Source organism: Sceloporus occidentalis, unplaced genomic scaffold, assembly GCF_023333645.1.
Source record: "Sceloporus occidentalis isolate IW3139 unplaced genomic scaffold, rSceOcc1.0.p SCAF_5, whole genome shotgun sequence".
Classification (NCBI taxonomy): domain Eukaryota; kingdom Metazoa; phylum Chordata; class Lepidosauria; order Squamata; family Phrynosomatidae; genus Sceloporus; species Sceloporus occidentalis.
In genome coordinates this window covers 3,797,040-4,038,712 of record NW_028316985.1, presented here as the reverse complement: position 1 = coordinate 4,038,712, position 241,673 = coordinate 3,797,040, and the positions used below count along the sequence as shown (strand labels likewise).

Sequence of the window (241,673 nt, the reverse complement as noted above, 5' to 3'; positions counted from 1 at the left end):
GTCCGACTGGAACACACTCCCTTGGAGTGTAGTGGAATCTCCCTCCTTGGAGGTCTTTAAACAGAGGCTGGATGGCCATCTGTCGGGGATGCTTTGATTTGGATTTTCTGCATGGCACGGGGTTGGACTAGATGGCCAACTCTATGATTCTATGATACTATAAATCCCAGAATTTCATAGTAATGAACCATGGCAGTTAAAGCTGTGTCATACTGAATTAATTCTGCTGTGCAGATACAGTCTTAGTTATACCTTCATAGTTAGAAAAAAGGAAATAATAGCAAATAATTCATTCTGTGGCCGTTCCAGCACTGCAGAAGCAATGCAGTTTGACACTGCTTTAACTGCCATGGCTCAGTGCAATGGAATTCTAGGATTTGTAGTTCTGTGAGCTATTTAACCTCCTCTACACGACAATGTACAAATCCCAGGATCCATAGCACTGAGCCATGACGGTTAAAGTGTTGTCAAATTTCATTATTTGTGGGTTTGCTTGCCTGGGGCTGATGCTTGGCCTATTGATTCACTTCCAGTCCTTATGGTCTATGAATCAAGAGCTCTCCAATTCAAACACACTGGTGAAGCTCATTCCAGATGTGGTGTCAGGTCCGTGTGCAACTCCTCCTGCTGTGAGTTGCCGGCTGCTGCTAGGACCATTTATTGACTTTGGCTTGCAAGGGGAGACATTGGATCATTGTTAGTCAGGGGTTTCCTTCCAACCAGTTTGGTCCAAAGACAACAAGGTGGCTCAGTGCTGTGTCGGAAAAGTCTTCCACAACAGGAAGGGACTCGTTGTTTGGGCTGCAACCCTGTACTGTGCTTGCGTTGTGTAAATCGACACCTAATTTCTCATCATGGTTGTGCTGCACCATCCTTCTGCTGCATTCCAACATTGTGCGTTGTGTAGCTGCCCATATGCCTGTGTCTTGTCCTGTTGTACAATGCAGAATAATGCACAGTGACTGTTTCTGCCATCTTGGTGAATCAAGCTGTACATTGAAGGTTGTACTTGCAGCGTGGGAGCCAGGGGAGAGTTGGATAATGTCCATCCATGGGGCAGCAGAAGATAGTTTTCTCTTCAAATATGTTGTTGTTATGCCTGTTCCTCCTCTTTCTTCATCTTCCCATCTTTCCCTGCGCCCTCCAAAATGGCTTCGAGTGCCACAGGTGGCACGTGTGCCACAGGTTCACCATCACAGCCATAAGGTCACCATAAGTTGAAAATGACTTGAAGACACACAACAACAACAAATACATATCTCTTCCCCTTGTAGATCCCTCCACTGGCCACCAGTTCAGACCAGGGCTCCTTACAAGCTTTTGGTCATCATATTTAAGGCCCTGCACTTTAACCTACCCCTATATTTGGCAGCTCAGCTAGCATGGGTATGTACAACTGAGAAATTTAAGATCTTCAGACAAAGGATTATTGGCAGTTCCAGCATGGTTCTATCAAGTCTGTGAGCTTTTCAGGATCTGGCTCCACATTGGTGAAATGGTCTTCCTTGCCACCTCCGGCTAGATGAGGATCTGATCCATTTTTGTAAAGGGTTGAAGGTCTTTGATTTGTCGGATTAAGTTGCCTAAAGGTGGACAAGATGGGTGCTGACTGATGAAGATTTTGGTTTTAGTATATTAGTATGGTCCAAAACACATTGCAGAAATAATTCAGTTTGAGACCGCTTTAACTGCCCTGGCTCAATGCTAGGAAGTTCTGGGAACTGTAGTTTTGTGAGACATTTAGCCTTCTCTGTCAGAGAGCTCTACTGCCACAACAAACTACAATTCCCAGGATTCTCTAGCACTGAGCCAGGGCAGGTAAAGCAGCCTCAAACTGGATTATTTCTGCAGTATGTATTGGACCTATATTAGTGTAGTACTTTAGGTCCACTGGAGTTTAGTTCCAGGATCTCGTGAGGATACCTGAATCCATGAATGTTCAAGTCCCATTAATTCAATGGATACTAAAATGGTATCCCTTACATAAAATGGAAAAATTGAGGTTTGCTTTTTAGAATTTATGTATTTTTTGAATATTTTCAAACTGTGGATGCTTGACTATGTGGATAAAGAATCCATAGGTACTGAAGGCCAACTGTATTTTATCATTTTATAGGGTTATATTTTATTGTCCATTTTTAATTACTGATGTCTGGTGAAAAGGGTATAATAAATGTAATTTTAAAAGGTGGACAGGTGAGTGAGGCAGTCAGGGGGAAGGAAGGTGGGCCAGACCACCCCCCTGGTAGCCCGTTCCTGACACAGCACCGAATGACATCAAACCTAGAGGTTTATCACACGGAGATTTTTAGAGCTTTTGCATGTCAGTTCTGACGTGACTGCGCTTCCAACAATGCGAATTCACGTCATAACATGAATGTGTTATCAGACGAGATTCCTTTCTATGGGAGCTCCTGCCGTGGTGCTTCCGCAGTGATTCCAAAGTGACTCCTCATTTTGATGAATTCAGAAAAAAAGTGAATTCACAGAATTTGCATTCAAGGTCACTTCGATTTCACTTCAGATTGGTCTGGTGTGGAAAACCATTCTGATGTCACCCCCCTTGGCCCCCTACGTCCTGCTCCGTCATTCCCCTCCTCCTCCTTCACCCCATCTCGCCCCCTCTGCCACCCATCCCATCATCCCCTGCCTTCTCCTGCATCCCGATCCTGGCCCCAGCAACCCCCAGCGACCTATCCCATCATCCTCTGCCTTCTCCTGCATCCCGATCCTGGCCCCAGCAACCCCCAGCGACCTATCCCATCATCCTCTGCCCTCTCCTGCATCCCAATCCTGGCCCCAGCGATCCCCTGTGACCTATCCCATCATCATAGGCTGGCCCTGCTCCATCGGGGCTAGCCTGAAGAAGAAGAGTCCTCCCTCCATAACTGTCATCTTCCGGCCTATGAGGGAGAGAATAGGCTGGCCCAACCTCATCAGGGCTAGCCTGAAGAAAGATGCTCCTCCCTCCTTAACTGTCATCTTTCAGCATGTGAGGGAGAGAATAGGCTAGCCCAGCTCCATCGGGGCTAGCCTGAAGGAAGAGGCTCCTCCCTCCTTAACTGTCATCTTTCGGCCTGTGAGGGAGAGAATAGACTGGCCCAGCTCCATCGGGGCTAGCCTGAAGGAAGAGGCTCCTCCCTCCTTAATTGTCATCCTTCGGCCTGTGAGGGAGAGAATAGGCTGGCCCAGCTCCATCGGGGCTAGCTTGAAGGAAGAGGCTCCTCCCTCCTTAACTGTCATCCTTCGGCCTGTGAGGGAGAGAATAGGTTGGACCAGCTCCATCGGGGCTAGCCTGAAGGAAGAGGCTCCTCCCTCCTTAACTGTCGTCCTTCGGCCTGTGAGGGAGAGAATAGGCTGGCCCAGCTCCATTGAGGCTAGCCTGAAGGAAGAGGCTCCTCCCTCCTTAACTGTCATCATTCGGTCTGTGAGGGAGAGAATAGGCTGGCCTAGCTCCATCAGGGCTAGCCTGAAGGAAGAGGCTCCTCCCTCCTTAACTGTCATCCTTTGGCCTATGAGGGAGAGAATAGGCTGGCCCAACTCCATCAGGGCTAGCCTGAAGGAAGAGCCTACTCCCTCCTTAACTGTCATCCTTCGGCCTGTGAGGGAGAGAAGAGGCAGGCCCAGCTCCATTGGGGCTAGCCTGAAGGAAGAGGCTCCTCTCTCCTTAACTGTCATCTTTCAGACTTTGAGGGAGAGAATAGGCTGGCCCAGCTCCATCAGGGCTAGCCTGAAGAAAGAGGCTCCTCCCTCCTTAACTGTCATTTTTCGGCCTGTGAGGGAGAGAATAGGCTGGCCCAGCTCCATCGGGGCTAGTCTGAAGGAAGAGGCTCCTCCCTCCTTAACTGTCATCCTTCGGCCTGTGAGGGAGAGAATAGACTGGCCCAGCTCCATCAGGGCTAGCCTGAAGGAAGAGGCTCCTCCCTCCATAACTGTCATCTTTCAGCCTGTGAGGGAGAGAATAGGCTGGCCCAGCTTCATCGGGGCTAGCCTGGAAGAGGAGACTCCTCCCTCCATAACTGTCATTTTCTGGCCTGCAATGGAGTTGACCAGGCAGGCCGAGCTCCATCAGGGCTAGCCTGAAGAAGAAGAGCCTTCCCTCCGGTCCATCTGCCTTGGTCCAGGCCTCAGAGGGAGAGAAGAACTGCTGGACCTGATCCCCTCTCCTCCTCACCATTCCCTTCTCCTTTTGTGTCTTGTCTTTTAGATTGTAAGCCTGAGGGCAGGGAACCGTCTATTATCCCCTCTGTTGTAAACCGCTCGGATTCTCAATGATTGGGCACTATATAAATAAATCCTATTATTATTATTATTATTATTATTATTATCCCCTCTCTTCTCCTGCATCCCGATTCTGGCCCCAGCGACCCCCAGTGACCTATCCCATCATCCCATGCTTTCTCCTGCATCCTGATCCTGGCCCCAGCGACCCCCAGCGACCTATCCCATCATCCCCTGCCTTCTCCTGCATCCTGATCCTGGCCCCAGCGACCCCCAGCGACCTATCCCATCATCCCCTGCCTTCTCCTGCATCCTGATCCTGGCCCCAGTGACCCCCAGCGACCTATCCCATCATCCCCTGACTGCTTCTTCACCCCGATGAAGGATGACAGCTAAGGAGGGGGCAGGGAAGGAGGACAGCATCTAGAGCCCCACTGAGCATGTGCCAGGGTGCCGATCCGAATCGTTGTGGTAATACAATGTGCACTCACTCTGCTTTGCTTGAATTTGCATCACGTGACTTGCTTGGAATAGAACTGACTTTGCTTCCCCCTCAATTCGGAAGGGCAAGAGAAAGGCAACCAGGTGTGGTAAAGCATCACATTTTAACCTTAATTCACATTGCTAGACAGGAGTGACTCTGGATCTGGTGTGAAAAAACATCACGCTTTGCATTGCTAGAACAGGAGTGACTGTGGATCTGAGCTGCAAACCCCCCCACATGTGATAAGTGATGCCATTAAGACTTGGTAAAAGAGGAAGGCCACATCTCAGATGGATAGACTCCATCAAGAAAGCCACCACAGCTGTTCAGAGTCTGCAAGAACTGAACAGGACTGTTGAAGATAGTGGGGGACTTGGAGGTCTCTCATTTGTTTCATTGACATAAATCCAAGTTGATTTACAGCAGTTAGCAACAACAGAGTTCTGACAAAAACCCAGAGGGGATGTATCACCCTCACTAACATAGGACTCACCAACCATCCCTGGAGAGGCAGGCACAGGGTGCCTTCATTTTCCACACATGTCCTACATTTCAACCTTCTGTCCAGGAGGAATTTCAAAATGCCCTCCATTTTGAGCATCATTAAGAAGCATGAATTTACATTTACAGTATATCAGTGTTTTGAGCTTTTTATTGGTTGTGTCCTTCGTTTTTCTGGAATGTCCTGCATTTTGTAGTACCTTGTCCTCCCTTGCGGTTAGGACACCTGGTCACCCTGGGCAGACAGTTCCGTCCCATTCACCTTCTCTTTGAAACTTCATGCACAGGAAAGCGACTTCTGCGGATGCCAACTCCCAGAATCCCCAGACGTCATTTGGAGAAGATCTGGAGAAGATCCCTCTCACAACCAGTTCAACAGGAGTTGCTCAAACCTGCACAGAAATTAAGATTTGACATCCATTAGAAGGAAAGATGGGGGGAAACTTTTAGAAACAGCCTGCTTCCTTCTCATTTTTGAGCTCTCCTAATAATTGTTTCCAGGCCCAGTTGTTGTTCCACCTTTCCTCATGAAGCTGGCCTCTTCCTGAAAGGGGGAGGCAAGGACGGCGGCTTCCCCTCCTCTCCCCATAACCAATTCCATCTGTGAACCCTTTGTTTGGTTTGGACGCCATCAGGACCCAAGCGCTGAGTCCCAGAGAGGTGCAGCCTGACATATTTTCCACTAGAAATCCCCCCTCCTTTGGTAGACCTTACAGTAAAAGAGCTGTTTGCTTGCCAAGGTGTGTATCTTTTGTAAAAGGGGAGGCGTGTTGAAGCCTCTTGTCTGGGAATAGCCTCCCGACTTCCAAATTTTCTGAAACATTAACCCACAAATTGAATCACTTGTCCAGCCCTCCCAACCCTTGCCAACCATCTAGTACTTAATAATATTCATAATCACAATCCTAATCCTAATTGGGGGGGGGGGGGGGGACAGCAGGATCAAAGACCAAGAGGTTATCTACACACTTAATTGTGCAACTTGACTATGTGAATAATCTCACTCAAGCATTCCCGATTTGTTGCTCACACTATTTTTTTTAAACTGGAACCTCATCTCTGCAAGTTCTGTGGCTCACACTGCAAATAAAGATGGAGTCAATGATGCAGATGTATTCAAAACACATTTAAGACATGCAGAGTTTTATACCAGGTCTCTCTACCTTGGTTCTTCACATAGCCAACAATGCGAATCTTTCAGGAAAACTCGAAAAAACAAACCCGAAATTGCTTATCCCAGGTTTTGTTGGGGGTTTTTGGCAGCCCACCTCCAAAACTTAATCAGATGCATTCAAAATTCATATGAACAATACAGATTCAACCCATGTTATACCGAGATTACTTACTGTATCTGAATAACCCCAAAGAGAAGGAAAAGATGATGAACTATTGCAACCTACAAATCTCTTGGGAAACGAAGCAACTCTGGTTTCATCTGTGAAAACTGCTTTGTGACCAATTCCAGATTCACAAAAACTTCTGAATAAAATTGCTGATCGTAAGAGTTGGAATAGCACAATTGCCAAAAAAAGGTGACACTGCTTGGGATGTACCACATTATCCATCCTACCTCACTGATTCCTAGATACAATCTGAATTATTGATCATCCAAAACTCCAGTTGGTAACACCTAGTAAATGGTGAAATCAATAATGGCAATCATTCTCCTCTTCCTCCTTCTCTTCCTCTGAACATTGGAGATGTAGGTGGGCAATCTAAAGGCCCTTTCACACCCCACAATTATAGCAGTATGATTCCACTTTAACTGCCATGGCAGCATCATCTGGAACCCTGGGAGTAGTAGTTTGCGGAGGCATTAAAGCTTTCTGGGTGGGGATTTTAAATTGTTTTTGTTGTGTGCCTCCAAATCATTTCGGACCCTAAGGCAAGCCTATGACAGGGTTTTCTTGGCAAGATTTGTTCACAGTGGACTTGCCAATGCCTCCCTCTGTGGCTGATTAATGCATATTATCTGACTTACCTAAAATCACCCAATTCATTTCTATGGCTGAGTGGGGATTCGAACCCTGGTCTCCAAAGTTGTAGTGCAGTGCTCAAACCACTACACCACGCAGGCTCCCATAATTCTAAACACTCCTCCCTACTTTGCAAATCAGAGAGCCTGCATGGTGTATTGGTTTGAGTGTTGGAGTGCGACTTTGGAGACCAAGGTTCGAATCCCCACTCAGCCTTGGAAACCCACTGAGTGACTTTAGGCACGTCACATTGCATGCATTAATTCTGTAGTGTAGATGCACCCCCAATCCTACAGAATCATGGGATTTGTAGTTTGATGAGGTATTCAGTGTGGTCAGTCAGAACGCTCTGGGGCCTCACCAAACTACAGATCCCAGAATTCCACAGCACTGATCCATAGCAGTTAAAGTAGTGTCAATCTGCATTATGTTTGCAGTGCAGAAGCAGCATGAGACAGGGCAAAGTGCATTTTTAAAATTTTTTTTTTAAAAAAATCCTTGTGAGAAGTAACATTTAAAAAAATGCATGACTTTGAAGGTTCAAACCAGGGATGGCAACCTTTATTCTAAATCCATTTGCAGCTGATTGCCTTGCCCTTATCTTGCTGCATCAAACTGAAATATGAAGGGCCTCAAGCAGATGGAGAAATTTCAGGAGTTTCCAAGCCGTCGGCACAAAAAACCCCACCAAAACATCTCTTATCAAATGAAACCCTTTCAGGTTTTTCCACATCTGTGTGTAATACAACCCAGAAACTGGCCTCTTTCTTGTACAGCGAACAGAAATCTCAAAGAGAAAACGGATGCCTTGCAAGCACAGACAAGCAAGTTGCGTTTCTTTCACCCCTAAAATAAAATCTGAAAGTTAGTGGAAGAAATATATGTTGCACGAAAAAGCATGAGCTCAACCTCCTGGGAACAGAACTCCTCAAAAACTCAACTTGCTCTATGAAAAGTTCAGAACTTGGGAAAGGTAACCTTTTTTGGACTACAGCTCCCAGAATCCACTAGCCCCCTGGGGGTTAGGGGTTTCTGGGAGCTGTAATCCAAAAAAGGTCACCTTTCCCAAGTTCTGCAAATGTTAGCTCTAAACCCCTAGTCCTTTCCTATATCCTCCTACTATCCCAATTTAGCAGGGCCCCATTAATCCTCTGCCATCCCACTTTCTCAGCTGGTTTTCAAATGTTCCGGTTTCCTCTCTCCTCCCACTTTCCTCCTCAGCTTTCTTCAACTGCTATAAATTGAATTCAAAGTGATGCTGGCTATGTGCCGTAATAAATCAAATCAATCAATCAAATCAAATTGCAAAGTGAGGTCGGAACATGGTATCGTTGCTGGTGGGGTTGTCCAAAAGCAAAAGAATATTGGTCTAAGGTACACTCGATAATCAGGAAGATTACTTATATTACTAATGAACGAGCAGATCCTAAAATGTACCTTTTAAATACAATCGATGATGAGCAAATAGAAAGAAAATACGGTAAATTACTGTTTCATATGATACGCGCAGCAAGACTTTGATATGCTGCGAATTGGAAAAATACAGAAGCACCGGATATAGACACACGGCTTTTGAAAGCGTATGACTTTATAGAAATGGACAAATTGTCTTATTTGATTAAGAAAAAAACATGGAAAGAATTTTTTTTTAAATCGGGAACCTCTAATTAATTTTTAAAAAGGAGAATAAAGATAATGGTTATTGCCTTTGATTAAAGAACTAAAGTATTTGATAAGATTCCAAAGGTCTATACAGAAAATATGTTGTGTTAAAAAGGAGAAGACGAAATAACTCTACAATGTAAACATTAGAGACAATGGATTGTAGAAATATTAGAAAGTATTACTAATCACAATTGAGACTCAGAATTTGAAGAAATAGGGAAGTTAAAATGGAATTTTTGTAAGCATTAATTACTACATGGTGAAGGGGGAATAAGGTGTGTGCAAGATTTGCTGTATTCATGTTATCAAGTATATGCTTTCAAGGTAAATTTGTTTTTATGTTGTTAAATAATTAAAAATATATTATTAAAAATGCAAAAGTATTTGCACTCAATTAAATTGTGAAGGAGAGAAAGGGGCAGAGTCCTTTCCCTCCCAGTCGGCTCCAGCAAAAGCAAACTGCTGCAGCTTCCCCTAACTTGCCTGTGTTCTTCCTCCTTAATAACTTTTGCCATCTTGACCCCACTCTTACGTTGCTTGGCCACATGCGTCCTGGTTTTCATCTGTGAAATATTGGAGGGGATGCTCTCCAGTTGAAGGTGTACCAACCTGTGTGCAGTTCGGGTCTGGAATCTTGACTTTGACACCTGATGGTGTGGCATAGTGGTTTGAGCATTGGATTATGACTCTGGAGACTTCTGGAGGGGGCAATGCAAAGGCTGTTTGAGCCCTCAAGTGACTGCTGGGCAAGTGAGAAAGGGACACGGCATCATTTTTTGTGGGTTTTTGGGGCTATGTGGCTGTGTTGTGGAAGAGTTTATTCCTGACAGTTTTGCCTGCATAGAGGAAGTGATTTCCATGTTAATCTGTGTATTGTTCTGTTGTTGAATGGCAAGGCCTCAGGGGATCCATTATTTGCTGGGAATCTCCCTTACCCTGGGTGGTTTTCATTTGCATTTGCTGGGTCTTGATTTCAGGACTGGTAGCCAAACTTTGGCCTGTTACAGACTTCCAAAATAAAGCTGCATCGGGTCTCTTTGGGGGTATGCTATTTAAATGATGCATGGGTCCTAAGAGTCTGGAGGTTGCGCCAAAGCCACACTCCATTCCTAAGCACTGGAGTGCAGCTTTGGTGCAGCTTCCGGATTCTTAGGGTGCATGCATCGTTTAAACAGCATACCTCCAAAGAGACCCGAAGCAGCTTTATTTTGGCAGTCTGTAACAGGCCATTGTTTACTTTAAGGGTTTCTTCTTTCTTGTTGAATTTGTCTGGGTGTTTATGGAGTTCAATGGCTTCTCTGTGCATTCTGACCTGATAGTTGTTGGCATGCCCCAGAATTTCAGTGTTTTCAAACAGCATTTTGTGCCCAGGATGGTTTATAATGTGTTCTGCTATTGCTGATTTTTCTGGCTGACGCAGTCTGCAGTGTCTCTCATGTTCCTTGATTCATGTTTGAACACTGCGTTTCGTGGTCCCTATGTAGACTTGTCCACATCATACGCAGTCAACTCTTGTGGCCACAAGAAGGTCCCTCCTGTCCTTCACTGAGCGAAGCATTTGCTGGGTTTTCTTGGTTGGTTTATAAACCGTCTGGAAGTTGTGTTTCCTCACCAGTTTCCCTATTCTGTCTGTGACTCCTTTGATGTATGATAAAAATATCTTCCCTTTGGGTGCTTGTTTGTCTTCACTTTTATGGTTTTTCCCTTACCTGGAAGAGCCATCAGCCATCACTTCTCCAGCAAATTCTGAATCTCTGTTTAATTAAGCAGAATGTGGAAAAGCAACTTCTGGAGGGATTGAGGTCCAAAACACACTGCAGAAATAATCCACTTTGAGACCAATTTAACTGCCCTGGTTCAACGCTAGGAAATTCTGGAAACTGCTGGATTCTGGAAATATTTAGCCTTCTTTGTCAGAAAGCCCTGGGGCCACAATAAACTACAATTCCCAGGATTCCCTAGCACTGAACCAGGGCAGTTAAAGCGGTCTCAAACTGGATTATTTCTGCAGTGTGTTTTGGACATGAGTCTCCCAGATTGCCTCAGATAGCATAAGAGTTGCAATCCAGGTAAGGAACATTTTTAAGACCTGAGAACAACAAGGTTACTCAAAAGTTAAGACATTGCCACTTTTGCAAGGCTTGTAATTCTGATGTCCACTAGAGGGCAAGCAAGTATTAAGCAATAATAAATAGCTGAATTGTACCAATCAACTTGAATTGTACCAATCTTATTTTTCTCACTGGACCAAACTCTGTTGCTTCATCCCTAACCAGGCTGAGTAGGCTGCTGGACCTGGATGAAGCAAGGCCAGTGAGGTCTGTCTGTCTGTCTGTCTGTCTATCTATTTGTCATCTACCTATCATCTATCCATCCACCTATCACTTTATAACCCACCTTACACCCCAAGTTGGGACTCAAAATGGTTTGCAAGATAAAAGGAAATACAAGTAGCATTATATATCTTGGATCTCCCTTATCCAAAATGCTTGGGACCAGAAATGTTTAGGGTTTGGGAGTTTTTTGGATTCTGGAATATTTCCATCTATTGAATAAAGTATCTTGGAGATGAGGCCCAAGTCTAAACATGAAATTCATTTACATTTCATATATAACTTCTACACATAACCTGCAGATCTTTTTATATACAACATTTTAAATAATTTTGTGCATGAAACAAAGTTTGTCTCCACTGAGCCATCCGAAAGCAAAGGTGTTGCCATCGCAGCTACTATGTGGATCATTTTGGATTTTGGAATATTTCAGATTTCGACATCACAGATAAGGAAGACTCAACCTGTACAAAAACAAACAAACCAGGAATTACTACTAACAGGGACTAGTCCCCAACTAATAGCTCCCTTCCTCCTTCCTCTAGATTACTTTTCTGCCACCTTTTTTCCAGAACTGAGATCCACACCACCATACAACTTTTTTTTTTTAAAAGCAAGCACAAATACACACGCTGTAGCCATGATCACATAGAATAAATATTTGCAGTTGTTATCTGCAATAAATTTGGCTTCAACATAGGGCAACCCTAGAAATGAGAAGAGAGCCAGCGTGGTGTAGTGGTTTGAGCGGACTAAATCTCTGGAGATCAGAGTTCGATTCCTCGATGAGACATTGAAACCCACTGGGTGACCTTGGGCGAGTCACACACTCTCAGCCCCAGAAAAATCCAGTGATTGGTTTGCCTTAGGGTCTCCGTAAGTCAGAAACAACTTGAAGGCACACAACAACAACAAGAAGAACAAGGAATGAGATGAGAGACCTCCAAGTCCTCTTATCAACTGCCCTGCTCAGATTTTGCAAACTCAGGGCTGTGGCTTCCTTAATGGAGTCTATCCACCTGTAATCCACCTCTTTCCCTACTGCCTTCCACTTTCCCAAGCATTATCATCTTTTTCCCTGAGCATAAATGTATGCCAGCATAATGATGCCAGAAGCAACAGTGACAGAACCATTGTGCAACCAACGCCATGGCCTTGAGCACACCCATTGTGTCCTGCAGAATGAGCTCACCACTTATCATATCAAAACGTGAGAGATAAGGTTCTCTGGGTGCTTGCAAAATCACTGGCTGCACTGCGGACAACACCTACACAATTTCTGGTGCATTATATGACTGAAGCACAATTTAAACAGGCTAGAATATTATGTAGAGCCAGCATGATGTGGTGGTTTGAGTGTTGGAACTAAAGCTGCTGCCACACTGCAAAATGAAAGCAGTTTCAAACTGCTTTAACTGTCATGGCTCCATCCTATGGAATCTTGTGGTTTGTTGTGGCACCAGAACTCTCTAACAAAGAAGGTGAAATATCCTAGGAAACTGGAAATCCCAGAATTGCATAGCAATGAGTAATTGCCATTAAAACTGTGTCAAACTGCAGTGTAGATCCAGCTGCGGACTGCAGGAGACTAGGGTTTGAATCACCATTCAGCCCTATGGACCCAGCAGGTAGGGTTTCTGGATTCTAATTCTACCAGGCCCTGAGGTTTACTGGCCAAAACCTGAATCCTGCAAACAGCCTTTGATTATATCATTTAGCATTATGCATTAAGTGCCAACCAGAGTTGCTCCCAGATATCATTCAAACAGGGAGGGAGGAGGTTGAAGGAGAGCATCTTTTCCTGTTTTGAAATTAAGATAGGCATGTTAGCTGCAGGAGCTGTCTAAATACTGTATGTATTCAACTATAAGTTGACCTCATGTATAAGTCAAGGATAGGTTTTGGGGCCATATTATGGATTTTGATATGACCCATGGATAAGCTGAGGATAAAACTTAGGGGCATGTAACAAAAGATGTAAAGGATGAAGCAAAGGAAAAGAATACCAAAGAAATTGCAAAATTCCAGCAGGCATCACTGTTTGTGCTCAGACTAAAGGCTAGATGGATGAGAGAATAGAACAGGATCAGTGTTTTCTGAGCAGATTATGCTCTGATGTTTCCTTTTTTAAATAAGAGTTAAAGTGCAGTACGTACATTGATCCATGGATAAGTCAGCTCAGGTTTTTGGAGTCTATTTTTTTACTAAAATGTCTAGATTTATACATGAGTATATACAGTACATAGAGCTTGTCTATGTGGACAAATTCCCCCAGGATCACTGTGTCCTGTTTACATGATGCTGGGCCAAAACCCATAATCAAGTTCAAACCCGAATCTTCATGACACCTGTACCCAATCTGGGGCTTCTTCCCCTTAACCTGCATTTAGATAATTAACTTTTTGCTTGGGGTTTTTGGCTCCCTTTGCAGCATTGATGGTGGCTGCCTTCACTCATGGTCACTGCAAACTGCCCCTTGCTGTACCTGTGGGTGCAAGTCCATATCAGTTCAGGAGCTCAGCATCAATAACATGCCTGGGCACCTCAATCTGACCTCAGGAGCAGTGCTGGGTGACAAATGGGAAGACAGCCATCTGTTGTTTGCTGCAAGAGTCAAAAATCCACAGCAAAAGAGAGCCAGTAATGAGGGAATTCAGGGTCAGGATACTTCGGGAGCACAGGGGAAGAAGAGACCCGATTCAGGAAGCCACAATGGCTGTCCTGAGTTTGCAAGACCTGAGCAGGGCGGTTGAGGATGGGGGACTTGGAGGATTCTCATTCGTAGGATCACCATCCGTCAAAGTTGACTTGAAGGCAGTTGACAACAACATGATGCTGTATTATCAGTGGAACATGAACCATTGAATTTGAGCTCTACAGAAAAGCTGGTGATTGACTTCATTGTTGTTGTTGTGTGCCTTCAAGTCATTTCTGACTTATGGTGACCCTATCATTATGGCAACTCATCGCTTCACCTGTCGTCCCAGGTGGATGCGACAGCCAGCAGTGCCCACTATCAGCTCTGGCTGATTCGCCAGCTATGACCCTTCCTGGAACGGGAAAACCTTGAAACAGTTGTACTCTCCCTGGTAACCTCTCATCTCAATTTCTGCAATGTGCTCTACGTGGGGCAACCCTTATGCCATGTTCGGAAACTGCAACTGGTCCAAAACATGGCAGCCAGATTGGTGACTGGGAGTTCCAAGTTTGATTCTATCACACCCATTTTAAAATCCCTTCACTGGCTGCCTATTAGCTTCCGGGCAGAGTATAAAGTGTTGGTTATTACCTATAAAGCCCTGCATGGCTTGGGTCCAGCTTACCTGAGGGAACGCCTCCTCCCATATAATCCTTCCCACACTCTCAGATCCTCTGGGAAGAACCTACTGCAGTTAGAGAGAACTAGACTGGTAACTACTTCCCAGAGGACGTTTTCTGTTGTCGCTCCAAAAATCTGGAACGATCTGCCAGATGAGATCCGCCAACTAACATCCTTGGAGGCCTTTAAGAAGGCAATAAAAACTGATCTCTTCCGGCGGGCCTTCCCAAATTGATCCCAGGGTTCTGTTTATTCCAGCATGCTTTATTGCAGCATAGATTGAGTGACTGGTGATTAATTGATTTATCTGTGCTGCAATAAATTACCCAGCTGCAGAGATATGAATCAAAACAAAAACGATCAGATGATGCCAAGCTTAAGCCAACACACTAAAGATCCATATGATGCAATCTGTGTGCCAGGCTTGGAAACACTACTTTTTCGGAAGACATCTCTGCAACTCCCGCACCCCATCTGCCAAACTGGGGGATTCTGAGTTATAATTCCCCAAAGCTAGTTTTACTAAGATCTGCCCCTCCAGTTCTCCAGCCAAGCCCTCCAAAGATTGTCTAGAAAACAATTGCACAATTCCCTTCTCCTTCTCCATCTGCCTTCTGGTCTGAGCCCATCCCTGTTATTGGATTCATCTGTTGTGAATCACAAATGATTCATCGTATTTCAGCTCGCTTCTACCCTGGCCCATCTCCAAAGGGGCAATCGCCTTTGGGACAGAGTGTTATCTTTGAGGAGTTGCCAAAATAACCTTGAACAAGTTGCTATTTGTTCAGGAACATCACTGACTTTGAGGCCCTTCCCATTCACTTCTGGCCCTGGTTCTTGTCTTTCTCATGCTAAGAGTTTCCCAGCATCTGTCTACACTTCCAGCGGTCTGTTACCACTTAAACTGCCATGGTTCTCTGTCCGACATAATTTTGGGATTTCTAGTTTGGTGGAGGTCCTTAGACTTCCTTGTTAGGAAGCACTAGGAGTCACTAGAGAGCCTCGCACAATCGACCTGCATCAAAGCAGAGAGAACTTTCAAACACGTTTTCTGCTCCAAAATGTATCTTCTTCACAGTATTTTGGTGCAAATGAATTTTTTCTAGCGAAGTCCCCAAATACGAATAGTGCTCAAACATTGTGCTAAGACCCTTGCAAAGAGGGCATAGCTGGAATGACTTATTCTTGCATGTAGGAATGAAATAATAAATAAAGATCTACATCCCTCTTTTCATGGCATCCTAAAACCGCTGCCTGAGGCAGATTTATTTATTTATTGTTATTTTTTTTAAAAAATTATATGCCACCTTTCTCCTAAATTGGACCCAAAGTGGCTCACATTGTCACACTGTACCAACCTGAATGGGGAGAGGTGGGTAAGAAATAAATATTGTTGTTGTTGCTATTGTTGGACTAGGCATGGACAGAACCTCCTGCTACACCAGGCCCAAGACTTTTTGCTGCTTGAAGTAAAACACATGGCAATGGACCTTGTCCATTTTCATGTACAGAAGCTAACTGGACCGACTGGTTGTTGCAATGAAATAGTTCCGTCTGCATCTGCATTGCAGAAGTAATGCAGTTTGATACTACTTTAACTGTCATGGTTCGATCCTATGGAATCCTGGGATTTGTAGTCTGTTGTGGCTCTCTGACAGAGAAGGCAAAATATCTCACAACAGTATAAATCCCAGAAGTACATGGCACTGAACCACAGCAGCTAAAGTAGTGTCAAACTTTTTATTTCTGCAGTGCAGATGCAGCCTTGTTGGTGCATCCCAGCTAGAGTAGGTCCATTGACTCAGTCGTTCAGTGGTGAGTAAACCCAATTAATTGAATGGCTCTACTCTAGTCAGGACTAGAGGTACATCTACACTGTAGAAATAATGCAGTTTGACATCCCTTTAACTGCCCCGGCTCCATCCTACACAGTCCTGGGATTTATAGCTTTGTGAGGCACCAGCACTTTTTGGTAGAGAAAGCTAAAGATCTTGCAAAATTACAAATCCCAGGATTCCATAGGATGGAGCTACAGTACTTGAATTGGTGTCAACCTGCATTAGTTCTACAGTGTGGATGCACCCTAACACTACAATGTAGCTCCTACTTCTCTCTCTCTTTCTTTTATAAAAAGAGAATCCTAATTTTTCTTTCCAGCTTGTGTTAACCAAAACAAATTTTTTAAATTCTTGCAAATCCTGAATTAAAATCCTTAAGAATCCTGATTTTTTCCCCTCTCCAGCTTGTGTTAGCCAAAAGACAATCAAAATCCCTCATCCAAGAGTTCATTGTCTATGGCTCTCATTGCTGGCAATTTATTGTGGTGACAGAAAGACAAATGGAGTTGAATTTCTCCCAAAAAGCCGCTTCGGTGTTCCAGAGGGAGATGTTGGCCAGAGCTGAGGAATTAAGAAAGTGATGACAAATATACTGCCTGTCTCCTTCAGCAAATGAGCAAAATTCATTTCCAGCAGGAGCAAAACAAGAGGCGCACTCATAATCCTTCCTTGGCAGCGATGGTGTCGTGGCAGCGAACGTGGCTAAATTTGGAATTTGGGTTGCATTAAGTAACCGAGGCTTTTACAAGCTCGGCTGTCTAATATTTAGAGTGGAGCTGAACTGGTTAGGAACAAGAAGACATGCAAATCAACAACGTCTAAAAAATATATTGTGCGGTTTACGCGGGGGATTCCCAAACCATGGCCAGCTTTTAGAAGGAGGTGGATTGTGTGTGTGTGTTGTGTGCCTCCAAGTTATTGTTGACTTATGAAGACCTTAAAGTGAACCTATTGTAGGGTTTTCTTGGTATGTTTCATCGGGCTTTGCCGTGGCCAACCTCTGAAGCTGAGAGAGCGTGACTTGCCCAGGGTTTAAATGGCCAAGCCAGGATTCGAACCCTGGTCTCCAGAGTTATAGTCCAATGCTCAAACCACGATGCTATCTTTTAATCTAAGTTTAGAAGGGTGTTATTGCTTTTTTAACTTGACAAACAGGTTGGAAAGGGGAATAGATCTCTCTGAGGAACCAAGTTTGGTTTGTGTTTTGGGACACAGAGGCCGTGCAATAGAGCTGCACGTCAATTGTGTGACCCTTGTCTTGCATGACAACAATGTGCAACTCAGGATGCATCCGCACTGTAGAAATAATGCAGTTCAAACCCAGTTGAAATGCTGTAGCTCCATCCCATGGAATCCTATGATTTGTAGTTTTACGTGCAGTTTCACACTACTTTAACCACCATGGTTCCCTCCTACAAAATCCAGGGATGTGTAGTTTGGTGAGGCACCAGCACTCTTTGGCAGAGAAGGCTAAAGACCTTGCAACAGATCTAGGACTTTATAGAATGGAGCGGCAGCACTTGAATTGGTGTCAAACTGTATTATTTCTACAATGTAGATGCACTGCAGGACATGAACTAAGGGACACAAACTGCAAGAAAAGAGATTCCACCTAAACATTAGGGACAGTAAGAGCTGTTCGGCAGTGGAAGATGCTGGTGGTGGAGTTTCCTTCTTTGGAAGTCTTCAAACAGAGGCTGGATGGCCACCTCTCTGGAGTGCTTTGGTTGTGTATTCCTGTTTGGAAGAATGAGTTGGTGGCCCTTTGAGGTCTCTTCCAGCTTTATTATACTATGTTTCTTCCATATCCAATTAACTATGGAAAAGCAGTGTCTTGGAAGTAACATAAAAGCAACTCCAGATGCAGATTATCCTGGAAAAGGGATGAGCAGGCAGTTGTTGCCTTGTGGATTCTCTTTGGACCATGACTTCCGTTAGTCCATAGCCAGCCAATAGTGAGGGATTATGGGAGCTGCAGTCTAAAAAGGATACAGTAGGCAACAGTCCCCCGTCTTATACTAGACAGTGGATCTCACAAGCCATTCCTATCCTGTCTCACTAATCCTGGCTGTCTGGTGTCTCCCAAGGCAAAGCAAGGGATCAGGTAGCTGGCGGAAAGTATTCTTGGCTAAACGGTGGTTCCATTTCAGCTTGGCTGCAAGGTCTCATGATGTAATCCTTGCTTATGTCTGGAGATGTTAAAAAATTCAAGGTTGGGGACGATCCAGTCTCCTCGGTGCTGTTGTTTATAGAAGGAACCAGCTGTTCTTCCCTGGGTTTCCAGCACATCTGCCTCCCAGCTTTGCCTCTTGAAAGCCATCTGAGGCAAAGGCTTGACTCTGCTTCTGCAGAACAAAAAAAGCCTTACGAAACAACGTTCCAAAAAACCCCAAGACCCCTGGCTGCATTGATCTAATTCACTCTTTTTCCCCCTCCCCAGAGTATCTCTCAACTCTCCCCTTTGTCTGCTGAAAACCAAAGCCAGACTGAGGTCGATTACAGCTGACATGAGAGATGTATGCAACTCTATGGTCCAGATTCATACATAATGTGGGAATTCAGCAGTTGAATATCCTCCAATGGTCAGTGGCATCATTGGGGGGGGGGGGGGGGGTGTGTGGATTGCACTGAGTGATGCTCTTTCAAGCCCTTCTCTCATTGTGGGGCGATGCATAACAGGGGTTGAACTTGATGGCTCTTGAGGTCTCTTCCAACTCTATGATTATGTGATTCTAAATAAATAACCCTGCCTTTCAAAGAAGAAGCACCATGCTAAACAAGGGAAGAAGACAGAATTCATGCGAGTCTGTGGAATCAGTATGCAGAGAGATCTTGTACAGTGCGCCCGCGCCATACGCGGGCACGCCATACACGGCCTTGAGCATACGTGCTCAAGCCGCGGGGTGCACGCGGGGCGCACGCGGGGCGGAAGGGGCGGCACGTCCCATTCAATTGAATGGGCGCACATGCCCATTGCACCCCGCGCGCGCCCGTGCCACCGCGCACAAGCCCCATTGTTTCCAATGGGGCTCGAGCATAGGCGGAATTCGCCTTATGCGGAGGGATCCGGAACGGATCCCCCGCATAAGGCGAGGACGGACTGTAGGACCTTTGAGACTAAGGTCTCATTCCCACTACTTTTTAAACCAGTTTGCAAATCAGTTTGAAGTGGTTTAAATGATTCTGGTTTGCACTTGAACCAAATAGCTGAAGCAATTCAGAAAGGGGGGGCATGCGATAGCCTCATTTAACCTGTGTCTTTTTTTATGCTGATTTTTTTCCACATATTTTTCGAAAATTGACCCCACACAAGTGTGAACCAGATGTGGATTTCAAGAATCGATTTGAAGAAATCGGATTAATGAATCAATTCAGTGTCATTGTGAACGCCATACGGATCAGAATCAGTTTACTGTGATGTGATAAGGGGTTTCCAGGTGGGGAAGCGGAAATTAACAACCTGTGTTCGCCCACCCTCAACCACCCTGCTCTCTTTTGGTCCAGCGCCGGAAGTACGTAAATGCGATTACAGTGATGGAAAGAGAAAAATAATCCCACTGAAAACACTTCAAATTGAACCGATTTATTTGCCAATGTGAATCACAAGTGGGTTACTTTATTTTGTTTTACAGCAAGAAAATGTGATTGGGGCAAATGTATGTGAACCACGCTCCGCTGCCGAACCGATCCACTGATTCAGATCACAAAGTGATTTATTTGTAAGTGGGAATGAGGCCTAATGCTTCCTCAGAGGCATTCAATGGATGCTTCTGAAGAAATAGACTTAAGTCTATGAAAGCTCATGCTGCCAACAAATGAAGAAGATAGACATACATGCAAGATTTTAAGGCAGGACACTCACCCTGGATTCCTCCGCTTCCCCCTGAAGACTGGAAAATAGGGCCTTGGCCCTTAGTTTCCAGTCCAGGCCTTGAGATCTGGGAACCTCACTGAAACCCTTTCTGGTTTGTACATTAGAGACAGATGTCTCTGCTAGAGTGATTTGATTCTCCTGGTACGTCCACTTCTTCTTTTCATGTTCCCTCTGACCTTCAGGAGATTCTGTCTGTTTACATTCCCAGCCTTTCAAATGCCGCTGGGACGAAAGCATGAAGCTTAAAAGAGGTTGACAGAGTGAGGAGTGAAGAGGACAGGTTGTTGTTATGACGCAAGAGTCTTCTCCATCAGCAATGACAGGTTCATTTCCATCTATCCCTTTTGGAGACTGACTTGAGGTCAGCTAGGGGAAATAGTCATGGTTGCTCTGCATGGGCTTTGCACAGAACCTGGAAAAGCAGTCCTTAAAGACAGTGGCCTCTGTAGTCTATATCAGCTACTTAGGGCCTTGACAGGCACTAAATGCCAGCTTCGGGGCAGAGTCATGCATTTATGGGGAGTCCTGGAGCCAAACCACCATGGATACATCTTTCAAGGATACATTGGTTGTATGTTCCTGCAGCCCACAGGGGTTAAATGGGTTGGTCCTTGCGGTCCCTTTGAATTCTTTAAACTTATGATTCTCTGTGTTACAATGAACTGGAATCCAGAGGACGCCAGTTGCCAAATTGTAGCCCAGATTATCTGAATTGCATTGTGTCTGCATATACCTTTTTCCTTGCACCTCAGCCATCTAAAGTTCTCAGTTGCAACCTGGCAACCTCAAAGCACCCTTGTAAAACATGGGTCCCATGAGAGCCAAAGAGAAGGACAGGGAAGAAAGCCAGTCCCATGGAAACTCCATTTATAGAAACAAATCTGGCAAGTGTCTGGTTTATCGGATTATTTCTTCTCATGGCCCAAGCTATGTGATCTGTTTTTGCTTTCTGCTCCCAGGTTGCCATTAAAGAGAATGTCATTCTTATTGCCATCAATGGTTTATGGAAGATTTTGAGAGGTCTGATCCTATAGGGAACTTTTTTCAGTTTTTTTTTACAAAACTCTTTTATTGACTAAAGTGATGGGCTGAGAAAAAACAGAACTTTCTGGAAGGAGCCCAGCCTCTTAAAGCATCCGGGCATATTTATAAGAGTGTGGATGGATGGCCCTATTTTAGGGGATTAGATGTACTTTTCAAATACAACCAAGGGTTCCATCCAAGCAATAAAGCTGCCATGTTGAGTCAGACTAGAAGGACCTCTGATCCATCACTGTGCAGTAGTTGTAGCTCCATCCTCTGAAATCCTGGGATCTGCAGTTTCACAAGGTCTGTAGCCTTCTCTGCCAAAGCGTACTGGTGTATCACCAAACTACAAATCCCAGGATTCCACAGGATGGAACCATGGCAATTAAAGTGGGGTCAAACCACATTATTTCTACAGTGTGGATGCACCCTAGGAGTAACCAGAGGTAACCAGAGTTGAAGCCCCGGGGTCACCAGAGGCCAAGTCAATGCCTACATCTTATTTTCTCCCTAACCATCTATCTTGCAAGGTCAAAGTCAGGGTTGGGGACCATGCAGCCTTCCAGATGTGGTTGGATCACAACTCCCAGCAGGTCTTTCCAACATCACCAATGTTGGGGGACGCTAGGAGTGGCAGCCCAACAACATCTGGAGGTCAACATGATTGCTACAGCTGGCCTAAGAACCTTTGTAACCTTCTTTGGTTGGGAGCTAGGTGCCTTGGGCCCCACTCAAGCCATAGGGCCATTGCAGACTGCATCTCCCATCAGTCCTAGCCAGCATAGCAGAGGGTGAGTGATGATGGGAGTTTCAGTCCAACAATACCTAGAGAGGCCACAAGTTGTTCAAGTTGGCTGAAATAAAACAGCTTTGAGCCAGCGGTTTGAGCTAGTGGTTTGAGCACTGGAATCTAACTCTGGAGACCAGGGTTTGAATCCCAGCTCAGCCATGTAAACCACTGGGTGACCCTGGGCAAGTCACACTCTCTCAGCCTCAGAGGATGGCAATGGCAAAACCCCCTCTGAACAAATCTTGCTAAGAAAACACCATGATAGCCCTGTTGAAATATTTGATGGGATATCATACTGAAGATAGAGCAGTGGCCTTAGGATTGCCTTAAATCGGAAATGATGTGAATGCACACAACAGCAAGATGACGCTTTAGTGTTTCTTCCTCATCCCGCTGTGATGTCAGTGATCCCTGCTCTTCATAAAATGTTCCAGGGGAAACATAACATTCCCAAGCCAATAAGTACAAGTACACAACCCTGAGGCAAAAGAATCATCAAATTGTAGTTAGATGGAGGTTTTTCTCAGGACATGCCGACACTTGGTAGTCATGTTCCTTCTGCCATCTTATTGCGAGTGCTGAGAAATGCATCTTTTCCCGTCACACACGAAAAAAACCCTGTTAATTCTGTGTTCGTCTCCTGGGTCAGGTTTCCTTGATGTGCTAAGAAGATTTCCCGAAAGAACCATGTCAGGGGACAAATCGGATTATCCTCCCCTTGAGTCAACACAAGTTGGGGAAGAGTGGCAATAAAAACATTGCCTTTTAGGAAAGGGCCAAATTGACCCAAATTCCTGGTCGATTACCCACCGGCACAGGCTCATGCCTCCAAAAGACAGAAATACAAGACCAGGGACTCCTGGATGCTGCTGCTGCTGACATCAGAGCTGTCTCCTTTGCTATTTATAAAGAGCATCGTTAACCTTTGGGCCTAATACCATTGCTAATTTTAGGCAAATGGTTTCTCCGTGGCATTTGAGGGTGTGACTAGGAACAAAAGCATGACCACTAATCTGGACACTTTCACAAGCTGAGAGATACAGGTCATCTCAACCCATACTATGGCATGAGACTGGAGAATGATTTCACACAACGGTGCTGAACTTGCACTTGATGGTTGTATGGGAAGGATCTGGCAAGACCCTGAGAGATATGTTTTACAGGCTTCCTGTAGAATCATAAAATCACAGCGTTGCAAGAGACCCCAAGGGGCACCCAGCCCAACCCCTTGCCATGCAAGGAGACACCATCCAAGCACTCCCTGTTACAGATGGCCATCCAGCCTCTGTTTAAAAATAGCCTCCAAGGAAGGAAACTCCGTCACTCTCTGAGGCAGTGTCTTCCACTGTCAAACAGCTCTTATTGTCAAGAAGTTCTTCCTAATGTTGAGCTGGACTGGAATCTCTTTTCCTGTAGCTTGCATCCATTGTTCAGGGTCCTATTCTGTGGAGCAACAGAAAACAAGCTTGCTCCCTCCTCAATATGACATCCCAAATATTTAAATACGGCCATCACACCCCCTCTTAACCTTCTCCTCCAAAGGGCTTGATGGTTTCTAGACCTTTCAACATTTTGGTCACCCTCCTCTGGACACAGTTCCAGCTTCTCAACATGCTTTTTGAATTGTGGTGCCCAGAACTGGACACAATATTCCAGGTGAGGTCTGACCAAAGCAGAATAGAGTGGTACTGTTGCTTCCCTTGATCTAGACACTATACCTCTATTGATGCAGCCTAGAATCGCATTGGCATTTTTAGCTGCTGCTTCACGCTGTTGACTAATATTCAACTTGTGGTCTACTAGATCCCTTTCACATGTACTGCTGTCAAGCCAGTTGTCCCCCATCCTATATCTTTGCATTTGTTTGTTTGTTTGTTGGTCTAGTTGACTTGTGTTTCTTTCTTGTTCTTCCTGTAGATAAGGCTCCTTGTCATAAGCAGCAGAAAATGCTCAAGAAATTAAATTGGATGTACCAATAGCAATAGGAAGGGTAAATTCAACCCCCTTCTTGGGAACTTTCAAGAGCTCTTTCTTTTTGTGGATGGTGAACTAAGACAGATCTGCATGAGATTTCCTGCATGGCAGGGGGTTGGACTGGATGGCCCTTGTGGTCTCTTCCAACTCTATTATTCTATGAGTCTATGATTCTTTTCCTGTTATTGCCAATCAGTGATCAATATAAAAGGCTATTTAAAACCTGGGAGCTGAATTAACCATAAAATATTGCATGGGATTCATGTCAGGTTTGCAGCCCAGAAAATGTTTGCATGTACCTGAGCTCTAGTTTACAGTCAAGCAAGATGCAACATGGACCTGACCTCAAGTTTACATCCAAGGAAGCTTTTGCGTGTATCTCAGGTCTGGTTTGCAGCCTGGCAAGGTGTACCATGGAACTGGCTTCTGGTTTGCAGCTTATGAAGCTTTTGCATATAACGGAGGCCTGTTTTAGTCGCAGGAGGTTTTGTGTGTAACTGAGCTTTGGTTTGCTGCCCAGGAAGATTTTGTATGTGCCTGAGCTCTGGTTTGCAACCTTGCAAGGTGTAATATGGAACTGACTCCTGGTTGCATCCCAGGAAGCCTCTAAGGTCCCAGTTTGCAGCCCAGGAAGATTTCTCTGTAAATTAATTCTGGGTTGCAGCTGAGAAAGCTTTTGCATGTACCTGAGCAGTCTGGGTTGCAGTCTGGGAGACGGTACCATGGAACTCAACTAGTTTGCAGCCTAGAAAGCTATTGCTCTGGAGCTTACTTCTGAGTAGATGGTGCACACCGAATTGACCTGTGCTTCTTATGGTTGGTAGGAAAATGTCTAAAATTGGTAAGAATTACAAAGGCCTCCACATGCTTTGCTTTGGTACCAGTGCTACTTAGTTCTGTTGGAATGAAGCCCTGAATCAAAAATAAACATGTTTCCTAGTCTTTCTCTGAGCCATAAACAGGTCCTTCTTCTGTCCTGGGTGCAATAAACATGAGTTGCATATACGATGCTGCAGACGGGTCTACGTTAAATAGATCTCTCCTTTGGCTCATTTTTCTTATGCAACACAGCCATAAAAAAGGAGAGTTGGATTTGATATAGTCCTCCTTCCTAATCTCTGGCTGTCATGGGATGCCAAAAAGCAATCCCTCTGGATTTCTTGCAGAGCGAAACATCTCTTTCCCCAGGGAAGATTCCCCAATGAATTGTTTTAAGACTGTGATTGCCAACTGCCAAGGACTGCTGTCAAATCCAAGCGGGGATCAATTTTACAGCTTCTCCGTTTTGATGGAGACAAACATCACATTGCAAGCTGCCTCAAGCCCTCCTGTTGGGTGTGGAAAAGTATGATAATTGCCCTGTAATAAAGAAAGTTCATTTAAGGGGAATGCCCCTAAAGCTCAGCAGCAGACCACTTCTTTGCATGCAAGTAGTTCAAAAATTGTCTACAGTTCGAAAAATTTCAGTTAGTCAGAGGTCTGGGAGAGCTACTAGGAGTGGGATTCAGAGCTTGGGAAACGTAGAGAAAATAAGAACTTTGTACAAGGGGGATTAGGACGAAAAGTGCAAAGTGTTCTTGGCCTCTTATGCTAATGTTCTTGCCTTATTTTTCTCAGGAACCTGTGCAGCTTCAGCAGATGCTAAATTCTGGACTTAGAATTATACAATCATAGAGTTGGAAGAGACCACAAGGGCCATTTAGTCCAACTCCCTGCCATGCAGGAACTCTCAATCAAAGCATCCCCATTGACTGATGGCCCTGTAGCCTCTGCTTAAAGACTTCACGGGTATGACCTTGGCACTTGGACATGAAGGGAGGATTGGCATTTAGGGAGGAACGTGTACCAACCAGTTGTTAAGGCACATCCCGTTGAGACGTAAGCATAGATAATTGTCGATCAGAATACACAACATTAATTGGTTGGTTTAGACGAAGAGCCTAAACATAGGTGCCATTAATTGGAAGCACATGTCCAGCAGATGGCAGGTGTCATGGAGTGTGCACATACTCCAGAGTGATGTCTGCCTATTAACAAATAAACCCCAAAAGTTCCCCTATAGAAATGCACCAAGAGAACTTGCTGCAGACTTGGAGGGCAAGCAAGGTGCTGCACATTTTCGGCTTGGGTTATCTCTGCTGTTGCTTCTCTGAGCTTTCAAGAACTGATTGGAGATGTGAGTGGTTCTGTTGGACCTGAGACTTGACTTTATTTAACATCTGTAAGTTTCACCTCTTATTTAATAAATCTGATCCACCTTGCACCCACTGGCAAGTTTATTGCCTCCGTACCCTCAAAGGTACATTAACAACCCAAGTTACACAGATGACTGTGAGATATAAAAATCCACTTTCCAATTTGTTGAGCTAAAGACAAGAAGGACTTAAGAAAACAACCAAACAAATAATCAGGTGAAAGCACAATAAGCCATATTTATTTAAAAAAAATAATCAATTCTGCAGAATAGGGTGCAATCAATCTATCAGCAAAATTAAGCAAAGAGAGAGATAGCACAGGTTTACACAGATTTTGCACCTTATTTATACAGTTCTTTATATCATCATTATTATCATATTTTTCATTGGCCAGATCAAGACATGTGATTAGTTTTAAGACCTCCTTTGCATGTATGTAACATCACCACCCATATCATACATCTCATGACCATTTAAATTAGTCATTATAGATTCATAGGTGTCTTCTAATATTCATAACCCCCTATTATGCATGGTCAGTTAGATTTTGGTGTGAACTTTAAGTCACCCTTTTATGAAAAAAAGTATTCTTGTCAATTAGTGAGAATAAAACTCCCTTATCTGCTGATTTATTTCTCCCTATAACATTGTCCTTGATGTGCAGGTGCAGACAAAGATTTCTTTCCTTTGAAGCCCTTTTGTCTAATTTAATTGCTATATTTGTAATGTAAGTCTACTTTATTATTTATTTATTTATTTTCTAAACAAGACCCTAGCCATCTTAATAGTCTTGATATAGCCAAAAGTAACTTATTCAGTCTATGTTTTACAAAATAACTAAACTCAACATATTCTAGAATCACAAAATCATAAAATAATAGGATTGGAAGGGATCCTAAAGGTCATCCAGTCCAACCCCATTCTTATGTCATGCAGGAACTCTCAATCAAAACATCCCTATTGACCTATGGCCATCCAGCCTCTGTTTAAAGACCTCTAATAAATGTGTATCATGTTTATTTATCAAAGATATAAACCCCCTTAATTCTTACAAAATAATCTATTTAATAGATTACAGTGTGTTATATATTTAATAACTTGAAGTCCAATATATTTTTATAAAGTGAGCATAATATAAAAAAACTTATCTAAAAACTATTTCTTTTACTAACTTTTTATAAAATTTCTCTTCAGAATAAGGGCTTCAGCTGAACTTTATTCAATCCTATTAGATATATTGATTATAATAGTGTACATGTATATATATGGTTCCATACTATCTATATATGTAATCTAATTATAGCATATGATAATATAATCCTTTCTGCTCTAGTCATGTGTTTCTAACTCTCTTGTTAAATCCTATGTGTTTGATTCAAATCCATTTCTCTCAATGACACAATGCTACTAGCAGAAACAAACAAAGACCTGGAGCAATTCCTGAAGAAGACCAAGGAGGAAAGTGCCAAGGTAGGCTTAATGGTGAATATAAAGAAGAAGAAGAAATGGCCATGGAAGATTTACGAGAATAAATTTGTCCCTAGACAAAGAGAAAATTGAAATTAAGCCATGCAGTTGTAAAAGAAAAAATGCTTTTATTTGGTCAGCTGATGTGTTTCCGGAAAACCCTTCTTTTTAATGCTAGAAACTGTGGCCACAACAACATAAAAAGAGAAACAGAAGAATTAGCTTGTGAAGAAGGGTTTTCCCGAAACGTATCAGCTGGCCAAATAAAAGCATTTTTATTATTATTATTATTTTGCAACAGCACGGCTTAACAACATTTTGGTCCACACAAACACCAAAGTATATCTCCCATTTCCCAGCATTTTATGGTGTTTTTCCCCCTTTCAGTACCATACCTTCAGTCCAGAAACAACTGAATGGCTGCATGATTCCAACACTGTCCTGTTCGTTAGTCCTTCCCTATTAGAGACAATCCATTAAAATCAATTGCTCAGTTGTACATCTACACAGAGGTAACTCCCATGGATTCAATGACAATAGGATTGAGGCCTTAATGTAGAGATGGGAAATGCATGACCCTCCAGATGTTGGTGGATTGCAAATCCCAGTAGCTCAAGCCAATACAGCCGAAGGTCAGGAACACAGGGGTTTGCAGCATATCCCCTACCATTTCATAAATCAAAGTCAGGACGCATGTGGCCAAGCAACATCATAATGTGGTCAAGAGGGTCAAAGTAATAAAATAATAATAATAATTATTATTATTATTATTATTTATATCTCACTTCTCCAAAGGATCGAAGCGGCTAACACTAAAACCTCCATAAAATACAGTAATCACTTATTACCATTATATCTCAAACCCTTCCTAACCCTCCCATCCACAATAAAATACAATTAAATTATTGAACAATTATTAAAGCAATTATTAAAATACAAGGCAAAGGCAGTTAGGGCAGTTGTTGGTTAATTAAATATGAGGTTGCTGAAATGTTAATCTGGGAAGGCCTGCTGGGAGAGATATGTCTCGATTGCCTTTTTAAAGCAATCAAGATTAGTGATACATCGATTCTCCTCCGGCGGGCTATTCCATAATTTGAATAATAATGACCGAGGAAGAAGAATGAGGAAGAACACATAAGCTGGGAAAGAGTGCAGCAGTTTGCTTTTGCCTTTGTCTGTTGGGAAGGGGAATGTTCTGCCCTTCTTCTCCTCTCCTCTCACCTGAGTTAAATTGAATGAGAGCTCATTTTTGCACTTTGAACTCAGTTTGCAGTTACTAAAGTAAGCTGAGGACAAATGGGGAAATGGAAGAGAGAAACCAGGACATTTTAAAAGTAGTTGAAAAAGTGGAATGAAAAAGAGGATTAATCGGGCCTGTCCCTGCCAAATAGGGATAGTTGGAGAGTATGAAGTTGCACTTTGAAAACATTTAGAGGGCTCTGCTATTCCCACCCTTGCCAAATGTATTGTTTATATCAAACATTTCTGCTAAAATAATAACCAAGGCAGCTTCCAGTCCAAAGAAAACACAATATAACAAAAGGCCACAATAAAGCAGGGACGTCATTAAGTGAGAACGACAAAAGAAGGCTGAAATTAGCTTTTCGTCATGAGTTCCCAGAGGTTTGCAACAGCGCTGTTGATTTAAGGTGTAAATGTTACACAGTCTCCTGCGTTCAGAGCAAAAGTCTAACAAAGGATGCAACAATGATGACATTATGTGGTTAGGCTGTTGGAAATGGCCCAAAGACAGCAGCCAAACCTGATCAGGAAAGAAGCCACAATCAACAGATTGCAAAACCTTCTGGTCTTATTTGGGGAATCTGGTTTCAGCTTTCCAAACAAGGTAGACAAATATTTTTAGCAAAGTGTAGGGAAACAGAATTCTGCAGCGGGAACAACAAAAAAGAGGAGTCAGAAGACCATCTTGGTTGATCCTGACAGAGCTTTAAAAATACACATTTTGCAGAAAATCCACAATTTTCAGACTACAACTCCAAGAATCCTCCAACCAGTTTAGGATTCTGGGAGCCGTAGTCCAAAAAGAGAACTTTTACAATCATCTGTCTCAAAAAAGGACCAGATTGCACCGGCAAAACTGACATGCATGGGATGCTTCCAGAGGTTATTTTAACCCAGTCTTATGCCAGAAAGGCTCTCAGAGTGGGTTACAGATTGCTAATTTAACAGTTCCCTGTACTACTGTTACTAGAATCCCCCTGCTAATAAGGAGCCACTGGATTATGGGAAGTGTAGTCCAAAGAGTGAGTTTGGGTGGGCAAACTCAGGATTGCCCACCCAAAGTCACATTGTGTTAAGGACTGAGGTCTGAAGGCACACCGGCTGCAGAATACTCTTCCCTTAGAAGCCAAATGGCACCAAAGCTAGTGTCATTCTGTCATCAAATAAAAACATGTTGTTGTTTTTTAGTGAAGCATTTGGAGACTGTTGTTTTGTGTCTTCTTGTCATTTCCAATTTATGGCAACCCTAAGGTGACCCTATCATGGGGTATTCTTGCCAAGAAGGTTTGCCTTTGCCTTCCTCTGAGGCTGAGAGAATGTGACTTGCCCAAGCTCCCCCAATGGGGTTCAATGGCTGAGCAGGGATTCGAACGAGGGAGGCGCCTAGATCAACACTGAGTGCCTTGTTTCTGAGAGGTGGCACTGGGAGACACAGTCCTCTCTTTCCATTGAATTCATTGAGTGCAAACTACTTTTGCATTTTGAGCTCAGTTTGCAGCAATTGAGATAAGCTGAAGGTGAAAAGTGGAAAGCAAGAAACTGGAACATTTTAAAAGCAGCTGAGAAAATGGGACATCAGAGGATGAATTGGGACTGTTCTTGACAAACTAGGGCAGTTGGTTTTCATAGAATCATAGAGTTGGAAGAGACCACAAGGGCCATCCAATCCAACCCCCTGCCATGCAGGACCCCTCAATCAAAGCCTCCCCAATAGATGGCCATCCATCCATTTTGTTTGTTGTTGTGTACCTTCAAAGTAGTTTCTGATGTATGGTGACCCATGAGGTTTTCTTGGCAAGTTTCGTCAAAGGGGGCTTTACAATTGCTATCCTTTGAGGCTGAGAAAGTGTGACTTGCCCAAGGTCACCCAGTGGGATTTCTTGGCCAAGCAGGGGTTCGAACGAGGTGCCGAGATCAACACTGGGTGCCTTGTTTCTAACCTCAGAAGTGGCACCGGGTGACACAGTGGGATGTGTGAGTAGACAGACACCCAGTGTCGCTATGGTGTGCAGAAGAAACCCATGGCATTTCCAATGCTAGAATACTCCAGGAATAGCCCAGAGTATTCTGGCTGGTATAGATGAGTCCTTAGTTTGCAGCAATTTAGGTATGCTGAGAAGAAAGGAGGAAAGAGGGAGTAGGAGGCAAAAAACTGGGACATTTTAAAAGCAACTGGAAAAGTGGGACAGATTAATTGGGACTTTGTCCTGGCCAAACTGGAAGAACTGGAGGGTATGTGAATGAATAAAAATAAGCCATGGCCATGTGGTATTAATCACAGAACATACAGTAATGACAACTGGCTAAGCAATCAAAACCAGCTTGCCATTACCAAAGCTGGGGGTGCTTTGATTGAGAGCTCCTGCATGGCATGACTGGATGGCCCTTGTGGTCTCTTCCAACTCTAGGATTCAATGATTCCCAGATGCTTCAAGAATTAAAAGGCCATAACTTGCTCATACAGAGATCTACAAGTGTTGCTTCTGGAGGCCAATTTGGCACTGGTTTTGCCTTGAAGTCTGGAAAGAGGCGACTGATCCCCCAACTTGCTGCAACCTTCTTGCCCCTGTCATTGTTACACACACACACATCTCTTGGGACACTTTATTCTTGGCACATGTGGTGTCCAGACAGGCAAGGCGAGCTGTTCTTTGCTATAAAGACACCAGCCGGCGGGTGAACCGGCTGCGGGTTGGGTGGCGTTCATGATGTCTGAAGTCATGGAGCTATTTAGTTTCTGGTTGTTAGAGCCTCAATGACTCCAGCAGGCTTCCAGCAACAAGCCCCTGGATCAACTTTCAAGGAAAATGAACATCTCAAAAGGAGTTTCTCCTGCAGCAGATCTTCTCTTCTCTATAACATCAGCGTCTTAGAGTTAACCTGATAGCAAGTTCAGATCCTGCTAGATCCTGCTCCGGGAAGTGAGGGGTGTAGCTACTGGGAACGCAGGGCCCTCCTAAATAAAAATTCTGTCCCAACCCCATGCTTTTTTATTTCATTCTCTACTTTTTGTATTGCAGAGTTATCAGGCACCAGGGACATCACTAATGGAGTGCATGGGATACGGATAGTACCAAGTGATACCCTAAGGAGGGTGACAGCACTGTTCCCTAAACATCTGCCATTTGGCAGAAATGGGCTGTGGCATTCACCTGCAATCCTTTAAGATGCTGAACAGATGGGGTGAATGGAGCAAGACTAAATGAGAGGAGAAAGGAAAGGCCCTTGTTGTTTTTTTAATTTAAAATTTAATTTTTTTAAAAAAAAATTAAAATTAGATTTTAAAAATTATGCTAAAATTTTATTAAATTTTATTTTAAATAGTTGCTCTCAGACCTTGCCATTCAGCAACAGACTAACCCACAGATTAACATGTAAATAACGTCTTCTCAACGAAGGGTCACACAGTATATATACACACTGTATGCGGCTTTGAGCTTACGCTGAACTCATGTCACAATTTAAGAAATGGTTCATGTGCCTGTGGCATGCACACTCCCCGTGCTGTGAGCACATGCCCCATTGTTTGCAATGGGGCACAAGCATATGCGGATTTGCCCTTATGCGGGGGGGGGGGGGGATCTGGAATGGATCCCCCGTATAAGGGAAGGGCCCACTGTATTTACCCTACTCACTTCGATGCCAGCATTCTCTGAAGATGCCAGCCACAGATACTGGCGAATTGTCAGGAAAAACACATCCACAGAGCCCGAAAACCCACAAAAAATTATGGATGCCAGCCATGATAGCCTTCAACTTCACATTTATTTTAAAACACCACATTTTACCACATGTTCACTTTAACCACATGAAACTCCGTACATGGAAATATATTTAGCCTGTGCGCATGAATTGTGAATAAGGAACAGAATGCACCACTAGGGAGTGCAGGGGGTGCAGGCTAAACCAAGGTGATTTACAGAGCACCCAGAAAGGGCGCCCTGCCGGCGCCCGTGTTTGCTGTGCCAGTGAACCGCAGCGGACAAACCGTGCAATTCCCTGGCGCAGCAAAAAGAACCCGCAAAAAGCGGGTTCTTTTTGTGGCGCGGTTACAACGCCAAAAGGCACCAATGGCGCACTTGCGGTGTCATAACCGTGCCGCGTGGACGCTCAGCATCCACAACGTCAAAATGGCGGCGCCCATGTAGAATGGGTTCCGCCATTTTGTACTTACTAGGTACGTACTAGGGTTAGTGTCCGGAAAGGACGCCCTTTCCTAACCCTAGTACGTACCTAGTACGTACTACTGGTGCGTCTATAATGCGCCCAAGTTACACCCTAAGTGGGGTGACACCACTGCTCCCCAACAGGCCACATGAAATTGTGAACATGTAAATACTGTACATTTAAGCTGTGCATATGAACTGTGAATACGGAAATGGGAGTATGGCAAGGGGGTGCAGTCTGCACCAGGTTACCCCCTAAATGGTGTTACATCACTGCTCCCCAAGTGTCTGGTAGAAATGGTCCACACGAAATTGTGCACATGTAAATACATTTAGGCTGTGTGTATGAATTGTGAATATGGAACCAGGGCCATCATTAGGGGGTGTGGGCTGCACCATTTACACCCTAAATGAGGTGACACCACTACTGCCCAAATATCTGCCTTTTGGCAGAAACAAGCCACATGAAGCCACATGAAACTGTGCACATGTAAATACATCTAGGCTGTACATATGAATTGTGAATACAGAAATGGGAGCATCACTAGGGGGTGCAGGAGGTATGTGCTTCACCAAGTTACACCCAACGTGGGGTGACACCACTCCTCCCCAAACGTTTGCCTTTTGGCAAAATCAAGACACATGCAACTATTTGAAACTGTACAAGTAAATACATTTAGGCTGTGTGCATGAAACTGTAATTTGAAGGTATAATTTTAGTTTTGCTAGTTTATGCCACAGTTGTTGCCATTACATTCAGTGATATATGAGAATTATGATTTATAAGTGACTTTAGTATAAAAAACATTACTAAGGATTGGTCATGGTGTGATATGGCAGGAGGTCAATGAATTTACCACACCGGGTGATGCCAGCTTCTAATGACACTGCTGCCAGGTGCCCTACAAAAACATGTGAGTGTGTGTATATATATCTACAGTTCTAGCATCCATGACTTGAAAATATTTTTTAAAAATATAAATTCCAACAAGCAAAGCTTGATTTTGTTATTTCATATAAGGGGCAATATTTTCCTGTGCCATTGTGTTTAATGGGACTTGAGCATCTACCGATGAGACCCAAATCTAAACATGAAATTCATGTGTGTTTCATATACATCTTATACACATAGCACAATATTTTTAATCATTTTGTGTATGGAACAAAGTTTGTGTACGCAGAACTGTCATAAAGCAAAGGTGTCACGATCTCAGCCGGCCATGAAGCAAGTTTTTGGCTTTTGGACTTCCAGAGAAGGGAGACTCATTCTGTATTTTGAAAGAGAGCAAATTCAGTGTTGTCAGTCGCCATATCGGGGGAAAGGCAGTGTTAAAATAATGTGACAACTGGATGGACAAACACCTGCTGGACCTATATTAGAGCCTGTTGTTCTTGCAAGGGAGTTTGCAAACAACCCAGGAAGGTCTCTTTCTATGGGATCCGATTCCTCATCCAGTAATAATCGGTGAACCAGCACGGAGGAGCCCTTGAGTTCACAAGACCCTTGTTGGGATTAATCCTTGCTAACAGGTGAGATGGTGACCTCTCTGATCTTCCTCAGTGTGGCCTCTTTGGCCTTTACTGTTATTATTTAGTCATGGCTCAGAAGCAGGGCATCCGGCATTTCACACCAGGCCATTCCAATCCAACCCAGCCAATTGGGAATGTTGACCTGGAATCTCTCTCTTTCTCTCCCAACATCCCATGAAAGACTCTCTTGTTCGAGTCCAGGAAAGGAGAAAAGCTGCATGAAATGCAGAAACAGGTGCCTATCTTGGGCTGGCACTTTTTTGGGTTGTTTTTTTTTTTTGGAGACTTCTTTACAATATCTGTCCATATGCAGAAAGCCAGAGTAATGCATTTCAGCAAGAGAGCCAGGCCAGAAAGACAGCTCTCGCAGCCAGAGGCAAAAGCAAACTGTTGCATCATCTCCTAATATTTCTGATCTTCCTCCTTAATAACTTTTGGAATTGTGACCATACGCAGATTTTGATCGGTCACATGTGTTCCGGTTTTTATCTGTGAAATGCTGGAGGAAATAGAGTCTTCCTTGCCAAGGAAAACCCTATGAAAGTCGTGCAGTTAGCATAAACCAACAGGCGATTTGAGGGCACATTTGAATGTTGGACCATGCCTCTGGAGACCAGGGTTCAATTCTCCATGGCAGGGGTATGGACTGGATGGCCCTTGTGGTCTCTTCCAACTCTAGGATTCAACAATCTTATGATTCCTGAATTGGCCATGGAAACCTTGGCCAAGTCACATATGGTCGGCCCTCAACATTTGTAGCTTTGACTTTTGCGGATTTGATTATTCACGGATTTGATCAATATATCCTCTCTAGGAATCTCTAGGTCCTCCAGTGCAACTCTGCTGGGACTTGACCATAGCGTCACACTGAAGGACCTGGAGATTCTTAGAGAAAACATTTCTTTAGTAATTTGTAGGTCCTCTAGTACTGTTCTATGGTCAGCTTCTGCCAGGTGTTGGCCACAGAACTGCACTGGAGGACCTAGAGATTCTCAGGTTTTAAAAATAAGTATATTTTTATTTGCCTCCCCCCCACCACCACTTTCATGGGGACCTTGTGCCCCTAGCCACAGCAAACCCCAATGTACTCTCAGCCACAGAGGATGGCAATGGCAACCCCCCTATGCACAAACCTTGCCAAGAAAACTCCATGATAGGGTCGCCATAAGCCAAAACTGACTTGAAGGCACACAACAAACACAACAAACGCATATCCACAGTCCTGAAAATGTGAACCTGGCTTTCCTTTAACAGCAGGCTCTGTGTGTGTGTGTATAAAATTCCCATGGCAATCTTCATATATTCAGCATAGGTTTTCTCAGGGCAATGCTTTCAGAGTGTTCCTCAGTTCAGAAGAGTGACTACTCAAACTCAGTCTGCAAACTTTAGCACCTAATATATATATTGCAGACAGAGTTTGAGTAGTCACTCCTCTGCACTGAGGAACATTCTTCAAGCATTGCTCTAAGAAATCCTATGCTGAATTCCAATCCATATTCAAGTATCTTCTTCTTCTCTCTTCCATGTGGTCCACAGACTTCAGGGGGCCTGGAAGGAATGCATCAGCACATGCAGTCGTTCGTCTCTGCCTGAGACGCAATGCCAGGCGCCAAAGCCACATGCACAGGCGGCTTTAGCACTCGCCACCCTTGATGGGACTCAGCTGACATCCGAGACCCTCAGACGGCTGTGGCGGAGCTGAGCGCCAGACAGATTTGGACCAAAGTGGTTCTAATCACCTTCGGTTACTATCCTTCAACAAAATGAACTGCTGGTTGAAGGTGGTGACATGAACATATTCATGTCTCTGCAAAGCTTGTTGTTGTTGTATGCCTTCAAGTTGTTTCTGATTTGTGCCAACATTAAGGCGAGCCTATCATGGGGTTTTGTTGGCAAGATTTGTTCAGAGGAGGTTTGCTATTGCCTTCCCCTGAGGCTGAGAGATTGCGACTTGCCCAAAGTATCCCAGTGAGTTTCATGGCCAAACTGAGAATCGAACCCTGGTCTTCAGAGTTGAGGTCCAACCCTCAAACACTACCCCACACTGGCTCTGCAAAGCAAGGCGCCTGAAATCATACAGTCCTGGCTTTGAAATTTCTCCAAAGCTTAGGAGTTTATCATACGAAGGAGATCAGGAGTTTATCCCGTGAATACCCCGGAAAAATTGTGTAATTACGTGAAATGATTTTGCACGACGTTACACAAAACCTGCCACAAAGAAGCATCAACTCACTTCTTTTTACTTTTGGGATTTCAGTGACAATGCATTTCCAATATCCCTTTATTTGCACAATTGCGTGTGATAATCATTGGTGCAATTACTAGCCATTTTCGCTTTATTTGCGGGATGCTTTAAATGCGCTTTAATCTCTCTTTAATGCCGAAATTAGCCCCAGTGTGATAAACTCCTTAGAAACTTTACCATTATGGGGTTCATTGCTGTTGTTTGCCATCAGGTCTGTTTCAACTTATGGCAACCGTATGAATAAGAGACCTTCAAGAGTGTCTTGACTCTGGGATTTGGAGCTGTAGTATCACAAATTAGGTACTGGAAACCATGCTCTATGAAGAAAGATGGAGCTGAGTATGGAGTCTGGAGAAGAGAAGGTTAAGAGGTGATATGATAGCCCTGTTTAAATATTTGAAAGAATGTCATACAGAGGATGGCGCAAGCTTTTTTTCTGATGCGCCAGAGTCTAGGACCCAAAGCAACAGATGCAAGCTACAGGATTCTGGGAGCTATAGTTGAAAAACGTAACTTTCTCAGGCTGTAATGACCTCCCAGGGTGCATCTACACTGTAGAAATAATACAGTTTGACACCACTTTAACTGCCATGGCTCCAGCTGGTATTTGTAGTTGGATGAGGCACCAGCACTCTTTAGCAAAGAAAGCTAAAGACTTTGTATAACTACCAATCCCAGGATTCCATAAAATGAAGCAACAGCACTTAAAGAAGTATCATACTGCATTATTTCTACAGTGTAGATGCACCCTCACTCAGGCTATCATTCATGGGGACCACTAGGGAATGAACAGATCAATCTATTATTGTTGTTGTTATTTATTGTATTTGTACCCCACTCTTTAGCAATGCTCTCCAAGCAGCTTACAAATCTAATCCTATAGAGTGGGCAAAGTTTGGTCCGCGGACTCTTTTGCAGGCCCCAAAAGCCACTTCTCTGGTTTCCCAATCATTTTCCTAGCCAAATAAAATAAAATAAAGTGAATTACATTAATGTTTATGGAAGCCTCCGCCATCTGCAATTCACTTCTAAAATATTTTACAGGTCCCCTCTGCGCCATTCAAGAGCGTTCCAAATTGGACGTGGAGTTTCCAGACATTTTTGGATGCTTTTTCTTCCTTTCTTTTTCGATTTTTGACAGTTTGTGTGGCCCTACACACCGCAGAAGGGCCTGGGGGCTGAAAATTCGCCCCCCCGAGTCACCAAAGTTGCCCACCCACCCCTGTTTTAATACAACTCTGAACATTTTTCACCTGCCTGGCCTGCTCAGAGAAGAATCTCCCTCTATGTGCTCCCACAGAGAGAAGATGGGGTAGTCCATGCCCCCCTGCAAACCTTTACTCTGGGTGGCACCAACCTCAGTGATGCCATGGCTCTCTTTGCAGGGCTTTGATAAGCAACCTGTTCTAGTCATCAAAAGAACTCAGGGGACTCTGAAGGCATAGAAATGATGTTACTATTGAAATAAAAGAGATGAGCATCTTCTGACAATTATTAGATATTATCGTCTACGCCACAACCTGCCCCTGTTCATTCTTCTCTATGGCTTCCCATGAGTTCATCCTCCCTGCCCTTCACCTGACCTCCTTGCTGCTTGCTGACATATTCAGTCTCACTTATGTCTGCTCCCAGGCCTGCACTTCCCTTCACCTTTTCCATGGGAGTCCGGTTTCCTTCATGGCTGAAATAAGAGACCCCCCTCTGCCCCACTCCAATCCCCTGGCTTTGCATTCCACCTGCGTTCCAGGAATTAAATGCAGAAAAAAGAGAAAAGAGGACTACAATGGAGCTTGGGAATATGACTTTCTTGGTTTGCAGTCCGCAGAACTTTCTGGGCTGCATGGCCAATGAGCCACACACTGCCAGGGGGGTTCTGGGAGTTGTGGTCCAGGAAAAGATTAAGGAACTCTCCCAGGCTCTGCAGGCCTGCTTCTCTAAGGATGGTATGCACACTTTAGATACGGAACAAAGCATCAAACTATATGCTGATATTCATGCGCACAAATCATGCTACAGTGGGCTCTTGGTATCTGCTGGGGTTTGGTTCCAGGACTCTCTGTGGATACCAAAATCCATGGATGCTCAAGATTCATTATGTACAATGGGGTACCACCACCACCACCACCATCATTACAGTGGGCCCTTGGTATCTGCTGGGGCTTGGTTCCAAGATCCCCTGTGGATACCAAAATCCAGGAATGCTCAAGTCACATTATATACAATGGGGTATCATCATCATCATCATCACCACCACTATTACAGTAGGCCCTTGGTATCTGCTAGGGTTTGGTTCCAGGACCACCCACCCCCCATCCGTGGATACCAAAATCCATGGATGCTCAAGTTCCATTATATACAATGGGGTATCATCATCATCACCACCACCACCACCACACTTGGCCCTTGGTATCTGCTGGGGCTTGGTTCCAAGATCCCCTGTCGATACCAAAATCCAGGGATGTTGTAGTCCCATTAAATGCAATGGGATATTCTTATTCTTATTTCAATGGGCCCTGGACCATTGGTTCCAGGACCCCCCCCCCCATGGATACCAAAATCCAGGGATGCTCAAGTCCGATTGTGCACAATGGGACATTATTATTATTACTAATGCTACTGTACTAGTATTACTGTGGTCCCTTGATATCTGCTGGGGTTTAGTTCCAGGACTCCCCATGGATACCAAAATCCAGGAATGCTCAAGTCTGATTGTGCAGAATGGGACATTATTATTATTATTATTATTATTATTATTATTATTATTACTACTACTACTATTACTGTGGTCCCTTGATATCCACTGGGGTTTTGTTCCAGGACCCCCCATGGATACCAAAATCCAGGGATGCTCAAGTTCCATTATGTACAATGGGGCATCATCATCATCGTGACAGTGGCCCCTTAGTATCCACTGAGGGTTCATTCCAGGACCCCTAGTGAAGACCAAAATCCATGGTATTCAAATCCCATCAAATACAGTGGCATAGTAAAATGGTGTTCCTAATATAAAATGGCAGTATCAAGGGTTACTTTTTGGAATTTATATATGTTTTGTATATTTTCAACCCGTGGATGGTTGAATCTGTGGATAAAGAATATAAAGGGGTGACTGTTATTTATTTAAATAATAATAATAATAATAATAATAATAAAATTTTATTTATATACCGCTTTTCCATTGATCAAAGCAGTTTAACAACATATACAACTAACAATATAAATATTAAAAACATTAATATATTAAAAAACCCCATATACACATTAGCAATAAACATATCTCATGCCAGCTCAACAATGCTGTCAGGAGGGGAGGGAGAGCATTCAGGAGTCAGGAGTCGGGGTATGCCTGCTCGAATAAGTATGTTTTCAGCCCCTTCTTAAATTGGTCTAAGGAGGTGGTCAAGCGGAGCTCGCCGGGGAGCGAGTTCCAGAGCTTGGGGGCCGAAGTAGAAAAGGCCCTCCTGGTGGTAATAGCCAATCTAGCCTCCAGAACTCTTAGCATTTGCTTCCCGGCTGATCTGAGTCTGCGGGGCAGATTATAAAGTTGACCCTTTGTATCCACAGATTCAATCATCCAAGGTTTGAAAATATTTATTTAAAAAATCCAGAAAGCAAATCTTAATTTTGCCATTTTATGTAAGGGACAGCATCTTTCTACCCCATTGCATCTAATAGAGCTTGAAAAAATTATTGGTTGGACTACAACTCTAACAAGTATAGAGATGGCTGGGGGATGCTGGGAGTGATAGTCCCCTAAAGGTGAGCTTATAGAACCGTAAATGCTTAATGACAATAACAGGATACAGTACAAGTAAATGACAAGTGTGCTGTTCAGGACTACAACACTAATCCGTATAGTGCATGGCTGGGGGATGCTGGGAATTACAGTCCCTCAAAGCTTTGCTTATAGAGCTGAAAATACTTAGCAGCAATAACAGAATACAAGAACAAGTAAATAACAATGAGTGCGCCATAGAGTTTGGGGGGGAAATAAAGAAAAAAATGCTGTGGAAACACCTCTATGTGATCCCCCCCCCCAAAAAAAACCCTAATTTACTCTGAAGGAAGCCTCAGTGAATTATTCCCTAATAAATATACATACTTCAGCAGCAGAGCTATCCTTCAAAGAGGTTCACACCTGGCCAATTTTAAATTGAGTGACTGTATTCATTTTTATTATTGTCCTTTTAAATCAGAAAATGTGGGTGTTGTGAAATACTGGCAGATGGGGGGCATGTAATACACACACACACATTGTATATTTCACAGTGGTATAAACAGGTCATTTCTGCAAACACCTTCTCAGAGCCAGAGTCTCTTGCAAAGTCAGTGGGTTTAGTCAGGGGTCAGGAAAGTCCAAAGTTTTCCCAACTCAAAAAAATCCCACACAGGTTGATGCTTTTCTGCTCATTGGCGCATGAAGACAAGGGCAGCTGAGTCTTCATCCGCCTTCAGGGTTGCCAAGTTCAGACCCGGATAGACTAACCTGGATAGTAAGAATTTCAAAGATGCCCTCAAAAACTCCTCAAAGATAGTTATCCTAGGTCTCCGTCTTTTCCCCCTGAGGCTTCGCCCTCTGATCTTTAATCCCAACTGTAAGAAAACACAAGAAATGATAACTTTGCTCTTAATCCCTTTTTGCTGCAAAAGAAGAAGAAGAAGAAGGGTTGCCAACTGACCAGGAAAATAACTTGTTACGGTTTGCTCTGGTACCCTGAAAAGGAAGTCTATTCTGCAGAAGCCCAGCAGGGGAAGATTATTGGGGCCTAGAAATCATCATCATCATCATCATCAAGAACATGAACAACAGTTATTTATTATTATTATTATTATTATTAAAATTGTATGTTGAAATGGTTTTGTGTTGTACTCCTTTGACCCTTGGGGCGAGATGCATAATAATAATAATAATAACAATGAACAAGAAATTCTAAATTTGCTCTTAATCCCTTTTTGCTGTAAATAAATAAGGGTTGCCAACTGACCAGGAAAATTATTATTATTATTATTATTATTATTATTATTATTATTATTATTCTCTCCCCAAGGCCTGAGATGGGGTACAACATTGATCAAAACACATAAAAGCATTTCAACATACAAGACAGAGGATTAATGGGGACCTTCCTTGCCAAATTGGGACACTTGGAGACTATAATGTAAACCTTATTGCTGCTGACACCTGCTAATTGCTGCAAGTAGAAAGCTCTGTTTAAAGGGGCAGCTACACACAGCGTTGCAACAGGGGGGTTGAATGGGGGTGACCTTCCAGATGTTGTTGGACTGCAACTCCCAGTAGACCTCGCCATTCTGGAGAGGGTCGCTGGGAGATGCAATGCAGCAGTTTCTCACATGTAACTCCTCTGAATTCAAGGTTATCATAATTAAATTAATTATTTAAAGGGTATCTGAATTAAATTAATTCTTAATGTAATTAAAAATAGATTTAATTCTTAATAATTAATTTAATTTCTCATTTAATTAAGAATTAAAGGTTACCATAATTTTCCCCCCTTACTGCAGCAAATTAACAAGGTTATAGTTTAGGATGCCTGGAATTCTGTGTGTGTGTGTGTTCTTGTGAATCTGCAGGATGCAGTTGTATCACTTGTATACCGATATAACTGGCACGGGTCTAGCTAGCCCAAGGAGTCCTGGGATATATAGTGATATACTTAGAAGCTATACTTAGGAGGAACCATCATGGTTTGAGTGTTTTGAGTATTGCAACTGTGGAGACCAGGGTTCGATTTCTCACTTGGCCATGAAACCCCTGAGACACCTTGAATAAGTCACACTCTCTCAGCCTCAGGGGAAGGCAACGGCAAACCTCCTCGGAACAAATCATGCCAAGAAAACCCCATGATAGGTTTGCCTTAAAGTCGCCATAAGTTGGAAATGACCAAAAAGCACACAACAACAACAACAAAATTAGGAGGTACCAAAGTACCTTGAGAAGAAGATTGTGGATTCAGTCATTTTAATTTTTTAGTGTAGATGGACAGCCAGCATTCTATAGGGATTCAAGTGTTTTTGGACTAAGATTGTGGGGCTTAAATCCTTGCTCAAACCATGGAGAAACCCTCTATGGTCCCATTCCCACTTACATTTAAACCAGTTTGGGATACGCCTTCGCTCCGCGTCGGTGAATTGATTCCAAATGGTCCGTCGTTCCCACTATGAAAGCGGATCTTTTCATTATTCCCTTGTAATCGCTTCTTTTTTGGCACGATTGTCGTCGCCACTAGTTTGGGCTGCTTCAAAATGCATGTCAATCATCTGTGCGTCAACAGTGACTTAAGCAGCAGCCCGGCTTGGGAACTATATATATTTTTAAAGAAGAAATTGATAGAAGATTTGATTCATTGGTTTTGCAACTACTTGCCTCACACCGAGCTCCCGATCCCCCAGCTTGCCACCTGAGTAATTGCAAGTAGTTGCAAAATGAATAAATCAAATCTTCTATCAATTAAAAAAAAATCATGGGCCCAGTTTCAAATGGGACCAACAGTCATATAACCCTATCGCTTTAAATCATAGTGGGACTTGGTTGGGCAAGTCACATCAGAGGAAACCTCTGAACAAATCTAACCAACCAAACAAACCCTGGAAGATGCTTGTCCTACGTCAGAATTGCCTCGAAAGCACATAATAATAGCTATGTGGACCAATTCCCAGAGAAACCTGGGGACTTCCTACAGAATCCTGGGATTTGTAGTTTGGTAAGGCACCAGCAATCTTTCACAATGAAGGCTCAGGGTGCATCTACACTGCAAAGCAATGCAGCTTGACACCACTTTAAGTGCTGTAGCTCCAATTATGAAATCCTGGGATCTGCAGTTTTATTGCCAAAGAGTGCTGGTAACTCACAAAACTTTAAATCTGTGAGCCGCCTTGGGTCCCTTTGAGGAGAAATGAAATGAAATAAATAGATAGATAGATATTGCAGGATGGAGCCCCGGCAGTTAAGGTGGTATCAAACTGTATGATTTCTGCAGTGTAGAAGCATCTTCAAAGGAGCATACTAAAGCACATCTACACTGCGGAAATAATGTAGCCATGGCTCCATCCTACAGAGTCCTGGGATTTGTAGGTTTTGTGAGGCGCCAGCACTCTTGGGCAGAGAAGGTTAAGGACTTTGCAAAACTACAAACTCCAGGATTCCGTCGGGTGGAACTATAGCACTTAAAGTGGTATCAAGCTGCATTATTTTTGCTGTGTAGATGCACCCTCAGAGGAGCATGTTGGACACATCTACAATGGAGAAATAATGCAGTTTGAAACCACTTTAACTGCGTGGTTCCATCTGACAGAATCCTGTGAGTTGTAGTTTTGTGGGGCACCAACACTCTTTGGCAGAGAAGGCTAAACTACAAATGCCAGGATTCCATAGGATGGAGCTACAGCACTTACAACCTTTACAGTTTGTATGCATCCCTAAAAGAAACTTGAAGTCCTTCTGGCTAGACTACAAATCCACATTCTCCGGTTGTCTTGATTTGGCAGAGACAGTCTTGATAGATATCCCATATTTTCAATTTCTTTTAGAATGTCCCTGCTTCTCTCTCCTTCTCCCGCTTTCCCCTTTTGTCCTCAGCTTATTTCCATTGCTGCAAACTAAGTTCAACATACAAAAGCAGTCTGCAATCAGCTAAAGAGCGATGGGGGAAAACCTTCCCCTTCCCAGGTGGTTCAGGCAAAAGCAAACTGCTGCACCCTCTCCTAGCATCTCTGTCCTTCCTCATTAATAACTTTTGCCATCTTGACCATATTCGGATGCTGTTTAGCCACCTGCGTCCCTGTTTCCATCTGCAAAATGGGTATACAAATCCCAAGATTCTGTTTGATGCAAAAATATGGCAGTTAAAGTGGTACCAAAGTGGTATTAACTGTGTTGGTGTGGATACACCCAACCGCCTGGTTGGTTAACTGGTTAATTGGCTCATTGAATATTCCTCTTTCTTGCTCTCCTCCAACTTGTAATTGGGCCTCCAAAATGTCAATCCAGCCAAAGGTTTCTACCTATCTACTTGAGGCAGAAGGAGCTGCAAAGAGAGTATTGGGAGGAGTAGAATTTATTCACAGGTTTCAGTGTTCCTTTGTATAGATACTTATTATCTCTTTCTTTTCCTGTGCCCACTTTGGAGACCAGTTATTTACATTTTTTGTGCTAGGAAAGCAGACTTTTCATTCCTGCCCAGGTAGTTGCAAGGACCACAGTTTGCAGGTAAGTTGCATACCTTGCTGTGAAATGGGTGCATGCCCCTTAAAACCTTCTGGCTCTTGTTGGTGGTGTTTGCAAGACTGGTCAATGGGAAAACAGGAGTAGTTATAATTTGGAGTAACAAAATCAAGCAATATAACTTGTAATATGAGTTTTACAACCTTTAATATCACAGTGTCTATCTGAGCCTTCAAGTTGCCTCTGGACTTATGGCCACCTGATGAATTTCATTGGGTTTTCTTAGGCAAGGAATTCTCAGATGTGGTTTTGTCAATTCCTTTATCTGAAATAGAGCCTCCAACACCTGGTATTCGTTGCTACTCTTCCATCTAAGTACTAACCAGGGATGGCCCTGCTTAACTTCCAAGATCTTGAGTGTATTTAAGCTTATCACTCTGTATTGCATCCAAAAAAGTGGGCTTACATTTACAAATGCTCATGCTAAAATAAAGTAAATGCTGAAATAAATTTCACGCTAAAATAAAAACCAATTAGTCTTAAAGGTGCTGCTACAATTCCTTTTTTCCCTCTCCTTCCCTTCCTCCTTTTTTATGCTGCAAAAGACAAAACACTTTTATTTCTTTGAAAACAAGGATCATTAGGTTGCTGACATAAGTAGCTACAGGTTGGGTCTTCTGTATCCGGAATTACAAAATCATCTATATGGGTGGCTGAGATAGGGACACTTTTGTTTCCCGACGGTTTGATGTACCCAAACTTTGTTTCATGCACAGAATTGTTAAAATAGTGTGTATAAAACTACCTTCAGGCTAGGTCTATAAGGTGTATACAAAACACAAATGAGACCAGGTTTGACTCCCAACTCAGCCATGAAACTCACTGGGGGACCTTGGGCAAGTCACACTCTCTCAGCCTCATCGGAAGGCAATGGCAAACCTCCTCTGAACAACTCTTGCCAAGAAAACCCCAGAATAGTTTTGTCTTTGGGTCGCCATAAGTCAGAAATGACTTGAAGGCACAAGACAACAAAAAGCATAAATGAATTTTGTGTTTAAATGTGAGTCTCATTTCCTAGATATCTCATTGTATATATACAACTATTCCAAAATCCAAAAAAATCCAAAATGCATCTGGTCCCAAGTATTTCCAATCTAGGAGATGCAACCTGTATTTATGCTTGTTTCTTTTTAGCTATTTTGATTTAATGGGTTTTTAAAAATTATTATTGCAAGCTGCTTTGGATCTCATACTGAGAGAAAGGTGGGAGTCAAGTGGATAGGCAAATAAATAGCGTTTGCACGAGTTACTTTTCAATTCTTTCCTTCCTTGCCTCTTTGAAAAAGATGGCCCTGAGTTGGGACACTGGCCTGGTTCTGGAAAAAACCCAACTATTTAAGGGGTGTTTTCTCCTTTCTCCAACTACTAGTTAAAATGTAAGGATGCTATTTTGCTGGGATTCCTGCCATTTTCACTTAGCCCAGAAATGTTTCTTTCCTCTCTGCCCTACCCAATTGAATTCCAGAAGCAGCCTTAAAATTTCTTTGGTTTTGTTTTTGTTTTGAAAGGAAATAAGTAAAAAAAGCACACACAAAAAAATACAACATCCCGGAGAAGAGTCTGTATTGGCCTCCTGAAATCTTTGTTCGATCTGTAAAGAAGATTTAAGGAAATGAAGCATTCCCAGAGATCCTGCAACTGTCCCAGTTTTGCAGGGACAGTCCCTATGTTCCGCTACTGTCCCACTTTTGCAGCTGCTTTTGAAATGTCCCAGTTTCTCTCGCCTCCTACTTTCCTCTCAGTTTACTTCAATTTCTGCAAACTGAGTACAAAGTACTAAAGTTTGAATTCAAAGTCCTATGCCACCCCACTTTTTCAGCTTCTTTTCAAATGTCCCAGGAGTTTATCACACGAAGGAGATTGGGAGTTTATCCCATGAATATCCTGGAACAACCATGTAATTATGCGTAATGATTTAATATGACGTCGCCCAAAACCTGCCATTAAAGTGGTCACAAATGCCTGTTAGACTGCCAAAATAAAGCTGCTTCGGGTCTCTTTGGAGGTATGCTGTTTAAATGATGCATGCATCCTAAGAATCCAGAAGCTGCACCAAAGCTGCACTCCAGTGCTTAGGAATGGAGTGTGGCTTTGGTGCGACCTCTGGACTCTTAGGACCCATGCATCATTTAAATAGCATACCTCCAAAGAGACCCGAAGCAGCTTTATTTTGGCAGTCTGTAACAGGCCATTGAAGCATTAATGTGCATCTTTTTATTTTTGGGATTTCAGCAATGATACATTAACAACATCACTTTATTTGTGCAATTTATTTGAGCATTTATGCAATTACTTGCTATTTCCGCTTCATTTGCGGGATGCTTTAAATGCACTTTAATCTCTTTTTAATGTTGAAATCAGCCCCAGTGTAATAAACTCCTCAGTTTTTTTCTCCTCCTCCCACTTTCCCATTTTGTCCTCAACTTCCTTCAGTTGCTGCAAATTGAATTCAAAATGCAAAAGTAGTTCTCACTCAACTTAACTTGGCGAAGGAAGGAGAGGGCATGATTTGGCCCTTCCCAGTCGGATCAGGCAAAAGCAAACTACGGCAGCCTCTCCCAGTTTGTGTGCTCTCCTTCATCAATAACTTTTATAATCTGGACCATATTCTGATTTTGCTTGGCCACATGTGTCCTGGTTTTCATCTCTGAAATGTTGGAGGGTACAGGCTGAACCTCCTTTATCCGGACTTCGGAAATCCGAAATACTCCAAAAATGAAAACTTTTTCTCATGGCTGGCAGAGATAGTGACACCTTTGCTTTCTCATGGCCCAGTGTGCACAAAATGGGTTTCATGCACAGGATTATTTCAAACATTGTATAAACCTATCTTCTGGCCATGTGTTTAAAGTGTATATGAAACCTAAATTAATTTTGTGTTTAGACATGGACCCCATCTCCAAAGTAACTCATTATGAACATGTATGCAAATACAGGTATTCCAAAATCCAAAATAAGTGTTTGGAACATCCTTGTGTTGTTTATATGGGGAGGGTGTAACTACTACTATATGTCTATTTTTCTATCCATGCCCTCATCCTGTTAAAATTTGCTCTTTTTTTCTTCCTCCACCACAAACTAAAAATGCCTTCTGTTGTGGTGGTGGGTTGTGTTGTTGCACTTTTCAGGTTTGGTAAATCTGACTCCTGATTCTTCGACAAGATTATGGCGACAGTAGTGGTTGCAAAAGCCAAGAGCCTTGGACGAACGGGGCGGCCTAAAAGGTGAGCGGCATGGTCCTAGATCTCATTAAGGTAGCAAATCTGTGTCTGGTTGTACCACATCCAGGTAGGGATCATAGGACTAAATGTTCCTACATTTTGAAAAGAATTCCCATATATAGACAATGAACTTGCCAGGCATTTTAAAAAAAAGAAATACTTGGCTTCCTATGTACAGCATCTTCCAAAATCAACCAACCAGTGATACCTTTATGGGACCAACCAAAATGCACATGATACATGTTGCAAGCTTTCAAAGCTTCACTGGCTTCTGGCCCAATAAAGGTTTCACTGTTTTAGGGATTTTGGATGATGCTGCCCTTTGAAAGCTTGCAACATGTATAATGTGCATTTTGGATGTACCAACAAAGCTATCACTGTTTTGTAGATTTTGGATGATGCTATACTTTGCGATATGTTCAACACGGCTACCACCGGATATGCTCTCTGGCTTCCTATGTTTAGTGGTTTTTTCTTCTTCAATTAAATCATATTTATTGAAATTTTAAAACATAAAACATACAAACCCAGCCTCTCTTCTATTCCCGCTCCTCCTACGATGAAAACTTTCAACTTCCCTTGGATTGTATCTTAACTAATTTTCCTAATTAGTTTTGCATCTTAACTAAATGTCCCTCTTAATTATTTAATATTAACTGTTAGTAAGCCTTTCTGGTATTACCTTTAAAAACCAATATTTCCTTCTACCAAACGCATGGGGGGAGGACACACCTAATTTTACCATCTATAAGTTTTTTTTTTAATGAGTAGGAATAATCTATAGATCAGGGGTAGGCAACCTTTTTGAGCCGGGGGCCAGGTTGCTGTCCCTCAGACAACTGGGGGGCCGAAGCCAAAAAATAATTAATTAAATATTTTTAAAAATAAATAAATAAATAAACCAGGACAAATGTGGGACAAATATTTTCAAATGGAGGACACTTTTAAAAAATGGAGGACATGCTAAAAATTTGCTGATTTTAAAAAAACAGTTAATATAAATGCATGTTCAGAGGCTTCTATAGACAATTGCTCCCCTTGCCTGCCGCTTGCCCCCCCTTGCCTGCCTCCTCCTGATAGGCCAAAGGCCCCATGCCCTCACGCGAGAGGCCAAAGGCTCCGGCGGCAATCGGCAGCAGGACCAAGGCCGCGGGCCATAGGCTGCCTACCCCTGCTATAGATGCTTATTTGGGACCTCACCTCAGCTATAGCAGTATCAATAAAAATCACAGAAACGCATAACGTATTGCAGGAATAGAGTTGCTTTACTCATTTCCCCCCAAATCAAAAAGACAGAACAAAAAAGAACAGAAAAATAAATGGTTTGAAAATATTTTAAAAATATATAAATTCCAAAAAAACAAATCTTGATTTTGCCATTTTATATAAGGGACACCATTCTACTATCCCACTGTATTTAATGGGACTTGAGCATCCATGGATTTTGGGGGTCCTGGAACCAAACCCCAGCGGATACCAAGGGCCCACTGTATTATTTTTGCCCAAATGGTCATCCAATTTGTGTTCTTCCTTTTTCTCTGTCATACCTGCTTCTTTTTGTAGTGTTTTGCAGTCAGTGCCCAGTTGTCTTCTGTCTCCTTGTCATTCGTCTATTTCTCCAGTTTTATCTTTTTGTTGGGGTGCAGCCTGTCAGCAATCCAGAGGTGAGTGAAAACTGCCCCAGTGAAGTTGCCCAACCTTTGTTCTAACTGGTCAAGTTGTGTTATGTGTTACAGAGATGTGGCCCGGGCAAAGCACAAGGCCACGAATGGAAATTCGGAAGCATCTTTTGAAGGTCACAGCCTGGTTCATGACATCCACCTGTCAGACCGTGTGGAAGATGTAGAGGAGAAGCTTGTGACGCTGGCTTTGGATGAAGGGGAGGCTCAAGAGGCGGACGAATACGTGAACGTGTGTCAGAGTGGATTAATGATCTACCGAGAATTGTACGACAAGCTGTTTGAGCATCAGAAGGAAGGTGTTGCTTTTCTTTACAGCCTTTACCGCGATGGGAGAAGGGGAGGCATTCTGGCCGACGACATGGGTCTGGGGAAGACCATACAAATCATCGCTTTTCTTTCGGGGATGTTTGATGCTGACCTGATCCGGTCTGTGTTGCTCATCATGCCGGTTACTCTTGTTAACAACTGGATGCGGGAGTTTGTCAAGTGGACTCCTGGAATCCGAGTGAAGGTGTTCCATGGCACCAGTAAGAAGGAGCGCCAACAAAACCTAGAGCAAGTCCAAAGGAAATGTGGGGTCTTGCTGACCTCATACCAGATGATCCTAGCCAACTGGGAACAGGTCTCTAGTTTCGGCCAGCAGCAGTTCCTTTGGGACTATGTCATCTTGGATGAAGCGCACAAAATTAAAAGCCCCTCAGCTAAAACCACCAAGTCTGTGTATGCCATCCCAGCCACTAACCGACTTCTTCTCACAGGGACGCCGTTGCAGAATAACCTACGAGAGCTTTGGTCTCTGTTTGATTTCGCTTGTCAGGGGTCCTTGCTCGGCACAGCCAAGACCTTCCGGATGGAATATGAGAATCCTATCACGAAAGCCAGAGAGAAGGATGCAACCCCAGGTGAAAAAGCACTTGGGCTTAAGATCTCAGAGAACCTGATGACCATCATTCAGCCGTATTTCTTGCGCCGAAGTAAAGGTGAAATACAGAAGCTGAAATCTGAGCGAGCCACCTGTCCACCTGGAGAAGAGAGCAACTACACTGCACTGGAAATGCCTTCTCTCCCAAGAAAAAATGACTTTATTGTCTGGGTGTATTTAGCACCCATGCAAGAAGAGATTTATAGGAGCTTTCTCTCCTTGGATCATATAAAGGAACTGCTCAATACCACTCGTTCCCCATTAGCAGAGTTGACCGTCTTGAAGAAACTCTGCGATCATCCCAGGTTGTTGTCTGCACAAGCTTGCATCCAGCTCGGTTTGGAGGTATCTGATTACTCTGAGCAAACAGAAAGTGAAAACGGAACTACTTCGAGCATGACCCAAGAAATCAAGCATATTTCTGATAAACTTCTCATTGAGGAGTCTGGAAAGCTCATTTTTCTTGTAGCATTGCTGGAGAAACTTCAAGACGAAGGACACCAAACCCTTGTTTTTTCCCAGTCAAGGAAAATGCTGGATATCATAGAGCACATCTTGACTCAGCGGCACTTTAGGCTGATGCGCATAGATGGAACGGTGACACGTTTAGCAGAACGAGAGAAAAGGATCGGGGAATTTCAGATGGACAAAGGCTACTCAGTCTTTCTCCTTACCACCCAAGTTGGAGGTGTTGGTCTCACCTTAACCTCAGCCACCCGAGTAGTCATTTTTGATCCCAGTTGGAATCCTGCTACCGATGCCCAAGCTGTAGACAGAGCATACCGGATTGGACAGAAAGAGAACGTTGTTATCTATAGGCTCATCACCTGTGGGACTGTGGAAGAGAAGATCTACCGGCGTCAAGTCTTCAAGGACTCCTTAATGCGCCAGAGCACCGGCGATAAGAAAAACCCGTATCGATATTTCACCAAACAAGAATTAAGGGAGCTTTTCATACTGGAGGAAACAAGAAGCTCTGCAACTCAACTGCAGCTGCAGTCTTTGCATGCCACTCAGAGAAACTCTGACATAAAGCTGGATGAACACATTGCCTACCTCCACACCCTGGAGATGTTTGGCATATCTGATCATGACCTGATGTATACCTGCGAAACAGGCCAGGATGAGGAAGAGGAAGCAGAAGATGAGGACGAACATCAGTACATTGAACACCGGGTGCAGATGGCCCAAGAATTGGTTCAGCTGGAATCGCGAAAATGAGAAAACTCCTGTACCTTGTGAGTCCTTCACCTAAGTCCGAGTTTTGCCAAAGAAATTGTTTACAGTGACCAGGTGGCCACTCCAGTCTGGAGGCTTAGATTTGTTCATCTTTTCCATCAGTTCCTTTATTGATGACCCAGTTTACTGCTCATTCATAGATTGGCCCTCCTTCTTGAAGATGCAGCAAGGACGAATGCCCTACTCTAATTTTTTTAGAGCCTGGATTTCATTGGAACCTTTTCTTGGTACTGCAGTAATGCCATCAGCAGTCCATGGGGCATCATTTGGGCATGATTACCACCATCCACGTTTATGTGGAAAAGTGGTAGATGAGAAGACAGAACCATGTTTGGTTTGACGTTTGCGGTACTTCTTGACAAAGAGTAAGTGGACTTTAGGGAGAAGATAAAGTTGTTCTACTGGTTTGTTTGCCTATATACTCCAAAGACTAATGATCTCCATTAGCTGTTTCGTGCCCAAGGAGATGAAGTGAGGAGGAAGGCCTCCGGCTGACATGGAAATGGTATTGGAGCCAATGGAAGACATTAAGCTAAAGACGTAATTGTGCAGCACGGATTGATGTTATCTTTCTCCATTTAGGGAGGAAGTCAGTGAAACAAAACCCAGAGGGAAGGAACTAATCACTCTTCAGGATTTTCCTTTCCTTTTCGTTTCCTTTTCTAGCACTTTAGTTTAAAAAAAAAGTTAAGTACTACAGAGTTAATGTATTTTACTGTCTTTTCTATTACTAGTAAAGTTTTTTTTCTGTTTTAGAAACAGAATCTGTTTCCACAAATCTGCGGTGATCATTATTTGGTGTTTTTGGGAAACGGGACTTGGTTTCATGGAGGGAGTCAGTCCCAGTTGTGGGTGCCCATGACAGTGGCGTTGTGAATCCACTCTGGGTTTATAGGCTATCCTAGAAAAGCCAATGCAATTTTAGGCTGCATCAATAGGGTATAATAACTAGACTGAGGGAAGTAGTAGTACCACTGTATTCTGCCTTGATCAGATATCACTTGGAATATTGTGTCCAGTTCTGGGCACCACAATTCAAGAAAGATGTTGACAAGCTGGAACATGTCCAAAAGGGGGCAACCAAAAAAAGTGGAAGGCCTGGAAACCAAAGAGCCGTTGGAGGAGTGGATTAAGGGGCTGGATAAGTGTAGCCAGGAGTAGTGATTAAGAAGTGATATGATAGCTCTGTTTAAATATCTGAAGGGAGGTCATATTGAGGAGGGAGCAAGCCTGTTTTCTGCTGCTCCAGAGAATAGGAAACGGAGCGATGGATTCAAACTACAAGGAAAGAGACTCGTCTCTACATTAGGAAGAACTGCCTGATGGTGAGAACTATTCAACAGTGGAATACAGTGATGGGGGTCTCCTTCTTTGGAGGTTTTTAAACAGAGGCTGGATGACCATCCATTGGGAGTGTGTGTGTGTGTGTGTGTGTGTGTGTGTGTATAATTTTATTGAATTTAAAAGAATACAAAATAAGCAAAAAGAATAAAAATCCAAGAAAGTCTAGAAATAAAGCCCAAGTACATCAAGTAGATTAGCTTCTATCCACTTATGTTTGCTATACATATTTATTAACTCTAACTTAATTCTCTTATATTTGATTCATCTCCTTGTTTTCCTATCTTATAGTCCATCTTAAATATCTTATCCGTCTATTCCATATTTTGTGTATAATATTCTTCACTAGAATCAAAACTCCTTCATTCTGTTTAATATCCGTCTATCCTTAGGGTGATCATATTTCCTTGTTTGTATCGCCTTCCCCTGCTTCCATTCTGGACTGGGAGTGCTTTGGTTGTGCATGGCAGGGAGTTGGACTGAATGACCTTTAGGGTCTCTTCCAACAATATGATTCTAAAAGTTTGAACCTGTCACGGCAGTGAGACGCAGAGACAGGAATGGGGGTGCAGAACTTCTTAGCTGGCCAGGTCTTGGCCAGCCCTTTTTATTCACATCAGGGTTACATTAGGTTTACATTATCTCATAGTACATCAGAAGGCAATTTGTGGAATCAGGGACCAATGTGTACTCAGGAAAATCCTAATTAGCAAAGGGAGCAGGATGTGTACACTGTCTCAGCCGAATCAACATGGGCTTATCCAATTTTGGATAAAGTATTGTCAACCAGAAGGCGAGTCATAATCCTATGGTCTGCCAGTAGGGTTATCACACCTCAATCTTGGTAAACATTGCTATCCTGGGAGGGGTCGCACCCCCTGGGTCTCCCAGGGAATGCCACATGAACCTATTTGGGGATAGGGTTAGACACCTTGGCTAGCTCCTTTAAATTTCTGACTAAAACCCACAGCAGATTCATTGACATGGAAGTAGACACCCCACTGATGTTTTGTAGAGTGCCATTGTATTGCTAATGTATCAGACCACAAGCCAGATAGCTGTATGACCAATGCTCCGGATTTGTTGTAGTTTCTTGGTAGGACAATTCCACTGCCTCATCCATCCAGGTCTGATGTGATTCCTTATGATTATGGTTAACTGCCAAGCATCCTGTAGAATGCTGGGCTTTGTATTTTGGGTTTGTGCAAACCTCCACATTCCATAGATGGAATTGTGACAGTTAAAGTGGAATTATAGCGCTATAACTGTGTAGTGGCTTCTGTCACAGAAGTGAGTCTAATAATAATAATAATAATCTCCCAGTGGATTGAAGTGGGGTTACAGACTAAGTAAAAGCACAAGGTCTACTTGGGAGTGAGACTCATTGAGTTCAATCACCCTTATTTCTAAGGAGACACGCATGGGATGGCAATGCCAGTTCATCAGAGAAGGGCATGGTTGAAAGAATAACCAGAGATGAAACTGGTGGAAATTTCCCTTTGTACATTCCCCCCCTCCATTCCTGTCGATATTTTTTTAACCAGTTGTTGATCCGAAATGGCTCTTTCCTCTCCCCGTGACCCAAGCCGCCATCCAGGGAGGAGGCCTTTTGTGTTGTTTCTGACCTCTTTGCCTGCCCTTTGCTCCATGCTTAAAATGCTTGTATTATTTGTAGGCCCCATGCCACTCTTTGAGATATTTTCATCCCATTTATTAGAATTTCCTGGCGAGCTCTTGGACCATTGTTCCGTACTCTGGTCCAAGAAAAGCAAAAGAAGAAGGGGAAAAACCTCCACTGGGCTCAGGGAATGCATCTCTTATCACACCCGCCAGCCGGGCAGTGGATTTCTCTGCCAAATGAGGGAGGAAAGAGGATCAGGGAAGGACAGGGTCTTTGGTGTGTCCTATGGAGAATGTTGTCCTCCAAACCCAGACAAAATGGAAGCTGTTGGGTCCAGTAGTTTTCCTGTAGCTCTGATTGCCAAGCTGATCTCCTGCTCCATCTTTACCAATGTCTACTCTGATCTGTTGCAAAAGACCTATTACAGGTTGAATCTCTTTTATCTGAAATGCTTGGGACCGGTTTTAGATTTTGGATTATTATTATTATTATTATTATTATTTAGTGGTAGAATTCAAAGATATAGCCGTGTTAATCTGTAGAATCAGTATGTAGAGAGATCTTGTAGCACCATTGAGATTAACTGAAAGAAAGATGTTGGCTGCATGAGCTTTCCTAGACTTCAGTCTGCTTGCTCAAAATGCATCTGAGGAAGTAGACTGTAATCTACGAAAGCTCTTTCTGCCAACTTCTTTCTTCCAGTTAGTCTCAAAGGTGCTACAAGATCTCTCTAGATTTGATTGATTGAATGATTGATTGATTGATTTTGTAATAGCTGTATTTGCATATACATACATCCTGAGACATCTTGGAGATGGGACCCAAAATTTAGGCACAAAATTCAGTCATATATACCATATACTTATACATTATTATTATTATTATTATTATTAATCCCGCTCCCTCCCCAAATTGGGACTTTAAGCAGCTGCACATAGCTGGAAGGTAATTTTATACAATATTTTTAAGAACTTTGTGCATGAAACAAAGTTTGTTGACATCAAACCTTCAGAAAGCAAAGGTGTCACTGTCCCAGCCACCATCAAAAAGGTTTTGAGTTTTGGAATATTTAAGTTATTTTGGAATTCTGGATCAAGGAGACTCAACCTGTATTACTACAACCTTTAGGTCTCTATCCCTCCAGATGTGGCTGTTGGGCTGTAACTACAATTCACCAGCATAACCAATGGTAAGGACATGCTGGGAGATGCAATCCGGCAACATCTGGAGATATGTATGTTCCTCATCGCTGCTGTTACTGGAATGTATAAACTGGATTGTATTTCAGCTGGTTTCTACACAGCTGCTGGAATGAATGGACTGTATAACTGTAGGCTTCAGGTACAGGGGTGTGTTACGTTTTGGAATGGTCCCTTGGGAAGAGAAAGAAGCAGACTTAGTTATTAGGGGCCTTCAAGTCAACTCCTCTTATGATGACCCTATGTTAGTATTTCCTAATGGAGGCTTGCTCTTGACTTCCTCTGAGGCTGAGAGAAGATAGCTTGCCTACGATCACCCCACAGCTGAGAGGAGATTTCAACCCTGATTTCCCAGCACCTTAGTCTCTCAAATCACTATACCAAGTTGGCTTTCATCCATACATATTCGTGCTATGTGCCTTCATGTTGACTCTGACTTATGACAACCCCTTCTAATGAAGGGGTCTTCCAGATTTACTCAAGAAAGATCTGCCATTACCTTCCCCCAAGGTCACCCACTGGGTTCCCATGATGAAGTAGGGATTTGAACTCTGGTCTCCACAGTCCTAGTCCAGTGGTCGAATCTATACAGCACACTGGGGAGCTTCATGCATGAGGAAAGAAAGCGGCAGTGCAGTTGGATAGTAGTGCTTTTCTACATGCCTTAGCACATGACATCGTAGATCTTCAGCTCTCATTCTGCAGGAGACAGTTGTAAAAGTGAGTCTTTTGTTGAACTGATTTTTCCAGCTAGCAAAAAGACTCACTTTTACAACCATCTCTCATGAGAAAAGAAGTGATGCAACTACTGATGTCATGTAATAAGGCACATAGAATGGTGCTAATATTCACCCTTTCTTTCCTTGTGTGATAAGCCTGCAAGTCTATGCAAGCATATACTGCAACTTCTTTCACGCAGTTAGTCTCAAAGGTGGTACAAGATCCCTTTGTATACTGGAATCCTGTTGGTTACTCTTAACTAGAGCAATGTCACTGAAGCAATTATTGAATGGTGGGGTCAACACGTATTAAACTGAATACATTGATTCAGGGGTTTTTATGACGGTCAGGACTAACAACGGGATGGAGGCCCCTGTGAAATGGTTAGACTTGTGGAAGTCTGCCTCAGAACAGCCAGAAAAGCACAACCACACATATTGTGTGTTTAGCATCAGATTAAGTTTGGCTTTCAAACACCTTCCTTTTAGCACCTGATCCTGTCCAGCCTTTTATCTTGTCAAGTGGAAAAGTGAAAACCACAGATCAGATGTTGAATAATTCACAGTTGAACTTTTGCATCCAGCACTTTAGGCGTTCAGGCTTTTTGCAGGGTCCCCCAGAAAAACTCCACAAACTCTGCAGGAAAAGGCTGTGCAGTTTTTCTTGGTGTATTTATTGGTGCATAATTGAACTTGTGGCCATCCGTTTAGATTTGGATGGCTGCACATTTTTGGCAGAGGGAGGGAAAATAAATGCAAATATGTGCAAGAAAGTGAAGACAATTAAACACTTGATGCAAATGTGCAACAATATGTAACAATTTGCATAATACAAGGGACCCTTGGTATCCACTGGGTTTGGTTCCAGGATCCCCTGTGGATATCAAAATCCGTGAATAATTAAGTCCCATTAAATATAGTGGCATAATAAAATGGTGTCCTTTATATAAAATGGCAAAATCAAGGTGGGCTTTTTGGAATTCATATATTTTAAAAATAAATTTTAAAGCTGTGGATGCTTGAATCTGTGGATAAGAAATCCATGGATATGGAGGTCCAACTATACACTTACATGTAGACCAGCCCAAGCTTTGCAAATTGAAGCAAGCTGCATGATCCATTTTTGAATAAAGAAAGATAAACACAGGCTCATGGCAGACAGAAAGCTAATTACTACAAGTTTGCAAGAGGCCTTGCTTCTTGCCCGGAGCTGACCACATCTGGAGGATTTGCACCTATATGGCTCCCACCTGTTGCTGACCCAGGAGAGATCAGGAGACTTAAGCTGGCATCTTGAGATCTGGCCACCTTAGCTACAAGTCTAGTTCTGGTTTTGAAGTTTTGTTTAATGACAGGCAGCGCAGGGCAGGGGCTTGCAATTTATTCAAGCCTATTTATTTTGCAAAAAGAGCCTTGGGGGCTTTATGCGGACCACCCCAGTGAACAAAGGACCAGGTTACATACACAGACAAAACATAATGCTTGCCAGAGCATAACTCAAACAATGAGATAACGCACACCACCAATACATCTGTTCTGTGTATAATGTAATGTATGGGATGACAGTTTCTTTGTACTCATCTGCTAGTTCACCCCACCTCCTGAGGCAGTCTCATATTCATATATATATATATTCTTCCTAATGTTAAGATGGCATCTTTTTCCTTTTAATTTGAAAGCATTGGTTTGTGTTCTTGATTCTGGAGCAGCAGAAGAAATAGCTGCCTCCGTCTTCTGCATGACATCCCTTTGTATATTTAAAGATGGCTATCATGTCACCTCTCATGATAGAGGGAAGTAGATTTTGATGTATAATGTATTGTATTTTATTACTGTTAGCTGCCCCGATTGACCTCAAAGGGACGGGATATAAATAAATTATTATTATTATCATCATCATCATCATCATCAGTTTTCTCCAAGCTAAACCTACCCAGCTCCCCAAATTGATCCTTATACGGCATGGTTTCCAAACTTTGGAACAATTTGGGCTGTTGCCACACTGTAAAATTAAAGCGGTTTGACACTGCTTTAACTGCCATGGCTCCATCCTCTAAGATCCTGGGATTTGTCGTTTGTTGTGGCACCAGCGCTCTCTGACAGATAAGGTTAAATATCTCACAGATCTACCAATCCCAAGATTCCATAGCACTGGGCAATTAAAGCAGTGTCAAACTGCATTAATTCTGCAGTGTAAATGCAGCTGTGGACACATTCCAGCTTGCTGAGATCCATCTTGAACATGGTACCCAGAACTGGGCACTTTTGTCAGGTAGGATATTGCATTCTCTAATATTTCTTACCATCTAGAAACAGTTCTGCCTAATGTTTAGTTGGCAGCCAGCATGGTTTAATGGCTTGAGTGTTCTAGGTTTCCAGGAGACCAGCTCCGGAGATCAAGAATGGCTTTAGTTAGCGCTTCATAAGAACAATTGTCTAGAATCCTAGAGTTGGAAGAGACACCAAAGGCCATCCAGTCCATCCCCAATCTGGCTTGACAACAGTATGTGTGAAAGAGATCTAGGAGTCCCAGAAGATCACAAGTTAAACATGAGTCAACAATGTGATGCGGCAGCTAAAACAGTCAATGCGATTCTAGGCTGCATCAATAGAAGGACAGTGTCTAAATCAAGGGGAGTAATAGTGCCCCTCTATTCTGCTTTAGTCAAACCTCACCTGCAATAACCCTGTCCAGTTCTGGGCACCAAAAAGGATATTGAGAAGCATATCCAGAGGAGGGCAGCCAAAATGGTGAAAAGTCTGGAAACCATGCCCTGTGAGGAGAGACTTAGGGAGCTGGGTATGTTTAGCCTGGGGGGATGGTTAAGAGGTGATATGATAGTCCTATTTAAGTATTTGAAGAGGTGTCATATTGAGGAGGGAGCAAGCTTGTTTTCTGCTGCTCCAGAGAATAGAACCCAGTACAATGGATTCAAACTACAGGAAAAGAAATTCCACCTAAACTTTAGAAAGAACTTCATAATGAGTTGTTCAACAGTGGAAGACACTGCCTCAGAGTGTGATGGAGTCTCCTCCTTTGGAGGTCTTTAAACGGAGGCTGGATGGGTATATGTTTGGAGTTATTTGATTGAGAGTTCCTGCATGGCAGAATGGGGTTGGACTGCATGGCCCTTGGGGACTCTTCTTTGGTTCTGGGAGTTGTAGCCCCCAAAAGTCACTTTTCCAGGCGTTGGCCGGGGGTGTCTGCTATATTTTTTCTTTTTGATTGCATTAAAAAGAACATGCCCCAGAGGAAGCCGCCACAGAGTTAGCCAAGAGGGTCTCTCAGTGTGGCTCTTTCATTTGCATGAACCGGAGTCCTTATGGTTTCCTTTTCCTGTGAGGCTTCATGTTTTCTTTTTACAGTCGCATCTGATCTGTCGCCACGAGATCATGCTCATTTTTCTACACGTGGAAGCACCACATCTTCCTGGGCATGTGATTGATAGCAAGCTGGGGTTCAGGGTGTAAGGGTTTTGCAGAGTATTCTTTCTAAAACACAAAACACATTTTAATGTTTTGAAAGGACATGGTGTGTGAGATCTCTTGGCACAAGTGCAGGAAATGTAATGTCAGTGGCTCCTTCTACACTACAGAAATAATCCAGTTTGATGCCACTTTAACTGGAATGACTCAATGCTGTAGAATTATGGGAATTTTAGGTTCGTGAACTATTTAGCCCTCTCTGTCAGAGAGCTCTGGTTCTACAACAAACTACAATTCCCAGAATTCCATAGCCTCAAGCTGTGCCCATTAAAACAGTGTCAAACTGGATTATTTCTGCAGTGTGGATGCAGCCAGTGACTTCTTAAGAAATGGAAAGTGGCCTCAAACCTATTGTCAATCTTAGCTAGTGGAGACCCATCGACTCGATAAAATTTACGTGAGAGTTGACTTACTCTTCAAGAGTTGGATCAATGGGTCTACTCTTGTTAGGACTAACTAGTTCTTAGTGGCACGGAGGACTTTATCACATCAGATTGTGGTGAGACAGCCACAAGTGTGCTACCAGTTTGGCACCATTTCTTACCATACTTGTCCCTATGATAACGCTATGGCGATCCATGGTTGTGTGATCTGTTTTCTCCACTGCCAAATGCCATCTTTCAGGAGGAAGGGTAGGAATGTACGATTGCAGCTGCCAACTGCCTACCAAAGCCGGCTGCTTTGTGAATGCATACATAACAGTCGGCTTCTGCAGGCAGTTGGCAGCCACAACTGCTCTTCTTCTTGCCTTCAGAAGCAGGGGGCTGCTGTGTGCACATTCACACAGCAGCCCTGTGCAAACAGTCTCAGCCAGCAACTGCCTCTCGAAGCTGGCTGCTGTGTGAATGGTTTGCAACAGGAAGGTGTTGCAACTACGATCACTGCAAGGAAGAGTAGCAGTATCACATGCACTCACATTCGCCTGGGAAGCAGAACTGCAGCAGAAGGGACTTATATACAAATACAATGGAATAGCAGCAAGACTTAGAGCCTATTGACAGGTTTTGCCTGTCAATGAAAAGCTGCACTACAGGAACAAATGGAATCTAAGGCAGCAGCAGGACAGATTCGACGTTGTGTGATAAATACCAGCCCAAAATTATTTTATTCTGTTAATGTTCCACTTTTCTAGCCTTGGTGTGATAATGTCCCCTGTGACTTGTTTGAAGCAGATACTGTTGTCCGCTGGGGTTTGGTTCCAGGATGCCTTGCAGATAACAAAATCCATGGATGCTCAAGTCCCATTAAATATAATGGCATAGCAAAATGGTGGCTCTTATATAAAATGGAAAATCAAGGCTTGCTGTTTGGAATTTATACTTTTTAAAAATATATTCAAGCCATGGATGCTTGAATCCATGGATAAAAAAATCCTTGGATAAGGAGGACCCACTGTACAGTATTGCCACTCTTGGGAGACTTCCAGGAGAAACATTTTACTTTTTAGGGGCCACAAAAACAGCATTGGGGTCACATTTTCCCCACCTCTTAAGTTTGGCAAACCTCTTCTGAACAAATCTTGCCAAGAAAACCCCATGATAGTTTCATTTTAGGTTCCCTATAAGTCAGAAACAACAGCAACAACAACATTAAAGGCATAGCCGCCTTTGCCAATATGGCACCCTTGAGGTGATTCAGAATACAAACCACCATCTCTGGTCATCACCTATGCTTGCTGGGGATGAGGGGAGTTGTAGTCCCAAACAACTAGAATCTAGGGTAAGGCAAGGTCAGGCACCCCACTCTCTTCCTCTGTATCTGGTCATTTCATGGACAATCCTGGAACATTGTGCAATGTGGTTGTGTGTCCATGTTGCTGTTGTCCTATCCTTTCTGCTGCTTTTCTTCAAAACAAAGCTCTTTAATTTCATTACAGCCTTGCTACGTGCTGCTCTGCTGCTTCACGGCAAGAATTTAATCGATTTAAATGGACTCGCAGGCCCTGCTAATACATTTCAGGTGGTGGGGATGGTGTGGTGGAGACGCACTATTGATTTGTTACAGGGAAGGGAAACACATGACACAACAAAATGCCCATGTCCCTTAAGGGCCCACCCAGGACACTTTGCTGCCTGAGGCAAAGCAGCTCATGATGCCCCAAAAGATCCACCCAAATTATAGTGAATAACGCTCAAAGCCAGCTGAATTGTGCCAGCACCACAGGTAGGAGGTCTTGTAAGCATCTCTTCTCATTCCAAGCAATAAGAATACAGGAACAGCAAAGTAAAGAATTAAAAATTGGCTGCCTTTTCATATACACAAATTCTGCTGATTCTTGAAGCAACCGCCTCGCTCTGTCTAAAGCTAAGGCAAGGCCTGGCCATACTCCACTTGGTCTAAACAAGGTGAAAAAACTTTGGAGTGGATTCACACGGCATGTTTCACACTTTGAAATGTTCTGGGAATTATTCAAATCAGAAAAATATGTGCTTTTTCTGTAGGAAAAAAAATGTTTCTTTTCCTTACAGAAAAACCTCATGCTGTGGGTCTTTGGTATCTGCTGGGGTTTTCAAACCATGTATAAAAAATCTGTTGATATTGGAGGGGGGCAACTATATATTTGTGTACATTCCCTAGAACACAAAAGTTCTGCTGCTACATTATTTCTCAGCTCGGAAATGAATCTCAATGGTCCAAATAGTCCATTGCAACTCCTCCGTCTTCAGCAAGTCCTCAGCTTTAAATAGCTTCTTATCTCCAAGACTGGAGATGACAACCGAAAACCTTTGTGCGCTGGATAGAGAGCTGCCAATAACCACATATGGCTTACAGACCAGATGTTCCCAATCTCTGTTGCAATTTAAGGCCTTCTAGTTTTTAGGGGACAAGTTCACCCAAGGCATGCTTGCTTGCTTTTTCCCGTGAGAGTCACAAATTCACAATGTCTTTTGAACAACTGCCTGTAACTCCAGTTACAGCCTGCAATGTGGCTCACATTTATAGAAGAAGGAACAATATAAGGTGGTCGTCTTTTGGATCCAGAATTAGACAGCCAGCGCAATGTAGTAATTTGAGCATTGGACTATGACTCTTCAGACCAGAGTTCGAATCCCCGCTTGGCCATGGAGACCTACTGGTGACCTTGGGCAAGTCACACCCTCTCAGTCTCTAAGGAAGGCAAATCTGGCCAAGAAAAGCCTGCAACAGGTTCAGCTTAGGATTGTCATAAGTCAGAAACGACTTGAAGGTACACAACAACAACAACAACATGAGGAGACTAGTATTGTCGTAGGGGGGTTAGCTGAACATTCCCATATTTTGCTCCTCCTACAAGTATTGGTTGTGACCCATTGGGCTTCCTTTCCTGATTGGCTGGTGCCTCCCTTATAAATGTCCCCTCCAGCAGGTCAGTTTCAGTTTTGATGAGCTCCGTCTTTGTGTCGCAGGGTTAATGTTTAGTCCATCCGTTGCAACCAGCGTCTCGGGTCATAGATCCTCCGCAGTGAGTTTCCTGGAGTCTAATCACATTAATCCAGCTACCAAAGAATAACAAACAAAGCAGGCAACGGGAGAGCATTGTGACATGGGTGCGACTCATGCCCACCCCACTCCACCACAGGCTAAAAATAAGCGTGGGCAGAGTAGAAATGCTTTAGTCATGCCCTCTCCCAGGCTGGAAGCATCTTTTCAAAGGAAGGTTTGCATGTCTTTGCCACATGTAGAAGGCTGTTCTTAGGCCATTCAGCTGGGGTGGCATCAAAACTAAGGCTTACTTTTTGGAATTTATATGTTTTTTTAAAATTTTCAATCCATGGATGCTTAATAAAAAAAATGTGTGGATATGAAGGGTCAACTGTATAAGGTTTGTCTAGGCTTAAGCGAGAGACAGTGGCCAAGGTGGCGCATCAAGTTTGTGTAGCACAAATATCCACATGCAGACTCTATAAGGCTTTTTGGTATGCAAACTTTGCGTTGAATGGCAACCCTGTGGAACGGAACACACATGCAAATGTTCAATTGAATGCATAACAAAAACTCAGGTGCATCTCATGCGCACCAATGCATATTTACATGTGCTTTGGGTCCACTTGTGCAGCCAGCTTCACTTCCAGAATGCAGACCAAAAAAGGCCTCCAGTCAGAACCAGCAGGATTTTTTTTCATATGCGCCTCCAAAGGAAATTTTCTTGTCTGGCAGCGATCCCTTCTTGTGGCAGTCAGTTCCATAAATTCTTTGCATAGATTAGAACCTCGCTTATTCATTCCGACCTACAAAGTCATGTGGGTCTCATCTCACATTATTACATTTTTGGGGAGAGCTCTCCCTTTAACTTCTTGATTTCTGTAAAGTGACTTAGTTTGGGGGTAGACTGCAGCTCTAAACATCCATCATCATTTGCTGCATTATCTAAGGCAGTGGTTCCCAAACTTTGGTCTTCCAGATGTTTTGGATTTCAGCTCCCAGGAGCCCCTGCCAAGTTGGCCAACTGTTGGGAATTTTGGGAGCTGAAGTCCAAAAAATCTGGAGGACCAAAGTTTGGGAATTGTAGTTTGTTGTGACACCAGAGCTCTCAGAAAGGGAAGGCTACCTACAAATCCCAGAATGCTATAGCATTGCACCATGGCAGTTTGTGAAGTTGCATTATTTCTGCTATAAGTGCGGCATGTGAACTTGACCTGGGAATTAAAAAACTTAATGCTAGTATTACCTAACCCAACATGTCATACAACACACAATTGATATTGGGTAAGAAAATGTGAGACACTTCTTAGAGCTTCCTTATGTAACAGGACCTGGAAACATAACAGTGTTTCAAAACTCACCATTTCAGTCACAGTAAAGAGGTTGGACTGGGAAGCTTCCTTCTCCTCCTCCCTTGTGACTCAGGGCTGGGCTTGGCTGTTTGCCTCCCACACAACAAATTGATTCTATCTGCCTTAACCTTTCACTGAAGGACTGCACTGTTGAAGATTTTCAGGGCTTTGTCACACAGGCGCCATTCTCGCTGCAGTCATGCAAATCATTTTTATGGGTAAACATACCTAGAATCCAAGAATCATAGAGGTATAAGAGACATCAAGATCCAATCCAACCCCATTCTGCCATGAAGGAAGATATAATCAAAACCCTCCTGACAGATGGCCATCGAGACTCTGTCTGAAGACCTCCAAAGGAGGAGATTCTACCATCTTCTGAAGCAGTGTCTTCCACTGTTGAATAGCTCTTACTGTCTAGAAGTTCTTTCTTGAATCCTAGAATTACCGAGCTGGAAGAGACTCCAAGAGCCATCCAATCCAACCTCATTTTACCATGTGGGAAGACACAATCAAAACACCCCCAACAAATGGCCACCCAGCCTCTGTTTAAAAACCTCTAAGGAAGGAAACCTTATCAACCACCAAAGCAGTGTCTTCCACTGTTGAACAGCTCTTACAGTGAAGATGTTCTTCCTAATGTTTAGGTAGAATCTTCTTTTCCTCTAGCTTAAATCCATTGCTCCAGGTCCTAGTCTCTGGAACAGCAGAAAAGAAGCTTGCTCCATCCTCAATATGACATCCTTCCATATATTTAAACAGGGTCATCATGTCACTTCTTAACTTTCTCTTCTCCAGGCTAAACATCCGCAGCTCCCTAAACCATTCCTCATAGGGCTTGGTAGCTTCCATACCATGAATTCATGGGCAGCCATTACTGCACATCTCCACAATCGTACGACTGAGGCTGCTGACACCATTGTGCTCTCTTCAGCACTCCTCCTTACCTCGCGCTTCTGCCCTATCCTCTAACCAGTGCATCTTTGGTTTCATTTATTTATTTATAAACTGGGACATTGTAAAAGAAGCTGAAAAAGTGGGATGGCAGAGCATTAATCGGGACTATCTCATTGAAACTGGTAGGTTTGGAGGGTTTGAGGATTCACTCCAGCTGTAGCCTGAACTTCCAAAGTGCGATCCAAGCTGATGAACCTGATCTCTCAAAGAGACTCCAGCAAAATGCTGGACATTCAATAAAAATGAAGGACATTACTAAATGAAAGCTATAAACATTCACATAAACATAAATTCACATTCACATAAATATAAATTCAGATTCACATAAATGTCAATTGCATAACTCTCTTAAAGTTCACACAAAGCAGGTTCTTCATGTTGTTGACATGAGAGGCAACAGCTACTGCCGCCAATGTGCTGTCACTGCTCAGCCATGATACAAAGCAAACCTATAACTGTTGTGGACAATGTGATTCTCCCCCCCCCCCCCCCGACAACAATGTTGTAATTTGCAACCACATCAATGGGATACGGCCAAACCCTTAAACCTTAATACAAGGGCATCAAAACCTTTGTGGCTGCAGATGATGGCTGTTGTGGTTTGCACCATAAACACTATTTATTTTGGGGTGGGTTTTTTAACTACATGGAAGAACAAAAGGGAACAAAAATAACCTGCTTGGCTAAATTTGGGGGCACCCATGGGATGGGGTGGGCAACAGACACATAATGAGTGCTTGGTTTCCTTCTTCCATTAGAACTTTGATGGCACAGTGAAGGTATTCTACAAACAACAAGCAAACATGCTTGAGAGATAGTTTTTTGTGGGTTTTTCTAGCTATGTGGCCATGTTCTAGAAGAGTTTATTCCTGATGTTTCCCCAACATCTGTCACTGGCATCTTCAGAGAATGCTCTGGCATTCTCTGAAGATGCCAGCCACAGATGCTGGCGAAACGTCAGGAGTAAACTCTTCTAGAACATGGCCACAGCCCGAAAAACCCACAAAAACTATGGATGCCGGCCATGAAAGCCTTCAGCTTCACATGTTTGGAAGACACTATCTGATGGCTCCCAAGTAGCCATCATAGAATTCCTAGAGTTGGAAGATATCCCCCCAAGAGCAATCCAATCCAGCCCCATTCTGCCACAGAGAAATACAACCCAAGCCTTCCCTGTGACAGATGACCAACCAGCCTCTGCTTAAAAACCTCAAAAGAAGGAGACTCCACCACCTTCCAAGGCAGTGTCTTCCACTGTCAAACAGCTCTTGCCCTCAGGAAAGTCTTCCTAATGTTGAGGTGGAGGTTAAGGTTGCTTAAATCCATTGCTTGAATCCATTGCTGCTGTAACTGGAATCCATTGTTCCATGTGCTAGTCTCTGGAGGAGCAGCAAACAATCTTGCTTCATGATCCTTAATATGTTGCTGTTGTTGTTAGCTGCTCTCAAGTTGACCTCATCTCATGGCAACCTTTTGGGTGAGACATCTCCAAGGCCTCCTGTCCTCCACTGCTTTGCTCAGATCCTACATGCTCAGGCCTGTGGTCTCTTTGATTGAGTCTAACCATCTTCTTCTCCTTCTGTTAACTTCTACTTTCCTAGAATCTGCCTTTCCCAATGATTCATGCCTTCTCGTGATGTGGCCAAAGTACGACAGCCTCAGCTTACTCATCTTGGCTTCCAGAGAGAGTTGCAACTTGATCTGTTCTAGAATCCATTTATTTGTCTACTTGGCCATCCACAGTATCCTCAGCCCTCTTCTCCTGCACCACATCTCAAAGGTTTTCTTCCTATCCGCTTTCTTCCCTTTTCAGCTCTCGCATCCGTACATGGTGATAGTTTGGATGATCCTCACTTTGGTGTTCAGAGTTATATCTTGAAATCTTTACATATCTTTATTTGCTGTTTTTCCACATTCACAGCACCCCTGCATTCCTACTTCCAGTGACTGTGGAGGGCCTAATGTCGCTATAAAGTTTGTTCATAGTTGTTTTCATGTGGAATGAAAATAATGAAAAGAAATGATCCGAAATGAAACGCCTTCTACTGCAGAGAAAAAGCCTTCCGCGGCTGGTTCTAAGCATTGCTATCCACAGCCATAATGCAGGCTGAGGATGATGGGGGCTGTAATCCAAGGCATACGGAATATGTCTCCAAACTGAGGAAAGATGTATCAGACCGGATGAGCAGACACAATCACTTCCAAAGCTCATAGATAAATCACTTATTGCCAGGGTGACCAGATGTCCTAACTGCCAAAGAGGAACAAGGCACCGCAAAATGTCGGACATTCAAGAAAAATGGAGGCCATTCCCCAATGAAAGCTATAAACGTTCCAAGAAATATAAAGTCATGCTCAAAATGGAAGACATTTTGAAATTCCTTCTGGAGAGAAGGCTGAAATGGAAATTTTCAGATATAATAAATCGAAAAGAAATAGAAGGAAACTGATTTTAAAGTTAACCCAATGAAACAGGGAAGAATTGGAAAAATGAAAAGACCACCATCTCTTTTCTTTAAGTCTAAGCTTAAGGACTAGAAACATGTTTCTAGTACTTTATGTTCAATAAAAATATTTTTTTTAAAAAGAGAAAAATGAAAAATGGAGGATGTGTTTGGGTAAAGGAGGATGTATGGTCACACTACGTATTGCATAATGTACACCACACTTTTCCTTTCCAAAGGCTGTGAATATGGAGTCATCCAAACAGAAGCAGACCTTCCAAAGAATGAAACGGTCTTGCCCCACACCTTTCCAAGCTGCATTGTTTGTGTCCACCAAGGGTAACCAAACAACATTGACAGGTTGCAGCGAGTGCCAGGAAACGTCTCTTGATGACTCTGGTCTGACTTGTGCTTTGGGGCTAGACATGGGCAAGTTCCCTCAAGACCATTGGCGTGGGGTTACTGGTTTTCCTCCCAAAGATGACGGGTGCCGCTAGGAGAGTGCCAGAACTTGCTGGCTGTGCCCTGAGGGTGCGTCTCTCTTGCATTGTCTCCCACCTCTGGCTCAAGGCTGACGCATCAAAGCTTTTCGGTATCTCTCTTCTGGCATGCACAACTATACAGTGGTTCATTCTCTCTCCCCTTTTATTTTTAACAGGGGAGGAAAGTTTCCTTTTGGATAACTGAAGCATGAAAAAGGTACATAGACAGTTGAGTCATTTCTGGGGCTGACACTTTTCCCTCTCCTGGAGACCTTGCTATGGTCTCTTGCACAGAAATAGAAATCATGCAGAAGGCATCCATGTGTTGTAGTGGTTTTGGTCTTGGACCAGGGCGCTGGAGACTGAGTGACCTTGGGCAAGTCACAATCTCTCAGTCGCAGAGGAAGGCCGGGGTAAACCCCCTTCTGAACAAATCTTTACAAGAAAACCCCAAGATAGGTTCACTTTGTGGTCACCATTAGTCAGAAATGATGAAGACACACAACAACAACAACTCTCTAATCCCAATAAAGAACTCTTTTGATGATGATGATGATGATGATGATGATGATGATGATGATGAGGATGATGATGGTGATGATGATGATTTATTCCCTGCCTCACCTCGAGGCTCAAGGCAGGGTACAGCAGGTACTTCACCAGATGAACTACAAATCCCAGTATTCCACAGAATGGATCCAGACTGCAAATCCCAGGATTTCACAAAATGGAATTTAAGTGGGATCAGACCACTATAATTCTGTAGTCTGGATGAACTCCTGGAAGGCTTTAAGTTTTAAAATTATAAAAGACTGTTCAGGCAGCCAAAGAAAAGGGAAGGCAAACCCAGCAAATACAAGAGTTCTAGGTATCTACAATGATCAGTCTTTCCTTCTCTGTAATGTTAGACAATTGGAGAGAGAAAGAAAAGTTAATGGTGAGGGTAGGAGTTTTATGGGAGGAATGCCTTCCTTCCGACTCCTATTCCTGTACCTGGGTTGCCTTCTTCAAGCTTTTCTTTCCGTCACATGTAGCATGAGAATGCAGGCACTATAAATGAAACCAGGACTGAGCACGGACACATCCACTGTGTTTTCATAGTGCCAGTTTGCACATGGTTGCACTTCTTACTACAACTTACTACACAAGATCACACTTCTGCTGAATTTTGAGCTTGGGCAACCAAAGTTGGCCACAATTCTGTCGGGGACGAACATCTTCATGAATTAGAATTGTGCAATTCTATAAAGTTCATATCCAGTAAAGTGGTGCTGCACAGGAGAGCCTACATAGGATAGATGGCAAAGTGGCAGATGTGTTCATTGAGCATCAACCCTGTTGTGCATTAGGAGTTGGGACACTAACTAGGAAGTACTGATATGCATCAGGATGCTGATGTGCCATTATGTATCTTTGCAATTCACTAACAGGGTTTCTTAGTGCCTTTGCCATGTAGCCATGTACAATGGGCCCTCGGTATCTGCTGGGGTTTGGCTCCAAAATCCATGGATGTTCAAGTTCCATTAAATGCAATAGCATAGTAAAATGGTATCCCTATATAAAATGGCAAAATCAAGCTTTGCTTTTTGGAATTTATATTTAAAAAAAAAATATTTTCAAGCCATGGGTGATTGAATCCATGGATAAGGAATCAATGGATATGGCGGGCCAACTGTATATGTAAAGTTACGTAATGTAGACATGACAGAGAATTCCCACTGATGTAGCAGTGTGCCTGATTATTGTCCATCTCTGCAATGGGAAATACTGCACAATGGCTGTCTCTGACATCCCAGTGAGCCAGCTTATCCACTGAAGGCACTGACCGATCAAGACTTCCCACTAGGATTCAGACCCAAGTGAAATAGTTATACTTGTGTAATTCCAGTTACACAGACATGAGCAGAATACAGTCGCACCTCCATTTTCGTGGACTTGAAGTCCATGGTCTCGATTATTCATGAAGGGGTGAGCCCCATTGGCATGAGCGTGTGGCCATTCAAGCCAATGGGACTTGGATATCTGCGAGTTTCCATTTTCGTGGGGGGTGGGTAGATCCGGAATGGAACGGAGGGGCAACTGTACAAATAGACAAAAATGCACAAATGTATGTGACAAGAAAGTTATGCAGGTATACAGGTTGAGTCTTCCTTATCTGGAGTTCTGAAATCCGAAATGTTCCAAGATAGTAACATCATTGCTTTCTGATGGTTCAGTGTACACAAATTTTGTATCATGCACAAAGTGATTAAAAATATTGTGCATAAAATTACTTTCAGGCTATGTGTTGAAGGTGTATACAAAACACAAATGAATTTTGCATTTAGACTTAGGTCCTATCTCCAAAATACCTCCTTATGGTTTGAGTGTTGAACGAAGACTCTGGAGACCAAGGTTCGAATCTATCCTCCTGGCTCAGTTACAGAAACCCACTGAGTGTCCTTGAGCAAGTCACACTCTCTCAGCCTCAGAGGATGGCAATGGCAAACCCCCTCTGAAGAAACCTGCCACGAAAACCCCATTATAGGGTCACCATAAGTTGGAAATTACTTGAAGGCATACAACAACAACAAACATACAAATATTCCAAAATCCAAAAAACCCAAGATCCAAAACACTTCTGTTCCCTAGCATTTCAGATAAGGGAGACTCAGCCTGTATGAGAATATAATAGGATTCTGGTACAGGATTCTTGGGAGGAACAATGAACAACTTCCATTTATGCCTCCATCCGAATGTTCAAGTTCACCTTGCATCTGAAACTGTATGCTTTAATGAGAGGTAGGAGAGATAGACAGCCCCCAGAAGCATCTGGTTTATTTTAACTCTCCCCTGTCCCTCCTCTTTCCACAATTATTACTCAGAAATACTCCAGGATTGGAGGGCAATGTCCCCCTCCCAAGAACTGGTCTTTGATGTGGCTAGACAGCTCTCCGGCTTTCACTTGCAACTCTCTAGTCGTGCCTTTCGATCAAACACACCGAGACAGTTGACTCTTACATTTCCAGATGTTTGCTAATCCTTTATGGCTGCTGGCAGACACAGCTGGAAAATGGAGCTTTGCTCCAGCCGCCTGTATAAATATTAATGCTTTCAAAATGGAACAAAAAGGTGATGTATGGAGTTTCCTGGTCTCAATGGAAAGGACTGGAGGTTGCACATGCAAACACTGCATAAGTCTATAGTATATATTGCATGGAGGGTTTTCATTAAGATAGTACTGATAGTCACCAGAAATCTATAAGACCTGTTAATTATGTCACTTTACGTATACCTAGCTACGTAGCAGAGGTGCTAAGAAACCCCTTTACTGAATTGCAAATGTAAGTAACGGGACATCAGAAAGCCAAGGAATTTTGCAGCACCTTTGAAACTAACTGGAAGATAGAAGTTGGTAGCATGAGCCTTTGTAGACTTGAGCCTACTTTCTCAGATGGCATTTGGCTAATATCCAATGTGCATTAGTGCCCAAAGTGCATTAGGACCGAAGTTTGAGAGTGGGACACACTCCCACAGAAGGCGGTGGAGTCTCCTTCTCTGGAGGTTTTAGAACAATCTGGATGGCCATCTGTTGGGAGTGCTTTGATTGTGCTTTCCTGCATGGCAGGGGGCTGAATTGGATGGCCCTTGAGGTCACTTCCAACTCTGTGATTCTATCATTCTATGAATGTGCATCAGGACTGATGCACATAGGTCCCATTTTGCATTAGTCCTGTCGTACATCATACACCATTGTGCATCAAGCACTTTGTTGGTTCTGCTACGTGGGAAAGTAATGGCAGACCTCTACGGGAGATGAAAGTTATGCAACCACATAATTCTAATCCTTGCACAGATAGGTCAACTCACAAAGATGTAAGTCTCCAACAGGATTTCAGACATTGTTGTTCTTGTTCTTGTTCGTGTAGTTAACTGCCCTCAAGTCATCTTCGATCCATGGTGATCCTGTGGATGAGACATCTCCAAGACCCCCTATCCTCCACAGTTCTGCTTAGGTCTTGTAGATTCAGGCCCATGGCCTCCCTGATCGAGTCCATCCATCTGACCTTTGGTCTTCCTGTCTTTCTACTACCTTCCACCTTTCCCAACATTATTAACTTTCCCAATGAGTCTTGCCTTTTCATGATATGGCCAAAGTAAGACAGCCTCAATATGGCCATCTTGGCCTCTAGGGAGATTTCAGGCTTGATCTACTCAAGGACCCATTTCTTTGTCTTTTTGGCTGGTATCCTCAGCACTCTTCTCCAGCACCACATCTCAAATGAGTTGATTTTCCTATCATCTGCCTTCTTCACTATCCAGCTCTCGCATTCATATATGGTGATGGGGAATATGATGGCTTGGATAATTCTGTCTTTACTGTTCGGTTGTCATCTAGTGGGTTTCCAAGGCCAAGCAGGGATTCAAACCCTGGTCTCCTGAAATTCTAGCCAAATACTCAACCAACTTCACCTGATCTGTGACCTTCTTGTAGGGTTTTCTTGGTAAGATTTCTTCACAGGAGGTTTGCCATGGCCTTCCTCTGAGGCTGAGTGTGACTTGTCCAGGTTCACCCAGTGGGTTTTCATGGCCTTGCTAGGATTCAAACCCTGGTCTCCAGAGTCGCAATCCAAAACTGAAACCCTGCGCCATGCTGGCTTTCTTCTGGGAGTTGCAGTCTTCCAAAATAACTTTTCCAGTTCACTTTCTCCTTGATGCACTAGATTGCTCTTCTGGACAGTGGACAATTTTATCACAATAGACAATTTTCAGCTATAGCACAAAGTTTCATCACAGTCGACAGTTTTAAGCTAGATGGAAAAATGGTTTTTGGCTTGGAATAAAGCAACTCCATGCTTTCCTTTGTCCCACAAAGTTAATCATTTTTGTTCTTCTGACTGCATTGTGATAGATATTTTAATTCTCAATTACAAGGGAATAATGCTCTCTCTCTCTTTCCCTCCCTTCGTCTTTTTCTCCATTTCTTCTATGCGGCATTACTTTTTATAGCCATTCCGGGATACGGATGGCAGGGAAACAGACTTTTCCCACCGCCCATGCAGAGACGTACAATGCAGGAATGAGGCAGACATGGAAAATTGTTGTTTTTTCATTAGTGAAAGTGATGTGGAGAGGGCTGGGGGTCATTTGACTCCATATATATATATATATATATGAGAGAGAAGCACACAGACTTGGATGGAGTCCCGCCTGATGATTTTTCCATGCCCTGCAGCGGCTTGTTTTCAAACAGTCTAGGAGGAACCAAAAATCTCTGAGATTTTTCTCTTCTACTTTTTGGCTAGCCTGGGCCTTTGTTCTCAGTTCACGTGCAAAAGGTTAGGTTTGTGTGTGTGTGTGTGTGTGTGTGTGTGTGTGTGTGTGTGTGTGTATAGCTTTACAAAAGTGTGGTTGTAAAATGTCCCAGACTGGAGAGGCCGAGCTCTCTAGCCCTGTGGGATATCTGCATTTCTTGGGGAATATGTAATGTTTGCTTAACAGCAACATAAGAACTATTTTCAATGGCGTGCCGGTTTTTTGTTTTTTAAGCAGCGTTGAATTGTCTCAGGCCTTACTTGCAAACCTTCCAACAGTCTTGTCCAGATTAATCCTCTGCCATCCCACTTTCTCAGCTGCTTTTAAAATGTCCCGGTTTTTTCTCTCTCTCTTCTTCCTCTTTTGTCTTCAGCTTGCTTCAATTGCTGCAAACTGAGCTCAAACTGCAACAGTAGTTTGCACAGAATTAACTCTGGCCCTGTGCGTTTGTCCTCATCAATAGTATTTGCCACCTTCCCATGGCAATGTTGCTTGGCCGCAAGTGTGCCAGTTTTCATCTGTAAAATGTTAGAAGTTATTGGTCACTTCAGGTGGATTTAGCCAGTTAAAAGCTATTGCCCTTTCACACGACATAGTTATTTATTTTATTTTTATCTATTCATTTCAAGGATTTATATCCTTCCTTTCTCCCATAATGAGATTCAAGGTGCGAATTAAAGCGCTATAATTATGCTTTAACTGCCACTGCTTTGTTGTATGAAGTGCTGGGGTTTGCAGTTTGGGGAACACTAGAACTCTCTGACTAACTGAGAGAAAGAAAGAAGCCTGGGTGGCTAGATTTGTGTCTCCAAAAGAGAACATCTGCACTGTAGAAACAATGCAGTTTGATACCACTTTAAGTGCTATAGTGCCATGATATGGAATCCTGAGATTTGCAGTTTTGCAAGGTTTGGCAGCAGAGGCCAAAGATCTTGTAAAACTAGAGATCCCAGGATCGCACAGGATGGAGCTACAGCACATCTGGTCACGCTGCTCTGATTGTTCTCATTTCATTGGCAAGTGGATTTTTATTTCTCTTCCATCAGACTTTCCAGGAATTGATCACAAGGGCTTTTAACTGGCCTGCCGTTTATGGTGTGTTTTGCTGATTTTTATCTTCTGTCTTTTAAAGCATCTGTTTTAAAGGGCTTTAATACTAGGCATTGTTTAACTGTATTTTAATAATAAAGTGGAGATGGGTGAGCCATCATGCGGTAGTGGTTTGAGTGTTGGACTGCAACTCTGGGGACCAGGGTTCAATTTCATGAAACCTTGGGCAAGTCACACTCTCTCAGCCACCAGAAAGGCCATGGCAAACCCCATTTGGACAAATCTTGACGTGATAGGGTTGTCTTAGAGTTGCCATAAGCCAGAAATGACTTGAAGGCACACAATGAGAACAATGACAACAATGAGACAGGTGCTCCGGAAGCAATTCCAAATAGATGGAGAAAACATCTGAATAAAATCACTGTAGAGAGGATCTGTCTGCATGGGGCATCACTACCAAGGCAGGAGTTAATCTCAAGGTCCTACAAGATCCTTTTGCATACTAAAGTTACATGTCAAGTTACATGGTTGGTTGTTTCCAACTTATGGCGACCCTAATACAAACCTATCATAGGGTTTTCTTGGCAAGATTTGTTTCGAGGGGGTTTGCCGTTGCCACATCATAAGCTGAGAGAGTATCATAAAATCATAGAGTAGGAAAAGATCCCCAAGGGTCATCCAGCCCAATCCTTTTCTGCCATGCAGGAACTCACAATCAAAGTATCCCCGATAGATGGCCATTCAGCTTCTGTTTAAAGACCTCAAAAGAAGGAGACTCCACCACTCTCCAAGGGAGCGTCTTCCACTGTTAAACAGCTCTCACCGTCAGGAATTTCTTCCTAATGTTTAGGTGGACTCTCTTTTCCTGTAACTTGCATACAATGATCCATGTTCTAGTCTCTGGAGCAGCAGAAAACAAGCTTGCTCCATCCTCAATATGATATTGCTTTAAATATTTAAACAGGGCTATCATGTCACCTCTTAAGTGTTTGTGCCTTCCACACTATAGAAGTAATGCAGGTTTGACTCCACTTTAAGTGCTGTAGCTGCAGGCTGTGGGATCCTGGGATTTGTACTCTTGCAAGGCCTTTCTCCTTCCTTTCCAAAGAGCGCTGGTGCCTCACAAAACTACAAATCCCTGGATGCTGTAGGATGGAGTTGTGATAGTTAAAACTGTTGGCATTATTTCTAACAGTGTAGATGCACCCTTTCTCACAAAAGTACACATCCCAAGGATAGAAAGATGAAAACAAGTACTCAAGGGATGGAAATATGACACATGAACTGGTATGCTAAGTGCTTTAATTTTGCAGTATGGACACACTGCTGGATTCTCAGGGGAAATCTGAATCACTGATGGTCCAAAACACTTGAGAAGGTGTGAAACCAAATATTAGACTGAACAATGATTCAGATTTTGGTGAAAAACAACAACACCAGTCTGAACAATAAAGAGAGTTCGATGGAGGCACAGAAGAACCATTTAAAGTGTCTGGCACCCCTGCCCCTAATTTTTGGAGTTATTTCCTCATGGTTTGACAAGGCAGGAATGACTGAAGAGCAGACTTAAATGGACTTAAAATGATGCTTGCATTATTATTTTTTCCATTTAGCCCATTGCTGTCACTAATCTCGCCTCCTTCCCAGCATGTTTCTACCTGCTTGGCCTTTGGATGCCAAAGCAAACACCCAAATACACACCCACAGGTTTCCGTGCCTTCCCCGCTTGCGAGGAGGAAAAGCCTCCTCGGCTTGTTTATCTTCCTGAGAGGACAAGTGAGAACTTGGCTCTCCAACAAAGGTTGTAATTTCTAGTATCCTTTCTCAAGGGGACCAGGAGGCACCCAAGAGAGGAGCAAGCAAACCGGTTATTGGACGTACCTCTCGCTCCAAACCGAGGAAATGAGCTGTGTCTCCTTTCTCATGAGGCAGACACACAAACACACCTTGGCTTCAATATAATAAAAGGCTTACTCAAAGTGCTGGGTGCAAAAGTTCAACTGTGAATTATTCAGCCTCTGATTTATGGGCTTCACTTCGTTTGTTTTGTTTTTCACTTGACATGATAAAAAGCTGGACATGATCAGGTGCCAAAAAGAAGGAGTTTGGGAGCCAAATTCATGCTAAACGCACAACGGGTGGCATCTTGTTGGTGTCTTTTGTTGTTGTTGTTGTGTGCCTTCAAGTTGTTCCTGACTTATGGTGACCCTAAGGCAGACCTATCGTAGGGTTTTCTTGGCAGGTTTCTTCAGAGGGGCTTTGCCATTGTCAACCTCTGAGGCTGAGAGGGTGTGACTTGCCCAAGGTCAGCCAGTGGGTTTCCATGGCTGAGCCAGGGTTTGAAGCCTGGTCTCCAGAGTCCTACTCCAACACTCAAACCACTATACCATGATGGCTCATTGGTGTCTTGCACCTGTGTCCCTCTTCATGTGCACTTGTATTTTTCTGGCTGTTTTGCGGCATAGTTCCATAAGACTAACAATTTCACAAGGCCCTCCATCCTGTTCTTAGTCCTGACTGTTCTAAAAACCATGGAATCAATGAGATTTGCCTACATGTTGACCTCACCGTTTCAGAATTGATTCAATGGCTTTACTCTAGCTAGGACTAACAGGATTCTAGCCTGCAAAGGGATCTTGCAGCACCTTTGAGACTCACTGTGCAAAAAAGTTGTAGCATAAACTGTTGTAGACTTGATCTACTTCCTCGGATGCAAGGACTCCATGCATCTGAGGAAGTAGACATATCACACAAGGAAAGAAAACAAAGGTTCGGCCAGATAGTAGCGCCTTTCTACATGCCTTAAAGAATAACATTGGATCTCTTCCCATGGGAGACGCTTATAAAAGAAAGTCTTTTTTCTAGCTGGATAAAACCATTCAACAAAAGACTCGCTTTTACAACCATCACCTGTAGGAAGAGAACTGAAGAACTACAACCTCTTGCAGTAAGGCAAGTAGAAAGGCACAATTATTCAGCTGAACTGATTTTTTCCTTGGGTTTTCTGTGCTTTCTGACCAAATACTAAGAAATTGTAGTAAATAGCAACATCTGGGGTCTTTTGACAGGAAAGAGGTGCTGATTTCTGATCTGGATTGGGAGCACATGCCAAAATGAAGTGAGGGTATGCATATATTTCCTTTTGTGGCCATTTTAAGAAAATGTAAAGAAGATAAGTGTGTTTATATTAACATGTAATTTGGCCCAAACTTTAGAACAAAGTGTCCAGACTGGAGTTTTAGAAGGCAGCAGAAAATGGGCTAAATTTAGCAATCTCTGTTGGCCTGAATGCCAAAATTTGCAGCCAAAAAACCAGCAACTGTTTACACTGTCGTTGCCAAAAATGGCAATGGGTCCCCCTGTTTTTCCCCTTCTCTCTTCCATAATGTTGACCAGAACTGACCTCATGCCACCCTAATGCAACATTTTGTGCTTCACTGCCATGAGCAATTTGTTTCTATTATTGGATTTATTCTACCCTACGTTTCTGTTGAGATTGGTAGCCAAAGTGGAGAAAAGGATAAGATAGGGGGAAAGTTGGCTTACCAGCCAGGAAGGATAGAAAGAAAGAGTATCCCTTCTTTCTCTTTTAAGGTGGGATCCAAAGTGCTTGCAATAAGGCTAAGAATCGATGGGATTTAATCTATGTCTTGAATCGCCATTCAACAATTGAATCAATGGGTCTTCTCAAGCTGAAAATGATTTACTTTGAATAATCTACCATTGAATTGAGGCCCTTGGCAGAAATCTTGCATTGTGCCAGCGTGGAGTAATGGTTTGAGCAAGGACACTAGGAGACAAGGGTTCGAATCTCAGCTCTGCCATGAAAACCTGCTGGTTGACCTTGGGCAAGTCCCACTCTCTCAACCTCAGAGGATGGCAGGGCAAACCTCCTTGCTGAGAAAACCCTACGATAGGTTCATCTTAGAGTTGCCATATACTGGAAACGACTTGAAGGCACAAAACAACAACAAACTATCAATCTATACTCATGCAGTAGCACAGGAGTTTGTGCAACCTCAGCCTTTTGCTGTATACTGCCATTGTGCAACTGATGGCGTTTCTGCCCATGTGTCTGCTTTGTGTCCCCTTTTTGCCGTGGGGAATAATGCAGAGTGTTTGTGCGATCTCGGAGAATCAAGGGGTGCACTGGAGGCATTGAGGAATTGTTATGCACCCATCCAAGAAGGCCCAACTGTTGGGTTAGAATTCAGGGACCTAGCTGCAATAGTCAGGATGGAATATCAGTATGCAAAGGGATCTTGTAGCACCTTTGAGACTAACTGTGTGAAAGTAGTTGCAGCATGAGCTTTCGTAGATTTGGTCTACTTTCTCGTATGGACCCCAAAGGCCATCTATTCCAACCCCTTGGAATTCACAACTTAAGTACTCCTGAGAGATGCCCATCCAAAATCTGTTTGAAAAGCTCCGACAAAGGAGACTTCACAATCCTCCAAGGCAGTCTTTTTCACTGTTAAAAAGCTCTTACAACAAAGAAGTTCTTCATAATGTTTAGGTGGAACCTCTTTTTTTGTAATAGTCCAAAAATGATCTTTTACAAACTCTGGTAGATTCTCACCAAGGAAAGGAAAATAACCAGATGTTGTCAAAGTGTCATCTACTATCACATTCGGGTGCGGTTGGCATGGACTGAGAGAAAAATCGCACAAGAAGAGAGGCAGCATTGAACTGATAGCCATTTATCTTATCTTTATTGTCTTGCTCCATTAACCATATGAGCAATGTCAGTCAAAGTGGATTATTATTAGGAGTGGCTAATAAAAGGGTTGTTTTTGATGGACTTCAGCAAGGCAGCTGGAAATGTGGAGACTTGCAGAGATTTAATCTGAAACCAGGGACAGTTCCTACAAAAAAAATGTCCATTATGCAGGACGACATAATGGCCAACTACTCATTTCTTGGCTGGGCAGCTAGATTTGTATCTCCAGAAGAGAGCATCTACACTGTAGAAGTACATTGCAGTTTGACACCACTTTAAGTGCTGCAGCTTCATCCTATGGCATCCTTGGATTTGTAGTTTTGCAAGGTCTTTAGCCTTCCCTGTCAAAGAGCGCTGTACCTCACCAAACTACAACTCCCAGGATTCTGTAGGACAGCTATGACCGTGAAAGTGGCATCAAACTGCATTATCTCTGCAGTATTTCTGTCATTTCAGCTGCAGAAACACATGACTTGGGAGATAAAAGATCAAGGATTCACACACAATAAGACCCAGCAGAGTAGAACTCCTACAGTGTGTCCACACTGCACAATTACAACAGTTTGAAACCAGTTTAACCAGTATCTTCTTATGGGATATTTATTTTAAGGAGTTAGGCTGCTGCCACACTGGAGAAATAAATCAGCTTGACACCCCTTTAACTTCCATGGCTCCGTGTTAAGGAATCCTGGGATTTGTAGTTTGACAGGGTGCTGGAGCTCTCTGATATCTCTGGTGGAGTCATCATTTGGGAATTTTTATTAGCATATTCTATATAAAACTAATATGGACTTTTTCAGCTTGTTCGATCTATCTAATTTTCCATTAATAAGGTATCCTAAACTCTGCCAGGTCAATGGTGTGTGTATGCCTGACAGCATGAATTACAGCAGCGAGTGACGCCAACCCTCGTGTATGTAGAGTGTGTTGTTGTTATTGCTGTTGTTGTTGTTGTTGTGTGCCTCCAAGCCATTTCTGATTTAAGGTAAACCTATCATGGCATCCCCCATTTAGGGTGTCACTCGCTGTGGTCTGCATCCTGCGCATTCCCCTAGTGATGTCGCTGGCTACTAATCCAAATGGGATGCAACCAAGGAATGTGTTACTGTGGCCAGATTTTCCTTCCCTTCCTCTTTATTTAGACATATACCTTTATACACACATGCACTCGGACTGAGTGGAGTTACACAATGAAACCTCATCTCAGCTGTTGTTAGGATTACGCAGTGTGCAGGAGCTGCACGACATCTGGAGATCAGCCGGACTCCTCGGTGCGATATATATACAAGGGTTCCCACATCTAAACAATGCAAAGTGCTTTCAAAAAAGGCAGTAAAAGGAAGAGACAGGAGACAAAGAATGGGCCTTTCAAGAGTGATGGGAGATTTTAAAAATCTAAATCCCAACTTCATCAGACTGATCTGCAGAAAATTCACAGTTGCAACACACTCAGGGAAGCGGCGGGGAGAAGTATTTGCTTCCAGCGATGTTTTAAAGATGAGAATAAACAGATTTCAACTAGTTGTTTTGAGCACTTGCAGAGTTTGTAAGTGCCTGGAAAGGTTATTTTTGGGGGGAGGATTTCTGAACACTTGTGTTGTTGTTGTGCACCTTCAAGTTGTTTCTGACTTATGGCAAACCTGAGTTTTCTTGGCAAGATTTGTTCAGAGGGGGTTTGCCATTGCCATCCTCTGAGGCTGAGACAGTGTCACTTGCCTAAGGTCACCCAGTGGGTTGACATGGCTGAGCCAGGATTCGAACCCTGGTCTCCAATGCTCAAACTACTACGCACACTGGTCCAACTAGAGTAAACACATTGATCCCCTGGAATAAGTGTTGAGATACCAAGGATCCATTGATGGCCTGTGACAGAGTGCAGTGGCACCAGAGCTCTCTGAGAGAGAAGGCTAAATATCTCAGAAAACTACAATTCCATCCATATTGAACATTCTGACTAGACTTCTGTGCATGTTACCCACAGCATGACACTCCTGTTTAGTTCTGTGTATTTCTGGAACCGGGACACTTTAAAAGCAGCTGAAAAAGTGGGATGGCAGAGAAATAATTGGGATTGTCCCTGCCAAATGGGGACGGTTGGATGGTAAGATAATCATGTGTATATCATTGAACCTCAGTATCTTTTCAGCATTTCAGTCCATTCCCTACCCACAATGTTTTGCGACAATCATCCATTGTTTTCACATGTCTGATCTGCAGTCGAAGCCAAGGCTTCGTAATCTTCACAATCTGTTTCTTCTTCTCGCCTTCTTAATGGACTTCAGAAAAGCCACCAAAACAAAACTTCTCCTGTGGTCCAGCGCCACCAAAAATAAACCATCAAATTCTTTCACTGGATGTGGTCCATCATGGTTTTGCGTCTTGATATTTTTCTTTTTTTTAGGTCTCCATCCCAAGCAGCAGATATTTGCTGGGAACTATTCATGGTATTATGTTTGAAAGAATCTGGCTTATATCCATAGCTAAAAAAAGGACATTACTAATAAAACAACCCCAAGTTAGAAAGGGACGGCGTATCGGAAAATGAGGTCTAAAAATAAAAGAGGCAGCTTGTCTTCTTTCATTTTTTTCCAGAGAATTGCTACAAAATATGTTGTATTTGTAGAATCTCTAAATTTAGGGACCTTTAGGTCTTGGAAACAAGGTTTTTGGGAAGGATGTGGGTGGCTGGATTTTCCCATTCTCTAGATATTTGATTATTTCTCATCATCCAGCCTGGTAACGTTGTATATTTCCTTAGCAGACATGGAGTTGAAGTCAGCCCAGTGTTCTATGATTCATTGAAACTGTGTGATAAACATGGATTCCATCTTTCTCTACCTTCCTGGCTTCAAGGCTTGCTGAGTCAACAATGTGATGCAGCAGCTAAAAAGGCCAATGTGATCATAGCCTGCATCAATAGGAGATCAAGGGAAGTAATAGTGACACTCTATTGTTCTTCCGGAATAATGCTGAGTCCAGTTCTGGGTACCACAATTCAAGAGGATCATCGAGAAACTGGAGCATGTCCAGAGGATGGCAACCAAAATGGTGAAAGGTATGGGTAGATTTAGCCTGGAGAAGAGAAGGTTAAGAGGCGACACCATAGCTCTGTTTAAGTATTTGAAGGGATGTCATATTGAGGAGGGAGAAGCTTGTTTTCTGATGCTCCAGAGAATAGGACATGGAGCAATGGACGCAAACTACAGGAAAAAGGATTCCACTAAAACTTTAGGAAGTTTTACTAGTGTTCTCTTTGGATCACTTATGATGTTTCTTGGCCACACATGTCCCCAGTTTTCCTCTGTGAAATGCTAGAGAATATGGAAAATTTATCTCCATGGAGTATCGCTGTAATTTGGTCCACGTAAAGCTATGTAAACAAGTCGGAGCTGTTTGAATCCTTAATTCAAACCAGTTCTGGGGTCTATTCATCTGGGACACATCTCTACAGATGTCAGATATACTGTACAAAGGAGGAGAGTATTGTGTAGCAGGCGATGTAGAGAGACCACATCAAAGGCGTCTTTTTTGGAGTTGCGAGTGTCAGGCCTCCTTGATCCAGTCTCAGTTCCTCTCCTTCAGGTTCACTTGAGAAGGTTCCCTTTTGTTAAAAAAGGCTGTGATCTGGTCCCTGAGCTCCTCACCATCGCTCTGGCAATGACCTCAGGAACTCACATATTCTCCTAAAAGGTTTTTTGCTGACTTTGAAGCTACCAGACTTAACATAGAATCACAGAATCACAAAGTTGGAAGAGACCCCAAGCGCCATACAATCCAACCCCATTGTGCCATGCTAGAAGACCCCATAAAACCTCCAAAGAAGGAGGCTCCACCACTCTCCAAGGCAGCGTGTTCCACTATCAAATACCTCTCACCTAACCTTCCTAATGTTGAGGTGGAATCTCTTTTCCTGTACTTTGAATCCATTGTTCTAGTCTCTGGAGCATCAGAAAATGAGCTTGCTCCATCCTCAGTAGGATATCCCTTCAGATATTTAAACATGGCTATCATCTCCCCTCTTAACCTCTTAATCTTCTCTTCCCCTGGCTAAACCTACCCAAACCCCTAAGCCATTCCTCATCGGGCTTGATAAATAAAGGTTAATAATAATAATAATAGTTTCTAGACCTTTCACCTTTTTGGTTGCCTTCCTCTGGACATGTTCCAGCTTCTCAACATCCTTCTTAGATTTTGATGATCAAAACATCTTGCTGAAGAACTTCATTCTGGAGAGGTTGCTGCCAGAGGTACCCAATTCCCACTCCAGCAATGACAACACAGATATTTCAGATGTGGAGTAGGAGGGCAAGAACTTACTACATGCTTTCCGAAGCTCTGAACCAAATGCCTCTAAACATGGTGATCAGTCCTGAAGGAGAAACCCACAGCTGATAGTATCAAAGACCACAGAGATATCCAGCCCAGGAGAATGGATGGATACACATTCCAGCTCATCATGAAGGTTGTCCAACAATGAGATCAAGATGTTGTTTTTTTAACCAAACCTCAGGGCCGGAGGATCCTTTTTATCTACACCAACCAAGAGCCGAGACCCCATTGTTGTCTCCTGACACCTTGCCTTGAAAGAAGGAGCTTAGGTGTTTCCTGATAATGGCCAAGATCAGAGAGATAAGTGGAGATTTCTTCAGGGATGATCTCACCAAAGATTCTGCTCCTTCCTTCAAGGATGTGTTTGTTTAGGATGCGTGATCCCATAAGAGTGGTCAGTTCCCCTCGGAAAACAACCAAGGATCCAACATTCATGTTATGTGGGTCCCTGATCTCCTCCAAGGGATGGTGCCATCATTCCTGTGGGGCAAAAGACGAAACTTGCTCAGGAGATTGCAGTTAGAGGCCAAAGGCATCTCAGGAATGGATTCTGGAATGGAATGGAGGATATGTAAAAGATATGGTACCTGTGTGTCTATTTTTTCATGCAAATGGTTCATAAGTGGAAGCTCCTCTGTTTCATACAGTACAATCTTCATATTTAGACTGAGGCAAAGGGTTAAAAAAAAAAGAAAACATTAAATACAGATTTGATAATATAGTATGACCCCCATGTCAGCAAGGGATACATCCCCAGATCTACTGTGGAAATGTGAAACCATGGATAATGACGAACCTTATTGAAATGAGTTATTTTTGTGGACGCCGTCTTTGTGAACACACAATTGTTTTAAAAAATACCTTTCTGTCTGGAAAGATGCAAGAGAGCTTATCAGCAAAGGGACGTCAAACATCTTCCATTGGAAGGCTGAGCTGTAAATTCTCCACTTTGTTTGACATCTTAAATTTTCAGGGTCTCTTGTTTCTTAGAGTTGCTCTTCAAGATTTGCACCAAAGAGGTGGCAGTGAGTCTCCAACTGTCTTGTTGCGTTCTTTTCCCCAGTAATTCCTCTTCCCCTGAATTTTTTTTTTGAAACCCAAGTCTTCCATGTTGCTGTTGTTGTTGTACCTTCAAGTTGTTTCTGACTAAGTTAGACCTACCATGGGGTTTTCTTGGCAAATTTCTTCAGAGGGAGTTTGCCATTGCCATCCTCAGAGGCTGAGAGAGTGTGATTTGCCCAGTGGGGTTCAGTGGACAAGCAGGGACTCGAACCTTGGTCTGCAGGGTCCTAGTCCAATGCTCAAACCACTGTGACACTGGCTCTCAAGTCCTCCAGGTGTGTAATAAAAGTAGATAGGATGGGACATGAGCGTCATTAGGAGGCTATGGGAGGTGGCTGCAGATCACACCAGGTGACATCTCAAGGGGGGTGACACCACAGCTCCCCAAATGTCTGCCTTTTGGCAGAAACGGTCCGTGGTGTTTGCCTCCATCCCTTAAAACATTGGAGCTCAGTGAAGGGATGGGGTGAGTCAGGTGAGGTTCAATGGGAGGAGAAAGAGAGACTTCAAAGGTTTTTTTTAATGAAATTTTAAAATTAAATTACTTTTTAAAATTTTTCCAACCAACATCCCATCTTACCAAATGTTCACTTTAACCACATGAAACATCAAGTATAGGCCTAGGAGTCCAGTAGACCAAGGTCCAAATCCCTGCTCAGCTGTGGAAACCCCACTGGGTGGCCTTGGGCAAGTCACACTCTCTCAGCCTCAGAGGAAGGTGATTGCAAAATAAATCTGCAGAATAAATTTAGCCAAGAAAATCCTTACATTGAAATGGACTTGAAGATACGCAACATCAGCAAGAAACGAATCCTTCTGGCTATAGAGAGCTAGTGTGGTGTAATGGAGTAAGTATTGGACTAGGAGTCCAGGAGACCAGGGTTCAAATCTCCGCTCGGTCATGGAAATCCACCAGGTAGCTTTGGGCATGTCACATTCTCTCATCCTCAGAGGAAACAATAGCAAATCCCTTCTGAACCATAATATGACAAAGAAAACTCTGTGATAAGTGGGAGATGACTTGAAGATGCATAACAAGCACAAAAGAGGTCCAGCATGGTATACTAGTTTGAGCATTGGACCATGACTCTGGAGGCCAATGTTCAAATCCCCAGTTGACCATGGAAACTCAACTGGAGACCTTGGGCAAGTCACACTCTCTCAGCCTCAGCAAAGCCAAACTACCTCTGAACAAGTCTTGCCAAGAAAACCCTGTGATAGGGTCACCTTTGGGTCGCTATAAGTCAGAAACAACTCGAAGGCAAACAGCAAGAACAAAAGCAAAGCTACACCTAGGTATGACTAACTAGGCATTATTAATGGGCACAGTGAAGGGCACTACTGTATAGCATTTCTGCCTTGCCCACATTGCTCAAGATGACTCCAAGAATATTGGCTTCCAGCGCAGATCTGTCTTTAATTAACTCCTCTCCCTCCTTTGCTGCATCTGTTTCTCTTTTTTGGTTTTTCCAGTCCTGGGGCACAAGAGGCGCTCAGTTGGTCTCTACTTTTCAGGGTCAGTGGCACTTGGATAGAAAACAGGAGACGAATGGATTTGGTTCACTCGGAAAACCAGAAGTGCAAGAAACAGAGAAGGGTGATGCATTCCTAAGGGATCGCCAAGGCTTTAATGCAAACCCCCCAAAAGCCATGGAAACATTTGCAACCCTCCTTCCCATAGCAAAAGGCAGCATCAGACAGACAGCCATTCTAACCTGGAAGGTGTTTTTCTCCTCTGATGTGTATGAATTTTTGTTGTTGTTGTTGTTGTTGTGTGCCTTCAAGTCGTTTCTGATTTATGGTGAGCCTACAGCATTCACCTATTATGGGAGTTTCTTAGCACGTTTCTTCAGAGGGGATTTGCCCTTGCCCATTCTCTGAGGCTGAGAGAGTGTAACTTGCCCAGGGTCACCCAGTGAGTTTCCATGGTAGAACCGGGATTTGAACCCTGGTCTCCCAATGTCCTAGTCCAATGTTCAAGCCACTACACCATATTGGCTCTCAATTTACTGGGTATGAAATTACCTGAGTGTATTTTCAGAGCCCAGAAATTGTGATTTTTGCAAAAAGGAAGACAACTTAATTAAATTAAATTAAACTAAACACACACACATACACACATGCATATTCACACCAGCCATGATTCTACATGAGGATGGGCCACAGGCTGCAGGTGGCTCTTGGGGACTCCAAAGTGTGGCCCCTGGATCCCTCTGGAGTCAATACATCTAGTTGCAAGTGTAGATTTACATTATCTAGTCAGGATGTAGGATCTGGGCTAGACTATCCACAGTCTAGTTGTCAGGAGGAAGGAGGATTGTCAGCCTGGGTGAGATGTTGCATTTACGTAGGGAATTTTCTAGGGATGACTAAGGGTGCATCTGCACTGTTGAAATAATGCAGTTTTGTACCACTTTAACTGACACTGCTCCATCCTATAGAATCTTGGGATTTGTAGTTAGGCGAGGCACCAGCACTCTTTGGGAGAGAAAGCTAAAGACCATGCAAAACTACAAATCTCAGGATTCTGCAGGATGAAGCAACATCACTTAAGAGTGGTGTCCAACTGCATTATTTCAACAGTATAGATGCCAGCGTTGTATAGTGGTTTGAGTGTTTGGACTATGACTCTGGAGATCAGGGTTCGATTCCCGGCTCGGCCATGAAACCCACTGGGTGATCTTGGCCAAGTCACACTCTCTCAGCCTCAAAGGATGGCAACCTGCCTAGAAAATCCTGTGATAGTTTTGCCTTTGGTTTGCCATAAGTCAGAAATGACAACAACAACAACAACAACAACAACAACAGTTGCACCTTAAGGATCAACAAAGCAGAGATCAGGACTCTAGTGTGTTTGGTTTCCTCCTTAGCTGCTCTACTAGGCTACTTTGAAGACTTGGAAGGTAATAGTTTTAACTGGTCCCAGTCCAACCCTATATTCTTATATTCTTTTGTGAAGACTCCAAAGCTGATTTTATCTCTGCAGGAGAAGAAAGACAGGGACAACTTTAGTGCCTCTGCTTTTTCCCACCTGCAAAGCTAATAGATGCTTGCTTGAAGATGGGGAAGATTTACGCTGGAGTGAGGCCAGATCCCATCTGAACATGGAAGCTCAGCAGGGTCAAGGATTTGTAGTTTTGTGAGATCTTCAGCCTTCTCTGTCGGAGAGCTCTGGTGTCCCAACAAACTACAAATCAAACTGCATTATTTCTGCAGTGTAGACTAGACATTAGAGTAACGTTTCATTAATTTTATCATCTTGTTTGCGGTTTTAGACGGTGTTCCATAGGAAGGCTTTTGTTTCTATTTTGGATTGTTGTTTTCTCTCCTTTGTAAAGCGCTATGTAAAGCCTATGGCGCTATACAAATAACATAATAATAATAGTACCTTGGGAACTGTAGTCTGTGGTAGTGTAGTAGCACTCTCCAGCAGAGAATACCAAATCCTCCGCCAAACTGCAGATCCCAAGGTTCTATAGGATGGAGCCATGGCAGTTAAAATGGCATCAAACCACTATAATTGTACAGTGTGGATACACATAATATTTGGTATGTTAGTCTGTTTGCATGGCAGGATCCAGCCTGTGCAAACGTCACCATCGCATCAGCATTACTATTTAGAAAGAGAAATTTTTGACACAATTCCTTTCTTTCTTTGGCTTTAGCAAGGCAGTGAGTGTTTATCTCTCATGCTTTCAGAGTTCAAGGCGGACCACGAAAAGAAAGGGGGGGGGGGGGAAAACCAACTGTCCTGAGTTGTGTAGCTATTAATAGCATACAACCATTCCATTGTATTTCATTCTGGACAGATGTGACGCTGGTCTTTTTATATCCTGTGCTGAGTCTGAAGTTTTCGTTGGCCCTTGAAAATACGCCGATGATGATCGACCCAAAAACAGTTGGACTGCAGCCATATAGCGGTTCATTTTCCTTTCCTTTCTTCTCATTGTCCCAACTCCAGCCTTGCCCTTAGGATCAACGTCTGAGAAAATGTCACACTGTTGTTCACTGAGTTTTGAGACAAGGACTATTTTCATGGAATGGAGTTACCACAAAATATTGTTAGTCAAGATTAACTCATTTGGACCATCATTTTGGGTTGTGTCGACACTGCAGAATGAATGCAGCTTGACAATGCTTTCACTGCCCTAGCTCAATGCTATGAAATTCTGGGATCTGTAGTTTTGTGAGATATTTAAGTCGTCTGTCTCAGAGAGCTCCGGTGCCATAAGAAACTATAAATCCCAGGACCCTATAGGATGGAGCCATGGCAGTTAAAGCAGTGCCAAACTGCATTGTTTCTACAGCATGGCAGAAACCTTAAAATTGCAGAGTTGAAAGGGGTGCAAAATGCCATCTATGTTGTTTCTAATTTACATTTTAATATTAGTGTGTAGAGATATTATTATTATTAGGAAGACCACACTCAGTGGTTCTCCATTTATTTTGGACTTCAGATCCCAGATGCATCAGCCAACTTGGCCAATGGTCAGGAATCATGGAGATGAAGGCCAAAACATTTGGAGGACCAAAGATTGGGAACTAGATGGATAGACTGAATCAGGGAAGCCACAGCCTTAAATCTACAAGACCCAAGCAGGACTTGGGAGTCTCTAATTCACAGGGTTGCCATAAGTCATGGCAGTTAGCAATAACAACAACGTTCTAATGACTTTACCAGGATCGCTCTGGATTGTGGATGGAAGCTTTCTTCATATGGACACAGCCGTTGGGTTTGGAAGTGGAAGGAAAGTTCCAACCATTGTTCCTAGTGCCATGACAGATTGTTCCATCATTTTTACACTAGGCAGAGCAGGGAGAAAAATGTAAACCTATTTTCTCTAACCTGATCCTACCCCACTCTGTTCTCTCAAGTCAAACACACTCTTTAGGTCTTGAATAGGATGTAAAAAGAGGCTGGAAAAGTTACTTTGTTGGCAACAGTGGTTGGAACTGGAAGCACCCATGTCAGTGGAGTGGGGGAATCTGCTGTGGATTGTAGTCCAAACTTTTAAAGAAGCTATCCAAGAAGCTGAGTCTATCCAAAACTGCTGTCTGAAGATGCTTGCTTCACCATTTTGGATAGCTCCTTTAAAGTTTAAACTTAAACCCATGGAAGCCACCAGACAGTCTTGCCTGCCAGAGCCATGCATCAGGGTGACCTACATAGAGATGTACACCTCATTAAATACAGCTCACAGAATCTTATAGAATAGTCTAAAAGTGGCTACTAGACCTTAAAAAATGACAAGACCCAGCAGAAACAATAAATTAAGAATATTTGTGTTTATAGATGAGGGATGTTGAGGCTGAAATAAACCATTAGAGCAGAAAAAGTCACAGCCCTTAGTAATGTTCTACAGCCCACCCAAAATATGTCCCAGGGGGTTCCAATCTACCTTCTTTCCATCACCATTGTAGATTATCTCAAGTTCCTCCACATCGTACTGTAGTACTGGAACTGAGAATGCAAAAGTTTCCATTGTAAAGCAACAGTTCCCTCTAGATTGCAGAGAAAAATAACACCAGATATCCAAAGTCCCAGTTCTTCCCACCAAGGAATTAATGCTAGTCTTCACCAGTCATTATCTCCATCTGGTTTTGTTCATTAGCCCACCATACCCATGCATTTGCAGAGAACACGCCCATACATGAAAGCAAGAGATTGGGTGTGATCTGTAGGATACAGAACCAAGTCCCTCCAAGGAAGAGTTCTCTACTTGCAAGACATGATCCGGAGAAATTCTTCATAGTTGACTTGCCCATCTCCATCCACATCAGCCTCCTTGATCATGTCTTCTACTTCTTCATCCGTCAACTTCTCACCAAGCTTGGTCATGATGTGCCGCAGCTCCGCCGCGCTGACATAACCATTGCCATCCCGGTCAAACACCCGGAAGGCCTTCCGGATCTCTTCCTCGCTATCTGCGCTCTTCATCCTCGCACCCAGCAAAGTGAGGAACTCCGGGAAGTCAACCATTCCATCTTTGTTGGTGTCCAACTTCTTGATCATCTCCTGTAACTCAGCTTCTGTTGGATTTTGCCCAATGGACCTCATGACAGTCCCTAGTTCTTGGGTGCTGATGGCACCATCTCCATCTTTATCAAAGAGCAGGAAGGCTTCCTTGAATTCAGCTATCTCTTCTTCTGAAAACGGATGGGAAGCCATGGTTTCACTGTTGTTGGTGGTGGTGGTTTGGCAGTTCTCCGACTGCACTAAGAAAGCCTGGCTGCTCTCTCGGATACAAAATGAAGAAATGACTTCTCTTTCCTTTTTCTTGTCTTTTTTGTGGGTTGCCAAAAATGTAAAGGTGTCTCCTTTGGCCCTTTGCCTGGGGATGAGCTGATCTTTGGGGAAAGAAGCAGGGAACACCCAAATTGGGCTTCTGTTGGAGCCAGCTGAATCGCGAAGATAGAAATAAAAGAAAATCCACACCCCATTTCATGATGGAACCCGTCATTCTCGTTTGGGCAAAACCTGAGAGAGGAACGTGTGTGCTGAATACTTTTTGGATTTCTCAACCTCTATCTGATGAAAAATAAAATGATAATGAAATTAAAAAGACGCTTGCAAAGAAAAATTAGAAGCCAGCCTGGCATGGTATCCTAGCATTATAGGCTTTTTTCACACCACAGAATTAAAGCAGTTTGACACTACTTTAACTGCCATGACTGTATCCTATGGAATCCTGGGATTTGTAGTTTGGTGAGACACCAGAGCTTCCTGACAGACCAGGCTGAATACCTATCCAAACTAGAAATTCCAGGGTTCCATAGGACAGAGTCATGGCAATAAAAGTGGTGTCAAACTGCTTTAATTCAACAGTGTGAATGCACTCATAGTTAGTAAAAAAACAACTGACACCAGAGCATCAGACTGCTAGTCCCAGAATCTGTCTTGCTGGCTGCAGGATTCTGGGCGCTCTAGTCAAAATAAGTAGCTTTTCTGAGCTCTGGTTTACAGCACCTTGGGATATATCTGCACTTGAAGCTGACATCTGTTTTGTACCAGTTCTAAGTGTCATACAGCTTCTTCCTCTTTTGCAGAAGGACTTGGAGAGCTGAAGTATCTCTGTTAGGTAAACATCCCTGAGATCCCACCACAAACAACAGTTCCCAGGGATTCCTAGGTAATTACTACTAAACTAGTTAGGACCTGTAGATACACCCTCAGCATATCAAAAGCTTATGGGAAGAAGAGTGTGATCAGTGGTGTAGCATACTTAGCATATTTGACACTTGGAGCAGAGAGAGGACAGAATGGACTCCTTTACCTCTGGAGCCAAAATAAGGCAGCTGTCTTTGGGAAGAGGTCATGGCTTTCTCTCCTCCTCAGGCAACACAATATCTTGGGCTGGCCTTCCTATAGCCAAGGACTTCAGCACACGAGGTTAGAAAAGCAGAGGTTTAACAGGGTAAAAGGAGCTTTATTTGGTACTTATCACACAATGTCGTGACTATACTGTTGGAGCCTTGCATTAAATTTGTTCCTGTAGTGTACTTTTTCATTGATGGGCAAAAACTGTCAATTGGCTCTCAGTTTCACTGCTATTCTATAACTGCCTTTGGATGATAGGTGTCTGGGAATGCAGCCAAGTAACTGATAGCAAGTCCAAATCAACCAGCTTGTGAAAGTCAAGCAAGCCTCAAAGAGCAGACTTACAAACAAGGGCAGGGTCCAGTAACAAGGTCCGTGGTCAAACAGGGTGCAAGACAAAGGGTCAAGCCAAGAGCAAAGTCAGGCAGTCCAGGTCAAGGGTTCCAGAAGAGCAGCATGGTCAGGTCAGATCATAGTCCAAAGGTTACTGAGTCAGGACGCGAGGGGCTCTCTGGAGAAAACTCAGCTTCTGACGGAAGCGCTGACATCCTTCCCAGCCTTTTATCATCAGCCCTCATTAGTGCAGGTGGTCTTGATAAGCTGGCGTTTTTCATAAAGCCTCCTTGAGCATTGGAGGCATGTTCTTTCAAATCAAAGGTGGGATATGATCTTCCTCCTCCTTCTCCTCCATGTCCACAGTATTAGAGGTATTAAACCTTGCTATTGGAGGTTTGGCTCCTGGTTGTCTTCTAAAGTCACAGCCTCTGCTGGATCTCTCAGGGCAGAGCTAGGGCCAGGCTCAGGTTCAAGTTCAGGTTCAGGCTCCAGCTCAGCTTCAGAGTCCTCCCCTGAGTCCTCAGCCAGGCTGGGCCTGACAATAGGTCCCTTCTGCTGCAGTTCCACTTCTCAGGCAGTTAAGTGGTGTGAGTGGACATGATTTTGCTGCTCTCCATGTCTCCCTGCTCTCCCTTACAATGACTGGGGCAGTCAACACCATCCCAAAGCTGGCAGCTGTGTGAACATTTGCACAGCAGCCGGCTTCAGGAAGCGGTTTATTCATTTTCCCCCTTCCTCCCTGAAGACAGCATTTTGCATTGTAGAAAAGAGATCACCCGATCATAGATCGCCAAAGCACTATCATGGAGAAAAGTGTGATAAGAAATTATCCCAAACCGGTATGCTTCCATTCTTAAACCAGGATGATTATGGCAGGATAGCAGGCTACACCATGCCACACTCATTCTCTATTGCAACGTAAAAGTATAATTTTAATTTTGCTAGTTGTTTATGTCCCAACTCTTGCCATTACATTCAGTGATGTATGGAAATTACAATTTATGAGTACTATATAAAGCCCTACATGGCTTGGGCCCGAGTTACTTGAGGGACTGCATCTCCCCATATAATCCGTCCCACACACTCAGAACATCCGGGAAGAATCTTATGGAAATTCCACCTTCCAAATATGTTTCTACATCCCAGATGGCCTTTTCATTGATGGCCCACGAATCTGGAATAGCCTTCCTGAGGAGCTCCGTTTGACGACCCCCCTAGAAACATTTTTTAAAAGTCATAAAACCTTCCTTTTTTGTCAAGCCTTCCCCCCGATAAATGAGGTTGTGTATGTTGATGCCATTGATTCCCTCCCTTACCTTGCTGTATGACTGTGTTTTAAATTTTGTATAATTGGTTTTTATCTAGAGAAGTTTTCTAACGGTTTTTTATGGTTGTAATTGTTTTCTACGGCTGTAAACCGCTTTGATCTGTGGAAAAGCGGTATACAAATAAAATCTATTATTATTATTATTTATAATAATAATAATAATTTGTTTTATTTATATACCGCTATTCCAAAGATCATAGCGGTGAACAGCAAGTAAGCTAATTAGCAAGTAAGCTAATTTGTCCCCAACAGTCTGGGTACTCATTTTAGCTCCCTCCTCGGAAGGATGCAAGCCTGAGTCGAGCTTGGGCCCTTTTGCTGGTCTTGAACTCGCAACCTTGTGGTTTTGAGTGAATGGCTGCAGTACAGGCATTTAACCACAAAAACATTACTAAGAACATTACACTGGATCTCTCTGGCACCATACTAAACTACCAGCAAACTACAAATCCCAGAAGTCTGTAGGATATAGTCATGGCAGGTAAAGTGGTGTCATGCTGCTTTAATTCTGCAATATGGATACACTCCTAGGCTGGACTTGAAAGGAGCTGTCCACTTGATGGAATCTCTCTGCAAAATAAGTTTATGTCACCTTTGATAGCTCCTTTAAAATTTGGACTAAAATCCAGTGTGAGTTAATTATGTCACCGCCATAGAAGCCAATAGCCTCTATTGCTCAGGAATGAATTCTACCTTGCAGTAGCACATTCCATCTTGTTGTATAATGAATTACGTCATTTGATGTATGTTTTCTTTCCCCCGTAGCCAAGCAGTTTAATGGTCCCAGAAAATTACAGGTTTATTTATTAAAATGAGTGCTTGCTTATATGTCTGTAGACTCTGGTGTATGATTAGATTTCTTTTTTCAATCTAGTGATTGCTTCTATCGTCTTGTTCTTTATTGATCGGCAAGCTGAACTGGTAACCTCCTTCAATTTTTGCAGAAGAGCACGGTAAAAAATGCTTGACTCACCTAAATTAGTCAGTAAATCAGAGGCAGGGCTGGGCATTTGCCAGGGTGCCAAGGGCAGGAGAAGGTCTATTGAAAAGCTTGAAAAAGTTACTTTCCCACATTCTGGCCCTCTACCCTAACTATGTGGTCCTCTTGGCACAAAGTATCCAAGAAAATCCAATGCAACCTAAGAGAGTCATGGTTGTTGAAGTATATTTATTTATATCCTGCCTTTTCCCCAGTTTGGGGCTAAAGGCCGCGTGCAAAACACTTAGGCAGCATCTACATTGCAGAGTTAATGCAGTTTGACACCGCTTTAACTTCCATGACTCAATGCTATGGAATTCTGGGATTACAAATCCCAAGAATCCATAGGATGGAGCCATGACATTTAAAACAGTGTCGAACTTCATTAATTCTGTAGTGTGTCAGTAGCCTTAGACGTGGGTGATAGTACAATTTCATGCCCTCCAGATGGGATAAATGGCCCCACTTAATCCTCTGCCTTCCCACTTTCCCAGCTGCTTTGAAAATGCCCCAGTTTCTCTCTCCTTATTCTACCTTCTACGTTCATCCTTGGCTTACATCAGTTACTACAAACTCAGTTCGAAGTGCAAAACCGTTTGTACTCAACTCAGCAGAAGAAAGAGGATGTAAGGAAAGGTAAAGTCATGCATTCCCTGTAGGTTTCCAGACCTTTCACCATTTTGGTTGCCCTCCTCTGGACAGGCTCCTGCTTCTCAACATCCTTCTTGAATTGTAGTGCCCAGAACTGGATGCAGTATTATTGCAGGTGGGGTCTGACCAAAGCAGAATAGAGTAGTACTACTCTATAGAGTAGAATAGAGCCGCCCTGAGTCCCAGTCTTTGGAGAAGGGTGAGATATAAATATAATAATAATAATAATAATAATAATACAATAATAGTACTATTACTTCAATCTAGACACTACAGTCTTATTGATGCAGCCTAGAATTGTATTAGCTTTTTTAGCTGCCCCGTCACACCATTGACTCATATTCACCTTGTGGTCCACTAGGACTCCTAGATCCCTTTCACATTCAGTGTTGCCCTGGTTTTCATCTGTGAAATGTTGGAGGATATAATATTTGCCATACTGTGGCTCAGTCATGAATCATAATGGGGACTGCACTCAAGAAATCAGAAGAAGACTAGAATTTGGAAGGACAGCTATGAAGGTACAATGCATGATCCTGAAGTGTAAAAATGTATCACTGAATACCAAAGTCAGGATTGTCCATGCCATTGTATTTACAATTTCTGTGCATATTTTGTGAAAGCTGGACAGTGAAGAAAGTGGGTAAGAAGGAAACCAATCCATTTGAGATGTGGTGCTGACAAAGAGTTCTGAGAATATCATGGATAATAAATGGGTCCTAGAACAAATCAAGCCTGAACTCTCCTAGAAGCCAAGATGATAAAACTGAGGCTGTCATACTTTGGCCATATCATGAGAAGATAGCACTCCCTAGAAAAGGGAATAATACTTGGTAAGCTAGATGGCAGCAGGAAAAAAGGAAGACCACTTTTTAGATGGAGAGACTTTGATTTTGCAAGACCTGAGCTGTTAATGACATGGAGGTCTCTCATTCATAGATGTTAAGTCGAAGTTGACTTTATGGCAGTTAACAACAACAGTAGCCTTTCTGGGGAGTCTTGAAAGGTCAAGGGACACAGAAACTATATTGAAGACCACATGAGACCCCAGGACCACAGTTGGCTCACCCCTGGATTACACCATGGACTCCTTCTGAAAGATGGACTTGTTAAAGGTCTCCTATCCATCCAGTTTCCCAAACAAAAGGCACCACAACCGAAAGGGTGTGAATAATTTATTCTGCACACACACAAACACACGTACACACACCCCAAGGCCTGAGACGTCATCATCTGAATGCAAAGTGAGTGGAAGGTGAAGATGTTTTGGTCGGGCGTGACTTGCTGGGAAGAACCACACCAAAGAAAGCTCCTTGACCAGCTTGTCTAGTTCTCCTGTTGCATTGCAGGCTCTTTGGTGGAGGGATCTCCAAATATGTTATGCAAGGGTGCGGTGGAGGGAGAAAGCTCTTCTTGGCTTCTCGTTGGCCCTTGTGTCTCAGTAGAACTGGATTCACAGCAGCACTGCAGAAACACACAGATGCAGAAGAGAGAGAGAACGGATAAAATATGGCTGATGTCCCACACTGATGAGATAGAGCCTAGTTTGGCATTCCCCAAGTTATACAGTATCATCATTCACAGACATAGTTGTCTTAGGAGTTTATCACACGAAGGAGATCGGGAGTTTATCCCATGAATATCCCAGAAAAACTGCATAATTACACTAAACGATTTCACACGGCATCACACAAAACCCGCCATTCAAGTGCTCACAAAGAAGCATTAACGCACATCTTTTTACTTTTGGAATTTCAGCAACAATGCATTTCCAATATCATGTTACTGTATTTCCACAGTTGCATGTGATAATCATTTGTGCAATTACTCTCCATTTTTGCTTTATTTGCAGGCTGCTTTAAATGTGATTTAATCTCTCTCTAATGCCGAAATTAGCCCCAATGTGATAAACTCCTTCATCTGGAATATCAGCTTGCAAAGGGATCTTGTGGCACCTTTGAGGCTAACTGTGCAAAAGAAGTTGTAGCATAAGCTTTCACCAGACTTGATCAGTGTCGTCACATTTGTGAATTGTGATGCAAATCTCCATACGCAATGTGTAGTATGCATTCATTCACATCAGTGTCCATCCATGTGCAATGCACTCTCATACTCAGTGGTGCATGCTGAACTCTTACTTACACAGCCTTGAAATGACTAGGGCTATTCTTGTTATTGTTGTGTGCCTCTGAGCCATTTCTGACCTATGGCAACCCTAAGATGAACCTCTCATGGGTTTTCTTGACAGGATTTCTTCAGAGGAGGTATGCCATTGCCTTCCCCTGAGGCTGAGAGAGTGTGACTTGCCCAAGATCATCCACTGGGTTTTATGGTCGAGCAGGGAGTCGAACCCTGGTCTCCAGGGTTGTAGTCCAGCACTCAAATCACTATGCCACACTGGCTCTACATGGCTAAAAATGTTCCAGCACATAGGACTGCCTCTACACTTCAGAATTAATGGCGTTTGACACAGTTTTAATGGTCATGGCTCCACCCTATGGAATTCTGGGATTTTTAGCTTGTTGTGGCACCAGAGGTCTCTGACACAGAAGGGTAAATATCTCACAAAACTATGAATCTGAGAATTCCACAGGATTGAGCCATGGCAGTTAAAGTGGTGTCAAACAGCATTAATTCTGCACTGTAGATGCAGGCCTGCAGGGGACTTTACACATCTTTAAGACAGCCTTGGGATGCCAGAGCAAATAGCATGATTCAGATTCAGTTAAGTGAAGAGCTAGCAAAGCTTTCACCTTGAACCCAGTCCAGAGCATGAAGGAATCCAGAGATCATCAATTTTTCGGGCTATCAGGCCATGTTCTAGAAGAGTTTATTCCTGACGTTTCACCAGCAGCTGTGGCTGGCATCTTCAGCTGGCGAAATGTCAGCAGCTGCTCGCGAAACGTTAGGAATAAACCCTTCTAGAACACAGCCTCATAGCCTGAAAAAACCACAAAAAACTATGGATGCTGGCCATAGAAATCTTCGACTTCACATTTAGAAATAGAGTTGTGATGCAAAGAAAAGGGGCAGGCCAAGTGCCCAAGGGAATGCAGACCTTGTTTCAAATAGAAAAGTTCTAGGTGCAAACAATTTCCCATGTCTCACTGGATGCATCTACACTGTAGAGATTATGCAGTTTGACACCACTTTTAAGTGCCATGGCTTCATCTTACCGAATTCTGGGAGGCACCAGTTTTGGGAGGCACCAGCACTTTTTGGCAGATAAGACGGAAAACCTTGTGAAACTACAAATGCCATGATTCCAGAGGATGGAGCTACAACACTTAAAGTGGCATCAAAAGGCATGATTTCTACATCATAGATGCAGCCAGTCTCAGCAATGCTGGAAATTTGGCAATTAAAGGAATACTTTATGGGGGGGGGCAGAGTTCTTGCATGGAGAGCAAGGTCCCCCTTGTGCCCCCTCCCTGAAAACTCCTGAAAATAGTGGTTTAATGTGTTCTTCGTCATTAATAACCTTTGACTTCTTGATTCCTGGGAACAACCTTTGGACCACACTCTGATGCCATACCCTCTCAATGTCCCCATTTACTAACCAGCATTGATGGAACCATTCCCATCAGTACTGCAAAGGGAGAGAAAAATGCAATTAAATCAAATCCACCTCCTTGTGCGAGTTGTACCCTGATATTCTCAGTCCCTGTTCCACAAAGCTAATGCTTTTCACTATATATATAACACAAGTAAATTATCTCCTGGAGAGCCAGCATGGCATAGTGGTTTGAGTGTTGGATACAGCTATGAAGATAAGAGTTAAGTTCCTAGCTTGGCCATGAAACCCACTGAGTGACTTTGGGCAAGTCACATACTCTCAGTTTCAGAGGAAGACAAAGGCAAGCCTCCGCTGAACCAATTTTGTTAAGAAAAACCCATAACAGAGTTGCCTTGGGGTTGCCATAAGTCGGAAAGGACTTGAAGACACGCAAGAATACATTCCAATGCCATGTACTTACTTTTTTTAAAAAATAAATCTTCCTGTTACTTGCAAAAACATATTTAACACCAGCACATTATCTCCTAAAACAAGGCCAAATGAACACACAATACTAAATTGATTCCCATTCTCTTTAATAGAGTGAAATGTTCTATGATCTTGCAGGGGAAGATCTTTTGGATAACAACTCCCAGAATCCCCCAGCCAACCTAACCAGACATCATCTTGCTAGGAGTCCAAGAAAAGGAACTTTAACTAGTCCTTAAACTTCAATAAATGGTAGATCGGGCCACCTGCTTCCCTTTGCTTCTCCTGATTTCCCTTTGCTCTCTGCTTTTTCTCAGATGCAAAACTGGAAGGTCCTTGGAGCAGAGACCTGTTCTCCAGTATTATCTTCTTGGTGCTGTTGAAAGAAGGGAATAAAAGATGGATCTGTACCTAAAGAGGGGAGCCTCAAGGGTCCCTATTTCTCCTCCATCATATTCACAAACTCTTCATAGCTCACTTTCCCATCTCCATCCGTGTCAACCAGCTTGATCATGGCGTCCAACTTCTCATCCGTAAATTCCTCCCTGAAGTTGGGTATAATGGGTTCAAGGGAGCTCAGGGCCATCTTCAACTCCTTGGAACTGATGGACCCATCGCCGTCTCTGTCAAAGTGTAGGAAGATCTCTTTGACGGCCCCAAGTTCTGCTTCGGTGAAGCGGTGTGCCATTTTGTCCTCTCCTTTGGTGCCCAGAGCAGGTTCTCTCTCTTCTCAAAGGCAGCTCACACACTTTCATCTGCTGCCAAAAACAGGAAAATCTGGCGTCTGGTGATGGAGAGATGAATGGGGCAAGCAACCTTGGTCCACACCCTCTTCACAGCCTAAGGCCTGGATTTAGATCCTACTTGTTAGTAGGAACAGGTTTGCCCTAAACGTAGGCCAGGCTCCTTAAGATTTGCAAGAAGTAGGAGGTTGGCTGCCCCACCATTGACTTTCAGCATTTCTAAAACCTCAGGAATGGATGTCAGGTGGAGAGGCACAGGGTGTAACCTTCTGCTGGTTACCTGTCCAGTTTTGTAACATTGGGATGCCATTAAGCATTGTTGTTGTTGTTGTTGTTGTTGTCTGCCTTCAAGCCTTTCCTGATTTATGGCAACCATAAGGTGAATCTATCATGGGGTTTTCATGGCAAGTTTCTTCAGAGGAGGTTTGCCATTGCCATCCTCTGAAGCTGAGAGACTGTGACTTGCCCAAGATCACCCAGTGCTTTACATGGCTGAGCCGGGATTTGAACCCTGGTCTCCAGATTCCTAGTCCAATGCTCAAACCTCTAAGCCACGCTGGGTCTATTATGCAAAACCTTGATGCTGCTGTTCATAGAGAAAAGGCACTCACCTAAATCCATACCCTTCAACTGTCCTGATTTGGGAGAGACAGTCATAGAATTCAAGAATGACAGAATCATAGAGTTCAAAGAGACCGCAAGGGCCATCCAACCCAGCCCCATTCTGCCATGCAGGAATGCACCATCAAAGCCCTCCTTGTGATAGATGATGATCTGTTCAAAAACCTCCAAAGAAGGAGACTCCGCCACCCGCCAAGGCAGCATCTTCCACTGTCAAACAACTCTTACTGTCAGGAGATCCTTCCTAATGTTGAGGTGGAATCTCTTTTCTTGTAGTTTGAATCCATTGCTCCATGTCCTAGTCTCTGGAGCAGCAGAAAATAAGCTAGCTCCAACCGTATTCCTGGTTATTCCTCTGTCATCCTATAAAGGCTTAACATTTTACTTTGCTACCAATATCCCTTTGACTGACTCTACGTTTAGTCAAGACGTTGTTGCTGGTAAAGTAAAATTTTAAGCCTTTGTCTTGCTCAGAGTTCTATAAATATATTGCAAGCCAACAAGGCACTTTAACAAAGGAAAAATAGGGCTGAGTACATAATAAAATACAGTATTTTAAATAAACTATATGAAACACATTTCTATTAGTTTAGCTTCTATCCTCCCTTGCAGTTAGGGCATCTGGTCACCTTGAGCCTCAGTGGCTCCATGTTGGATAAGAAAGACATTAGTGATAAGGGATGTAGCTCTTCGTCTGGTGCAGACTGATTTGAAAATGAGTTTGATCATATTATTTCATCATTCGGTGGAGCTTTGCCTTGATACCAGTCAGTTAGTCCATAAACAAGCAAGCACCGGCAAGCCCAGCTCCTCGCCCTGCAAAAACTCTGTGCAAACTGTACAAATTGCAGGGTTGCAGAGAAAACAAAGGCCAGAGGGGAAATGAACCTTTCTGGTTTAACTGCCTTATTTCTCCCCATCTAACCCCATCAAGAAGAGAAGTGGCTGGCAAAGGAAAATAAAAAAGCAAGAAGAGAGGGAAAGAGGAAATGCAGAATAAATGGAAAGGGCATTTGCACCCAGCGGTGTGATATAAGCCCTGCCACTCAGGGGTCTGTTCATAATATTTCTTTATTATTCTGTCCTCTCCCAATCTGTAAGAACCTTTGGGCTATCTGCTTTTAAAGCTTTATATGTTTTTTAAAAATAGTCTATGTGTGTTGTTTGCCTTTGTGTCATTTCTGACTTATGGCAACCCTAAGGCCAACTTATCGCAGGGTTTTCTTGACAGGTGTCTTCAGTGTGTGTTTGCCATTGCCATTCTCTGAGGCTGAGAGAGTGTGACTTGCCTAAGGTCACCCAGTGGGCTTTGCGGCTGAGCAGGGATTCGAACCCTGGACTCCAGAGTCATAGTCCAGTGCTCAACCCACTATGTCTCACTGGCTTATTAAATTAGTGGGGTGTGTGTATTGTGGCATAAAGCACCCTCTTATTCTTAAACTAATTAAATCAATAGGACTTACCAATGTGTTGACTCATCCTTCTGCCATTGATTGAACAGATCTGCTCTAAATATCCTAAAGGCACTGATCTTGCTTGATGCTGGAAGCTAAGAAGGATTCAGCACTGGTTAGGACTTGGATGAGAGACCACCAATGAATACCAGGTGCTGGAGGCTCTATTTCAGAGGAAGGAACTGGCAAAAACATCTCAGAGTCTTCCTTGCCTAAGAAAACCTAGTAAATTTATTGAGTTCATCATAAGTCCACAGGGGACTTGAATGCACATGGACACATTGAAGTCTATCAGACAAGGGGAATTGGAAGTATAATCCGATGGCAATCTGAATGCATTTATGGGGTTTAATGTTATTGCGTGATAGACCACCACACGCAAATTCGGGCAACGGGAAGTCAGTCCGAACACAATCATGTGGTTTCATGTTATTGTGTGATAGACTGCCACACACAAATTCTGGCAATGGCATGCTATTTTCGGGCAATGGGGAGCCGGTCCGAACGCGATGCACATTCACGTAATTGCGTGGAACTTGTGACTTTAAGTGAATGCGTTCTGGCCCCACTTTCTTTTCATTCAAATTTAAGAGAAATTCCTCCTATTTGATAAATCCACTGTCTAAATACCCTCACAGCACCAGATCCAATCTAACTAGGGTCAGACCTGGTTAGTATTTGGATGGGAGACCACCAATGAATACCAGGTGCTGGAAGCTCTATTACAGATGAAGGAACTGGCAAAACCAACCTTGAGGATTCCTTGCCTAAGAAAACCCTATGAAATCCATGGGGCCACCATAAATCAATGGGTGACTTGAAGGCACACAGAGAGAGAGAGAGAGAGAGAGAGAGAGAGAGAGAGAGAGAGAGAGAGAGTTGGGACTAACCAACAATCTCCCAGCACTTATTTATTTGATTTTCAAAAACTTTTAAAATTACCATTGTTGAATCTCAACCTTTGTGATTGTTGTTACATGCCTTTAAGTTCACTCCAATTTATGGTCACTCTCTCATAGGATATTCTTTGCAGGGTTTCTTCAGGGGAGGTTTGCCATTTTCTCCTCCTGTAGCTGAGAAAGTGAAACTTGATCAATATCCCACACTGGGTTTCCATGGCTGGGTGGTGATTTGAACCCTGGTCTGCCAGAGACTTAGTCCAACACACAGACCTGAACACCACATTGGTGACTGTCTCATATGGTTTCTTTGGCAAGATTTGTTTGGAGGAGGGTTGTCACCATGGTCTACCTCTGAGGGTGAGAGAGTGTGACTTGCCCAAGGTCACCCCAAGGGTTTCCATGGCCGAATGAGGATTTTGGATCCTGGTCTCCAGGAATAGTTTAAGCATTGGACTGTGACTGGAGACCAAGGTTCTCATCCTTACTCAGCCATGGAAACTCATTGGATGACTTTGCGCAAGTTACACTCTCTCAGTCTCAGAAGGAGGCAAAGGCAAACATCCTTTGAATAAATCTTGCCAAGAACCCCCTGTGATAGGTAGCCTTAGGGTCATCATAAGTTGGAAACAACTTGAAAGCACACAACTATCCCAACACTCAAACCACTACACACTGGTTTTACCGGTAGCATCCCCAGTTTAAATCTATGCTGTGAACCTCCTGGGGTCCCTTGTTGGGAGGAAGGTGGGGTCTAAATTAAATAAATCAATAAGTCGGCCACATGTATAAGTCGAGCGCAGGTTTTGGAGCCAAAATTATGGAATTGTATATGACGCATGGATAAGTCGCGGGTAAAACTTAGGGACATGCAACAAAAGATGTAAAGGATGAAGCAAAGGAAAACAATGCCAAAGAACTTACAAAATTCCAGTAGGCATAACTATTTGTGCTCACCTTAAAGGCTGGATGGATGAGAGAGGAGAGGGAAGCCAGGATAGTTTATACTTTGCCTTTCACCAGGAGAAACTCTCTTTTTAAAATAAGAGTTAAAGTACAGTACAGTGGGCCAGGACCCCCTGTGGATACCAAAATCCACAGATGCTCAAGTCCTATTAAACACAGTTGCATAGTATAATAATGCCTCTTATATAAAATAGCAAAATCAAGGTTTCTTGTTTGGAATATATATTTTCAAGCCATGGATGCTTGAATCCATGTATAAAAATTCCATGGATACAGAGGTCTGACTGTATTTAACTTTGATCTGTGGATATGTCGACTCAGTTTTTGGGGGGTCAATTTTTTTACTCAAATTCCTAGACTTATACATGAGTATATGCAGTAGATTTATGCCCCAGAGCACCACGTGCATTAAGAGCGTGGTATAACAGCTAAAAAATAAGTGCATCCTTTACCTTCAGTGTGGCATCTTTTGGGCCTCTATTTGTCCATCATCACCCGAAGAAACTCCTGGTAGTTGACTTTCCCATCTCTGTCCAGATCGGCTTCTTTGATCATCTCATCCACTTCTTCATCTGTCAACTTCTCACCCAGGTTGGTCATGACATGCCGCAATTCCGCCACGCCGACGTACCCGTTCCCATTCTTGTCAAAGACTTGGAAGGCCTCTCGGATCTCCTCCTCAGTTTCAAAGTCTTTCTTCCTTGTAGCTACCAGGGAGAGGAAGTCTGGATAGTTGACGCGGCCGCTGCCGTTGGCATCCAGTTCAGCAATGATGTCCTGGAGCTCAGCTTCGGTGGGGTTGAGTCCGAGGGACCGCAGGACCGTTCCCACCTCCGATGTATCGATGGCCCCTTCTCCATTCCTGTCAAACAATGAGAAGGCCTCTTTGTATTCAGCGAGCTGTTGCTTGGTAAGATGGTGAGCCATGTCGCTGTCTCTGATCCCTCACAACGCCTTCACTTTTCTTTCCAAAAAGATCACACGCTCGTGATCCCTGCTGAAATGGGAAAATATGGCCTGTGAAGAGAAAGAAATGAGGAGGCCAACAAGTTCAGTCCACACCTTCTTTTATGGCCTGGATTTGGGAAAAACAGGATCATGCAACTGACACTCTTTTAGGGTTGATAGAGATAGAGGGTGCTCTGTGACCAGTTTTTGACATCTCTGCAACCTCAGAAATGGATGGCAAGTGAAACTAGAATCATAGAATTATGGGGTTAGACGGGATCCCAAGGGTCATCTAGTCCAACCCCAATCAGCCATGCAGGAAGGAGGTGATGGAAACTGTCATCATAGAATCAGAGTTGGAAGAGACCACAAGGGCCATCCAGTCCAACCCCATTCTGCCATGCATGAACTCTCAATCAAAGCATCCTCAACAGATGGCCATCCAGCCTCTGCTTAAACACTTCCAAGGAAGGAGGCGCCACTACACTCCGAGGAAGAAGTGTGTTCCACTGTTGAACAGTCCTTACTGTCAGGAAGTTCCTCCTAATGTTGAGGTGGACTCTATTTTCCTGGAGCTTGCATCCATTGCTCCATTGGGTCCTAGTCTCTGGAGCAGCAGAAAAGAAGCTTGCTTAATGTGACACCCTTTCAAATACAGGGCTATCATATCACCTCTTGACCATCTCTTTTCCAGCTCTCTCAGTCCTCATAATACATGGTTTCCAGACCTTTCACCATTTTGGTGGCCCTTCTTTAGACATGCTCCAGTTTCTCAACTTCTTTTTTAAATTGTGATGCCCAGAACTGGACACAATATTCCAGGTGGGGCCTGACCAAAGCAGAATAGAGTGGCACTATTACTTCCCTTGATCTAGATACGATACTCTTATTGATGCAGCCTAAAATTGCATTGGCCTTTTTAGCTGTTGCATCGCACTGTTGGCTCATATTCAACTTGTGGTCTACTTGGACTTCCAGATCCCTTTCACACGTACAAGTCTCCTTAAGCCAGGTGTCCCTCATCCTATATCTATGCATTTCATTTTTTCTACCTAACTGCAGTGTCTTACATGTTTCCAAAATGCTGTCCAAACAGGATGTTCCATTGAAGATAAGGCAACCAGAAAGATCTCTCCAAGGTTTCCAGTTTAGGGTTGTCCCAGGCTCTGAGATTTTGTGGGCAGGACCTGAGACTTAAAGACATCACCTGGTGAGGTCATTAAGTGCCATGCATTAAGTACTAACCACAGTTGCTTAGAGCTTCTCATTCTCACAAACATACAAACACACAAAGAGGGAGGGAAGGTGGGAGAGAGAATGTTTTCTGTTTGGAAATCAAGACAGAAATCTTAGCTTGGGGCTACTTCCAGATCAAGATGAATTTAAAGGACTGCTGCAGCTCACTTATTTAGGGAGATGGGATAAAGATAAATTTAATGTAGACTTTGTTGTCCTGTGTGCCTCTAAGTCATTTCCAATTTATGGCGACCCTAAGGCAAACCTATCATGGGCTTTTCTTGGCAATGTTTGTTCAGAGGTGGTTTGCCATTGCCTTCCCCTGAGGCTGAGAGAGTGTGACATGGCCAAGGTCATCCAGCGTGTTTCAAGCCAGAAATCGAACCCTAGTCTCCAGAGTCACAGTCCAACACTTAAACCACTATACATGCTGGCTCTCATTAAGGTCACTGGGTGATCTTGGGCAAGTCATACTCTCACAGCCTCAGAGAAAGGAAAAATCAATCGCTTTCTGAACAAATTCTGCCAAGAAAAGTCCATTATATAGGGTCACCTTAGGGTTACCATAGTTGGAAACAACTTAAAGGCATGCAACAACAACAAGAAAACTTGCTTCTAACTAGAAGGTGGATGCAAAGCAGAGTAGAGGTGAGCCCTGGCATCTCAATAACTTTGGAGGGAACAAGGAAGCTAATTAAGTAAATACATAGCTCCTCCTCCAAAGTCTTTGCAATCTGAAACAACAAAGCAATTAAGCCTTGCAAATTTTAGCAAGATGCTGTTAGCTGAGCTGAAGATTTTGCTCACAGCCCTTTTCTCTGGACTGTGAAACCAGGTTTCAATCCCTAGCTCAGCCATGGAAGCCCACTGGGTGACCTTGGGCAAGTCACACTCTCTCAGCCTCAGAGGATGGCAACGGCAACCCTCCTCTAAAGAAACATGCCAAGAAAACCCCGTGATAGGGTCTTCATAAGTTGGAAACGACTTGGAGGCCCACAACAACAAACAACAAAGAGCTGGGCTTCCCAAACAACAGAGAATTTGCACCTCATCCCCTACCTGGAGGAGACCTAGTAGACCTAGTAGATTCAGGGCCAGAGATCTGGCAACCCTACAAAAGTCTTTTTGTGATTAGAATGGAGCCCATTTGCTTCTTGTTCCATTTGCTGAGACTTCATGACAGCAAGAAACCATTGCAAAGATATTTCTTAAAACACACATATACACCAAGCCAAACAACAACCCAGTGCACCACGATCTCTTTTTTCTTCTCTGTATGTTCATCTGGCCGCTTTGGCCAGAAGCCCATCCGAAAGATCTCCGCACACATTACAGAGGGATAGGGTAACACATTCATTGCGGATGTCTGATGCTCTATGCCAGCCGCAATGGCGCCAGGTGCTTTTGAGCTGTTCCGATAGAGATCAAACCTTCCTCCATCTTGACCCTTTCTTGAAAACAGCCCACATTTGGAATGTGTGACCCATAGGAAGGAACATGAACTGTCTAACTGGGAAGAGTAGCGTTTGTTTTCACCGATATGGAAGACTGAAAGCGAGGGACCCCAATAAGATATTTGCCAGTATGAGTTTTGAGCATTGGATTAGGTCATATAAAACTCCTATTAAAAAAGGGAACCATCCCTTGGAGAAAGGCAAGAGCATAATCTGTCCTGGAAGCACTGACCCCCTTCTATTCTCTCATCCATTCAGCCTTTAGTGTGAGCACAAACAGTGATGCTTGCTGGAATTTTGTAAGTTCTTTGGCATTGTTTTCCTTTGCTTCATTCTTTAGATGCACTACAAGTTTTACCCTCAGTTTATCCATGGGTCAGATCAAAATCCATAATTTTGGCCTCAAACCCTGTCCTCAACTTATACATGAGGTCAACTTATAGTTGAGTATATACGGTATATCAGGGATGGGATTCATGCAAACTTCCCAATATTGCAGGAGTGCAACACCTATCATCACTTATCGTTGGTGGTATGGGTTATGACTAATAAGAACTGAAGTCCAAGAACGTAGGGAGATTTGTACCATTCCCACCCCTCGCTTATATACATTTGATTTAGTAAACACCAGAACGAGAAGACTCAAGTTACTACTCCCTAAGTCTGCCATGGAAAAAAATATATGAGGAAATATGGCCCTTGCTTCTGGTATAGTTTCTTGAAGTCAGGAACAGGGCTTAGAAGCATTGATTCCCAAACGTTGGGTCCTCCAGGTGTATTGGATGTCAGCTCCCAGAAACTCCAGCTAACTTGGCCAATAGTCAGGAATTGTGGGTGCTAAAATCCAAAACATCTGGAGGACCAAAGTCTGGGAATCGCTGAGTCCAGAAGAAACGCACCTACTTACTGACAATCTCCCAAAGCTTTGTTCTCCAACCATGGAAAGCAAAGCAAAGTAATGTGAAGTTGAAGGCTTTCGTGGCCGGCATCCATAGATTTTTGTGGGTTTTTCGGGCTATGTGGCCACGTTCTAGAAAAGTTTATTCCTGACGTTTTGCCAGTATCTGTGACTGGCATCTTCTGAGATGCCATCCACAGATGCAGGTCAAACATCAGGAATATACTCTTCTAGAACATGGCCACACAGCCTGAAAAACCCACAAAAATCTAAAGCAAAGTAAATTCCCAGCAACAAAATAGAAACACAGAACTGGAAGAGACCCCAAAGACCATCCAATTCAACCCCATTCTGCCATACAGGAAGACATAACCCTATCCAGCCTCTGTTTAAAACTCTCCAAAGAAGGAGGTTTCATCACACTTCAAGGCAGTGTTTTCCACTTTCTAATAGATCTTACCGTCAGCAAGTTCTTCCTAACGTTGAGGTGAATCTCTTCTCCTGTAGCTGGAGTCTATTGCGCCGTGTCCTAGTTTCCAGAGCCGCAGAAAACAAGCTTGCTCCATCCTCAATATGACATCCATTTAAATATTTAAACATAGCTATCATATCACTTCTTAACTTTCTCTTCCCCAGGCTAAACATAACCAGCTCCCTAGGTCACTCCTCACAGGGTTTGGTGCTTTGCAGGCCTTTCGCCATTTTGTCCACATCCCTCTTGAATTGTGCTACCCACAACTGGACATAGAATTGCAGGTGCTGACTGACCAAAGCAGAATAGAGGGGCACTGGTACTTCCCATGATCTAAAGACTACACTTTGTCTACACTACACCAAACTAGCTTTACTCCATCCTTCCACCTTCAAGGCTAGTTGTGTGATTCTGGGGTAAGGTTCCCAGATCTCAAGGTCTGGCCTTGCTTCTCTTGGTTTCAAGATAAAGGGGGGGGGGGGTTTCCAGGTAAAAGCACTGCCCTGGAAAGAAAAATTATCTTTGTATGGTGTAGAGGAAGGATGATGATGATGATGATGATGATGATGATGATGATGATGATGATGATGATTTCCCACAAGAGGTTTATTTTTTCCCCTATCTCCTTTCCCTTCACTAGCAGGCTAAAACGACCTTATTCAGGCAAGACCTTTGGGTGGAGTTGCGTTTTTATATCATCATCATCATCATCATCATCATCATCATCATCATCATCATCATCATCAATTTATATAGCGCCATCCATGTACGTGGCATTTTACAAACAGTTACAGAATAGAAAATTTATTACTATTCCAATTATTATATCTTGTATTTTGATACTGTCTTAATCTTCTGTTTTCAACTGAACTATCATTTAATCATGTGTGGGGTTTTTTGTTCAGGTTTTGTAGAAATAATGTTTTAACTGTACCCTGTTTTGTTTTGTTTTTAAATGCTGTAGGCCATCTTAGATCCTGTATGGAGAAAGGTAGGATATAAATCAAGAAAGAAAGAAAGAGTCCCTCTTCTTTCTGTGTGATTTCTGCCTCTGGTGCCAAAGTTTCTGTAATGTAATGTAATGTAATGTAAATAATAATAATAATAATAATAATAATAATAATGTCTAGGAAGACATCCACTTTGCTAATCTGGGACACATCGATATTCTTCTTTAAAAAGACAAACAGCCATTCTTGCTGATCCACTTCAATTTAAAACCCAGGCGGTTTTTCAGGGAGAGTAAGTTTTTGCAGGGAGTGTAATTTTGCAGAGTTGTGTAAGATGATTTTGACAAACTTCAAATCTTAATAGGCAGACTTTGTGAGCTGGATTTTTTTAATCTCCTCGTTTTTCTTCCTGCTTTTCTGTTGATTATTGTTGGCTTGAAACAGTTATGACCCAACTCCTTGGCAGTTGCCCAAGGAAAGAGAGACGGCGCATGAGACGGAGGAGGAAAGGCACATAGGAGACCAGCAAATGTCATTCGATAACCGTGAACTTTCTGTGCCGTCTTAGAGTGAAGAATAGATGGGCAGCACTAACTGTGCCAACTGCACCCGAGAAGCAGAGAGGAGCCAGGCGAAAGGAGACAAAAACAGTAGCAATCTGTAGCAGGTCTGGGAGCTGCCTTTTTAAATGTTTCACTTGCTAAATAATGAACCAGCTATTCAAAAAACAAGGCAGTTCGGCACCCAGTGCAAAAGTCAGCACAGGGAACATACAGGCAGGCCTGTTAACAAAATAGCTAATAAATAAACTTCTTGCCCAGTCATCAACCCCCTTTTCCTCCTCACCCTCTGTCTAGCTGGAAGTTTTTCAGCAACATCAGCGAGGTCATTTCTAGGGAGTGTGGAGTGCATTGGGTGACACCTCAGAGCAGTGATATAGACTTGAGTCAGTTGACTTGGATTTAAGTCGGACTCAGGTCACTTCAATGGCTTGACTTGGACTTGCCTTGGCAAAAATGACACACTGACTCAGCTTGGCTTAAGACTTGGATATTTTTAGTGACTGGCTTGCTGATGCCATTCACTTCGAGCAGCAGGCAAGAGCCACTCTCAAAGTGCGGACACATTTCTCAGAAGGGAACAGCAAATGCACTTGAGGCAGAAGCGATCCTTCTAAAGCCAAATTTTATGTAATGTCTATGGACACATGTGCTTTGTTAACTAAGGGGCATGGCATCCATACGACACACACCCCAACTCCACCCCCATGGCATTGTGAGGCTGCATGCTGCTCCACATGGTGCATGGCATTACAGCGCTCCTGTGAGGCTGTGTTTACACCATGCAGCGCCAAAGGAGCTTCTTATAGCCTCAGTGCCATGGCTATTGCATCATTTCCAGGGTGCAAAAAGGAGACGCTTTTTGTGGCTCCTTTTTGCACCCTGGAAAGGCCTAACTGGGGCCATGGCATGCAGATGCCATGGCCCTGTTCTGGGGAAGATGGAGGTGGCTGCAGGCTGCCCCTTCAGGGGCAATCTGCACAGCCCAGGCGGCTCCTTTTTGCACCCTGGAAAGGATGTGATAGCCATGGTGCTGTGGCTTTACAGCACTCCTTTGGCACTGTGGCATGTGATGCAGCACCAGAGGAGCGCCATGATGCCCCATGATGCCATGTGCTGTATAGAGCGACATGCAGCAGCACGCTGCCATGGGTGCAGAGTCGGGATGTGCATTGTATGGACACCTCTCCCTGATTCCTTAACGACTGGTCAGTGCAGCTCCTAAATTCCAAAACACACTGCAGAAACAACCCAGTTTGAGACCTCTTTAACTGCCCTGGCTCAGGGCTAAGGAATTGTAGTTTGTTGTGGCACCAAAGCTCTCTGAAAGAGAAGGCTCAGTGTCTCACAAAACTACAGTTTCCAGAATTCCCTAGCATTGAACCTTGGCAGTTAAAGCAGTCTCAGACTGGATCATTTCTGCAGTGTGTTTTGGACCTAAGGCTATAGGAGCTATAGTACGAATGTACCAGGGATGGGCCCAGAATGGAAAGGGCAAAGAGTGAGTGAAAGAGAGTAAATCTAAGGATTCACCAGTTTACCCCTTTTCTCTGGCAGCATGTTTGTTGTGACTGGCATTCTCATTAATTGGCAAAGGTGGCAAAATAAATCATAGGAAAGTCTGCCGAAAAATTGTACACAGCCCTGGCTCCGCATTTCACAGTTGTGATGATCCGGAAGATCTGGAGCAAAAGATAACCTTTAAAAAAATGTTTTAAGGCTGTTATAGAGCGTCTTCAGTGCTGAATGGGCCACACATGTTCCAGACTATTCACACCAGAACTGGGGACTGGTCCATGTGTCATCCGGACTCCATGCCAACAGGACGAAGAAGGGGAGGATGCTTTATTTGGCTCTGAGTGTGTTTCTGTTTAAATGCCTCCAAGGAGATTGTGATGGAGTCTCCCTCCTTGGAAGTCTTTAAACAGAGGCTGGATGGCCATCTGTTGGGGATGCTTTGATTGAGAGTTCCTGCATGGCAGAATGGGGTTGGACTGGATGGCCCTTTTTGGGGCCTCTTCCAACTCTATGATCCTATTATTCCACAGCTGAGCTCAAATCTGAGCCCTGGTCTCCCAAAGTCCTAGTTCAACATGCAAACCATTGCATCAGGGTTTCACAACCAGGGTTCCTTGGAGGTTGTGATGGCAAAACAAACAAACAAGCACATGGGGTTTTTCTGTAGATATAAAACATTTTATGCAGGGATTCCCTGAGACCTAGGAATTATTTCAAGGGTTCCTCCACGGTAAAAAGATTGAGAAAGGCTACATTTTACCACGCTGGCTCTCTTTTTTAACTTATCCTTTTAACAAGATAGTTTGCTTTTTTCAAAAACTTTTTATTATGATTCTAGTAGGGAAAGATCCTTTGTATCTATGCTGTGCATGTCCTTGGATCCCATGTTGGGAAAAAGGCAAGATAAAACTTGAAATAAACACATGCTCTGACATTGCTCTCCAAAAATGAAACCGCCACCCTGCAAAGATCAACAATGGAGGTTGCACTGCCATTTTCCCCTGTTGTCTGAAAGTCTGCTGCAGCAGCTGTAACCAACTAAGTTTCAATTGATTCTCCTTTTTGTTTTTATTTTTTTTACTAAAATGTTCCTGCGCCAGATGTTTTCCAACAGCACATCATGCGCAACGAGGCACGCAACCCAGACGCTGCTTTGAACAGAACGTGCTGCTGATCATAATTTGGGGCAGAAGGAATTGTTTCAAGAGCTCTCTGCTCAAAGGAACTTGCGGAGGGGGAGCGGGGGCAGATGAACCCTCCAAAACAGAACCTTCTGTGATCGTATTTCAGACTAAGAGAAAAGACTGGGTGGAAAATGGACAAGACTGGAGACTTGTTTCCCAGCATTCCACAGGACACAAGATCGGTAGGATGCTTCAAGTGCCACCATGCGCCTTGGAGACCTCTGGTTCATAGGGTCACCATAAGTCAAAGTCAACTTGACAGCGAATGGCAATGACAACCTCCCACCTGGAGGCATTGTTCAAATTTGGACACCCAGATGCCCCCCAAGTGAAATTTCTAAGGTAAGACAATAGTGTTGCAGGTTATTCTTCTTGTTTGTTGTTAACCGCCCTTGAGTCCACCTTGACCAAAGGTGCCCCTGTGGAGGAGACATCTCCAAGACCCCCCATCCTCCACAGCTCTGCTCAGGTCCTCCAGGTCCAAGTCCGTGGCCTCCTTGATCAAGTCTAGCCTGCGGTGGTCTTCTCCTACTGCCTTCAAGTCATTTCCAACTTATGGCAACCCTAAAGTGAACAGATTGAGGTTTTCTTGTCAAGGTTTGTTCAGAGGAGGTTTGCCATAGCTAATCAAACCTAAACTCTCCCTAGAAGCCAAGATGACTAAATGGAAACTGTTGTACTTTGGACAGGTCATGAGAAGACAAGTCTCGCTAGAAAAGACAGTAACCCAGAGGTCTGAAGATTTCTCTCACTCCACCATATAAGCCTTAGTCCCATTGGATCAGACATTGGATGGTAATTCAGCACTTTTGTAAATCTGATAGGTCTACTCTGTCTGGAACCCACAAACAGTATTCACGCTGTTCTTAGATCCCATCTCTATTGAACCAATAACTGCAGTGATGCTGAGAGAGGAATTCTTCTTTCCTTCCTGAGATCTTGGCTTGCTTTCTAGAAGTGAACTTCCTTTTGAAAAAGACTTCAAAGAGATAGCTGTGTTAGTTTGTAGAATCAGTATGTAGCGGGATCTTGTAGCACCTTTGAGACTCACTGAAAGAGGTTGGCAGCATGCGCTTTTGTAGACTTAGGTCTACTTCCTCAGATGAATTTGGTGGAGTGGAAAGCCAGGGATCGACCTATATACACATGCCCTTGGTGTGTGAGAATGTCAATTCAAAATCAAAATCAAAATCCACAAAAGGGCATATATAGATCTGACCCTGGCTTCCACTCCACCAAATGCTTCTGAGGAAGTAGACTTTACTTTAGGCAAGCTCATGCTGCCAACTTCTTTCTTTCAGTTAGTCTCAAAGGTGCTACAAGATCTTTTGACACACTTTTGAAAAGAGAGAGCATATTCAGAGAGTTTAAAGGGAAAGATCTAAAAACTTATTAGAAAAATAACAAGTCAGGTATCTTGAACTGTGTGTGTTTCCAGCTTCCCCCCCCTCCCCATCTTATGCCATATTTTTTGTTGTTGAGTGTCTTCAAGTTGTTTCCAACTGACGGCGACCCTATCATGGGGTTTACTTGGCAGGATTTGTTCAGAGGAGGTTTGCATGGTCTTTCCCTGAGGCTGAGAATGTGTGACTTGCCCAAGTGGGTTTCATGGTCGAGCTGGACCTGAACCCTGGTCGCCAAAGTCATAGCCCACCACTCAAACCACTAGGCTGCACTGGTTCTCTCATGGCATAATACTATTAATATAAAAACACATAAGAGAATCCACTAGCATCTTTGAGACTAACTGGGAAGAAAAAAATTATAGCATAAACTTCCATGGACACAGCCCACTTCATTGAGAGGAGCAACTATGGACAGATGTGTATGTGTGAGAGAGAAGTAATGGGTGGTGGCACCAGTTTAAGGATGGCTGTTAAGACTAAAGGACACAGGTGGGAGACAAGTTTTGCATACAAGCCCTGATCAGCAGCTAAACATGTGTAGAGAGAGAGGAAAGGCTCTATCTAGCACATCGATCTGGGTGCAAGACCAGTGAAATGTTCTTCAAAACAGAGAGAATTCTTTTACAAGCATAATTCAGTCAACTAAGCCTCTGACAAGAAAAAGCTCCTTTTTTTAAAGGTCTTTTTCATAACTGCCCAGCCCTTTCCTTCTTGTCCTCTGTCAAGCTGGATCTTTTAGAGGATGGAGAGCAAAGAAACAGATTTTCAGTGTCAGGTTGCAGCAGTAAACAATGCAATAAAGCTTGAGTTGGGGGGAAATGCAATTCTGCTGTGGCTGAGCCTTCTGTAGCTGTGTGCGCCTGTCCACAACAGGCAAAACAAACAGCAGCTGCCCCAGAATCCCTTTCTGAACATGGCTCAGAGCGAAAGGGGAGAGCAAATAGATCTGCCTCTCCACTTCCACCCAGAATTTAAAAACAAAACAAAACAGCACAGACCTGCAAGTTTGGTCACCTAAATGGAAATCTTAAGAAAAATGGAAGCTGGTGAAAGAAAGAAATCATCCCTGGATGCTGGATTTTGGAAGAAGCATTGAAGTGCTGTCTAGAAAGTTCAAAAACGTTTTTGAGTGACTTGCATAAGGCTTACCTGACCATTCGCATGTGCACACTACTAAGTCTTGAATTACACTGGGGTCTCCACATTCGCTTGGACTAAGGGCAGGAAGAACCACAAATAACCGCCCCCCCCTTTTTTTTTAACCTGAGAGAACACCTCTAGGAAGTTCTAGGTCCTCCAGCACAGCTCTATGGTCCACAGCAACCAGACGTTGACCACAAAACCGTGCTGGAGGATCTACAAATGCCTAGAGAAACATTTTGTCTAGGAACCTCTAGGTCCTCCAATGTGACTCTATGGTCATCTTCTAGCATTTGCATTGGAAGACCTAGAAATTCCTAGAGATCTGTAAATAATCAAATATGTAAAAGTGGTCGACTAAATGTTTTGCTGACATAGGCTAAACTTTTTTTTGTGGCATAGGACCAGTCTCCCTATTCTTTCTGTTATTTCTGCCTGTGGTACCAAAGCTTCTGGCCCTGGAACATATCTATTTCAATTAACTAAGTTACACCAGTATTACCAGGAATGTCATGTGAAGAAATCCTGACCCGGTATATACACCTTGCAGGGACATTTTAAAGATTGGATGGTCTAGTTGTACACGATTTGCCTTTGAAAGGGATTTATAGTAAGCCAAGCTACTTGTTAGATTAACTTTCCTACAACTGGTCCTCAGAAGCTCAGTGGGCTTGGCAAAGATCAGTTGCAGAAGAGTACCCCAATATGTTGTGGGAGTACACTTGGAAGAAGATAAATTCTTGTCTTGTTCTGTTGTTGCAGCCTCAAAACTCTTGTGACAAGTGTGTTTGCTGTACTCAGAAGATACACCAGTGGGGAAGAACTCCTGTCCCAGATTAAGTGAAGATAACAGAAATATTAATGCATTACACTTTGAGTAGGTGATGTTCCCAACACGTAATACCTCATGTAAAATATCACATCCATCTATGCTCTACAGGCCTGTGGCAGTCAACCCAAAATGTTACATCAAAATGAACCTCAGTCCTTCCACCTCCACCCCTGCAAGATTGCCACCCACTGACCATTTAGGTTCTCCTCTACCTTTTCTTGTGTGTGTGTGTGGGGGGAGATTTGAAAACTCAATTGCTCCTGCCTAAAGTAGAGCTACTGAATTAATGAATAAATTTGAGAGGCCTTTCTTGAGATGGTCTTGTGAGAACTGGAGTTCCAAATGCCCAACAAACCCCATGTCCAACCTCTTGAAATTAACAAAGCAATACAAGATGCAGTGAGAGCTTTTAATTGTACTCCGCTTTTGGCACTGTACAAAGAAACATTTACAGAGATCCACAGTGGTTTGGTTATTTACATTTGTTCCTTGAATTTCCTCCCCAGCATTGCTCCTGGTCCCAAAGCTCTTCTGCACCCAAAGCATCCCTGGCCACCTTCTCCTTTCAGTCTTGGGCCACTTTCGGAAGGTGCTTCAGGTAACAGCTCAGAGCTACTTTGTGCTACTCTACAGACACCCAACTGCTCTCCCTTCTTGGGGAGTATGGATGGGGGGGGGAGAGAAACATAGCCTCCCTCAGTTTCCCTTTTCTTCCCACTACCACATCCTCTACCGTCGCCTCCCAAACCTTCCCACGACATACTTTTACCATCTTTTGCTTCCAACAGCAGGTATCTTTTGATGCCCTCCAAAACAGCTTCTTCCTTTGCACTCATGATACTTTTTCTGCCTTCCCTAAACCTTCTGCAACATTTCCTTAAACCTTCTGCATTCACTGTGATCTCCGTTCAGTAGTTCAGAGCACACAAGCTGCTCTACAGGCCTGTGGCGGTCAACCCAAAATGCTACATCAAAATGAACCTCAATCCTTTCACCCCATCCCCTGCAAGATTGCCACCCGCTGACCATTTAGGTTCTCCTCTACCTTTTCTTGTGTGTGTGTGGGAGGTTTGACAACTCAATTCCTCCTGTCCAAAGTAGAGCTACTGTAAAAAGGCACAAGAAACCCAGATCAGCTGGGAGGTGGGGGGGGGGGGGACTGTGTTCTCCCATTTCCCCAATGGCTCGAAAACGTATGGCTTTTGCTTCACCCGGTCAAGACTCGAATTGGCTTTTTAAATATACATAGCATACACTCCACAAAATCAAATACATAAAAAAAAAAAGAGAGAGAGAGAGAAGCCAATCCGAATGTTGAAAAATCCACTGAAATCGAAGTACAAAAAAAAATTCCCTACAAACTTATTCAAATAATAATAATAAAAAAGATTAAATACTTGACAATTCATGTCAATTCACACAGGGAATGTACAACAAAAAATACACAATTCCAGTCTAGAAGATGGAAACCTGTTGAACTTGAGAGTCTGTTTTCTTGAGAAATGTGGGCATTAGGTCTCAGATGGCCCATCTGTGGTATAAACGTTGGAGTAATCCTGTTGGCTTTTGATTAGGACTGCTCCAAATTAAGCATGTTAGGCTTGATATATAAATCTCAATCACACTGAAAGTCTATTTCAAATAATCATTTTACAGTGTTGATCTCAGGAGAAAAGTAGATTTTCAAAATTTTCTAAATCCTCAGGGAATCAAACCTTCATAATTTGCCATTTTTCCAGTGAAAACTCCAGTGGTAGCAGTGATATTTATCATACACTTTCAAAAAGGTGGGAGAGTCGCACTGTAATCCAGAAGCCCTAAATTTCCTCCCCCAGAACAGACTCCAGTTCAACAAATGGTTTGCTGAAAAACCAGTAGCTGCCATAAACATAAACAACAACAAACAGAAACCACACAGACGTTTCAGAAGGAGTAACCCACCCCTGCCCATCATTCTCACATTACAAGGAAAGAAAATGTACACTTTATTTATAAATAAACAGTGGAGAAGGGCGTCCATCTCCTTTAGACAAGGGTCTCTTTCCGTTTGCCACTGAGCTGGCATTTCTCCCGCGTCCTCCGCAGCCCCGAATGCATCCGGTACATCTTGGTACACTTGGATTCCTCGTTCGTGTCCATCACAGAGTTGCCCTCTGGTGTGTTCTCATCGAGCTCCATCTGAATGCTGCCAGAGAGCGTCGACTGCCTCCTCAGGATTTTGGCACCAGACAAGGAGGGATTGTTCTCTTCCACTTCCTCACTGAGCTCCGGCAGCTCTTTCAGCTCAGAAGGCACAACTGCCGGCTGGTAGGGCGCGATGGCGGAGCGGATGCAGTTGAACCACTGCTGCTTGTGGAAGATATCATTGGCCTGCAGTGTGTGGGACTGGCCTGGGGCGGGGTCCCTGAAGCGGACGCGGAAGATGTTTTTCGCTAGGAAGGAGAAAGGAAACAGAAAGTTGTGTTAGGGTTGTTTGACAGAGTTCAAGTAGCGACTGCGATATGTGGCTTGATTCATATGAGGAAGATCCAAGAGCAACACATCACTTGCCTACGATTTTGCTACAGTGAAGGATGGATAAACTGAGCTGCCACAAGCCACATGCCAAACTCCACTTTTGTGGCCCTTGAAGCCCTCTTCCATCCCTCAACAATTTTTAACAAAAAAATTTGGCATGATTTTCTCATTGCTTGCCCCAAGACCCCACAGAGTCCTCCAAATTCATGAAACAACGAAAATACCCCACAAGCCCCATCCCCAAAAGACCCCAGAACCACTTTACTCCCAAATTCTGTTTTCCTCTGCAGTCCTTCTCAAAATGGCAACAGGAAATGGTATGCTATTACTTTTTGTGACCATCTTGAGAGGGATCGCAGAGGAAAATGGGAGGTATTTGGAATTGATGTTGTGGGGAGGCATCACCCATGGGGGGAACTCTGGATGGGAAATTGTCTCCTGCCCTCCATCCAGCTGCTCATCCCTGTTATAGGGTGATCGGGTGCAGCTTATGCTAGTACATTGTAAAGGTGTCTGCTTGTGCAAGTATAAAAAAGTATACACTGAAAGGGGGGGGGATATCTAGGGGGTGGGAACACAGAACGCAGCAGAAGGCTGCAAAAGAGACTGAGATTAGCTGGGGATGCTGGGAGTTACAGTTCAAGACATTTGGAAGACAGCAGGGTGGTAAAGGTTGCTTTCCAGCAAAGCTTTTCCGCACAAAACAAAAACAAATCACCCAGTTCATGTGTGAAGAGTGGGATGGCAAGAGAGCACCATCACAATGAATGTAAGAGTACTAATGTTCCCTGGGGAGCCGCAGAGGTACTGAGGGACAAGAATGAAAGTCCTCAGAAGGACTGGTGAATGGGCAGAGGTGTGACTTGCAGTCAAACCATACAACTGCTTCTGATTCAAGTCCTGTTTATTTTTCTTTCAGTAGTTTTGATGTGATAAAAGTGTCTTAGAAACACTTGACCTGCATCTAGGAGGAGGTCATGAGCCATCCTGTCTAGGATCAATTCGCAATTCAAAAGTTCTGAGCTTTGCAAGTCACGATCAGGACTCGTTCTGAAGTGGGCACAAGACGTACCAGAGACACCAAAACCCACTGAAAGAACAAATTAGCCTCAGTGGTCTTTTAAGCATAAAGAGTTGCTTACTCAACAGTCTTTGGATAAAGGGCATACTACTCAAAAGAAATAAAAGTGATTTGCTTCTTACCTTTATCAGAATTGCCAAATGCCCCTCGAAAGGATCCTCCCATTTTCACATCCCCATCTTGCAAGTCTTCAAGCACCAGATCCTGAACAGGTATTGGCTGCCGGTATACTTGGTAAGAATGGCGTTCGTTGCGTGTCACAGGTCGAGTCAGAACCAAGATCTCTTGGAAAAGGAATACATAGAGTTTCTGGAGAGGGAAAAGAGAGAAAGGTTTGTGTAAATACCTTGGTCAACATCAGAATCTCTCTCACACACATATACATTTTGGGTAGAAGGACTTCACAGAAATACTTTGACATTTACAGTTTGTTTAATCCCCAGCTTCTCTACTTAAACAAGCCAGGGTAGTGCAGTTGAAAAGAATTCCATCCAAGACACTAGAGAACTGCTGCCAGTCAGAATAAACAATACCGGATTAAAATACACCAACAATCTGGCTCAAGATAAAGCATCTTCATCTAATGCAAGCCCTTTCCCCCTCTTATCTGTCCTGCATTCAAAGCAAGGCTACTTCCAGGTCAGAATGGGGCAATGCACAATGCTGAAACTACATTGCTAATGATAACCATCTTCTCATCAGGCCACCACTCCCACAGGAGAAATGGCTTCTTCTAGATCCTCTGGCTATTGAACACTCTTCTCAGGGAAGTCTGATGGGCATCATCATCCTCATATTTTGGGCACCAGATTAAGATGTTTCTCTACTGCCAGACATTTAGATAAGAAGTGAGTGGCCAATTTTTGTATTAGCTAACTGGTTTATCCCTGTAATTTATTTGTATACAGGTTGAGTCTCCCCTTATCTGAAATGCATGAGACAAGAAGTGTTTTTGATTCTTTCAGAGCTTGGAATCTTTGCATACATAAATGTATATCTTGGAAATCTAACTCCCCTGCATAAAGCAAATACCGAGCATGCTCAAACCCCATTAAACTGAATGGGGTTCGTGCATGTGGCAGCGCGGGCGCACCATGGGCATGTGCCCCATTAGTTGCAATAGGACGTGCCTCCCCTTGCACCCTGGGCGGCTTTCAGCTGTATGACGCGGGCGCACTGTACACGTAGCCTAATAATTTTACACACAATATTTTTTAATAATTTTGCACATGACACAAAGTTTGTGTACAATGAACCATCGGAAAGCAAAGGTGTTACTATTTCAGCCACCCATGTGGACAATTTTGGATTTTGGAGTATTTCAGATTTTAGAATTCTGCGCAAGGGATACTCAACCTGTATTATAAATTTTTAAAAAAGGTTTTTTCCTGTTTTAATTGTGGCAAAATGCCCTGCATCTCTTAGTAAAATACGTCTAAATTTTAAACAGTAATAATGGTAAGGCAGAGGAGGAGGAATCACTGGGGAGGGGAGTGTATGGCAGATAGCTTTCCAATGTGTATTCTATCAGCCAAAAATGGCTACAGAACACAGTTCAGGAAAGCCAAATCACATGTACTGACCCATAATTTCTGTTGTCTTTCCAACATGCCAGAGAAATGGGGAAAATGCAGAAAGTATACAATCATCCACCAGACACAACAAATGGAAACCCAAAAGGAATTGCCATCCCACAGGCTTTGATAGGCAGCTGACCTTGAAACTTAATCATTTCAAAAACCATGATGTAAAGTGGCCAACCACAATTTCTTCAAAACATAAACAGCAAAGGAGACACAAAACAGTTTTGACTACAAGAGGCTACGCTGACCTATGAAAAATGTTTTGCTCACAATAGGAAGGAAGGAAGGCCAAGCACCCCTTCTAGTCCCAGCTTCTGTTCTAGAGAAGCAGCATTAGCCAAGCTTTAACAGAGTCATGTTAAAACTGAAAATCACCATCAACATCAACGCAAGCGATTTCATGTTTGCAAGGACTCCAGGATGCATGACATCAGCAGGACTGTTCGGAAATCACCAAGTGACCCACTGTAAAATGCATGGTATGCTTTCTATGGTAATTCTGTACTAATTATTTTGCAACTACAGTGGTACCTCGGGATACGAAATACCCAGGTTACGAAATTTTCAGGATACGAAAAAAAATAATTTAAAAAAAATTTTCCGGGTTAAGAAAGTTTTTTCGGGTTACGAAAAAACTTTTGGTGCTTTTCGGCGCGATTTCACACCAAATCGCGGCTTTTCCCCATTAGCGCCTATGGGGATTCGGCTTGCGAAAGCCTTTCAGGTTACGAAATTGACAGCGGAACGAATTAATTTCGTAACCCGAGGCACCACTGTACCTGTAATATGAGCAGATACCAGCCCTACTTTTCCTCTTAGTGAAACCTGGCGCCTTCCAAGGGGTTCTTTGTCACCCCACCCTAAACTTGGCACCAATTGTCCTATGGGGGAGCTTTGGGGGAGACACCTGGCATCAAGGACTAGAAAGAGAAGGAATTCTAATTCTGACTCAGTAAGACACAGTTCTCTATGGTTTTGATATGATGTGACCCTTAAGAGTGTAAAAAGGAGAAAAGAAACAATGGTAGATACTGCTGCCCTATTTCTTTATTTCTCCTCCCTTAAAGAACATGTACTCCACCAATTTGAGACAGGATAACATCAAGCTTAAATTTCACCTAAGACAAGGTGGGGATTCATCTGATGCTCCAGATATTGATGGACTGCAACCCCCAGCATGTTTCACCACTGGCTATGTTAGCTAAGGTTGCTGGGACATGAAGTTTAACAACTACAGGATGGCCACATTTCTCACCATGATCTCAGGCAACCTTGCTTTGCTTGGCTATTCCATAACCATTCTTGGTTCCAAGATGGCACCACAATCCCTGCATTATTATAGATACTTACATGGCCATTCTTGTTCTTTAACTCGCCATGGCACAGGAGTACTTTGCTGGCTTCAATCCGTGTGTCTCTCTGTTTCTCATCAAGGTACTCCAGCTTGTCAATGTAGTACTGGCATTCAGACTCTCCTTTCTTCAAGTTGATGTCAGAGAGGACTCCTTGGATTATGGAGATCTACAAGTAAAGTGTCCACCAATGAATGACTCTTGACCACTGAAGTCAGGATGTTAAGCACAGGTGATGATTTGATAAGAGATGGGGAAGATAGTGTTGCATGACTAAAGGCCACAATAAGAGTTTCATTTAAACACCTCATTGCTTAATGAGACCTTCATTGCATAAGTTCCGAACAGGAACTGGCCAAGACATTTTGGAGCTTGAATGGAGAAACTCCACAGGCACACTACCGTCTTACAGCAACTGGTGTAACATGCTGGGGTACAACACTCGCAGGTACGTTTGTACACAAGCCACAAGGAAATGAGCTAAAGCCAAGCACATGCAGTGCCAATGTGCTTGCACAGCTCCTGCTCATTTTAATAGGATGGGGTGACCCCTTCCAGATGGATCCCGTGGGACAGGTCTGCCTGCTCCTTCCTTTGTCATGGGCCAGTCTGTCAAAACTTAATGCCAGCTAATAATTACCCAACTCTGAAATGAGGAATCCTATGCCACATATGATTCATGGGGGGGGGGGGGGGGGGGGCATTCCTAAGTTTTGGAAAAGTTACTTTTGGATGATGCTGGCTATGCTGGGTGGAGGATCCTGGGCACAATAGTTCAGAAATGTAACTTTCCCAAGCTCTGACCGCTTCAAGCTAATTTGAACTACAACTCCGTAAACTGCATTTACATTTTCATGGGGCAAAATCATTCATAGCTTTCCCTGAAATCTCTGGAGCCTGGTGCTGATAATCCACAGCCACTTACTGCTTCTTCCAGAATCTGAACGTCTGGATGATCGTTCGGCGTATGCCTAAGGATTTCCTTCAAGAGGAGCGGGTACTTCACAAGACGACTCCGAGGGATATCTAGAAAACTCCAGAGGTCCAACTTGCGGCTGAAAGGAGATTCGAGGCAACGCTGGAGGAAGTCCTGGACTCTGCGATCTTGCTTCTTCTGGTCCAGAAGAGCTTTAGCTGCCAACTGGTTACTGCAATAATCCTTGTAGGCATTCAGTCCTGGTAACTAGAAAGAGATACAATGACAGAACATTTCTTAACAACTATTTCAAACCCACTGACCTCCTCAAATGAGTCAGGCTGGATACTTTACAATATTATATACGAAACTAAGTTTTTGCAGTTAAGCAACACCTGCTTTACTGAAACAGCAGAGTGGGAGAAAGCAAGAGAGTGACATATTAGACATCCAGCTCCTCTGGCATTCATAGCTGCACCTGGATTAAGAGAGATCAGTGCAACCTCATGCCTGAAGGTGTCCAAAGATGTTCACATTATATTTCTCCCATGTTCAAGAGAGAGCTTGTGAACCCCATTATCTCATCATACACTATTCTTTTTTCAGTTTAAGCGTGCAAAGGGGTTTCAAACTCATCAATTTCTTTTGTAACTTAGCTTCAATAGATCTTATTTCAAGTATTTAAGTCATAACACTGGTAATCCTTACTCAAAGGAGGCTAGTGTTATTATATAGGCAGGTGGCTGAGACGTAGCCATTAGCATATAGCCTTCTAAGTGTTAATTTGAGATCAGAAACAGTAGGCATAAAATCACTGACTATAACAGGTAACAGATACAGAAATAATTCAGGCCAGAGTAGTTTATTATGCTAATAAAAGCTCAGCCAATTTTCACCAGCTCTCATGGCTTTTTAAGTCATAAATCCTGACAGCTGAGATTTCATAGGAAACTGGAGGACAACCAAGAGTAACTCACCCATTTCACAAGGATGGGTCCAATCTGACCCACTGTACCATCTGGTCTTGTTGCCTCTCCCAGTCTTGCGAGAAAGTCTGTAACATACACATAAAATGTATTAGCACCCATTCCTGGGATACAAATCAAAAGAAGCCTACATGTTAGATAATCCAAATTTCATGCGGAGTGCTGGGGATGACCCTTAAAGCCCTCTACAGTCTGAAGTCTGCATCATCCTAGAGAATGTTGTGCTCTCTCTCTTATAAAACAGCCTTCTTTAGTGGGAACTGCAGTGATTTTATTGTTGTTGCCATGTAAAAACCCAGTTTACCCAAAAAGTCATCCTATGGCTGGAAAGGTTTTTTATGTGGGATTTTCACACAGCTGTTTTGCCTTGTTTTTAGAGTGAACATTGCATTTGACAGATCAGTTTGTTCCAATTTGTTTTGTAAGCTGCTTTGAGTCCTCTGTGGACAGTAAATAATGTGTTGTATTAAAACGAAGGCATGAACTTGAGCCTTTCCTAGAGTTTGGGGAAGAGCTTACCTTCATGCAAAGGGATATAGGAATCCAAGTCCCCAAAGATGTGAGTCAGCTCTTCTTCGGACATAATGGACAGCTTCAACATGGGGTCATGGTAAGCCTGTGAACAAACAGGGGTGGAAATTAGCGAATCAGAAGGTCTACGAGGGTATGGAAATATAGAGAAACAGGTCAGAACCTAGAGATACATGCTTTATATTCAGAAGGTCCCAGGGTCAATGCCTATGCAGGCCACTGAAGGACTCCTGTTTGGCACACTAGAGAGCAGCTGCCAGCCAGTGTTGATGAAACTCACCAACTTATTATAACCAAGCCAGCAAAGCCAAGGGTAAGACATGCTGGGAATTGCAACCTAAAAGCTTTGCTTTGTCCACCTCCATCCTAGAAACCTGTGGCAAAAACTTGCAAAGGACTGTGGGGCTGCTCTGGAGAATCAATGCCCCTGAAAAGAGCAGGCATACTACTTTTAATACCATAAGCTGGGGTCATATCCTGAACTTTCCTGTTGTTAGGTTAGGAAAGGAGGACAGACCCAAAGCTCAGACTTCCAGATTTAACCTCTCAGACTGAGGCTATGAAGGCAACACACACCATGTTGCCTTGAAGATTTCTGCCCTCCCTTCAAAAACCAACAAAGGCTGCATGAGAATTCAGCATCACTGCTGCAAGATGTAGCCTGTAAATCATCTCACTGAAATGTAGCAGTCAACAAAGGAGTAGCTAACATACCTACCATTGCAAGGAAGTAAGCAATGCCTTTAATGGAACAACAGGCAGAGTTTACTCCTTTGTAGAATGCTGGTGGCCCAGTCCAGCGTAACAACTTGGTTTTAGAAGTACCTTTAAGCACACATTAAGACAACATTTGCAGCCATTTTAAGGCAATATATTGCCTTGACATGCAATCTATAAATGAGAACAAAGACTAACCTTTCTGGCAAGCTTCAGGTCCTCAATCAAATCCTGCTCACCCCGGGACATTTCGTATATTGCCTGTAGAAAAACGAAAGAAAAAAAATGAAAAAGACCATCAAATATCTGTCATATTGCCCCAGAATTAGAGCCAATATAAAGGCTATCCTATTTCTAGCTATGCATTACTGAAGACATTGGCCCAGTACAGACTGCCCAAGAGGGGCGGTCTGCTGGCGCCCTGGTTTGCTCTGTGAGGAAGCTGCAGCGGACAAACCACTGAATAAACAGCCCTTATTTGCTCTGCAGGTTCTTTTTGCGGTGCCATAATGACGCTGCAGGGCGCCAATGGTGCACTCGTGACATCATTATGGTGCCACAACGTGCAGACTCTACGCATCCATCGCATCAAAATGGCAGGCACCGCCATTTTGATGTATGGAAGACGTGCTAGGGTTGTGGGGCATCTGTAAGCGACACCCCGAGGCAAACCTAGCATGTCACCAAGACATGCCAGGAGGCCCGTCTGTACCGGGATGTTATTTCACTGCCGATTTATAGTGAAATGGCAGGAGGTGAGCCATTCCAGCCCCACCAATGTCAGCAAACACACTCCTGGAGGCTCAAAAGAAGGGAAACTCAACGGTCAGGTTGCCACACACCCACACCCCGTTCTACCTTGGCTTAGCAGGCAAACAGAAGAGAAAGATTTGAATCACCACTGAGAAAAGCAAACTCTTCGTCACGCAAGGAGGCTCTGAAGCCTAGACACCGAGCCAAACTAAATACTCTCATATAGGGCCTTGTGTTCCATTTCAACATGAAGTGCTAAACTCCCTCAAAGGGTTGAACTTTGGCCCTCTTCATCTCATTTGCTGCGCAAGTCACCAAGGCTAAGGCATCTCTTTTGTTTGGGTCCTATGTGAAACCACAGATTGGCATTTCTGCCTTTGTCATTCTTACATTTCATCTCAAGTATATTATTGCCTGTACTCAGATGTCGCCACCAGCAGAGAAAGATTTTAGCAGGGGAGATTTAAGAGACGCAGTAGGGCATTATCATAGAATCATAGAATAGTAGAGTTGGAAGAGACCGCAAGGGCCATCCAGTCCAACCCCCTGCCATGCAGGAAATCTAAATCAAAGCATCCCCAACAGATGGCCATCTAGCCTCTGTCTATAGACCTCTAAGGAAGGTCTTTAAAGAAATTGTTGTTGTCATCAACTTTATTTACACCTCCCCCTTTCCCCTAAAACTGAGGAAAAGGCAATTCTTTTAAAACACCTCCATTACCAGTTGCTACACTACCCATCAGCCTCCCTAAACTGTAACATGGAAATTAAACAACCCTGTTCAGAGCTGATATCATTAAAGTAGTTTCTCTCCTGTGAATGGAAACCTCCCAATCTGCATGGTTTACTCTAGGTATCAGATCTGGGGCTTCAAAGGTTATGCAAATCAAGAAACTGGGTGACTGTGTGGAAAGAGATTAAAAAGGCTAAAATTGCAAATATGACTGGTTGATAGGGGACACAACAAGACAAAAGCTGACACTTCCCATTTCATCCCCCTCCTCACACCAAAACCACTGTTTTCAAAAGCAGTTTCAAAACTATGGGAGCTAGAAACATGGAAGTGTTTTCTCCAATGAAGGCCAAACTACTCCAAAATCCCAGTTCATCCCTGGATTCAAACAGCCCCCTCTGTGTCTGCCAAGGAACTGCCCAAAGTATTTGAAAGTGCTGCCCAAAGTGCTGCTTACCTCTTGACGTTTGATTTCTTTTGTGCTCAGTGTCTCTTTCATATTGACATCCAGCGTCTCGGACCAAAGTGCACTGTTTCTTCTTTTTGGAGGTGTTGGGGCAGCCGACCGGCTGCACGACTTCTGGATGCTGCCTGGCGATTTGCTGTCGCTGCGAAGGGAGAATGACTGGAGGGAGAAAAAAACAATCAATTTTTACAAAGTTGTGTATGTGAGTAGCTTTTTAAAGTACTTTCGGATATATGGTACAGAAAAACTGTTACAGAACATTTCACACTAACTGGGGTGGCAACGTGGCTTACTGAGCATGGTGAGAGCATGCATGGGCCTAAACATACAGCATGACATGCCAAAGCCTGCTGCACTAGCCTCTAAATCAGGAGTAAGCAAGTGGGCAGGGGGGCTAGAGACTCATTTCCCCTCTAGATATTCCCATGGGCTGCCCACCATCACCACAGAAAACCCATTTTCTTTTATCATACCTCTCAAAATGGAAGTATTCGGAAGTAATCCAGACTATGATCTGCTTGTGGGGATTGATGTATTTTCACATTTGGGGGGTTTCTCTGTAGTTTGGGGATAAAAATTGTCCTATGGGGGAGCTTTGGGGGAGACACAAAAAGTGGCTCAAAGGTCTACATGTGGCCCCTAGGCTGTGCCTTGCCCACCCCTGTTCTAAATTAAAGCCTACAAGTAAAGCCTTAAAGTGGCAATTTATATTTTGTTAAATATACAGCTTCCTGGAACACAACAGACCTCTTGTTTTGCTGCCTTGCTGGGACTTGACAAGGCAGTTGAATTGTCAGGCACCTGGTAGGCCACAGGACAGGAAAGCTGGATTATGAGTCACGCACCCCTTCTGTAAGACACTTTGCTCTTAATTTTTCCCATTGCCCCTGCCTTGCGGGGAGAGATCCTGCTCATTCTCCTTGTTTTTATCCAAACCCCACCCTCCCTTCTCCATCCTACCAGTTTGAATCACATTGCTGAAGGGTAGGGTTAATCTCACAGAAATGGCTGCAAGAGTCTGGTTTCATGGACATAAATAAGTGTAATTCTACCTCTCCCAAATTTGGTGGCATTAACAAGTCAGGCGAGCTGTGCTCTTTTGTGGACTGTAAAGGCCCTCACATCCCTGACCGTATTTATACAGTTGGGATAGACTGTGTCTCTTATGTGACAGGCTTCCCTGATGTCACGTTCCTATTATGAACAGCCGGGTAAATTCAGACCTCAGCACATGCTGCAGCATGTCAGCCGCAGCTCATAAGTGTTGGCACAGGCGGCAATCTGACGTCCATCCCCCACTGGCTCATGTTATGAGAGGAGGGAGTTGTTCCTTATGGAATTACACTGGGGTCCTGAGCAAGGCTCACCCTCCCTGAAGATCTGCAGAATCACTCAACAGAGCAGAATTTGGCATCCAAGGCCATGCACAACTCCAGAGTTGCAGTTTTGTGGAGAAATGTTTGTGTTTAGATTTGTGTTTAAGAGACTAAGTCAGCTGAGATAAGGAAATCCGAGAGGGTCTCAAAATAACAGAGGTAGAAGCTTTGAGGGGAGAAAAGGAATGCTAAACTCATGTTGTCTAACTGGAAGTACTGAGCAAAGTACTCCTGTGCTTTCTTCCTGGTCCTTTAACAAGAAATGGCTCACAGGACAAACAGAGAAACAGTCCACAACTCAATTTCCTTCTTTAGACTGATGAGGGAGCAGCATAAACAACAGTATGTGTGTTGAACTATTATTATTATTATGGTATTTATACCCCGCCCTTCAGCTCTAAAGGCTATCAGGTCAAAACTAGGACTCTAAGAGATCAGGTTCGAATTCTCACTTAGCCCTAGAAAGCGCACTGTGTGCCCTTGGCAAGTCACACTCTCTGAGTCTCAGAGGAAGGCCATGGCAAACGCCTCTGAAGAAATCTGGCCAGGAACATTCCATGACAGGATTGCCATAAATCTGAGTCCACTTGAAGGCACATAACAGACAAATCAGGACTAGAAATTTTTATGCTGGGGAAGGCAAGGTTTGAGGTTTTACAGGAGCCAACTGTAAGGGGCTTCAGAGTCCCTTTTTTGCACTGGGATCATGGACAACCCTCATTCTGCAGCCTATTATGAAGCAACATTTTCACGTTTACCTGTATTGTCTGTCCAAACCGCCGCACTGCACCATTTCTTACAGGAGAAATCAGGTTTGCCAAGGAGGTGACCCGAGCCAGAGGCCGGACGCGCTTATTGCTAGGCTCCTGCAAACAGATAAAGGAAAGAACAAGTTGTACTGATGGTTTACTCAAGATTTAATACGTTGACAGTGTCCAGACTGCCTTGGGGGGTAAGTGGTGGGAGCTGCAGAGAGCAACGTTACAGATTACATCAAGGTATCCAGCTCCAAAGCAAAGGGAGTCCTTCAAGATAAATATTTTGTTTAAACATTAAAGTTATAAGAGCTGCAAACAAGTTACTCAGGTCAGCAAGAAAGGATAGCAAAGTCCAATGTAGTCATGACAAACAAGGGCTGTTTTCAGGACACACGCTGTGCTGCCTGTTTCCCTAGGTTCATAAAATGCTTTTCTTTTTTCCGCCTCCACCTTGCCTTTTTATAGTGATGTTTAAATGAAATCCATCCAAGTATAACAGTTCTGAGTATCTAATAAATGGCTTAATACCACACACTGCCACAAACTCTATGAGGGTGGGGCTCTCTTCCAGAACAGGATTTTGTTAAACACTTTTTTCCACACACAAAAATCTGTGTGAAGAAGCATTCACTTGCAGTTTACTTGTGCATCATATCTAGTGATATATTTGGAAAATGGGTCAAAATGTGTTTTGAGTATTGAGAAACAGTGGATCAGAAGACTCCTGGATTGATAAGAATCTTTATTGTTTGGGACTTATTCTATGCAAAAAGCAAGTGTGGCTGCTTTTCTGTGTTTGCTTTTCTGCAAACTAATATGTGCAAATTTTGTGCAGAGCAGTTTGGGGGTTATTCGATGTAAAAAAAAAACAAATGTGGAGGTTTTTCTGTGCAAAAATAGTATGTGCAAATTTTGTGCTGGGCATTTTGGATCTTAATCCATAAAAATTTAACTGCTTTTCTGCACAAAAATACAAAAAATTTGTTCAGAACAAGTACTGAACTGTGAACAGTCTTTGAAAACTTTGCTTTTCAAAAACTTTTACAGTGGGAAGAAACTACATGAAATTACTGTTACAACTGAAGGGGTGAAATACTGAAAGGCCAAAACCAAAAAGATCCAGAAGCTAACTAATACCTTAATACTGCATTGCCCAGGGCTATGTCATTGGTAGGGCTGTCATGAAAGAGATAGCATTCTAAAGTTGCACAACTTGCTCCCAAAGACTGTAATATCAGGATTTCCCTTCAACTCCCTGAAGAATATAGCCTGCTCTCTCTTTGGCCGAATTCCCCCTTTTCAGATTCTACTTTCATTTCCAGTTCCCCTTCCAATGAAAGCCCTTGAGTGAAGTTTTGTCAGTTAGCTAGTTTATGTACAACACAGAGCACATCATAGATTGCATGTTACTGACAATGGTTATGGTCTTGCCAAAATGACACCAGCTTTGGCACTGATCAGACCTTTAAGGGGAAAGTAGCCTACAATGAGTTTCTCAAGAAAGTGGAGCCATCCTGCTGAGTGTAAGCTTGAGCCACTTTGCACCAGCTTGATATTGTGTTTTTAATATGTTATACTGTTTAATACTGTCTTAAGGGGGGGAGGGATAAAGTGTTTTTAATTGTTGTATTTTATATTTTACTGTTGTCAACCGCCCGGATTGGTTTTCCATAGGCGGTATACAAATAATAATAATAATAATAATTATTATTATTATTATTATTATTATTATTATTAGATCTCTGCAAGACACTGACCCTGCCGCAGGGTTTCTCCCCATTATTTGTTGTTGTATGCCTTCAAGTTAACCGGAGGATGAAACTATCATAGGGTTATCTTGGTGAAATTTGTTCTGAGGAGGTTTGCCTTTGCCTTCCTCTGGGGTTGAGAGTGTGTGACTTTCCCAGCATCAACCAGTGGGCTTCCTTGGTCCAGCAAGGATTCAAACCCTGGTCTCCAGAGTCCTAGCCCAATGTTTAAACTACCACATCACGCTGGTTCCCCATCATCACCATATTTATATCTTGTCTTTCCTCTGGTTTGGGGCTCAAGGCAGCTTACAACAGGTAGAAGAAACATAGCTTTAAAAAATATAGAATCCAGTGACATGGGGAAGAAAATATAAGATGGTGGTGATCAGTCTCAGAGGGAGAATTAACTTTCCCCTGCATCTCTGGGTACACATGAATGCTGCTAAAAATGGTGGGGTGGGTGGTTTCCAATTCTCTATAATAAAAAGAAACCGGGAGGTACCAAAAAAGGGAAAAGGCCAAATAGGCCTGATTTTACTGCCATGTCCAGGAGGTTGATTCAGAAATAGCTCGGCTGGAATCACTTCACGCAGCCCCCAAGAGCAACAATGCTTTGCCATCCCATTAAGATACCAAGGAACATTGAGAAGTGATGTCATGCATTCCTCACAATGGGGGAGGCAGCCTCTCTATTTCCAGAGCAAATGAAGCAACCGGCAAAAAGGCCATTGCAGCATCTTGACTTACAGTTTCAATACTGCACCCAGACAGACGGGAAATATCAAAAGTTGCATTAGTTTCAAAATGAACACTTTTATTGCGTTTCAAAATTAGGTCAATTCTGTCTCAGCACAATCTGCTTAACTCGTTTTTAAGTAACATTTTCTTGTTTTTAACTGTATCTTAAACACACACACACACACACATATATATCCCAGCGATTTAGTCAAAAAGTCTCCCAGAGAAGGTTATGAAAGAGTAGCACTAGAAATATGTTGATGTAATTATTTAAATTGTAACCTGTCTTATTACCAAACCTCGAGAGACAATCATGTTTCCTATGTGATCTCTCCCCACATAAACACAATGAAAGTGCCATTATTTCTCCTTACAGGTGTAAAATAGTATTAAGAACCATGACCCACCAATGAATATATTTTAGTTTTGAAACCTACACCCTTCATATCAAATTCTTCTGCTGTGTGGGGCAATCTGGCTCAGGAAAAGCAGGCTATATGTGAATCTGGGGGTGCTGAGCTTTAATCTCATCCCTGATGCCCCCATCACTCTTCCCTACACTCCAAAGCTATTAAATGGGTACAAGTGGGTCTTATATTGCTCTTTTGAAAAAAGAGTGTTACTTTAAAAGGTTGGATGGTTCTAAAAAGGAATTGTGCAAATTTTAAAAAGAAGTATGCACACATGTGCACAGTTTCAATCCTGAATCAAATGCATTATTATTAGTAGTACAGTCATCCCTCCATATTTGTGGCTTTGATATTTGCGGATTTGATTATTCACGGATTTCATTAATATGTTCTCTCTAGGACTGTCTAGGTCCTCCAGTGCAACTCTGTGGTCAACTTTAACTAAAAGTTGCACTGAAAGACCATTTGTAGCTACTCCAGTGCCATTCTATGGTCAGTGTATGTTGGACATTGACCACAGAGTTGCACTGGAGGACCTAGAGATTCCTAGAGAGGTGTCCTCTCAGGTAAAAACTGTGTTTTTGTTATTTGCAGTTTTTCCATATTCACGGGGGTCTTGTTCCCCTAACCCTAGCGAATATGGAGGGACAACTGTAGTAGCAGTAGTACTACAGTGAATGCTTGGTATCTACTGGGGTTTGGTTGCAGGACCTCCCGTGGATAACAAAATCTGTAGACGCTCAAGTCCCATTATATAAAATGGCATAATAGAATGGTGTCTCTTGTATAAAATGGCAAAATCAAGTGTTGCCACCATTTGGAATTTATATACTTTTGGAATGTTTTCAAGCTGTGGATAATTGAATCCGTGGATACGGAAGGCCAACTGTATTACTATTATCCATGAACTGTGTTTTGGACCTGATAAGACAGAAAGGGGTTTCTTTTGTTAAGGAACCGATACTCTGAAAAAACCTCCACAAGGTACAGCAAATACAAAACTAGGATTTTAAAGTGGCTTCCACATTCTTAGGTACTAAGACCCAGTGGAAACAGAAAGCAAGCACAGTGGTCTATGCTGGACTCTACTGTTAAGTAGAAGGGAAGAAGAAGCTACTACGCAGCTGGCAATTCTTCAGAAAGGAGGCTAGAAGCTGATCTGGCAACTGTGTTTCTCATTCATGCATCAGAACCGCATGCTCTGCCCACAGCAGCAATGACACACAATTGCCCGTGTAGCATCCATGTGCCCTCATTATGCAGGTACACACATTCAAGGGCTTGGATAACATACACACACATACCCAACCTTTTTCCATTTAGGATAGGCAACACAATATTGATAAGTTCTAACTCAATAACCAGATTCACACCGAAGTAAATAGACATCAGAAAGAAAGGAAATTGACCAAAGAGTTTTTTCTTTCTTTCAGAGGATAGGATTTCCTAGTCTTGGGAGGAAACAATAGGATATAAAGTGAATGATTCCTCCCCAACTTTCTTTAGCCTTAGAAAAGAAGGACAGTGGTTTGAGCATTGGACTAGGATTCTGGAGACCAAGGTTCGAATCCTGGTTCAGCTATGAAAACCCAGAGGGTGACTGTGGGCAAGTCACAGTCTCTCAGCCTCAAAGGATGGCAATGCAAACCTCCTCTGAAGAAACTTGCCAAGAAAACCCTGTGATACATTGGCCTTAGGGTTGCTCTAAGTTGCAAACAACTTGAAGGTAAACAACACACACACACATTGCATTCTAGAGCCTGTTTGCTCATCTGCTCCGATTCCATCAGCCTGAAGCAAACAAACTGGATCAAATCACATACATTTCCATGTTACCATCCTCACACCAAAGAGGCTCTGCAAGTGCTTTGAAAAGATGTTATTTACTGCAATTTGTTCATCATTCCTGCTGGGAGCTTGGAACACAAGGCTTGAATTTTGGAGCAGCATATTTTCATCTGAACTAGTTTTTCAGGTTGTACGCTTCAGAGGAAGAGGAAGAACATGATGCACCTGGGAGCAAACTGTCTGAAATAACTTGCCTGCTCTCAAGTAGAAAACATCTTTCACATTCCAGTAAGGAGCAAGCAGGAAAGAAAGTAAAAATGCATTTATTTATGTATTTATTGCAGAAGTTCCTTTTGCTTCAGAGAACAAATCAGTTATGTTTAAATGAGAGCTTTGAACCACACCTGAAGCATTTTTGTTTTAGAGGCAGGCATGGACAAAGGCTGGGAACATCTGGGGAAATGGGTTTAATTAAAAGTAATAAAACAGAATGAGAGTGAAGGATCATAGAGACACAGGCTTTCTGTCAGGCAACTGGGGCAAGAAACTGGCATTTGACAGCACATTTGGAAACTTGCACCTAAGTAGACCAAAGCTTGATCCTAACATAGCTCCTGGAACACATCACATAAGATATGCACTCACTCCCACAGGTTCTCACACAATGGTTTTGCACCACCAAGTCCACTCCTCAAGGATTACGAGGAATTTGAACCAGGTAATGGCTCACCATATAAACCCAGAGAAACTAAGGGGTCCATCGCCCTGAAAGCTGAAACTCACACGAACAAGCCACCAGATGCCATGAAAATACTGGTGAATAGAATGAAAAAAATTGACTTCTTGCTGTTGAACTGATGCACCCTTGAAAATGTCTCCAAATGATGTAGTCAGCATCTTGGCTTGGTGCAAAGGGACCCTGAAAAATTAAGACTGTCTTTTTGTGGAGAAGGTTTAACCTTCTTCGCAAAAAGACTGTCAATCTTAATTTTTCAGAGCCCTTTTGCACCAAGCCAAGATGCTGACCACACAATTTGGGCACGTTTTGAAGGACACTTCAGTTCAACAACCGAATATACCAAGCTCCTATTCACAAAGTTATGACAATATCCCAAATTAAGGGACCATTTCAAACAGCAGAGATTAATCCATCTTAATACTACTCAAGGCTGGGTTCAAGACCCATGGCTAGTTGGGACTCAAAATATTGAATTAAGTGAGCCAAGAAGGTGATTGATAGCACAAAAGGCTCTTTAGATTCTAATTTAAGGATTAGTATCCTGTTCACATAATTAGCATCCTGTTCATAATGTTCATTAAGTGAACATTGAAGTAGACCTATTAAAAAAGGAAACCTTACCAAGAAGTATCTTGACACTTGCTTTCAGCTGGTTTATTTCACCTTCCTGGCTTCTTAAAAACTCTTGTGTATATTACGGCAAGAGAATTTGCAGTTCCACTTTGTTAAAGCAGAACTACTGAATCATAAAGAAACCGACATGCTTCCGGACAGGATGTCATCTGTCACGGGTCATCGCTTATGGGAGATCTGACTTTTTAATTCTCGTGATCCCCATCAAGATTCCTTGAGGCGCTGCATTTCTATAGAATTAATGTACTTCCAGCCTATGTCACAGCAACATATGTACACAATTGTGGACATGACACAGACAAGTCTCCATAATACAAGGAAAGGCATTGACATAAAGTCCCCAATTTGGTGAAAATGCATCCCTCCTTCACACACATGAGTAGGCCTACTTCTGGGTAAGTAAAACAATTGGTTTGCCATGCAGGATCAGACCCTCCTGCAATTATTTTATCATGGTATTTATAAATGTGCATGTTTCTTTACAAAAAGACAACCTGTAAATTAAAATTAAAACAACTGGTGTGTCAATTTTTAATGCACACTCCTGCATTTGTTATACAGTTATATTTATAACTATCATTGTGTAAGAACCAGAAATCCCATGTTTGTTTGCTTGTTTTTTACAAAAGGACAGCCTGTAAATTGAAATAAATTTTAATCTGTAATGTAAATATCTGAACATTAAAAAAAAAAAAAAAAAAGGGGGGGGGGTAAAGTAGAGGAAATAATATAGGAATGTCACCAGCCATACTAGATTTGGGCTGATATTTCCACTAAGATTCATTTGCTCCAGGTTTCCATGATGTCCCTGATGGTAAACAGATGAGGGGAAACACATGGAAAAATCCTCTATTCTCCCATACTGTAATTGTTTCCGCAGGTGGAAGGGTTGTAACCAGTGTCGCACATTAGCACCACAAACAATCCTGGGTTCCTCCCATCACTTCTACCAAGGAACTCCCACTTTTTCTTTCTGCAAATACAGTAAATTTAAAAGATCAAAGTCTAGAGCGAGAGAAGTGTTACCCAGGGGGTGAAAACATAAAAAACGACTCTTACCAAGAGCCTTCTTCCTTTGACAGGAAGGGCAGGAGACATAACCTTGGCCCCATATCAAAGAGGTGAGATCTCCCTGCCTCAATTTTGCATTTCCTCAGTGGGAGAAACCCTTTTCCTGGAAGAGCTGGGAGCAGATGCTTGCCAAGAAGGACCGCAAGGAACATGGACCAAGGAATCCCATTGCTCTCCCTTCTTCTACTCCTTGCCTCTGCCCTCTTGCACCTCTCAGCACCAATGCAGAAACTCAGTGGGCTTCTCTGCTTTTGCTGGCTCTCCCTTACCTCTCTTGTCCCTGTGCAAAGGGGCCTTGTAGCATCTTCTGAGACTAACTGAAAGAAATGAGAGTCAACATGGCACTGTGGCTTGAGTTTTGCACTACGACTTTGGAGACCTGGGTTCAATTCTCTACTCGCTCATGAAACCCATGGAACCATGTTCAAGTTGCATACACTCAGCTTCAGGGGAAGGCAATGGCAAACTTTTCCTGAATCTGCCAAAAACAAAACAAAACAAACATAGGGAAATTTTGTAGCATCTTTGAGACTAACTGAAAGGAACAAGTTGACAGCAGAAGCTTTCCTAGACTTCAGTCTACTGCCTCAGATGCATTTAGGAAGTAGACCTGAGTCTAGGAAAGCTCCTGCTGCCAACTTCTTTCTTTCAGTGAGTCTCAAGGGTGCTCCAAGATCTCTCTAGGTATGGACTGATTCTCCAGGCTAACGTGGCTCTATCTTTGAATAATACCAAGAAAAACCCATTATAATAGGTCCACCTTTGGGGGGCTGTAAGTTGGAAATGACTTGAAGGCACACAACAACAAGGACCAAAGGAAGACGCTTTCCTAGACTTGAGTCTGCTTCCTCAGATGCATGGGCTGGAAGGGGGCTTCAAGGGCAGACCAGCTGGGTCACAGAATCAGAGGTGGAAGGGACCCCAAGGGCCACCCAGTCCAACCCGATTCTGCCATGCAGGAACTCTCAATCCAACCCCCCCCCCGCCTCTGTTTGAAGACCTCCAAAGGAGGGGACTCCAGCACCCTCCAAGGCAGCGCAATCCAGTGTTGAACACCTCAGGAAAGCCTTCCAAGTCTTTGCAGAACCTCTTTCCCTGCAGTTTGGCCCCATTCCTCATGACCCCCCCCGGTAACCTTGGGCAAGTCACACTCTCTCAGCCCCGGCTCCCCTCTGAGGAAGCAGGCTCTAGGCTCCCAGCTTCTGCCTCAAAGTCTCGGAGGGGCCACAAGATCCCTTGGCAGACATGAGATGGCCATGTCTCAGTGGCTCCAAAGGGAAGCGGGCAAGGAGTCCCTTGACTCCAGCTGGGCCGGAGCAAACCTTGAGAGCCCCAAGGCAGAAACACAGACAGTGCTTTCCTGCTACGTTCGCCTCTTGCTCGGGTTTCAGGGCTCGAACTGAGGAGGCTCATCCATGAAAGCCCACTGGTGGCCTTGGGAGGGTCACGCTCTCTCAGCCTCAAGGGAAGGGAAGGCAATAGCAAGCCTCCTCTGAACAGACCTTGCCACGGAAACCCCGCATCAGGCTGGCCTTAGTGGCTGGCCCTGGCCAAGTCCCGCTCTCTCAGCCTCCCGACTCCAGGGCAGGCAACGACTGCAACCGCCTCCTCCGCCTTACCTCCTGCTCGCGGAAGGACTGGTTCTGGGCGTCGATCACCCGGATAGTCCTCTTGATGGGGAGCAGCCCCCCGGCGTCGTCGTGGGCCACCATCGCCCGGCAAGGCAAGTGCTAGCGCTGCTTCCCAAAGGCTCCTTTAATCCAGCGGCTGCGCCCGGCTCCTCAGCCCAGAACGGGGGCGCTGCGCAGCCTTTCCGCCAAGGAGCTCCATCCTCTGCCGCGCCAGGTGAGTCACTGGCGCAAGGGAGCCTCCAGAGCACAGCCCAACAGCGAGGGGGCGTGGCCACCCTCCGCGCCGGAGCCAATGAGATGGCGGGCGGGCGCCGACGCCACGCCCCCCTGGGCTCAGATTCCACGTGGCGGCGCGGTTGGAGCTGCTGCTGCTGCTGCTGCTGCTGCTGCCATTTTGGAGCCGTCAATCAAAGGACATCCAGCTCTCACTATCAGCAAGTTCTTCCTAATGTTGAGCTGGACTCTCTTTTCCTGCAGCTTCCATCCATTGCTCCATTTCGTATTCTCTGGAGCAGCAGAAAACAAGCTCTCTCCATCCTCAATGTGACATCTCCTCAAATACTTAAACTGGGCCGTCCTCTCCCAGCTCCTTGTGTTGTTCCTGGTAGGGCTTTTTAGTTTCCAGACCCTTCGCCCTAAGAGACATTTAGGGCACACTGCATGGATTGGGGGAAAAGCTACTCTACCCCATCCATCGTTGCTTACCTGGAACTAAGGCTACATCTACACTGCAAAAATAATGCAGTTTGACACAAGCTTGACCTGCCATGGATCATTGCTATGGGAAGGATGCTGAGAAAGGAGTGTCTCCAAGGAAGGTGGCCAAAATGGTGAAGGGTCTGGAAACCATGAAGCCCTATGAGGAACAATTTAAGGAACAGGGTATATTTAGCCTGGAGAAGAGAAGGCTAAGAGGCCCTGTTTAAATACTTGAAGGGGTGTCATATTGAGGAGGGAGCAAGCTTGTTTTCTGCTGCTCCAGAGACTAGGACCGGAGCAATGGATGCAAGATGAAGGAAAAGAGATTCCATTCCAGGAGGAACTTGCTGAAGTAAGAGCTATTTGACAGTGGGACACACTCCTTCCTTGGAGTGTAATGGAGTCTCCTTCTTTGGAGGTCTTTAAACAGAGGCTGGATGGTCATCTGTCGGGGATGCTTTGATTGTGAGTTCCTGCACGGCAGAATGCAGTTGGACTGGGAGGCCCTTGGGGCCTTCTCTGCCAGAGAGCTCTGGCACCACAGGACCCCACAGCATTGAGCCTTGGCAGTTAAAGTGGTACCAAACTGGATTATTTCTGCTGCATAGATACAGACAAAGATCCACCTCATTCCTCCTTGGGGCTTACTCCTATATTATTATTATTATTATTATTATTATTATTAATTAGATTAACTGAAAGAAAGAAGTTGGCAGCAGAAGCTTTCGTAGACTTAGGTCTACTTCCTCAGATGCATTTGGTGGAGTGGAAAGCCAGGGATAGATCTATATATGCCCTTGGTGTGTGAGAATGTCAATTCAGATTCACAATCTTTTGTGTTTTTTAAATTTGATTTTGAATTGACATTCTGACACACCAAGGGCATATATAGGTCTATCCCTGGCTTTCCACGCCACCAAATGCATCTGAGGAAGTAGACCTAAGTCTATGAAAGCTCCTTCTGCCAACTTTTCTTTCAGTCTCAAAAGTGCTACAAGATCTCTACGTACTGATTCTACAGACTAAGATGGCTATATCTTGGAATTCTATTATTGTTGTTGTTGTTTTTGTTATTATTGTTTGTATCCTGCCCTTTTCCCAGAACTGGGACTCAGAGCAGCTTCGACATTTAAAAACAATACAATTAAAAACACAGAAAAGCGATACATTAAAACCTAATTAAACTTGTTGCATACATAGGACGGCCCCAATCCCATGCACCTTTCACTCAGAAACAGAAATAAAAGGTTCAGCCAGGTTCCACTGGACTTACTCCTAAATACTCATAAGGCTGCAGTCAGTTTTTGGAAGGAAGCCCCTTAGGAGCAAGTGGGACTTCCGAGTAAACATACTCCTCTGCGTGCTTCCTTGGGAGTAAACCCCAGCAAGGCCAATGGGACTTAGTTTGAAGTCCTCACAGTGTGGTTTCCCTCTGGGTAAATATGCACAGGCTCATGTCAAAGAGCTGATCCTTGGTCAATATGATAAATACAGCCAGTGAGTAAACAAGTGCTGTGGCACAGTGTACTTGGGGGAAGAAAATGTGCTCCTTCAATGTAATGTCCACTTTCTTACTATGACAAAAGATGCCTGCTGAAATGTGCATTTTTTAAAATAGTTTTGGCCTTTCACATTGGCCTTTGTAGCTGCTGCATAACACTGTTGACTCATGTTCAACTTGTGGTCTACTTGGACTCCTAGATCCCTTTCACATGTAGTCTCCTTAAGCCCCAATCCTATATCTGTGCATTTTATTTTTCCACCCTAAATGCAGTACCTTACATTTCTTCATGTTGAAATTCATTTTCTTGGCAAGATTTATTCAGAGGAGGTTCCCCATGAGGCTGAGAGAGTGTGACTTGCCCAAGGTCACCCAGTGGGTTTCATGGCTGAGTGGGGAATTGAATCCTGGTCTCTAAAGTCATAGTTCAACACTCAAACCACTACGCCACTGGGTCTTTGTGAGAAATAACAACCTGTTAGTCTTAAAAGGCACCTCAAGACTTTCTTGTTTTGCTGGAATAAACAGCCATTGTTCCATCTTTGGTGGTTTGCCATTGCCCTCCTCTGAAATAAAGCCTCTAGCACCTGCTATTCCTTGGCAGTCCCCCATCCAAGTACTAAGCAGGCTTGACCCTGCTTAGCTTCCAAGATCAGATGCGGAACTGAGACATTAAAATAGAATTAAATTATTACAATATTAAAACAGATTGGATGCTACAGGATTGCCTTCTAATTAAAGAAGCTTTGCACAGAGAAACCTGATGCTTTGGGCCATCTGTAAAGTGTCAGAGTAACTATTTTACCCACATTTTGAACATACCTCATGAGTGCAGCTCCCTAAAAGTCTCAACAGGAGTGGTTAGACTGGTAGAAGCTTTCAGGGTCATAATATTCAGCCTCAGTTCTACAGTGCTGGCCACTCTTATCCATGTTCAGTGAGGAGTAAGGTCCAATGAGTTCTTACAGGACTTAATCCACATATAGTAGCCTTCAATATGTGTCTTTATATATTATACCCATGGCCCTTTATTGGTAAGAACACAGTCTACGGCCCCAAAGTTAGATAACTGTGATTGATTTTAGGTTAAACCAACTTCCTTTGGAGTAACAAATTTTCTCAAGATGTGCAAAGCCCAAAGGGAATGAAAAAGTGAGGGAAACCAAGCTAATGTATTAATTTTGCTCTTTCAGTATAGCTGTGTTTGCTGCATGATTTTTTAAAGGAGTTAACAAACATAGAGCCCCATAATTAATATCTCCTGCGCTCCCATGTTTTTCATACTTAAAAAAAAAGCAAGCCCAGGCATCTAGCCAACCATCAAGATGGATACATTAACATCTATTTTATGCTCCCCTATAAATAACGATGCCTGTTCTGGGAGGTTCGGAAAGGTCACAAACCTCTGGATGTTGCAGTAGGGAGGAAAGCATTACAGCAATTCGGTGGCCCAGACAAGCTTAGAACAAACTGGCTGTACCTTTTCAGCATTTTTGTTCCGATCTCTACATTTCAGGTGTGTAGGACACTTCATTCTAGGTTGATCCTTTGGTCATGGCTGTGTAAGACAGACCAAAGCATTTTGCTTCTCTGCAATCCTAGAAGCCCATTCCTGGATTCCTTGCAGAAAGTGATGGAAAAAGCCGTGAGCAACTGAGATAATGGAAGGTAGCGTGTATGTCAAGGCTCTATCTGAAACACTCTCAGAAACCCTAAAAGGGAACCTAGGGAACATGTCTCACAGATTGCAAACTTCTATATTAATGCTTGAAAAGTTTCAAATGGCTCATCTATGATTGACAAAACTAGCAATTTTGCAGGTGGCCGGTTTACTGTGGCAAGGGAAAGTGGGTGCTTCTGTCTGCACAGGACACCTCCCTCAGCTGTCAAGATGCCCATCACAGTGACCACCACTCCAAACTATTTGTCTGCGTATGCCATTCTGTAAGGTCAACATACCTGCCTGGATGTGGTTTTAGCTTCTGGGTTAAGCAAAAAGTCCGTAATAGCAGAGACAACATTTCTGCCAGCCACCCAAAGAAGTTGGCTCTCCCATCGTTTATGCAAGGCATTCAAGATCACACAAGCTTTGCTATGACAGTTCATCTGTTTTCAGGTATCTGTCTCGCCAGTATAATGCACTGCATTCCATTCCTAATGGCATTCATGACAAGTAACCTGTCCTATATTTAGAGATTTTAAAAGGCAGTAGGACCAAGAGCCTCTAGTGAAACTGAGAGGGGTGGAGTAGGGGAAAAACACCCCAGGCATTCGGCTAGGCTCCTAATGAATGACACTGCTCAGACCTTGTCTGTTCTCAAAAGCCATGAGAAAACACAGCTCAGGCTCTCCCAAGTTGCAAGTAAACCTACATTAAAGCTTAATTAAAAGAGGAACAAGTTGGGGCCTGGACTGTAGCCAAAATAAGAAGACACCCCCCCCCCCCCGGCCAGTAAAGAAACGTAAGCCCCCTTTGCTTCCCGGAATAATGTACACAGAAGCGTGATTAGACTTTGGCAGGCCACAAGACTGCAGAGATGCTCTGAAGTACCACTGAATATAGTTGGGAATAGGCTACAGCTCAGCAGAACCACATGCCTTGCATTTGTAAAATCCTTGATTCAGCTCCTGATATCATGAGCCAAAAGGAGATCAGGTAACACAGATGAGACAAGAACTCTGCCTTGGTCCTTAGAAAGCTATTGCTAGACAGACTGATGGTCCAGCTCAGAAGGGAAGTTCTTAATATGTGACTTGCTGCTTAGTAAATACTCATAGGATTGAAGCTATTATTATTATTATTATTATTATTATTATTATTATTATTATTATTATTATTATTATTATTTCTATTTTCCACCTCTCCCTACGGGTCGAAGAGGGATTACAGCAGTCAGCATATTACACCAGTAAAAACATACAGCTGAATCTTCTGCTGTAACCTAAGAAGCAGAAAGATCTTTGAAGGCAAAGAAGGATAGGAGATTCCTATCAGCATCTCTGAACTATTTTTAGTGTTTTATGGTGGGTTTAATATTTTAAAGCATTTTTATTGCTCTATTTATGGGAATGATTTTCATGACTTTCAATTAAAAGTCAGTTGTAGTTATTGTTGTGTGCCTTCAAGTCATTTCCAACTTATGGTGACCCTTAGGCGAACCTATCATGGAGTTTTCTTGGCAAGATTTGTTCAGAGGAGGTTTGTATATGAATATATATACACCTCTGCAAACAAGAGAGTGTTTGCAGTGTAGTTCCTGTTATCTGTTAGCATAGGACTGGCAACACACCCTTTTGCACCCAGAGACATATCCCTGGGCCAGTTCTTCCATTTTCTACCCCTGTCAACCCCTTCAAGACTGCCTCCCACAATCTTGAATCCATTGCTTTGAAACAGGAAAAAGAGCTACTTGAGTTTGTTTGGATAGCTACTGTGTACAGGGCCATAAAACCACCTCCTTCTTAGTCTGAAGGGCAAATGAATGGAACAACTTTCACAAATAACAGAAGAACCCCTCCTCACTTTCAACAGATATAGACCGTGGGATCTTTCTTGCTTTTGGAAAAACAGATATACAAATGTATGGCTTCTATTAAATTTGCCAACATCTAAGAGTACACACACTTATTTGTTCTACAGAGTTTATTTCATTATCTTTCTTTGTAATGTTCACCCACACCCCTCTGGCTTGGAGCATAAAGTGCATAGTAAAACGAAAGAAAAGTTTTACCTATCACTCTCCTGGTGCTGCCATGAAAGTAAGTGTGCCAGAGATCCTCAGTTGTGTATGTAAAGTTCTTTAAACACTCTGGAAGTGTGATATAAATGCCAAATGCATACATTTTGGATGCTGTACACCAGTGTTATATTAACTGTCTGTGTAGTTGCCCCTTGGTACTTAAAACAAGTAGAGAAAAGGATGGAAAACCATCTCATTTTTCTTCCTTTTACTTTATTTTTCCCTCCTACAATGGGATATCCTCAGAGATAAGTGCCTTGGCAATCTGTCTTGCAAATTAAACTGATATTTATCTTCCAGTGACCAGTCACTTCACCTCTATAAACATGCTAAACATATTGTCTAGCTGATCCAACTGGAATGAAGCGGAGGAAAACATAGGAGGTTTAAGGCCATTCCTTCTGTTCTGAGGAGAGACCAGCAGGTTCCTCATCTTCCTTGAACTGTTATCATTCATCAGGTCGCCATAATGACTACTGAAATGTAAGAATTTGTACTTCAGTTTCCTCTCTCCCTCCTACATATGTTTGGTGTCATATGTTTTAGATTTAAAAGAAGACAGTCCCTGCAGGCTTATAATCAAATGTAATCCTTTTCATCTGAAGAGAAGTGAAAAATAATTTAAATAAAATGGAAAGTATCTTAAGATCAACTTGGAAATATGCACCAAAATCCCTTTCATCCTTCACCAGTTTGAAAGGCCTTATATCAAACATGGTCTCCTCCTCTTCAAAATACAACTACTGTGCCAGTGTTCCTTTCAGCATCACGTCTCTCACACACTGAAATGCCTGTTTAAATTCTTTCTTTATTCTGGTAATCATATGGCAGAGTGCAGGAGAGACTATCTGGCTTAGTTCAAATAGAACACCAAATCCAGGTTATAAGAATGAAGAGGGATGATTCTTTGGCTCTTAAGCTCTCTTCCTTCCATTGCAGCCAAAAGGAGATTTGAATCCCCTATTTCTACTGTGAGGCAAACCTTACAAGTTTGTCTTTCCACTTACAAACAACAAACTATTGCTTGTCAATTTTGGATCAAAAGACAAACCAAAGGTTGAATCTCCTTTATACAAAATGCTTGGAACTAGAAATGTTTTGGAATTCAGAGTTTTTCAGATTTTGGAATATTTGCATATATATAATGAGATTATCCTGGAGATGGGACTCAAGTCTAAATAAGAAATTTAGTTATGTTTCCTATATGCCTTACACATATAGCCTGAAGGTAATTTTATACACAACACAGTAGGTCCTCATTCGCTTGGGCAACTTCTGCCAGAAGTTGATCATAGAATCATGCTGAAGGATCTCCAAATGCCTAGAGATGTATTTTCTATAGGAACTTCTAGGTTCTCCAGCACAACTCCATGGTAAACCTTTGACCGAGTTGCACTGGAAGACCTAGAGATTCCTATTGAGAACATATTAATCAAAACCACAAGCAATCAAATCTGCAAAAGTCAAAGCCGCTAATATGGAGGGCCAACTGTATTCTTAATAATTTTGTACATAAATCAAAGTTTGTGACCACTGAACCATCAGAAAGCAAAGGGGTCACTATCTCAGCCACCCATGTGGATAATTTTGGATTTTACAATATTTCAAGATTTTGGAATTCTGGATAAGGAAGACTCAATCAGAATATGGTTTGGAAAACACTAGAAGAAACTCACACTATGGACACAGGAAAGGAATGAGTATGTTGAGGTTTGCCCTATAAAAAACTGCTAGTTTGCCCTATAAAATACAACAAAACAAAACCAAATTGTCATTACTGTATATACTCATGTATAAGTCTAGAAAGGTAGGCCAAAAATTGACCTAAAAAACCTGAGTCGACTTATCCACGGGTCAATGTAAGTACTGTACTTTAACTCTTATTTAAAAGAATGAACCATCCCCTGGTGAAAAGCAAGAGTATAATCTGTCCTGGGAACACTGAACCCTTCTACTCTCTCATCCCTCCAACCTTAAGAGTGAGCACAAAGAGTTATGTCTGCTGGAATTTTGTAAGTTCTTTGACATTTATGTGCTTTGCTTCATCCTTTAGACCCTTTGCTCTATACCCCAAGTTTTACCCTCGACTTATCCATGGGTCATAGCAAAATCCATAATTCTGGTCCCAAAACTTGCCCTCGACTTATACATGAGGTCGACTCATAGTCGAGTATATACAGTATATCTAAACTGAGAATGGCCATGCCCATTTAATGATGTATGTTTTCCCCTCCCAACTCAACTGCACACCTGATGAAGGAACCCAAAAGGCTGACCTGGACCTTGACTAAATTCACTCTCTATCATGAACCATATAAACAATACATAAGACATAATACCAGTCTTAAAGAGGCTGAACTGGCTGAAAAATTGCTTCCAGTCGCAAACATTAGGAAGAACTTCCTGACAGTAAGGCCTGTTCGACAGTGGAACAAACTCCCTCGGAGTGTAGTGGAATCTCCTTCCTTGGAGGTCTTTAAGCAGAGGCTGGATGGACATTTGTCGGGGATGCTTTGATTGAGAGTTCCTGCATGGCAGGGGGTTGGACTGGATGGCCCGTGCGGTCTCTTCCAACTCTATGATTCTATAATTCAAGCTGTTGTTGCTGGCAAAGCTCAACACAGTTTGCAATCATGATTCTTGAAGAAGCCTCTCTCCCAACATATGACAGTTTAAGAGCTGAGATGTGCTGGTCGGACCTACTACTAATAACAATACATCATGCAGGGCCTCCTCTAATGTGGCACCCCATTTATGGAACATCCTTCCTTTGGAGCCCAGTTGGCACCAACATCGGACTTTTTCAAGCACCAAGTTAAACCCTGGCTTTTTTATTAAAACCTTAAGAGCTTATCATACTATTTTTAATGTACATGTACAGAGTTTTAACTGTTTAAGCCTTTTCTGCTCCTATAACCCTGGTGATTTGTTTGATATCCTAAAATCCCAGAGCTGGAAGAGACCTCAGGGGTCATCCAGTGCATGTTTTTATCCTATTTAAATTATTCTGTTTGTAATCTGGAGTTGCTTTAAACTGCTTTTGTTGTTTTAATTGTATGCCACTCTGGTATCTCATGACAGAGGGAGGAAGAGAAATACAGTGAGCTGTTGGTATCTGTTGGGGTTTGGTTCCAGGACCCCCCATGGATACCAAAATCCATGGATACTGAAGTCCCATCAAATACAATGGGAGAGTAGAATGGCATCCCTTATATAAAATGGCAAAATCAAGGTTTGCTTTGGGGAATTTATATATTTTAAAAATATTTTCAAACCATGGATGCTTATATATGTAGATAAAAAATCTGTGGACACAGAAGGCTGACTGTATTTATTTCATCCATCCATCCATCCATCCATCCATCCATCCATCCATCCAATCAAATAGGGCAGAGATGGGAATAATTCACTCCTAGCTGTTTTTACAGCACTCCCCCCCGCTCCAACCCCCCCCCCCCCAAAAAGCCAGTCTCCAGAAGCAATTATACTTTTTATAATAAGGGCAGGACCATTCTGTGCCTTTTGTGTCCTCCCCTCATGCCAAAGGGCATTTTTTATCAAGCAAAACCAGAGATGGACATCTAGCCATGTCTGGCTTTGTTGGGTGGGAACACACTCTACACTGCATTGCAAGGCTTAGAAAGTGGCTGCTGCTGAATACCTAGGGCTTCAAGGTTTGAAACTAAAGATGGCTTCTGTACTTTTAACAATTCTGTAGGAGGAACTTCATACCTGCCACCCACCCAACACCTGCCGAAATCCCCTCTTCTATACAACCAAAAGGTACAGGAGCCATCTCCAGTTTTAACCCTGCCAACATGTAACATGTCTATAGAAAGTGTCCTCCTATTATCATCTCAGACATTTGTTATTCTCCCCCCACCCAGCAGTGCATAATGTTTTTAAAAAACTCACTTCCAAAGGCCAGGTAGGCATCTCCAGGGGAGCACTCTAATTTTCTCTGGCTGTTCAAGTGCTCAAGAAATTGTCAAGTCCATCCTTTAGCCAAATCATTCTTGGAGAGGCAAAGAGATGAATACATCCAGGACTGCCAGAGAAATGGCTGTCAATGCCAATGGCTCTCCAATGAACTCCATGTGACACAAACAACCCATTGGAAGGCAGCCATGGCAATGCAAGTGTGATTAACACAAAAGGCCAAAGCTCCTAGCAGAGGAGCACTGACATGCAGTCGCATGGCAACTTGTCATTAAGTAATTAGTGCTAATTACTTAGCACGAGGAACTAATGTTATGCAGTTTAAGCATTTGACTATGGATTACATAAGCCAGCCCATGTTTTGTGAATGCAAAGTATTTTCTTGTTTCTAAGGCCCTTGGAGGGGGAGAAGCCATTTCCGCCATCTTTCCTGTCTTGAACTCAGTTACAGCTGTCAGCTTTCATCAGCCCAAATGTGTTTGTATATGATGGCCAACATGGCCCATGATAAAATCCAATTTGAACATGCAAAGGAGCCTTCAATCTCGTCTTGACATAATCTAAAACCCACCCACCCCCACCGGAAGTATTTATGGCCCTAAAGAAACATTTACAACCATGTAAAATGCCTCGGGGAGTGGATAACAGGTGATGCTTTTATGCTGCATGGTAAACACAGGCAAGTGTTGTAAGGATGTGATGATTCACTAGAGGTATTTATTAGAATTAGTCACTTGTGGATGATCTCCAGCCAAAAGGCTGTTGGGCATATTTTTTATTCTCATTCCTCCAAGGAGCCGCCACATTCTCCTGTTGTATATTATCCAGGCAATACACCCACAAGGCAGGTTAGGCTGAAGAGCCCATGGTTGGTCAGTGAACTTAATTTGAATTAGCGAGCTTTTGATAATGGATTTTCCCTGCTCTGCGATTGGACTATGCTTGCTATTGCCCCAGGGTAGCAAAGGACGGTAAGAATTTTATCATGAGCAGAAATCGTAAAATGATCATAATCATAAAATAAAAGACTAATCAAGGAATGATCTGTCTTTTAACAGGTACTACATTTCTTTACACCCAACCCCTATCTGCCCCAAAGGCCAGGAAACAGGGAAATAATATTAACTGTTAAGGTGGACTCATACCCACCGCCATGTAGGAGTCACATAGGATCCAGAATGCATGGGATTCAAAAGCTAGCCTTTATTTGCAAATCTGCATTGGAGTAATTTGCTAAAATGTCAAACACATGTGGCAAAGTGTCACAATGATCTCTGCAGCCTGTTTTTTTTTTATTATTATTATAACACTTATATTTTCAGTTCTTAGCTTGTAAATATTATGTGAGAACTTGATCCTAAAAGTTGAATTAAAATATGAATTAACATTGTGAGTGGGCTGGGGAAGATTAAATTTGGGAGGAATAATGTGACTCTAAGGATGGAAGCTGAATGTTTAAATGGGTACATGCAGCAAAATGATTGAGGAATGAGGTTACAGAATAGACTGCACTAATTCAGATAGCAGTAAATAGAATCATACCCTGTTTTTGAAAACTCCTCCTCCCTACATATCAAAAACAAACAGTAGTGAACAGTCTAGCTAATCTCCTTATCCAAAGAATCATAGAATTGGAAGAGACACTGCCCCTATTTTTGGAATAGTTTGCGGACCACCACCTCCCTAGACTACTTTGAGTATAAATTAAGGACTATGCTATTCAGGGAAGCATTCCAACTTTCATTTTGATTTTTGTCCATATTATTTGTATTAATTTATAATTTTATAGTATTGTTTTAACCTTGTTATAGTAATATTTTATTAATTTTATAATCTTGTTTGTGGTTTTAGATTGTGCGCTGTTGGTAGGCTTTTGTTTTTATTTTGGTTTGTTTTTCTCCTTTGTAAAATGCTATGTAAAGCCTATGGCGCTATATAAATAAACATAATAATAATAATAATAATAATAATAGTAGTAGTAATAGTAATAAGGAGACCCCAGGGGCCATCCAGTCCAACCCTATTTTGCCATGCAGAAACTCACAATCAAAAAGTACCGCCAATAGATGGCCATCCAGCCTGTTTAAAAACTTCCCAAGAAGGAGACTCCACTACACTCTGAGGAAGGAGTGTGTTCCACTGTTGGACAGCTCTTACTGTCAGGAAGTTCCTCCTAATGCTGAGCAGGAATCTCTTTTCCTGTAGGTTGAATCCATTGCTCTGGGTCCTAGTCTCTGCAGCAGCAGAAAACAAGCTTGCTCCATCCTCAATATTTAAACAAGGCTATCATATCACCTCTTAACCATTGCTTCTCCAAGCTAAACATTTGCAGCTCCCTTAGTCATCCCTCAGAGGTTGGCAAGGTTTATTTAAAGAGGGTTTGCCTTTGCCTTCCTCTGAGGTTGAGAGAATGTGACTTGCCGAAGATCACCCAGTGGGTTCTATGGCTGAGCAGAGATTTGAACCCTGGTCTCTAGAGTCATAGTCCAACACTCAAACCACAACACCACACTGGCTCCTGCCTTGTGCAAAGGTGACCTCTATCAAATGCTATGACCAGAAAACACATCTAACTCAAGCTAACAAGTGGATGTGTTCCCAAGCACTACTTTGTCAGCAAAAATGCAGTACCAGAGGCAATGATTATATGGGAAAATAGGGATAGAAAGGGGGAGGAGGAGGGGGGAAAGTAAAAAAGGTAGAGTAGTATAATACAGTCGGCCCTTCTTATACACGGATTTTTTATACACGGATTTAAGCATACACGGTTTGAAAATGTTCCAAAAAAGTATAAATTTACCTTGATGTTCCATTTTTTATTAGGGACACCATTTTGCTATGTCATTATACTCAATGGGACTTGAGCATACAAGTTATTTTGTTATACACGGGGGATCTTGGAACCAAACCCCAGCGTATAACAAGGATCCACTGTATGTTTTAGCAAACCTTTTATTAAAAATGATATACATGTGTGAAATGAAACAACCAGATCAGATATGCTTTACATAAGGGACCAAAGACATTTTGAACCTTTTAGAGACCATTTGAAGGTTTCTTCCAAAACTCATTGGATGATTTTTTTTTTCTTGCACCAGTTTCCATTTTTCTTATGGCTTCTACTTCTGTTGCTATACTTATACATCTCTTTTTTAACATGCTGGGATGAGCTGGTATACAAGCATATTTGCTCCCACCTTGGTCCAAAACCCACTGCTGAAATAATCTAGTTTGAGACTGCTTTAACAGTCATGGCTCAGTGCTCGGGAATCTGGGAATCGTAGTTTATTGTGGCACCAGAGCTCTCTGACAGAGAAGGATAAATGTCTCACAACACTATAGTTCCCAGAATTCCCTAGCATTGAGCCAGGGCAGTTAAAGCGGTCTCAAACTGGAATATTTCTACAGTGTGTTTTGGACCTTTCTCTCTGTTTTGCTGTTTCCATACGCTCTCAGTACGGCAGCTGCTGTTTACCTTACTTGTTGCAAAAAGGTGTTCCCGGCTACAGTAGGATTGGTGCAACCTGAAACCTGTTTCTCCAGCCCTCCTTCACTGTCCTCCCAAAGCCCATGCTAATAAAAAACCCCAAACCCTCTTCACAGAAGGTGAGGTGGAAAAGGGTTGGGTTTTACACTCAGACGTATGCCTGTACCTGGAGAAGGTTACCAGTCACTTTTAGCACTTGGGGAAAATATACAGCTCCATTCAAATTTGGTGCTAGTAGGAAGGCAGCCATATGAGCCGTTTGGACACAGTGCTTCCTTCAGCACAAGCTACTTTTAAGTTTCCCACTAGAGATTATTTATGTCCCTGTCAAAAATGTAGAAGAACTATTCTGGTAAGTGACTAGAGGAGATAGCTGGATCTTTCTAGTGTATACATGGAGTCCCAAGTATAGCATTTCATTAGGCTGATGGGATGCCTCTTGAAGTTCAGATGAACTGTATAAACAAAAAATCCAGCAACCACATTGGAGCCCCACAGGCGTGTCATTTCTACCATCCTTCTCCCCACACTGAGATCTGGCATTTGAGACCTCTACCAGTGCCACTGAAACAACATTTAAGATGGATGAAAGGAGAGAAAATAGGATTTGGCTCTTCTTGCATTCTGCACATGTTAACACAAGGGCTTTTCAATAAGCTCCTGATGCAAAAACAAGCTAAGATTTATCAGAAAGGAAGGGGGGGGGGACATCAGTCATCAGAGCAAGTTTGAAAGTACTGTACTTTACATTCTTGATTTAAGCTGCTATGCTAACCATACATTCATGGTTATTTTTTCAAGATCTGGGTGGTCTAGTTGGCCGCTCATACACAAAACGCTAGTTCCACTAATTCAAAGTACATTGGTCTTTCATGACGGGCCAAGACAAATCACTGGATTTGTGCTGCTATTCCTCCTTGGGTTTACTACAGTTGTGGTCCCAGACAAAATGTTACCCAACATAAGCAACAGTGTACCTCTAGTGTTTTTTAAAAAGGGTAATTTCAGGCTCTTTGAAAGCATGCATCCTCCTATACTACAAAGGTTCGCTTACTCTCAAGGTATATCCACATTGCAAAATTAAAGCAGTTTGACACCACTTCAACTCTCATGGCTCCATCCTGTAGAATCCTGGGAGTTGTAGTTTGTTAAGGTATTCAGCCTGGTCTGTCACAGAAGTCTGGTGCTACACCAAACTATTAATTCTAGGATTCTGTAAGCTTTAATTCTGCAGTGTGGATACACCTTCACTCCCTTATTTGCTTGGTTGTCATTGTTTGTTTTTTGCTTGGTTATCATATAGGAATTTATAATGCAGTAGTAGCACAAAAGCTAGGGAGTCCTAAAGTATCACTAGATTGCTGGTTCTCCAAGATACTTCATCATGACAAAACATGTAAATAATAAAACAAAAAGTCAATCTAATCTAAAAAAGGGTCATCCAGATGTCTCCAAAGAAAGCTCAGAATCTGTTTCTCTCGAGCTTTGTCTCCATAAACTAATATTCCAATATGGCCTCTGAATGTAAAGGCTCCATTTAGCTGCTTCAAATTGTAGCAACTGCTCCTCAGAGTTTACCTAACCTCCCTTTAAAGTCACCTGAGCTACATGTTACCATCATAACTTAGATCACCTAATTTTATAAATGAGTCATATGATGTATGACAAGGTCCTTTTTCTCCTTTAAATCTACAGTCCATCAATGCCTTTGAATAGCCTCAAGCTATAGTTCAGGCACGGAAGGGGGGGAGCCACAATCCGCATTCTCCACACAATGCGTAATTACATTTATGATGATGTCTACAGGTTTAGATTAAAGGAGGATTAAACAAATAAATGGAGAATTAAGAGAAATCAATGAGTAGTAGTTATGTTGTCTACATTAATTGTTATGTTTAAATGCACAATACTAATCTTAGCTGTCTGACTCTGTTACCCAAAGAAGGTGGGGTGGACGGGTGTGTGTGTGAGCTTCTCTTAAAAGTTGAGGAATTGTTTAGTTCAAGGAAGCTTATGAAAGGCTGCTTAACTTGAGGAGCGTTTTCACCTACTTATACCAGTATAGTAATTCAGAAAGACATGGCACTCAAAGCTAACTGAAACAGAGGTATGGATACTGGACAATGGGGTTTTTGGGGGGCAGAGGGGTGATAATTACCTGTCCTGTAGAGGGGACCACAAAAAAAGGGACATAACTCAGACTGAGGGTGACATACTCAATACATGGAGCATAGACTGGGAGCCAACTATGTGTGCTGTGTGCAAGGAGGTTAGGTTTGGGACTGCATTTGGATTGGGATCCTCGTGTCAAGAGGTGTGCTATCTTTGCAAGGGAACAAAGACCTGATGGTCTTCCCAGGAATGGACACCGGATTTCAAACCAGTTGAGGTTGATGGCTTTAACTTTGGAGTTACAAAGACAGCAAATGATTAGGACAACTCCAGAGTTGAAAGACAGGGAAGTTGGCTGGGAACAGGGAGGGGGAAGGTAGGAAGCATTGGCTCACTGCCTTCGGTGCAATGAGAACTCCTTTGTCTCTTGGTGCAAGAGAATATACAGAGGAGGGCCTGGAGGAGAAAGGAGTGGTCAGCACACCCATTTAGCTTTTATCTTAGAATCCTCTGGGTTTCTCCCCATGTCTTCAGGTCTCTATGTCCTTCCCATGGAAAATTCACCTGGTCTTTCAAATCATGACCTCTTAAGAATATGAAAATCTGGAGACCCCAAACATAATGTAGGGTATGCAGGATGTACTAACAACTCCCATCATTTATGTAGCCAGAATTGCACCAACCCATTTACAAGGGGAATGTTTCAGCATGCTTGGGGAAACCTGAAGGTCAGCAGAAGTTCAAAAGATCTTTAGGGTTAAAAAAAAAATCTAACCAGGTGAGAGGAGGACCTTAAAGGAATCTAATGAGAACTTTGATCCAACAAAGTTGGGGCATAGAAAATGGGGCAGAAATAATCCAGTTTGAGACCGCTTTAACTGCCTTGGCTCAGTGCTAGGGAATCCTAAGAATTGTAGTTTTGTGAGACATTTAGCCTTCTCTGTCACAGAGCTCTGGTGCCACAATAAACTACAATTAGGATTCCCTAGCACTGAGCAAGAGCAATTAAAGCAGTCTCAAACTGGATTATTTCTGCAGTGTGTTTTGCACCCTTGCTTCTTTAGTTGAAACCTGGAGCAGAAACATTCCACAGGGTCATGGTTTTTACACACAGTTCCATTTTTAGAGCTTGGGATATTACCATTTCAAAGTAGTATTGCTGAATTATTTGTTTTACTTGGATGAAATGTAATTTGTTATGTTACTGGTTTCAGTATTGAGAAAATTGGACCTTTTTATGCTCTAATTATCTCAACTGGGCTTTTCACTTATCTTACTTAATTTTATGAAGCATCCTGTTTGTGGGTATACACACACATATATGAGAGAGAGAGAGAGAGATTTTCTTAATCGATTCTTTCTTTATCTATAAACAAGGGCCCTGCACAGGGCCAAAACCTCCTTTGAACCAGAGAGATTGCAGGCAGGAGGAACAGATTTCTGAACTGAACTGAGCAGCACAGGACCCTTGTTTAAAGCTCAAAACTAGTCTTTTCTCCCTTTCAAATGCAAAGCTGACCTCTCCTTCCACTCCACTTGTATCTGATGGGAAAACATGCAGTATTGTATGTGGTTCAAAAATTAGAAATTAGGCTACTTCATCTTCAAAGTTGATGCTACTTTTGGTGGGGATGCACACATTAATCAACCCTTTCCTAGGAGTATGGGGCATAGAAAAGGTTGGGAAACACTAATTTAAGAGATTTTAGCTGCTGAAGTGACACAGAACTACACCCACAGTCTAGACATTCCACAGTACTGTCATCTTCACAAACGTAAACAGTTACTACACATTTAATCCTTGTCATGTACATTTTTTTTTGTTTTACAAACACATACACTGCTGGAACAAAAGCTGTCCCAAAAATTGCCGTTGGTCATTAGAGTATTATTTTGCCCCAGCAAATACAACATACTGGATGGTGGTGGGTGTCCATTACTGTTTTTTTAGTGAACCATAAATGCAGCAAAGCAGTCTGAAGGTTGGCGGATATCCATTTGGAGGAAGTCAACATTTCTTCTATTGGAGGGGTTATGTTGCAAATCTCATTAGAAATGCCAAACCTTGCCCTAATCACAACCTTCATCACAGTCCCGAATGCACGGGAATTTTCGCTGGTGTCAGAAAATAGCCCTCAATTCACACAATGCCAACAGTTTTTAAAAAAATTCTAGAGCATAAGGGTTAAAATAAAAGCCCTTTTATAAATATAAAAGTGGATGAATTAATGCATCTGATGGCTACTCTTGAAAGCAGAATTAAGACTGACTTTTATCTGTTCTGGCAGGGCTCTTCTGATGCTCTCATGAACTGAGAGAAAATACACAGGGTATAACTAAGTACAGATGGACACAGATACTGTAACTCTTTAGTGATTCCTATGTGAGTAGCAGAAAGAGTCATGCAGTTTTGGGTAGTGGCAAGTTTGCTGCATTTTTATAAACCCTATCTTATAGCAATGCTCTTTTTAATGTTAACATTTTCTTATGCAAAAAAAGTCTTACTTCTTCCTCAAAAGAGAAAGTGCTTCTACTGTTCCTGGCCTGGATTCTGAGGAACTAAAACTCAGACTAGCTTAGGTTACGGAAATGACTCATAATGGCTCCATTGTGCCCCTTTGCAAGCTCCACAGTTCTCCTTCCTTCTCTGCCAATGGACACAATCTTGTTGCTAACAAACAGTGCATCCACACCTTCTGAATACATACACTTTAAGGACTCACCTGGCATGAATTATTAATTTCCAGCTTACATAACAGAAGAGTTAGTAGTGGAGTGGAGTACACACAAGGAAAGTTTTGTGTAAGGCCAAATTGTGCTCTTGCCAAATGTCAACCGATTTTAACAGCCATAAATTTATCAAGGAACCCCAGGCACTATAGTTTTATGATAATGCACCAAATTCTCAAGGTAAGCTAAAGTACCTTGGAGGCCATTGTACTGGGTCATAAACAACTACTGTATAGCAGACCACTAGCTTCCACAGGTATGTAAAGGAGACCTACAATGAAGTAAGGTGATAGACTATCATGGGTAGAAAGGCAGAACAAAAAGAGCACAAGTGAAAACCCCCAGAGACCATTGGCATCTTCACAGAAGTACTGTCCCCAAAGGTTTTTCTAGGGCAAATTGTTGGTATCTGAACCATTTAGCATTTACAGTGCAGCCATTTCTAACTAGCACATGTGGCAGACAAGTAAGACATTCTTTTTTAAAGAGGCATGAATGGGACCACCAAGAGGAAAAGGTTCACCAAGGAGTAGTTTAGAGTATTTTGTCATGAAAGTGGGGGAAATTAATAAATTGAACTATCCCATTCGTCCTCAGTTTTAGCAGCAAAGGGTGATGTGTGGAGAAGGTAGAATACAAAGACATAGCCATGTTAGTCTGGAATATCAGTATGAAGAGGAATCTTGTAGCACTTTTGAGACTAACTATGCAAAAGAAGCTGTGGCATAAGCTTTTCTCTGATGAAGTAGACCAAGTGTATGAAAGCTTATGCTACAACTTCTTCTACATGGTCTCAAAGGTGAAGAACGCAGTGAAAGACTTTCCAGTTGTATGACTAGGCCTTCCCTTGAACATACTTTTGCCACTACATCTGTCTCATGGCACAGGAGACCTTAACAATCTCACTGAAAATTCAAATCTTGACAACTTTAGGGCTGAAGGGCGGGGTATAAATACCACAAATAAATAATAAATAAATAAGAACGTATTGGGCCATAGATACTAATAAGTGCCAGGAAAGTGCCAACATGGATGTATGCTCAAGGACTACACAGAAAACAGCAAAAGTTAACAACAATGCATTTGTTCTCTTCTATAACACATGCCATGGCTGTCTCCTTATTAATCCATTTGCCAGGTAAAAACATCAGCATTTAGGAATAAATCTGGAAACTGGCCATGTAAAAACCTTCAACCAGAGGGATCCCTCAGGGATGGAAGCAGACATAATAGGGTGAAGAGGAGTCCTGGGTTACCGAGGAAGCCTTACTGATTAGCTTTAAAAGGAAGGGCAGCAAACACTTGCTATCATCCCTTGAAAGATACTGCCATTATGTTCACAACAAGCAAGGTTTTTTGCAATGGGTTAATGTTTGTTGGCAAATGGCAATAGCAACAAGGGGGTCCAACAAAAGCTACTGCTTCTGTTCTTCCCATTTTCTGGACCAACATTACACAAAATGGATTGGCCTGAATACTGGAGAGAAGTGAAAGCATTTTAAAACTGATATCAGCAAGAGAAACCTAGGAACTGCAGAACATGAACTGCTGAAAAGTAAGAGCTAACCTTCCACTTTGTTAGCTTTGAATGTTAAAATGGCCGTACGCATTCAAGATGTAAATGGTGTTTACTTAGGGCTCTTACCTTGATCTGTACCAGCTATAAATGAGACCAAAGTGTGCTCTGAGGGGTGTGAGCTCCATGCTATTGCAATGCTATTGACAAATGCAACACTTCTGTTTGACTAGTCCAAATTAAAACAAACTATATACCATGTCAATTACAGACACACCTTTTAAAGATGAACCTTGATCAGAACCATTACAATTGCAATAGATTTAATTTACTAATGCTATCACACATTAACTTTGAACAGAGCCCTCAAAAGCCATTGAAATGTGTATTAGGCTTAATAGCAGCGACATAATCTATTTACATGGATTGCTGCCTTTTGGAAATATTTGCCTTTGAAGATGTTAAGTGGGTGAAAACTCTTTTGAGACTGGCCAGTTAGCCATAGGATGTGGCTGGGTCAGCTCAAAGTGAGAGCAAGTTTGGTGAATGCAGAGTGCTTTTTGGGTATGCCTTCAAGTCGTCTGTCAACTTATGGTGATGCCAAAGATTTCATAGGGTTTTCTTAGGCGAGGAATATTCAGAGATGGCTTTATCAGTTCCTTCCTCTGAAACAGAGCTTCCAGCACCTGGTATTCGTTGGCAGTCTCCCACTCAAGTACTAACCAGGACTGGCTCTGCTTAGCTTCCAAAATCAGAAAGGATCTGGTGTCTTTAGCATATCTGTGCCATATGTGCTTCTGGATAGGCTTCAATAAAGAAGTTAGCTTGAGAAGAAGGAGGAAATGAGGTCTTGATTGAGAGAGCTGAGAATTTAGGGAGTGCCACAGCAGCAGGCAAAGAGCCATCAGTGGGTGGGAAGAGGCATAGTGTCTGAACACACCTGACGAAAGACACGTATTGCCTTTCAGAGAGGTGTCTCCCAAGTTGTAGTCTGTTTACTATACTGATGACACTCAACCTCAGTTCTTCCACAGCTGGAGAGCAGAAAATATGGTCTGAAACATCCAAGAGGAAGCACACAAACACAACTGTGAGAGAATTGCTTGTGTGTTGTGGCCAGCCCTCTGGGATATTTACTTTTTGTGACTTGAAGGATTCTGCACTTGGAACCTAGATCTTTTTTAAAGGCTTTCCCAGGGGAATGAACTCACTCTGGAGATGTCATAAAAAGTGAGGTGATATTTTTAAACTTCATTTAACCATTAATTGGCAACAGAGACAATTACTGGGGATATAATTCCCGTAAAGCAAATTTGACTTACATTTACAAAGAAGCTGTAAGAGCTCTTTGGCTTTGGACTCCAAAGTTAACACTTCACAGAAGTGATATTTTCCCCTCTCAAGACACAAGACTGAGATCCTGGGATAAAGGGCAGGATATAAATATTTTAATGAATAAATAAAATAAAGATTCCTACTGCAGCCATATCTTCAGAGAAGGAGCAGCAGATAGGACAGCATACTGCAGTACTTAAAGGCCTAACAGAGGTTTTGTCCCTGACCTGAATATCTCTTGAAAAGCCAAGCACTCCACAAACTCCGATCTCATGGTATTTACTTTAGATACATTGCCCAGAAAAAGATAAAGTTACATGCAGGAAAAGTACTGCTTATTCTCTGAAGAAGACTTTGCTTCATCATGCAAACATGAATGGTCAAGCAGCAGCACATTATAAAGGCCACTACCTTTAGCCACTGCTAATTTTCACTTTTATTTCCCCCCATAGGCTCAGATTTGCAGAAAGATGACCTGAACCAACAATGTTATATGTTAGTTCCTCTTAAGATAGTGCTCAATTTGTGTAACACAGTCCTACCACCACGAGAGAAGCCTAAGGTACTTTACATGTGCACACATACATCCATACTCAAACCGAGGAATATCAAAGCCATAAATCCTAAGGCATTCAGGCACAGAACTTTGCTTTTTGAAGTATTGCACACGGAATTTCATGCAGCATCTGGGATCCATTTTAGAAAGCAGTACCCTTAGCTGAAGGGTCTCTTGAAGCACATTTGGCACTGTACAGATTTAAAGTGTATCTTAAATCACTTTTCCATTGTGTGCTCAAGATGACACGCGACACCATGTTTCAAATCCCACATGAAGATATGCATCTAAAAATACTCCCTCATACAATTTAGAATTACAAAACCACTAAACACAAAAATATTGGGCAGCACAATCTTGAATACTTATGGTAGCAGTTCTTTACAGTCTGTGTTAGACCCAAGTCAGACAACAGGGAAGAAGTCTGTAACCCCGCTTCGATCCACTGGGAGAGGCGGGGAAACATAAATAAAATTATTATTATTATTATTATTATTAATTAAGTGATGGGGTTGAATATGGAAAGGCTCAGGTGGAGAACAGTTGGATAAATTGTGGAATGCCACGTGGGCATCTGTTGACAATGCTACCACTGTGGAACACAACCAGTTAATGGGTATACAGAAAAACTGCCCCTTTTAATAACATTTTCCTGGAAGAGAGGTTTAATAACAGCTTCTTGTAAATGTATGTAAACATAATCTTTTTTTTTTTACTATGTATCATAAGGCAGTGTAATTTTCAGCTAAATAGTAAGAATGGAACAGCAGATGTCTACAGCCCACACAGTCACACAGACAGGGTTGGAAATGTGCAATAGCTTCCAAAAAATGAAAACTTTGTATTATATTATATTATTTATTGTATTTATACCCCGCCATTCAGCCCTAATGGCTATCAGAGCAACTTACAATTATTATTTTTAATTAGATGGTTCCCTGCCCCCTCAGGCTTATTATATAATAAATAAATACATTGTAATGAATGAATGAAGTTTCATCACAGAAAGTAACTTTGCCAGCCATGGTAAGTGGACAGAACGCATTGAGCTTGGCCCTGGGGAAGTTGAGCTGGGCAGCCCCTGGCAAAGTTACTCTCAGTTTGTCTTTCAGTGATTAAACAGAACCCTCTCAAATACACTGGAAGACCCTCGAGAGCAGGAAGGAAAAATGGTCTGCCATAAGCCTCCAAGATAGAGTAAACTAAGAACCTGTGTAGATGCAAGAGCTTACTTGCCAATACAGTCAGGACAAGATGTTTTCATTACCTTAAGATCGAGGCTACAAATGCTGACAACATCGTCATCTCTCTCTCTCCGTTTCCTCTTCTGCAAGAAAAGAAACCAAAAGTTATACAAATTATGTTCCTGGCTTTGAAATCCAATGAAGGAAATGGGCTTTCCCCCATATGACTACAGAATTCAAAACCAATTCCAAAGCTGCCCTCCTTTTGGTCAACAAGGATATAAACAAGCCAAGGGTATTTCATTCTAGCAGTTAGCGTCATTTGCCCTGGCCTGACACAGAACCTAAGTGCTTAAAACTTTTGTTGCCTTCTTTGTATTCCTTCAAGTTAGAAGGTTTAAAGAGAGAGAGAGAGAGACCAAAGAAACACTAAAATGAAGGAAAATACTATGAATTAAAAGGCCATTAACACCTGAAATTCACTGAAGAACTTACTTAATGATACAGGCCACCCTTCGTGTCTGCAGGGGATCCGGAACCCCCAGGCTGGACCTCAAGTCCCATTTATTTCAATGGCAGGCACAACATGCGAATGGCTGCTAATGTGCTGCATGCACACACACCCCATTAAAAGTATCAGGGCTTGCCATCCACAGATAGTTAAATCAGCAGATGGCAAGCTCATGGATTCTGAGGGCCTGCTGTACTCTGATACCAAAAGCTTTGGTAGTTCTATGTTTTGTTTTGAAATGTCATGTACTATGGGACAATGTAAGCAGCTCCCACTTCTAGGTTCTACCCACTACAACAAACAAAACATGGAACTTGGAATTACTTCTGTCCCTGTTTTTTTTCCTCACAGTGGAATTTACTTTCAGGTGATCAAGAGAACTCCCCCATTGCCAGGATAGAGGTATATGTTCCAGTCCTACAGTACTGTCCTCAGTTTGTGTCGGGCCCTGCTGTAACAACACATATGGATCTATTCCCCCTAAAAGCTTAAAAGCAATTATTACAACATCACATGGGATCTCTGTAAACACAAAACAATGTTTTTGTTTGTTGCACAGCAGTTCAAATGGATACTACATATAGCAGTGGTCTTCCTTTATTCTGAAATGACACTATGGAGACCAAGTGTTGTGATGCATAAAGGAGAGAAGCAGAATAGAAGGGCTTAGGCAAGTGGGACTGGATGGCAGACCCCCTCAGAGATATTTAAAACACAGACCTTATGAAGTAGTACCACATGCTGTGTTTTTTGCACAGCAAATGAAAATCTAAGAACAAATGGGGTGGCATTTATATGTTGCAAAAGCAGTTAAAGGATACAATGCAAAGTCACACATCAAAAAAGACTTCAAGGAAAACACATCAATATAACCATAATCCAAGATTATGCTCCAACTACAGAGGCAGAAGAAGAACGGAAAGATTCTGCACTATAGTCCACAAGGAAGTTGATCATCACACACCAAAACAGAACTTCTTGTTCATCAGAGGTAAGTGGAATGCAAAAATAGGAAACAGATTAGAGGAAAATTTGGCCTAGGCTCAAGAAATGAAGCAGGGGAATGATGGATTCAATTTTGCAAGGCCAAAAAGACTTCAAGGAAAACACATCTGTATAACCATAATGAGCACAGCATAGGAAACACATATTTCAAGCAACCCAAGTAGCGACTGTATACATGGACATCGCTGGATGGCCAATATAGAAACCAAATAGACTACCTAATTGGAAGGAGATGATGGAGAAGCGCCCCTTTTTCTACAAAAACAAGAGCAGGAGCAGTTTTTGGAATAGACCATGAACTGCTAATATCTAAAATTAGAGTAAAGATAAAGAAGAGCACTAAACCATCTTTATCTTTACGCTTTAGGATCCTGTCTAGTTCTTTCATGACAGCCCTTCCAATTCCTAGTTTTCTTCTTATTTCTTGACTGCTGTCTCCTCCCTGATCAATGTTTGATCCAAGGTACAGGGACTCTTTAACAACAGTGGACCCTTGTTATATGTTGGGGTTTGGTTTCAAGATCCCCTGTGTATAACAAAATCCATGTATACTCAAGTCCCATTAAATGTGTCCCTTATTTAAAAAAAAATGGAAAATCAAGGTTTGATGTTTGAAATGTATACTTTTTTTAACGTTTTCAAAGTGTGTATGCTTGAATCCATGTATAAAAAATCCGTGTATAAAAAGGGCCAACTGTTCTTCTTTGACCTTCCTTAACAATTGTTCCAATCTATGATATTTTCTGCTAGTAGTATAGTATCATCTGCATATCCTAGATTGTTGGTATTCCTTCTTCCTATCTTCACCCCTGCTTCTTCTGAGTCTAAACATTTACTGTGACTTATGTCACTCTGTCCACCAATTCTTCTCTTAAATTTAATGAGAAGAATTACATTAAAATTAATTAAAATAAAATCCTTGTCTCAAGAAGAAGAGCCCTCCCTCCATGACATCACCATCAGACCTGGGAGGAAATTAAAAAGAGAGGCCCAACTTCCATCAGGCCTAACTGTGAATGTACTCACTTCGCTCTCTTTAATTTTATTGTATTTTATTTATTTATTGTATTTTATTTTATTATCTTTATTTTTACTGTTGTAACCCGCCTAGATTCCTTGTGATTGGGCGGGCTATAAATAAATTATTATTATCATTATTATTATTATTATTATTATTATTATTATTATTAAACCTGTTGATCATTTCCATAGAATCATAGAATTGGAAGGGACCACAAGGGCCACCCAGTCCAACCCCATATTGCCATGCAGGAACTCTCAATCAAAGCATATTTTCTGCATACAAGTTGAACAAACAGGGTGATAGGATGCATCCTTGCCTGACCCTTTTGCCAATTGGGGACCATTCTGTTTCTCCATATTCTGTTCTAACCATAGCCTCTTGTCTTAAGTACAGATTTCTCATCAAGACTATCAAATGTAGTGGGACTCTCATGCCTTTAAAAGCATTCTGTAGCTTTTTGTGATCTATACAGTCAAAGGATTTAACTATAAAACATATGCTGATTTTCTTCTGGAATTCCTTGGCATCCTCTATTAACTATCATATGTCTTTGATGTGGTCCCTAGAGTTTCTTCCTCTTCTGAACCATGCCTTTATCTCTAGCATTTCTCTCTCCATATATGATTGGAGTCCATGCTGTACAATTTTGAGCATAATTTTGCTCGTGTGGTAAATTAATGCTATGGTCCTATAGTTGCTGCACTCTTTGTGTCTCCCTTTTTTGTGGATGGATATATTGATCATTTCCAATCTGTTGTCCACCGTTTTGTTTCCATATCTGTTTACTTATTTTATTTAAGGGACACTATTTTGCTACACCACTGTCTTTAATGGGACTTGAGCCTCCACAGATTTTGGTATCCATGGAAGGTCCTGGAACTAAACCAAATTCCAAGAGATTGCAAGGACCCCCTGTATCATGAGAAGACCTGACTAGAAAAGACAGTAAAGCTTGATAAGGTAGAAGGCAGCAGGAAATGAGGAAGATTGCATTGCAGATTGATAGAGTCAATCATGGATGCCAGGGGCCCTGAATGTGTAAGACCTGAGCAGGGCTGTTGATGAAAGGGCAACCTGGAGGTCTCTCATTCATAGAGTTCAAGTTAAAATCGACTTGAGAGCAGTTAACAGCAATTAAACATTGAGAGGAGAAGGTCTTTGCTCTCCAAAACATTGCTATCCATACCTATCAGGTAATTAAAAATTATTCACTGGAACAATTAGCAAATTTACATGCATGGAGAAAACAGAAAATTGTAGCATTTGCAGTTTCCATAATTTTCTTGGTGTATACCTTGCAATAATCCAAAATTGTTTTTTGATCAGAAATATATATAGTTCCTTCAATTCAGCTTTATTCCCAATGTATGGACCTGAGTGTCTTCCAATTCCAGACTCTAAAGGAAATCCAAAGGTTTGTTTTTGAGACTGGCTAGACTAGTTTAATAGGTCTTGCTTTGGCTGGACCCTTCATTGTTCTTGCCCTAGTTAAGTTTCATGCAAATAGCAGACGTTTGACAGCAAAGCCAGCTGTTTCGTGTCTACTAAATCAGAAACAGACTCTTAAAGAAAACCAATGGCATTCAAATGGCTCCAAGTAACAAAGGCCTCTCTAGTTGATCATTCATTCTCAGGCTGGAAGAACAGTTTTTAAACCCTCCTTAGATCAGTCCCTGTGGAAGAAAGGCTGCAAGGGTGAGGGGAAAGCAAAAGGTTTTATTTAGATTCAACAAAAGGTACTGAAATGTTGCACACTCTCCTTTTAAAGATGGAAATGAGAGGGGAAGGAGAGGGTTTTTCACTCCCCCAAAATAGGTGTTCTTAAGGACTGTGTCAACTAATAAAGATAATTTTATTTGTAAGGGCAGAAAACTCCCTCAGAGGAAAGGGGCTGTTCTATTTCTATCACTAAAACATATTTTTCGTTACATTTATATTCTACTCTACCCCTAAAGACCTCGGCACTGTGTTGATTTTATCTCCATTTTATCATCAGAATTTTGTGAGATAGTTGGTCTGAGAATGGTATCCAATGAATGCAATGGCTGGGCAGGCACTTACATTCAGTTCTCCAGGTTCAAACTTAATATTCCTAGCTTTATCGATGTGGTGAAATGGACGGAAGTAGGAGACACCAAAGTCAGGTTAATCAACACATGTCATCACTTACAGGTTGATCTTGCAACAAACCTGGGTTGTCAAAACAGGGAAACCCTAGAGGCTGTACTACAGGTTAGGTGAGGTCTGAACTCCTGGTATCTTCATTAGAATGCACAGCTTCCTTGAAAAACCCACCATGTGTTAAACTTGTACAAATATTATTTATTTGTTTATTGCACTTATATCCTGCCTTTCTCCCAAAATGGGAACCAAGGCAGTTATAGCGTTTACTGGACTGACATCCTGATAGTGTTATTCTTTTCTGCCGAGTTTAACCTGCTCTAAAACAAACGTCACAAAATCAAACGGCTAATAACATCATGAACTACAGGTCTAAAATGGAGGGTAAACAAAACAAATGTTAACACATTATCTTAAGAGTGCAGCAATAGCACTCTTAAGATAAAGTACCAACCTTACAGTATGAAAATGTGTGAGTAATGCTCATGGAAAACTGATAGGGAAAAAACACATTCAAAACGTGATTCTGGAGAAGAGTCCTATGGATACCATGGAATGCTTAAAAGACAAAGAAATGGATCCTAGAACTACCCTCAAGGCACCAGATCCCATCTGATCTTGGAAGCTAAGCAGGTTCTAATAAATACTTGGATGGGAGCCCACCAAGGAATACCAGGTGCAGTGAGCTATATCTCAGAGGAAGAAACGGGCAAAACCACCTCTAACCACTGTGGGTGCCATGGCTGATTCAGCATCAGGATCTGGTACAAAGGCTTTTGTTTTGTTTTTTTGCTTGTGGTAGGGGGAGGATAGAAGCAACAGTATGTTCTAATCTCCTAATTTTGCATTCATCCCCTAATCTTAATCCTATGCAAACAAAAATTCCTTGTCACAGGTGTTTTCTTGTAAATACCTGTGAGATATGCGTCTACTGAAGCAGCTTAGTCACACTGCTGTGAGTTTGTACCAGCTTTTGTAGGTGCTTTGACAACATGCAGGACTAGTAGCTTGATCGGAGCGTACAGTGGGATGCAAGCAAGACATATCTGGTGCAGAGTATGACAGTTATATGCAAGACCCCCTTCACATCGCTGGACAGCTACTATCTGCCTACAGTCCAGATCCAACAGTCATACGTAGTTTGCCTCTCATATTCATATAAAGAACAAAGGAGAACAGCATTCTTAATATGAAAAACAGTATACAGAGGAAGCAAGCCAAAGTTACCCCGCTGTGCACCATTGCTTTAAGCAGTCTACCTTCTGCACCAGAAATAAACTTAAATGGGAGAAAAGTGCTTAAAGCAATAGAACAGGGCAAGGTAAGCATCCCCTCAGACATATATTTTCATGTTAAACAGTAGTGGGCCCAAAGGATTGTTTCTGAAGCCTGAGAAGCCCTCCAGCACCTCAAAATATTTTGCTCATTTTAAAAAAGGACATTGACTTCCAGTTTAATTCCTACTTGGGGAAAAAAGCCTTTCTTTGGTCTAAAACAGCCCAGGGAGGCCCATAATATGGCAATATGGATAAAAGGCAAGCCATAAACGATGGCTTGTAACTTTTTTTTGCTTTTTTTGTTTTTGTTTCCATGATTTCCAATATTTGTTTTTAAGAGTAGGGCCATTGGCTTGAAGGATTATCAGTCTAAATTAGACACAGAAGAATCAGATGATAACACTAAAATCACACAATCCTTCAGTTTTGTAAAAGCTGTCATTACGGTCAATAGTTCTTGGAGAACGACTGTATTGATTTCAAAGGGTAGCGGCTGAACTGCAGGGAGAGAAGAAAGACAAGAGACACTGTAGAGGCTGGTAAAAACCATTAAAGGCACCCAGTGTGATGTAGTGGTTTGAATGCAGGACTAGTGACTCTGGAGACCAGGGTGTGAATCCCCGAAGCCATGGTGACCTTAGGCAAGTCACATTCTCTCAGCCTCAGAGGATACCATGGAAAGGCAAACCCCCCTCTGGACAAATCTTGCCAAGAAAACCTTGTAATGTGTTTGCTTTAGAGTTGTCATAGGTCAGAAAGGATTTGAAGTCACACAACAACAACAGCAGCAGCAACAACAGGGCAGACCTTGACTAGTTTTTCTCCATAATGTAATCATTATAATGATACCCCATGACACAGGTACAATGGATCCTCTGGTCACTATTAACAGCAATCACTGGCCACACGATATCACACAAGTGATCTAAGCCACCCTGAATCCCATTCTTGGGGGAAAGGCAAGATACAGGAACATTGGAAGCTGCCTTATGGTTGCAACATTAGTCCATCTACCCCAGTACTGTCCATTTTGGCAGGGGCTTTCCAAGCTTCCAGGCAGAATTCTTTCTTAGTCCTACCTGGAGGTCTCTGGTATTCCCTGGTATCTCCCATCTGACCTATCCTGACACTGCCTACCTTCTGAAATCAGACAAGAGTGGGGCGTACATGGTGGTAAAGCTCATAGAAATAAATAAAATATAGTCTCCCAGTACTCCCACTACAACCACAGCTGGGACCAAGATGTTGAAGCCTCCGCTGCAGGTTTTCCTGGGCTGTACCTCTCCTGTATTTGCCTAAGCCTGGATCTCTGGCAATCATCAGGAATAAGGTGCCTCTCTCCACAACCCACTGCATTCCCAGGTCTTAAATACTGTACTATGGTGAATTCTTGCTGGCTTATTTTCAGAGCCACCATTCCAGTGGAATTAAAAGAATAAGCTTTCTGAATGTACGCACTGGATTCTGAGAACCTCAGCATTTGACTTCTCCCAGAGAAGCCCTTCTCAAGGCAATGTCAGTCCCAAATGAAAACTCTTATGGGAAGAAAGCTGTTGATGGCAAACAATTGTTACCAGTTCATACACTTTAATAATGGCATCCCCAAACTTTCATTAAGTAAATCAATAGGGAGCATTGCCATATTGTGTCTCTAGTTTGAGGTGTGCCTTCTCCAGGGCACTAAACAACATGTTGTGTGCTGTTATTAATCTTTAAAGATGCTTACAACCATTCATTCTCTAGTGACACATATAGTTTCCCATAGCACAAATAAACAGTGGGAGCAAGAAGGACTCCAGGAAATAAATGCATACACAGGAAGAGCCTCCATGATATAAATTGCTAATTGCCTAGGGATGGAGTGTGTTTGCTGTTTGCAATGTGCTTTTCTGAGGCCCAGAAAAGAAGCAAAAGCTGACACTTCTTCGTGTAAGAAAACAAGGGCAAAGTATATACATATATTTAGAGGTCTTCTTGCTGCTTATCAGTAATTCCACTTTTAAGTGCCAGATCTTTCCTGCCCTGACTGTAGATGTCCTATGCCTCATACAGATCTGGTGTGAATTCTCTGGAGACTGGCGCTAATATAAAACTATCACAAAATGGTTGCTAGGGATAAGGGCATGGCCAGTCACAAAATGGCATGGAAGGAAAAGCTGGATCTAGCAAATTAAACATGGTTTGTAATAAATTCACCTGAAATTTATTGTTGTATTTGTGTGTGTAGATGCATAGCACAAAATTCAGTGATGGCACTTGCTAGCACTAAAATAGCACCAAAGCAGGATCTAAGGACCTACCTGCAGGAGCCAAATAAAGTGTGTGCGCGCACACACACACACACACACCATTTCCAGAGTGATAAGTCCAGATGATGCAGGCCCCAAACTTTGGTTCTGGTGTGAACTGTCTGGACAATGCCCAGCCAGTTCAGCATGAAACCCATCATATACTCCCCTGCCCCAGAATGTTTTTTAAAAACTTACCTTTTGCTCTTATCTTCCTGGAAGATCCAGAGCCCTCTACTGCAACTGGACAGCTGTTTAGAAGGTGTCCTGCTGTGCTGCCTGCCACTACCGCCACTGGCAAGAGTCACACACTCTGAGGTCAGAATGAGGCACCCAGCCATGCAATCAGTGCTAGGTGCCTCGTTTTGGCCCCTGAGTGACTTGCGGCAGTGCAAGGTGGTACAGCAAACAGCCAACTGGCATCACAATGAAGGTCCTCAATTACTACAGGGGATGTCAGGGCAGTTCTGGGGCCAGAATCCAGGCTGCTCCCAGCATATTCTGCAGACACCACCCTAGGCATGTGTTTTCTGTACGTTTTATCCAGAAAGTCAAAAGATCTGCTATCAACCCGCAGAACAGATACATTTATTTATTTATTTATTTTGTTCATACCCCGCCCTTCAGCCCTAATGGCTATCAGAGCGGCTTACAATTATCATTTTTAATTGGACGGTTCCCTGCCCTCAGGCTTACAATCTAAAAGACACGACACAAAAGGCGACAGGAATGGTGGTGGGGAAGGGGATGGGGTCCAGTGGTTCTTCTCTCCCTCTGAGGCCTGGATAAAGGCAGATGGATTGGAGGGAGGGCTCTTCTTCTTCAGGCTAACCCTGGTGGAGCTGGGCCTGCCTGGTCACTCCCTCATGGGCCGAAGGATGACAGTTATCATGGAGGGAGGGCTCTCTTTCTTCTGGCTAGCCCTGGTGAAGCTGGGCCTGCCAGGTCACTCCCTCACGGGCCGAAGGATGACAGTTATCATGGAGGGAGGGCTCTCTTTCTTCAGGTTAGCCCTGATGGAGCTGGGCCTGCCTGGTCACTCCCTCACGGGCCAAAGGATGACAGTTATCATGGAGGGAGGGCTCTGTAGACACAGTATTGACCCGGCATTGGATATTGATTGGGAGGTAAAATCTCTTGTCAAGCTAAGGGCCCATAAGCATCCAGACCCAAGTTTCCCCCTTCCTCCCATGCCATTTTTACTGAAGGTAGAAATTCTGCATAAGATATACTAGGCTCCTTTTCAGAAGGCAGCACCCATTTTAGATCTCCTAAAATGAACTGTCTGATAGTGAACATGAGCAGCCCCCATTAAGTTGATCATTTTCATTATGTTGATCATTTCCATAGAATCATAGAAGTGGAAGAGATCACAAGGGCCATCCAGTCCAACACCTGCCATGCAGGAACTTTCAATCAAAGCATCCCTGACAGATGGCCATCTCGCCTCAGTTTAAAGACCTCCAAAGAAGGAGATTCCACCACTCTCTGAGGGAATATGTTCCACTGTCAAACAGCTCTTACTGTCAGGAAGTTCCTCCTAATATTGAGGTGGAATCTCTTTTCCTGTAGCTTGCATCCATTTTTCCAGATCCTGTTCTCTGGAGCAGCAGAAAACAAGCTTGCTCCATGTTCAATGTGACACCTCTTCAAATACTTAAAGATGGAGCAAGATTGTTTAGAGATTTCCTGACCTGCTTTTCACAGTCACCAATTCTAAAGTTGCATATGATACAACAAAATACAATACACCAGCAACAGAACTAATAAGCAATAGGTCCACAGACCTACTAAACAGAACAGAGAGAAGCTATCTATCTATCTATCTATCTATCTATCTATCTATCTATCTTTCTTAAGATTTTATTAAATGTATCCTAAAAGACATGTGATGACATACATTCATAACTAAAAATTACTTCCCTATGTATATAGTTTCCCCGATATCTTTTGTTACATTTTGCAGAACTATGTACCTCATTTAGTTCATTAATAATAACTTCTTACATAGGACCTTTCTTGTAAGTCTCTCCAGGATAATGAGATCCATATATATATATATGACAACTTTCTTCCTAATCTGTACATTAGAGGCATTTTCTATCCATTTTAGTTATCTCTATATTTTTGCTTTCTCCTTTTGTTTTGTTTTTATTATTTATATCATTTTGTAGCCTTACACGCTCACTCGAAGTATTCCGGTGCACCTTCGTGTGAGTGAGGACAAGCAGACAGTCAAATTAAAACATTTAAATTCTTGTGCCTCCTCTATCACTTCTATAGAGGGAAGCAAATTAATTTAAACTGCTTGGGAAAATAAACATGTTTTGGCCTTTCACCAAAAAAGGTTACCTGAGCCCTGCTTCCCATCTTAACACATGCTACTGCCAATCGTGTGGTTCTCCAGATGCCCCATTGGGGATGCCAATTCCACTGCAATACACTGACTGCCAGCCATACTCTTGTAGCCCGTGGAAATACACTCCTGCACAAGGGTCTGGGCTGACAGGGCAGAATGGCAAACATTCAATAGCTGTCAAAGCTAGTTTGGCCACCAAACAGAAAGGAAGTATAGTGTATAGAAGTATAGTGTCTAGATCAAGGGAAGTAATAGTCCCACTCTATTGTACTTTGGTCAGGCCCCTCCTGCGATAATACTGCATCCAGTTCTGGGCACCACAATTCAAAAGGGATGTTGAGAAACTGGAGCGTATCCAAAGGAAGGCAACCAAAATGGTGAAGGGTCTGGAAACCATGACCTATGAGGAACAACTTAGGGAGCTGGTGAAGGTTAAGAGGTGATATGATAGCCCTGTTTAAATACTTGAAGGGATGTCATATTGAGGAGGGAGCTAGCTTGTTTTCTGCTGCTCCAGAGACTAGGACCCGGAGCAATCGATGCAAGCTCCAGGAAAAGAGATTCCACCTCAGCATTAGGAGGAACTTTCTGACAGTAAGGGCTGTTCAACAGTGGAACAAACTCCCTCGGAGTTTAGTGGAGTCTCCTTCCTTAGAGGTCTTTAAACAGAGGCTGGATGGCCATCTGCCCTTGCGGTCTATTCCAACTCTACGATTCTATGATTCTACAGCAAAGAATGAACTTAAGAAAACAGGAATACGACCTGCTTGTTTGTTCAAGATTCTAATTGTTAATAGATACAGTGTTTACTTTGTGCAATTAGGCTACTGTTGTGAAGACTACGTGATGGTGCGCGTGAAAACAACTCTGAAGCTGCAGCTAGCGCAAAATGCAGCAATAAGATTTCTGACTGGAACATCTTATCATGCTGGGTTTGATTTATAAAGCTCTATACAGCTCAGGTCCAGGTTATCTGAAGTACTTTATCTCCCTTACAAACCCACTCATGCTTTGAGATCTGCTGAGATCTGTCCTACCACTGCCATCCTACAGGAACACAGAAGAGGGGTTTTTCAGGGGCGACCCCCAGGCTCAGGAACTCCCCTTAGACTGGCACCCTTCCTCCTTTCTTTTCATAGACACATGTAAACACATTAGATGAGTGATTTTATAAAGACCATCTCACCTCAGCTGGATCTTCCGAATTGTTGGGCTGGTGTGTTCATGTTTAATGATATATATTTTAATTGGATTTTAATGTTTTGATAGCTTAATCTCGTTTTAACTATGTGCTTTTAATCTGTTGTAAACTGCTTTGGACTGGAAAAGGTGAGACAGAAATAAAGAAACAAACAACAACACAGAAATGACATAAAACCAGATTTAATTACTCCAGCTGCCCATATGCTTTCAGTCTGACTTCAACAGGCTTGTGATGACATTTAAAGCCCTAAACATTTTGGGACCATGATACTGGAAGGAGCACCTCTCTCCAAACACACCTGGCTGAAGACTGAGGACTCTTACCGGGGGGGGGGGGGAGGGGGGGTCTCCGCTATTTTCCACAATTGTTTTAAATTGTTTCTATTTGTATTTCACTGAGAGCTTTTGATACAGGATGCGATATAAATATTTTTAACAAATAAACCATAAAATACTCACCAGAGTAAAATCCCAATGTGCCCCAGGAGTTAGAAATGTGAAGGAGCTTCCTCGCCGCAGAAGATACCTGGAGATACAAAAGATTTCCTTGTTTATGAGAATAATATCAAGGGTTACACATAGAGCCTGGAGACTCCGATCAAGTTCTGGACTCAAGAACATCTGCTAATGCAAAAAGTCTATACAATGAACAATCTCTGTAATGATGTCTTCAGGTTTTCTGAAGGACTTTATGATCCTATCTAGCCTTTGAGATCTGCAAGAGGAAGTCTCCCAAGACCATCAAATGACACATTTGGTGGTGACACAAAAGAAAGCTTGCCAGGTGGATGCTCATAGGCTGCAGCTCTACAAAGGAGCATTGCCTGCCCCCTTCAATGTTGTCCTTCTGCTGGCAGGCAAATACCTTTTTATTTAGACAGGTCTTTATTCTATTTGGATAGGCAGATCAAACCAGTGTTGGTACAATGGTCTGAGTGTTGGATTATGACTCCAGGAGACCAGGATTCAAATCCTCACTCAGCCACAGAAGCCCACTGAGTCACTCTAGGGATGCCACACTCTCTGTCAGCCTCAATAAAGGCAATGTCAAAGCTCACACAAAAAGATGACCAAAAGGTAAAGGAGGGAATACAGCAATTCTACACAGAGTATCCCAAGATTACATCTACATATCAGGATCTACATATCAGCTATTGCTACCAAAATTTTATCACATGAATATGGCTCATTTTAAATTCTAGCGATTATTAAATCTTGATAGAAGCCACCATCTATCAAAAGTAAGTCAAAGCCCACTAAAAAGCACACACACACACACAAAGGCCAAAAGGTAGAGAGGGAATACACCATTTCTGAATTTTTCTATTCCATCAGTACTTTTCTAAAACAGAATCTGATTGTGCTCAAATCTCTGCATGTACTAAGAATGCATTCCAGGGCTTACCTCTGTACCCCTGAATTCCATGTAGTACCTGAAGAGACTGGCAGACAGTTATGCAGATTCATGTTTTGTAGGAGAAGACACATGGCTACATCTGCAAAGTAGGCATTTCATGACATTGTCACTCAAGAGTTGTAAATAACAGGATTCCAGATACCTTCGGTACACAATTTTTATTTTGTTTTGCTTTTAAATGGGCAAAAATTGTCCCCAAAGAGTTATTTCATTTGCGCAGGCTATATTTGTCTGCAAACAGGGAGGGCATGAAACTGTGAAAAACAAATGTTCCACCTTATTTGAAGATGTGTTTTCTAGCTTTGGTTATTTGGGCATTATGAAATACCCTTGATTCTGCCCCCAACAAACATGCCTGGAGACATGGTACACTTTTCTGCCCCACAATACACTGGAATTCTTGCTGGGGTCAGAAAATATCCCGGACCAAAGAACTCGGTGGAACAGTGGGGTATGCATATGCTTGGAAGAAGGTTAAAAGAAGTGCATATTGTTTTTCTGTCCAGGCTCCTGAACACCTGCATTTGTCAATGATTTCCAAGGGAGCTGCAAGTTTGGGGCAGGGGGGACCCATATATTTCTGGAAAATCTTCCAGCAACAATGCTATCTTGATATTTCAAGGGCCAATTCATCCTTGACCAAGGTGGAGAACTGCCAACAAGTACATCATATGATACCACAGCTGTGTGACATACACCTTTTTATGGTATTAAATCAACTGCATTAAAATCAAACTCCAGGACTAGCAGAGACTTAAGCAAATATGTTCACTTCTAAGTTTCACTGTCTAGGGACCCTGTGGCACAGGCCTTTTCGTTTATTTTGAGCATACCAGACTTTACTGGAAGCTGTTTTTTACATCTCAGAAGAACAATATTATATAACTAGTGAGCAACACCAGCTAATTTAATTATGTACATGATGTTCTGACTATGAGGCAATTCTAACATTTCCAGCCTGTGCCTCAATTTCTATCATACTGATGATGGACAGAAGCTATATAAATTCTGTTTTAAATTGCATTGTGTTATCCAGAGGACAGCCCATGTAGACTTCTAATCCACATAGATAATCAATTGCAAAAAGAAAGGGATGGAGAATAATGCCTCTATGGCTCTAGTGAGCATAATTTTAACACTAACACATCAACACACCCACAGCACAGTACACCTTGCTCGCTCCCCAAACCACTTTTTGTAAAAATGGAGAAAATATCCTGAGGAGGGCAGCCTGAGGAAGGTGAAGGGTCTGAAAACCATGCGCTCTGAGGAGCAATTTAGGGAACTTGGTATGTTTAACCTGAAGAGAGGGTTGAGATATGATAGCCCTGTTTAGATATTTGAAGGGATGTCATTTTGAGGAGGGAGCAAGCTTGTTTTCAGCTGCTCCAGAGACTAGAACACAAAACAATGGATGCAAACTACAGGAAAAAAGAGATTCCACTTCAACAAGAACTTCCTGAGAGTAAGCTCCCTCGAAGAGTGGTGGAGTCTCCTTCTTTGGAGGTTTTTCAATCAGAAACTGGAAGAGCAGTTTTGTTACTGGCCCTCAGTTGCCTTAGCAGATGATCCTCTTGAAACCCTGGATGACCTTGGTATGGCAAAAATGGCTATGGCGGTAGACACAATTGCCCCTGAGCATCCCCTCTCAGAGTTGAGCTAAGCAAGCCATTTGGTTTACAAGGGAGCATGCAGTGATAAAATGAGTGGGATGAAAATTAAAGCACTGATGGCAGAATTATTTTTTAAAAAAAATATTTATTTCCTGCCTTTCTCCCAGCATGAGATTCAAAGCGGCCAAAAATTTTAAGCAAACCCAACCAAACGTGGGCTAGAGCCCATTAGAAGATCTACTCCATAGCAATGGTGGCAGCACCTTTGTGTCTGCACAGTGGAGCTGTCTTGAGTGGTTAGGAGCCTTTCCAAGAAAACAAAATTCAAATCAGGGGACAACTCAATGTGAGGAATTTACAACACACTTTGCAGATAAAATAGTTTGGATCCACTCGGATATGGATGGTGTAGTTGATACAGGTCCAGCAGATGTAATCTTGGCTCCTGCTTATCCTGTATTATTGGATATGTTTCAGTTTGTCCAGGAGGAGTGGAGAATGGCTCACTGCAGTGAGGCAGGGGTCCATCCTGCCTAAAGGAGGCTGTAGAGAGGCCATCACTGGAAAAAAAGCATGAATCCCAATAACCAACTTGTCTTCAATATTTCTTTTTTGGGCGAGGTGCTAGAACGTGTGGTGACATGAATCTCTGAATTCAGCTTCAGCCGCTGGCCTCAGGTTCTAACATCACAAGAGACAGAAACAAATTCCCTGTCCGTTGCATTGTTTTATACAGCTTATCTCATGTCTTCCTCACTTGTCTTTTTTCTAAACTAAATAATCCCAAATTGTGTAATCTTTCCTCACAAGGAAGAGTCGGCCCTCTCTCTTTTTCTGCCCTGTTTCCAGATTTACAATAGTCATTTTCAGGTGCAAAAGCCAAAACTAAATACAGTGGTCCCACATTCGCTGTGGTTAGGGACACAGGACCCCACGAAAGTGAAAACACCCCACAAATAAAAAACACTATTTTTTTAACCAGAGAGAACACCTCTCTAGGAATCTCCAGATCCTCCAATGCAGCTCTATGGTCAATATCTGCCTAGAGAAGTGTTCTCTCTAGAAATCTCCACATCTTCCAGTGCAACATTGGGCAGAAGTTGACCATAGCGTCATGCTGGAGGACCTAGATATTCCTAGAGAGAATGTATTAAACAAGTCCATGAATGACCAAATCCACAAAAGTCAAATCTGCAAATGCAGAGAGCTAACTGTACTGTGTTTCAAGTGCAATTGCATCATAAATTTGCATAAGTGTAGTAGGATGCCAACATTTTATTTTTGATTCCTCTTTATAATTATGCCAAAAATGAAATTTGCTTTGCCTCCACATAAGCCCTAAACTGGGTTTCAGCAATCACTAGACACAACATCAACACTTCTCTTTCAGTCAGTAGCCATCACCAGCTCAGACCCTATTAGGAGACCTCTGAGGCTGAGACTTTTTGTTCTAATGGACATCACTTTACATTTGCTTCCACAGAACCACATTTGCCATCTTGTTGTACACCCCTCTTTGTAGATCTTTTCAGATCTCTTTGCGGTTCTTTTTGTCCTAACTTCCCTAATGAATAAACCTGGCCATCTCACCGATTACCCATGTCCAGAATATTTATGAAGCAGTTTTAAATGCTGGGTCCTAATAAAGGTCTTTAGGGAACTGCCGTGCTTTGGTTGCTTCACTGTGATAACTGACCATTTATTCCTGCTCTTCGCTTTCTATTTTTCAAACAATCGCTGATCCAAACAAATACTTTGTTTATCCCATGACAGCTAAGTTCTCTCAGGAGTCTTTGGTGAAGGACATTATCAAAAGCCCTTTGGAAGTCCAAGTAAACAATGTCTACCAGATTGTCTCTGTCCACGTGATTATTGATACTCTTGAGGAACAAAATACCCTACAGACGTCTCTGTTCTCGCTGCTCACTTGGTTTTTATAATGGGCAGAATGAAATCAGCTTCTTTCTTATCACCCAGCACAGAAACTCTGGGCAAGAAACAGCTGCAGGGCTGAGGGGGGAAAGCAATGAGGTGGCTGTGGGCTGGAGCTTGGTAGCTCCTCAAGGGTTTTCTGACTCTTCATGGGAGTGAGTTAAGTCCTGCTTTGCTTCAAAGCTCCCATAGACTTGCCTCAACATACAACAGTTCAACACAGTCCAATCCCATGCACGCCTACTAAAATCTCATTATGTTCAATAGGAAATTATTCCCAGGTAAATAGCATTTTCTTGAAATCACTTATTTTACACTCTGTAATCAAATACATACGATCCTAAAAGCAACTCCAGAGGGCAGTGTGCAAGTTCTTCTATCATCTAAACATCTTCATTTTTTTCTGGGCATCTGGAACTCCTATCTTGTGGTTACAATACAAGAGGTGTCCCTGGGACATATTAAATTGACTATGTGCTTCTAGTTCACCCAAGGGCTTGTGTACTACCACAATTGGACTCTCACTTACTTTGAATGCCAGTGCAACATCTTGTTTTGTTGCAGTCACAGCTTGTGCTAGTGGAAGGAATAGTACGCTTGATCCGATCCTATCCCCTTTTTGCATCCCCTGACAAACCACGTGGTTTGGAGGAGAAACACTGCTAATCCCAACATCAGCAAACCCATGATGGAGACTATAAGCAGCGCATACCATTCACTTGGATAGTATAGAGCAGGATGTTATTCTGTTGAGGTTGGACGGTGCCTTCATTTTGTAAGCAACCAGGAGTCTAGCCAGAGTGTCTCAATGTTTATGCCATCTGGTTCTCTTTCTCCTTTCTGCTTTGCCTCTCCAAAGATGCTTTGACAGCAAGTTCCTTTTGGCTGCTGGGTTGGAAGCTCAGCTTGTTTGTGTAACCTTCCCCACCCTCTCCCCTTCCAGAATTAATCTGTACCAAGGGAGGTAAACCAAAGCAGGAAAAACAAGAGAACTTGGCTGCAGACAAATATTCTAGACCCTTGTGGTAAGTATCCTGTTCTCCCTGTTTAACTCAGGGGAAAGTCTGCTCCTCATCCCAGCTATTTATGTATCTTCTCAAGCTATTTTTGTGGAAGAAGCATGCTGGGAACATCAAAGAGGACAATAAACTTGGATTCTTCCCAAAGATAGATTAGAGGTCCCAGTTCATGCACCCCTTAACTGGAGCTTACCATGGGAAGCAATATGGACACGAAAGGCCTAGATAAGTATGATGCAAAAAGACGCAAGCTATCAGCTAATTTTAGTTAATTAGTCATCTGCCTTTTAACAGATAGACAGATAGATAACATCTATCTCCCCTTTAGCTTTTTCTTCTTGTTATCCTATCTGAGTAACACATCAACATAGCAAACTATAGCCCTCTTAACATACAACTGTTGCAAATGTTTTGTGCAGGGAGGATATCCAATTTAGCTTGGTTTACCAACTCCTTTGCTCATCCTTCTTCTAAAGCAGGGTAGTAGGCCACATTAGGCCCCAGCCAGGAACCCCTGGAGGGTCATACTCCCCATCACCTACTCCCAGAAAAAAATTAAACTTTTTGAGTTCAAAGCCCTTTAGGGGACAGGCCATTTTCACCATGTTTTGTGGCCTTTCCAGGACACTTTCAGCTTTGTTTAACAATTAGTAGTGTCATCCTGTTCTCTTCCTGTTTCAAAAAAGTGCTCTCTTGGGCCTAAATTGGCTCAGCATGAACCAAAAACATGTTGGAAATGCCATTTCCCCTGCCCCCTGATAGGACATTTCGGGGCAAATAAAACATTTCTTTGACCCCATAGAAGGTCCCGGGGGCCTCAAAACATGGTGGTAATGCCCTTCAAACTCACTAGAGAGTTTTGGGGGACATTTTGGTTCAAAAACATTTTGTGTAAAAAAATATTGACACTCCTTTTTGGGAGACTGTAGGAGCCACAAAAATGGCTGGCCGCACTTTGCTCATCCCTGTTCTAAAGCATTTTCCTTTTCTTCTGGAGCAGAGGTACACAGACTGCAACTCACAGGCTGAATATGGCCCATTTTTATGGCCCTTGGGCTCACCCCAAATCCTTTGGAGCCCCCTGAAAGATAAATACAAGACACAGATCCTTCTCTAAGCAGGGGGTTAGAGTCAAAGGCTCATAAGGTCCCTCCAAGCTCTGATTCTGTAATTCTACATATGTATTGTGTATGCAGTTTTTTTTAAAAAAAGGTTATCTGCCAGTCCTCAAAGTCTTCATGAGTGATGACTTTGTACAAACCTCATCAGGAGATTTCCCACACATCCACATCTACAAATCAAAACCAGAGATGGATTTCTGCTCACTATACATCTAAGAAGGCTGGGGACCTCCTGCCCAGATCTTCAAGGCACAGAACTGGCCTCAATCCCATCAAAGTTTCTTAGCTCTGGGCCACATACTGTAACAGAAATTTCAGGAAACTTAAATTTCTAGGATTTGCAGAGCAATAGAATTGGCAAGAGGACCTAGTAATTGAAAATCCATAAGTTTATTTCCAATTGTCGACAAAGGAAAACAATGAACTCAGTGGAATTCAAGTTCCAAAAGCTGAGACCCCGAACAAGACAAAATGGCTCTTTTTATATTATTCAAGACAAAGAAGCTTCTTCTATACACCTGATTGGCTAATTACAATTTAAACATACAGAATTCTTACAATCAGAACAGAAATACATGCATACATTAAAACTGCATCATCACTCCTTACCCCCTCCTGTAGGAATTCAGTGGCTTTCCTCCTAACCTTGCTTCTGAATGTCCTTATCTCAGTAGTTTATGTTATGTCTTTTTACTGGTGCCTGCTTCCATCCAGGTCAAGATGCACTCCTTATTCCTTTGCTCTAGTTTCTCTAAACTCCAAGCCTTTATTTCAAAAACCATCTCTCTGGCTGACAAAGGTGACTCCCATCTTTCTATAGCTTTTTTATTTCAACAAGGAATATTTCCACCACAATACAAAGGAACAGAAGCCTAACTGAGGGTTTAGGAGCTAGAGGCCAACCTGAGTTAGGGCAGAAGTACTTCCACCTGAAAGTGAACATATGGTTCCAGTCTTCCTTTCCCCCAACATATATGTAGATGGGCCTATCTTCTCCTCTGCATATTGTAAGAAAAATAAAGAACACAGGAAATATTTGCTTATCTGCCATTTTCCAAGACAGACACTTAGCAACAGGTGTACTAATGGTCCCAGCTTTTACACTGGCATAATGCAACTGTTGAGGTGGGAAGATGAGGAGTTAATAAGAAGGGATTGCCAGCTGCTACGATCTGTGGAAGGAAAGTTATAACAGAGATGCAGTTCCACTTACAGATGACTCATGATTTACTAGTCACAGAATTTCTCTTTGTCCTTGCTTTTTGTAATGCACAAACAGTTTTGCTTGCTTATCTTGGGTTCTGAACTAATCTTTTGGGGTGCTCTTGAGCTCTATTTAGTTGTACAGCAGAGTATGGCAGCTCCAACTGAAGAGTTGATGGATGCCGGAATATGGAATGCCCTGCTTATCATGCACCGTAGGATTTATTATTCAGCCGAAAACGCAGGGTGCATAACAACAGCCATTAGTCCAGAGAGGTGTGCAGAACTCTTAAGTAGCAGTATATCTTCCAGTGCACCATCTACAATCATTACGTGTCTCAGAAGCCGTTGTCAGGATATTCAAAGAAACTTTGCTCACTGTTCCATTTGATGGTTTGTCCAGAAAACTCAGGGTGTTTAATCTGGCAGCCTTGCTAACCTCCAACACCCTTCACTACCCAAAATAAACTCTTCAGACCAGTCTGCAATTCTTAGTTTCCTTCCTCCTTGGGTTCCAACCGGCTTTGTTTTTCCCAGTTTTAAAACCCTGGCATTCAGCTCAGTGTAATTACACTAAAGGCATGATGAATAATGCATTTGCAGGCAGCAAGTGACACTTTTCAATTAAGGCAAGGAAATTACCTTCATTATCTCCTCTCAGATAAAAACAGTGTAGAAACGGGATGAACTCTTTTCACGATTCCAGACGCTATATGGTCAAGAAATCTAGCAACGTTAGATGCTGCAGTGCTCAACTTTGTTGGCTAGGAAGCAGTAATGGACCAACTGTTAATCATCATGGCTTTCTTTTTTTTTTCTTTTTTCTTTTTAAACTGGTGAACCCTTGTTTATTGGAAGCATGCCAACTGAGAGATGGCAGGTACACATCCCCACTTGACTGGGGCACGGCAACTGTGATGGAAGTGGGTTGGTTTCTGTGGGTTCACGGAGGGAGCGCTCACAGGAACTGGGGACACGATCAGCTGCTGCTCTCCCCCAAGGTGTGCTTGTCAAAGAGATATTCTCCAAGCCCACCCTGGGCGGATCCCAGCCGGTGGAGGTTGGTAATGTAGTCACCCAGGACTTGGATGGCTTTGACTTGCTCGTCAGGATAGTGTGTTTCCAAGAAATCACACAGATGTGGGTCTCCCTGTTCGCTTGCCAGTCTGTGCAAATCCAGGAGTGCTTTGTTTACACTCTTTTCTAGTTGAAGGGCTGCCTCCAAGGTATCAAGAGTTGTGCCCCAAGCATCCTTTTCTGGCTTCTTGATATCTTGCAGAAGTACCTGGCCACCACGCTGGCTCTGGAACTTCAGCAGCTTCTCCGCATGTTCCCGCTCTTCATGCGACTGTGACCGGAAGAATTTGGCAACATGTTGAAGGGCAACATCATCCTGGTCAAAGTAGGAGGACATGGAGAGGCAGATGTAGCTGGCATAGAGCTCCATGTTGACCATTCAGTTGATGGCAGCTTCGCAGTCACGGTGGTAGTTCTGGCGGACCTGGGACTCCATTTTGTCTGGAAGGAAGGATGGCTGGCTGGCAGCCAGTCAATGGGTGGGTCTCTTTCTCTCCCTGGGAAGCGGAGCAACGAAGAAATGAGAAGAGGCTGGTAATTCTGTTCAAACACTGTTGAAGCAAGAACCCAGCTATCGACCATGGCTTTCAAATATTGCTCCAGGGAACACCAGAAATTTATCAGGGACTTTTCATTCAAAATGGCAGTTGATTTTTTTCATTGACAGATGGTTTTCCCATCACTACTGATCTTCCCTTACAACACATGGCTGCAAAGCAGAATTGGATGTACAAGTGGGCATTGTTACATGCTGCGAGGCAACAATGAAAATCAAGAGGCCTGGTGAACGGTCTGTATGAACTGAATCTGTGCTTAGAACAGAATCTTCAATAACATTTGGGGGTTCTACCCACATTTAAAGTGAGTGTAGTGGCTTCCAAAGCAAAGAATTCTGTTATGGTTCTAGTTCTATGATCAGCCTTCACCACATCCTTACGACCACACATTTTATAGACCAACTGTACAGAAAGTCAAAGAGTAGAAAGAAACTGTGTTTTGGTGAGTCTTCCAGCAAGAAGCAGCCAACATCTTCATGTCCCATCCTGGAATACAAACGTCATCATTTAGAAAGGCAATTATATATATATATTTAAAAAAGCAAACCCTATTTTATAGCAACAAGCAACACAATCATGTTCTTCAGGATGATTTGTTCTGATCCCCTTTTCTTCCAGAAATTCTTGGTCACTGGAATTTAAAAGGACTAGAGATGCAGGACACATGTGCTGGGAAAAGGAAAGAATTCAGTAATTTTATGAGTGGGACGCTTCATATAGGATCCTAAATACACATACTTTGAAGGCCTATAGAAGTCAACCGGGCATACAAAGAAATCTGTACACTGAGACAAATCTAAAATACTGGTGAAGCCAAAAGGATCAAGACTAACTGAGAAACAATTGTTTGAATGCCTCCAACACACCTTAAACACCTGTCCCCGTCCCCCTCAAGGGGGAGGGAGGGAGAGGGAACCGCACAACATTTATACAGCTAAGCAATAAAGAAGCTGTACTTTCCAGGTTTGGCTAACAATAGCTGAAGTAGCAGCTCTTTCTGTTGCATCCCATCTATTCATTCTCCTAGCTATCTGCCAGGAGCAAAACGGTCCTGCTGGTTTTAGCAGTTAAGAGGGGAAGGTACATATCCACTGCAATTCTCACAACATTTACCAACGAGTAAGTTGCACCATAAAAAGTGTGACTGAACAAGCATGAATAGGATCATACTTGTGTGCTTTTGAAGAACTGCATTACATTTTCTCAACTCTTGGGAATAAGAGGACTAGAAATCTAGCATCCAAAGGGGGAGTTGTCTGCCTTCTGGTATTTTCACAGAAACCACTCCCAAACCATTCTAGCAGAGCCACTGTTTGCCTATTTGCAATTCTGGGGCAATAAGTAATTCTAGCAGCTGCCTCCAGTTTCCAAATGGCAAAGCCATGAAAGCCAACCCAATTTGGCTGAAAAGGGTAAAACAGTAATTAACAGGGCGGAGGGGCAAAACAAAATCCAACCACCAAAGCCAGGCGGACAAGACACAGACCACTACTGTTGATTCCAGGGCTTCTTGTACTTTTCAGAAAGTCTGCAACATCCATTACTTGATTTTATTTTTTATATCCTTTTACTGTTTTTGGAGGGAGCCTTTGTAGGTACCTCAGATAGGTCTCAGCAACACATATTCTGCTTTGCCTATGTTTAAATAGTTGCTGGAGTAAGTTCCCTGGCAATAGGAGGGGAAGCATAGAACTGCTCCAGGCTGACATTATTTCTACCCTTCTGTCCAAAGAAACAAAGCAATATCACGGAGGAAATTAAAAAGATGTCATTATTTGAGTTAATTTTGTAGGGTGGGTCTGTATGTAGCTGTGACTAGGCACACTTCCCACTTTAATGTGGCAGCATGCACACTTGACCCCAGATTCTCCCCTTAAACACTCTACTATCTCCCAGCACCAGACTTCCTCTATTGGCGAAAGGCCTTCCTTTCATGTTGTCGCCTGATTTTCCTCACCACATGGGACTTCTGGTCTTAGCCAAACTGCCTAGCAACCTCTACTGTGTATGGACCTAACGTCTCCCCAAAGGAAATTAGGTTTTGATGACAATCCAGGCTACCAAATGCTCACTTAATACCTGTGGAGAATACAAATCGCGACCAGGTAGGAATGATTCCATTCAAACAAGCACATGCCAGTTTGAAATTTGAGAATTTCTTTGTAAAACTACAATATTATGGTCTTTTACCCCACTCTCACCATCCCAAACTGTTCCTCGTGGCCCAAGAACTACACCCAGGCACTTTCTTGGAGTCATAATGGATGTTTAGTTTGTTTACGTTTACTAAAATGCCCAAGTCTAATTATACTTAAAGTCATACATTTTCCTGGAAATATTCTAAGCAAAATGTTGTTGTGATGATTTTGCCTTGGCAAGACTTATGAAGAACAATTCCCAAAACTACTGAACACCAAGAGCATCACTGAAAAATTACCTAAAGTTGCATGTGAAAAGGTTTTATTTTCTACTTCTGTAAGTGAATAGCCATTCTTAGACATGCAGAAGAATGCCAAATTAAACGAAGTAGACTTCAGGGCCCCACAACATTTTTGGTTCTCATAGGCAACTGACTCCTGTACTTCCTGCAATTTTCTGTCAGATTCTCATTGCTGCAAAGAAGCACTAAAAGGCACCCTGGACAAACATACCAAAGGCTTGGAACCAAGCAATGAAGATGTTCAGTGTGAAGTGCTCCAGTTTCTGCAAGAGACAGTGTCCCTTCTTTCTTACTGCTCAGTGTATCTTCCTCCCACATGCAAAGTTTTACTGCATTCTATTTTTCACTATATCTAGTTCCTTAAGTTTTTATGGCGTGTTACAGAGCGCCCAAAAACGGTGCTCTGCTGGCGCCGCTGGTTGCTGTGTCCGGATACCGCAGCGGACAAACCGCACGATTCCCAGACGGAACAAAAAGCCGCCGCAAAAAGCAGATTCTTTTTGCACCCTGGAAGTGGCGTCGCAAGTCACTAGTCGTGCACTCGCAGTGTCACTTCCGTCACGTGACGTGCGGACGCTGGGCGTCCACGGCATTGAGATAGTGGCGCCTGTGTAGAATGGGTGTCGCCATTTTGTATGCGCCGAGCGTGTACTAGGGTTAAGGGCGTCTGAAAAGGACGCCCCTTTCTAACCCTAGTACACGCTTTGTGCGTACTTTTGGCCTGTGCAGAACGGGCCATTGTATTTTAGATTGTTATTTATTTTTGTAAAATACCTTATAAAGATTTTATTCTAATAGGCAACCATATAGTTAGATTTTTTTTAAAGTCCATACAGACACATAGAGCAAACCTGGCAGTCTTGGTTCCTTCACAAGTATAGCTAACTAGCAAGCAGAGAAGAATAACCCTGGATCGCAGGATCCCCTAACCAAACTGCTACTTGGCCCCGTTCTCTTTTGGACTCTGCATAGACTGAAAAGAAAGGGAGGGAAGCAGGACATTTGGGGGACCACAAGTTGCCCACTTGTGCTTCAAAAAAATTAGAAATTCCACAGGCGTTGCCTGCCAGGCATACATTCTGAAAAGCACCATGCTGCAACTTCAGACTTATCATTGGGTGCTTATCACATTCATCACATTCAGGCTTACATTTAAACTATCTTGGATTACAATACTTGAGGCTAGCCTGTGAGGCAAAGGTTATGAAAGATTGAGATTAATGCTGGGTATGGGAGTGTGAAAGAGGTCCTTTTACACTTACACCTACAGTGCTATGATTCCACATTACTGGTCATGGCTGCATCCTTTGGAACCCTGGGATCTGCAGTTTAGGGAGGGGTGCTTAGCATTCTCAGCCAGAGAGCTCAAGTGCTTTGCCAAACTACAGAAGCACTGACAATCATCTTTGAGTATTCCTGGAGAGCAGGAGAAGACCCAGCAGACTGGAGGAGGGCAAATCTTGTCCCCATTTTCAAAAAGGGAAAAAAGAGGACCCAAACCATTATGATCCAGTCAGCCTGACACCAATCCCAGGAAAAATCCTAGAGAAGGTCATTAAACAGACAGCCTGTAAGCACTTAGGAATGTTGTGCTCATTAAAACTCAACATGGGCTTCCCAAACATAAGTCATGCAAGCCTAACCTTATCTCTCTCCTTTTTTGACAAGTCACCTTGATAGATGAAGGGAATACTGTGGATGTAACATATCTTGATTTCAGTAAGGCTTCAGACATGGCCCCCCATGATATTCTTGCAAACAAACTGGTAAAATGTGGGCTAGACAATGTGACTGTTAGGGGTATTTCTAATTAGTTGACCAGCTGAACCCAAAGTGTAACTCAACAATGGCTCCTCTTCATCCTGGAGAGAAGTGACTAAGAGGGTGCTACAGGGTGTCCTGGGCCCAAGTGCTGTTCAACATCTTTATCAAAGACTTGGATGATGGAATAGTGGGAAAAATTGCAGATGACACCAAATTTCGAAGATTAGCTAATATCCCAGAGGACAGGATCAGAACCAAATATGACTTTAATAGATTGGAAAACTGGGCCAAAACTAACAAAATGAATGCAAACAGGAAGAAATACAAAGTACTACACTTAGGCAGAAAAAAAGGAAATGCAGATATAGGATGGGTGACACCAGATTCAACAGAACATGTGAAAAGTATCTAGGAGTCATATCAGATGACAAGCTGAACATGAGACAAAAGTGTGACGCAGCAGCTAAGAGAGCCAACACGATTCTAGGCTGAAAATATTTGAAGGATGTCATATTCAGGAGGGAGCAAGCTCGTTTTCTGCTGCTCCAGAGATTAGAACACAGAACAATGGATGCAAGCTACAGGGGGAAAGATTCCACCTCAACATTAGGAGGAACTTCCTGACAGTAAGGGATGTTTGACAGTGGAACACACTCCCTCAGAGTGGTGGAGTCTCCTTCCCTGGAGGTCTTTAAGCAGAGGCCGGATGGCCATCTGTTGGGAATGCTTTAATTGGGAGTTCCTGCATGGCAGAATGGGGCAAGACTGGATGGCCCTTGTGGTCTCTTCCAACTCTATGATTCTATAGTGTGGCCCGCTACAAACGGGCACCCAAGTATGTACTCCATACGTACTAGTGTTGCCTGGGGGCATCTCTTTTAGACGCCCGCAACCCTAGTACATACAGAGTACATACAAAATGGCAATGCCCTGTTCACATGGGCGCCACCATTTTGACGTAACGGACGCCTAGCATCCGTACGTCGCAGCATCCAGGTGACGTTATGAGTGTGCCTATGGCACACTGTGGCATCACTTGCGCGCCACAAAAAGAAGCCACTTTTTGCGGCTTCTTTTTCCACCGCCGGGAAGCCTCGCCATTTGGAGGCTGGGGCTTCCCACCGGCGGAAATGGAGGCGGCAGCAGCCAGCCCTTTTTGGGCGGTCTGTATCCCACCTTAGTCTTCATCTAGAATACTGGGTCTAGTCTGGGCACCACAATTCAAAAAGGATGTGGCCACAATGGAGCATGTCCAGAAGAGGGCAATCAAAATGGTGAAACATCTGGAACCAGAGCAACTTAGGGAGCTGAGTATGTTTAGCCTGGGAAAGAGAAAGTTAAGGAATGAGATGAGAACCGTGTTTAACTATCTGAAGGAAGTTCATATTGAGGATGGATCAAGCTTGTTTTCTCCTGTTTTCTCCTGATCCAGAGACTAGGACATGGAGCAGTGGATGCAAACTACAGGAAGAGATTCCACCACAACATTAGAAAGACCTTCCTGACAGATCTGATCAACCATGAAATACTCTTGCATGGAGTGTGGTAGAGTCTCCTTCTTTGGAGGTTTTTAAAAAGAAGCTGGATGGCCATCTGTTAGGAATGCTTTGTGTATTCCTGCATGGCAGGGGCTTGGACTGTATGACCCGTGTGGTCTCCCCCAACTTTATGATTCTACCGTAAGTAGGCTTAACATGTGGCCAGTGTCCAAGGAAAAAAGTGAACTCTAATTCCAGAGTAGAACAGCAAAGAGAGCAGCCCTGATGGGAAAGAGCAGATTGTGCTGTACTTATTTTAGTGGGAGGAATTATGCATGCCAGATTGTTTCCACATGGGACATGGCATAGGTTACTGCTCCTTGCCGCCATCCACCAGTGTTCTGGGTTTTGCTCTACCTCCTTTTAAAGCAAGCTCCCTATTATGCATTCCAGACTAAAGACATGTTTCTGGCTAGCAGGCAAATGGTCCACTCCAAGATTAGCTGAACTCACCCTTTCCCCCCCTCCAATCAAATCTCTAGTTTTTCCAAGCATTTCCACAAAAAAAAAAAACAGTGAATTTCAAAGACCAGCAGTGATGGAGAACTATGAGTAACAACCTCACTTTTGAGATCGGACTCAGAACGAGGTGGGCTTGAGTCACAGGAAAGAAAATTCAACAGCCATTTTGAGCTCTTGTGGAAAATATTTTCAAAATCAACAGACGTTGTGACAGGAGATGTATCACAGAAAACATTTCCCATGATTGAGATGCTGTTCTCATTTCACTACTTATTAAAGATGACAATTTATTTATAACATGAACCCTGCTTTAGCCTAAAGCAAGATCTGTAAGGAAGAGTTTCAGTAATGATAAATATAATCCATACAAAGTAAAGAGGAATACATATCATGTGTATTCTGTACAGAAACAAATTCATTTCCTGTAGGTAAAAATTAATGTGAACTGTACATAACAGGCTATAAATAGCCCATTGTTGGTATGGCACACTTACATCTTGCCTCTCCTTTCTAATCATTTGTATTTGTTTCTGCTGTGTGCCTTCAAGTTGTTTCCAATTTATGGCACCAAGAAACCTATCACAGGGTTTTCTTGACAAGATATCTTCAGAGGGGGTCTGTCTTTGCCTTCTTCTGAAGTTGAAAGAATGTGACTTTCTTGAGGTCACCCAATGGGTTTCCATGGCCAAGGAAGGACTCAATCCTGTGTCCTCAAGACAAGCTGGTGGAAGAGAGGAAGCAGAAACAGGGATATTGGGAGCTTGTAAACAGCCGGGGGTAACAGGCCTAGACATCAAGATTAATAAAATGAGAATGTTAGAGGAAGTTAAGATGTACTTATCTAAAGGAAATATTGACAGCAGAAGAGAAGAAAGAGCATCAGATAGAAAGAAGGTGGTGAAATCAAGACTTAAGGAGAGAAAGGGAAGTGATACAGAGGGAGTGAGACTCTCTAGTTCTTCCTGATGTTGTTGGACTGCAACTCCAAGCATATGTAGAATCATAGAGTTGGACTGTGTATGATTCCTGTCGCAACAAATCTGGAGGGCCATGTGATTTCTACCCCTGTGCTATAGGCAAGAGTGGGACAACCAGTGGAAAGCACTTTAGGACCATTGAGGTGGAGCAGAAGAAGCGATGTTCCAAATATTCCAATGAGCAAGTAACATCTTTGTTTTAGATACTAGCATAACCTGGGGCGGGGGGGATGAATCCCAAGAATCAAAGAATTCATATGTGAACTGGGCAGGTAAGAAAAGACCAGTAGCAAGTTAGATATTCAAGATACAAAAACAAGTAAGATGTTCGGAAGAGACAATGGGGGGGAGTACAGAGTCAGAGCAGCCTCTAGGAAAAAGCTCAGGGAGGCAGCTTTCCTGAGGATGGCAGGAAATACCATTGGGATGGATCTGTCAGGAGCAACGCCTCTGTCACTTCAGCTGGCATTATTTTAAAAGCGGCTTCTGGACAGTGGGTGGCCACGTTATGTGCATGGATTTTTCATTTTAAACCTCTAAGGGTTACGCTAAATTAAAGGCCTGTACAGATCATAACAGTAGAAGCTGTATCTGTGTTTACTTGGTAACTGCCTTTCTGGCCTTTAAGAGGTCTCCACCTGCTCTCTAACCAGTTATCTCGGTGGCTGGCAAGCTGTGAGAGACAAAAAGCCTGTTGTAAGCCCACTTAGCTGTGTGTCTGCATGAAGATTTGTGGTCAACAGACAGATGTGCTGAACTGACTATTATATTTCAAACCCACTCTGTTATTTGCGGAGGGGGAAAGAGGCCAATTGCCCAGTGGCACATTCCCCCTTTGGCCACCCACAAGTCTGTACTCATCCCTGGAGTTTGGCCAATAGCTCCTTTGCAGGTACTCTCTCCAGCTATTGGCACACAATTCCACAATTTAATTTTCCCCCTCCCCAAACAACCATATTGGGGCAATGAAGAATCATTAATGCCAAACTATAGCTTATGATGTAAGAGGCAGCGGAAAATCCAATTCCCCCAGCAATGCAATTACAACATCAAGTGCAGCTGTTTGTGCGGAATTACAGGCCTAATTTGGCTGTCTCAAGATAAAAACTGGAAAGAGGCAACAACAGGGAGGAAGTCTGCCCTTCATCTCCCTCCTACACTGATTGTCTTGGAGGACATTTTTGTTAAAAGTACGAGCCTTCTGTGCTTAATTTGGAGAAATGATTTCTGTCCTTCATTTCAGCCACTGTTTGGGGCTAGTAATACATGTTTGACAGCAACCTGATATGAAGTGAAAGATAATAATGTTTACTTCCATGTCACAAAAAACTTAGCAAATATAACACCAATGTTCCTGAAATTGACAGAGACACATCTATCCATAGTTAGCCCTCCAGTTTGCTCTGGGACAAAGACATAGTTTTTGACCTTGCAAACCTGTGACTGTTTTAATAATCTTCCAGAAGCTCCTTATCTGATAAGAGCATGGTGGTATAAAGTATAATTGCACATATTTCAAACAGTCTGCTTGTACAGCCATTTCACATTTACAATCTTAGACTGTCTGGCCCTTTTTAAAGTTCATTATTTTCTGAGGGGGAATATTTCTTTGCTTATTGTTATTTAAATTGGATGATGCATTTAATACTGCATGAATTGGAGCAGGGTCAACCTGGAAATGAGCAATAAAGTTTGTGAATATTTTTCAGAAGAGTCCAGAAGAAAGGAAGTGTTTGTAGGACTAGGAAATATATGAAACCCAAACTGCCTAACCAACAAGCTGAAATTCATACGTTCTGGAAGGGATTCTGCTCCAGGCATTTCTCAGACAGCCGGATGGGCTTGTCTGGAGGGGAAGTGAAGGTCGGCTCTTCTGATATGCTCCGCAGAAGCCGGGTTTTGAGTTTATCTGCACCAAGAGATATAAACATAACATTTTTGTTTGTCCAATATGATGCCAGCTCTGCAGCAAGAGAGCCTTTTCACAGCATTGTGATGGTTCTTTTGCCTCTCCAGAGAATAAGGCACCCCTTTTCCGGTCTGCCTACAGTGCAAGGACAAACTGACCCTGCATGCAACAAAATGCTGACAAAATGACACCATGAAAGAACTTTGATCCATAGGCCAGCTACAAAGGTGCTACTTTCCACTCATTTGATACACAGAGTGCCTTTTTTAGGGGGGTGAAAGACGAGGGGGCAATAATACAATACACAGAAACAGAGTGTATCTCTTCTGTACTTGAAAGACATACAGTAAGGATTTACAGCAAACCTTGAACAAGGAAATTATGAAGGAAAACTAGAAAGAGAAACTGCTGAATTTAATTATAGCCACAAATTCCAGTCATTTATGAACAAAGATGATGGCTTCATGGCACTCTACATGTATTAATACGAAAGTCCCTGTTACTGCAGATATAACAAAAGGAATCTTCTCAGAGTTTTGAATATGGGGGAAATGATTTTTGGTAAGCAGATAATAACTATTATTATTATTATTATTATTATTATTATTATTATTATTATTTCCCACCTCTCCCAAGGATAGAGGCAGGATTACATCAATAAAATAATTCAATAATACAAATACAATTGATAATGCCCTAATACTTAATTTACCACATTCCTATTAGTTCTCTAAAAAACAGTTCATCAGTAGCCAATAATCAAAGATGAGAGTGGAACATCATCATAAGCTTTTATGTCGAGTCCGATGGATAAGCCCGCCGGAAGAGATCCATTCTGAGTGCCTTCTTAAAGATCTCTAAGGGGGTGTTCTCATTTGTGATTTAAAACGAATTTAAATACAGCGGTTCATTTTAAAGCAATTCAAAATACAGCGAGTGTTATCCCGCTTTTCAATTTGCTTTATTTGTATCGTTCCCATTTACTTAACGTTTTATTTTAATTCGCTGTAATTGACCCTGTTTCGTCCCCATTCAAGGATGAATTGGTGTATAGTTAAACCGGTTTTGTTACTTTTTCGTTCACATTCACTTGTTTTGGCTGTCAAGCAAAGCGACGTCATCATGACATCACATTAATTCGGAGTAAAAGAGCCAATCAGGAGGCGCTTATTCATCCTCTTCTGTCTCTCCCCATATTAACTGTCATAACTCAGTGCTAGGGAATCCTGGGAATGGTAGTTTATTATGGCACCAGCACTCTCTGGCAGAGGAGGATAAATGTCTCACAAACACAACAATCACAACCATCCCATAGTTCCTCTGGAAAGAGCCTCGGTAGCCCCAAATTTGCTTTGGCTGCCCCATGGGGAGAGAATCTTTGGGAAAGATTGCTCCCAGGGCTGTCTGGAGAGCCTTGAAGTGGGGATATGTCCTGCAAAACCCATCCCATAGTTCCTCCAAAGCCCATCTGGTGCTCAGGCAGACGTGAAAAAGAAAAAAAGAATAGTTAAAAATGGTGTTCAATGGCTCTCCTCACACATCGGTCTATGAAAGAGGAGCAGAGGGGAGGTTGCATTCCACCAGAGGAAAGGCTATTATGCGAATGGAAGAAAATGGCGGTGGCGATGCAGAAAGAGACCAAAGAGGGTGACACCCCCAGGCCAGCCCATCGCGCTCCGCTCCTTCCATCCAGTTGACCTGATTCAAAGGCCGAAACGTTCCTATTTAAATACTCCGAATCCTATTCCGAATTAAGGAAAAATTGTAGGTTCGACCCTTCTATTTTTTTAATCCGGATTATACGTCATTAACACGGATTAAATAAAAATCCGGTTTATGATTCGGATTTAAGTGGGAACGATTGCGGGTTACTCTGGAACTGTTCTAGAGTTAATTCGGTTTCTAATAGGAACGCTATACCTTGGATTCGATTTGTAACACGGAGTATAAGCCAGTGAGAACACCCCCTAAGGTATTGATGAGACGGATCTCTTCCAGTAGTCCTATGGGAAGTTGTTGTTAACCTAGTATTATGATGTTCCAATAAGTACTTCCCTGATGTTCTAAGAGTGCAGGGCCGATTGTGTAGGGAGAGGCATTCCCGCAAGTAACTCATACCTGAGCCATGTAGGGCTTTAAAGGTGATAACCAACACCTTGTATTGCGCCTGGAAGCTAATTGGGAGCCAGTGAAGAGGTTATATGGTCAAACCTAGATGTACCAGTGACCAATCTGGCTGCCACATTTTGGACCAATTAAAGCTTCCAAACTTGGTACAAGGATAGCCCCAAGTAGAGTGCATTACAGAAATCTAAATGAGAGATTATCAGTGCAAGTACCACTGCTTCAAGGTCCTTTGCAACTACCCACTGTAAAGATCTGAAAAACCTGTATCACCTCACCCAGGCCTTTGAAAATTTAGGACAAGCGATGTGGTGTGCTTCTTTCTGGATCCTATTACATTTTACCCCACACCCACAACTGTATAAATATGCTTTGTACCTGAGGCTTTAATAACACTTGGTACTGGATATAAAGAAGCATATACATGAAAGTTCATGCAAAAATATAAAACAGCTAATCTTAAAGGTGCTGCCACATTTATTTTCTTCCCCTTCCTTCCTGCTTTTTATGCTGCAAGAGACTAGCACAGCTACTTCTTTGAAAACTACTGTGAGATTGCAGAATGATTCCCCCTGCCACAGAATTTTATTGCGTCAACGACAGTTAAGCAAAACCACAGCATAATCTACAGCATGTTAAATGTTCATGCTACCACTAATCTACTGAGATAACAGACCTCAATACTTTGCTAATGGGTTTTTTAAAAAATCACAACAAGTGTATGCAACTATCCTCTGTTCAGGGATGGGCAACTATGGTGGGTCTGGGGGCCACTTTTCTGCCCCTGGGGCTCTCAAGGACCCTCAACTACTTCAACAGAAGTAGTTGAAGGCCATGATGGCTTACAAGTTGGTTTTTCCCCCCCATGTAAACCAACATGAGGGAAGGTACAACCAAATTTAGGCAAATTGCCTCTCCTGTACAGTCAGTCCTCCATATCCACTGATTTTTTATCCACGGATTCAAGCATGCACAGCATGAAAATATTCAGAAACAGCATAAATTCCAAATAGCAAACCTTGAGTTTCCATTTTATATGATAGACACCATTTTGTTATGCCACTGGATTCAATGGGACTTGAGCATCCACGGATCCTGTTATCCCGGGGAGGGGGGGGGGTTTCTGGAACCAAACCCCAGCAGATAGCAAGGCCCCACTGTCACTATAATTCAACTTCTTTGGCAAGAGAGTGGTGCAGAGAATAGGAAAGGGCTGAGGGCCACAGAAAATAGCCAGGGAGGCTGCCTGCTCATCCCTATGTATGCTAAATGAGAGAATAAGCCTCGCTCACACTTTTCAGGTGCATAAACTGTTGAATTTGTATAATGCAACTAGTAGAGAAATGTTTAATGTAATTTAAGGTGAAGCTTCCTGAATGCTATGGGTGGACTTGTCAAGCAGCTTTGATTGCTAGGGTGGAGTGCAGTTTGGTGGGAGAATGCATACCTTTCTATTTAAGGGGGTGAAGGGAGGAATGATTTATGGTCAGGAAAGAAAAATATTTTACACACAAGTACAGAACAACCTTTACAAACATTCATATTGTTCCAGCCACTGAAGACTGAGAGACTTTCCATGCAGAACAAAAGATGCTGATGTTTTCCACAGTTCTGTCCAGAAGCAGCTCCATACAAGGACCAAGAACAACTGGACCAGGATCTGAAAACAGCTTCATTTGTGCCACCTTGTGTTCATGTCTTTATGTTGCATCTAAAGTCCAAAACCCACTGCAGAAATAATCCAGTTTGAGACCACTTTAACTGCCTTGGCTCAGTGCTAGGGAATCCTAGGAATTATAGTTTGTTGTGGTATCAGAGCTCTCTGACAGAGAAGGCTTGATGTCTCACAAAACCGCAGTTCCCAGGTTTCCCTAGAACTGAGTCAGGGCAGTTAAAGTGGTCTCAAACTGGGTTATTTCTGAAGTGGGTTTTGGACCTTAGTTCTGAATTTCAGGAACTGACTAAGTGCTGCAATGAACTTTACGTCCCTTTAAAACTGGTGTGAGTAAATGTAACCCTGAGGAATATGCATCCTCCAATCCCTTAATTTCCCCCCCCTCCAGCAAAAGCAATTCAGCAGTAATGTGGTGTCAGTGTGTTTTGCCACTGATATTTAGTGGCAACTGCGCCTACAGTATTATCTGAGTTCCACTGGTGATGGGAAATACAATTTGTAACTGCCCCTGCAGAACAAATACCTTGCACCTCAAAAAGCAGGAGGTGGAGGAAACAATAGCTGCAGCTCCCACAGCCCAGCCAGCAGCACTATAAAGCACAGCCAGCCTTCCTGAATGAAGGCACAGAGGCAGGCTCTGTGAAAGCGACAACAGTGACTAAGAAAACTGATTTGTGCTGTTTGAGACAAGGGTGGCCAGATGCTGGTCCATTCTCCCTCTTAAACAGAAAAGCATGCTTTCTACCACCCACACCTACCCCTGATTTATTAGAAGGAAATACAATAGGCCCTCCACATTCGCTAGGAATAGGGGCACAGGACCCCAGTGAAACTGGGAAAACTGCAAATAAAAAAACCACTACCTTTTTAACCTGAGAGAACACCTTTCTAGGAGTCTCTAGGTTCATAGAATCATAGAATCATAGAATTGTAGAGTTGGAAGAGACCACTAGGGCCATCCAGTCCAACCCCCTGCCATGCAGGAAATCCAAATCAAAGCATCCCTGACAGATGGCCATCCAGCCTCTGTTTAAAGACCTCCAAGGAAGGAGACTCTATCACCTTCCGAGGAAGTGCATTCCACTGTCGAACAGCCCTTACTGTCAGGAAGTTCCTCCTAATGTTCAGGTGGAATCTCCTTTCCTGTAGCTTGCATCCATTGTTCCGGGTCCTGTTCTCTGGAGCAGCAGAAAACAAGCTTGCTCCCTCCTCAATATGACATCCTTTCAAATATTTAAACAGGGCTATCATATCACCTCTTAACCTTCTTTTCTCCAGGCTAAACATCCCCAGCTCCCTAAGTCGTTCCTCATAGGGCATGGTTTCCAGACCCTTCACCATTTTAGTAGCCCTCCTTTGGACACGCTCCAGTTTCTCAATGTCCTTTCTGAATTGTGGCGCCCAGAACTGGACACAATATTCTAGGTGGGGCCTGACCAAAGCAGAATACAGTGGCACTATTACTTCTCTTGATCTAGACACTATACTTCTATTGATGCAGCCTAAAATAGCATTGGCCTTTTTAGCTGCCGCATCACACTGTTCACTCATGTTCAACTTGTGGTCTACTTGGACTCCTAGATCCCTTTCACACGTAGTTTCATTCAGCCAGGTGTCACCCATCCTATATCTGTGCATTTTATTTTTCCGCCCTAAGTGCAATACCTTACATTTCTCTGTGTTGAATTTCATTTTGTTAGCTTTGGCCCAGCTTCCTAGTCTATTCAGGTCATTTTGAATCTTGATCCTGTCCTCTGGAGTATTAGCTATTCCTCCTAATTTGGTGTCATCTGCAAATTTGATAAGTATGCTCCCAATTCTGTCATCCAGGTCATTGATAAAGATGTTGAATAACACTGGGCCCAGGACAGAGCCCTGTGGGACCCCACTGGTCACTTCTCTCCAGGATGAAAAGGAGCCATTGTTGAGCACCCTTTGGGTTCGGCCGGTCAACCAATTACAGATCCATTTAAGAGTTCCTTTGTCTAGCCCACATTTTACAAGCTTGTTTGCAAGAATGTCATGGGAAACCTTGTCAAAGGCCTTACTGAAATAAAGATACACTATATCCACAGCATTCCCTTCATCTACCAAGCTGGTAATTTTGTCAAAGAAAGAGATTAGATTTGTCTGGCATGACTTGTTTCTCTGAAACCCATGTTGACTTTTTGTGATTATGGCATTGCCTTCTAGATGTTCACAGACTCTTTGTTTAATGATCTGCTCCAGAATCTTTCCTAGAACTGATGTCAGACTAACTGGACGATAATTGTTGGGATCCTCTTTTTTTCCCTTTTTGAAGATGGGGACAACGTTTGCCCTCCTCCAGTCTGCTGGGATCTCTCCTGTTCTCCAGGAGTTTTCAAATATGATTGCCAATGGCTCCGATATTACATTTGCCAGTTCTTTTAATACCCTTGGATGGAGTTCATCTGGTCCCGGAGACTTAAATTCATTTAGATTAACAAGGTGTTCCTCTTTACTTATTCTGTGCTGAAATTCCCCTATTCTGTCCTCTGCTCCATTATCCTCAGGTTGAGCACCCTTTTCCTTTTCTGAGAAGACTGAGGCAAAGAAGGTGTTGAGTAATTCTGCCTTTTCTCTATCTCCTGTTAGCATTTTGCCATCTTCTCCACGCAGTGGCCCTACCGTTTCCTTCTTCTTCCTCTTGCTGCGGACATATCCAAAAAAGCCCTTTTTATTGTTCTTAACCTCTCTAGCAAGCCTGAGTTCATTCTGCGCTTTAGCTTTTCTGACTTTACCCCTACACATGCCTGCTATTTCTTTGAATTCCTTTTTTGTGATTTCCCCCTTTTTCCATTTCTTATACATGTTCCGTTCCAAACTTAGCTTGGTTGAAAGTTCCTTAGTCATCCATCCTGGTTTCTTGAGACACCTCCCGTTTTTCTTTCTCACTGGAACTGTTTGAAATTGTGCCTTCAGTATCTCCCTTTTGAGAAAGTCCCATCCGTCCTGAACTCCTTTATCTTTTAGTATTTCTGACCATGGAATCGCCCTCAATACTTCTCTAAGTTTACTGAAATCCGCTCTCCTAAAGTCTAGGATGCGTGTCTGACTCTGCCTGGCTTCTCCTTTCCACTGTATTACAAACTCCAGGAGAACATGGTCACTTCCACCTAATGATCCCACCACTTGCACCCCATTAACCAAGTCATCCTTGTTGGTTAAGATCAGATCTAAAATAGCTGACCCCCTTGTTGCCTCTTCCACCTTTTGGACCATGAAATTGTCTTCCAGGCAAGTGAGGAATTTGCTAGACCTTGAGGATTTTGCTGAGTTTGCCTTCCAGCAAATATCAGGATAGTTGAAGTCGCCCATCACTACTACATCTCTCTTTTCTGACTGTGTGGTCATCTGTTCTAGAAAGATATCATCCAATTCCTCAGTCTGACTTGGGGGTCTGTAGTAGACTCCCACCGTAACACCCTTGTTGTTTCCCTCCCCTTTGATTCTTATCCAGATGCTCTCCACCTGGCTTCCATGATTGATGTCCAGGATCTCTTCACTGGTGTAAATATCTCTGACATATAGTGCTATTCCTCCTCCTTTCCTGTTTGGCCTATTTCTCTTAATAAGGTTATACCCCTCTATTTCCACATTCCAATCATGAGACTCATCCCACCAGGTTTCAGTGATGCCTATTATATCATATTTGCTTTGTTGTACTAGGAGTTCGAGTTCATCTTGCTTATTTCCCATGCTCTGTGCATTAGTGTAGAGACATCGCAGACCATGGTTCCCTTTTACTTGCTGCCTGTGCAGGTTTTTTTGCCTCCCACTGCTGGGTCCTTGCACTTTTAGGTTCTCCTGCACATCCCTATGGTTAACATTTGCCAGAAATTGGCCATTTAATAATGCTTGAGGACCTACAAATGCCTAGAGAAGTGTTTTCTCTAGTAATCTGTAGGTCTTCCAGGCCCACTCTATGGTCAATTTCCAGCAGAACCTCTCTGGAGGACCTAGGGATTCCTAGAGAACATATTAATCAAATCTGCACAAGTCAAAGCCACAAATGTGGAGGGCCAGCTGTATAAGCCATTGTCTCTGATCCAGCTCATATCTACACACACCTGTCCAACACACTTCCTCTTTAGCATTTAATTCTGGTACTAATACAGGTACGCTTCTGGTAATCAGGGTTCATTTTCCACTCCACCCTTCATATGCTACATATTGCTAATACTGCAAGCTGCGGCAGGAGTTACCTATTATTCTACTGTTTACAGTGTCTAGTCTCTGAAGACTGTCTGTCTGCGTGCCTTTAAGTCACTTGTAGTTGCTTAGCAATCCCATTAATTTCAAAGGGTTTTCTTAGGCAAGGAATATTTGGAGGTGGAATATTTGCCAGTTCTCTTCTCTGAAATATAGCCTATAGTACCTGGTATAGCCTGGAATTAGTTGGCAGCCTCCCATCTAAGTACTAACCCAGGCAGACCCTGCTTAGCTTCCAAAATCAGACAGGATCTTCTGCCTTAAATTTAGGATTGCTAATGAAGTATCAGCATCTTCTACTGACATCTAGTGGATCCAAACCAAACTACAGCCCATACCCAGGTGCATACTTCAAGAACTGTTTTTAACCCTTAAGAATATTAATTTTAGCCGATCCTGAACAGCAGGGCTCTGCTTGTCAGCTCTCATTCTTGCCCCTGTCAAGAACAGCCTGCAGCTCATTTTTCACATAAACAAGATAACATGGCAAGCCTGTAAAAATCAATGGAAGTACTTGCGTACAGAGCAGATGCTAAGATAGCTCAAGGTGCTTCAACTAGGAAGTCAAATGCATCCGAAGAAGCAGACTTAAATCTACGAAAGCTCACGCTGCCAATTTCTTTCTTTCAGTGTGTCACATAGGTGCTACAAGATCTCTCTACATACTAGGAAAACAAAGTTTGGTTGGTTTTTTTAAGGTAATCCCACAGGGCTTTTCGGCACTCAACAGATTTATCAACCAATTTTACACCCACGTTCTACTTTTTTGTAGCTCTTATATAAAATTATGACTGGCTTTAATGTCCTTCATGCATCTATAAAAACTAGCATAAAGGTCTTGTAAACTACCTTTCCAAAAGATAAGCTAAACCTTGTATTAATAAAGAATGTTTTAATAGCAGTGGCAGAAATAAGGGATCCCCTGCAGAACAGCTTGGGTGTTTTTACACCTGACTCACCCACATCCCACATTATTTTGCACTTCTACTCTTTGCAGAAAGCTTCTGCCTTCCTCCTTACCTCCCAAGGAATCTGCATGTTTTTGATTTCTCAGGCATCAAAATAACTACACAATAATAATAATATCAAGGCAGGATTACAACCATAAAATAACCATAAAACAACAATAACATCTAAATGATATACAATAAAACAATAAATCAGCTAAAAATGCAATTCAAAACCATAAAAGCATAATCTAAAATACAGTGGTCCCCCGGGTTACGAAATTAATTCGTTCCGCTGCCCTTTTCGTAACCCGGAAGACTTTCGCAAGCCGAATTGCCATAGGCGCTAATAGCGAAAGCCGCTTTTTGGTGCGAAATAGCGCCGAAAAGCACCAAAAGTTTTTTCGTAACCCGAAAAAACTTTCGTAACGCGGAACAGTTTTTTTAAATTATTTTTTTTCGTAACCCGGGAATTTCGTAAGGCGGTGCTTTCGTATCCCGGGGTACCACTGTACACAATTACGGTCAGAAATGGGATTTTTCCTTAAATTCTTTATGAGAGGTCAGGTGGGTAGGCCCGCCGGAAGAGATTCGTCTTAAGTGCCTTCTTAAAGGCATCTAAAATGGTAATAAGACGGATCTCTTCCAGCAAGTTGTCCCATAACTTGGGGGCTATGGCTGTGTACGGTCTTTGGGAAGTTGTTGTTAGAGGCGGATTATGTAGGGAGAGGCATTCCCTCCAGTAACTTGGGCCCAAGCCATAGAGGGCTTTAAAGGTAATGACCAACACTTTGTATTGCGTCCGGAAGCTAATTGGCAACCAATGAAGAGATTTTAGAACTGGTATTATGTGGTCTGACCTAGATGTTCCAGTGACCAGTCTGGCTGCCACATTTTGAATTAATTGAAGCTTCTGAACTTGGTACAAAGGTAGCCCCATGTAGAGCGCATTACAGAAATCTAAATGAGAGATTACCAGCACATGTACCACTGTTTCAAGGTCCTTTTGGTCCAGGTAGGGGCGCAGTTGGCATATCAGCTGAAGCTGGTACCAGGCACTCCTGGCCATCACATCCACTTGAGATGATAACTGTAGAGATAAGTCCAGGAGTACTCCCAAACTGCGAACTTTGTCCTTTAGGGGAAGTGTGACCCTGTCTAGGACTGGTTGACAAAGAAAGTGTGTCAAAATCATTACTCAATTGCACTACCCAGTGAACATGGGAATTCCATAGAGCTCTCTCCTAGGTGGAGTCTGCCACTGAATTGCGTGGGAGGCCAACAGGGATCCTAGATATTTGGGAATGAGGAGGGGATCCTTCCAGGAAGGCATTGTCCTCTCTCCAGTTGCTGAAGTCAAGACAGCCAGAAACTCTATAGCCAGTAGGATGGAAGAATTGGTTCCTTTTTTTTAACCTAAAGTGGAAGACTTACATTCAGAGCCCAAGCTGGTAAATTTAATTTGCATACTTTCAATCTTGTTGAAAGATATTATATAAATAACATAAGCAAATAAGTAACAGTGAGGTGAATACACAGAGCTATAGATAGGAACGTTGGGTACTTACCGTGACATGTTCATTTCCTGCAGAGAAGGGTCCTGGCATCCTGTAATCTGGGTTTAGCTCCTCCTATTTGCTCCTGTAGGCAGGGACAATAAACAAAAGACCAGCCCCTATATAGGGAGGAGCTAGCCCCCCTGAGCCTCAGTCAATAACAAGCCAAGCGACTAGTAAGGTACTCAAGGAACTGAACTTTAGTAACATCAGCTAAGGGTTAACTAGAACACCTTAGAAAAAAACTAGTCCAAGAACAAACAAGAACTCAGAAAAACCAATCCAGCAACAAGAAGAAGAACAAGGCAGGTCCACCAACAGGCAGGCAGTGTCGGAGGCCGCAGGCAGCACCCGGGTGGGCAGGATGCCAGGACCCTTCTCTGCAGGAAATGAACGTGTCACGGTAAGTACCCAACGTTTCTTTTCCCAGCAGAGAGGGTCCTGTCCTCCTGTAATCTGGGATTTACAAAAGCCCTCTCGAACTGGGAGGGAGGTGCTGCTAGGAGACTGTGGCCCCCGACACAATCTGTTGGAGGAACCTCCTTTCAAACGACGCCTCTGCGGACTGAGACACGTCCAGTTTGTAATGTCTTATGAAGGTCGAAAGCAACTTCCATTTGGCCACCCTGCAAATATCTGACAGGGAGGCGCTAGTGGTCAAGGCTGCAGAGGTAGATGCACTCCTAGTTGAGTGCACCATCAACCCCTCGGGTGGAGTGAAATCAAGAGTTCAGTAGCTCTTTTGAATACAAGACCTGATCCACCTACTCAGAGTCGAGACTGGTACCTTGAACCCCAAAGAGCCCAGGTGAAAGGAAAAGAACATCTCAGATGACCTTAAGGTTGAAGTCCTCTTGATGTAGATTTTGAGGGCTCTGCACACATCCAATGTGTGCCAGGTCTTTCCCAAGTCCTTCTTAGGATCGGGGCAGAATGAAGGCAGGAGAATGTCCTGTGACACCTGAAAGGCTGAGTTGACCCTAGGCACGAAGGTAGGGTCTGGACGAAGGCACACTGAGTCTGGCCTAAAAATACACAAGTCTTTACGTACCGACAGGGCCCCAGCTCTGACACCCATCTGGCGGAGGTAATGGCTGTGAGGAAGATGACCTAGAGGGAGAGGTGTTTGAGGAAGGCCTCCCAAAGGGACTTGATCGGCCCAACCGTCAGAGCCTTTAAGACCATGTTCACATCCCAAGATGGAAAACGATGTCTGGTGGGCAGACCCTGTTGGAAACTCCCCTCAACAGCCTCTTAATGTGAGGATGGCTGCCATTCTAGCTGCTCTCGTATGGAGCAGAAACGACGTGATGGCAGACACCTGCCTTATAACCATGTTGGGTCAAGTCCCCTCTTAATGTCATCTTGGATGGACTATAGCAGGTCAGCCACTGAAAACCTGAAGCAGTTGATGAGAACTTGCCTAAGCAGTGGATTATGTGATCAATCAGAATAGAACCTGATCTAATCTGGACCTATGGCAGCTTCCAGCCTATCACTGATCACCTTGTCAACTGGTTATAGCAATGAAGGTGATATTAAGGTGATTTCATTTGTAGTAATTAAGACTTACCACTCTGAAAGAGGAATGTTAATGTCTGACCTCCAATTAAAATTTCAAAACAATGTGCAGTTCTTTACTGGAACATCTGTGAACCTGTGTAAAATAAGACTAATCCCATGGTTAGGCAAAGAAGACACTGGATTAACCTTTATCTCGCAGACATTGGTGAGTCCATGCCAAAGCATAGATGCACTCTGTGTTAACAGGGCATGTGGGCAGAATTAAGTCTGATTTATTTTGAGGATGAACTTGTCTAGAGACTTCAAAAATCACCCCAACTCCATGTAGCAGATTGTCATCAACCTATATGAAGGCTGAGGGGTCTCCCGGCTGAATGAACTGCTGATTAAGGAGTCATGAAATGGGAACAGGGGGCTTGGCAAGGATAGCCCTCTGGTATCTAATTTCGAGGAGAGGATTTTCTCCACAAAAGGGATCTGTCAAAGGAACACAAACCTAAATTTAAAATAGTATAGTGGGTCCTCGATATGGAGTTGGATTTAGGACTCTGCATGGATACCAAATCCATGGAAGCTCAAGGCACATAAAATATAATCGCATAGTAAAACGGAGTCTCCTATATAAAATAGTAAAATCATAGTTTGCTGTGTTGTATTTTTGTTTTGTTTGTTTTTTGGAATATATATATATATATATATATATATATAAGCTGTGGGCATATAGGTGGCTGGTGTAAGTCTCTATATGGAGCTGTATGGTATATTAAATCTGAGCATTTTGCTAGCAGAAAACAAGGCATAGGCACTAGGAAGTCTGTTTTTCCAGCCCCAAAAGGTAGTAAACAATGGTGTTGTTTGGACCAGACCATGCCATGAAAACCCAATCAGGGATAAGACACTCACCCACACAGCAGCTAACCTTATAACCATAAAATCATAGAATCATGGAGTTGGACGAGACCACAAGGGCCATCAAGACCAACCCCCTGCCATGCAGGAAATCACAATCAAAGCATGCCCAACAATATGCAAAGGAATCTTGCAGCACCCTGAGACCACTAAAGAAAGGAGATTAGCAGCATGAACCTTCATGGCCTTGAGCCCAATTCATCATATGTATGATAGATCCTGTTACAATAGGCTTCCCAAACCAGCCAGCAGTTGAATGGCAAGCCCATCAGTAGGCATTCTTAGTTAAAATTTAACAATCTAGACAAGGTAAGAGGTAATTGTGATTTTTGTGGCAGACCCTTCAGGGCTCTGTAGGATGTCTGAATGGGATTTGAAGCAACCCCTTAGTAGAGAAACTTGATTATATTGTTTTAAAACACTCATGGAGGAAGGGGAGTTTCTCCCCCCATGGAGAGGAGTCTGTCTCTTTGTTTTTGATAAGAATTTTTCTTAACCCCCTGTATTAGTGAGAACCATCTCATGGAAGAAACTGTGTTGTTGTTGTTGTTTAGTTTCTTCCCTTTAACAGACATTTTTCAAGAAAGAAGGGAAGGCAAGGGGAGCCACATCTTTTGAGGCTAGCTGACTGAGGTTCACTGTGTTTTATAACAGGAACATAATCCTTTTGCCACTAAAATGGAGTTTGGTTGGTCACCTTAATCCAATATATCTATCACCTCATATGAGATGTTTTTACCAAAGATCCTCAATGCATGTAAGCATTAGAGGTCTGCTGAGTGACCAGAGACCTTCTCCTTGCTTGAGTCACCCTGTTTATTAGCATTTAAATGAATCTGTATTGTTAAAACTTATGCTCTTAATGAGAAGTGCTATGGCTGATAACAGTTTGCACAAAGGAGGTAGAACCATGTGCTCATCTTATGTCTTTGGCTGTTTCACCTAAAGCAAAAAAGGCTCTGGACCTAATGGAGACAGTGATGGAGGCCCATGAGGAGGCAAGAAAAGTCATCATGTGGCTTTTATGGCTAGCCCCTTCCTTGAAGAATTAGTTTCTAGGCATCTTCTCTGGCCTGGAAAAAGGAGAGGGGGGCAAGCAGAAACAGCACAACTAAAACCTCATGGGCTAACAGTAATAAAATGAACACCAGAAAGGTTAACCAGTATCTCTTGTAAATCTGAGCCCACAGCCCTGTTGCTGTGGGGGCTCTCCCCTCCTTTATTTGCCCCATCAAAGGAGGCTGCCTGGGCAGTGGCTTATTCCAAGCACTGAGGAAACTGCTCTTAAGTTAGCAGTGACTGAAGACCATTGCTAATCATGGGTAGATAGCTGCATATGGCCTGTAGTGTAGCCCTGATACTCACATGGCACTTTCAGGCTGGGGTTTACAGCTTAGCCCTTTTAATTTCAGGCAGGCTCTATAGTAACCTGGCTGCATGATAGAAGCTAGCTTGATCCTCAACTCCCTCCCACTTGCATAGGTAGCTGGGAAGGGCAGAGGGACTGCTGTGGGACATGGCTCTACATTTACCTGAGGTAAGTCTGTGTCTTGAGAAAGGATAATCTCTGATGGAAAGGAGAGGCCAAGCGCTCAAGCTTTTCTCTCAAGAGTGCCAGGGTTTGGGGCAGCCAAACACAATTGGGGGTGAAGGGAACTCTCCACCCATGATATCCACAAATGGTTTACCCCTTTTTGTTGTTGTAATTTTTGGGGAGGGAACACAGGAGGATTTGTATCCATGTGGTCTCTCAAAGGATCCCTGGGTTGGAAGAGATCCCAAGGGCCATCCAATCCAACCCCATTCTGCCATGCAGGAACTCTCAATCAAAGCATTCCCGATAGATAGCCCTCCAGCCTCTGTTTAGAAGTGGGTGGCAGAGGCCATGCTCTCCCTGGGGAGGACATGAAGCCATTTTGTGCTTTTTGTGGGATGCTCTGTGGCAGCCAAATGAGACCATTTTAGAGTTGGAAGCTTCAGCTCCTGCTGGGCCAAGTCCAACTTCCTTTACAGCCATGTGTCTGTGCAACACAGAGGAGGAATCCTCTGCCTCCTTACACACCATCTCATTATAAGAATTCAAAAGGAATGTGAAGGAGCCCTGGCAACACCACCATGTGTTTCCCAGTCTGCAAAAGGATCCCCCACACCTGTTAGGGTCCTGAGTGCCATTGGGGCCAGAGATGGGAAGGAAGGGGGAGACCAAGGGTTAATGCCCCCATCTGCCCTCCTGGCAGAGTCCCAAACCTTATGCTAGGCATAGTGCCTGCAATGGCCATGACAGAGGCCTCATGGCAATGCCTGCCCTGAGCGAGGGCATTAGATCTGGCAAAGGTTCTTTGGTGGCTAGAGAGAGAGAGGGCCCCTGGTACTCACCGTTGTCCTGTGACTTCTGGCTGGCTTGCCTCTCTGACCTTGGCCATTTCAGGCTGGGCAGAGGTGATGCAGAGAAATCCTTTGCCATGGCTTTTGGCTGGCCTGTCCTCTGAACTCTGGCTGGGCAGAGATGCTGAGGAGGGAAGTTTCCATGACTTCTGGCCAGTTTCCTCACTGATCCCTGGCCTTAAACAGGCTGGGCAGAGGTGATGTGGATAAACAGAGACATGGAGGGGAAACCCCTCACCATCTCTTCCCACGGCTCCCATGTGCTGCAGTGCTGTTTGCAGAGATCTCCTGTGCTCCCACCATGAAAGGGGGCAGCTTTGGAGGAGAGGGAGAGTCATTGGCAAAGCCAAGACCTTTCTCCAATCCTGGGAGCCCTTGCCATTTTAAGTCTTCTTCATGCTTCCAAGGCTGTAGTAAAGAAGCTGCAGAGCAACAGCAGCCACCTCCCAATGGGTCTCCCTCTGAAGCCAGCTCCCTCTGTTGAGCTGGCAGACCCTGAGCTAGGGAAGCCTGGGTTAAGGATGGCACTTCACCCATGCTCTCAGGGTCCTCTGCCATAGCCACCACCAAGGAAGGGGGGAAAGGCAGGAGAGAGGAGAAGAAGGGAAGGCCAAGAAAACTCTCAAACCGCTTTCGTAGAAAGGAAAAACTTCGCTGGCTCGAAGAGAACATCCTGCTAGGAGCTTAGGCAGGAACAAGACTGAGGCTCAGGGGGGCTAGCTCCTCCCTATATAGGGGCCGGTCTTTTGTTTATTGTCCCTGCCTACAGGAGCAAATAGGAGGAGCTAAACCCAGATTACAGGAGGACAGGACCCTCTCTGCTGGGAAATTTGCATACTTTCAATCTTGTTGAAAGATATTATATAAATATCATAAGCAAATAAGTAACAGTGAGGTGAATACACAGAGCTATAGATAGTGGTGTCTCCAACCAGTAGTGGGGGTGGTGGGTGGCCAAAAGAGTGTGCTCGGCCCTGTCCTTTGTCACAGTGGTGGAGGTGTTCTCAGGAGGAGGAGGCCTCTGCCACCACAGCAAGCCAGGAGAGCCAACCAGGTGTCAAACCTCTTCTGGGGTGTCACCAGGTAAGATCTGCACCCCATCCCCCTAATGACACCACTGGTATAGGATAACCAACTAACCAGAAACCCTGAAGAAGCACTTTCAACCAGCATAGACCAGGGTTGGGCAACTTGTGACTGTCCAGTTGTTGTTGAGGGCAGTAACCATCCAAAGCTTTCCTGCAGACCTTGAACAGCTTCTATTTGAGAAAATATTTAAAGCAAAAGAAAGATGGAAGGGGGAAGAACAAGCAGTGCGGGTTCTTCCCCCACTCCATTTTTGACTATGTGGGGAGACAGCGGGTATGGGACAATCCACTTGAGACATCCATCATCTCCCCACATGGTCAGAAATGCATTTCACTCGTGCAAACTCTATGCACCTTGGAGTGCATAGAGTTGGGAGAGGAACTAAGAAAAAGTGACTAGGTAAAGAGCCCAACACCAAGGAGAGATAGCACAGTCTGAAAGTGTTTAAGGCAAAAGGAGGAAGGGAAGGGGAGAGCCCAGAGTGGCCTGAAGCAACAGGAAGTGGGAAAAGAAAGCGTGGAATGTGTCTTGCAGTTTCACCCCTCTGAGCCTGGGTGTGTTTTCATTCCCACCCCCTCACCTGCCTTTATTTATGGGTCTAGTTTTCCTTCTTCTTTTCTGTCTGTCTAGTCTCTGTCCCCCACCCATCCCATCCATTTCTGTCAGGTATGTGTATTTTATTTCTCTCCTGGGAGGAAGTGAAAGATGGCAGGGGTGAGCAAAAAGAAAGCTTGCCCTCTATGAAATGAATGTTTCTTGGAGGGGGAAAATCCTGTGGGATTTGAAGATTTTACTTCTACCCTTACTTTCTGGTTCTTGGGAAAGTTCCTTGACTCTTGAGGTGAAATATGTATTTTGTGACAGGTTACCCCCATGGCAAGTATTTTGTGATGACATCTTCGATACTGTCTCAAAATTCCAATGTATCCATGGGACCATGAAGACTGGAGACAGCTATGATCTATACCAGTGTTGGTGAACCTTTTAGAGGATGAGTGCCCAAACTGCAACCCAAAACCCACTTATTTATTGTAAACTGCCATGTGCCTCTGGCTTTCTAGTAATAAACTCTGGCAAACTCTGTGCTGGGGCGATGGCACATGTGCCCACACAGAGAGGGCTCTGAGTGCACATGTGCCATAGGTTCGCCATCACTGAATACCTGGGTGACATGAGAAACTGGAAAACTTGGTTAACTGAAGAATGCACACCCAGCCACTCAAGATTTCGCTCTTTCTTGCTTTCTTTCTCTCACTCACCCACTCACCCTTTTACTTGGTCTTGTATACCTCAACAAACCGTAACACGCTTGAAGAAAGAAGAGATGTTCTGGTGGGATTACAGGGCAAGGTTGATAGGATCACATCTAGCTGAGTCTAAAAATTCTCTGAAATCCAAGTTCTTTGATATCCATCTGGCAGAATAACGCGGTCAAGGCCTGAATTTGTAGAATGGACTGTACAACTTCAGACTGCAGGTGCAAGAAATTTAAGTTGGGCTGTTCCCCAAGTTGGGGAAAAAAACATCCATGCCCCCCGTGGGCACATAAAACACTAGCACAGCAGAGTAGCTATGTTAGAATATTTCTCCTTGAGGAACAAATATGTTTTAATTATTTGCAGGGATGTCATAAAGAAGAATGTCTAAAATTTAAAACCCTATCTGCAATAAGATATACTCTAACATGACATGGTAAAGATTCTGCCTCCTCATCCTGCTGTACTTGAAGCAGAAGAGGGCCTCAAATTGTTTTAAAAGTGATGTCATGCCTGCAAGAAAACCAAAATCTGTACAGAGTCGCACATAACCAGCTTCTGTAAGCCACTATAGATCGAAAGTCACAGGGAGAGGTGGGAGCCTTGCCCATTACCCTCAAGCAGAACACAACTGCAGGAGGAACAAGATTAAGTCAGCTGTTGTTTTTATATCCTACTTGTGGCTTTTCAGGAGGTACTTAGGTAGTCCTTGTGGTACTAGGAAGACTTGATCTGAAGAAGCAGGTATCCTATTATTCACTGTTGCTGTGTGTTTTAAGACCACATTAAGGTAATTCTGCTCTAAACAACAACGTGCATCGAACAAAAGGACCTAGATGATTATGCCCCTAATTCTTCACATTTATACCTCACTGCTGGATCATGCTGCCTGCACTACAGATTTACATTTATTTATTGCTTAGAATCATAGAGTTGGAAGAGACCACAAAGCTATCCAGTCCAACCCCCTGCCATGCAGGAACTCACAATCAAAGCATCCCTGACAAATGGCAATCCAGCCTCTACTTAAAGACCTCCAAGGAAGGAGTGTGTTCCACTGTTGAACAGCCCTTACTGTCAGGACGTTCCTCCTAATGTTGAGGTGGAATCGCTTTTCCTGTAGCTTGCATCCATTGCTCTGGTTCCTAGTCTCTGGAGCAGCAGAAAAGTTAGCTCCCTCCTCAATATGACATCAGTGAGGCCTGACCAAAGCAGAATAGAGTGGCACTATTCTGCTTCTTTAAAAAGTTTTTTATGTACTGGTCTATGGCCATAAAAAAGATCCTACTACTAAAGACTTTAAACTTTGAAATGCTTTCTTTTTGGTCTCAGTGGGGAAAAGAAGTCACAAGTCCTTCCATTAATTATTATTAATCAGCCCTGACATGCTGTAATCAACTCACCATCCCTATAACAAATGTTCAAGCAGACACATACATCTAAATTCAAGAGGGAAACATTTTTATAGCTGTGTTTCTCTTTTCTCACACACTCACTCTATGGAATACATTCCTCCTTCACCCCCCCTGCCCCCAGTGTACCAGATCTGCAGATGGCACCATATTACTAGCAGAAAACATGACAGACCTGGAACAATTACTAAGGAAAGTTAAAGAAGAAAGTGCAAAGGCATGTTTACTGCTAAACATAAAGAAAACAAAAATAATGATCACAGAGGGCTTACATACATTCAACAAAGTTAAGGAGGAAATTGAAATAGTTAAAGATTTTCTGTACCTTGGATCCAATATTGATGAAAATGGAGACAGCAGTCAAGAAATCTGAAGCCTAAGACTGGGAAGGACTGTGATGAAAGAATTAGATAAGATCCTAAAGTGCAAAGATAGGCAACTGGTAGTTCCCATCACTATGTATGGATGAGAGCTGGATAGTGAAAAAAGTGGATAAAAAGAAAATCAACTCACCTGAGATGTAGTGCTGGAAAAGAGTGCTGAGGATACCATGGACAGTCAAAAAAGGCAAACTAATGGGTCCTTGAACAGATAATGCTAGGAAAGGTTGAGGGTATTATAAAGAGAGGAAGACCACACGCCAGATAGGTAGGTTCCATTGGGGAGGTCATGGGCCTGAATTTACAGGACCTGAATACAGCCGTTGAGGACAGGGGGTCTTGGCGATGTCTCATTCACAAGTTCAACCTGAATTGGGGTCACCGGGAAGGTAGTTAACAACAGCAAACCAGATACCACAACCATATCTGTGCCTACTGGCTACAACTGCTTCTTTGTTTTTCTTGGATACTCACCAGGGATCAGTTCTGGTCCATGGACTACTATTTTGGCACTGCTTTAAATAAATACACTATTCAGCCTACTGTAAGTTTGATAGATAATGGTGCTTTATGTTATTATTTTGTTTCTTTAATTTTAATTCACCTTTTTCCCAGAACAGGACTCAAGGCCCAGATGATTGTTTTATAAGACATGTCTTACAACTGCTATATACTGCCTTGAAACTTTGATACAGAGAAGGCTGTAATGGCCTCCAATCCAATTGTGAGCCCTAACCAAAAGATCATCATTGAATCAAGTGGAGATGCAACACTTATGTAATCCCACTGAACTCCTGGGTTTGTTTTAACTGAGATTAGCAATATTAGATTTAGGCTACATTTTCTGGGAACATGGGAGACAGGGCTTTAACGATGGCTGTTCCCAGGCTTTGGAGCTCCCTTCCCAGAGAAGCTAGACTGGTACCTTCCTGTCTTTCCTCAAGAAGGTAAAACCCTTTTTATTCTGGTAGACCATTGAGAATTGATTTTTTCAAGGAAATAGGCCTTTTATAACATGCTAGACCTTTATTTGTCAGTGTTTTAATTCATTTGGTTTCACTGCCTTTTAACTTTTATATGCTGAAATTTCTACCTATGTTTGTTTTAACTGCAGTAAGCTGTCTTCAATCTCAAATGGAAAAAAGGCAGGATAATGACAATAATTGAATAGAACACAAGTAATAGTCTGGAACACTTACCAATGGATTCAAATTACAAATAAAGAGATGGCTTGTAAACACTAGGTGCGACTTATTTTACTACCAGAGTGGTTCAACAGTGGAATAGACAGACGACTCTGAGAGCGGTGGACTCTCCTTCTTTGGAGGTTTATGAACAGAGGTTGGATGGGCATATTTCGGGAGCTGTGTTTTTCTGCATGACAACCGCTTGGATTAGATGGTCCTTGTGGTTCTTTTCCACTCTTAAGATACTATGAATATTTTTAAAGAACCCAAAAATCAAAGAAATAAAATGGGTATTTGGGAAGAAAACCCTCCAATAATGCAGGTGGTTAAGAAGAGAACCCCACCAATAATGCAGCAGTTTAGGGAGAGGTCCACTCAATAAAGCAAATGTTTAAGAAGAGACACCCCTTCCCCATCAGATGCAGGTATTTAGGAAGAAACCTTCCAATGAGGAGATGTTTATGAAGAGTGCCAGGAATGATGCAGGTCTATAGCAAGACAACCCCCCAGTAATACAGGTGTTTAGGAAGAGAACCCCTCCCCAATAATGCAACTGTTTAGAAACTGTTTAGAACCGACCAATGATGCAAGTGTATATGGGGAACCCAATAATACAGGTGGCGAAGAAGAGAACCTTCCTGCATTTATTGCAGGTGTTTAGGGGGAGCCCAATAATGCTGGTGACTATGAAGGGAGCCCCCAATAATGCAGGTGCTTAAGCAGATGACCACTAATGAAGCAGTTATTTGAGAGGTCTCCCAATGATGCAGGTGTGTAAGAAGAGGACCCTGCAATAATGCAGGTGTTTAAGGAGAGAACTTGCCCAGTAATGCAGATGTTTAGGAAAAGAGCCTTCAGTGATGCAGGTGCAAAGGGAGAGAACCCCCCCCCCAATAATGAAGGTGTTTAGGGAGAGAGCCCTCCAATGGTATTTAAGGAGAGGACCCCCAATAATGCAGGTGTGTAAGAAGAAGACCCACCCAATAATGCAGATGTTTAGGAAGAGAGAGAGCAGTGACACAGATGTTTACAAAGAGACTCCCCAAGCAGGAAGATGTTTAGGGAGAGAACCCCTAATGATGTAGGTATTGAAGAGAAAACCCAATTATGCAGGTCTTTAAGGTGAGGAACCTCAATATTGTCTGTGTTTAGGAGGAAAGCCCCCAATAATGCAAGTATTTAGGAAGAGCCCCCCCCCAATGATGCAGATGTTTAAGAAGCAAGTCCCTCAATGATGCAAATGTTCACAAAGAGACTCCCCAAGGATGAAGGTATTTAGGAACAGAGGCCCTAATGATGGAGGTATTTAAGAGACCCCTCCCCCCAAAATACAGGGTTTTAGGGGAGGGCAATAATACAGATGTTTAAGAAGAGAACCCCCCCTCAAAATGCCAGTGTTTAGGAAGAGCCCCCCCCCCCAATGATGCAGGTATTTAGGGAGAGATGTCTTAATAAAACAGATGTTTAACAAGAGACCCCCAGGATGCAGGTGTGTAGGAAGCGTAACCCCAACAATGCAAGTGTTTAGGGAGAGGACCCCTCAAGATGGAGGTGATTAGGATCAGGATGAAACCCCTCCAATAATGAAGGAGTTTAGCAAGAGAGCACCCCAATGATGTAGATGTTTACAAAGAGACTTCCCAAGGATGAAGGTGCTTTGGGAGAGGCCCCTTCATGATGCAGGTATTTGAAAGAACCTCCCCAATAATGCAGGTGTTTAGGAAGAGGACCCCCCCAAAGTAGGTGTTGAGGATGAGCCCCCCAATAATATAGATGTCTAAGATGAAAGCCCTCCCAATGATGAAGATGTTTATAAAGAGGCTCCCCAAGGATGAAGGTGTTTAGGGAGAGGACCCCCGATGATGCAGGTATTTGAGAAAACCTCCCCAATAATGCAGGATTTTAGGGGGGGATCCAATAATAGAGATGGTTAGGAAGAGAACCCCCCCCCCCCCCAATAATGCAGATATTTAGGGAGAGATTCCCTCAATAAGGAGATGTTTCAGAGGGCAGCCCCCAACAATGTAGGTGTTTAGGGGCAAACCCCTTCCCCATTATTATTGTTGTTGTTGTTGTTGTTGTTGTTAAAGCAAGGATAGAGCTCCGCCGGGGCCCCCACAACAAACTCCAACTCCCAGAATTCCACAGCCTTGAGCCAGAGAAAGAGTGAAAGCGGTGCCAAACCGGGTTATCCCTGCAGTGTGGATGCAGCCATAAAGAGAGCCAAGTCAAAGGGAGCGGGGCGCAGGGCAGGGGGCCCTTACCGTCCTCCCGAGGCGTCCTGCTGCGTGGCCCCGGGGGCCTCCGAGGGCGCTGGGCCTCCCTGGGCCTCCTCCTCCTCCTGCTCTTGGTCCTCCTGCTCCTGGCTCCCTGGGCGCCTGAAGGGGGCTCCCTCCTCGGCCAGGCTGGGTCTCCCTGCCGCCGCCGTCCTCTGCCTGCCCTTCCTCCTCCTCAGCGGGGGCTTCTCAGCCAGAGGGCCGCCGCCGCCGCCGCCGCCGCCGCTGCTCTCCATCCCGGGCGAGACCAGACTCGCCGCAATCGCCGCCTTTCCTGCCGAAGAGTTAAGAGTTAATGGCGGCGGAGGCTCAGGAAGAAGGAAAGGAGGGGAAGCGGTTTGAAAATGGCGGCGGGAGCGCCGCAGCCAATCAGCGCCGCCCGACGGTTGCTAGGAGACGCCGCCAGCCTCCTTTGGGCCTAGTGCGCAGCAGGAAGCCTGGCCTGGAAGTAGGGGCTAAATAGGGGCAAACAACAACAACATTTTAAATACACACACACTATCAGTATCCAAACTATACAAATCTTTCAATCATTTCTCCTTACTACACTATTACAATATATATATATATATATATACACACACACACACACATTATAACATTCTACATATCCTCTATATAACAATATTAATAACAATAATAATATTTATTTATATTTCCCGCCTCTCCCTGCGGATTAATAGTACTTGACCCAAAAGCTTCCTTAAGTTACTTAACATTAAGGCCTTCTTCGCTGCATAAACTAAACATTCTGCATCGTTTTTTCATCAAAATATTTCACAAAGGTTTCCTCAGCTTAATAAATATTTACATTTCTAATTTTTAGGATGATAGAGTTGGAAGAGACCCAAAAAGGGCCACCCAGCCCAAACCTCTTCTGCCATGCAGGAACTCTCAGTCTCACGCAATAACTGTCATTGACAGATGGCAATCCAGCCTCTGTTTAAAGACTTCCAAAGAAGGAGACTCCACCTTTATCCAGTTTGGCCCTCTGTGGAACAGCCCTTACTGTCAGGAAGTTCCTCTTAATGTTGAGCTGGAATCTCTTTTCCTGGAGCTTGCATCGATTCTTCTGGATCCTATTCTCTGGAGCAGCAGAAAACAAGCTTGCTCCCTCCTCAATATGACATCCCTTCAAATAGTTAAACAGGGCTATCCCATTGTATTAAATTGGACTTGAGCATCCATGGATTTGGGTATCCAAGGGGGGTCCTGGAACTAGATACCAAAGGCCCACTATACCCAATATTCTCACATTTGGGATCTACTTGTTTTTTAATGGAGGTGCCTAGGATTGCACTTGAGGCCTTCTATGTCCAATGCATCAGAGTGTGGAAAGTCACTTTAGTATTTATTGCTTGGAGTTTATCACACAGGAGGAAATTCTCTTAATTTCAAATGAAAAGAAAGTGGGGCCAGAACGCATTTACGTGAATTCGCTAGTTCAGCAAATTTACATGAATTCAAATTGCGTTTGAACTGACTTCCCATTGCCCAAAAATAGCTTGCCATTGCCCAAAACTGTGTGTGATCACCTCTCACGCAATAACATGAAACCCGATGATTGCGTTCGGACTGACTTCCCATTGCTCGAAATTGTGTGTGGTAGTCTATCACACAATAACGTGAAACCCCATGATTGCATTTGGATTGCCATTGGATTATACTTCCAATTTCCCTTGACTGATAAGCTCCTTTGTTGTTAATTACTACCAAGCCAACCTTGAGTTACAGCAGTGCTTCTCAATTATTTTCTGTCATGCCCCCCCCTAGGAAGAAAAAAACATTTTGCGCCCCCCGTGCAACTGTACATAGTATTTGCCGAGGTCAAACGAGCCCCCCTTTATGGAGCCTCGCACCCCCCCTGGGGGCGCCCCCCACTATTTGAGAAGTACTGAGTTACAGCAACCCTATGAATGAGAAATCTCCAGATCATACTGTTATCAGCCTGCTCAGGTCTTGCAAACTCAGGGCTGTAACTTCTTTCATTGAGTCTATCGACCAGAAATGCAGCCTTCCTTTTTTATTCCTATTGCCTTTTTTCCTACTGCCTACCAAGCATTAATTGTCTTTTCTCACAATATGTCCAAAGTACAATAGCCCCAGTTTGGTCAGTTTTGGCTTCTAGGGAGCCTTTAGCCTTGATTTGCTTTTGGACATATTTATTTTTATTTTTGGCAGTCCTTAGTATAGTTGCAAAAAGTTCACCACGATCGGTGCAATTTTAAAAGTAATTATAGAAAGTAATTAATGCTTTTTTAAAAGTATGTTTGCTTTTGCTTTTTTCAAAAAAGTGATTGGCATCTTTTCAGTAACTTTTGCAAAAAAAATTTTTTTTTAATTAATGCTTTCTTTCCATCCACCTCTTTGTCACTTCAACACTCACAACAGAACATACTAAAGTATGGCCAGACACAGAAACTATGTGGTATTCTTCCTACTGCAATCCACAATTTAAAACACAAGCACGTAAAAATCAGTTACTAAAGATCACAATAAAAATCACAATAAAATTTAATCCTCATTGCAATGGGGATTACAGTTTATTGCAATTGTTATTGTGATTTTAATAACTGATTTTTATGCAGTTATATTTTAAATTGTGGATTAAGGGTTCTGTTGTTTTACTATGTTTTATTTTGATTGTAACCTGCCCCGATCCTCCAAGGAGAGGTGGGCTATAAATAATAATAATAATAATAATAATAATTATTATTATTATTATTATATTGCCACAGCAATAAAAGAACTAAAAGTTACTCCACAAAAGGTATTACATAATCTCCCATCAAATCAGAACTGCAATGTAAGATACCTCTGTTACTGCAGAAGGGTTAAATAGTAACTTTCTATTTGCAGCTAATTATTTCCAACCTCTGTATACATGCTCTATAGAGTCTGGAAACTTTACTTTTTTGAACTCCCTGAATCCCTGAACCAGGCTGGCCACTGTCTTTATTACTACGCATTAGATTTACTACTGAGCTCTGGCCCTTCTCCTCACCTTTGTGGTTTGAACAAAAATCCACCAACGATCCCTTCATTGACCAACCAATGCACAATGTACTTGTTGCAAGCTTTTGAAGCTCCATATAAAGTTTGCAAAAAGTATATTGTGCATTTCGGTTGGCTAATAAAGGTATCACTGATGGATTTTTGTTTGGACTTGTTAAATGGCCAACACAGCTAGCCCTGCATGTTTTCTTAGTGGTTTGAGCGTGAGCATGAAGCTGAGAGGTCTGTATCAGGAATGTAGCCTGCCTTAGGACAGGGCTTATGGAAGGTTCTCCCGTGTCCATTCTGCATCTCTCCCACTAAAACCCATATGTTGCATATCTGATTGGAGCCAGATAGCTTTCTTTCAGGTAGTGGAAACCTCATTGACCAGAATGAGCAACTTTGCCAGAGAACTTTGTATCTCATGTTTCATTTCTCCTCCGAAGGGTAAAGGGGGGGGGGAGCCATAGGGTGGGGAGAGACCTACATTTAGAAGCAGCAAATGAAAGTCATCTGGTTCAAAGCAGCTTTGACTGGTTTAGTGAGTTTAACTTTGCTTTCTTGCCAGACTGTATAGTTTAAACTTTAGAGTCTCGGCACCAATACTAATGAGTTTTATGTTTATTACTTGGCATGCACATAGGGTCATGGATTGCCAATAGAGTGCTGTTCTAGCTCCCCTCAGTCAGAGCACATTGGTGCAAGGAAACCACATTGGAATACCATACTTGGCTGACATATTTTGCTGATCTTACTGTCCAGGGTGGCTGGTATTTCCATACGCTCCATCTAAACATTTTAATCTGGCCAACAGTCACAGGCTCAGGCACTCCAAACAGTGGGTTTAGCTGCTAAACATGTTCAGCTCTGAATAGGGTTGCCATAAGTGAGGACCTCCAAACCGGGACAAATGTAGGACAAATGCAGGACAACATTTTCAAATGTAGGACACATTTTTAAAAAATGGAGGACACGCAAAAAAATTGAGGCTTTTTTAGAAATGTTAATATAAATGCATGTTTCTTAGGCATGATCAAAATGGAGGACATTTTGACATTATTCGTAGACAGATCACGGAAATGTCCTTCCCTTTCTGGCCACCCCCCTCTCCCCATTCCAAACAGCACATCTGAGCATTGAACATGGCTTTATTTTAACATTGCCTCTTGCATATTTCAGAGGCTTATTCCACAACCAAACCCTTTGGTCAAGGGACTTTGGTTTTTCTTCATTTTGACTTGTTTTGTCTGTATTCCTCCCCACTAAATAAAGGAGACATGAAATGGAGTTAATGGGTACAAGTTGTTCAACAAAAAAGTCTTGTGAGACTCTGTAGGCAAGAGGTGCACCATGTTAAGAACTGCATTAAGCACACTTAGGCTGCTGCCACACTGCTTTCACTCTCATCACTCCATCCTATGGAATCCTGGGATTTGTAGTTTGTTGTGGTGCCAAGGCTGGGCTTTGAAATCTCAGGCATAAGAGAGGCAAAAGGCTTGGGCTGCATCTACACTGGAGAAATAATCTGGTTTGAGACCACTTTAACTGTCTTGGCTGAATGCTATGGAATTCTGGGAATGGTGGTTTGTTCCAGCACCACAGCAGAATGGCAGTTAACCCCTGGAAAGCTCTCTGACCAAGGTGACCAATGCCCTCACCCCAAAATGTAGGGCACCCAAGCAAAAAAAATGTAGGACATGGCCAAAAATAAAAGCTAAAAACACCCATGTACTTATAAATCCATGCTTCTTAGCCATGATCCAAATGGAGGACATTTTGAAATGTGACAGAAGAGGACATGTCCTGGAAAAGGAGGAGGATGCCTGGTCACCTTGTCTCTGGTCCAAAACACACTGCAGAAATAAAACAATGCTGGACTGAAATGCCCAGAGTTCTTCACCAAAGCTGCATCCACACTGAGGAAATAATCCAGTTTGAGAGTGACTTAACTGTCCTGGGTTAGTGCTGGGGAATGCTGGGAATTGTAGTACATTGTGGCCCCAGAGCTATCTCTGAAAGGGAGTCCCATAACCCTCCAAACGTAGTTGAACTGCAGTGCCCAGAATGCCTCCCCAGGTGCATCCACACTGAGGAAATGGTCCAGTTTGAGACTGCTCAGTGCTGGGGAATCCTGGGAATTGTAGTCTATTGTGGCCTCAGAGCCATGACTGACAGAGAAGTCTCAATGTCTCCCAAACACTAGCATTCCCAGGATTCCCTAGCAGTGGGTTATTATTCCTGCAGTGTGTGTGAGAGATATAAAAGCTAGGGACTGGATTCATTTGGAGGATCTCTGTGTCCAAAACACACTGCTTGGACTGCCAGGGCTCAGTGCTATGGAATCCTGGGAATTGTAGTTTATTGTGGCACCAGAGCTCTCTGACAGAGAAGGCCAAATGCCTCACAGACCCCAGAATTCCAGAGCATTGAGCTTTGGCAGTTAAAGGGGTCTCAAAGTGCAGAGGGGGGGGGGGGGGGAGAGAGAAAAGCCAGGGAGTGTGAATGAGCTCTGAGAGGAGGAGGAGGAGGAGGAGGAGGAGGAGGGAGGGAGCCAAGGGAAGTGGCCAGGACCACCAGAGGAGCCCCTGCTTTTCCTCATCTTCGCAGCCTTCTCACTGCTGGCAAGAGGCTCTGCCCCCAGCCAGGCAACGCCTCCATTCAGTCTCCTTTTGTCAAAAGAGCTCTGGTGCCACAAGAAACTACAATTCCCAGAATCCCATAGCACTGAGCCATGGATGTTTAGGGGGGGGGGGGTCGAACTATTTCTGCAGCCTTTGCTACCCCAAAGCCTTCTATTATTTACCAGCAACTTGCAAGGCAAAATCTCTTCCTTCCAAGCCCTTGAAAACCAACTGATTGCTTCTTTCCCATTGGTCAGCTTCGGGAGAAATTTGCATATGACAAGGAAAGGTGTTTAGGGCCTCAAAAAGGACCCTGTGATAAAGAATTACAAGAATACTGAGTGGTAGACATTTAAAAGATGAGACATTTAGACTCCCAGTGAAACAGGAACGATTGATGGCCTTTTCTTCTTTGCTCACTGTAACCTGGAAAGTAAGGCCTTTTGCAAGAGATATAGACCAAGTGGGCTGGCAATAGCTCTGAGTGGCAGATGTCTTGAAGACCTGCTCTCTAGGCTTAAGTCAGGCAGGGAGGCGGAGAGGGTGGCACACAGCCATGGGGAGGGAGGGCTGGAGCTGCCTCCAGGGCCTTGCTGGGGGGGGAGGTCCTGGGGGAGTGGCCAAACCAGGGTGGGACTGTGTGGCCCCACCCCAAACCGGGAAAGTCCCGCCCCCAGGCGGGATATGGCAAGCCTAGCTCTGAAAAGGAGTGTGACCCAAGGCATGTGCACATCCAGGTAATAAGGCAATCAAATCTTTAGGTGTACTTAGGTCCAAAACACACAGCTGAAATAATCCAGTTTGAGATCACTTCAACTGCCCTGGCTCAATGCTAGGGAGCTGGATATGTTTAGCCTGGAGAAGAGAGGGTTAAGAGGTGATATAACAGCCCTGTTTAAGTATTTGAAAGGGTGTCATATTGAGGAGGGAGCAAGCTTGTTTTCTGCTGCTCCAGAGATTAGACGGAACAATGGAAAAAAGATTCCAACTCAACGTTAGGAGGAACTTCCTGACAGTAAGAGCTGTCCCACAGAGAATGGTGGAGTCTCCTTCTTTGCAGGTTTTTAAACAGAGGCTGGATGGCCATCTGTCGGGTATGCTTTGATTGTGAGTTCCTGCAGGGCAGGAGGTTGGACTGGATGGCCCTTGGTGTCTCTTCCAATTCTATGATTATGATTCTATAATTCTAATTCTGGGAACAGTAGTTTTCTGAAAGATTGAACCTCCTCCGTCAGAGAGCTCCAGTCCCATGACAAACTACAATTCCTAGAATCCCATAGCATAGAGCCTTATTACCAAACCAGACAATTTCTGTATTGTGGATGCAGCCCAGAAGCCAAGTTTTCTTTCTCTTCCCTCTGGTGCCACAATAAACTACAGTTCTGAGGATTCCCTAGCACTGAGTCAGGGCAGTTGAAGTAGTCTCAAACTGGATTATTTGTGCAATGTGTTTTGGTCATTAATAACTTTTACCATCTTGACCATATTTTGATGGTGTTTGGCCCCATGTTTACTGGTTTTCACCTATGAAATATAAGTGGGTATGAGTTTACTTGAGGGGAAAATGAAGCCTAGCCCTCTTACTTTTTGTGATTAGATCTTAACAGCAGTTTTAAGATAGCTTATGCAGAGCATGATTTGGTAAAAATGGGGGCAGGTTTGAGATATGGAGGATGGAGCTTGTGCTTCATTCCTTCGCCTGTCCAGTGGTGGGGCTCATAGATCCCCAGCAGCCCTAGCCAGCATAGCTGATGCAGAGGGATGCTGGGAGTTTCAGTACCCAAGCTCTGTCCCATAATATGAGCACTGGATGCTAACTCTTGTCACCAAATGAAGCAAGGAAGCATTGCTAATTGCTCTCCCCCCCCCCCCCCCCCCCCCGTACTGTCCTTCGTGTATTTGAAATAAAGCAGAATAGAATTCCTCCTAAACTGATGCCAACAGAGTTTCAGGAAGTATCTTGTGAAGCCTTTTGAAAATAAATGTTCAGCTGGGTGAGTTCATGGGATGAACTAAGCTTTGCATGCTTTTTGCTGTTACTCCCCTAAGGCATATGGTTCCTTTGGAGCTGCATTACATGCTGACGCTCGCTTATGAAAAGAGTTATAATGAAAAGAGTTATAAAATTTTACTCAGCACGGGCCAACACCTGAGATTTTATAGTGCTACAAATTGCCAAGCTGCCCCACCTCCTTGAAATCTTCCAAACTAGCTTAAGGTGACGAAAATGATTAACTTGTTATTGAGGGCTAGCATACTGGAGGCAGAGGAAAAGGGACAGCTACAAAGAGCAGCAAAATGTCAGAATTCGCTAGACCTCAAATCACCAGGACTTTGAAGAAAAGTGTTCATTCACTCATGCCTGCATTAGACATATGAGTCATTTCACATCTGTGAAGTACTGCGCAGTTATAACGCTTTGATTCCCCTTTTAACTGCCTTGGCAACGTCCCATCGAAACCTGAGAATTGTAATTTGTAGCATTAGAGCTTCTCACAGATGTTGAGAAATGCTCGGAGCTACAATACCAACAGCATCTGGAGGAACCAGTGATTCACACTCATAGGCTAAACCATAACCACACTGTTCCTCTCCCTCTCCCTATTTTGACGTTACCTTTTCTTTGAAATATTTGTTGTTATGTGCCTTCAAGTCATTTCTAACTTATAGCGACCGTAAGGCAAACCTATCACGAGTTTTTCTTGGCAAGATTTCTTCAGAGGAGGTTTGCCATTGCCTTCCCCTGAAGCTGAGAAGATGTGACTTGCGCAAGGTTACTCAATTGGTTTCATGGCCAAGCTGGAAATCGAACCCTGGCCTCCAGAGTCGCAGTCCAGCACTCAAACCACTGTACTACATGCTAGTGATGTAAGGAAGCAGACTAGCTGATAAAGTTAAAAAATGTTTATTTGGCTATCTTTATGACATCTAACATCTAAACTGTGTTTCTTAAATGTCAGAACTGACTACTGGATGGAAAAATAATCCATGTATATGTATCATTCAGAAACAGCATGAGATCTTCTCTGAAGATGCCAGCCACAGATGCTGGCGAAATGTCAGGAATAAACTCTTCTAGAACATGGCCACATAGCCCGAAAACCCACAAATATCTATTAAATCTATTAGATCCTAAGGTTCTCTTCTCCCAAGCAGAAGGTACTAGTCACAAAGGTACAGCCCCCCCTTACCACATGCCATCTTCTTCCATCTTAACCCCCATAAGATTTTGAGGAAGCCCAGTTGTTATAGAGGGAAAGAGAAGACAGGAACCCCTCAAATGTTAACATGAACTACCCTAGTCCAAAGTCTCATCTGCCTGGTGCACTACCATTAAGTTGTAAGACAATTTTCATGTTTTTCTAGAAGCAAATATTTTCTACTTAATATCTTAGGGTGCATTACACTAACAGTATTCTGCACGCCTTTTAGCTCAACTGCCATACAACAGGAGTGAAAGTAATCACAATGGAATGCTGCCAATTCAGCTCCCAAACCTTAAAGCCAAGTGAAATTGCCATTCACAAGGTGCAACATGTTAGGGCCAAATGAGATATGATGGAGAAAATCCAGTCCCGGTCTCCCACACCTCATCCAGCTGGGCTCCAACATCTTTGTTTGCTTAAAACCAAGTGAGGAGCGGGGAAATTTGGACTGAGACTGTGGTGCTGGTGAACTGTCTTTCCCTCCTTGGCCCCACTCTCTCACTACAATCAATTCAGGGTGGTGAGGTATAGGGGAGCTTTCATGATGGAAAGAGCAGAGACAGGTTAACCCTTGCTGCACCATGTCACAGGGGTCATCCATCACATCTGATCTGGTCTGTGAGAAGGCTAGCGCCTGGAAATTTACTTTTATAAAGTAAGGAGAATAATAGAATTATAGGTGCGTTACAGACCGCCGAAAAGCGGCGGCCTGTACCTGCCCCTTTCCCTGGGGTATCGGGGCCTCAGTGGCTAGAACGGCAGCCGCTGAGGCCCCGATCCGCCGCTTTCCAGACCGTGGGGAAGGGGCAAAAGGCCGCCTCCCCGCAGCCTGGAAAGGGGTGTCCTTGGGGCTTCAAGCCCCAAGGACACCCCACGGTGGCAAGGAGGAGGAGAAAGGGGCCACTTGGTCCCTTTCTCCCTTGTTTTGCTGGGCGCAGCCGTCTGAAGGCTGCGCCCAGCGACGCAAAGCAGTGCTGCAAACCAGGAAGGAGCTCCAAAACAGAGCTCCTTCCTGCTCTGTGCAAAAGGCGCACTAAGCGCCCTTGCGCGGAGCAACGACATCATGTCCACGCCGCCCCATATAGAGGCGGCATGGTCGTGACGTCATGGCGGCCCCCATGTAGATGGGGCGCCGCCATTTTGTACGGACTCAGTCCGTACTAGGGTTAGGGGGGTGTGGAAGCACCGCACCTTCCTGACCCTAGTACGGACTGACTCCGTACTAAAAGGCCCGTCTGTAACGGGCCATAGAATCCTAGAGTTGGAAGAGACCACTCGGGAAGGGCCATCCAGTCCAACCGCATTCTGCCATGCAGGAACTCCCAATCAAAGCATCCCCGACAGATGGCCATCCAGCCTCTGCTTAAAGACCTCCAAGGAAGGAGACTCCACTACACTCCGAGGAAGGAGTGTGTTCCACTGTCAAACAGCCCTTACTCTCAGGAAGTTCCTCCTAATGTTGAGGTGGAATCTCTTTTCCTGGGGCTTGCATCCGTTGCATCCTATTCTCTGGAGCAGCAGAAAACAAGCTTGCTCCCTCCTCAATATGACACCTTTTCAGGTATCTAAACAGGGCTATCATATCGCCTCTTAGCCTTCTCTTCTCCAGGCTAAACATTCCCAGCTCCTTAAGTCTCTCCTCATAGGGGCTCATGGTTTCCAGACCCTTCACCATTTTGGTGGCCCTCCTCTGGACATGGTCCAGCTTGTCCACATTCCTCGTGAATTGTGGATCCCAGAACTGGACACAATATTCCAGGAGGGGCATGACCAAAGTAGAATATAGTGGCACTATTACTTCCCTTGATCAAGACACTATACATTTATTGATGCAGCCTAAAATTGCATTGGCCTTTTTAGCTGCCACATCGCACTGTTGACTCATTTCAACTTGTGGTCTACTAGGACTCCTAGATTTCTTTCACACTTATTAATCTCCTTAAGCCAGGTGTCCCCTATCCTATATCTATGCATTTCATTCCCCCCCCCAAGTGCAGTACCTTACATTTCTCCGTGTTGAAATTCATTTTGTTCACTTTGACCCAGCTTTCTAATCTATTTAGGTCAGACAGGTTTATTTACACTGTGAAAATAATCCAGGATGAACCCAGGTTGAATCTCCATTGTTCACATGCATCCTGAATGCACCTAATTAAGTTTTGGGAGGGGGTGCCAAAAATCTGACTTAATCCAGAATAATTGATACCAGGATTTACCCTTGAGCTTTTTAAAAAGATCCGCATTATTACTTGTGTGAATAACCAATGCAAACAGACCCGAATAGACATGGGATAAAATGCTGCATGCCTTGAATGTGGTGCGAATGCATTCACGTTGTTGACTCCATCTTTATTGGAATGCTTGGATGTATTAGAAACCAAACTTGCAGAGATGTGCATCGGTGTGGTTCCATAGTTTGATTAACAAACCTGGAATGCATGAGTGAGATGATTCACATCATTGTGCTAAAAAAATCCAACAATATCTAAATGACCCTGAAGATAAGCCCTACCAATGTCCAGACTCAATGTGCCAAAGAGCTACTGAGCAGCAGTAGCAGTATGTGTGGGGTGTTTGTGTGACACTGGTGGAGGACCTCTCAGAGACAACAATAGTGGCACTATAGCTAATACCTATTGGTACTGCACAAACGGAGGCACAGTAAACTCATTTTAATGTCTTTTACTGTCCTGGACTGCGGCCAGCACACACAAACACCGCTGATAAGGATGGTAATTAGCAAAGCAAGCAGCTGAAACAGTCCACAAACCTTGCAGGGATTGAGAGAAAGAGCAAACCAAAAGCCAAAGCTGAAGTCAGGAGATCACGATAGTCAGTCCAGTCCAGGGTCAGAGCAGCCAGAAAGTGACGAGAGTCCAGTCCGTTCCAAAGTCAAGGCAACAAGGAGTCAGGATACACAAAGCCAGTGCCGGCAGCAATCACACCAAAGGATCATGCAGTAAACTCTGGCATTGAGTTTGGCGTCTCTCTGCTTCCTAAATAGGGGATGCCCTCCTCCGTACCAGGTGAGGCTGGTTAGCTAATTGCCTCGCAGCAATTCTCTGGGATCTGCGTCTGCCAGCACTTTCAGCCCTGCGCTGCCTGAAGGAGGGAACCTCCAAGCCTGGTTCCTTCCCAGAGTCACCACTAGGCTGCTGTACCACCAGAGGAATCCCACCAGCACTAGGACCTGGCTGAGCCCCCTCCTCTGGGGCTGGGAGATCAGGGCTGGCTTCTGGCAGAGCAAGATTAACACCTCCTGTAGCCTGAATTACCTCTTGCACTGGAGGAACCCCATCCTCATCTTCCGAGACCTGCTCTTGGCTGGCCATGACATTTACCATGGCGCGTTACAAACCACCGGATTGCGGCAGTCTGCTGCTGCTGCCGCTTGCACTGTCCAGGAGCCGCAGCCTTTAAACGGCACGGCTCCCGGACACTGCCGAGAAGGAGCAAGGAAATCGCGCTCCTTCGCAGGCCCTGGAAGAGGCGGCGCAAAGCGCAAGGGGCGCATTTGCGGCGTCATTTCCGGGGTGACACGTGCAGACGCAATGTGTCCAGCACGTAAAGATGGCGGCACCCGTGTGTATAGGGCGCCGCCATCTTTACGCCCCTGTCACGTGCTAGGAGTGAGGCCGGTATGGACGCTAGGTCCTCGGCCAACCCCTAGCACGTGACAGGGGTGTATTAAAGGCCCGTCTATAATGCGCCCATGAAAACCCTATGATGGGACAATGCAAGGTGAATCAAGAGATAGTGCCAAAAGATGAGGAGAAAGGAAAGCCTGAAGGAACATGGAATGTGAGTAGCATAAATCGAGGGAAGGTAGACATAGCAAAAGAAGAAATGGAATATATAAAACCTGTAATACTGTGCAGTGGCCAGGAATTGGACGTTTTGAGTCAGATAATTAGAATCATAGAATCATAGAGTTGGAAGAGACCGCAAGGGCCATCCAGTCCAACCCCCTGCCATGCAGGAAATCCAGATCAAAGCATCCCTGACAGATGGCCATCCAGCCTCCGTTTGAAGACCTCCAAGGAAGGAGACTCCACTACACTCCGAGGAAGTGTGTTCCACTGTCGAACAGCCCTTACTGTCAGGAAATTCCTCCTAATGTTGAGGTGGAATCTCTTTTCCTGCGGTTTGCATCCATTGCTCCGGGTCCTAGTCTCTGGAGCAGCAGAAAACAAGCTTGCTCCCTCCTCAATATGACATTCCTTCAAATATTTAAATAGGGCTATCATATCACCTCTTAACCTTCTTTTCTCCAGGCTAAACATCCCCAGCTCCCTCAGTTGTTCCTCATAGGGCATGGTTTCCAGACCTTTCACCATTTTAGTCGCCCTCCTTTGGACACGCTCCAGTTTCTCAATGTCCTTTTTGAATTGTGGTGCCCAGAACTGGACACAATATTCCAGGTGGGGCCTGACCAGAGCAGAATACAGTGGCACTATTACTTCCCTTGATCTAGACACTATACTTCTATTGATGCAACCTAAAATTGCATTGGCCTTTTTAGCTGCCGCATCGCACTGTTGACTCATGTTCAACTTGTGGTCTACTTGGACTCCAAGATCCCTTTCACATATAGTCTCCTTAAGCCAGGTGTCCCCCATCCTATATCTGTGCATTTCATTTTTCCGCCCTAAGTGCAGTACCTTACATTTCTCTGTGTTGAAGTTCATTCTGTTAGCTGTGGCCCAGCTTTCTAGTCTATTCAAGTCATTTTGAATTTTGATCCTGTCCTCTGGAGTATTAGCTATTCCTCCTAATTTGGTGTCATCTGCAAATTTGATAAGTATTCCCCCAATTTTTTCCTCCAAGTCATTGATAAAGATGTTGAATAGCACTGGGCCCAGGACAGAGCCCTGTGGGACTCCACTGGTCACTTCTCTCCAGGATGAAAAGGTGCCATTGCTGAGCACCCTTTGGATTCGTCCAGTCAACCAATTACAGATCCATTTAACAGTTCCTTTGTCTAGCCCACATTTTACAAGCTTGTTTGCAAGAATGTCATGGGGAACTTTGTCAAAGGCCTTACTGAAATCAAGATATACTATATCCACACATTCCCTTCATCTACCAAGCTGGTAATTTTATCAAAGAAAGAGATTAGGTTTGTCTGGCATGACTTGTTTCTCTGAAACCCATGTTGACTTTTTGTGATTATGGCATTGCCTTCTAGATGTTCACAGACTCTCTGTTTAATGATCTGCTCCAGAATCTTTCCTGGTATTGATGTCAGACTAACTGGACGATAATTGTTGGGATCCTCTTTCTTCCCCTTTTTGGAGATGGGGACAACGTTTGCCCTCATCCATTCTGCTGGGACTTCTCCTGTTCTCCAGGAGTTTTCAAAGACTATTGCCAATGGCTCCGATATTACATTTGCCAGCTCTTTTAATACCCTTGGATGTAGCTCATCTGGTCCTGGAGACTTAAATTCATTTAGGTTAAACAGGTATTCCTGTACTCTCTCTTTACTTATTTTGTGCTGAAATTCCCTTATTCTGTCCTCTGCTCCATTATCCTCAGGTTGAGCTCCCTTTGCCTTTTCTGAGAAGACTGAGGCAAAGAAGGTGTTGAGTAATTCTGCCTTTTCTCTATCTCCTGTTAGCATTTTGCCATCTTCTCCACGCAGTGGCCCTACCGTTTCCTTCTTCTTCCTTTTGCTGCGGACATATCCAAAAAAGCCCTTTTTGTTGTTCTTAACCTCTGTAGCAAGCCTGAGTTCATTCTGCGCTTTAGCTTTTCTGACCTTATCTCTACATATGCTAGCTATTTCTTTGAATTCCTCTTTGGTGATTTCCCCCTTTTTCCATTTCTTATACATGTTCTGTTTAAAATTTAGCTGAGCTGAAAGTTCACAGTGAGTTTCTCGGAAATGAAAATTGAAGGACAAATGAGGAGGCATTACTAGTGATGAAAGATGCAAAAGTAGGCAACAGAACAGAATCAAGGACTGTAGGAAAATTTGGCCTAGGATCAAGAAATTAAGCAGAAGAGCAATAGGCTAAATTCTGCAAGACAAAAAGTTTGTTCATTCTTCAAGCAACCCAAGAAGCAACTGTATACATGGACATCACCTGATGTCCAATATAGGTATCAAATAGACTATGCAATTGAAAGCAGAAGAAGGAGGAGCTCCGTTCTCTCTACAAAAACAAGACCAGGAGCAGATTGTGGCACAGACCACAAACTGCTAATATCTAAAATTAGAGTAAAGCTAAAGAAGAACACTAAACCAACCATCATGATGACAGATAACCCGAAGAACACATCCATAGAATTTAAAGATGATATATAAAATAGATTTTAAGCCTAATTGACCAGGAGCCAGAAGAAAGCTGGATTGAAGCCAGGTACATTATCAAGGAGGAATGCAAAAAAGACACTATCTGCAGCCAAAAAGAAAGAGAAGCGTCTATGGATGAGAGTTGCAACTCTTCAAGCAGTTAAGGATCTACAGGAAGCAAAAGCAGAAGATGACAGTAATAGAGTCAGAACTCTGAATGCAACTATTGAGCAACTTGTGCACAAGGAGAAGGAGAACTACTATATTGCAGAGAAATGGAGGAAAAGGAAGAAGACCTGAGAAGGTATGACTTGCCCAAATCACTCAGAGAGTTTTCATGACCAAGCAGGGATTTGAACCCTAGTTTCCAGGGTCACAATTTGGCACTCAAACACTAAACCATGCTGGCTCTATTCCATACTGTTAGTACTATAGTTGAATTTTTTAAAATTTCTGTGTTCACTGTTCTTTGAAGTAGAAATAGTCAGTTTTCAGGTACTTTTAAATATATATATATAAATGCTAAAACCTGCTGACCTGTACTACAATATTCTGCTCCTGTCTCTTCATTCAGTCACAATGGAGCATGAGGCACAGTATGAGTATTTGAATTCCTCTACCATTTCTTGAGGCCATACGTCTTACAGTATCTAATGTATAAAGTATAAATACTGAATAAATTATTATTATTATTATTATTATTATTATTATTATTTCATTCAACCTTTATTAGGCATACAACAACATACATTTACAATAACACTTCAAGATCGTTATTATGAAATTTATGCCATAATCTTGTTGCCTCCACCAGAAAATTGGCCATTAGCCTCGTAATATGCGGGTTCCGATCTTCCAATAAGTATTCCACCGATAGCCTATCCAAACAGATACTCATTTCCATTAACCTCCATAACAATTTCCCCCTGGGAATTATATACAATGGACAAAGCAATGCAGTATGATGGAGAACATCAGGAGCTTGGTTACAATGACATATATGCTTCAAAAATGGGGTCTGTCACTATCTGCCCCGGTCACATTTGAGGGCTGTACGTTCAGCCTTGCCCATAAAAAGGCCTCCCTCAACACCAGCAATGAAAGAGTTTGAAAATAATCCAGAATCCTACCCTGCAAGGGGCAGATACTGAGCATCAATGGAAAACACACTTGGAGGAGTTGGATATGACAGCTGATATTCCCTCTCCTCAAGGAGAACCCTGATAGATTCAAGACACTCCTCTTTGATTACTAAAAGGAGGGAATCAAAATTTAAATCCATAGATATTACTTTACTTTGGTAACATTTATGAAAATGAATGAATGAAAATTTATTTATATACTGCTATTCCTATATAGATCATAGTGGTTTACAACATAAAATGATACAATTATAACAACGTATATCCCCAACAGTGTAAACAAACTACCCATAACCAATTCAAAGCTATACAAAATCCTCTAAAAACCATTATATTACAATCATTAAAACCATACCATAAAACCATACAACAAAGTAGCTGGATCAATCAATATGCAAGAAGGGAGAAAAGGATAGTATTAAGGCACATGGGGGAAAGCTTGACGGAAAAGAAATTTAGCCCATTGGGCATAATAAACATCAGATAGAAGGTACCATAAAAGACCGGATCTATTGGGCCTATTATTATTAGGTGCAGCTTGCCTTTCCCCCAGATTTCCCCCAAATTGGGACTTAAGGTGGCTCACAGTCATTAAGAATAGTTAGAATTAACAGCATGCAAAAGTTAAAAAGCAATTAAATCACCATAAAATAACTCCAAGTTAAAAGAAGAATTGAAGACCCTCCATCAGAAGAGAGGTCAGGGCTTGAGAAAGTTACTTTTCGGACCGCCAACTCTCGGATTTGGAGCTGCGGTCAAATAAAATAACTTTTCCAAGCTCAGAAAGAGAGAGCTAGACACTAAATGTCCTGCACAGCCCTTTTGCTGTGAAAGTGGACGGGATATTTAAGAAACCATATGGCCCTCCAGAGGTTGTTGGACTGCAACTCCCAGTAGCCCTCACCAGCCTGGACAATAGTGAGGAATTCTGGGAGTTGTAGTCGAAACAACATCTGGAGGGGCACATAATTCCCACCCTGTTTATGCTAAAGAAGCCAGTTGCTTTCTGATATGCATTGGTTTAATATTTGTGTGCGTAAGCCCTTAAAAGTTGCCTTTCGTCTTATGGTGACCCCATGAATTTCAGAGGGTTTTCTTAGCCAAGGAATCCTCAGAGGTGGCTTTGCCGGTTCCTGGAGAGCCTCCAGCCTCTGTATTCCTTGGTGGCCTCCCATCCATGCACTAACCAGAGCTGACCCTGCTTAGCTTCCAAGATCAGGTCTGGTGCCTTTCGGATATTGAGCATTTGAATAACGCTGGATTGTACAAAGATGGCCATGAATTATCTTGGTGATCCTTAACAACAGTTCAGCAAGGTAGGACAGCATTTCTCCTGTAAATAAATAAAAAAGAGATCAATGCAAGAATGAGCCCCTCTTTGTGTTTAATAGAACTTACCTGTAAAAGCCAGCATGGTGTAGTGGTTTGAGCATTGGAGTAGGACACTGGGAGACCAGGGTTCGAATCCCGGCTCGGCCATGGAAACCCACTGGGAGACCTTGGGCAAGTCACACTCTCTCAGCTTCAGAGGCAAAGCCAAACCACCTCTAAAGAAAGTTGATTTTAAGAAAGTTGTTCAATTACATATGTATTCATGGTTTTATTTATTTTGTATTTTATATATTGTGTAATTTCATTCAATGTTATGTATATTTGATACTACTGTGAACCACTTTGATTGCTGCAGAAAAGTGGTATATAAATAAAGTTTTTTTATTTTGAAACCCACTGGGTGACCTTGGGAAAGTCACACTCTCTCAACCTCTGATGGCAATGGCAAACCTCCTCTGAAGAAATATGCCAAGAAATCAAATGCCTTGGGGTCGCCATAAGTCGGAAACGACTGGAAGGCACCCAACAACAACAACAGCTTTTGGGATGGAAAACTGTGTTTCAATTTAGGAGCCCTTTGACCGCTTTGCAGCTTAGTCCTCCCATCCTCTCCCCACCTTCGGCCATATAGTGACTTTCAGAGTTTAAAAACAGATGGTTTTAACTTAATCCTTAGAAATTTTCTGGCCGGATGCCTTTCCAATTGACAAGAACAGCTAGGGCTGGTCCAGGCGATTTGACTCATGCTAAAGAAAGCTCCAGAGGTCCCTGACTAGCCATATAAGTAGCTGAGCACATGCCTCATTAGCATTGATTTCATTATAGAGCTTGGGCCTATGCGCGCTCGCTCTTCATTGCATCCTATAAAAGTCAACTTGGAAGCAAGCAAGACCGAGTTCGGTGGAATTTTACAGCCAGGAGAAACCCAGAAATGTTAGAGACGACACTGTTGAAAGTTTTTAATTGTACTGTGTCTTTAGACTTTAAGCCACTTTGAGTCCCAATTTTGTGGGAAAAATAGGGTACAAATACAATAATAATAATAATAATAATAATAATAATAATAATATATTATATATAAGTGGCAGAACTTGGGAAAGTTCAGTTTTTGGACTATATTATTATTGTTGTTATTATTATTATTATTATTTATATAGTGCTGTAGATTTACACAGCGCTGTACAAGCAAACAATAAAATGGATAAAGTAAACCTGCTCATGGCATACAATCTAAGAAATAATAGCATAACACATATAAATAATACATAACAATACAGGAAAGGGTTCAATAAAGTATAGTTCCCAGAATCCCCAGCCAGCATGGCCATTGGCCATAATCCATATATTTAGTTGAACACATGTCTAATTAGAATCTATTTTATTAAAGCGCTTGGGCATGTGCATGCTTATTAATAATTTCATCCCATAAAAGTTGACTTAGAAAAAGCAGGGCTGAATTCAGTGGAACTTTACACCCAGGTGAAGCCTAGAAAAGTTACTACTTTAATTCTATTATTTATTTATTTATTCATTCATTCATTTATTTCTTTATATCCCGCTTCCTCCCGGTACAGGGACTCAAGGCGGCTTACAAAACTGTAAACAGTCCAAGTTAAAACAATACAAAATTTTTAAAAAATTAAATAATCTTTAAAAAGTTAAAAATGCTATGCATTAAAATTTGAATACTGTTTATAAAACTCTTATATTTTAAGTGACACCTTTGTACATTTTTAATTGCACTGTGGTGACACAACAAACTACAGTTCCCAGAATTCTATAGCATTGAGCCAGGGCAGTTAAAGTGGTGTCAAACTGGATTATTTCTGCAGTGTGGGTCCAACCCTAGTCAAGTTTAAGTGCACTTATGGAGTTGTACTCCAGAAAAAGGAACTTTTCCAGCCTCTACTCCTAATTAAATTTGTTAATTGCATAAAGGGAATTATAGTGCAAACAAGTAACTTCTCCACACTCTATTCCCAGTCAAGCATATTGAGTGTATAGAGAATTATGTACTAGGAATATCACTGTCACATCAAGAAGCGTATTTGGTTCAGAGCCTTGGAAAAGTTACCAAGAATTGGTCTTTATATTAATGATATTCTAAAACCATGTATAAAAATGAAAAAACAACAACAGCAAGACACAAATATACAGGGGGGGAATCACAAGTGCCTACATTCTCATTGTGTTAAACATTCACGTCGTTCAATAAATTAGATTGCATTTCTCACATTCCAAAATACTAAATTTGCATTACTTCCCCCCTAAAAGGTAGTGGGAATGAGGCCGTTGTTACTTCCAGTTTGTGTATATCCTTCCAAAAATGAGATGGCCAGATTGGAACACAGGACTCCAGATGAAGCCTGACTAGTACAGAAAATAGTGGGACTCTGGCTTCCCAGGACTTGGAAACGTCACCCGGTCTCCTCTCTCCAACGCCTTCGCCACATTCCCAACCTCCTCTGTGTCTGGTGAGCCACCTGTTCACACATGCCTGTTATATTTAAAAAGGCTCTGGCAGCTCTTTCTTTCCGCTGGGTGTAATGGCGGTGTTTTGTTGGTTGAACCTCAACCCATTGGCATCCATGTCTAGGGTTGCCATAGTGCCAGACCTCCAAACCAGGGAAAATGTAGGACAAAATTTTCAAATGTAGGACACAAAAATGTGTCCTACATTTGAAAATTTTGACCTACATTTCCCCTCGCGATCGCGGCAGGGAGCGGAAGCCAAGCGGCGAGGGAAAGCCTCCACTTAAGGAGGCTTTCCCTCCCCGCCTGGGACCCGGGCCTCGCCGCAATCGGAGGCCAGGATCGGGGCCTCGCCTCCTTCTTGGCCCCCGCAGGGACCAGGAAGTAGGCGAGCAGGCCGCCGGCGATGGCCGGGACCTCGCCTCATTCCTGGCCCCCGCAGAGACCAGGAAGGAGGCGAGCAGGCTGCTGACCATTGCCGGGGCATCGCCTCGCTCCTGGCCCCCGCAGGGACCAGGAAGGAGGCGAGGAGAGCACCGGCCATTGCTGGGGCCTTGCCTCGTTCCTGGCCCCCGCAGGAACCAGGAAGGAGGCGAGGAGAGCACCGGCCATTGCTGGGGCCTTGCCTCGTTCCTGGCCCCCGCAGGGACCAGGAAGGAGGCGACGAGAGCGCTGGCGATGGCCGGGGCCTCGCCTCGTTCCTGGCCACCGCGGAGACCAGGAAGGAGGCGAGGAGAGCGCCGGCCATTGCCGGGGCCTCACCACGTTCCCGGCCCCAGCGGAGACCAGGAAGGAGGCGAGGAGAGCGCCGGCCATTGCCGGGGCCTCGCCACGTTCCTGGCCCCCGCAGGGACCAGGAAGTAGGCGAGCAGGCCGCCGGCGATGGCCGGGACCTCGCCTCATTCCTGGCCCCCGCAGAGACCAGGAAGGAGGCGAGCAGGCTGCTGACCATTGCCGGGGCGTCGCCTCGCTCCTGGCCCCCGCAGGGACCAGGAAGGAGGCGAGGAGAGCACCGGCCATTGCTGGGGCCTTGCCTCGTTCCTGGCCCCCGCAGGGACCAGGAAGGAGGCGACGAGAGCGCTGGCGATGGCCGGGGCCTCGCCTCGTTCCTGGCCCCCGCGGAGACCAGGAAGGAGGCGAGGAGAGCACCGGCCATTGCTGGGGCCTTGCCTCGTTCCTGGCCCCCGCGGAGACCAGGAAGGAGGCGAGGAGAGCGCCGGCCATTGCCGGGGCCTCGCCACGTTCCTGGCCCCCGCAGGGACCAGGAAGGAGGCGAGCAGGCCGCCGGCAATGGCTGGGGCTTCGCCTCTTTCTTGGCCCCCGCGGAGACCAGGAAGGAGGTGAGGAGGCTGCAGGGAGGCGGGGAGGTTGGCGCGGCTGCACCCAAGAGGCGCCACCTCCCTGCAGCCTCCTCCGCCCCAGGCCTCGCTGCCCTCCTTTTCCTCCGTGCGGCCATGTGCGGTGGAGGAGGAGGAGGGCAGCGAGGCCCCAGGGTTGCCTTGCAACCCCGCTTTTCCCGGTTTTTGGCTGCACCCGTGCCGTGACCGGGCAGGTGCCGCCAAAACCGGGAAAAACCCGGTTGCAGCCGGGTTATGGCAACCCTATCCATGTCAGTGGGGCAATGAATCCACTCCAGGTTTAAATGTGAACTTTAATGGAGCTGCTGCTGTTGTTGTTAAAAAACTTTATATCCTACATCACCAAAAAAAACAACAACCACCAGGCCATGGTTGCATCCGCCCTGCAGAAATAATCCGGTTTGATACCACTTTAATTGCCATAGAGCAATGATATGGAATTCTGGGATCTGTAGTATGTTGGGGCACCAGAACACCTCCCCAACAAACTACAGTTCCCAGAATTCCATAGCATTCAGGCAGGTGTTCCCCAATTAATATTTTAATAACCTCGTATTTAATCATTCTGAATCTACAACTACCCTAACTGCCTCTGCCTTATATTTTTAATAATTGTTTTAACAATTGCTCAATAATTTAATTCCATTTTCTTGTATGTGTGTGTTCTCAAAAGTGTGTTAAAATTTGGCTGGTTTTTCTGGTTTTTTTTAATGATTTGTGTTTTTAGCTGGTTTTAATTTAGTAAATTTAATGACAATTTTAAAAATGCCTAAATATTCTAAAGGCACCATCTGATCTTGGAAGCTAAGCAGGGCTGGCACTGGTTAGTGCTTGGATGGGGGACTGCCAACTAATACCAGGTGCTGGAGCTATGCTTCAGAGGAAGGAACTGGCAAAAGCACCTCCGACTAATTCTATAAAATTAATGGCGACTTGAAAGCCCATACGCACAATTAGACGTTTTGTATCTTGTATCTCATCCCTCCACATTCTCTAAGGTTAGGGGCACAGGACCCCTGTGAATGTGAGAAAACCACAAATAACAAAAACACTATGTTTTTAACTGAGAGAACTCTGCTCCAGGAATCTCCAGATCTTGCAGTACAACTCTGGGGTCTACATCTGCCAGACACTGACCACAGAATTGCACTCAAGGAGCTTCAAATGCCTAGCAGAATGTCCTCTCTAGGAATATCTAGGTCCTTCAGTTCGACCTTTGCTTAAAGTTGACCACAGAGTTGCACTGGAAGACCTAGATATTCCTAGAGAGAACATACAGTATTAATAAAATCCATGACTATTCAAATCCGCAAAAATCAAAGCTGCAAAGTGGAGGGACAAGTGTGTTTGTTTTAATAATAGTAAGCTGCCTTGAGTCCAAACTAAGAAAAAGGTGGAATAATAATAATGATGATGATGATGATGATGATAATAATAATAATAATAATAATAATAGTTTGCCTTCAAGTCGTTTCTGACTTAGGGCCCACTTGTATTTTACTGTAGTGTAGCCTGGCCCATCGTCTGCCAGATAACAGCGGCATGTTACGGGTGTGAAGTGTGATGACTGGGTGTTTTTCTTTCTAATGGCACCTGAGACTTTATCATTGGACTTTGAGATCAATGGTGTTGATGCTGGACGGAAGTTGGCACCTATCTCCACTGAGAGTATGCTTATCCCAAACATTTCAAACAACAGCTACTTCTCCTCTTTATATTTACTGGACCAGCACTCACAAATCTGCACTCCATTCTGACACTTTGGTGGCAATTTTGGCAGCTGGTGCTTTATATGCCCAACAGCAATGAAAGTCTGCTCTAGTTTTTAGCCCAAACTTTTAGGAGACTGTTCAAGACATCAAACCTATTTGGAGAGCAGAATTCATGCGCCGCTTTAACTGCCATGGCTCAATGCTAGGGAATTCTGGAATTTGTAGTTTTGTGAGCTATTTAGCCTTCTCTGTCAGAGAACTCTGCCGTCCCAACAAACTACAAACCCCAAGATTAATCCTGCAATGTGACAGCAGTCCTGGTCCACTGTATTGCAGTGCGGTTGTTTGAATTCAAAGACCTAGCCGTCTTATGAATTTCTTCTACAGAAGAAAATTGGAAGTTTAAACAGGGTTTATCCTGTGAAAATCACACAATTAGTATTGAAACACGATTAAGATTTTCACACACAGCAGTCATTATTCCTGGAATAACCAGATAATTAAACAGCAACAAATAATTCATGGGATTTTCCTGTAAATGGTTTGTTGCTGTTCATTGCCTGGTTATTCCTGGATTAATAGCGCTTTAATTGCTTTTGATCACAACGTTGTGTGAAAACCTTTATTGCAAATGCGTGCGAATGCACAATTTTCATGGGATAAACTCTGTTTACACTTCCAATTGTCCCTGTGTGATAAACTCCTTAGTCTGTAGATCAGTATGCAAAGGGATCTTGTAGCACCTTTGAGACTAACTGAGAGAGACCTTGTAGCACCTTTGGCCACCATATGCCTCTGAGGAAGTACAGTTTAGTGTTCAAAAGCTCATGCTGCCAGCTTCTTTCTTTCAGTTAGTCTCAAAAGTGCTGCAAGATCTCTCTACATACTGAGTCTACAGACTAACATGGCTTTATCTTTGAAAGAGAGAAGTTGGTTGCATGAGCTTTCATAGACTTGAGTCTACTTCCTCAGATGCTGTTGTTTGCACTACTGAGATTATATCTGAAGGATGGCCAGATGAAAAGCATGACAGGACTCTTTAATACATGTTTAAAACAGTGATTCCTAGACTTGTACTCTCCCCCCAAACATTTCTGACCACAACTCCCCAAATCTCGGACTTTTGGCTAAACTAGCTGGAAGTGCTGACAATTGAAGTGCGGAAATACCTAAAGATCCAAAGGTATGAACCACGGGCGCAAAAGAGGGAATTTCAGCAGGAATAGTTTACAGTGCAAGTTACATCTGTTGAAATAAATTATTCCTCTTTGCAGTTGTTAGAAGCACTAGATTCTTGTTGTCGTTTGGGCTTGGCTACCTGTGGTGAAGTGCCGATATAATATAGTTGGTCTGAGTGTTGGAGTAAAACTCCAGGAGACAAAGGTGCGAATCCCTACACAACCATAGAAACTCAGTGGGTGATCTTGGGCAAGTCCCATTCTCTCGGCCTCAGAGAAGGCAAGGGCAAACTTCCTCTGCCAAGAAAACATTAGGACAGCATTGCCATAATTTGGAGTCAACTTAAAGACATATAACAAATTCAGAGCTCATTCCAATTTAAATGTAAACTGGTTTATGATTTGCCTTTGCTCCATGATGGTGAATCAAGTCCAAAAGGTCCATTGTTCCTACTATGAAAGTGGATCTTTTCATTATCCCCTTGTAATCGCTTATTTTTTTGGCATGATTGTCATCCCCACTAGATTGCACCACTTCAAAAGGCATGTCAATCAAAATGCATGTCAATCATCAGTGACATAAGCAGTAGCCCAGGCAGCCCAGTTTGGGAACTATATATTATTTTAAAAAATGATAGAAGATTTGATTCATTGGTTTTGCAACTACTTGCCTCGCTATGAACTGCCCTTGGATTGCCAAATTGCACGTACAGTTGACCCTCTGTTTTTGCACGGATCCACTCCGGACACCCCCCACCTCATGTGAA

The 241,673-nt window shown here is 43.2% G+C and overlaps 3 protein-coding genes and 2 pseudogenes across 4 annotated transcripts; 1 reads left to right on the top strand and 4 right to left on the bottom strand.

Moving 5' to 3' along the window:
* Positions 1–50,352: 50,352 nt before the first annotated feature.
* On the top strand, positions 50,353–52,221 carry LOC149311591 (DNA excision repair protein ERCC-6-like). The gene has a single exon (XM_089526652.1). The coding sequence runs from the start codon at positions 50,353–50,355 to the stop codon at positions 52,135–52,137; it is 1,785 nt and encodes a 594-aa protein (XP_089382778.1). The 3' UTR covers positions 52,138–52,221.
* A 39,109-nt stretch (positions 52,222–91,330) lies between these two features.
* Positions 91,331–91,783, bottom strand: LOC149311590 (neo-calmodulin pseudogene; annotated as a pseudogene).
* A 13,587-nt stretch (positions 91,784–105,370) lies between these two features.
* On the bottom strand, positions 105,371–105,820 carry LOC149311589 (neo-calmodulin-like). The gene has a single exon (XM_089526651.1). The coding sequence runs from the start codon at positions 105,818–105,820 to the stop codon at positions 105,371–105,373; it is 450 nt and encodes a 149-aa protein (XP_089382777.1).
* A 12,061-nt stretch (positions 105,821–117,881) lies between these two features.
* On the bottom strand, positions 117,882–216,896 carry NET1 (neuroepithelial cell transforming 1). 2 transcript variants are annotated; one of them, XM_089527437.1, is made up of 12 exons: positions 216,579–216,896; positions 175,068–175,134; positions 162,904–162,963; positions 131,261–131,368; positions 129,118–129,285; positions 127,373–127,435; positions 126,446–126,542; positions 125,918–125,994; positions 124,950–125,207; positions 124,023–124,193; positions 121,212–121,398; positions 117,882–119,923 (listed from the first exon to the last, which is right to left on the bottom strand). In XM_089527437.1, exons 1-12 carry the CDS (start codon positions 216,824–216,826, stop codon positions 119,517–119,519), a joined length of 1,911 nt encoding a protein of 636 aa, XP_089383563.1. In that variant the 5' UTR covers positions 216,827–216,896; the 3' UTR covers positions 117,882–119,516. The 2 variants fall into 2 exon arrangements, with proteins under 2 accessions (XP_089383563.1, XP_089383565.1); XM_089527439.1 differs by lacking the exons at positions 162,904–162,963; positions 175,068–175,134; positions 216,579–216,896 and adding an exon at positions 140,010–140,221.
* LOC149311588 (ferritin heavy chain A pseudogene) lies at positions 183,717–184,507 on the bottom strand (annotated as a pseudogene).
* Positions 216,897–241,673: the final 24,777 nt, after the last annotated feature.

Bases quoted from the DNA above. Each gene is read 5' to 3' on its own strand.
- NET1 (XM_089527437.1), bottom strand. From the start codon at position 216,826: ATGGAGAGCAGCGGCGGCGGCGGCGGCGGCGGCGGCCCTCTGGCTGAG. The intron at 125,208-125,917 runs GTGAGTTACTCT...ATCTCTTTCTAG, and splicing joins GACCCATCCTTGTGAAATGG to TTACCAGGACTGAATGCCTA. The intron at 119,924-121,211 runs GTAAGAAGCAAA...TCTCCTTCCTAG, and splicing joins ATTTGGCAATTCTGATAAAG to CGAAAAACATCTTCCGCGTC.
- LOC149311589 (XM_089526651.1), bottom strand. From the start codon at position 105,820: ATGGCTCACCATCTTACCAAGCAACAGCTCGCTGAATACAAAGAGGCC.
- LOC149311591 (XM_089526652.1), top strand. From the start codon at position 50,353: ATGGGTCTGGGGAAGACCATACAAATCATCGCTTTTCTTTCGGGGATG.